This window comes from Eretmochelys imbricata, chromosome 2 (assembly GCF_965152235.1).
Source record: "Eretmochelys imbricata isolate rEreImb1 chromosome 2, rEreImb1.hap1, whole genome shotgun sequence".
Lineage (NCBI taxonomy): Eukaryota > Metazoa > Chordata > Testudines > Cheloniidae > Eretmochelys > Eretmochelys imbricata.
Genome location: NC_135573.1, coordinates 196,703,657 through 196,992,014, shown reverse-complemented (window position 1 = coordinate 196,992,014; position 288,358 = coordinate 196,703,657). Strand labels below are relative to the sequence as shown.

At 41.4% G+C, this 288,358-nt stretch overlaps 2 protein-coding genes, 1 long non-coding RNA gene and 1 pseudogene across 6 annotated transcripts; 3 read left to right on the top strand and 1 right to left on the bottom strand.

The window, feature by feature from the left end:
• The first annotated feature begins 102,979 nt into the window (after positions 1 to 102,979).
• Positions 102,980 to 126,943, top strand: LOC144260182 (small ribosomal subunit protein eS19 pseudogene; annotated as a pseudogene).
• Positions 126,944 to 149,702: 22,759 nt separating this feature from the next.
• Positions 149,703 to 212,251, top strand: CMC1 (C-X9-C motif containing 1). Of its 2 annotated transcripts, XM_077811248.1 has the most exons (4): positions 149,703 to 149,916; positions 165,038 to 165,130; positions 209,679 to 209,769; positions 211,924 to 212,251. In XM_077811248.1, the coding sequence occupies exons 1-4, from the start codon at positions 149,892 to 149,894 to the stop codon at positions 212,042 to 212,044; spliced, it is 330 nt and encodes a 109-aa protein (XP_077667374.1). In that variant the 5' UTR covers positions 149,703 to 149,891; the 3' UTR covers positions 212,045 to 212,251. The 2 variants fall into 2 exon arrangements, with proteins under 2 accessions (XP_077667374.1, XP_077667373.1); XM_077811247.1 differs by lacking the exons at positions 149,703 to 149,916; positions 165,038 to 165,130 and adding an exon at positions 203,976 to 204,111.
• Positions 212,252 to 218,364: 6,113 nt separating this feature from the next.
• On the bottom strand, positions 218,365 to 263,913 carry AZI2 (5-azacytidine induced 2). Of its 3 annotated transcripts, XM_077811246.1 has the most exons (9): positions 263,307 to 263,527; positions 253,395 to 253,624; positions 246,945 to 247,070; positions 246,481 to 246,580; positions 240,860 to 240,996; positions 232,716 to 232,777; positions 231,784 to 231,924; positions 225,692 to 225,810; positions 218,365 to 220,761 (listed from the first exon to the last, which is right to left on the bottom strand). In XM_077811246.1, exons 1-9 carry the CDS (start codon positions 263,416 to 263,418, stop codon positions 220,355 to 220,357), a joined length of 1,434 nt encoding a protein of 477 aa, XP_077667372.1. In that variant the 5' UTR covers positions 263,419 to 263,527; the 3' UTR covers positions 218,365 to 220,354. The 3 variants fall into 3 exon arrangements, with proteins under 3 accessions (XP_077667372.1, XP_077667371.1, XP_077667370.1); XM_077811245.1 differs by lacking the exons at positions 231,784 to 231,924; positions 263,307 to 263,527 and adding an exon at positions 263,673 to 263,913; XM_077811244.1 differs by lacking the exon at positions 231,784 to 231,924 and having other exon boundaries at positions 263,307 to 263,515.
• Positions 227,987 to 255,096, top strand: LOC144261553 (uncharacterized). The gene is made up of 3 exons (XR_013345324.1): positions 227,987 to 229,115; positions 229,242 to 230,182; positions 254,542 to 255,096. It is a non-coding gene; the product is annotated as an uncharacterized LOC144261553 (long non-coding RNA).
• Positions 263,914 to 288,358: the final 24,445 nt, after the last annotated feature.

The window sequence follows — 288,358 nt, the reverse complement described above, 5'->3', positions numbered from 1 at the left end:
CTCACTTTTTTTTCCCTATGGGTGCTTCAGCACTGGAGCACCCACTGAGTCAGTACCTATGCTTTTTTTACCTTAATAAAACAGGCTTGCACGTTGCACTGAAAGAACTGTGTGGTACTTATAACTGTTGACAATCACTCTGCTACCAGACTCTGATGAGAATGCAAGTAAACATACTTGGACAACATGTCTTTGCAAGGAATAACACAGTGAAGGCAAGGAGTTGGGCAGCCTGGAAATATCCCGGTCAGAAGGGAGTGAGACATGGGTCTCCACATGAGAAAGGCATCTGCTAGAGAGATGGAGGCCTTAGAGTGGTGCCCTTGCTGGACCACTGAGGGACAATACAGGTGCAGTTGCCCTGGACTGTGACAGAGAGTCCTTTGGTGGATTTTGCTGATCAGAACACCCAGGAAAGTAAAAACCCCAGGAGAGGAACTCTGCCAATCTGGTATTTGAGATATTTATTCAGATAAAATTTGAGCAAGATGAACTTTTTAATTATCATTTGCTCACTATCTGACAAACTGACCTGAGATTTTACCAGAAGAGGCATATGTCTTAATCAATTTTAATCAATCAGTTTTAATCAATACATCAGAATAACCTGTTCTACAAGCAACTTGCCACTGAGGCTATGGGCAAGCAAATAACACTGTCTGTTCAGCTTTATCTAAGCTACATTGCCTTTCCGGTCTAGAAAAGCTCATGTGAGATGCTATCACTTGAGTATTATGTTCTGCTGTCATACATAGATGCTTTATTGCTCAGCTTCTACTCACTCACCCAATTAGCCATTGAACACAGTTTCCATAATCTCACAGGTAGACACAGTGCAGCTACACGCACCGCAGTGCTGTCAGCTCAATAATACTCATTAACTAAGCAACAGGAGGCATGTCGTTAGGAGGAAAGGGGCATTTGATCCTTTTTTTTTTTTCTTCTTTCAAAGAGCTTAGTAAGCCTCAAAGCCAAGTGAAACCTTTACTAGAAAGAATCTGCAGGAAAATAAATCAACACTTCATTCTATACTTCCCAAATGTAGCCTTTTCAACATCTTTATTCATCTCCTTTTTGGTAGCTCCCTAATTTTCAGCACTACTTCTGTTACACTAGACTTAACTATTATTTCCATTTTAGCAAATCAGGACTACTAGGTCTCATGTAGCTCCCTCACCTCTGAATTTTCAGCAAGTTTCTTCCTAGTGACTATTGGTGCCCTACCTCACCTTCAGCCAGAGATACATATCTGTCCCAGAGCTGGCTTCACCCTATTCATCTCCTGCACTAGAACGGATTGAACAAAAATTCTGTATAAAAGTTGTGGTGGTGGTGGTGGTGGTGGGTAGGGTTCAATTAAAACTTGAAATATTTTTTCAGGAAAATTATTTCTGATTTTCAACTGGCTTCAGCCACAATTTGATTCACTTCCATGTGTTTAAGAGGGAGTCCCACTTACATGCTCAGACACAAGCCCAGAGAGTGGATTCATTGTCATTTGGATTCATTGTCTTTGGAACCTGGGTCGTACCATGTGGGTAAATAGTTCCACTGCTACAGTATTTGTCTAGTCTGTTTTATTCTCCATGGGGCTTTTTTTTTCTTCTTCCAGTTTTGAAGATCATTTGCTTCGAAGAATTGTAAATTGGCTCCAATGCTGACAAAGGCAATGTCATTGTAGGGGTCCAGAGAGCCTCTCCCACACATCAGAGGGAGAGAAAATCCTGTGTTTTATTGAAATTTGCCTCTGCTGTTTATTAAAAAAAATATCTACAGCATCAGCACTGTGATCATTAAAAAACAAACAAACATGGAATAACCTTAATGTAAACCTTTGAAGTTAGAGCAGAGTTACTTCCATAGCTGTCCAGGTACAGCTAAAAGAACATATAGCTCTTTTCAAAATGAGTCGGGGATACCCTTAGTGTCTTGTCCTAAATTCCCTCCTTCAAGAAAAAAAAAACTTCTCATACCCATAGCTGTGTGTGAGCTGAGCACGTGGACTGGGATTTTAGAGGAGACGTAGGTGTCCAGATCTCATTGTCTAACTCCTTTGAAATTCCCTTGCCGAACCAGTCCTGGTAATTATTTGCTTTCAAAGCCCTTTAAGTTACTGAAAAGAAATACAGGAAACTATCTCTTCTCTGATATGAAAAGTACATGATTCACAAAGTACATTTTTTCATTTAAATTTTCCCTGAATAGCACTAACAAAGGAAACTCACAAATGTGGGTAGGAAAAGGTTTTTCTGGTGGTATTCACAGAGTAAATTCCCATAAATCTTTGTCCAGAGTGAAGAGGAGATGATGCTCAGTAGGAGAACCATTCACTAACACATTGTGCTCTTAGACCAATGCTCTTGTGCTCGTCATCTCTGATCTCTCCATAAAGTCACCAAAGAGTTTTCGCTGGTAAACATTGAAAAGAACAGCTGAAAACAAAATGAAGCAAAGAGAATTAGTGAAGCACCAGGCCTTCACTTCTGATATGCTAGTCACTGACTCTGAAGTACAATCTATGTTGACCACACACACACAGGAGAAGGTCATTGCAAAATTATTTTCCTTGTCACTTTTTGAAGAAGCCATAAAATGATCCATATTGATTGCAGTGCACCAAAAAGGGATAATAAAGTTGGGATTTTAGCTGACAATCCCAGGCTTCTGTCCCTCTTCTGAGAACTGCTGCTGAGTATGTGATTTGACGGTTCTAATAGCCCATGGCCAGGTTCCACTCCAGAAGCCCGTGGTCTCCAGCAGACACTGTTGCATCAGTTTGATGCAAAACATGACAACGCCTCAACCCCTCATCTCTCCATTTCACTTGAGCAAATGTGTTAATAGATCTAACGCCATCTTATTTTCTCACTTTGGTTCGATAAAAGGTGACCAGGCACAAGTGTGAGGCTGCTTTGGAATGAGGAAGATATTGCTGAGGTGAGGGTGACTGAAGAGGCAAGGTGCAGAAGTTCAGGAACTTGCCTGCTGGGAAAACTGAAGTTCACGTTCTGATTTGTATATTTTGATAAGTTTCTGCTAGTGAGTTATGCCTCCACTTTTCAAAGCTATCATCTCTCCCCAGGTCCATGTACAATAGTGGAGTTTTCTTATATTGGATGACCAAAGTTTGCAGTGATATCCTTAGTTATGTTGAGTGGTGGCAGAAATGTATGACAGAGGTGCCAAATGTCACCAGTGATGTCTTTACTTTTAATACATAGGGCCAACTGAGTGCTCATTGCAGCTGAGGAGGCAGGATGCTCAAATGCCCTTTACACTGTCACAATCCTGGTGTTGCTCTATGCTGGGCTGATCGCCTGTCTCGGGCTCAAGCAGCTAGAAATGGCTCTAACCTGCACCAGCTGCTGACAGCCCCAAGAAGCCAATGCAGCCGCTAGATATGAGTCATGCTCCCTAAGCCAGGAGCAGTTTGGAGTGCACTGAAGACACTATAGCAGTTCTGTGCCAGCTGCGATCCTCCAGGGGCTAGATCTGTTTGTTCCAGGATAGCCTTTCAGCAGTGAAGAAGTTCAAAATGGCCATAGTACAGCCCAGGCTTGAGGCCATGCATTCACAAACTATCATTTTGCATCATCCCAAATGCTATATTTGCATAAGACTGTTTTTTCATCTTATTCCTTGCAGTTTTGCTTAATACACCTTGTTTGCCATTATTTTGGGACCCAGAGGTCCTGCATGGAGGAGTGTGTGCACTGATGTGGTGGGATGGCCTCAGTTCTCCTCCACCCACCTCCTCCGGGAAAGAGCTCTACAACTCTATTTCGCACCTTAGCTGAGATGACAAACCAAACTCTCAACTGGAATTAAACTTTGTGGCTATGCAAATATACACCAGCTGAGGATTTGCCCCTCTTATCTTATTTAAGTCTAAACATTCTTGCAGGCAAGGAGGGAGTCATGAGGGCAGTGCCCAGCCTCCATGAATTAACACCTTGCTATCCCATATGCAGGGGCAGCAAGATAATACCTGCCTTTTTGTGAAAATGGGAGTGCCACAGAGGCAGAATGTCAGATCTTCTGTTGGTGTAAACTGGCATAATTTCACTGAAGTCAATAGAGCCCTGCTGATTTACATTATCAGAAGATCTCTCCCAGAGCGCTTAGTCCTTCTAGTGTGGAAGAGGTGAAATGGGTATGTTAGGTTGCTCCCAGTGATCTTTGCTGGATGCAAGAAGCATGTACTGACAAGCTGTATGAGACATGGTTATCAGCCTCCACTGAAAGAAAGCTTGCTATTATGGGAACATAGACAGTTAGGAACAGGATGTAGAAAATTGATTAGACCCCTATTTGGAAGGGAGGATTATAAAAATTTCCATGATTGTGCGTTTCAAAGTACTCCATTGGATACAAATTCTCTGGGAGCACAACTACTGACTTCAGTAAAGTTATGCAGCAGAAAACTTTGCCCTAAAATTTCAGTTTCTGTTGCTAGTAGTAGCCTAAGAGCAGTCCATCTGTTATAAAACTAGTGTCACAGGGAACAGAGGAGTACCTGAGAATCACCAGAAAAGATTACTGTTCAGAGAAACATATCAATGGACTGACTTTTCTCTCACACCAGCGTAAACCAGGAAGTCAACATACACATGGGTAAGAAGAGAATAGGCCTAAAGCATTCATTTTTACATTAGTTAGATGCTACTAATACAAAGATAGAACTACATGTTTCTACAGATAATCATACAAGAGTGGTAGATGGTACATCCGTCAGACAGAATATATCATCTTCTTGTCTAGGATGACCAAATCAGCCTCTGTAGTGGAGCGATAAAGGATGGGAAATGTGGTACCTACGTGTAATAAAGGTGATAGGAGTGATCCAGGCAATTACAGACAAGTATCTGGGAAATTGCTGAAATGAGAGTTTAAAATGGAATTATAAAGCACCTAGAAGATCATACTATGATGGAGCCCAGTCACCACAGCTTCTGCAAAGGACAATTGTACCTTGCTAATCTGTTAGAATTCTCTGAATGTGTCAATAAAATAGTAGATAGGAGAACCAGTTGACATAATTTATCCTGACTTTCAAAACGACTTTGTCAAAGTACCTCACAAGCAGCTACTAAAGACACTAGTCATGAGGTAAGAAGTAAAGTATTCACATAGATCAGAAACTGACTAGGAGATAACACAAAGAGCAGGGGAAAATAGTAAATTTTCATCATGGCAAGAGGTTAACAGTTGTGTGCCTGTGACAGGGCACCATCCTGCTCTGATCTTCTGCTCTGCCCACACAGACTCAGAGACCTTGTTAAACACGCCAGTGCAATTTATTTACACTTGCTTTTCCCCACATCTTACTGACCCATACACTATAATTATTTACAGCTTCAGGTTCTCCTCAGTTCTCTGCCAAGGAAAGGAGAGGGAAAAGCTCTCTCTACCCAGAGAGCCTTCCTGATTCCAGGTCTGCTAGCTTGCCTTTTTGTCCTCTGCACTTCCTTCCTGTGCCTTCTCATACTAAAGGGCCAATTTGCTAATTAGTCCTCCCCCAGCCCATTCTAATCCACCAAGTAGGCCCCATCATATCCATGCTGGGGGGAATTAATTGGTGTTTAAGTAACCAGAGTGCTGGCTCAGGTGTTGGTCCCCAGCACTCTGTCACATACCTCTCCCCCCTTGCCTACTGGTCCTATTTTTGATTTCCTTTGGCTCTTCCTCCCTTGCTGGAGGGGTTACTCTGTCTGTGTCTCTCCTTACCCCCAGGACAGTTAACTAAGGTCCACCATTCTCCACCCACAGAAATCATATTTGGTGGGCAGAGGTCGCTCTCACAATTCTGTTTCTGCCCACAGGCTACCTAGGGTTCTAGTTTCCCTACCCTAGACCCCTTTGTTGTGGGGTCTGGAGCCTCCTCTCTGCCGCCTGGTCCTCCTAACCCTCCAGACTGTGTCTGGGCTCTTTCCCATTGGTGTTCAGGGGCGAGGGGGGGCCTGATGACCCCTCAACCCCAGCTACTAGGCTCAGGGAATTTACATCTTATTTTCCTTTTCCTCCCCCACCCCCACCCTTGATGGCTTGTTGTCCTTGGTCCAGTGTATACCAACTATTTCCTCCCCATGGGTTTTGTTTCCTCCTGCATGGGTTTCATGTCCCACTGCTTGGCCACCTCGGCACTATACTGCTTCCCAAATGGGAATGGGCTTCAATCTGTGCTAATACAATGGAGTGGGGCAGCCTGTCTATTACCCAAGCTGTTTCCACCCAAACCTCCTTTGGACCGCCAAGTGTTGGTCACTTCTTAGCCCCATGTATACTCTCCAGTTTTACCTCCCTCCTGGAATCATCCAGTGGGATTTCAGCAGCTCCTGTCAGACAAGTTAGCAGGCCAAGGCTATGTCCACAAGGCCTCTCGACCTCCTCCCCTTCACTGTTACAGGCACGGTTGACAGGTTTTTTTCCTTTCTCTGACCAAGAGGCCTAGAACTCGACCCAGTCACATTCCATGTATGGGCATTCTTATTATATGCCCCTGATGCCCACACTAGTAGCACGAACTGGCCCGAGCCCATACCGTCATTCTCCTGGGCTCTTCCTTTTATCTCCACCAGGCCTTTTCCGATAGCAAGTTCCCCTGATCTGACTCCCTAAATTGTCAGTCCTCTTTCCTGGGGAGGTCTGGCCCTATGCATTCTTCCTTTTAATAGCTATGTGTGGTGTGGCAGGCCTATGTTGCCTGACCCATACTCAGGTGTTCTCATAGAGGCTCTGTAGACAATGTTCAAGGATCACAAAGTGCACAATCTCCTGCAAACTCTGAGTGTCTGACTTTAGCCAGTAGTTGGTTCAGTCCACCAATGTCTGAGCAAAAGCCAGGGGCCAGACTCCTACAGTCCATCTTGCAGTTCAAAATTTCTGTTTATATTCTTTCGTGGATAGCCCCACTGATCTAGGGTTGCCATCTTTACCAACTCAATCTCTTGCTTGCTCGTTTGTTAAAGCCTGTACCAAAGTTGCTTGGAGGGACAAGCAGCCTAGTAGTTGGTGTGCCTGACCTCCAGCCTCTTGCTTCCCTGATCGAGGTGACTCAGTCTTTTAGGTGATGGGGTCCTGGGCTCTCCATCTCTACCAGGTTCCAGCCCAAGGCTCTGTCTGAGTCAACCCCTGGACAGCAGGGAGTCTAAATCCCCTGCCCTGGGATATTTCCTACCACTGTCCCTTCAGTTTGGGGCATGGTCCCTATAGTACAGTTTGCTTGGATGGCTTGCCTCCTGTAGAGCAGCCTGCCACAATCCCAGGCTTCTTTGTGCAGGGCATAAGTTTGGTGAGGTTGAACCCCACAATGTCTCTGGGCTTCAGTCACCCAGTTACCGGAGGTTCCTAGGTCTCCTCTGCAACATCCCTTTGCCAAAAAGACAGAGCTTACTCCCAGGTGGTTGCCTTGGTTGGCAGGCTAGTGACTTCCCCTCTGGTAGTGAGGCAGCTAGCTCCAGCCTCCTCACCAGTCAGCCTCAAACTGAGCCAGGTGCTCTCCTTTTCTCCCCCCTCCAGGCCTGGTATTGGCTGCAGGTATAACTTTGGGCTAGCTGGGCCCAATTGCTCTCTTTAACCCCTGATGTGGTGGTGGGCAGTTTCTCTGCTTCATCACAGAGCCGCATAGGCCACCTGCACATCTCCAGTCAAATAAAGTGCTAGATGCAGGGCCCAAGTCTCATTGTCCCAGCCCACAACTACAGCTATGCTTTCACAGGAGCCTAGAACATGTCTGGGTCATCCACAGGGCCCATCTTACACAGACCCATTTCCTGTGCCTGGTTACCATTCCCTGTCATGGGAATTGCCATACTTTGGAGTAGCTACTGCTGCATGCACAATTGCTCCTTTATAAAGTACTATAGTCTCTTTTGTTGCTTGGCCTGCCAGGTGAGCAAAGACTGTCTTTCCAGGAGGTGGGCCTGCTGAAAGGCTTGTATAGGGTGACCATACATCCTGTTTTGGCCAGGACAGTCCCTTTTTTTAAAGCCCTGTCCCAGCAATCCCAACATTTTTGACAAAAGTGGGCATTTGTCCTGTTGTCTCTTGCCAATTTGATCAGTCGACAAGAGCAAATGGGACAAATGCCCACTTTTGTCAAAAAGGTGGGATATGGTGCAGTCGGAGGCAAGTGCGGGTTGTGTGTGTGAGTGTGAGCGTGGGCAGAGATGCTAGCCCCCTGTGAGGGGAGAGGCAGGCAGGGCTCGAGCAAGCAGCAATGCCAGCCTCAGCCTTTGGGAAATATGGTCACCCTATCTAGTATGTGCATCGCTGCTTGCCCGAGCCCTGCCTGCTCCTTTTGTGGGGAGAAGGGCTCAGTCGAGTGGCCTAGGCCAGCCCTGTGGAAGTGCAGGGGCTCAGGCCAGCCTGGTGTGGTGTCCCATTTTCTCTTTGGGAATCATGGTCACCACAGGCTTGTAGGGCCTTTTGCATTGCTTTCTGTTGCTCAACCAGCTGTTGAAGGGTCTCCTCTATGGTCCAAGCCACCTAACCTTCACAGACTCCTTCGTGAGATCTTCTGTCTGCACAGATAAAGGCAGCTCCTGGACAACACCCACATGTGATAGGGCAGTATCCCACTCTGGTTTTCTGCTCTGTCTACACAGCCTTGGAGACCTTCAGTTGTTAAACACCCCAGGGCAGTTTATTTACATTTGATCTCCCTCCCTCCACCACCACCACCTTACTGACACATGCACCATAATTATTTACATCTTCAGTTTCTCCTCAGTTGTCTGCCTAGAAAAGGAAAGGGAAGAGATGTCTCTACCCAGAGATATTTCCTGATTCTAGCTCTAGAGCCTGCTTCTTTCTCCCCATCTGTGTTAATGGGCCAGTTTGCTCGTTAGTCTTCCCTCAGTCAATTCTAATCCACTAATTAAGCCCGTCAGTTCACCCTGGGGGGAATTAACTGATGTTTAAGTGACCAGAGTGTTGGCTCAGCTGTTGGTCCCCAGCACTCTGTCACAGTACCACAAGGGTATATGTTGTTTAATAACTTTCTTAATGATCTGGAGAAGAGGGAAGGTAGATCTGCAGATGACACTGAATTATCTGAGCTAGTCAACATCAGACAAGACTGTGAAGAACTTCAGAGAGACTTAAGCAAGCTACGTGAATGGACAACATGATGGCTGATTAAACTAATTGTTGACAATTGGAAAGTAATATACATTGCAGAGAATAAAGTGAACTATTCAGACACTTCACTGGGTTTTAATGTAACTGTCAATTCAAGAAAGCTGAACTTCACCATGGCCAGCTCAGTTCAGACCTCTAACTCAATGTGCAGCATTAATTATAAAAAAACTAACAAAATGTGAGGATGCCTATGTGACAGTCTATACCTTGGGAGAACGTCCTGTAACCCCCACATTCCTCATTTTTATATGATCTTGATCTTACATATAAAATATGCGTTGTAAGGTAGCCGGGGAAAGGTTATGATATACTGAAAGTAATTTCTCTATGTATGTATATGAAATTATGAGAGTTGTGTTGTATGGTTGTCACTAAAACATGCAGTAAGTTGGGGAATCAGCCAGATATTAGCTCCCGAGAGGCAACAGCAAGGAAAGTAACCAATCAACCAATCAATGGGTGTCAATCAACCCATCAACAACCACCATCATCCAGCCAGGGAGCTACAGTGCAATGACTCACCTGCATGAGGCCACACCAGAGGACTTGCTCAACCTTGCCTGGAGACTCAGCAATGCCCACCCAGACATGCCTGAACTTGTGTTTTCCAAGTACATGGACTAAGGGTATAAAACTGAACACGGGGGCCCATGCTGGGCCTTTCTCCTTCACCCGCCTACACTGCAAGCAACAAGGACACTCTGAAGACTCCAACTGAGGGGACTGGCCCAGATTTCAAGGGTGAAATCTGTGTACTATGAACTGCAATATCCAGTAGGGTGAGAACAACTGCTTAATCTAGATATCGCTCAGTCTAATAGGGTTGAAAGCTTAGACTACTTGCTTATATATTTTATTTTATTTTGGTAACTAACTCTGACTTTTTGTCTATCACTTAAAATATCTTTTGTAGTCAATAAATTTGCTTTACTGTTTATCTTTAACAATCAGTCTGTGTGAAGTATGTGTGACAAATCTGCTCAGGTTTTGCAAAGGCTGGCATTCCACGTTCCATTGATGAAGTGGTGAACCAAATAATAAATTTGCAGTGCCCATCTTGAGCAGTGCAAGATGGTATATTCCTGACGTGCATGGCTTGGAGCTGTGGAGATTGGGCTGGTGCCTTTCTCTGGGTGATTCATGAGTGGCTCTAGGAGCATTCATGCAATATAGCTGGGTGTGGGGCTCCATACGCTGTTGTGCTGAATGATAACAGCACCTGGAGGGGTTTGCTGCTGCTCACTAGCAAGGCATTGAGAGAGAGAGAGCGCCCAGGCTAGAGAGTGTTCAGGGAGGCAAAACAGTCCCAGGCTGCACCTTGGGGATCCTGCCACAGCCTAAGAAATGGGATGGAGAATAGTTACAGAAAATATTGTAATTCATTATGCAAATCAACGGCATGCCCTAACTTGGAATACTACTCATCCCATGTCAAAATTGAATAGAAGAATTAGAGACGACTTGGAGACAGGTGACAAAAATGATTGGCGCATTGAAAGACTCATATGACAAGAAATAGGGACTGTTACCTTAGAGGGGAGTTGAACAAGAGGGAATATGATAAAAGTATGCAAAATAATGAATGTCATATTTATCCTCTCTCATAGTACAAGAGCAAGGAGACATTCAATGACACTGAAGATTTAGTGGTAAATTCAGAAGTGATAAGAGGAAATACTTTCCTCAAAAAGCAAAATTTGCCCATGGAACTCACTGTCACAAGAAGGATTAAAAAAGGATTAGACATGTATATGGATAATAAGATTATGTAGCATTATAATAGCAAATATTAAAAATAGATGAGTGGTTTAGAAGCCTAAAGCAACCTATAACTATTGGGTTTAGAAGTATACCTTCCCCCTGGGGCAGGTCATTCCATAGTTGCCTAATGCACTGTTTCTTGAACTTTTCTCTGAGCTATGTATTCTGGCCCCTGTTGGAGGCCAGATATTGAACTAGACGGACCACCATTCTGATTCAGTTTGACAACCCCCTATGGCCAATCAATGGAAATAATACAAATGTATTTACATAGTGGCAATATATATATTGAACTTTCTCCATCATCAGCCACTTATTGAAACACTACTTTAATACTTAGGACAGCTTGTTTATAGCCATCTACTAAAAACAGAAAACATGGAAATTGGTGGCATAAAACTCCCTCCTCCACTCTCACGTTCCTCCTCCACTGCAGGACAAGTATATTAAAAATTATTTCAAGTGTTCCCACAACTAGCTTTTATGCTGCTGTTGCTGCTCTGTAGAAGAGCAGTAATCTCTCTCATTAGGCTACTGACTGCAGAACTTGCAGGGATGGCTCCACTCACTGAGTGACTGGTGCTGTCCAAGGGCTATATCCTTAGCCTGTAATTCTGCATTGGTTTGATTCTCCAGTATGATTTGTTTTATTTCAGTAATTGAGGAGGATTTCTGAGCAGGAACATTTCTCATTAAAATCTTAATTATATCACTTCCAAACGGCTAGTTAAAGACATAGGGCCCAATTCCGCTATGGCATAAAGCAGATAACCCCACTGACTTCACTGAAGGTGGGTTTGCCTCTGGCAGGGCTGAATTTGACTCAGTGTCTCTAGGCAGCACCATTTTTTTCACTGTACATCAGAAAATGAGCCCAGAATGTATGCCGAGTTATACTGCAGGCAATGTCATTGCTTAGCTCTGGCAGTTCATTCAGCACACTTATGTGAGTCACCATTAGCTCAGTATGGACCTGATTCAACCCCCATTGAAATCAATTTGCAATGATTTAACAGAAGTTGAATTAGGCCCTATGGTCTAAATTCTCTGCTGTGCCTCTTCAGAGATGTAACACAGAAAACAGACCAAGGAGATGGGGAAAATGCGGCTTTATGCCATCTTTGTGCTCTTCAGATTCTGAGCTACTGCAGGGGGTGAAAGGGACCCTGGCATGAATTGCAGTAGCCCTGGAGGCAGTTCCAATTTATAGCTGTCGCTCTGGGGCTGCCCATGGGCTGTGCAGCAGCAGCCTATAATGCCTGTAGATATTAGAACTGAAGTCATACCCCCTTTAGCCCCTTCCCACTGCCAGCCCTAACCCTGGCATGCCCCTATACTAAGGCTTGTGAGTAGGGGCAGCATAAGCCACTTCTGTTGGCTGTGCTCTGTAGCTGCATGGGGGGTAATTCTCCCCAGCCTCTTGTTGCCCCCATATGGTCCATATACACTGATGAAGTGCTATAAGGGCCTGTAATTGTTGGGATTTCTATGGGCCATTGTATACTAAACAATTTTAAGTCAATTTTCATTCCATGTGGCTACAATGTCATTTAAAGACTATCTGTCACATTATATAGTAGATTTTTTTATTGCAGTATTTGTGGAATTCAGGAACAACTCATTAATTGAGAATCTTCCACTCTTGTTAAATTTCCTAATACTCTAATTCCTTCCAACCATTTGGAGTACAGGATTGCCATACTACAGCACATCAGACCAAGCCCAAGATCCTGCTCCCAGTAATGTCAAGTTCCAAAATATTTTGTTACCATGCAGAAGCCGTGGGATTTTTGAGGGTCAAATCCCACAGTGCTTTTGCATTCAAAACTCCCATTGACTTTAATGAGAGTGTTTTCTCTGAATGAAGACTTCAGGATATGAACCCAGATGTGAAGACAGCAGCCAAAACGGCCTCCAAACCAGCAGAGACACTGGATTTGCATCTCAAAAGCATAAGGCCTGCTGAGGGAAAGGGAACTACTACAGGGTGCTGTACTGTATTGTGTGAAAAGGTTTGGGTTTGACCTGATCTAGCTGAAGATTTAGGCTAAACTTCAGGCCATTTCTTATTCTTCCCATATCACTGCACTCATTTTTAGCATCTGGCTATGGCTGAAGCTGCAAAAGAAAAGGATCAGAGGGGTAGCCGTGTTAGTCTGGATCTCTAAAAGCGGAAATTTCCAGAGGCAGGTATAAATATGCAAGCAAGAATCAGGCTAGGGATAATGAGGTTAGTTCAATCAGGGAGGATGAGGCCCCCTTCTAGCAGTTGAGGTGTGAACACCAAGGGAGGAGAAACTGCTTTTATAGTTGGCTAGCCATTCACAGAAAAGGAGTCACCCTTCCTCACAAAATATAAAAACTTAATCTGCATATTGATAGCTGAAAAGAACTGAAACTGCAGAAAATGGCTCTTAGAATAAGGCGTGTCTGTTTCAAGTGACCTGGCTAAATTATTTATGCAAAGTTTTGTTAATGTTGTATCTTTCAAATTTGTGATACTGGCAATCCTACCAAAATAGACTGTTGTCCAGTATGTACTCTCGTATCCAAGGGGGTCACCTCACATATACATTTAGAGATCACACTGCACTTCTTTGGAAGAACAGTGTAAACTGATAGCAGTCAAGCCACGCTTGGACATGGAACACACCAACTGTCCAATATTTGGTCATCTCCTTGCTCCATAAATATAGTTGTGCATTACAAAAACAGAAGTCATACTGAAATAAATAAAAATCACTAGCCTTGGTCAAAAATTAAGTTGCCATTTTATTATCTTTTGTCTGTTCCCAGGCTCTCCACACTGCAATTCACCAATTGACGAAGGGCCCAATCTTCAGCGTCCTTCACCTTGTGAAGTCACCTACACCTGTGCAAAGTAACTGCAAATCAGCCTTCTCCATTCACCTACACTCCTGGTAGAATTTTACATCCAGTTTACTCCGGTGTAAATGACTACACAAGACACGAAGCAGTGGAGAATCAGGCCCAAGGTCTCTCTCTCAGCCCACAGGTAGCCACAGAAGTTCACCCTACCTACTTGACTGTACAAAGCATGTGTCTAGTTCAATGTTATAACATGCATATGTACTCCAGTGAAGACAAATGTAATGTTACAGCTTTAAACCCACTAATAGTTCCCCCTTTTGTGAACAAGCTACAAGAGTGAAGAAAAAGAACCAAAACAAATATTCAAAAGCCAGGACTGTCCTGCAATATACTTTAGATTTATTTGAGGAGAAAATCCCAGAAACATGCAAGGACTCAATGAAGCAATTGTCTGGGTCCATCAGGCAACAGGAGACCTAGTGGTCCCCTTTAGGAAATCTACAGATAGTGGGGAAGAATTAGGGGCCTGCAAGTTTGCAGGTGAAGAAGAGAGTGATGGAATCTACTGAAGTTGCAGACAGGGAAGGACTAGAAATCAGCTAAGGCTGCATGGGAGAGAGAATGCAGGTGTTCTTCTGTGGTCATGTAGAGGGGAAGACTGAAGGACCTGTTGAGGCTGCAGGGACAAGAGAGAGGAAAGGATGCACATCTAAATATCTTTGGCATTGGGGTTCCAGAACAGAGATCTGAAGATTCTGACCTTTGTTCTAATTTGGTATTTATTATCTGGAATCAGAATGTGCCGCTCTAGGGATTTAGAACTCATGGGCAGGAGGAATGTGTGAGTTAGACAGAAACAGAGGCATTCTCAGGATTCCAGTAAAGAGGTTGAAGGTGAAGTGGTGACCAAAAAAGATACACAATATTAGTAGAAGAAATTTGTACCTATAAGGTTTCCTGTGCCATGTGAAAATCTGAAGATGTACATATATCAGGCTAGCTAATGGAATCTTTCCTAAAGCACTTGAAAACTGAGAGGAAGAAAAAACTCTCTCTTCACACACACACACACACAGTGGTAGACTTTCACTCCAACTGTGATGCAGTTAATGTCTCCAAATAATCTTTTGATGTAATATTTGAGATGAAACCTATAAAGTCAGAGGCTAAATTGTACAGCACCCATGCAACACAAATACTTGCAAATGATTTTTTCATTTTCTTCCTACCCTCCCCCGGGTTGCAAACACTGTGGCCCTGCTGTTCTTTTAATTCCTAGTGAATAACTCGAAGAAATCAAACCCGAAGGGCACATTTTGTCTTTACCAATGGCTGCTTTAACCAGTGGGTGCCACTGTGTTCCAGAGATAAGTACTAAAAAGCAAATAAAAAGAACAAACTGAGAAGAGAGAACAGTAGGAAAAAAAATCTAACCTAGCTAGATAAAATGTATATTTTTATTCTGTTAAATAAATGTTTCAAACTTTTTTTAAAAAAAAGTTAAATCTTTTCTCAGCATCTGACAAACAGTGGTCAGCAATCTGTGGGCACTAAATTGTTAGACATTTCAAATGAACACTCCCCACCCATTTCCATTTAAGTATTTTCTTTCATTGGACACCTAGAAAATCAAAACACAGATATACTCATGTGTTTGCTCTGCAGATTTTAATAAGCTCCAGTGCAGATCATGTCAAATATGGACATAATTCAAAGAGTGAAAAAATATCACATTTGATCAGGACTACCAGGAAAGTAGTGTGGGGGTGGGAGGTATGCTGCTCAAAAGTTGTTGGAACAAAATTACATGTACATGCACGTGGCTTTAAAAGGCCAGATTATGATCTCAGTTGAACTGGTATAAATCCAGAGCAATTCCATGGACTTTAATCTAGAGAAACTGAAATCAAAATCTGCCCAAGTTCTTTTTTGTAATTTGTAGGGGATCATTGGTTGCAGTTAGTTACTTAGGGTATGTCTACACTGCAATTATACAGTTGTGACAAAGGGGCTGTTTAACGGCAGTATAGATTCAGGCTCTAGGACCCTGCGAGGTGGGAGAGTCCCAGAACTCGGACTACAGCCCAAGTCCAAATGTCTACACCACAATTAAACAGCCCTGAGAGCCTGAGCCCCATGAGACCAAGTAGCTGGCATGAGCCAGCCCTGAGTTTTTAATTGCAGTGTAGACAGACCCTGAGGACCAGATTCTGGTGTCAGATACCTGCGAAAAAATCAGGGAATACATCCATTTGCTTCAGTGGAATTATTATTTAGACCCATGTAAATGAGATCAGAATGCTGTTCTTAGAATTACAAACATATCTGCCAAAACTCTTTGGCTGGCAGTGAAATGGAGTCTGATTCATCAAGGTCAGATTCTGACCTCAGTTGCAATAGGATAAATCTGGAATAACTCCACTCAAATCCGTAGAATTAGTCCAAATTTACAATAGTGTAATTGAGATCAGATGCAGGCTTTCAGCATTTCCCAGAGCACATTAGCATCAAAAAGATATACTTACACTTTAACTTTAAAGGGCAATCCTACAATGGTCTAAGCTCAGAACAGTGCATCCTATGCCATCCACATCCCAGGCACGGGTGCAGTGGGTGTGGTCAGGGCATCAGTCTATTCAGATAGTTCCCAGCTATCCAAATGACCCCTTAGCATAAAAAAAAAAAGAACATTCAGGCTATGGCCTCCAGCTGCCTCTGGGATCAGGAAAGCATAAAGGTGTCTTGGAGTCACTTCTGTTCCCCACACACCTCTCCCCCTACCCCACCGATGCTACACTGAGCACAGACCCTCAAATCGCAGAATCTGACTCTTTATCTTTATATGTTTAAATCAAGGCAATATCTGCTGACTTAAAGAGTTTATTTTCCATCTACAACAACCTATTCAAAAATTGCTGTCCACAACTTTAACAAGGTGACTGGAATACATATGAATAAATCTGCACATGTAACTATGTAAACCCACTGAAAATACCATTATTGGTACAGTATACAGTATAGTTGTAACTGTCAGTCCCAGGATATTGGAGACACATGGTGGGTGAGGTAATATCTTTCAGTGGCCCAGCTTCTGACTGTTGGGGAGAGAGACAAGCTTTTGAGCCACACAGAGCTTGTCTCTTGCACCAACAGTCAGAAATTGGTCCACTGAAAGATATTACTTCATTCACCTTGTCTCTCTAATCATCAGTACGGCAAAGGTAAAGTAATTCATTCTTCCACCCCTAATTTCATTACAATAAGGGAACACTACGTCAAAGCAGTCATCAACTTCTAACATTAAATTTCTGTTTTTCCTATTTTCATTCATGCCATAGATGTAATGACTAACAAGTGTCTAAACTTGCGCTCCTAGTGGTATTTAATTTTCTTGGCTTACTGGTCAGCTGCATCAAAACTGCAGTAAAACCATCTTTCACTAGTTACTACTTTCAGTGGGATTCCATCTATCATATCATTAAAAATTGAATAGGATCTAATCAAATCAAACTAATCCAGAGCTAGAACTTGTTTCTCTCGGATGACTCCAAACTCATGTTTTAAGCAACAACAAAACTGATACATCCACTGACACTTCCTTAAAATCCCTGAATATACTTCATTACCTAGAAAAGTAAAGTTATATCCTACTGTTTAACGGAGAACTCTTCTGAACTGTCCTGTCTTTGACACCTTTTTCTTTTATACAAATAAGCAGCTTTTCCCTATTTTTATTTTAAAAAGTAGCTGTGATTATGACTACTGATATCTTTCCCACACTGCACATTGAGATTTAGAGCACTTCATCACACTTCTAAAGTCTCTAGGGCATATCCTTATCAATAAGTAATCTCATCCATTTGGTCCTGGAGCAGACAGAGACCTTGCTCTGCTTACCACATTGGAACCCCAGTCCACGTGGATTCTTCTACAATAAAATCACATGGACATCTATTTTCTATACCTGGGTTGTGAGTTTGATTTTCTCTGCTTTTTATAGTCTCTCAAGGGTACTTCTGTTCCTGTATCACTTTTTTCTTCCCCTTAAATATTTCACCATAGTTTTCCTGTAGCGAGGAAAGTGTGGCTCAGGGCCTCTCTTTTCTGTATCATCTTCATACGTACAAACATCTTCTTAGAGATCTTAATCTCTCTGCTATATCTACAAAATGAACTCAGATTTGTTCATCAGCCATCTTTATTCCATTGCTTCTGATCCAGCCTCACCCACAGGTGGCTGTATAGCATTGCATCTCCTCACTTCAGCATTTAAACACTATGTTACAATATCATGTGGAACATTTGTTCACCCATCTATACTTGAATTGAATTGTTTTTCATTTATATTAGCTGGAATGCCCTAACAGTAACATTTAAACTAGTTTGTAAATCCAATCACACATTAAAAGTGCTTTCTTTGCTTTTTATTATTGTTCTGGTCTTTTATTGTCACAAAGAGAGAAGTACCACAAAAAATTTTTAACACATAAAGATGTAGGGGTTTTTTTTGTTGTTGATTTGTTTTCACATTACGAGCGAATGTAATTTATTCCCAGGTAGGTGTTTAAAGCCAGACTGCAAATAATAAATACAGTCTCAGGGGCTGATTCTCCTTTGACTTTCACCTTGTTAAATCCTTTACCGTAGTGCAAAATGGAGGCAGTTAGAATTCCCCAAGCTATCAACCACTCAGGACACCTCCACCATGCAAGACTTTGGAGGAACTCTGATAAGGATAAAGAAATCCTTCTTTATCTCCAACACAACAATGGCACATGATCTTAAAAAATTGAATGCCACAATTGGTCGGACTCAGCATGAGATTCCTGTCCATTGTTGGCTTTCTGAAGTCCTTGTTTATACTTGTGCTATCATTGATATAACTTTTGGTCATGGTTTCCTAGATAAATTCTTGCAGAAGAAAGGATTTTAATCTGTATTAAACATATCCGGTGTACATAGGACTATGAATGATAACTGTCATCCTGATAGTAAAATGAAACCTAATGAAACCAATTTCTCTATAAAGTCAGTATTACGTCTCTGATTGCTCACCCTTTGACACTCTGCACCTTCTCCCCAGCACTGCTGTTCCTTTCATTTGTCTGAGTCATAAGTTGTGGGCGACGCTTTGCATACAAAAGTACCTTCAGTATCACAGCATCTACAACATGAAACCACAAATATGCCCCCCAAACTTCCCCCTGGTTAATTTTTACTTGGTGCATATTGGTCTATGTGACAAAATCTGAGGGAACATAAAGCCTGGTAATTTTACAGTGCTTTAGCACATTTATAAAATAATACTGTCTTTCAGCTGCAATGAGTCTTTTAAAATTCCTTTTATTTTCTATCAGGTTTTGTACTTGTCAATGATGTTAAAGAACATCCATATAGTTCTCCACTTACCAAGCACCAATGGCATGCAATAGGTAGTAGTTAAATAAGGAACCAAGCAAAGAAAAAAGTTCTTGGCATATCCAACTGAAAAGCATTTCCTTTGAGCCGCTTCTAATTTCGAAGAAGGCCAAGCACAAATTATGAAGGACTAACTGAATCTGAATATCAACAACATGTATTACAGCTAAGGAGGAGTTTAATGTCTTGCTAATGCAAGATGCTATCACATTTGTGACCAGGAGGTAACAGAGGCTGACTCCCTACTTGGGTCACATCCACCACACCACATGGCAAATGCACATTTTCAAACCAGGTGGGTTTACCATGTGCCAGCCTTTCTAGTAAGAAAGTCATAAATATCCAGCTCACATCATATAGTCAAAAGCTTCTCTCATGCCTTCCCAAATGACGGGGATGACAGGAGGAAAGCTCAATGCCTAAAACAGATGCAGGGTCTCACTGCTGCATAATTCAGTGAGGCAAGGTAGAGGGATACACACTTCTACATCAGGAGCCATCTTCTTTTTGGGCACCATGTCATACTTCCGTATCTCTCAGGAAGATTTCTGAGCTCTTCCACTTCTAGGAAATTAAGCATGATCATTAATAATCTCAGAGGATGCAGCACTGAACCACCAAACAGATCATCCCTGGAAAAGTCCACACTGTGGAGACACTGGGATTGGTATGAAATATCCTTAAGTTTGTGTGGCACAGTAGCAGGGAGGGTCTTGACAACCCACAACCCTATGAGCCAGCAGCTGAGGCAGTATAGTACAGCTTGCCCCGATTTCCCCAGAATGCATGAATACCAAACAGGGCTGTCTGGCACAGGCAGCGTGGACAGCCATACACAGCTGACGCAAGGCTGTGATAGGTGTAACACCCTAAAGCATATTTGCTACAAGTCGGCCAAATGAGTGTGTCAGAACGCAGGCTTTCACCTGTATTGTAGAGACTACTAAAGAAAAGTAGTTCAAAAACATTTTCTACACATACATGGCTGGATGTGGCTATGAAGTCCCACTTTTATTAATGGACGGATCAGTGGTGAAATCCTGCAACCAATGAAATCAATTTGCTGTGGACTTCAAAGGAGCCAACATTTCACCTGAGAATATTTTCTTTCTTGAAAGTTTTGTTGAAATCCAAGTACAGCAGAGGTTTTTAGGCCCAAGCTCGTTCTCTCAAAACTTTGTTTCCGTTCTGCAATAAGTTAGACCTGGTCTTGTGAAGGATTGCAGCCGAGGCACGCTGTTGGCAGCCGCACACTGCAATTTCTCACTCTGTTCCACTGATAATCTAAAGAGACCAATTCAATAAAACATTGTTCAACAATTACATAGGTTTCTAAGGAATTTACTTGGAAAAGGTGTGAATTGCACAAACAACAAGTCAAGACCATGGTTGTGCTATTCACAAACGTCTTTCCCATGTGCTGGCTCTGCTTCATTCTGTATTGCATTAGCAAAAGAGAAATTAATCTTCACTGCACTGTTTTCTAAATATAAACTTGCCCTATATCCTTTCATTTTAATTTATGTCTGTGGAACTTGCACTACAGCAAGGCAGCGAGGCAATGCAGTCGGAGAAATATGAGGCTCTTTTTCCATTTGCAAGGTGAATCCAAATATGCAGTTTTCTGATATTAATTTTATCTTAATAGGACACTCAATGATTTTACAACTTTATTTATATAGAATACTTTATGTTAGCAGGATCACTTTTTCAGGAAATGATGTCAGCATCTTTTTGGTGTCCTTGTGTCAAGAACATGGAATATATATATATTTTTAAATCCTGTGATCTTTTGTGTGAGCACACTGCTGTTTTTATGTAATGTGAATCCACATAATAAATAATAATAATAAAGAATTACATTGCACTCAGCAATTATACAATGCTTTATATTTTGAAAGTGCTATGCAAACATTAATTTGGGCTGCATGATCATTAGATTTTTCACAAGTTAAGCAGGGTCATGGCCGGTGAGTACTTGGAAGGAAAGGAAAACCCAGAGGAAAACCTAGATTGCAGCAGTAAGTTATTTTGCTGATTCAAAAGATGGCACTGGTTTAAAAAAAAAAAAAAGGGGGGGGAGGGGAAATGATCTCTCAAAAACTTCAAAATTTCAAAGATATTTGCATTAGGGCTTGGAATGGTTCCTATTTTCCCCATTTTTCACAATATTTTTATCATATTTTTGAAGTCTTTACTGAAATATTTAGTTTACAAAATAAAACATGTTTTCTTACTGAAAACTGGGGTTTCAGTACATGAAACAGTTCAATAATTTTGAAAATGATTGATAAAAAGTTAATAAAATATTGATCAAAATGGGGAAAATGGAAAAGTCAATAATGTCAAAAAATCGTTGTGAAAAATTACTTTCCACAAAAACGGCAATTTGAATGAAAAAACTTTTAATGTAAAATACTTTGACAAGCTCTAGGTCGGACTCAGTAATGAACTGGAGCTGTGCTGCTGGAGGCTCCATCTGTGTATCATCTTTCATATGAGATACAAAACCAACATCCTAACCACTTGGGGATCCCAGAGCAATTATTGATACTAATAGTAACACTGATTCAGGTACCTTGTGCCTACCTAAATTCCTCTGCAGCTTCAAATAGATACACAAAACCCAGGTTAAACTGGGGGACAGAAAAAATAGTGATACTTTTGCAATGTCTGCCCACAAAACAAGGTTTGCTTTAATGACACCAAAACAAGGTATCACCCACAGTAAGTTTCACAGATTTTTATACTATGGTCATCCTTCAGCTTCTTGCAGTAACTGCAGTATAGTGACATGTTGATTAATACCCACTTAATCATATGTGCTTTGATCAACAATGAAACAGTTAATAATGTTGACATTTAAGTTATTGTCATAATGACTTCAGAGTTAATACTACACTGAGATTAATAGAGACAACTCACCTCTCAGAGCTGTTGTTTCAGGCTCTCAACAGACTCAGGGTAACATCAGTGCAGTGCTGATATTTGGTTTATATTTTGGTTCACAGATGCTAGTTGTGTAGTCAATACACAGATGCTAGTCAATACACTTCTGGAAGGTTCTCAGAAACTATGTTGATGAGGGTCACACAAGAACCTGAACAACAACATAAACTAACAGCCATTTGGGTCAGACCAATTGTCCATTTAACCCAGTATCCTGCTTCCAACAGTGGCCAGTGCCAGATATTTCAGAGGGAATGAACAGAACAGGGCAATTTATTGAGTGATCCACCCCCTGTCATCCAGTCCCAGCATCTGGCAGTCAGAGGTTTAAGGGCATCCAGAGCATGGGATTGTATTCCTGACCATGTTGGCTAACAACCACTGATGAACCTATCCTCCATGAACTTATAAAATTCTTTTTTTAACCCAATTATGCTTTCGGCCTTCACAATATCCCCTGGCAATGAGTTCCACAGGTTGACTGTATGTTGTGTGAAAAGTACTTCCTTATGTTTATTTTAAACCTGTTGCCTATTAATTTCATTGGGTGATCCCTGATTCATGTGTTATGTGAATGCACAAATAACACTTCCTTTCTACACACCATTCATGATTTTAATAGACCTCAGTCATATCCCCCAGTCATGGGTCACACCACTCCACATTAGACTGGTGCCGTCTCTCGGGATTTAGCTTGAGGCCAATGCCCCCATGCTCACCGTTTGCACACCATCATTCTGTCTCTGCTGTATACCTGCAGGCCCTCTCGCAGCCTCAGGATCCGCAGCATCCTCTGCGTGGCTTGGTCCTCCAGCCATGTCACTGTCTGTTTTCCCCTCTTCCAGCAGATGTTTAACTCCTCAATAGTCCTAGGTAGCCTTCCCACTCACTGTCCCTGTGCCACTCACCCAGTGGCTGGTAGGGGAACCCGGATCCACCCTCTTCTCCAAGTTCCAGCCCGGGGACCCTCAGCTCAGCAGTCTGGGCCTTCTCTCTCTGGTGTCACTGCTCTATCCCTAGGCTTCTTCCTACCACTAGTTCCCCTTTTCTTCCTGGACCTACCAGTTCCTAAAGCCTCCTCCCTCTTTCCAGGAAGCGGCTGCAGTCTCCACTCACGCCTCCCTGTCTCATGGGAATGTCTACCTATTCCCAGCCACCCCTTCTCCTTGCAGCTCCTGTGCTTTATAGTCCCCACCTATTCCTGCCTAGCTGAGCCTCCTTAATCAGCTGCCTAATGGCTTAATTGACCCATCTGGCTTGCATTAAACCCTGCAGTGTGAATGGGGGTAGTCACCCCATCACACACCCCTTAGTCATCCCTTTTCTAAAATGAACAGTCCCAGTCTTTTTAATCTCTCCTTTTGTGGAAGATGTTCCATACTCCTAATAATTTCTGTTGCCCTTTTCTGTACTTTTTCCAGTTCTAATATAATCTTATTTGAGATGGAGAGACTAGAACTACATGCAGTATTCAAGGTATGGGTGTACCATGGATGTATATAGTGGCATTATGGTATTTTCTGTGTTATTATCTCTCTCTTTCCTAATGATTCCTAACATTGTTGGCTTTTCTGACTGCTGCTACATGCTGAGCAGATGTTTCCAGAGAACTATCCACACTGACTCCAAGATTTCTTTCTTGGATGGTAACAGCTAATTCAGACCCCATCATTTTGTATGTATAGTTAGGATTATGTTTTCCAATGTGCATTACTTTGCATTTATCAACACTGAACTTCATCTGCCATTTTCTTGCTCAGTCACCCAGTTTTGTGAGATCCCTTTGTAACTCTTCACAGTCTGCTTTGGTCTTAACTATCTTGAGTAGTTTTGTATCATCTCCAGACTTTCCCATCTCACTGCTTACCCCTTTTTCCAGATTATTTATGAGTATGTTGAACAGCACTGGTCCCAGTACATATCCTTGGGGGTTGGCTATTTACCTCTCTTTACTCTGAAAACTGACCATTTATTCCTACCCATTGTTTCTTATCTTTTAACCAGTTACTGATCCATGAGAAGACCTTCCCTCTTATCCCATGACTGCTTACTTTGCTTAAGAGCCTTTGGTGAAGGACCTTGTCAAAGGCTTTCTGGAAGTTCAAGTACACTATAACCACTAGATCATCCTTGTCCACATGTTTGTTGATCCCCTCAAACAATTCTAACAGATTGGTGAGGCAAGAGTTTCCTTTACAAAAGCTGTGTTGTCTCTTCCCCAGCAAATCGTGTTCATTTATGTGTCTGAGAATTCCTTTCTTTACTATACTTTTAACCAATTTACCTAGTACTGAAGTTAGGTTTACCAGCCTGTAATTTCCAGGATCGCTTCTGGAATGTTTTTTAAAATCAGCATTATGTTAGTTATCTGTCTGTCACCTGATATGGGGCTGATTTAAGTGATAGGTTACACACCACGGTTAGTAGCTCTGCAATTTCATATCTAAGTTCCTTCAGAACACTTGGGTGAGTACCATCTGGTCCTGGTGATTTATTACTGTTCAATTTAGAAAAGAATTTCAAAGGTTCCTTTTATAACTATAAAAGCTATAAATGTAAGGCCTCTTTATTTCATTCTATAAGTGTAAAGGGACCTTATTGCAAATGAGAATTAGGCCTTGAGGATTGGCTTTTATTTCAAAGAAAGCTTAAATTCTGGAGCACAGATGGCAACTTAAAAAAAGTACCAGTTTGCCAATCAACTTCCAGCCCGCCCATTTCAATTCTTGGAAACAGTCATTTTAAACGGTTTTCTAGTGTTGCTGTGTACTGTTAACAGCTGCTACGTTCCACATGAGAGGTGGCTGAATTTCGTTTTGTGCACTGTGTATAATTTTCAAAATGCCCTGAGATTCTTCAGGACGAAAGGTGCTATATAAATATAAACTATTATGCCTGGAGTGTCCTAGATGTTGCAGGTTTTATTTGGTTAAGTATGTGGCTGCTGCAAGGACCAAAAGAACATCCTGACTAACCTACAACATGAAGAACGCTCCCTAGTAAATAGCTTAGGGATGTAAAATCCTTGAGAGCGTCCCTTTAATTTCATTTATATAATTTTATACTGTCACACTATTAAAAACAAAATGGCACTAAAGGAATATACAAATTATTCACCTCCTTCGAAAATCTGAAATAAGAAATGCCAAATTCTACAATCCTTATTCTATTGCTACCCATTCAATACTCTCAAAGCTCAGTTTTTGCCTTGCTTCAAAAAGCCTGACTTGTCTGAATCACTTGCAGTCATTAAGTTTTCTAACATGGATCTCTGGGAAACTAAAGTGCTTTTAGCAGCTGTGTCCCAAGCTAAGAACATAGGTCTCTGCATACCCTCTCAGCCCTGAGGAGGGAACCAGGGGCCTCAACATTTTGGCTAGATTTTATATTGTTTGTCTTTTACTGTCACAGAGGCGGCTGCTGCTGTTGCTAAGGATGACATCTGATGTTGACATCAGACATAGGGGAGATAGATATTGAAAGTCTCTTCTGTGTTCTGTCAGTGGGAGAAAAAGCAATGATAAGAACCCTCACAAATGGCAATAAACTACACCTCAAACAATGGAAAAATCTTTAGAAGAGGGCATGCAATTCAGTACCTGAAGGAGGTTATAATGAATGATCCCTCCCAACCTACCTTTAATTCCTCCGTACTCTACTTTACATGAGATTCTTGACAAACAAACCAGGTTATGTAAGAAAATAAATTCTGCAAGAAATATCTATTGTAGTCCTTGTAAGGACCTCTGTTGAAACTTGCCTCTGCCAGCCACATAGCAATTTCTCATTCTGTCCCACTGACAAGCCATCCCACAAGAATACAATGTCCCTTAAAACCTTGTCAGTTTTAACTAAGTTAAGTAGATGGCTACCTCTATATTTCCTTGTACTCCCCTACACTTCTTATAGGAAACGCCTATAGTATGTCTCCAACAAATTCTGGAGTTACTTAGCTTCACATACTTACCAAGAGCCTCACTCTTCAATCCTTACTTATGCTGAATAGTACCTACTCAGATGAGTAGCCCAAATGAGGGCTAGAGGCTACTTGCATGACTGCTGTTCAACATAAAGGTGGCTGATTTAATTGATCTGTTATCCCTTAATAAGTCAAGGCAATCAGAAGGTTTTTCTAAAGAGCAATCATTGTAAAATGCCTGCTTTAATTTACTAAATATTATTTATGTAATTAGATTTAAAATGACAAAAAGATGCATCTCTTTAGGCGCCCTGCACTTTCCTTGAGTATACAACATAATGCAATCCCAGCAGCATTGCAATAATCATCCTAACAGGAACTAAGCCAGTTGGATACCCACAGAAACTCATTTCTACTCCTTTATCATTATGGGAAGCATACCCGCAGCAATCTCCAAAGACCCTTAATATGGGCTACTTGGCAAAGATAAGCCGCTGCTGGCTGAGCTTTCATTTGGATTTCAAAGTTATGTCAGTGGCACCCATAAACTGGGATAGGTAATATTTTTATGGACATAAATTGAAACAAAGTAGTATATCAATATTTTAAATTACCAAACTTTCCCCATCTTTATAAAGGGTTAGATGAGTTTCAGCAATGGGCGAATGTTCAAGTCTGGTCAGATTTTGTCCAAACTAATCCATCTCTCAGTCAGCAATGGCACATATATTGTTGTTCAAGTCTGGTACACAAGAGCCTGATGATGTTGAGTTTTCTAGGCAGACAAGGTCAATTTTTTCTGAGGCATCTCCATATATTGTTGTTCAAGTCTGGTACACAAGAGCCTGATGATGTTGAGTTTTCTAGGCAGACAAGGTCAATTTTTTCTGAGGCATCTCCACTGTTTTTCAGAAAGTGAAGGAATGAAAGGGGAGTCCGCTAATCTCCCTTCACAATTAGTTCAGCGCTTGAGTTACTATAGCACTTTCACTTTCCCACTCCTACCCCAATCACTCAAATCTGAGTCATAACAACATACCTAACCTTCTGTGCATCTGAGTGGGAGGTTGTTTTGGTTGGAGGCAAAGCACTGCTACTGTGTGACACATAGTGCCTTTGTGGTGACATCTACATGTCTTTTAAAGCTGTATTTATACCATTTGTTAATATTATGTAATAACAGAAGACGACAAGATTGTGAACCTTGTGTTATTCAATATTCATAGTATCAGACCAATTAGAGAGAGAAAAGTCTATCAAATTTCTAACCTAATCTTCTGCCAATGTTGACTTGTTCCTTACGGTTTCTTTTTCCAGAGCTCCATCCATAAATTAAAATATTATTATAACAGAGTGGCCAATCCTTGAAGTAAGGTCATCTGTTAAGACGCTTGAATCCTGCATGAGGACACTGTAGAGTTATAGCTGAATCATGCTAGCAAGTGGATTCAGTTAGCGCCAAATTGGATATAAAAAGGGTCAGAGACATTCTCAGGAATGAAGGGAACTAGAATCCAGGCCAGAGAGTTTCTGTAGGGATAAATCTAGGAATTCCAAGTTTGTGAAGAAAGTTTAGTCTGAAGTTTATGTTTGCTTGTAATTTAACTTACCAGTAAATCCAAAACCCAGGAGAGGGAAATTCTGGATGATCTGTGATATGTTCTGCTCAGAGTAGGGGGGGGAATGACACCTGTGGATTTCAGCCTAGGGAAAAAAAGGGACATTTAATACTTTCACAATCCAAGCTTCTTATGGACTTATTACGCATATGCAGTCACATCATTTATTTTCCACACAGGTAGAGAGCTCATCAAGCAATTTTGAACCTTTAGAAAGCTCCTGTTCAAGAATGGGCTAAGATGCTGTAAGGAGAAGAAATCTTGTTTTCCAAAACTGGAATACCCATCCTGTTGAGTAAGATGCTAAGCATGGTAAAATTAGGAAATAAACAGGAGGCATTATTCCACCTTATTTTGTTCTATCTTCTCATTTATGGAAAATTGGTCATTAACTAATTGGAAGATCTTCTAACACAGCTGCTATTTTAAAATTTCTTTGGAATCTGTACCAACAATCCTCTTGAAAATAGTTCACACCTGGTTTGTTAGCTAATGTACCAAGCTGAGACCAATTATTGCTTATGTAGTTATCTATTAAATACACTAGTTTATATTAAAACATAATTCTAAAATCATGCTTTCTAAACCCATATATTTATTGTTTCCTTTTACTAGCATCGTCTCAAAGCAAGTGCAACATTTGTAACTTGAGTAATTAGAACCAGGGCAGTTCTTTCTAAATTGTAAGTGAATATCTCTGTGCCGTCCTTTTGCTTTGCATCCAATTAATGCTAATGCATACTGTCCTACAAGAATCTGCAAGCTGTACTGAGAAAAAATGCAGTGTTAGTTTTGTAATTTAGTGCACAGAGTACATTTGTGTAAAAGCTTTGTAAACTGGGCCCGTGGTCAAAAGGAGCAATTAGCACTTTGTTAGTATGCAATGATGTACTAATCTGCACAGTCCCCAAAAGCAATTGTCTATTCCATTTTGCCCTCATGTGCAAATTTTCTACAGCATGTACAGCGCTGCTTCCAAAATAACCCGTCATAGTGTTATAAATTGGGTTCCCTATGATTAGTACCTACATATCAATTAGAAATTATTTGTTGGAAAAACTCACACTGTACTGTTAACCCTTCTCAGTGGGTCAGGATGTGGGAAGAAGAGACCTTATTCATAGTTTACTGAAAATGGTAAGCAACTCTAACTCTTCTGTCAGGTGTTTCAGTGAGTAATGAAGGTTAAGTTCAGGTGACATAATATTCCCCTCTGATCAACCTTTAAAGATACCTCCTCGCTACATTTTAAAATAGACCCTTGCAAGCAGTGACAAGGTGGGTGAGGTAATATCTTCTACTGGACAGACTCCTGTTGGTGAGAGAGACAAGCTTTGGAGCTTAGATAGAGCTCTTCTTCAGGTCCTTGCAAGTAGTGTCCTCCAAGAAAATAAGAAAGCCTAGGTCACTGTATGGGTACTTCCCAATTCTATAAGTCATGGACCTCATGTTAAATGCGGTCTTGTAATAAAAATCAGAGGGTTTACCAATAAGAGTGACAATTATAAGAAATAGTGCACATACAACATACTGTTCCATGCTGGGAGTGGATGGGTCACTGCAAAAACTAATTTCCCCCTGCTTATACTCACACCTTCTTGTCAACTGTTTGAAATGGGCCACCTTGATTACATTGGCCCCATTAGCACTACAAAAGTGATTTTTCCTCCCTTGGGATTCACCCCTTCTTGTCAACTGTTGAGAATAGCCCACTTCCACCTTAACTGAATTGGCTCATTAGCACTGACCCCCCACTTGGTAAGGCAACTCCCATCTTTTCATGAGCTGTGTATTTTTACCTGCCTACTGTATTTTCCACTTCATGCATCTGATGAAGTGGGTTTTTGCCCAAGAAAGCTTATGCCCAAATAAATTTGTTAGTATCTAAGGTGCCACAAGGACTCCTCATTGTTTTTGCTGATACAAACTAACACGGCTACCACTCTAAAACCTGTTCCATGCATATTACACATCCCCCTCTAGTGGCCGTTCCACGGAGGATGTGAGTCTAATACAACTACTAAACAGTAGAGTTACTCCTTTAACTTAAGTGGTAGAGATTCATGCTTTTAGTGCTGGAGGTCTTGGGTTCAGTCCATAGTGATGATCAAAGGTGGGGATTGTTACACATGGAAACGATTAAAAGAGGGATACAGTCAGACATATAACCAGTATTTTCAAAAGTGACTAGTGTGTGTGGCTCTCAAACTTGAGTCACCTTGCTGAAAAACTGGCCCCTTAAAAGGTGTCTCAAGTTGAGCACCCAAAAACTGAGGTACTCACAATCACTAGCAAATTTTGAAAATCTTGGCAGTGGAGCCAGGTTGTGGTTGGCTCTTTGCATGTTCATAAAGTTAGGGAAGGTACAAGCAGCTCTCTCCCCTATGCCTTCTGTCAAAGGGTCAACCATAGTTGCAGACTTGTGCTCCCCTAGAACAAGGGTTGTTTAGCATTATACCCCCTGTCAAGGATTGGCATTTCCAAAAGGGGTATGAAGGATAATGGAGTGGCACAGTGGCTGCCCCACCTCAGAGTTTACGGAGACATTCTTCCTCACTGATGCCTTCTGGAACTCCCACTGGGGAAAAGCAGCTCTGCAATATTGCCTTTATGGCAAAACCTGGATAATATTCACCAGCAACTCCAAAGCTGTAATCCAGTTGGATACTATAAAAATCCAATCCCTGGAAAAAAGAAAGTCCCTTCAGTTGACAGTACAGTTGGTGAATGTGATGAAACTATCTTTCATGGGGTCCTTTGAATAGAAAGACTGTTGTTTATAGTTGCTGCCCTCGTAACTGTCTCTAACAGTGAGCAAGATAAATTCACCCCATCCAGACAGGATCTGGATGTTGGCAGTAGCAACTGGGAAACAATGAAAGAAGGTGGGTGCAGCGGTAAGAATCTGACAGCACAAGATGCTCCTCTCCTCTCCAGTTTACATCTGCGACTGGCACAGTAGATGGCTAATTTTTTAGTGTAGTGGGAGGATGCAGTTGTTGGAAGAGGTGGAGGCAGTGCACCAAACAGGACTCTTTCCTTTTTTGCAGAGCCAACTGGAAAGTGGAAAATCCTTTTCATTAAAATCTTCAAAGTAATTTTTATTCCAAACGTTTCAAAAATGAACAATTGCTTTTAATAAAAAATGTCGACAAAAGTTTGATCAGAACTTTTCATTTCCCCTCCTCCCCATTTAGCCAGCTCACAGTGTAAGGAATTTCCATCTGGCCTCTTTGTGGAATAGAAGAGCAATAGGCCTTAAAATAGTTCTTGTCGCTTCCAATTTAAGGGGAGCTACCAAACACATGGCCCCAAGATGGACTTTTAGTTTTTTGTTGCTCCTCCCACTGTAATTTTTGAAACCTTTGTGTTTCTCAGTATCTGCCATTTTAGTGACAGTGACTGAACACTGACTACTGTTATTCAACAGCAAAGCTACTCTGACAAGCTGTTAAAAACACTGTTTAACTACTTTCAACTGTTTAACTGCTTTTCTCTAATTTTCTCTTCTTTTCATAACGTGGTAAATTATAAACAGAGCAATAAACAGAGCTGGTGTGATGACTGCTTGGCTGGCTGAAAGCGAGGAATGGAAGATGGTAGTTGGAGAGGAGCTGAGCTCCTTATAACTGTGCATGTAAATATTTGGATCTATGGTTTCTGTGTATGTATTCCCTAATAGTTTTATTACTAATAATGGCTCTTGTGGCATAGCAATATGAATCTGCAGAGGCAATTCCACCTACTTGCTCTCCTCATCCACTTCCTTACACAAGCAGGAATACTTAATTCAGTTGCTTGCCTCCATCTGTCTTTCCATTTTCCTTATTCATCTATCCAGGGCATCACATTTTGCAAAGAACACTTTAAATGAGTTCTGAAAGGAACACAGAGTTGCTTGGATGCTACCCAACATGGTAAGGCACATACAGCGTTTGAGAGTTGTAGTTAGCTTATAGTAACGTGGATGTAGCTGTCTGAAGTATTTGTAAAGATACTTGGTTACCTCTCAGATAGTTCATTTAGATTTAACTGTCAATGAATTCTGTACACAGAGCTGTGGTAGGTGATCAGTGGCTAATATGCTAACCGGAAGGCTGTTTCTGTCCCTACTTAGTCTTAGCACCTGCCACTTGGGAATCCCTCCAAGATTTGCTTTCTGTTATTGAGACTATGAAAAGTGACCAAGAAATTTTATGATAACTGTAGATTTGCCTATCTATGCTTACATTTTCAGACTTTGCAAATGAATAAACCACAAAATAAGTGCATACAAACTGTAAAATGTTGTGAGATATCCAAACTAGACGGATATAGTCTCCCAAAGATACAGGATTTCTGCAGAATACTCAATATTTGTCTATTGTATAAGATTAACAGCAGAAAGATTTTTTTTCCAAAAAAGAGCTTAAATATTACTTAGCTGAAAATTATAAACTACTGATATGTTATTTTAACCTAAAAGGATCCATTTATGCATATTTTAAAATATACGTTGCTGTCATGTTGCTATAAACATTGGCAATGATTAGCACTGAAAAAATATTCCAAATGTAAACTGTTTCACCATCTGTGCTGTTTGTTTATTTTTCATATTTCACTCAAGTTGGACAGTGAAACTAGATTAGTCTGTTTAGCTCTCATGCGCTAGCCCAAGGATGCAGCGTTTCTGTGGCAAGCATCTCTGGGGAACATTTACATCCAACCCTCCCATTCCTAGTCACTGTGTTTTCACTGAAACATTATTTAAAATTACTTATTTTTTAAAAAAATAAAACCTAAATAACTTGACCTTGTAAAATTATTGGATAATTATTCCATGCTCACAATTTCAGATGTTAATTATTCCCTTGGCCATAACACTGTCTTACCCTGGACTTTACTCTGCTGAGGATGAACCCTGTTAAGTTTGACAAATGTGCACCTTGCAGTAAAAAGATATTGATCACCAGCTAGCATAAAAGGTGCCTGAAATACCTTGATAAGGAGCACTCAACTCTGGGTAATGCAGTTGATGCTACTTTTATGCTGTAGGCTAGGGACAAGTGTGTATATTTTTTATAGGTCATCCTCACATAGAAATTCTTGTCCACTTGACTCTCTAAATTTACAAGCATCAAAGTTCAAAGTAATTGAAGATGACATTGAGGTTGGATTGTATGATTTAGTTTCACCTTTGAAGATGTTAGATCCATCTGCATGATCTCATTAGAATTCTGCGAATCCTTGATGCTTCTTTCTTCTGTATTAAAAAGGAAGAAAGATCTGAAGCAACTGAGTTCTAAGGTATGGAAATAGTCTTCTAACTCGAGATATTTGGGACTGCTTTCTAACAGAGAGTTCTGGAGCTGGGTATATCTCAAGGTGATTTGGTCTCTCAGTATTTGACAGTAGGGGCATCCTCACTATTGGGACACTCAGATTAGCGCTTCAACACCAAGAATAAAAGTTTGGTTTGCACCACCAGAGCCCTTGGAACGGAACCTCATTTGTTCCATTGAGGGGATATTTGTAGGTACTAGAGGAAGAACTGACATAGGGCTCAGTGTAATCTGCAGGTCTGAGTAAATCCTAGGTAATTCTCTAATTAGAGGGCTTTGGAGAGAGCTAATATAAGCAACCTATTTATTGGCTCCAAGTCAGATCTACAAATCTGATAGTCTTCAGATATGAATGACAAAGATGCCTTAGCTCCAGTCCTGAGATCCATATTTCTTCTCCCAGCAAACATCCATCAAATAAGGAACAACTTCAGCCAAGGCTGCTAAATTTCCTTACCTCTTGGTGGCGACTGCTCCTAGCAGTGGATTCCCACATTCTAGGCCACCACTCCCACTAGTGCTCACTTTCTGTGTTTCTTCTGATATTCCAGGGCACACAAAATGTGCACTATTTGGTGAAAGGGTAGTTCAAAAAAAGAAGAGCGTTAAAACAATTATCTCCACATCACCTCTCCTTTTCTAAATTCTTAGCAATTTGCCCTCTGCTAACCAGAGTGCGGCACATGAACAAGATGCATCAGGAAGTCAAAGAATAAGAGAAAATGGATGAGAGAAGACAAGGATGAAGACAGTTAGCAAGCAGCTGTGGTGCTGGGTAACATTCTTTGTGAGAAGTTTTGTTTTGAAATAACACTGGTGAATGGCAAGAAGGGAAAATTGCAGAAATAGGTTATTATAGAAGTATTTTGATAATGCCACTAGGAGAGCTGAGCAGAGAAAGAAAGAGCTCAGAAAGAAAATAGCTCAGGAACAAAGAAAAAAATCAGCAAATCAGAATGAAAGTGTTAAAGGTCTTGCAGAAAAATAGAGAATTGGCGAGGTTTGGAGGGAAAGGAGATAAAAGTCATAAAACCTGAGACATTTTTTCATATGAAAAAATGGAGAATATATATAAGCAAATGGGGTTTGTCCACCATAGAAGCCTGACCAGATAGATTTGTTGTTTTTATTTTCCTTTTTATTTGTCCTCTAATTTTGTCAAGCATTCCCTTACATGCAAACTGCCTGTCACTTGACGTGGCTGTGATACAATATACATGACAGTCATCTACAACAGTAGTTCTCCATTCTTATTTTTCAAGTATAAAAATGTCACACTTGCTGGAGACATAATTTTCTTATTCATTTTCTCACATAGGATTAAAATATTAAGTCCTTTATTCTGTAACTTTGAATCCGGAATGGATTGTGAATGTGGTATCACAAATTGCAGAAAGATCACATTTTGTCTGAATTTTTACATCAGTCACTCTCAAAGACAGACTAATCAAGCCTGTCAATCTTATGAAGACTGACATGGCCAACAAGTGTGCCACTGCACTGTAACCGGTCAGACTTTATAGAATCATAGAAGATTAGGATTGGAAGAGACCTCAGGAGGCCATCTAGTCCAACCCCCTCCTCAAAGCAGGACCAACACCAACTAAATCATCCCAGCCAGGGCTTTGTCAAGCCGGGCCTTAAAAACCTCTAAGGATGGAGATTTCACCATCTCCCTAGGTAACCCAGCCCAGTGCTTCACCACACTCCTAGTGAAATAGTGTTTCCTAATATCCAAACTAGACCTCCCCTACTGCAACTTGCTCCTTGTTCTGTCATCTGCTACTACTGAGAACAGCCAAGCTCCATCCTCTTTGGAACCCCCCTTCAGGTAGTTCAATGCTGCTATCAAATCCCCCCTCACTCTTCTCTTCTGCAGACTAAACAAGCCCAGTTCCCCCAGCCTCTCCTCATAAGCCATGTGCCCCAGCCCCCTGATCATTTTTGTTGCCCTCCGCTGGACTCTCCAATTTGTCCACATCCTTTCTGTAGTGGGGGCCCCAAAACTGGACGCAATACTCCAGATGTGGCCTCACCAGTGCTGAATAGAGGGGAATAATCACTTCCCTCGATCTGCTGGCAATGCTCCTACTAAGGCAGCCATATATGCCATTAGTCTTCTTGGCAATAAGGGCACACTGCTGACACACATCCAGCTTCTCATCCACTGTAATCCCCAGGTCCTTTTCTGCAGAACTGCTGCTTAGCCAGTCGGTCCCCAGCCTGTAGCGGTGAATGGAATTTTTCCGTCCTAAGTGCAGGACTCTGCACTTGTTGAACCTCACCAGATTTCTTTTGCCCCAATCCACCAATTTGTCTAAGTCACTCTGGACCCTATCCCTACCCTTCAGCATATCTACCTCTCCCCCCAGCTTGGTTTCATCCGCAAACTTGCTGAGGGTGAAATCTATCCCATCGTCCAGATCAGTAATAAAGATGTTGAACAAAACTGGCCCTAGGACCAACCCCTGGGGCACTCCGCTTGATATCGCCTGCCAACTAGACATCGAGACTTAGCAACTCCTACCATAAAAGCATTTGGAAATTTGGATTTTGTATTGATCCCAATTTGGCTTTGCTACACAATGACTTCTGTAGCTGCACTGCATCAATACTTCACGGAGAAAGGTTACCCTGCATGAGTCGATCATGTAAAATTTACAGATATGTTGACATGACAATATGTGAATTATTTGAAACTTTATTGCTATCAATGGTAAGTGATGCATTTGCTGATGTCAAGGCAGCTCTGAAAGTGCTGAGGTAAAGGTAAAGGTAGAAGCCATTTATCTATCTTTCTACAACAGCTTTTGAATAACATTTTCATTCCCAGGGGGCAGTCCCTTATGCTTAAAAGGTCACATTTCTGCCTAACTCCTCCATTTTTGGTGACTGATATTTACAAAAACAATTATTTAATATTCTGAAAATTAATACGACAAAAGGAGTGATGTTTTTCCCTTCATCTGCACAGGGACTCCTTATAACCTTATGCAACCCTGACAAAGTGGCCAACATCTCTCAGCCCTAATGATCCAAGACAATAAGCTGTTAGAAATGGCTTTCACCCAGTGTCTTTCATTCTGGCCCACCTGTTTTGTTCCTTTTGGATCCCCTATTCTCCCTCCTCTCTGTGAATGTTGCACTCCAACTATGGAACTTCTGCCCACAATACAGCTAGTCATCTGTATGGCAAACATCTTTCTGATCCCTTCACTCTGGGACTAATGGGGAGATTTTTAAAGGAGCCTAAGGGAGTTAGTCACCCAAGTCTCACTGGAATTCAATAGGACTTGGGCACCTAAGTCCCTTATCTCCTCTGAAAATCACAGCCTCCAGGCCAAATCCTAAAATCCTTACTCTGAAAATACTCCTGTTAATCTCATTGGGAGTTTTGCCTCAGTAAGGACTGCAGGACTGGGCCTTTAATGTTTCAGCCTTACTTAAATCCAAGGTGTATCAGACTTGTTCAAAGGTCTTTTTTATTACATGCTACTTTCCAATTATAGCTAAAGCGTGATAAATGCTGCTGTGAAAGGTAAACATCTTTAATGGCACAGAGGCTCATGAAGTGTCTTTGCATATGAAGGCTATAACAACATTTAAAAGCTGAAGGTTTGACTCAGTCTGGTCAAGTGCCTCAAAAACAAAAACAAAAAGATCCCTCTTTTTTTCCTCAGCTGTGGTGCAGCACCTGCCATTAGCTGTGGTGGTTCCTATTTTCATATTGTCTGACAGTAGCAGTTGGACTGAGCCAGAGCCAGTGAGGCTGAGCGGCAGACTCCCTGCTTCCACAAAGCTGAATTTAATAAGATGAGAACAGTATGCCAAGATGGTGAGCTCCCTCCCTAGCACTTATCATGACACTAGTCACTCAGCAGGGCCCTTATTGCAGCAGTAATCTGGGTGAGCCTGGCAGAGCGTCCTGCTTACAAGTTCAATATAATAGAACAGCAGGGCACTGGGGGTCTGGCAGAAAAGCTTAGCAAAGTTAAAGCCTATTACTCTATGCTTGAAAAAAAAATGGCTCTCAAAATATTATATGCCGAGTACAAAACCAAGCCATGTCAAGTGCAGTGATATGCTCAGCCTTATCCATAATGGTGCATTCTTTAGTCTATAGACACAGGAAACATGGGTTTAAATATCCATAATTCTGATGGAAATGTATATGCAAATTTGTAATGTTCTTTTGCTCCTTTTACCTATTAAATACAATGCTACCACATAATATATAGATAGCTAAAAGAAAATAACTTTAATCTGCTTTTAGGTGTATGAATTGGTGAGAGGTTGGAAAAATCTATCACTTTCATTTTATTCCTTTCCTCTCCTGCATCCTTGTATTTTTCCAAGTGACAAGAATCAGTTGGAGCAATAGCACAGCTTACTGTCTTTTCCCTGTAGGTGAACATACCTATCTAGGCCTAGCCTTTGACAAGGATGGTAGCACGAAAGTTGGTAAGGTTTAGCTTGTAAAAATTAACAGTCAAGGAAAGGGAAGCTTTAATTCTGGTCTACCTACAATAATCTAAGATATCTTTAAAAAAAGTTGGATTTTTTTCATATGGATAATTAGTTATCTGAGTTGAACATCTTAAAAATACACTTTCCTCCCCTCTACACATCAAGCTTCAGCAGGCGTCTCTTATTGTGTGGACTTGAGTTCAAAACAGTAGTGTGCTGATTTATCCATAAAACAGCATCAGTTACTGCTATGACCAGCAATTTTGAAGGCACATTTTACCTGTTGGCCACTGTCAGCAAAGACTTTCCTATCCATTTGGGAGGCCACAATGTTAGATTTCTTGGAAGGCAATCCTAAAATCATAGATCAGGTAACAGGACATATGGAAGAAAAAAAGAGAAGCAGCAATCTTCCCTATTTCACTGAATATGCTACACTTATTATGTGTCTAGATGTCACCTGGATGGATGCCAGAGTCAGCTTTTGACTGTGTGCTTTAGGACAGTGGTTCTCAACCAGGGGTACACATATCCCTGGGGGTATGCACGCAGAGGTCTTCCAGGGGGTACAGCAACTCATCTAGATCAGTGTTTCTCAACATGGGGGTTGTGGGATGGGTTTAGGAGGGATCACTAGTGGAGGGCTGGCATTAGGGTGTGGCAAGCAGGACAATTGTCAGGGGCCCTATGTCACAGGGGCCCAGCAAAGCTAAGTTACATGCTTCAGACCCAGATGGTGGGGCTCGGGCTTCAGACAAGGCTCACAAGTGAAATTTAAGTACAATATTTATATTCCAATTGATTAATGTTATAATTATATGGTAAAAAGAAGAACGTAAACAATTTTTCAGTAATAGTGTGCTGTGACACTTCTGTATTTTTATGTCTGATTTTGTAAGCAAGTAGTTTTTAAGTGAGGTGAAACGGGGAGTACACAAGACAAATCAGACTCCTGAAAGGGATACAGTAGTCTGGAAAGGTTGAGAACCACTGCTTTTTTGTTTTTGTTTTTTTGTTTGGGGTGTGTGTGTGATGTGTTTCTGATCTCCTCCTACTGGTCCGTAGCATTTCAGTGACAATCCCAACTAGATAGATGGAAACTCAAACACTGAATTCTCCATTCTCTTGTCTCTGTGGACAGGCCTGGATACTTTTGACACCTGTTTTGTTCTGGGAAGAAAAGTCTTTCTGTGTAAATAAAAGCTCATCCAACTTTCTGTTCAAAGCTCATCCAACAAAACCAAGCTGAAAAAAGTCATAGTTGTGACACAAACCCATTAAAACAAAGGGAATGCATTTAAGTATAACCAGCACCTAGCGTGTAGCAGAAAGCTGTGAATGTTAAAGTGACACCCCACTTCAAATGGATATAGAGGGTTTAGTCCAATTGTGTTGACTTTTGAATTTGTCTTATAATTATAAGGTTCTTTAAATGTACAGGGTCAAATTCTGCTCTGATTTACCTCCAGTTCAACTCCATTGATTTCACTGGGATTGCACTGGTTATAAAATGACGCACAGTCTGGCCCAAATTTTTTCATTAATTTCATTATTTTGTTATCTATAGAAAACTCATCACAGTTCATTCAAGAATGTCCTTAAGGAAATATCTGTGCTTCTATATAAAGCTAGTATTATTAATTTTGAAGTGCCATGGCTTTGCATGGCACTTTACAAACAAAAGGCCTGATTCTTCTAGGTACTATGCATCTTCAGGAGTTGAGGGTGCTGCTCAGGTCTTCCTGGATCAGTAGCAAACAAAGACAGCTACCTGTCCTGAGGACCTTACACTCAGAGGATCCAACCGATTATATGCTGAGCCCTCATTGTGAAACAGTGAGAGCACTTGAACAAAGTTGAGGGTTATGAGCCACTGTCAGTGATGAATAAATGTGGGAACCTTTTAGAGACCTAAACTGGTTTAGTTTCAGTACTTCTCCAGAGCTTACATGAATTTTTCAAGCTCTTTGGTATGGAAATTGTGCTAAGAAATCTTATGGGAAAAGGCTTTTCTTTGAGATTTCTCGTACTTCCTGGGTCCATTCTGGCCACCAATCCCATGAGCATGGCTCTTATGCAATTGCAGTACTGATACTTCACAGGAAGGACAGAAAAAAATAAAAGTGAAAATGAATGCTGAATTTACAGAAACATTTATTTTGTGTTAGGGGAAGGATAGACCTGTGGTTACAACACAGGCCTGGGACTTAAGAGATCTTCCCTTTCTCTACCTGAGCTGTGCCATAGACCTTAGGCTAGCAACTCAATCTCTTTGACTCAATTTCCACATCTGTAAAATGGCAACAATACATAGATACCTAACAGGGATGATGTGAGGCTTAATTTGGAAGTACAAAGTATTATATTATTATTTACTGAGCAACAGCAGTGCTTTTCAAAACTAAAGCTGGTCCTTCTCCCAAGGAAATTACAATTAGTCTGAATTTCAAGCTTTGGGACTGATTCTTATTTTATCCAGTTCAATTCATCCATCTCTTGCCATAAGCCTGATGTTTTCAAGTTGCACCAAAGACAAATTGGAGAAACTATTAGCAGATTTCACACTTACCACTTCAGACAGGTGAAAAGTCAATGACTTATAATAACTGTACTTAGACAGCTCCTTATTGGCCACACAATGCTGGGTCACATGCACAACTTATTGTGGGGCAGACTGGCTGTAATTTATACTAACTATATTGGCTTCAAAACAAATCCATTGTGTCTTCCCCAATCAGTAGAATATGAATGTATTAATTTTGCTAAATCTTACTACTTTTAATCTATTCACTGGCCTCTTTGGAGATCTGCCATCACAAATGTGGGACTGTTTTGCAGGAAAGAAGAATACCACTCAATCAACAGATAAATGTGGAGCACCCCTTCAAATTCCAGAGGCCAGCAATTGAGAATTGAAGGCAGAATTAAACTGCTCAATCAAAAAAGAGAGCCAAAAATCAAAAGTGGCCTGAATAACCTGGGCATGATAAAGTGCTGAGGATCCCAAGAAGCATACAGCACCACGCTTATTCAGTATCGTCTAAAAATTAAGAAGCAAGCTCTACTGCTAGCCCAGAATAAGAAAAGATACACCATCTTAGCAGGGGTATCATAAAATGTGACAAGGAAAACTTAAAAAGTGTTAACTGAGTGACCCTGAATCCCATTATCAGTGAGGTCCATTGGAGCTGGTGATATGGGACTATTTAAAAACTGGAACGTAATGTCTCTACAGTGCCTAACGTGATGAGGTCCAAAAGAAAAAATAATCAATCTGTCAGTGATGTCAACTAGTTGGGTTGGTGAAATGTGGAAGCTCAAATGGCATGTACTAAGGGTCAGACAGCAGGAAAAAGAAATAAAAAAGCCAGAGGCAAATCAGCTACAGCATCAGCCAAAAGTACAAGACAACTGGAAACTTTTCTGAAGTTAAAAACTTTGGCACCTTAGGAGGCCAACTGGAATCCATTCACTTGAGCATGTCTCATCAGTTCACACCAACATTTTAGCATAAATAAACGTAGACAGAGTTTGCTCCTCACAAAGGGAAAATTTGTCACTGATTTGTCACATATATAATGATCACAAAGGACTTTCCTCCAGTGGAAGAGTTTTTGCAACCAAAAACAAAATTCTGACAAATTAAAAGTTTATTCCTTCCCTCACAGTGTGTGCAGTAACTGCAAGCCAAACTCAACAAATAAATTGGTAGCTAGCACTTTAGATGATGTGAAGGTTGGCCATATGGTTCCCACAAAAGAGAAGAGTAGTGAGTTAGTGGTAGTCCCTCCCCCTCTGGGTCAGTGGGAGGCCACTCCGCCTCACTACGTCACTGGGTGTCACCCACAGTTTGGGTATTAGCTGAGCAACACACAGCCTGTGGCTTTGGCCAACAGTTCAGGCAGAGCAGTAGTTAGCTAGGGGCTCTAGCCTGCATTCAGGGCAGTGGAGCAGACAGTTATGGGTCCAGGCCCGCAGTCAGGGTGGGGCAGTAAAGAGTCTGTGGCCCAGGCCTGTACTCAGGGCAGAGCATCAAACAAACAGTTATTAAGCCAAGCCCTTGGTCAGGGTGGGGCAGTCGAGGGGCTATGGCTCAGGCCTATATTCAGGGCCAAGTAGCAAGAGGGTCGGGCATCCTAGCTCTGGTGGATGGCTGAAAAACGCTGGCGCCGTGGCCTAGAGAGGGAGGACTGCCACCCCAGGGGTGGGATGGCAGTGGTAGGGGGATGTGGACCCTCCCAACTTCACCATGTCCCAGCCCAGGGCCCTAACAGCGGTGAAGTATTGCACAACTGGGTCAGTGGAGAATCCAGCCACAACACGCTGACCGGGTCTCCACCAATCTAATGAGGAGAGGACTTCTTGCAGGTCCTTCATCTTCTTGTCTTGCCTGGTGGATATACTGATTTCAACACCCTTGCATGAAGCACAGGTGAAGTCTGACATGCTGAGTGACATAGGTGCAGTAGGCCATGTGATCCAAGAATCTGAGACATGTGACATCTCTGGATGAGCTTGCAGATGACTGATGAGACTCATTATGGTCTGGAACCTCTTCTGTGGAAGATAAGACCTTATTGACCTTGAATCTAACACAGCTGCTATGAATCCTGTACTCAGAAATGCAAAAGTGTGGATTTTTTTCTCTGTTGATCTTGAATCCCAGTGGTGTAAAGAGCTGTAGATCACTTGAATCAAGCTGGTCATCTGTTGAGGAGATTTCACCTGGAGCAGGCAGTTGGATATACCTCAAGGACAATGCTGTGTCCTCTTAAGTGGGCTCCTAAAGCAGTCTGTAGCGATATTCAGGCTACTAACTGTCCTTCAGATACTATAGGTTTTAGCTAAGTTCCTGTGAGAGCTTTTCTATACATTATGACACCTTATCCCAGTTGCGATAGTCATATTTCAGCAGAAGCACCTGATAATTTGAAATGCGCATCTGGAGACTCTCAGAGGAATAAATATTTCTGCCAAACAAGTCAAGCTTTTTAGGGTTCTTCTCCATTGGCACCATCTTTGGAGGCCCTTGTTATTTGGATCTTTCATGCCCTTCTGCCACCACTGGTAATTCTTGGAGTGATTGGGTGTAGAAATATTCAAATCCCTTTAAGGGAATTTGAATATTGTCTTTTCGCTTTCTTAGATGTGGATGCCACAGACGCTGGAGTCTGCCACAGAATTTTAACCAGTTCGAACAACTTCTCATTGATAGTTCAAGAAATATTCTTGTAGGTTCACCACACTTATCTCCATTGGAATTTCCAAGGTATCTGTCATGCAACATAAAAGGTCTTGGAAAATCCTACCATCATCCTGCTGGCTAGAAGCAGAAGGGATGATTCCTTGTTGCGTGAGGAGGAAGAGACTGCTGCTGGAATAAATCAATCTTCCCTTTCCTGCAGATGGACATTCTTGCCATTGTGCTCTTGCAGGTGCAGGCTCAGAGACTCTAGACACTGACCCTTTTGAACATGCACATGATATCTATGATGTCTTCTAGGAGAGCAGATATAATTCAAGGGCGAGGGGGCGGTAGAGAAAGTTTTCTTGGTGGTTGCATACCCCAGGTCACCCAATAAGCCACGATTTTATCTTGTTAAGGTAACGGGCTTAAGCCACGAGGGCACTATCAGACCACTATTACTCACAAGGGTAAGAGTGAGGGGAATGGATGGGGAATGCTGCTATGTTCAGCACAGAAGGAAAAAAAATAATAAACTTCATCCAACATGGGAACCACCCTGTCTATTGAGCCAGGGAAGCCGTTCTCAGGCTTCATTACACTGCGATCCCCTTCTGACAACAAAAATTACTACACAACCCCAGGAGAGGGGACCAAAGCCAAAGCCTGAGCCTCACTGCCCTGGGGGAGGGAGGGGTCAAAGCCAAAGCCCGAGGGCTTCGGCCCAGGTGGGGGGCCTGTAACTTGAGCCTCGCTGCCCAAGGCTGAAGCCCTGGGGCTTCGGCTTTGGCCCCGGGCGGTGGGGCTCAGGCTTCGGCTTTGGCCCTGGGCCCCAGCAAGTTTAACGCCAGCCCTGGCCACCCCATTAAAACGGGGTCGCAGCCCCCTTTGGGGTCCTGACCCACAGTTTGAGAACCGCTGAGCTAGGGCACTGTCAAATCCCATATACACTTGAGCAAAGAGCTCACTGGTACTGAGGCAGAAGCACCTCTAGCAACAGACGAGGAGAGCTAAGGTGACACTGGTTGTGCGGTCACTGTGAGATCACTCAGAGAATTTCTTGAGTAACAAGAACCTTGGTGCCACAAATGTCTGCACCATGGATGTCACTATTGGAGTCATGGGCACCAAGGTTATCTGCACCAAGTGCACCAGAGATGACACAGCACCAAGAAGTCAGTACCAGGGGAAGTACAGACTGCAGTTTAAGGCAATACCACTGGCCAGTGACCAGCCAGTCTGGGGCACCACAGGGACCAAATCTGGGCCATAGCCTACCTTTCAGCTGAGGCACATAAGCTGATACAGAGGCATGACGAAACTTTTGTCTCATTTTACTAAACACTGGAGAGGGTGGCTTATGCATAAGCTCATCCTGGGAACAATGCTTCTTCCTACCCTCTTCTGATGACTGGGTGGAAGAGGTCTTGAGTGCTCTGCCTGACTCAGAAGTCAAAGGGTTCAATCTCTTCAATGAAGAATGAGTTTGGAATAGGACCACTGCTTACTGGAGCACTAGCCAAAAGTGATAGTTCAGGCTTGACAGGATCTTTTGTCTTGGGCTCTGAAGAAGCCCTTATTGAGCACTCCAGAAGAGCTTTCTATGTCCTCTTGGAGACAGAGCAACAGATCAAGCATCTGTCGGGGATGTGCCCCTCATCAAAGCAAAAAGGCACCTGGAGTGATCATCACTGAGCTGCTACCAGCCTCACAAAAGGAGCAAGTTTTAAATCCTGGGGACATAGATTCAGCCAAAGGAGCTTGGGTGCTGGTAGTGGGGACATCCCCAACCTATTAAAAAGTTGGTTAGTTTGTTTGCCAGTGGACTACCTATACTAACCTCACTAATTATATTCACTACTACTACTAACTATCCTAAGAAGAGCTTGCACTGTGCACACACAGTAAGCAGACACTGCAGAGGTTCTGTCTCGCAGACATAGGCGAGAAGAAGGAATTGAAGGATGGTTGGGTGGGCCTGCTCTGCCTGTTATGCCACCAAAGGGTGGGGAGGGAGGAAGGGATGCAAGGACATCTATGGCACAGACACAGCCCAAATGGACATTGCTGACCAAAAAGAATCTGATCTCGTGCACAAGGGCCACATGTGTACCAAAAGTTGAATCCACGTGAGAAATCACTCCAAGAATAACTCTGAATTTCCTAGGTTTAATATTCTTAGTTTTGGGATACTTGTAACATCCCTATAATATTTTGTACCAGTAAGTCACCGATACATGTTCTCAACTATGACTAGATTTCAATGCATTTTCTTTGTCTTAGAATATATATGTATTATATTTGGCTTTTTTCTAGTATGGAACAAGGCAGATAGTTGATAGACCTCATGCCTGTGGAGTAGAAGATTATTGGTTCAAGACCTACCCTAACATCTGGGCTAATACACAGTGTTGACAGTTTTTGGGGTAGGGAGTATATTATACTTTTAAAGGTAATGTCTTTCAAGTGAGACTGTAAGCCAAGATACCTTCTTTCCACTGCCAACTGATGCCAAGGAATAAGGTGGCAATACGATGGCCCCTTGCAAAAAGAACAGACTAACAAACTCCATATGCTGGCAACAGTCCCCTCTTTGTGAAATACAAGGAGTTGCACCCGCATAAAAGTGGAGTAATGAGCAGGCCTCTGGACTTAACATTTTCAGTGTGGATAGAAATTGTTCCCCATTCCATTCTCCTTCTAGACACACTACACTCATATCCCTCCAAGATATATCACCTACACACATCTTCTATGGCCCTGTGAAAGTCTGCACAACGCAAGCCCTGCACTGGTGGGCTTCTGAAGACTGAATGGAACATGGCTCCCTGCTATGCATCTTATATATCTTACAGAGCTGGGAGAAACACAGAACTACCCAAACAAAAAAGTATTGAAGAGCTGAAAGTTCGTTTCAACAGAGACCAGCAGACACCTCAAAAAATTACTGTCTTTAAAAGCATCCTGCTCCATTACAAATCCAAACATTAAAAGTCTGGGAATGAACAGAAAAGGATCCAGCCAGTTGCCTATTGTTATAATAGTCTTTATCACCTACTATCACACGATACAACCAAACTCAATTTAGGCCCCAATCCTGCACACATGTACGCATGTACTTAACTTCACTATCTTGAATGTCCTATTGCAGGGTCAGGGCCCGAGTCACTTGAAAATGTCAAAAATATATGCCAAAGTAAAACAAATTGATTAGGAGATTAGAAAATTCAATTTCTAATGCAGTGGGTCCATTTCCAAACTATGGGCAATATTGACTGATACACTCTGCCTGTTTATGAGAACAATACTAGTGAAAAATAGGCAACTTTACAAACATTAAAAAAATCCAACTTTTAAAAAAATTATTATTTTGCCTACGAACTTTGGATTTGGAAATTGAAATTTGGCAGGGGGCTAAACCCTAAAGTCAGAACCAAATTCACCCAGATTTGGAATAGTTATAAGCCTTTGAGAATCAGCAGCAATACATGCACATCATGTTAGAGGCTTGCAGATAAAATCTCTGAACATTCGATCTGCACAGTGTATACTCCAGTCTTACACAATACGTACATTTGAGTTTATAACTGAGTTTATATCTCTGTGTGTTAGTCTTTCATTTTAAAGATAACAGTAATAAATGCATATCTCTGGTAGTACTATACTGCCTCTAAAAATCCCACTGTACCTTCAGAGATAAATACATCAAATAGAAATTTAGGTCCAAATTCTGTTCTTACAATCTGACTGATGTTCATAGGAGATGTGCAGCTACATTAGGGCAGAATTTGACTCATAAATAAGAGTACAAATTGTAACATGTAATTGTATTTTTATTATATTTCTATGTATCTGTGTTTGACTCTGATATAAATCTGATTAATCTCTGACCTTTATTTCACAGACTTGAGAGGAATGTCTGTCAACATAGATCATAAAATGTAAAACCAGGTAAACAGCTAATGGCCCTTGGTAGAATGACTACTGGTTCCTGGGTACATGGGGCTATAGCAGCTGCCTGAGCCAATTTACCCATTTGCTCATCTTTTTCACATAGCAGGTTTACGCTGGAAAAGCTCTTGAGTAAAAGTTTAATATATAAAGAAACCAGTACCCAGAAAAATTCCATCAATCTGCTTGCCCTCTCATATATAAGAAAGACTGATGAGTATGAAAAGCTTGGTGTTGACAGCCTGGAAAAAACAAGTTCAAATTAGGCTGAGGTCAAATTGAAGACCTGAGCATGAAAATTTATTACAATTGTAACATTATGCTTTTAGAATGAAAAATATTGAATATTTAATACTGCAAATTAGTAGTGATGTAGAATTATGCCTGAGGGCTCTCTTGCTATGTTGGGCAGAATTTAATTTAGAAGGGCTGATGAAATTGTATAGAGTATATACTTCTTCCAGATTTTCAACCAGTTGTTGTTACTGTCGTTGTAATGAGGCAAAATGGATAATGGATCTAAGAGAATCTGAGCACAATAGTTTTATAAAATGCATATAAAATGCATACACACAAATATATAATAATACAGACAAGGCAGACTTAATCTCCTCAGTTTAGATAAGGACCCTTGACCATATATTTGTTATGCCTACCCAAAACAGAAATTGTTTCTCAATATACCTGTGAAAGAAAAAGAAAACAACAAAAATAATCTTTGATTTAATCTTTTTCACTAATTTTGTGTGCTTTTATTACACTTGACAACTAAAACCACAGTACAGAATTTTGGGATTCCACAGAAGTCCCAACCAATGTAGAAGCTTTCAGGAAGCCAGCTGTTTCAGCCAACCTTTGCTATTTTTAGTTGTTACTGTACTTGAACTTGGTACCACTGAGAGGGCACAAATCCTTTTAGCATCCATCTATGCAACAATAATGCACTAAAGCTAAATGTTTGGGCTGCAGGACATAAGGAACAAATTTTCAAGTATTCCTTCACAAAAAGATGTTGTGTCATGTTTGCACCCCATGGATTATTTTGCTTATATAATCATACACTCTACATATGTATTAAAATTAGTACAGCGTGAGACTTGTGCCAAACCCAATTGTTGGGTTTTTTAAAAACTCTTCTCAAAAGATTTGTACTACTTTAAATCTTACCACATATGTTTAAAGGAAACCTTATGCAGAACTGGACTGCCAACATAAATTGGTTTTGCTGTGGGTCTCCCACTCCATGTAATTAATATGGGGTTAAATAACTTCTGGGTGTTCAAATGACCACTCACTTAACTTCACTTAAAATCCCTTTGCCTCAATTACTCAAACAGCAAAATGGGGAGAATTAATTTTTCTGAGGCCACAGGGATATTGTAAGGGATAATTAGTTTGTACAGCACTTTTGAAATGCAAAGCTAAATGCTAAGTATCTGTATTAATTCAGACAAAAATAAGGAACCTAACACAATATGCAATTTATTATGTGCTTAATCAACACTGGTCCATTGGTGTCAATCTATATAAATAGACTTTCTGTCTACACTTGCATGATATCTGTTTAGGCATCAGAGACAGACAGAAAGGAATAGTGATATACTTTAAGCTACCCACCTATTGTATATCTAGAAATTTCAGCAATATAGGGCATATTTAAAAATGGTATTTCTCTTAAGTAAATTTTAAATGTCACACTTTATTTCACTTTTATGTAGCTGATTTTTATAAGTCCTTAAATGTCTCTTATTGGTGACATATTAATGCAATGTTTCACTGTATGCAATTAGATACTTAACACCATTATGCCAGATACCTGAGGCCTGATGAAATGCTGTGTATTCTCTATTGTGTGGCATAGACCCTTGGGCATTTTCCTCTAGATTTATAGTGAAACTTTGTTATGGAGGTGAATTGCATATATGATTTGAATGGGCTTGAGGCAGATGCTCAAATTTATCCTGAAAACATAAAGGCTTCAGGAAAACATCATCCCCTGGTGATCATAAAAGCACTATTAGCATGTTTCCACATGGAATAGCCTTAGAACCTTGTTCAAAAAGCTCAGAGAGAACTGAGAAGCAAAGCTGAGTGGTTCTAGTGCCCAAAGGATTTCTGAGATAATACTCATAATCATGAGGGCCATGTTCTCTGCATACAAAGAACTGTGTTATAAATAAAGGGGGACATCTAACTACTCTTCAAGGCTAGACAATGCTCAGATCTAGGGTTTCAGTGTGGCCCATAATAAGTATTAAGGACAGCCATAAAATTCACATGTGACTCTGTGTTTGAATTGTAAAGCCTCAAAGAGTTGGGTGTCTTCAAATCAAGGACTTTGATTCAGGCTCATCTCTATTTAAGAGTTATATGTGCTTTTGAGGAAAACAAATGCATTTAGCTATGAAAACAAAAGGCTATATTTATTTTAAAAATAGTAATAGGTGGTGTAATGCATAGTTTTGCTTGTAAATTTGGAACACAGAGTTTGTTGTTGTTTTGTGGGGGAAATGTAGTGTTCAACAAAATTATTTATCATCAATCATCATCATCTAACATCTATTAGTAAGAGGATATCATCATACCTATCATGACCATAACAGAATGTATTAAACATAGGGAAATACAAGCAGATTTATTTTTTTAAAATTTTTAGTTGTGCTCAGAATGAGTTTCTAACACTTACTAGCTTTTGTACATAGACCAAGTTGCGATACAGCCAGACTTAAAAACCCTGTTCTTGTCTTGATCTTTAGCCAATGAATCCAGGACCCACAAGTTCCCTTATTCAACATACTTCCATTGATGAAGTCCAATGTCCTGGTTTGTGGTTAGCTGGATGTTTCCTGTGCACTTAGATTACATTAAGTTTTTAATTATCTATTAAGATTTCTGTCTTTTAACACTTCATAGCTCAGCAATGGATGGATTCTGTCTGGCCTTCAAATTTGTCGGTCCTGAGATGGTCTCAATTTTAGATCCATTGTTTTGACAATATTTTGATTTTCTTTCTTCTTCCCTTTTCCTCCCTGAAGATGTATGTCTGTTTCTAACAATCTTCATTTGTAATCACAGAGGCAAAGAATTCATGACAGTTTTATTAAAGTTCATCTGTCATTAAATGTATCCTCCTTATCTCTTGGAGGGTCAGCTTCACTGAGCTTCCCCCTTCCTACACCCCACATTGCTAAGCACTTTGAAGCTATCTAAATACACTCAAATATTTGTATTCATCATGAGAAGTCCATGAGTTCTCCTCTGTGTATGTTATTATATAATGTGCATTCCCTTTTCCTATTTTCTTTGTCATACTTCTTAACTGGCACTTTAAAAACATTCCCTGCATGTGACCTTCCAATTGTTTGTGGCTCTAGCCTTATCTCATGAGTTCTTTTCCTTTACATTTTTCTTTTTCTGTAGGTGTGATGCATGTTTCAGTACTTAATATTATTTTCCCGTCTACCCATCTGCTTATTTTAGCTGATTCTTCCTCTCTGATAGATAAAGTTCCCATCCCCCCATCCACTCCTTTAAACTCTCCCCCATAGCTCTGTCTATCCTCTCAGTCAATGCATTTGTGACCCTTCTGTTCAGATGGAACCTATCCCACCTATATAGGCTCCATCTGTTCTAAAACATCCCACAAACCTAAAAGGGGACAGAGGAAATTCTCTCTATAGAATTGACGTCACTAGGTGGAATTCTCCTGGGGTTTTTGCCCTGGAGAATAAGTAGCATGTAAGAAAAATAAGAGACATCTCACTGAAAGCAATTCCTGTTAATGTTGTTACCAGAACATTTACCTGTTTGCTCCGTTGCACAACGTAGTCACTTGGGGCCTGATCGAAAGTCCATATAAGTCAGTGGGAATCTTTCCATTGACTCAATGGACTTTGCATCAGGCCCTCATTATGTCTGTACAGGAGAGAAGTTTTCAGAGGACAGATTTAAAAATTGAGAACCTTCTCCCAAGATGGAGACGTTTAATAACTCTAGAACATTTTTGTTTACTCAAGAGCATGGCACATCTAGGAAATAAACATGCTTCACAGACACTTCAGTGTAAAATCACTTTGAACAAATATATCTATACTTGTGATCAGTGGGATGAAATTCTCTAATATCTCATGCAGCCTGCTGCTAAAGAAAGGACTTTTTTTTCCATTCTCAAAATGTACATCAAAATCTGAAGAATTTAAAGTAGTAAAATATGTTTGTGATTTGCTTCAAGGGACAAGAAGCAAATAAAAGCAAAACACTCCCTAAAATAAGACCTACTTTCAGCCTTGAGAAAAACTTCGCCTTAGATTTTTTTTTCTTTATAGCCTAAGGAGAAAAGTTCTATTAGTTTAGACTGTGAGGCAAATACTTTGTGTAAAAAAAAATGGCTGCTAAATATAATTTACATGTGTATATTTAATTTCACTGAACAAATAATACAATTGGGAAGAAAAAGGTTGAAATCAATTCTTGACAATTATTTCTCTTTTAGATATCTAAAACAATGATTTAAAGTATTTCAAAATGCTAACAGGCAAGTCATAGAACAGCTGAATACTTTATCTGTAAATAAGACTCCTTCGTATGATGGTCTCTCCCAGCTTTTTGCAAGGTACAGTAGCTGCAGCTTTGTTTATCTGGCCCCTACACAATATTGTCAGGATGAATTTCCATTTTCCAAGTGACTGCTGCCACTGTGCCACAATCTGTGCTCATTTCTCGAGCAGCTAAACCCTTTGACACTGTGGTTTTTAATTAAAATTACATTAAAGTTAATCAGCCAGAAAGAGGCTGCTGTAGAAGGCAGGTTTGATTGCAACCTGCAAAGGGCACTGGCGCTGCCAACTTGCTAAAGATGTGCCGGCAGATGCTAAGCTGCTTGTGTGAGCCCCATGGTTACAGAAATGCTAGAAGAGGTCAGTTCTGTCTTCACTTTTTCTAGCACTTTCTCAAAACTATAATATACAATGATGGTTGATAAAGCTCAAAGAAGAGCAACACAATTTTAATGCACTCAATGCAATTTTTGAAAATCAGGGTTATTGCAGAAGTATGTTTCAGAAACAGTTTTATGCTTGATTCTGAAAATATTAAACTAGATGGGATTACCTGCATGTCTGTGATTGAGGCATAAACGATGGTTTGCAATTTTGGGTCTTGTGACTTTAAACAGCCCATGATATCCTCAAGGATTCCCTTGCAGCTACTCAGTCCAACACCACCACCCCAACAACAACAAAAACGCGAGGAATAAATGAGTGTTAGATTGCCAGAACTTCTTTGAAGAACTAAATTAGATGATGACTTCATTGTCTACAGGAGTGAAGCCAGTTTCCACAAATGGAAGTAAAGTTTGAGGTACATGACTTGCAACACCAAATTTAGCCTTTATTATATAATTTAATGGGAAAGTCATGAGGACACAAAGAAACTATGGAGCTTTTTAAACTTGGCAGGGTATTAAGATTGCTAAAATACTCCCAACCCAGCTACACCTGTCAGTGAGAGGAAACTGTACATAAAATAGTGTTGGGTTTGCACCAAGATACAAACAGATGTAAAAACCAAAAATGTCCCAAACAATATAAAGTCCAAGAGAAGCTCTCACTGTATTACATTTGCTCCAAACTGGATTGAGTTAAGGTCTCTATGTGTAACAAGTATCACCTGAACTCCGCATTTCACTGTTTTCCAACAGCTGAGTTTGGGATTTGAAACTCACATTCAGAAAGAGCATGGTGATGCCAAGACAACACTGTTTGCCTGCAACTTTACCTCCACCTTAATAAAGTTTTTCATGTTGGAATTCTGTTGCATCTAATTTACCTGTGTGGATTAAAAAAAACAAAACAGGAAATTTGAAAATTCTGAATTTCAACTTAAGAACTGCTCATTGATTATCCTAGAAGGGATTTAGTGGAATTCCCTCGGGGGAACAAAGCAGATCTATCACCTCAAAAAGCTATGTTAAAGACAGGGGAAGTGCTCTCCATTACATAGGAAACTTCCACACACCCTGAGCTGCACAGATGAGGGGACAGAGAAAGAAGATTCCATTGACCTCCTTCCGTTTTAGCACTGCTCCCTTATAAACTGTGTTGTCATGGGATCCCCACAGTCACCTCCAAATCCCACAAGAACAGATGGTCATGCAACAGGTTTGCACACAAGAGAATACTATGAAGAATGACCATTCGCTGCCTTCAGCCCCCTCTGCTTCAACTACACCCCATGAAACCCACAGACAAGGCGTTTAAGGGCGTTAGCAGAAGGATGTCCTAAAATCATTCCATGTTTCCGTTATTCCATGTTTCCTTGCCAGAGCTGAAGCTTGTGCAGCTCTGGCTCTTCTACGTGCAGAGGGTGATCCAGTTGTTTTTTTATTTTTTGTTGTGAGGATTTGCTTTTCTTTATATATTAGGGTAGCTGTATTTATGATGCTTAATCTACTGAAAGGAGACAGAATTAGTTTAATAATTGTAAATGATGATGAGAATACATATACAAATACCAGCTGATGAGGACCACCACTGTTTGTCTGGAATTATATTTAATGCAACCTGGAAAAACAAAAACAATTTGTGCTCAGTGATGGAGGAAAGATAATTTTAAGAGCTAAGGAGTAGGAATGAAATCTACAAAAGCCTAGTACTGTATATGATTAGCAAGGCAGAGACAACTTAAAAAAAAAAGAAGAAGAATGTTAAACATTAGAAAATGTGTTTTCCAGAGTGAGAGGGGGAGAAGCACACAGAATATGTGAAGAATTCAGAAAAGTCAGGTTTTCACTTCATATGAAAAATCACTCATTTTAAATTGTTCATTTACCATTTTGAATCAATATTTTGATATTTACCCTTGCGGATACTTATATTCTTGAATGTTGACCTCCTTATTCCTACGTTTACAGCCTGCTCAAACATATCTATGTCAATTAGCCTTCCATGTTACCACCTCTGTGTTTTTTTTCATATGCAGAGTTTTTTTGTTATTGAATGTATTTGTTTTTTTAACTTTAGTAATACTTTTGTTTAATCTCTTCCCTGTTTTTGCTGGTCATCTCCTTGAAGGATCCTGGGAGCTGGAGTTACCAACCTTGGAGTACAGTATGTTTTCCAGGAGAAAAAAAAAGGTCTAAAAGCAAGCGGGGGAGACAAATTTCTTCCCTTTTCAAGTCACAGTTAAAGACCTTGCTCTAGATCACACAAGATGGCTGTGGCAGAAGTAGGACTAGAACTCCTGATCAATTTTACATATATCTTCTTTTGCAATAGTGAAGCACAGCAGTATTTAAAAATAAAAAGACATATCAGAAACAACTCTGATTTATTAATTTGCCTATTTGCCATACTCTTAAAGTTATCTGAGTGTAAGTTTTGTGAGTTTATGTGAATAAATATCAGATAGTGATTGAACAGGTTTATAACTAGGGTGATGTATAGTACATAGCAAGCAAACTATACTGAGTATAGTATGTTACTGACCTCCCTTCCCCCTAGGAGAAATGAGGGACGGAAAGTGATGTGCAATATATGATGGGATAAAGATGGCACACATGGATAAGGGGAATTTGATACAGGGAATTTCTACCTCCTGTATAATTAAGAAACCTTGGAGGTGTGACTGAATGAAGACAGAGGTGATGGATATAACAAATGATGGCTTCTTAAACTAATGTGTAGGGAACTCTGCCAGGAATGGTTCATGTCTAGATCTTGTTAACCAATAACCAGGCAGTAGAAGCAAATTAGAGTTGAGTCCCTGGGGGGGTCAAGTGACCATAATCTGATTAAATTTATTATAATGTAGAAACCAAAACCAATTAAACCAAATATAAGAAGTATGATTTCCGACTGACCAGTTCTGGAGCCCTGGTGAAAGAAAAGGACCCAAGTTAAATGTATACAGGCACTGCAGAAGGCCCGTCAGCTCAGGAGAACTGATATAAACCTATACTATTAGGAATGTGTAAGACAAAGTTATATTTTGCCCTGTTTAAACATAATAGCAGTATTTCAAAAGAGGGATAATTAATACTCTTTTCGAGAAATAACAGTCTCGACAATTTTATATTTATTACATGCAAAGTTACAAATAAAGGCAAAGGCAGAAGCTTATATGCACATTAACTGCCTTCATTTTAAAGATGTGGAAGATATCCAAACCTAACAAGTTTCAGATGAGGTGGATAATAATATAATTTATTTGGATTAATAATATATGAATACAAGCAATCCAAAGCAAATAACAATATGATAGGGAAACATATTATAAATGGCATTAGACTATATCTGTAGAGTATGGTCCCGTCCCTCCCTTGGGGGGCAGGCAATGCCCAAAATGCAATAGAAGCACAGTGCTTCCTCTGCATGGGACACACACAATAACCCTCTATGTGACAGAATGGCTCTATGAAGGACTACGGCGAGTGTTGTGGGTGTGCTGCAGCAGAATCCATGCATAGCCAAGCCTGTGGGACAAGGATAAAGAGGGCCATAGTGGTCACTCTTGCCCACAGGCTATTAGTACCTACATCCAAGTGTATGATGTCTCAGGCCCTACATTTAGGTTGGTAAGAGAATTCTTTTACTCATGACCACCTTTTCTCTTTAGCTTTGCACAGGTGACCAGGATTTGGCCCTATAAAACCATTCAAATAGAGAAGTATCACGGTGTTGGATGAACATATGGGTAACAGACATCTAAAGTTCAGCAATGTAATGTAATGCTGGCTTTTAAGGTTACCAGACTTGGTGCTTCAATAGAAAGACGTCTAAAATTTAAGTTGTAGTTTTAAAATGACAGTTTCTCCTTAAAATTTGTGATCTATTTCAGTTGCAATAATTTTCAATAGGGGCAATCCCCTTTTACACTATAGCACTGTAATAAATGTCATTTTCTGAGATTTTCATTGGGAGTAGGAGAAAAACAACCAATTTTTCACTTTTTATCCATAAATACTATGGTAATGGGTGCCCTAGGGCTATTCAGCTGGCTTCACAATAGCCTAATATATGTTGTTCCTAAGACTTTGCTTCTAAACACCAGAATTAGTTATCTCACTATTAAAACGCACCCCCTCCTTCCCAGTACCTTTGGGTCAGTGAAGACAAAGCCTTTGTAACTTGATCACAACTTTCATAAGACTACATTCTGCCTTTCTTTCTATATGTGCTTAGTACCTTACTAGATGAGTAATCCCATTGATTTCAGTGGAATTTGACGACAGAATAATGCACTGGTCAGTGTAAGTAAGGTAGCAGCGTCTGGCCTTGATACACTTGAGTAGTAACACTCCAGTGGCTGACTGGTCTTTTGACAACCCTTTCCAAGACAACAGGAAGCAAAGAACACATGATGATCATATGTTCTTCTCTGTACAAATTAGTGCAGATTTCTTATTTCTTAGATTTAGAAAGTTAGCGATATAGGCGTAGGCATAAGTAACTTGTCATAAGTGACTTGCCTCATGTTTTAGTGGGCATGTTTGGGAAGGTACATGAATCAATAGGCTAGAGACAGAATGTCTGTACTATCTGAGATAAGGGGAAACACTCTGACAATAGGGACAATGAACAAGATAAACCTGAAATATGAACAGCACATGGACAGAGCATGCTGTACAGGGATTGGTTCCTGAAAAATAACCAAGCCAAAAATGAAGCGTGTGATATAATGCATAGTTAGGAATGCACATATTCTTAGTGTTGGTAAAAATGTATGCAAGGAAAAGTTTTGCCATGTAACTTTGGATGTGGGGTACACCCTATAGCCACTGCTGATGTTTGACTTTGATCAACTCAGAACTTTGCTGTATGCCAAATAAAGGAACCTAAAAGATGAGATTGGAGTTGAACTGAGTTCTTAGGGAATCAAGTGGAAGAGGTTTTCGGGGAACCCCAACAAAAGATAGAATCCCAATAGCAGAAATATCCTGCCCGGAAGTTAAAATGTAAGATACCAGGTATCACAAAACAAACTGAACTAATGGATACTGCAGAAAAAAGTACAGAAAATGCTTAAAGTCTGATGATAGCTTGTATTTCTTCACCTTTCCTATCTTATTATTTAAATATGTATCCCTACTTGGTCTCATGGTTTTGAGATCTTTCTTTTAAACCTGGTAAGTGCCATGATCTGAGAGTAGGTATGGGATTACGTACGATGTAGGAGTTGTCTCAGAATATATATTTTGAGGTTTTGTGACAGTGTAGAAATAGTGAAAAGAACTAGATAGAACATGAGAAATATTTACTGTTATCTTCTGGAATTTTATTCCTCTATTTGTGGGAAGTTAAAGCTTCTGACAAGAAGAAAAATTAAGCTTCTGAAATGTGGTGCTGTCAAATACCTTTGTTGTGCATCTCCAGGATGGAAAAAAAGATATGCTTATATTGGAAGTATTATTGGAGAGAAACAGACCCTGATGTCCGAAATCAAAAGATGCTAATTTACATACTTTGGATCCATAAGTGTAGAGATGGACATAACCTTGAGAATGTTATTATGGAGGGAATGGTAGAAAGTAATTGTAATACCGGACAACCACAAAAGAGATGGATGGATAGTATGCAGCAGACCACTGGAATGTCACTGCTGAGTGCTCAAAGTTAGCAATTTATGGTGAAGACTTCCAAAAATTCTGCTATGATGTCACTAATATTAAAACATGTACTTATTTCAGTTTAAATTGTTCTAATCTCTTCCTTGACTGCTCTTTTGCTTTTGTATTATAAAAGGTCTTATTTTTCAAGTGTTTTAAGTGGCTATAGTTATGCACTTAAAATGTTGTGTTTAACCTTTAAATACCCAGAGACATCTTTTGCATCCAACAAAGGAACACTTGTCTGCACCTATGACTGTACTCTATATATCACCACCGATTAGGGAGCATGAGGGTCTATATTACCAGACATGTCCCTGGCAGCACTGGGTCATTGGACTCAAAGGGTTAACTGATGGCATTTATTGTACTTAGCTGGGTAAAGAGTTTCAAGGCTGGAAAATACTTCCCCTCGTATTACCACTTGGTCAATTAGCAACCTTTAGGCCACAAATTTATGTGCATATTCTGTTGTTATCCTGTCAGCATTCCTTACTCATTCACCAGTAATAGAGTCCTGTGACTAAAACCTTTTTTGGCCAGGGTAGCTGAAAGACCAGTGTCTGATTCCTCACAGAAACTCTCCTATAGGCAATAAAACAGCAGTTATATCGCAACTGCTCAAATGGCAAATGTGAAGTGACTGCTCTAGTATAAGATGCTGTCTGAAAAAAAAGATGGGGGTAGCTCATTTGACAGAGCTGTTCACACTTTCTCTGCACAGCTGGGAGACATTAGCTTGATTTCCCAAGATTGGTGTGTTTTCCAGCACAGTGAGTTAAAAAAAACCAAACAGCCTCCAAGATAAACTGGGGTTCTACCATATATGTTTCGAAGCTCAGTCACCAAGAGCCACTTTTAAACTCATGGAAAGCTGGATGTTTTTGTGAGGTCAATAGTTCAATTAAAGTAAACCAAGAAAAAAGAAGAAATACAAAACCCTCCCCAACCTTTTGTAGCCCACCTTTCCCATAAAGCTGCCCTCACCAGCTCAAAATTATAGGCATGATTTTAAAGAGACTGGGCCAAATTAATCCCTGTTGTCATTCCAGTGAAATCAACGAAGATACACACAGAATGAAAATATTTGATGATGAGTGGATGCAACTGCAGTGAAAAAGTATTTCCAGAAATATTTTGACTTGTTAGCTGTTTATCTGACCATGATGCTCACTTATAATTCTAACTAGACAAGCTGTCCCCTGATTTATGCTACGCTATGATTTACTACTGTCTGGCCTTTTTTTCTCTAAAGGCATCTTTACCACTTGGCTGCTATAAAAGTATGGTTATGCATGAGGCCTGAGGTTCTTTTCAAATGATGTGCTGGATTCTATTCAGATTTTATTTATTTAAGACTTTGGCACAGCAAGAGAATCTCACGAGATATAACACCTCACCTCACCTCACTTCCTTGATGAGCCTAGGCGAGGGCAGGCAATTCATACACAGTAAATATCATTTACACTATTTTAACAGATTCGTATGATTCTTCACTCTCAAAAAAACTTACTGATATCTTCTCTAACAATTTCAAAATAGATTAAAATCATCAAAATGTTCTGATGATTTGATAAACCTGGAAGAACTGAATTTAATGCCTATTTACATATGTAGGCAAGATCTTCATTTTTAAACAATTGTTCTCAGACTATTATAAAAAAAGGATAGACTTAAGTATATTATATATAAATGGGTCTTTTAAATTACTGATTACCCTAGTCCTTCCAGGAGCAGTTTGTAGGCATTAACATCAGTGGGGCTGTGCATGCATGCAGGAGTCCACTGTACAGAGCTCCTTGGATGATTGAGGCCTAGTACAGTGCCATCATAGATGTCCAGATTTGCGCATAGTATACTCTGGCTCTCAGGCTGGTAGAAGCTTAAGTTGAAGAATGGAGTAACAAGGGCAGGGGCTGTAACATGTGGAAAACATCACTGCTGGCCAGTCTTCTTATGACACTTTCTAAGTCTGGTCCAAAGTAAGGTTCTGATTCAGTTGAGTACTTAGATACGTGCCTAATCTGAAGCACACGAATAGTCCCATTGAAACCAAGCATCGCTGAAGTCTCTCTATAGACCCATTGAAACCAGGGGAACCACTCATGTTTTTAAAGTTAATTATGAAAAGCAACAAGTAAATATATGTGTAAGCCTCTCTCTCTCTTAATGGAGATATCCCACTGCAAACATTTGCAATCAACAATATTACACGGATTTGGATCACACGATGGAGGATTTTAACTTCCATGTGAAATGTTGGCAGCTTGTGGCAGACAGGTATTATTACATTAGATTAATTGATATTAGAGCCTGTGTAATAATTCTGCTCCCAGATATTTAATGCAGTTTAAAGAGGAAATATTTTCCTTGGATCCACATGCTGAAAATTCAAAAGATAAGTCACTCTCAGCCTGAACAAACAACAACAAAAAAACCAACCACCATAATAATAGAATATCACAGATTTTTTAAGAGTTTCCCATCCTAAGGTAAAATCCTGATGTCACTGCAGTGCGTCAATGGGGCTAAGATTTCACCCCTTGTGGATAGACTCATAGACTTTAAGGTCAGATGGGATCATTATGATCGTCTAGTCTGACATCCTGCACAAAGCAGGCCACAGAATCTCACCCACCCACTCCTGTAATAAACCCCTAACCTATGTCTGAGCTATTGAAGTCCTCAAATCATGGTTTAAAGACTTCAAGGTGCAGAGAATCCTCCAGCAAGTGACCTGTGCCCCACGCTGCAGAGGAAGGCGAAAAACCCCCAGGGCCTCTGCCAATCTGCCCTGGAGGAAAATTGCTTCCTGACCCCAGATATGGTGATCAGCTAACCCCTGAACATGTGGGCAAGACTCACCAGCTAGACATCCAGGAAAGAATTCTCTGTAGTAACTCAGATCCCACCCCATCTAACATCCCATCATAGGCCATTGGGAGTATTCACTGCTAATAGTCAAAGATCAATTTATTGCCAGAATTAGGCTATCCCATCATACCATCCCCTCCATAAACTTATAAAGCTTAGTCTTGAAGCCAGATAGATCTTTTGTCCCCACTTCTCCCCTTGGAAGGCTGTTTCAGAACTTCACTCCTCTGATGGTTAGAAACCTTCATCTAATTTCAAGTCTAAACTTCCCAATGACCAGTTTATATCCATTTGTTCTTGTGTCCACATTGGTACTGAGTTTAAATAACTCCTCTCCCTCCCTGGTATTTATCCCTCTGATATATTCATAAAGAGCTATCATATATCCCCTCAGCCTTCTTTTGGTTAGGCTAAACATGCCAAGCTCTTTGAGTCTCCTTTCATAACACAGGTTTTCCATTCCTCAGATCATCCTAGTAGCCCTTCTCTGTACCTGTTCCAGTTTGAATTCATCCTTCTTAAACATGGGAGACCAGAACTGCACACAGTATTCCAGGTGAGGTCTCACCAGTGCCTTGTATAATGGTACTAACACCTCCTTATCTCTACTGGAAATACCTCGCCTGATGCATCCCAAGACCACATTAGCTTTTTTCATGGCCATATCTCATTGGCGGCTCATAGTCATCCTGTGATCAACCAATACTCCAAGGTCCTTCTCCTCCTCTGTTACTTTCAACTGATGAGTCCCCAGTTTATAACAAAAATTCTTGTTATTAATCCCTAAATGCATGACCTTGCACTTTTCACTATTAAATTTCATCCTATTACTATTACTCCAGTTTACAAGGTCATCCAGATCTTCCTGAATGATATCCCGGTCCTTCTCTGTATTGGCAATACCTCCCAGCTTTGTGTCATCCGCAAACTTTATTAACACACCCACTTTTTGTGCCAAGGTCCGTAATAAAAAGATTAAATAAGATTGGTCCCAAAACCGATCCCTGAGGAACTCCACTAGTAATCTCCCTCCAGCCTGACAGTTCACCTTTCAGTATGACTCGTTATAGTTTCCCCTTTAACCAGTTCCTTATCCACCTTTCAATCTTCATATTGATCCCCATCTTTTCCAATTTAACTAATAATTCCCCATGTGGAACCGTATCAGATGCCTTACTGAAATTGAGGTAAATTAGATCCACTGCATTTTCTTTGTCTAAAAAAATCTGTTTCCTTCTCAAAGAAGGAGATCAGGTTGGTTTGGCATGATCTACCTTCTGTAAAACCATGTTGTATTTTGTCCCAATTACCACTGACCTCGATGTTCTTAACTACTTTCTCCTTCAAAATTTTTTCCAAGACCTTGCATACTACAGATGTCAAACTAACAGGCTTCTAGTTACCCTGGTCAATTTTTTTCCCTTTCTTAAAAATTGGAACTGTGTTAGCAATTCTCCAGTCATACGGTACAACCCCTGAGTTTACAGATTCATTAAAAATTCTTGCTAATGGGCTTGCAATTTCATGTGCCAGTTCCTTTAATATTCTTGGATGAAGTTATTCTGGGCCCCCCAGTTTAGTCCCATTAAGCTGTTCGAGTTTGGCTTCTACCTCGGATGTGGTAATATCTACCTCCATATCCTCATTCCCATTTGTCATCCTGCCATTACCCCTAATGCCATTATCCTGCCATTATCCTCATTAACCTCATTAAAGACTGAGGCAAAGTATTTGTTTAGATATTGGGCCATGCCTAGATTATCCTTAACCTCCACTCCATCCTCAGTGTTTAGCGGTCCCACTTCTTCTTTCTTTGTTTTCTTCTTATTTATATGGCTATAGAACCTTTTACTATTGGTTTTAATTCCCTTTGCAAGGTCCAACTCTACATGGCTTTTGGCCTTTCTCACTTTATCCCTACATGTTCTGACCTCAATAAGGTAGCTTTCCTTGCTGATCCCTCCCATCTTCCACTCCTTGTAGGCTTTCTGCTTTTTTCTGAATCACCTCTCTGAGATGCTTGCTCATCCAGCTTGGTCTATAATTCCTGCCTATGAATTTTTTCACAACAATTGAGGATATTGACACCCTATTAAGGGAAATATTAGCTGAAATAAATGGTCAAAAGATGAAAGAGCCTTCGACTGATATCAAAGCATCTCAGAAAATAATATCTGCTATCATGAGATTATAGATGGGGCACACTGCAGGAATTAAAATCATCAGAGAGAAGTCTAAGATGTATCCACTCTGCAAGATGTGTCAGGAGCAGGCTTTAACACTTGCCCATGCTTTTGAATGTAATAACATAAGGAAAGGGATGCTTTTCAGATTGGACACCTTGTATCACGCTCTTGCAGAGGCCCCAGTACGAACTGCCGAATTCATTCTTGAACTCCATGGCCTAATATGATAACCGTGAGACAAGACAACAACAACATAAATCTGGCATAAATCTGCTTCACTGGAGCTATTTAGGATTTGTACTGTTGTAATAGTAGCAAATGGGATCCTATTTGCTGATTTTAACACTTAAAAATTAATATAGTTATATAAGTCTGGGATAAATGCTCCTTTCACTTACATTTGTGCAATTTTTTTTACTGTGGTCATCAACAAACAATAAAACTGAGATCACATATGAGAAAAAGAAAATATCAAGGTAATGTGTGTGTGTGTGTGTGAGAGAGAGAGAGAGAGAGAGAGAGAGAGAGAGAGGTGGCTCACAAACAAACAGTATAATATAAAACATCATCATATAAAACAAATGGGAATTCATAGGATCTTAACAGAGTGCTGACTTTTTAATCCCATTACACGTTCAAATATCCATCATATGACTTATTCTTATGGCTAGTCTCTTTTTCCAAGTCAATACGGTTGAGGCAGTGCAACAGAGATGAATGTGACCCACTCTTTGTACAGGGCCACATTTTGCCACCCTAACATTGGTTTCAATTGGATTATTTGGGTAACAAGGAGGAAGAAACATGACCAAGTGAGTTGTTTGCATATTGCACAATATAAATTACAGCAATTTAAAAAAAAAAAAGTGTGTGGGGGGGAAGGAATCAAAAATTGTTTCAACAGAAAACAGGGAGAAAAAAGACATACATTTCTGGAGAAAAGTAATTTAATTTTTTTCAACCAGTATAAATAGATATAAATACACCTACACTCACACACACTGCCCTCAGTAAATCTGTATAGCCTCACAGCCTTCACTGGTTGTCAGCAAGGGCACAATTTGGCCAACAATGTCATATTTCAAATAAAATATATTTAATCGATTCCCATTTACATCCATTTGGGTGTAGAGTAATTGATACTCAAATTTCCTATTTTATTTTTCCAGCTTTCAAGTAATTTTATATAGTGCATACAAAGTTATTGTCTGTGTTTATATTTAACAAATTATGTTGTTTGTCTTTGAAGCCTATCGCCTGGGGAAAAGGATTGGTCAACAACAGGAAATTACAACGAAGTACTGCAATTACTTTAGGAGAAAATAGAAGCTGACTAGATTCATCTACTGAATACTTTACTCATGTTCATTAAAAACAGATATGCACATATGTACAGAAAAAAAAATTCCATAAAGAGTCAATAGGAGATGCAGGCTTTTAAACATTTCAAGTGCTTATTTAAAGCCAGCCTTTGTTTTACTGAGAAACTCTGCAGTGATCAGTGATACCAAGTTAGTGACAATGGTGATCACAGCAGGAAGTAAGTTTAAAAAGGAAATAACAATGAAAAGCCCTCTCTCCCAATCAATATGGCTGATAATGCAGGCCTATATTTTTTTCGTATTGACTGAAAGCTCTGAGCATGCTGACCTGGGTCTGAACCCAATGCCCTGCAAACTAAATGTATCATTTACTCTGAGCGCTAATTGGTTCATGGACTTACGCATGGAGAGGTGAAACATCTTGCAATGCTCAGTCACAGCAGGATAAGACCACAAGAAGACATTTACAGTAACAGAGGAGGAAGACTACACGAGAACAAGAGTGAAATAGTGTCTCTCTCTTGGGGGCACAAAGGATGAGAAAGACTGAGTAAGTAAGAACCACTTTCCCAGCTCTGCTATGGAGAAGCATAGTCTTTGTATCCCACACGCCAATAACAAAAACATGCTCCATTTTCGAATTTGTTATATGGAATACAGACCACGTTAATTCTCTATCCTGGTGCTTCACATCACATTGACAAGCACAGTAAAAATTCAGAGAGAGAGAGAGAGAGAGAGAGATCATCTCCTCTTGCCAAATGCCTTGATGCTTGTCATACTTCCCCAATTTTTCTTTCATCTCACACTGATTTAAAGATACATCGGTATTTTAAAACAATTATATAGCACATACAGTATTTGCAACTGTTTGAATTTTTAACAGCAAAATTTTACCGAACTCCTAAATTCTTGCAGTTTCAGCAAGATGCCCAAAAGTTGTTCTTACCTCACCTAGCTCCTGTGCTAGATTTCATGATTAAGGACCAGATTCTGCCGCTCTTGCTCCTGTTGAGTAGTACCTTCCTCATTGAACACAGTTCCTCCTGTTAAAATAGATACATTTGATTAATCCAGTGGAATTTATACATTCAATTCATTTTTTCCTGAGAATATATTACTCAAAAGCAGAGTTCCACAATAATGGGAATTGCAATTTGCACAATTAAACCATTCAGGAATTTCATTCTATTTTTTGAAGTGTTTGCAGTCATGGTGCAGGCTGCTTTGGTTGAAGGTACAAATCCACAATTGGGCAATTCAGTTCTTAGCTAGGCATGCTTCTGGATTCCTCATGACAGTAAGCTCTCAGACAGCAGTATCCATGAGTAATGCTTTCTATCATCTCATGCTAGCTAGGAGACTCCATCCCATTCTCATGAACAATGACCTGGCTTCAGTTATTCATGTCTTTATTACCTCTTGGCTGGTTTATAGCAATGCAATATTCCTAGGCACAAAGTCTTCAACATTTAGGTAATTCCAGCTAGCACATAATACGGCAGCATGTCTCTTCAGTAATGCTGGGTACTGTGAGCCATACTGGGTTTACTATGGTGCCAATGGCCCCAGCGCCAGGACTGTAGCCCCGCCCCCCACTCTGCCTGCACTCCGCCCCAAGGCCCCGCCCCCACTTGGCCTCTTTTCCCCAAGGCCTTACCTTCTTCTCCACCCTCTTCCTCCTGTGTGAGTGGCAGGTAGGGCCTTGGGGGGAAGAGGCTGAGTGGGGGGTGGGAGGGGGCGAGGGCGGCGTTGGGGCAGGGTGCAGGTGGGGCCACAGTCTGAGCACCAGGGCCCACAAAAGATTAATCCGGCACTGACTGTGATCACATCACATCTGTCCTCCACTCCCTACATTGACTTTGAATCAAGTTCAGAATCTTGGTTCTTATCTTCAAGGCACTCAAACAGCCTGGATTCAAGATCTCTGAAAATTTAATAAAGCTCCAGGTCAACTACTTTGCTATTCTGGCACAATGGGACTTTCTACAATAAGGCTAAAGTTTGTCTGCGCAGGAGATGGATCTTTCTCGGGGGTCAGCCTAAAACTGTGGAATGAAGTCAAGTATCTAAGGAACAAAGGACCACCACAAACCTCACCATCTAAGTGCAAGGTGCATTTCTTTGACCTTGCCTTCTCTAACAAATATATACACAGACATGTTAATTATATATATAAAACATTCCACTGCACACATTTCTTCCCCTGGGGAGAGGATGACAGAACAAACATGTGACAGATGTTAGTCACATTGCTTAATGCAGTACTGGAAGGTGCTCAGATACTGTGGTGATGAACACAGTACAAAAACCTCAACAGAACAGAGTAGAACAGAATATAGTACTTCAGTATAGATTTTCACTATGAATGAGCTGGAAGTGGGTTAATACTGTGCAAGGTGAAGACAGAGGAAAAGATAAATTCAAACCCTCAGTGTTGTGCACAGTAGAGAACAGAAAGAAAAGGAGTACTTGTGGCACCTTAGAGACTAACCAATTTATTTGAGCATAAGCTTTCGTGAGCTACAGCTCACTTCATCGGATGCATTCAGTGGAAAATACAGTGAGGAGATTTATATACACACAGAATATGAAAACAGAGAACAGATTAATGTAAAGCACAGTCAGTCACTGAAATAGAAAGTGGTGATAGTTCCTGTAATACTTGTGAACTTTTCACATAACCATTAAAAGCAATACAATGCAATACACACTGCATTTGAAAAAGAGGTGAAGCACTTTAGAAACGTAAAAAAAAAAAAAAAAATTAAAATCAGCAGTAATGATGAATTTTCCCGTTTTACATTTAAAAATGAAAGAGAAATGTCAACCTGGAGAAGACTGTGCAAAGGTGGAGCCTAATTAGAAAAAGCTACAAAACTGAGGCAATAAGGAGGAAGTTATTAGTGTCACCCCATGGATTCCAAGGACTCTTACTAAAAGAACAGAGAATAAAGAAAAGGAGGACTTATGGCACCTTAGAGACTAACCAATTTATTTGAGCATAAGCTTTCGTGAGCTACAGCTCACTTCATCGGAAGCTCATGAAAGCTTATGCTCAAATAAATTTGTTAGGTGCCACAAGTCCTCCTTCTCTTTTTTGCGGATGCAGACTCACATGGCTGCTACTCTGAGAACAGAATATGTAAACTTTAAGCTGGCCTCCTGAAAGCAACACTGAATGTGAAAAGACACAGTTTAGGTTACTCCACACAGAAGTACCAATGAAAGCACATACTGTAAAACATGCAGAATATTTATGCACAGACATGAGTTCAGGTTGGTAATCACACTTCATGTGTATTCTAAGAACTATGATGCCTACCATAATCCTTCGCTTTGTTTATCTAACTGGATTGTTTCTTGTGTATTGTGTGGATTCGGATGTTGACTACATTAAAAATAAAACAGTCCTCAGAGAATTTCATTTTGAGATGATCTGTTGGATTGCATAACCCCTAAAATAGGAGCACCACTCAGGCAGGGGAGTATTTCAGAGGAGGTCTGCACAGCCCCTGATGAGAGGGATCATCTTGCATTACTTTGCCATGATCGCTTGGCTGAGCTAAGCAGAGGCACTGATGGGTTCTGATGTGAATTCCATACAGCCCTTAATAGACAAAGATCACAGCAATGTGAACCCTTAAAGAGGGTGTGGGAGAAATATTAAGTCCTCTGAGTATGAGTGGTGATAGAAGGAATTGGGCTATTGGTAAGGTGGGTATCTTAATATTCAGAAACTTCACACCTCAGGAGGAGTGAGGCTAGCACCCAAACTAACAGAGTAGGAATGTTAAAGATTTCCCACTGGCTTAACCACTTCCAGCACTGTGGTGTTAAAAATATCTCACAACTCTGCTGGCAGACATTTCAGATGGTCTTTGGCTGTGAGAAAGGCAACTTTTCTAATAGGGTATCAGGTAAAAAAAGAACCACCAACACATCACAACAACAAACAGTTGGTAAAACCATAACATAAAATTAACCAATTTATTTTGATAAAGGGGTTGGGGGTCATGAGAAAAGAGTTTTTCCAAATTCTGCAGTTAGCTGTCTGGATTGAAGAGAAGCTCGTCCAAAAGAAGGAAAAGGGAGTGAAAAATGAAAATACATTAACAGCAGCTTAAAACCACAATGGGTTCATTTTGTTATTGAATGAGAAGGAAAGTTCTAAGATTTCTTGCTTTTTGAGATTCACTACAGTGTAATCAGTAGCGTAGCATTTCATCGCACTGTGTTAGCTCTGTGCAGAGGATAGCTTAGGACAAGGAAATTTGTTTTATGTATTTCACTACTTTTTGTAGCAATTCTACAAGACCAGATTTTCTCCTTATCCCAGCTCTTTCTTCATTGTCATTTTTAAATGTGGTGTTGCTGTCTAAAGTCAGTGGGCAAGTATTTAAGTTCATTACACCAAACCTACCTTTCTGAACTAGCATATACACCGAAGCTAAAATAACTACCAATAGCTGTGTAATCTGATATGCTGACACATTTTTGTTTTGTATCTCAGCTATGTCTCATCTTACCAACTCATTGCCATAGGCTACAAACAAATCTCATTCCCGGATATGTCATACCTAATTAAAACATGGAAAATTATGGAAAAGAAAGCTCCCCATAGCCATTGGACAGGCCATTCCACTTTGCTCCCTATCCCACTCTGTTTTGTAATGTTGATGTGAATTGTGTCATCCCAAAAGTAGCTGCATTTCAGTGATACCTGAAATGTTTCTTGTACACAGAAAGTGAGATTTTCAAACTACTGGATGCACAAATATGAAGGTGAAATGCAGTTGAATTTGCTTCTCTAAATTGCAAATATATTCAGTCAGGTGGATGTGCAATTGACAATTACCAACCTACACCATCAATTGAACAAGTAGTTGCAGTAAATGCATACTCATTTAAAGCATTCAAATGCATGCACATTTTTGCAAACTTGTTCATGGAACAGTCTGAAAATCTATCTCATTTTTGTAAATCACTACAGTATCCATAGGCAGGGATGGCACAATATGCACCTAAGATACATTATTATTAATTATTATTATTATTAATTTAATGCTCCTATTTTCATAGGAGCTATGTCAGATGGAGTCATCAACCAAACCTAAGTTGGAGAAAACAGCCCATCAGAATAACACCTTCTGTCCAGCAGCATTGTGTTTAATATATGGGGCTACTCTTGTAAGTGAGATTAACGCACATACTTGACTATTTTCAGAGTTGGGCCCATAGTCTGCTTGAACACCATTCGAGCTCCACCTTGCATTGGGGTGTGATGTTGCAGGAATCAGTGTCTCTAGCACCAACTGCAAGTAGTCTGTGTCTGTGTGCAATTCAGCCCTCCAGCTGAGACGTGTTTCAGGCCACATCTATACTACGGGGACTAGAATGTCATAGCTACAGTGCCATAGACATACCACTGTAAACCTGTAGTGTCAACACAGACTACAGCAATGGAAAGGGTTTTTATTACTGTTGGAACTCCATCTTTCCAAGCAACGGTAGCTAGGATGATGGAAGCATTATTATGTTGATCTAGCTGCATCTACAACAGGGATTAGGTCAGCATAGTTATGGCACTCAGGGGTGTGGATTTTTCATTCCCCTTGGTGCCATAGCTAATGTCAATTTAAGATTTAAGTGTAGGCCAGGCCTAGAGTCTAACGTCTTTCAGGGCAACAAAAGCTCAAAACTAGTAATCAGAGTCTCTCAACAAATCTACCCTTCTCTGGGCTCTGTCTTTAACCTCCTTCGTCAGCTACTCTGGAGTCTTCTCCCCTGCTGGGCATTGAGCACTAGCCCCTCAGCATGAGTGTCTGAGCTGTTCACTCTCCTGCACACACAGGAGTCCCTCTGCTCCCTACGGTTCTCCCTTTCAGACTGAACTCTCCTGTCCTTTCACGAGACCAAGGTGTCCATTAAGTTATCCCCTTATGCCTTGCCGTCCTTCCCTTCCAGCTGAGAAGCACCTGATTAGGTACCTCGTTTGCACCAGTACTGTAATTAGGTAATTAACCTTTTCCAACCTGTGATAGGTTTTCATTCCACCACAGACCCTCTGCCTCTTCCTCCTCCACTTAACTAATGGTTAAAAGATCAGGACCCAGAGATACTGTAGAACTACTAACAACGGCTGGTACTACTTGTGCCTATCTAATACCAATGCAAAAATAATTTTCTACCCAGAAGTGGAGAAGAGAATCTGTTTCAAAATCATGGGGAGAGGGGTGAAAATTATGATTCAAGCTCAAGCACTGAGTCTGCTATGCAGGTTGATTGTAATTAATGCTAAAGACACGGAAAAGTCTCCCTCTCTCTTTGTGAAATACCCTGTGGATAACCACCTCCCTCTGCGACAAGGATAAATCTGTCTCCTCGATGGTTAGTTAGAAAATAAAGCTCAGTTGCTTCCCAGTTGCTCCTTCTCAGGTGTGTTGGGAGATAAATCCAGAACCGAGCTCTCAGAATCATTTTTATCTGCTCCCTTCTCTTTTGTTTTTGTTTCTTCATTTTTGTTGCCTTACTGACACTTTTCCGCTGGTTCTGAATACTGATGAAACAAAGCTTACTGCAATCCCTTGGCACCATTAGAAGAGTCTAAATACAGGAAATGAAAACCCAGTTCATACTTTGAGCACCAGCTAGGTAAAGTTATCTAACTCGCTGAAGATATCTTACAGGTGACAGTGTGTGCTAGACAGTTTAGATTATTTTTAATAAGTGAAACTGGATTTACCAATGCAGTAGACTCATCATTGAACAAACCTAGGGAGAGTGAAGCCTCACAAAACACTGAGACAGAAGTTCAGCATTTCCAAGAGACACTCCCAGCTATTGTGGAAGCTAATAGTGCTTCTCTGGATTCTGTATTAGCCAGCAGAAGACCATCCGACAGACCAAAAGGAGCCTACTCTCCAACAAGAGACCTTAAAGGAAACTGATTCCAGTTAGAAGGAAAAGGAGCAGCACTATCTAAGGTGTTCACACACAGTCCGTCTCTGCTGTTCACACACAGTGAGAAATCACATTCTATCTCTGCAGAATGACTTGTGTTTTGTCTTCTTTGGGTGAAATTCCAAATGAATACACAAGGGACAGGGCATGGTAGCTGAATTTTAATAGTACTGTACAGAATATTAATGGCATTGTTTCACTGTAAAAAAGTAGGCAATTTCTAACTGTTTTGGGAATTCTCGTCTACAGTCGACAAGGGAAGGGTTTTACTGGAAGCTCAGCAGGGCTGTGGCCACACTATACAGTGGCAACCTATTCTTTTTTTTGCAAAATATTACTGTCTCAGATAAATTGCTAAATTGGGAAAAGAATTAAAGTAATCAACTGATTACACACTCTCAATGTAATTTTTAATTAAAAATTAATGAAAAAAATCAAAAAAAGAAAGAAAGCCCATGCTTCAAAATCAGAGCAAAGTTAGTAATTCTTGACTTGTGTTTATTCCAGTCCAAGTTCAGTTAAAATCCAAGCAGAAACAATTGGATGTTTCTATAACTATCACTCATTTTCATTTATTTTACAGAAACAAATGATCATACGTAGTCCAGGATGAAAATAATCATTGGACTGATTGTTCTTTTTTAGCTTACAATAGAAACAGCAAAAAAGTTAAACAGTCTTGAGAACCAAATTTATCAGTTTCCTCCATTAATACAGTTCCACTTTCCACATCAGAATGGATTCTCATCTCTTTATTGACAGCAGGTATTTAAGCTGAAATCATAGAATCATAGAATATTAGGCTTTGAAGAGACCTCAGGAGGTCATCTAGTCCAACCGCCTGCTCAAAGCCGGACCAACAACTAAATCATCCCAACCAGGGCTTGTCAAGCTGGGCCTTAAAAACCTCTAAAGATGGAGTGAATCATTATTCCTTTGATGTGTGAGGTACCATGCTGCATTACACCACTGACAAGGTTCGTTGGCTGGGATGATTTAGTTGGGGATTGGTCCTGCTTTGAGCAGGGGGTTGGACTAGATGACCTCCTGAGGTCCCTTCCAACTCTGATATTCTATGATTCTATGATTCCTTCCCCACTCTGAACTCTAGGGCACAGATGTGGGGACCTGCATGAAAGACCCCCTAAACTTATTCTTACCAGCTTAAGTTAAAAATTTCCTCAAGGTACAAACTTAGCCTTGTCCTTGAACACTATGCTGCCACCACCAAGCGTTTTAAACAAAGATCAGGGAAAGAGACCACTTGGAGACGTCTTCCCCCAAAATGTCCCCCCCAAGCCCTACACCCGCTTTCCTGGGGAAGGCTTAATAATAATCCTCACCAATTGGTACAGGTGAACACAGACCCAAACCCTTGGATCTTAAGAACAATGAAAAATCAATCAGATTCTTAAAAGAAGAATTTTAATTAAAGAAAAGGTAAAAGAATCACCTCTGTAAAATCAGGATGGTAAATACTTTACAGGGTAATCAGATTCAAAACATAGAGAATCCCTCTAGTCAAAACCTTAAGTTACAAAAAGACATAAAAACAGGAATATACATTGTCTCCAGCACAGCTTATTTTACCAGCCGTTAAACCAAAGAAAATCTAATGCATTTTCTAACTAGATTACTTGCTAACTTAACAGGAGTTGTAAGGCTGCATTCCTGATCTGTTCCTGGCAAAAGCACCACACAGACAAACCCTTTTCTCCCCTCCTCCCCGCTCTAGATTAGAAAGTATCTTGTTCCCTCATTGGTCATTTTGGGTCAGGTGCCAGCGAGGTTACTTTAGCTTCTTAACCCTTTACAGGTGAAAGGGTTTTGCCTGTGGCCAGGAGGGATTTTATAGCACTGTATACGGAAAGGTGGTTACCCTTCCCTTTATATTTATGACAGCCACCATGTCAGCTAAGATGAAGGAAGGGAACAAGATATGATGTGACAGAAAACATACTACAATGTAGCATAAAACATAAAACACAGCTTGCAATGGGGTATATCACAATTAAATACCCAACTTAACAAAGATGTAGCTGCTGAAAAAGCAAGTTTCAAACTGACTGAGGATTGTATCAGTAACAGACTACATTTGTATTTTAGAATTTCTTCACTGCATGACTCAGAAGACAGCTTCTACCTGTACCTAACAGTTGCATTCCATACTATTGATACACTAAAATATATCTCTGATTAAGAGACTACGCACTGGCAAAAGTAGAAAAGGGAACAGAATGATGTAAAATGAATTATTGTTCCCTCTGTGGGGAGAAAAGGGATTGAAAAATGATTCCAGCACAGCCTCCTATAATATGTGCCAATCTTTACTCCAAGAAATCTAACTAGGACAAAGAGCATAGCATTTAAACAAAAGAAAAGTTGTAGTATAGTTTGTACAATTTTTTTTGCTAGCTTTGATTTAAGGCTGTCTCGCCAACACAAAACATAAAAAGCAAAGGAATAAGCTTTCAATATATTTAACGTGCCATGTATACTCTTCTCATCAATTTTGCTACTCAACCACCTCCTTTGCAACACCTACAGCACAGATATCTTCTCCCTCATCCTAAATAACCAACACGCAGGTAAATATAATACCCCAGTACACATACATATGCAGCTGATGAGTGGGGAACAGAGCTGGTCACTCCCTGGGAAGAGGGAGGAGTGTTTAAGGGCTACTGCCAGGAAAGGCTGCAAGGAGGTAGGTTGCAGTCATTTCCTGAGCGGAGGGAGTTGGAGGCTGGCAAACCCAGAAAGGTTGGGAGCCAGTGATACAGGAAGAAGCCCATGGAAACAGCAGCAAGGTATAGGTCTGCACAGGGACTATGGCCGCTTGTTGTAGGGTCTCTAAGCTGGAGTGTAAGGACTGGCCTGGGTTCCCCTACGAGCCACTGAAGAACGACAAAAGGTGTTGGAGACACCAGACATATAGCAGTCCCTGGAATGGGACAACTTTAGTCACCTGGCTGGAGAGCCAAGCCATGATGAGGAGACTGCAGATCTGGGAGTGAGCAGGGCTGCAAAATGAGAAAGGTTCGGGAAAGACATCACCAGAGGATGTCTAGGTAAAAAGCTGTGTAAAAAGCTGTCTAGGTGTAAAAGCTGGCAGTATTAATCCCCAGGATGACTGGCAGAAGGTGCTGCAAGCGGTGAGTACACCCTGTCACATAGAGAACAAACAACTGAATTACTTGGAGGAGCTACATTAAGCTATTCAGTGTTGTGGTACCATATTGGGTCATCTTAGCAACAATAAATGTAGAAAATCTTGTAGTCAGTGAGATAAAAGGGCCAAGGAAACTAGAGTAGTGGCTGCAGACCAAGCATGGAGACAGTTATGAAAAATTAGTGCCAAGAGAATACTCTCCTGTCTGTGGGACACCTGTGGACGAATCTTCCAACACAATGAAAGCTGCTGGCTAGTTGGCAGTCAAGTTAAAACATCTGAGCACTAGATATGTGTATTTTGCTGGTCCATCTGCAGTATGCATCATATGCCAGCTTCTTTACTTAAGATGAAGAGAAAAGAAACTAAGCGTACACTACATTTAAGAAACGTTTTCAAAGAGATGTATCGAGCGTTTTGTTACCTGTCTTATTCCAGCCAAAATGAACTGGTCTTAGATAGAGTCAAATTATGGCACGGAGATTTAAAAATCTATGGAAGATCATACAGTTTCATGTAAGGGAAGAAGAGGTCTTCAAATTACCATACATATGAATTAGCAGTTAGTAGTAAATTACATGTCCATTACAGCCTGCTGGATTATCTGCCAGTTTGATAGTCTTACCTTGCCTAGCTCTAAAATCAGGACTAACAATACAGTACTCTGTGGAAAAGGATCTCCATCTGATGTGGAAACCGTTACAGTGGAGAGTGGCTTAGAGCCATTTCTCTGAGTCCTCTGTTTTATTTTAATGAGACAATGATGCCAATATATATACATAGAGAGAAAAATCACCATTATTATACACAGCACTGATGATACACTGATTAAATTCATTTATACGTGACATAACTCAAGAGAGCAGGGATACTGAAAATTCACTGAATATAGCTAATTCTGGACAGACACAGTAGCACTACAAAGACTCTTCATTAGTGAAATGATGTAGCTCATGCATGTCATGACCAGGTTGTGGGCAGCCAGACCTAGTAGTCAGAGCCCCACTCAGGAGTCAGCATACTAGCAAGACAGAAGCAGGAGACAAACTATGGCTAATAACCACGAGTCAGGCCAGGTCAGGATACCAGGGGGTCAGAGTCAGGAGACCACCAATTAGACTGGAGGGACAGAGCCTCAAACCGAGGCTGGGCTTCATGGGTACTAGGTGAGTCAGCACCAGCAGGCTGCCAAATAGAGGGCTGGAGTATGGCTGCTCCTAGAAACCCTAAAGCTCCATGTTTGAGACCTGTAGGTCGTGACAATGTAGTTGTTAATACCATTCACTAACTTCTTTTGTCCAGCTCCAGAGAGCAGGTTAGACAAATGCATAAAGCATTATATATTTCTCACAGGTCTTTGATGTTATTTTATTGTTGGTTGCCTGCAATCAATTGCAGCTACAACAGCAAAAGAAGTAGTAATAGCATCAAAGTTCCCCAAAGCTAGTGGCTCATCTGGGTGACACAGTTAAGGACATCAGTTTCATAGCCAATAGTATACAAGGGAGTGCTGTTCCCAGCATCAAGTCTGACCACCTTTGACTGCCCTAACCCAATGGATCAGGTACCCATTGTGCAGCGGGGTAAACTAGAGGTGATTTTTAGTGTGAGATCACACAACACTCAAACCCACAACCTTGGTTATTATAATCAAACACCTTAACCACTCAGCCACCACACCTCAAGCAAGAGCATTACAATCAGCAAAAATATTGTTAGGCAAGTGGCACCAAGTCCTGAAGTTACACACAGCATTTCAAGTTCTTAGCATGTGAACATATTTTTAGACTTGGAAGACATACTGTTGATATTAGTTTTTATGTAGGAGAAGCTGTGTGAGGAGCAGGAGAGTTTGTTCTCTGCCTTGGTCTCTGATTAGTTCCTGAGGCAGAGTTCTTCTGTGGGAGTCCGACACTGGTGTTGAGCTGAGATTCCTGAAAGAATGGACTGCCTTCCATGCTGTTTGAACACCTTGTTCCAGCACTGGTGTACGTGTGTAAATAAAGCAAGTTACATTTAGAATATACCCATATGCCACAATTTTGATTTCTCCTCCACTGGGATTACAGGGTTGCCAACTTTCTAATGGCACAAAACCGAACACCCTTGCCCTGCCTCTTTCCCGAGGCTTCACTCCCCCACTCATTGCATCCCCCTTCCCTCTGTGCTCACTCTCCCCAACCCTCACTCACTTGCTCATTTTCATCAGGCTGGGGTAGGGGGTTGAGGTGCAGGAAGGGGAGAGGGCTCTGGCTGGGGGTGTGGGCTTCAGGGTGGGTCCACAAATGAGGGGTTCAAGGTGTGTGAGGGGGCACCAGGATGGACGGGGGGATTGAGGCGCGGGGGGACAAGGTGAAGGCTCTGGTTGCAGGTGTGGGCTCTGGGCCAGGGATGAGGAGTTCAGAGTGTAGAAGGGGGCTCAGGGCTGGGGCAGGGTGTTGGGGTTCTGGAGGGTGTTTGGGGTGTAGGCTCCAGGAGGGAGTTTGGGTGTGGGAGGGGGCTCAGGATTGGGGCAGGGGGTTGGGGTGCGGGAGGGGATTTGGGTTGCAGGCTCCGGATGGCACCTACCTCGGGCAGCTCCCTGGAAGCGGCAACATGTCCCTCGGCTCCTAGGCACAGGGGCAGCCAGGCACCTCTGCGCACTGCCTCCACCCAAAGGTGGTGCCCCCACAGCTCCCACTGGCCACAGTTCCCGGCCAATGGGAGCTGTGGAGCTGGTGCTCGGGGCGGGGACAGTGCGTGGTCGCACCTATGCCTAGGAGCCGAGGGACATGTCACCGCTTCCTGGGAGCCGTGCGGAGCCATGTACGGAGCCTGCCAGGCCTGCGCCAACTAGACTTTTAATGGCCTGATCAGTGGTGCTGACCGGAGCCACCCGGATCCCTTTTCAACTGAGTGTTCCAGTCAAAAACTGGACACATGGCAACCCTGACTGGGAAGCTGACTTGAAAAGCCCAAGACATCTGTCAAACTACTCACAGAAGGGCAACATCAGAATCAGAACAAGACACTGGTGTTGAATGAAAGCATAACAATATGCTGGTGCAATTATGTAGGCTGAAATGTTGATTCATATGCAAGGAGGACACCACAAACTTTCAGTCTGAATGATTTCTTTTAGACTCAGAGGAAACAAACCGAAAACAAACAAAGGTAATGAGAGAACACTCTATAACAGTGTATCCAAACAGAACACAAAATGGCAGATGCCTCTAGCAGACTTCTAGAAATTTAAAAGCACTGTATACAAAAAATCTTCATAGCCATAACATAGCTACATATATTGCATTTTGTCATCTCTCCAGAGCACGATGGCATTATATCAGCAATGTCAGTCTGTATTCACATTAGTCGAAGAATATTCCAACTTGGAAGGTCTACAGGTATAAGAAAAGACCTTGTAATGTATTTAGGATTGACAAGTGGGCTGCATCTAACACAGGGGAGTGCAGGGGTATGTGTGTGTGGGTGTCTGTGTGTGAAATGTCTACACCAGTCATACTGAACCCAGGCTTTTAACGTTTCATCCCAAAGCATCCACCTACAGTAAACTTTATGACAGTTTCAGAGTAGCAGCCGTGTTAGTCTGTATCCGCAAAAAAGAAAAGGAGTACTTGTGGCACCTTAGAGACTAACAAATTTATTTGAGCATAAGCTTTCGTGAGCTACAGCTCACTTCATCAGATGCATTCAGTGGAAAATATAGTGGGGAGATTTATATACACAGAGAACATGAAACAATGGGTGTTACCATACACACTGTAACCAGAGTGATCACTTAAGGTGAGCTATTACAGCAGGAGAGCAGGGAGGAAAAAAACTTTTGTAGTGATAATCAAGGTGGGCCATTTCCAGCAGTTGACAAGAACATCTGAGGAACAATGGGGTGGGGGGAGAATAAACATGGGGAAATAGTTTTACTTTGTGTAATGACCCATCCACTCCCAGTCTCCATTCAAGCCTAAGTTAATTGTATCCAGTTTGCAAATTAATTCCAATTCAGCAGTCGCTCCTTGGAGTCTGTTTTTGAAGTTTTTTTGTTGAAGAATTGCCACTTTTAGGTCTGTAATCGAGTGACCAAAGAGATTGAAGTGTTCTCCGACTGGTTTTTGAATGTTATAATTCTTGACGTCTGATTTGTGTCCATTTATTCTTTTACGTAGAGACTGTCCAGTTTGGCCAATGTACATGGCAGAGGGGCATTGTTGGCACATGATGGCATATATCACATTGGTAGATGTGCAGGTGAACGAACCTCTGATAGTGTGGCTGATGTGATTAGGCTCTATGATGGTGTCCCCTGAATAGATATGTGGACAGAGTTGGCAATGGGCTTTGTTGCAAGGACAGGTTCCTGGGTTAGTGGTTCTGTTGTGTGGTGTGTGGTTGCTGGTGAGTATTTGCTTCAGGTGGGAGGCTGTCTGTAAGCAAGGACTGGCCTGTCTCCCAAGATCTGTGAGAGTGATGGGTCGTCCTTCAGGATAGGTTGTAGATCCTTGATGATGCGTTGGAGAGGTTTTAGTTGGGGGCTGAAGGTGATGGCTAGTGGCGTTCTGTTATTTTCTTTGTTGGGCCTGCCCTAATGCCCCTACTCTACTTGCGCTACATTGATGACATCTTCCTCATCTGGACCCATGGAAAAGAAGCCCTTGAGGAATTCCACCATGATTTCAACAATTTCCATCCCACCATCAACCTCAGCCTGGACCAATCCACACAAGAGATCCACTTCCTGGACACTACGGTGCTAATAAGCGATGGTCACATAAACACCACCCTATACTGGAAACCTACTGACCACTATACTTACCTACATGCCTCCAGCTTTCATCGAGACCACACCACACCACACAATCCATTGTTTATAGCCAAGCTCTACGATACAACCGCATTTGCTCCAACCCCTCTGACAGAGACAAACACCTACAAGATCTCTATCAAGTGTTCTTACAACTACAATACCCACCAGCTGAAGTGAAGAAACAGATTGACAGAGCCAGAAGAGTACCCAGAAGTTACCTACTACTGGACAGGCCCAACAAAGAAAATAACAGAATGCCACAAGCCATCACCTTCAGCCCCCAACTAAAACCTCTCCAAAGCATCATCAAGGATCTACAGCCTATCCTGATGGACGACCCATCACAAGTTGCCAAAAGTACTCCTTTCCTATCAGAGGCTCGTTCACCTGCACATCTATCAATGTGATATATGCCATCATGTTCCAGCAATGCCCCTCTGCCATGTACATTGGCCAAACTGGACAGTCTCTACGTAGAAGAATAAATGGACACAAATCAGACATCAAGAATTATAACAGTCAAAAACCAGTCGGAGAACACTTCAATCTCTTTGGTCACTCGATTACAGACCTAAAAGTGGCAATTCTTCAACAAAAAAACTTCAAAAACAGACTTCAAGGAGAGACTGCTGAATTGGAATTAATCTTTGCAAACTGGATACAATTAACTTAGGCTTGAATAAAGACTGGGAGTGGATGGGTCATTACACAAAGTAAAACTATTTCTCCATGTTTATTCCCCCCCACCCCACTGTTCCTCAGACGTTCTTGTCAACTGCTGGAAATGGCCCATCTTGATTATCACTACAAAAGTTTCCCCGCCCGACCCGCCCCCGCTCTCCTGCTGGTAATAGCTCTCCTTACCTGATCACTCTCGTTACAGTGTGTATGATAACACCCATTGTTTCATGTTCTCTGTGTATATAAATCTCCCCACTGTATTTTCCACTGAATGCATCTGATGAAGTGAGCTGTAGCTCACGAAAGCTTATGCTCAGATAAATTTATTAGTCTCTAAGGTGCCACAAGTCCTCCTTTTCTTTTTGAGTAAACTTTATGAAACTCAATTTCTCTGTTACAGAAGAAGTTGAACTAGAGTCTAGGCATCACATATTAGACATGTGAACTAAGGTATCTGTACATAAGTCCCATAGCAGAGTCATCTGTACTACATACCAATTTCTTGACAAATAGTGGGTGAGGTAGGGGATCCAAAATATGGTAGGAGAGAAAATTCACATGGTTAAGAACTAGAAACTTGATTCAAATCTTATCAAAGTTTGACAGAACAAGAAGCAATGATTTCAAGTTGCAGTGGGGGAGGTCTAGGTTGGCTATTAGGAAAAACTATTTCACTAGGAAGGTGGTGAAGCACTAGAATGGGTTACCTAGGGAGGTGGTGGACTTTCCATCCTTACAGGTTTTTAAGGTCTGGCTTGACAAAGCCCTGGCTGGGATGATTTAGTTGGGGTTGGTCCTGCTTTGAGCAGGGGATTGGACTAGATGACCTCCCGAGGTCTCTTCCAACCCTAATCATCTATGATTCTATGAAAGTTAACAAGACTATTTTCATTGATTTCTATAGGCTTTGGATCAGGCCCTATGTTTTTCTTCTGTCTATCCTTTTATCTTCTCTCCCTTTCAGGTTTTTTTTTTTTTTCCCTCCTTTATTTCTTACAAGAGCAGTAGTGACTGCTGAATCAGACAATGCTTGGCTGACAGTTGTTCTCAGATAATTAGACGGAGTCTCAAACACCTGCCCTGCACATCTCTGGATACCAACCAGACCAAAGTACCAATTACTCTGGAGTATTCAGGGGAAGGGTGGGAGGAGGAGCAAATGATTTGACTCTTGAACTCCTATCTGGCTGATGCTGTACATGCTGCTTCTTTCCCCCAGCTTTTAAGACCCAATGAGAGATCAAAGGACAAATCCTGTCTGAGCTAGCACACAATTTCTTCATACTGCTTGAGATCGTTGACCTTTAGAAAGTCTGCAGCATTCATAATTATATCTAAAGCAGGTCTGATGGTGTCCCCTTCTATAAAGGATTCAGAGACATGAATAAAACTCCTTAATTTTCAAGTATTACTTTTTTCTTTCAGATATTAATTTTAAAAAAGAATCTTGCTAAGAAAAAAACTTTTTTTTAGGGTTTTAGCGCTTGAATAGGAGGATATAGTTTGGTGGCTCTCTTGTTAAAAATGTTCTAGTACCCATCTGATGCCCACTTATTTATGGATTTTAGACTAAAAGCTCTTTTTTGCCAGTTTTCTTCACAAGCACTTATCTCAACATCCTCATTAGATGGTTTTTCTCTTTTCTTTTTTTCAAGGCCTATCCATGCCCTTGGTACTTTCCTTTGTTCCATTCTGCAAAAGGAATGGTTTTAAAGGATCTCTCTCCAGCAGTTCCAACTTTTTTTTTCTTTTGTAATTAGCCTTATTTGAGGACTAGGAAAGTAGAAGACTTGGGAGGAGGGGAAGGGAAATCATCTGTTGAACAAAGGAGATGTTCTTCACTTCAGCCATATGCTGTACAGCCTGGGTCAGATAACTTGCGTATCTGCTTTTAAAATTGTTTTTGAAAGAATCTGAGTCTCACAGTAGCCACATAGATGTAAATGGGGATGGAGGAAATTCTACAGCTAAGGGAGAGAAATATTTTATATAATTGTTAAATAATTCCAAAATAGTAATAGCTAACCATTTTAATTAAATAATATTTTGAATTATTTCTGATAGTGGTATTTTTCTTGACATGAAAGACTTTATGAACAGCTGCTATGAAAGAAAATATTAACAGTATTAACTGATGTGTGTATAAATATGGATATTTACAAGACAGACTGGAAAACTGGCAGAGATGGCACCAAGCTATGTATTATTTCAACAACACAGTTTCACTTCCTCATATCATTACTCCCTCTAATGTTAATTTTTGGCAAAAAATAGTTGGTAAAATGTTTAACTTTTATATTTTCTTTGTTATTTAATTTTAAATGAAGATAAACATCCAGAAAATACTGGAGGTCCTGAAGGATCCTAAAACCTGTAAGTTTTTACAGCACACCTGCAGCTTCTATGGAGAGAGCATGTATCTGAAGCGGAGATGGCTCAGGGATTTGCTTTAATGGTGAATTACAAAGGAAGAAAAATACTTTTGTGCCCTCCTTTGCTGATGTTTTATTCATTATGGAAGTTTGTTTAGTTGTTTTTACATTTTTCTGGCTTTTTTATTTACCTTACTCAATCTTGCCTTCCTCTTTTTGCTGAAGGTCTGCTTGGAGGACGAGAGCACGGGCAGAGGGAGAATTCTCTACCATCAACTGAAGGGTGTTTGGTACTTTGGCAGCACTTTTCTACCAAATGTTTGTCAAATACTTGAACTAAATAGGTTTAAATAATTTTACACAGATCCTGTCTTCTTACTAATCGCGGTCTAGATTTCAGAAATTCTTAACTTTTTCTGTCAAATGTTTAAAGGATATTTGACTACTAGTGTCACTATAATTAAATGCATTAAAAATATTTTGACTGCAACCAACAAGTATATGCAACTTCCACATATTGAAAGATGAGATTGAAGATTGTGGACCAAATTCATGCCTTCAGTAAAGTCACTGATTTGAGTGTTTAAATTGAACTGAGTGGAATTAAATCAGAGGTGAATTTCCCCCATATTTTATAATCTTCTCAAATATATACTGTAGGGAGAATCTTGCACAGATATGGAATGGACCAGATTATTTATTTTGTGTTTACATTTCTAATTTTTATGATGCTATCCAAAACTAGGAAATAATAGTGACAGATGCTTCTCAGAAAATTCTGCTGTTCAGTTCAGTTAAACACTCTGGAGCTAAGGCATTTCTGTAAACTTCATTCAACCTGCATAAACCTCTTGGATCTATAAAACTGGATTGAAATCTGTATGGGAACGGGCATTCTAACAAGACTGCAAGTAGTTCCTGCTTCTGTTCAAGTCAGACATATTACAAGAACAGCTTTGCTTCCACTTCCAATCCTGACCAGATCTAAGAAAAGTTATATGAAATTAAAAGTTTAATTTTAAAAGATTGGCATATATTTTTTGAACCTCAAAATTTTTTGGTTCAGGTTTACTTTTCATTTTGGGCAAGGATTTCAGACAGGTTAACTACATAGGTTCATCTTTCCCTGCTCTTCATACCATAAACCCAATCAACCCACTGATTTTATGCATCCTCAGGATGAGCAGTTCCATACTTCTAAAATGTGGGCTGATTTATCAGTGTGTGTGCTGTTTCACACGCAAAGTCTGAGGTGGCTAAACCTCACATAGATTTATCTCTGTAACACAGTCAGATATCTTCCTGTGGTCTCTGCTCATTTACAAAACTGTTTGCTTCAGTTTATACATTATGTAATCCATTTGCATAGAAAAACTCTCAGATTTAGAAGTTTGTGGCTTCTATTGTTGAAGAAAACATGTACATTACAATGTATTAGTTACATCAAATATATATTTATTAAATGCTTTTCAGAAAAAAACAAAAATCAAGGAAGTTTTAAAGCTGTCAACCACAAAAACAAAAAGAATGCACCATAAATTAACAAAAACCTCAGTCATAAGAAAGGAAAAGCATTCTAGAGAACAGAGCTGTTCAGATCTCAAAGTTTAATGTGAACAGGTCAAGTTTGGATAAAATTAAATTAAAATGAATTCCTGAAGGAGAGGTTTCCTTGGAAAGAAAGGGAAAAAAGGAATTAAGGCTATATGATATTTATTCAAATTAGGCAATTTTGTCTCATTTGTTTATTGGGAAAGGACATTATTTAAATGGAGACAGATGTTCAAAACCGATACACTGGGTGCAAAGATTTTTATATGGCAGATGAATCACGGAAAAGACATTTGCATTTGGAAGACAACTTAAGAACAAAAAGAAAAGGAGTACTTGTGGCACCTTAGAGACTAACCAATTTATTTGAGCATGAGCTTTCGTGAGCTACAGCGTGAGCTGTAGCTCACGAAAGCTCATGCTCAAATAAATTGGTTAGTCTCTAAGGTGCCACAAGTACTCCTTTTCTTTTTGCGAATACAGACTAACACGGCTGTTACTCTGAAACTTAAGAACATAAAATCATAGAATTGGCTATGTCAGAACAAGTCAACAAATAGTGTATTTCTGACATTAGCTAATAATGAATGCTTAAGACACCTGATTGCACAATACTAGAGCAAGTAAAACACTTCCTTCCTTGCCCTACATGGAGAATGAGGGAGTTAATAATAAAAAATATTATAGCTATTGTATGTGCCTCAGTTTACCTGCTCAATTTTGTACAGCTATCTATCCACACTTAAAGGGTTAAATCAGACCCGAACTGGGTCTGGCCATATGCAGGAAGTGCAGACAATGAGCTTAGATAAGACCAATCATTATATTGTAAATACAATACACATGAATTCTTTTGAAGTTCACCTCCAGCTGAAGTCTGGCAGACAACCCCAGGGGCTATGGAAAATCCCTCTAAGGCAGAGGAATAAACCAGTTCTGCCCAGACCAAAAGCAAACCACAGGACTTGAAGGGTGGAGTCTTGGAAATAAGGAACAAATGTTTGAAATGGATAAAAGGTGGGTCCCTGGCATATGGGAAAAAGAGAGACTCAGAGGGACACAGAGAGTATGCTGCAGGAGAGCAGTCTGCATTGCCCGCTCAGAGATGGAGGTAACCGGTCTGAGTGGGAGTCAATAAAGCTGGCAAAGAAACATTAAGGTTCAAAGGAAGAGGAAATATGTGTACAGACCTTTATTGTTTTTACCTGTTTCTCTGTGTGCTATGTACCTTTGTGTGAATAAGTAACTAAGTAACACTTTGTTTTGAAGAAGCTGTGTTTAAGCCACTTCAATCATCTCACTGGTCACAGATACCAGCAGGAAAAGGGTTTTCAGGTGCCAAATCCAGTTGGGTCTGTCGCATTAGCATGGTTGGTAAACTGGGGGGCTGCAGCCCAGAGATGCAGTCAAACAGTAGGAGGACCACATGGTTCTACCCAGAGAAGGTTAAAGGTAGTGAAACCTTTCCCCAAAATGTGCACTCAGGAGACACAGTAACCATAACCATAGCACTGTATTATCTTATATTTTGAAGTATGAGGTTTAGCTACCTTAGAGACTAACCAATTTATTTGAGCATAAGCTTTCGTGAGCTACAGCTCACTTCATCGGATGTATACTGTGGAAAGTGTGCATCCGATGAAGTATGCATCCGATGAAGTGAGCTGTAGCTCACGAAAGCTTATGCTCAAATAAATTGGTTAGTCTCTAAGGTGCCACAAGTACTCCTTTTCTTTTTGCGAATACAGACTAACACGGCTGTTACTCTGAAACCTGAGGTTTAGCTAGAGCATTGTAAATTTATCCTAGAAACATCACAGGATAGGACTTATTCCCATGACTGTGTAATTTAAGTCACTTCAGTTATATGTCACAAATAAACATCCAGTGGTAATAAATTTGTTCCCCTACTTAATATGTTGCATAAAAAGTATTTTTATTCATTTTATTAATTGACTTGCTTCCAATTTCTTTCAATGGTGCCTTTTGTATAATGGAAGAGGGGAAACACCAGATCAACCTTTTTAACAACATATTTATATCACTATCGCATTGTTCTTACTCGCCTCCTTTCCAAACTCTAGTTCTAGTTTTCCTTCAGATGTATAATTAGGACATTGGAGAGAGCAAGTAAAAAGCAGTATCAAAAATCAATTGCTTGGTAAACTACGATACTTCAAAGTACTCAATAAAAATCAGTTACATGGGAAAGGTTTAGGTGAAAGCATTTTATAATCAGAATCTGAAGACATTTGCTCAGTAACATACAACTTCAATTTGTGCACATATTCATATGCTATATAAAAGCATTCAGAGGTTATATTATACACCATCTAAGAAACAGAATAGATTTCATAAATAACCTAAATTGCCCTGAGTGTACAACGAATCAACACCACTATTATACACTCTCTGGAGCTGAGCATATTTAAAGAAGTTTGGATTAAGAAATCATGCAGCTATTGCAGCTATTTGACAAAAACAAGATCAACACATTCCCTGTTTGAAATTTAGTAGGATTTAATAATAATTCCATGCTAAAAACTAGTGTCAGTGCACAGAGATCCCACTCAAGCTGCCAAGGGTTGGACACTGGGGATAGGATTTGCTTCTTGATGAAGCAAGAAACCAACATTATCTTTTTGTTTCTTTTTTTCAATGTAGAATAGAAAGCACTCATTCTGCACACCCTATCAACTATTTAAAATATCAAAGAAAAAATGTGATCATCCCTTCTAGCCAGCACCAGCACATAATCAAATACTTATCAAGCTAGACCAACATTCCTAGTTGTTAATATTATTTATAAATACGTAGTATTTAATGTGTAAAAATGTAGATGTGGACCGTAAAGCAGCAGGGAAGATAGAATTCTGCTCCTCAGTTTTGTTGTGGGGCTGACTGAGAAGAGGTGGAGGGCTATTCATTGCCCAGTATAGTCAGTGCCTGTCAGTTTCAACTTCAGCCCTGGGTGTTAGGTACCATTGGTTCTGAGTACTATATATATTACTGAGAAATCCTTAATGCCAGCTACGTTGTCATTATCAAGAAACTGGAGTTGAGTAAACCATGTGCAAGAAGGTTGAGATGAAGATGGCCATTACCAATTGGAGCTCACCCCAACTTTACAAACCTGGTAGGCATTTAAAAGGTTTACTTCGAATCTTCCTCCCAGTAAATAAAATATTTGTTAAAAGGGTTTTGGGGATCCTCAGGGCATTCCAGTATTGCTAGTAAGATGCTTTATCCTACCTAGTAGAGAAATACATAACAATGTTCTTTAAAAATTAAAAATTTAACAGAATCTGAATATATGCACCCTGTCGATCCTCTAGGATGGCATCATGTTAGTCTCGGGTGCACCATCAGAGTGAATTCATTTTGAAATGTCTACATAGCCTGTGGAAAAGCTATTTGTGTGTATAAGGTACAGCACATAATGAAGATTACACTTGCTTTTCATTTGTCCTGGGGAAGACACCCTTTTAGAATTAGTGTATCTGTCAGTGTTACTAGTCAGAGTATGCAGCCAAGTAACTAATGACTTCATCTCCTATTCTAAGGCTAGAACAAAGATTTGAATTAAAAAGGGATGCTGTCAAAGTTGATGGGCCCAAATTTTAGTCATCCATCCCCATACAAATTATTTGTTAAATCTGTTCTTCAGATAAAGGAATTAACAGGTTAACCACTGTTTTTATTCCAGTTGCAGACCAGGACAAACCATAAACTCAGGTTTTTATTCTATTTTGAGTACATGCATATGTCATGTCCTATTCTCCCTTGCTGCTCTGACCTTAGGAGCCAATGGGGATCAAGCTGAGAGGGATCCAGTTTTCTGAAGCACTCAAAGAGCCAAACTGAGCCTTCAGTTACATGTCTGCAACATGGAATTTCTAACTGAGGGTTGAATTTAGCTGAAAGAGAGCAAGAGTCTTGTCTATTTCAATACCTCATGGTTCTTAAGAATAGAAGAAGCAAAGAAAATGGAAGCATGGCACAATTTACACGTATATTGTAATGCAATTTTCATAAGCATGTGTGAACTACAATTTTCAGAAACTTATTATGTGACCAACGTTGGGTGAATATTTTTACAGGCACAACACATCCCTGGTGACAGGGTGATCCCCCTGCCAAATTTCAAGTCCCTGCTCCAAAATATGGAGGCACTGGAACTTAGTGAAAGAGCAGTAAAGATTTTTTTTAACATGGACAAAACATTTTTTTCTCTCTAACCTCATTCTAGAACAGCTAGACTGGTTTTGCTAACATTTTAAAAATAAATAAATAAAAATCAGCCTGAGGCAGGCACCCGGCACAGAAAATTTCAGCAGGAATGGTTTAAGTTTGGCAAATTTATAAACAACTGAAAACAAAGTCTTATAATACAAACTGTCAGGCAACCTTAACTATAGACATCACTATCAGTGTAAACAGTGTACAGCACGTAGCATAATAGAGCCACAATGGAACCTCTTGGCACCATTGTATTATAAATAACAATGACAAGAACTTCAAAGACCAGATAGAGAATACTACAATTCAGATTCAATATGGAAAAATACCAAGTTATTTTTGGGGACAAGAGTGTAGCCATTTAAAATGTGAATGCATTCTATCAGATACATTGTCCCGTTCTTCAGTATGGTCAGCCTCCCAATGTAGATGTGTCATGAATTTGTTCCCAGTGGGGAGATAACTTCCATTATTAGCATAGATTCAAATAGATTTTAAGGTCAGAAGGCACTATTTTGATAATCTAGTCTGACCTCCTCCATGATATGTGCCCCAAGTATGCTCTAGTTCAAACAGGAATTATTTTGGGTAAGTTCTATGGCCTGTGTTATACAGCAGGTCAGATTAGATGACCACAGTGGTCCCTTCTGGCCTTAGAATCTATAACACAGGCCATAACACAGGTTGAGCTGGAGAATATTGCCTAGAAAGACTTACAGTTTTGATTTAAATACCAAGGCTATGTTTATACCACAAGCACTACGGTGCCGGAGCTGTAGCGTAGATGCTTCCTACATCCACAGAAGGGGGTTTTCTGTAGATGCAGATTGGGGAGGGCAAACTATGGCCCGTAGCCGGATCTGGCCTGTCAGGGCTTTGAATCGGGCCCATGGGATTGCCAGCCCCGTGGCGCAGCAGGGCTAAGGCAGGTTCCCTGCCTGCCCTGGCCCTGTGCCGCTCCCGGAAGTGGCCGGCACCACGTCCCTGCAAACCCGGGGCGGGGGGGGAGAGGGCTCCATGCACTGCCCTCATCTGCAGGCATCATCCCCTGTAGCTCCCATTGGCCAGTAACGGGGAACCGCAGACAATGGGAGCTTCGGGGGTGGTACTACAGGCAAGGGCAGCATGCAGCGGAGCTGCCTGTCCCACCCCATCCCCAGGAGCCACTGCCGGACATGTTGGCCACTTCTGGGAGTGGCGCAGGGCCAGGGCAGGCAGGGAGCCTGCCTTAGCCCCGCTGCATGCCACAGCCACCCTAGAGCCACTCGAGGTAAGTGGCGCCAAGCCAGAGCCCGCACCCTGAATTCCTCCTGCACCCCACACCCCAACCCCCTGCCCTGAGCCCCCTAATCCCCTGCCTTGAGCCCCCTGCCACACCCCTCCTGCACCCCAACCCCCTGCCAAGCCCCCCCACACTCTGCACCCCAACCCTCTGCCCTGAGCCCCCTGTCGCACCCCACATCCTTCCTGCACACCGCACCCCCTCCCACACCCTGCACTCCCTCCTGCACCCCAACCCTACATTCATGGCCCTGCATACAGTTCCCCACCCAGATGTGACCCTCGGGCCAAAAAGTTTTCCCACCACAATGTAAATAGTCCATCTCTCCGAGAAGCAATAGCTAGGTTAATGGAAGAAAGCGGCCTTCTACCCCAGGGATCGTTCAGCCTAACCATGGCACAACATTTTTCACAGTCCTGAGCAACATTGCTAATTAATCTAATTTTTAAATGTAGACAAGCCCTAAGTGATGGGAAAAAAGACCACTTTCCTTGGTAAATTGTTCCAGTAATTAGTTACCCTTACTATTAAAATGTGAGCCTTATTTCCAGTTTAAATTTGTCCAGTTACAACTTACAGTCACTGGATCTTGTTCTGCATGTATCTGCTAAGGTAACAAGCTCTTTCGCATCAGATACTTTCTCCCCATATAGGCATGTACAAGCCATGATTAAACCACCTGTTACCTCTTCTTTTGATAAACTAAACTGATTGAGCTTCTTAAGACTCTCATTGTAAAGCAAGTTTTCCTCACCTCAATTCATTCCTGTGACTCTATCCAATTTTTCAACAATCTTTTAAAAGCAGTGACACCAGAACTGGACACAGTATTCTCGTAATGCTCTCAACAATACCAAGAACACCACTTCCCTACTCCTACTAAATATTCCCTGTTTAAACATCATTGAAGGATTGTGTTAGACAACCCATGTGAACTCATATTCAGTTGCTTATCCACCATGATCCCTAAATCCATTTCAGATTCAGGAGTAAGGACTGTAGGATTTGCCTCAATGTTATTTTCTAACTGGATTGCTATGGTAGCAGAGATATTGGGCCAGATTCTGATTCCTGCTCCATCCTCTGTTTGCCACCCTGGTTTTAAAATTAAGGCAGGGAAATATAACCCATGAAATTCCTTCCACTCTTTACTTCTACGAATATATTATCTTGATCTATTTATTTCAAGCTTTTACTTTTTGCTCCCCCCTGTTTTGTGACTGCTTCTTAGCAGACAGTGAGCAGGAGGAGGTGGTTTCCCAGAACTCAGGATAAAACTGACGAGAGATCAAAATTTCCCCATATATCTTCATGCAGCAATCTGGCTATATAATGTATGCTTTATTCAGAAACACAACTTTTCAGGTGATATTTTCCTTCTTAACATGCTTGGACATAAAAATCAGAAGCAACACAAGAGTCAGTATAAGAGTTACAGAGCGTTTTAAAAATGGGTTATAAACATTCCAAAAAGTGTAAGAGGTTTTGAATAAAGAATGTTATCTTTAAATAATCCCCAGCTCATAACTTTATCATCTTGATGTTGCTGTTTGCAGTGTTAATACTAGTTCCATAAAAAGGATAATTCCAAACTGAGGGGCAGGAAGTAGGGAGGGAGAGGAAATTACTTTTCATGAGCCTCTCTGATTTTGTGGGAAGAGCGAATGAAATCTCAGAGAGACCTGTGCTGGGGAACTGCAAAAGAAGATTGTTCCACTAGTTTTGGAGTCAAACTCCCATCTTGTAATTCCTCTGCAAGGGACGAAATTGAAGTAATTATCAAGGGTATGTCTACACTATGAAATTAGGTTGATTTTATAGAAGTCAATTTTTAGAAATTGATTTCATACAGTCGATTGTGTATGTCCCCACTAAGCGCATTCAGTCGGCGGAGTGCGTCCTCACTACCGTGGTTAGCATCGACTCATAGATCGGTGCACTGTGGGAAGCTATCCCACAGTTCCTGCAGTCTCTGCTGCACATTGGAATTCTGGGTTAAGCTCCCAATGCCTGATGGGGCAAAAACATTGTTGCAGGTGGTTTTGGGTACATATTGTCAGTCTCCCTTCCCTCCATGAAAGCAACTCCAGACAATCATTTTGAGCCTTTTTTCCTGGGTTACCTGTGCAGATGCCATAGCAGGGCAAGCACGGAGCCCGCTCAGCTCTCCGCTGCTGTTGCGAGCATTGTAAACACCTCGCACATTATACTGCGGTATGTTCAGAACCTAAGAGACAGCAGCATGAGGATGACTGTGAGGAGGACATGAACACAGACATTCCTGAAAGCACAGGATGTGGCAATTGGGACATCATGGTGGCAGTAGGGCTGGCTGATACAGTGGAACGCTGATTTTGGGCCCGGCAAACAAGCACAGACTGGTGGGACCGCATAGTTTTGCTCGTATGGGATGATTCCCAGTGGCTGCAAAACTTTTGCATGTGTAAGGCTGCTTTCCCGGAACTCTGTGAGTTGTTTTCCCCTGCCCTGAAGGGCGGGAATACCAAGATGAGAGCTGCCCTGACAGTTGAGAAGCAAGTGGCAATAGCCCTGTGGAAGCTTGCAATGCCTGACTGCTACCGGTCAGTCAGGAACCAATTTGGAGTGGGCAAATCTACTGTGGGGACTGCTGTGATTCAAGTAGCCAATGCAATCACTGACCTTCTGCTATCAAGGGTAGTGACTCTGGGAAATGTGCAGGTCATAGTGGATGGCTTTGCTGCAATGGGTTTCCCTAACTGTGGTGGGATGATAGACGGAACCCATATCCTTATCTTGGCACCAGACCACCTTGCCAACCAGTACATAAACCGCAAGGGGTACTTCTCAATGGTGCTGGTGGATCACAGGGGATGTTTCACCGACATCAACGTGGGATGGCCGGGAAAGGTGCATGACACTTGCATCTTTAGGAACTCCAGGCTGTTTGAGCAGCTGCAAGAAGGGACTTACTTCCCAGACCAGAAAATTACTGTTGGGGATGTTGGAATGCCAATAGTTATCCTTGGAGACCCAGCCTAGCCCTTGCTCCCATGGCTCATAAATCCATACACAGGCAGCCTGGACAGTAGTAAGGAGCAGCTCAATTATAGGCTGAGCAAGTGCAGAATGCTGGTAGAATGTGCCTTTCGACATTGAAAAGCTTGCTGGTGCTGTTTGCAGACTAGATTAGACATCAGCGTGAACAATACTCCATTATTGCTTGCTGTGTGCTCCGGAATATCTGTGAGAGTAAGGGAGAGAGGTTTATGGCTGGGTGGGAGGTTGAGGCAAATCGCCTGGCTGCCAATTTTGAACATGCAGACACCAGGGTGACTAGAAGAGCACAGGTAGTGCACTGTGCATCAGAGAGGCTTTGAAAACCAGTTTCATGACTAGCCAGGCTATGGTGTGACAGTTGTGTGTGTTTCTCCTTGATCCAAACCCAGATCCTTTGTTGATTTTAATTCCCTGTAAGCCAACCACATTCCGCCCCTTCAATCACAGCTCGCAAAGGAAAAAAAGTCACTGTTTTGAAACCATGCGTTCTTTCTTTATTAATTAAAGAAAAGGGAGATAACTGATGAGGTAGCCTGGGTGGGGTGGGGAAGGATGGAAGGACAAGTCCACATTGCTTATTGTAGCCACACTAGAAATGAGAACTGTTCGAATGCCAGCCTTCTGTTGCTTGGGCCATCCTCTGGGTGGAGTGGCTGGGTGCCCGGAGCCTCCCCACCACGTTTTTGGACATCTGGGTGAGGAGGGCAGGTGGTTGTACAGTGGCTGCAGCAGCGGTCTGTGCTCTTGTTGGCTTTACTGCAGCTCCACCAGATGCCTGAGCATGCCCGTTTGCTCCCCCATTTGCCTCAGCATTGCATCCTACCTCTTCTCATTGCACTCACTTAATGCTTTCCTGGACTCTGCCACTGAATGCCTCCATGAATTCAGCTGTGCTCTATCAGGGCAGGAGGACTGCATGAGCTCGGAAAACATATCACGAGTGCGTTTTTTTTTTTTGCCTTCTAATCTGCAATAACCTCAGGGACAGAGATGATAGGGGGAGCATAGAAGCATTTGCACCTGCAGGGGGATAAAAAAGGGAGAGTAAAATTTAAGATGATACATTTCTGAGAACAAAGGGAGACTCTTTCACAGTGAATCAAGCAATTCACAGCAGACAGCACATGTGCTTTAGGTACAAGGTTGCATTTTGCTTTTTATATTGAGCGCCTGCCGGTATGGTGACACATCACACACGGCTGGGCAACAGAATTCGGTTTCCATGCAGCCATGGTAAGCCAAAGGGTACGCGGGTTTGGCTTCTAACGCCTTCATAACATGTGGGAATGTTTTCAAACTGCAGCGTCCTCCTTTGCCATAGCAAGCAATACTGGTTGGGTTTGCCATTTAAAAGGAGAGGCTGTGGTTTTCGGGTGGATGTGTAGCACACACCTTCCTCCACCGCTCTGCATGGCTATTTGGGATGATCCCTTCACCCCTCCCCCTGCCACATGGCTATGGGATGATCCCTTTTAGCCAAGAGCAAACAGCCCAGCGTGAACGGGGTCCTTTTACTGCTCCCTTACAAAAATTCCCTTATTTCAACCAGGTGACCATGAATGATATCACTCTCCTGAGGCTAACACAGAAAGATAAAGACCAAATGTTGCTTGAATGAGATCAAAACCCAGGACCATTCACTGCCATGCTTTGTGCTGCAATGATTCCAGACTACTTGCTACTGGCTTGGTGTGGTAAAGTGTCCTACCGTGGAGGACAAAATAAGGCAGCCCTCCCGAGAAACCTTCTGCAAGGGCTTTCAGAGTACCTCCAGGAGAGCTTCATAGAGATGTCCCTGGAGGATTCCCGCTCCATCCCCAGACACATTAACAGACTTTTCCAGTAGCTGTACTGGCCATGAATGCATTCCAAGTCTTCGGGGCAAATCAAACATTAAACACTATTGCTTTTAAACCCTGTACTGTAGTTACAAATGTATACTCAGAGGTGCCTTCTCCGCCTTCAGGGTCAGGGGTCCCGCCTTGGGAGGGTATCGGCTCCAGGGTGATGGAGCTGCTGGGGAGAACGGATTCACTGCTTGCCTGCTGTGCATTCTTCTCCTCATCCAAAAAATCCTCCTCCGTGTTGCATGAGACTCCCCCTTGCAGGTATCCATGGACAGTGGTGGGGTAGTGGTAGGGTCCCCCCCAAGAATGCCATGCAGCTGATCATAGATGAAGCATATATGGGGCTCTGACCCAGAGCAACCGTTTGCCTCCTTTGTCTTTTGGTAGGCTTGCCTGAGCTCCTTGACTTTCACATGGCACTGCTGTGTGTCCCTGTTGTAGCCTCTGTCCATCATGCCTTGTGTGATTTTGGCATATATATATTAGCATTTCTTCTTTGATCGGAGTTCTATCTGCAGATTCTTCTCCCCGTACAGCAATCAGATCCAGTGTCTCCCGTTCGCTCAATGCTGGAGCTCGTTTGCTATTTTGGGGGGACTGTCTGGTCACCTGTGCTGCCGAGTTTGCCACGCTGACCAAACAGGAAATGAAATTCAAAAGTTTCCAGGGCTTTTCCTGTGTACCTGGCTAGTGCATCGGAGTTGAAAGAGCTGTCCAGAGCAGTCACATTGGAGCACTCCGGGATAGCTCCCGGAGGCCAATAACATCAATTTGCTTTCGCAATACCCCAAATTCGATCCAGCAAGGTCAATTTTAGCGCTACTCCCCTCGCCAGGGAGGAGTACAGAAGTCAATTTGAAGATCCCTTTAGGTCGACGGAACAGGGTTGCTTGTGTAGACGCATTCAATTACAAAAGCGACCTAACGCGGCTAAATTCGACCTAACCCTGTAGTTTAGACCAGGGCTCAGTCATCATCAGGTCTAAGTCTATGAGCCTGATTCTGAGCTCACTTACACCAGCGTAACTCCAATGACTTCAGTGGAATAACTCCTGATTCACACTTGAGAGAGAAGAATCAGGCCAAAAGTGATTAAATGTTAGCATATGCACACTCACCCACGCACATTTTATAAATCTGGAATTCCTCCTAGAGTACTTTATGAGTAAAAGTTAGTGTTTTTTGGGTTATTCCCATGCAAGGGAGAGCTGAGACCCGAGAAAAGACCTCAAGATTTAGAACCAATTCAAGAGAGTACTTATGCCTGTGCTTGATTTGGACAAGGCTGCTGAGACTGCTGCCTGTCACGCTAACCAATACTGTCTTGTTTTGTTGCACACTCTATCTGTCTGACTCTATCCATTTCTTGTGTCCTGTCTTATACTTAGAGGGTAAGCTCTTTAGGGCAGGGACTATCTTTTTGTTCTGTGATTGTATAGCACCTAGGACAATTGGGTCCTAGGCACTATGGTAACACAAATAGTAAATGATAATAAATAATAATAGTACTTAAGTACATGCTTAAGCAGTGTCCTGAACAGGGATTCTTTCTTGAATCAGGGCATCTGTTCCCAGACAGTAAGGCCAGCAGTTGAAAAAGTTGATAGACTTACAGCAGATTTAAACAAAATTTCAGAATGTTTTTTAAAAAACAAAATTCAAGTTTAATTATCCACTTTGGGGGGAATAGTCTGAAAAACCAGTGTAGTTCAATATATTTGGAACTTCATGCAGGCAGAAGAGAACTTGAGACAATACCTCTTCCTGAGCTTATAAAAGTGAAGGGTTAACATCTGATTTTGAACTATAGCTATATACTTTAGCAGATCTGAGGACATGGCTTGATAAACTGGAATATTTATCCAGACTAAAATAGTCACTCATCTGTGCTTTAGTGCCATTTTCTGTCGCACCAGCATGACAGCACTAAGTGTTTAGTTCAAATAAGTGGTTCCATGTCCTCTGATAATACAACATAGTTCCAGCATTCTGTTCACTACAATTTCAGCTCCATTGGGGTGGCATAAGGCAGCTCAGTATTCCCAGAGATTTTCAAACCATAGTGCATGTGTTCTATTATGCACTCAACCCGTCTGGTCCATTTGGACTGGATTCAACAGGGAATACAATTAGCTGGTCATTTTATTTACACACTGTAGCCTGCCAATTGGTTTTGAGTCTCAATTATTTTGATTCCCCCCCACCCTTCCTGTGATTTAAAATTATTTCTAATTTGGTATTTAGCTATAGTCTGGATTTTTTGCACTTCACACTTGTGTATAATATAGCCAACGGTCTCAATATGAGTCTTCAACAATTAGATTCTTAAAATAATTACAAGTTATTTACTGAACAAGAAAAAGCCCATTTTCATTACAAACGAGCCATCAGTCATGGCCTTCATATTATCCTCTGAAAATACAAATAAAGAATGTGGAATGAAATAATAAAGTGGGGTTCTGCTGCTGTAACGGAGAGCAGAATGTGACCCAGCGTGTTTGTCATTTTGGGACATAAGGCTAATGATTCAAAGAACCGTTTAGAAAGCAACTTGTCCCAGAACAGTTCAACATTTATAATAAGGCTCAGCATGCATCATAGAACCTCCTTTGATCTTGACCACACTTAAAGTATGTGGGCACAGTAATATTTCACATCAAGAACTGTCGATGAATACAGCCACGTGACATACACAAAGGTCATCCTTGTTAAATGCCATATATTTCAAACAATTGTAAACCTAAAACAACATTTTGTGCCTATCAAGATTGAAACAAATATTATCAGTCTTAGCATGCTGGATGTCATCTGTTTCCAATGCCTTCATTATTTGTGGTATACCCTCACAAGCTTTTTGTCCTTCCTCATTTATTTTTCCTTGAGAAAAGTTTACCGGTTGAGAGTCTATGAAAAGATGTTTTCTGTCTGAATTTCACCCTTAGTTGGCTAGTACAATAAGGTACTGTAAACAAATTCACTCACCCCTATGCAGCACCCTCCTCACACGCGCACCTCTTGGTGGTCAGGTATGGTATAGCCCAGGAGTGGGCAAACAACAGCCCATGGGCCAAATCTGGCCCACCAGACATTTTAAGCTGGCCCTCAAGCTCCTAGTGGGGAGTGGGATCTGGGGCTTGCCCCACTCCGACACTCCAGCTGGGGCTCAGGGGCCACTCCATGCAGTTCCCAAAAGCCGTGGGCATGGCCCCCCACCAGTGCTCCAGCCAGGGAGGAGGGTTGGGGGCTGCTCCACGCAGCTCCTGGAAGCAGCAGCATGGCCCCCCTCCAATGGCCCCCTCTGGTGCTTCCATGGGAGCTGTAGGGGCGATGCCTGCGGATGGAGCAGCATGCAGCGCCATCTGGCCACACCTCCGCATGGGAGTCGGAGAAGGGACACTTCTGGGAGCTGCTAGAGGTAAGCTCTGCCCGGAGCCTGCACCCCTGAGCCTCTCCACACGCCTCAACCCCCTGCCCTGATCCCCCTCCTGCCCTCCAAGCCCCTCAATCCCAGCCTGGAGCATCCTACTGCATCCCAAACCACTCATCTCCAGCCCCACCCCGGAGCCTGCACCCCAACGTGCTGCCCCAGCCCTGATCCCCCTCCCACCCTTTGAACCCCTCAGTCCCAGTCCAGAGCACCCTCCTACACCCCTAACTCCTCATCCCCAGCCCCACCCCAGAGCCCGCACCCCCCCACACACATACCTCTGCCCCAGCCCGGAGCCCCCTCCCACACCCTGAACTCCTCATTTCTGTCCCCACCCCAGAGCTCGCATCTGCAGCCAGAGCCCTCACCCCCTCCCACAACCTCAATTCTGTGAGCATTCAGGGCCCGCCATACAATTTCTATTCCCAGATGTGGCCCTTGGGCCACAAAGTTTTCCCATGCCTTGTGTAGCAGTTCTTCTGGTGGCTAGTGCCCCCTGTTGACAGTCACTCCGGAGGTTCCTCTTCCAGTGACTCAGCCCTCCAGCTGAGTCACCATTTTAAATCCACCACTTCCAGGGTCACCATTATCTAAACTCAAAGTCCCCAAAATATCTTTAACACAAATACAAATCTTCCCCCTGTTCTGGGGCTATTCCTCAACTTGTCTTAGGTTCAGCCTCTACCTCCCTTACTGGGCTTGATAACCCTTGAGGTGGGTTTGTATGCCCCCTTCCTTGGGATTGGAAAGGAAACCCAGTCCCACCCACTCCTACTCTGGGTGCTGGCCCAGGGCCCATACTGAACAGCTACGCTGCAGTTTTCCTGGGCAGCCCTATTCAGCCTTATAAGTTCCCCTCTGGGTCTCTCCATCTCTTCCCAGTATTAGACAGGGTCTCTCCCAGGCCTCTGTGCCTGCAGAGGTTTTCAATCCCCTCTCCACTTAGACAGGGACTCTCTCTCAGGCCCCACTACCTGGAGATCTTTCCTTCCAGGTTCTCTCTCCAGCTCTTTCCCCAGCTGGGTTTTCTCACCACTTAAACCAGGCTCTCCACCTTCACTGCAGCCACCTTCTGCTCTTTATGGGAAATTACCTGATGCCTCTCAGCTGGGATTTATTCTGTAATCAGGTTGGCTTAGCATCAGGCTCTTCAGCTGTCAGGGTAACACGCCCTGTTACAGGTATTGTCAATGTTCCCCACTTGGAAGGTATATTTCACAAGGATAAAGGCCCAGAGGCAATGGGTGAGGGAGTATGCGGGGTCATGTCATTCCCTCCTGATTTGCTTCTTGGCTTGTACTGAGCATGCTCACAAGGACTGAGCATGGTCAGTAACATCTGCTGAGTTTGCTGTTCTCACTCTGCCTGCTCCCACCCCAAGCTATCTGCAGGTACAGGTCATCTCTGGCCCATCTCTTCATAAGAGTAATGAGACACACATCAGGAAAAAGTGTGTGTTCCCATAAGAGAGGTTTTTTTCTCCTGTGTTGTTTTCAACATAAGGAGTCTGGTTTACTAATAATCTTCTTAATTAACCTGATTGTATTATCCAAAATAGCCTACCTCTGCGCAAGTCCATAAAATACATTTTAAACAACCCTCCTGCCAAAAGTCCCTCCAACAAGCTTTGCTAGTTAATTAATTCTGTGCTATTTAATTAGATTTTGATAAGGTGCTCGGATGCCTTTGGCCATATGAGACTGAGCAATACAACTTATTAAAATTATATTAATTATTATGTAGTACATTGCAAAAAAGAGGGACTGATCATATGCACTACGTCCTTCATAACTCTGAATACCTCAGGGAAGAGCCATCTTACTCTCCTCTTTTGCAGGTTAAATCATCCAAATTTCTGAATCTTTCATAATAGCTAAACCCAGCCATATCTCTGACAAATTTTATTGCCTTTTTCTGGATCTTTTTATTCTCAGATACAGGCCCAGCTTAAAGAATTTTGGGGCCCAGTGTACTATGGAAATTACAGCCTCTCCTCACTGTCCTTAAATCACCCCCACTGCACAGAGACCCCCAAATGCCCTTTCCATCCCGCATATATCCCAACAACCCTCCACCAGCCCCACCACTCACCCTGACAGCCTCCACATACATCCCAGCAGCCCTTACGTATATCCCACTCACTGCATCCCCCCAACATCCCCATTCCCTCTGAGCCCCTCCAACTCACTCCACCCCATCTCCCACTTACCCCCATATCCTCCCCTTGTAGCCCAATGTTCCCTGCTCACCCCATAATCCACCAACAATGCACCCTGAGCCCCTCACCCATTACTCCCAGGATCCTCCTGGCTACTCACTGATGCCCCCATGGCCCAATGCTCCACTCCCATCCTGAGCTAGGTCAGTTCCTCCCTATCCCAGCCACCCATCTCCAGTCTCTCCTAGTACCCACCCTGTACGTATACAGCCCCGCATCACTCAGGTTTGGCTCAGCCACCCCGCTATCACGAGAGAGGGGCAGGCACACCGAAGTTTAGTGACATTGTGACCTGCTGCACAGGGTTACAGCACCACCACCCAGTTTTGTTTTGTTTTTTTTTTCTGGTGGTTGGGGGCCTCCCTTGAGATGGGGGCCCCTCTGTACGTGTGCAGAGTGCTCAGATATTTTTTGTTAAGGCAAGAAAATCAATTTTACATGATAGCCTAAACTAAGGTATACCTTCACTCCATATAGGATCCTAGGAATTGCCATACTGGATCAGAGCAGTGGACCATCTAGCCCAGTATCCTGATGTAGCAATACCAGTTGCTTCAAAGGAGCATGCAACAAACCCTGTAGCAGACAGTTATGTTATAACCTGCCCACAGAAAATGTTTCTTCCTAACCCCCATTAGTGAGAGTCTCTTGTTTTTTGCCCTGAATCATGGGGGTTTATAGAACTTCCAAATCTCATTTTAATATCTTTATTATAACTCTGGATACTCATTAGCCATAGAAGTGTCCAATCCTTTACATCTTCTAAACTCATGGACCCAGCCCCCTCCCTCTCTGCACCTATATGGCCCCCAACCTCCTCCTCCTGTGCTGCCTACCTCTGGTCCTTGTAGGCCCCTCTCCCCCTGCTACTGTTCTCCCCATGTCCTGCAAATGTTATTCCTCACCCTTGCATATTCAAAATCACGCTGCTTTGCCACCTCCTCCTACTCACCCATGAGGCCTGGGTGCCTACAGTGGGGTCACTGAAACAGCAGGGGAAAAAGTCAACCTGCTCTCAGTTTGTATGCCTGTCAGCACAGCAGCCATTGGCAACTTGGAAGAGCAATTACTGGGAAACGTCTATTCAGTCCCTGCAGCTCCAGGAAAGAGTATGCATGCTCATTGCAGATGGACTCTGGAGAATTTAGCTGCCAAATTCTAACAAGTCTCTATTAAGCATGTGTGAACTGAGATTTTTCAGCTGCTCAAAACTTGGCCAAGTTTGAGAAAATTTTCACAGGGATGGTAAACCACAGTTGCCTTACACTTAGGTGAAGGTCTATTATTGGTAAAGTCTCTGTTCCAGAGAATGGAGGTGCTAGAGCCTCATTTTCTTAAAAAAATGGTTTTAATATTTTTTTTACATGGGCAAAATGTATTTCCCCCTAATCTTATTCTCAGAAGCGGCTAAACCACTTCCACTGAAACTTTCCCAAAACAATTAGGTAGACAACCGGCATGAGGTAGACAACCGGCATGGGAAATTTTAGCTCAGTTAAAGTTTTGCAAAGATATAAAGATATCTTTATAGGTTTTATAATGGAAAGCGTTGAGCAACCTTAACATAGCAATACTACCATCTCCGCCTATGACACAGGCTAAGATTTTTAAAACAGGCTGAAGAAGTTAGTCACCAAAGCCCATTACAAGTTCCTTGAAAATTCTAGCTATATACAATAATGTCATCCCAGTACTTTTCATATAATTTTCTTTCCATTTTTAAATGCATCCAGTCTTTAGCTGCTGCTGTACACGGATAAATCTCTTCAGTGAGCTAACCACTATAGGTATGTCTACATTGCAATTGGAGGTGTGATTGCAGCATGTGTAGACATACCTAAGTGCTTTAATCTAGCTAGGTTTCAGAGTAACAGCCGTGTTAGTCTGTATTCGCAAAAAGAAAAGGAGTACTTGTGGCACCTTAGAGACTAACCAATTTATTTGAGCATGAGCTTTCGTGAGCTACACGGTATGCATCCGATGAAGTGAGCTGTAGCTCACGAAAGCTCATGCTCAAATAAATTGGTTAGTCTCTAAGGTGCCACAAGTACTCCTTTTCTTTAATCTAGCTAGCACAAGCAGCAACAGCAGCAAAGCTGCAACAGGTTTCAGTGCAGGCTCTATAAGCCCACCAGCATTCTGGGTACTTACTCAAGCAGCTAGCCTGCTCTAAAGTCAGCGCTGCTGCAGCTTCACTGCTATTGGTACTAACACTAGCTGAGGTATGTCTATGCACGCTGCAAGAGCACCTCAGATTGCACTCTAGACATAGCCTGTAACTCTTAAGGATGAAATCCTGGCTTCATTGAAGTCAGTGGCAAAACTTCTAGTGACTTCAATGAGGCGAGGAGATTTCATCCTTAGTCTTTTTTTCTTTTTTTTTTTTAATACAAGAATCCTGCAGATTCAGAGCCCACCAATGTATAGGAGATAATTAACCTATTTTTACAATGTGAAGTAATTACTTGCAACTTAGTCAAGTTGAACTGCCACCAAGTGGTCTTAACGCAATTTTAAATCCATCTGGAGAGTCTTACAAGTTTCCATAAAATTTTTTCTAACCAAAATATTGTATAAGATTTACAATTCAATAAGAGACAGCACCATTTTCTAGTAATATTAAGATATCAAAAATTTTAGTATGTAAAAATCAAGATCCTCCTTTGAAAATACATGTTTTCCAAAATTGGGCTCATCCTGTGAAATCAAGGCTGGGCAGGAATAAGAGGCAGTTCTTTGAAGATTTTCATATTACTGGATGATTACTCAAAAATATCTTATTACTGAGTATTCTTGTTTCAGATTTATGCAGTTTTGTGCATATCCAAAGGACACTTGTTATCTTTTCTGTGTGATTGGGTTTCCTACAAGAATATTTTGCTGCCTCTCTTTACTTCTATTTTTATGTCTGACATTGGGGACCTCGATTTTAAAATTCCAGGAGTCCAACTGATCAGTTTCTTACTGAAATAGTACAGGAAATACCTTCTTTACAGGGCTTCTCTTAGAAATACTAAGCAAAAAAACAAAACAAAAACAAAAAAGCCTCCAAACCCTTGAATTAACTTTAAGATATTCTTCTATCACCTATTGGAAAATTAAAGCAATAGGGCATTTCCAATCTCTCCGATACTTGATACTTAGGGTGACCAGATGTCCCAATTTTATAGCGACAGTCCCTATTTTGGGGTCTTTTTCTTATATAGGCTCCTATTACCCCCCACCCCCAGTCCCGATTTTTCACACTAAATGTCTAGTCACCCTTCTGATACTCAAACAAGCATAGGTAAAATTACCTAAGTTTGTCCCTACACAACAAGAGTACTCTTTAACTTCAATTCATTATCAATATCAACATAAGAAAAGACCAAAAACTGGGCAGTCAAACAGAGAATCTGTGATAGGCCCACAGACATTAGAGCAGTGACCTGTGTTAGAGGGGGGAAAAAGGACTGAAAGACAAAGGAGGAGTAAGTGTGTTAAGATAAGAGACCGCTCTGCTTTGTCTCCCTAGGTTCGACCTCCCTATCCAGCGTCTGTCATCTGGTAGGATCCCTTCCCTTGCAAAGAAGGCCCCTCCCACCCTGAATAAAGGTAAAATCAAATAAAGTGTATTGAAGGGTTTATAATAAAGAGTGGAGCAAATAAGAAGGGGAATAAACAAATGATGCAATACAGTGATTACCCCCAAACTCAACCCTATAAAACATTTTTATATATATATAAAAACCTTCTTCCCACATCAAAACAATGGCAGATGCTTGGGACCTCAGTCCTCTGGCTAATGGTAAGCCTTTGGAGAGGATCTCCAAGGAATCCCTTGATGTTTCCTCGAGACCATGGGCGAAGCAGATGTTGCGCCCAAGAGAATGGCGGCGGATGGTACTACTTCTCGCAGGTGAGGAAGCTGTTGGAGGAAAATCCCTATCCCTTCTATCACTAAAATGGATAAATGCCTGCAGGTCAGACCCATGGCCCGTGACCGTCCCTAGCTGCCACTCAGATGGACAGCAGCTGAGCAGTACTCGGGGCAGACTTATATAATCTGGCCCGAGAAACCCCGTAGAAGGAGCAGAAAACCCCTTCTAGGAAACCCTGTGGAAAAGGCGGTAAAAACCAGTTCTATCCAGAAGTTGTTTACCACTTCTGAGAAATAAAAAAGAGCAGGAAAATAAATCTATAGCTCACATGGGCATAAAACTCCATTTTGGAACCAACATGGCTTCCTGTGATCACAGGACGTATGAAAGCAAATCCAACCTAACATCTGCTTTCACATGAAATGCATGAAGAATCTCTCCCAGAGGCCCAAAAGTCTTATGTGGCCTCTTGACTAATCATCACAACATGAGAAGAATGCTACAGAATGGAAAGAACTAAAGAAACTTATTTTAAAGAAGTACTGCGCATGTTTACATATAGCACAAGACTATCACATGATCAGATATCAAATCAAATTTGTTGAAATCGTTGATGGAAAAGCTGAGAACAATAAGAAAAGCTAGGTGGGAGGAGGGCTTATGCCAAGGCAACATTGGCAGAGCAATGCAGTACTCTAGTTACCATAATTCTGGAGTTCTAATCAGAAGAGACTAGAGTTTGGAGGGGAGAGGGAGGGTTTCTCATGCAGATAAAAGCCAGTCAGAACTAGAGACCACCAATCTCATTTTCTCTTGTCACCCTGTGGGGGACACTGGGCATGGCCACTAGGTAACTCGAGGGGATGGAAGACCACGAGTGTCGATGAAGCCCCCTTGCACTAGGCCCAACTGACCTTGGCCCCCCTGCCTGGAGGCACTCGCAGCAGTTATGCTGAGGCTCTGCAACAATATGTTGCGAAGTCAGGCTGCCTGAAACTAAACAAGGCCAAACAGGGCAGATATGGCAGAACAATGCTGAACAAAGCAGCTTTATATCTATAGTTTAATAGATAGTACAGAGAACAAGGGAACTAGCTGGTATCTGGATTAGCTGGCTATATGGATACTTAGGGCAGCTTGCTATTGGATAAGTATGCTAAAGAAAGGATGTATACAAGCCTGTGTAACTTCCTGCTCTGTGTGCAGGATTTGAGATTCTATTCTCCCTGTACCTTCTTTGACGCTTCAAATAAACTTTTCCGCTTCTCCACCCCGTTGTGTTCATTGGGTGATGCACACCAGGCAATGAACCCCTGCTGTTGCTTGCCTCTGGCACTGCGTGCTGGCAACAACCCTAATGAGAACAGAAATTCAGGTCTGCAGAAATAAAACCAGTGTACCATCTCACTCTTCCCCTGATGAGGGTCTTACAGTCACATTTCCTAGTTCAAGTTATTTTACCACAGCATAACCTTTACCCCTGTTATAAGCTGTGACAAACATGTAGTTGTAAAATAAAATATAACTTTCTTATTTTTTCCCCATTAGCAGACTAACTCCTGCCCAGAATCAGAAGGAATGTGTGACAGGTTGGACCCCCCTTCCAGAGGGCCATCTGATGTGCTGGGGTCCCACTGAGCCCGCCTGTGCCACCAGCCTGGGTTCCCCTTACTCTGTGCTGCTGTGACAGGCTCTCAAGGCCCCTTCCAGCACACACAGAGCTGTAGAATCCCACAGAGTCTGCAATCAGCTCTGTATGAGAGGACTCAGCTCGGTGATTGCCCAGCACTCTGATGCACACACCCTCTGGAGGGTAAACCCAAAATTATATTGTCTTGTGTTGTATAGAAATCTATACAGTGCAAGCTCATGAAATTCACCCCCTCCCTCAGTGTGGAGGGAGATATGCACAGCTTTTTGCTAGCCCCAGTATGAAACAAAAAACAAGTTTATTAATTACAAAAGGTAAATTTTAAGTGATTATACAGGATAGCAAACAGAACAAAGCAGATTACTGAGCAAACAAAACATGTGAATTAGGCTGAATACCTTAAAGAAATTGGCTACAAATAGTAATTTCTCACCCTAAATGTTCTTTTATTCAGGTTGCAGAGTTTTTTGAAGGTAAACTTCACTGCTTGCAGCATAAATCTCCAGGTATACCCTTCATAGGCTGACCTTTCTTGCCTGGGCTCAGCCCCTGCCTCCCTCAGCTTAGTTCCTTTTTTCTTCAGGTGTTTTCAGCAGCCCTCCTTCTTGGGTGGGGAGGCAGTGGAGAAGAGCCTGTGTTAACTCACTCCCCAGGGCCTTAAATAGGATTTGCATATGGCAGGAATCCTTTGTTTCCCAGTTTGACCCCCACCCTCTTCCCATGGAAAAGTACCAGAGTTTCAAGATAGTATCCTGTACCAGGTGACATGATCACATAACCCTACTGTGTCAAAGCAGCATCCCAGGAAACTTCTCAGGAAGGAGAGAGATCAGTATCTTCAAAGTCCTATTGTCCTTCCTAATGGCCCATCCAGGCTGATTGCATACTGTCTGGTGGTGTGACAAAGTTCCTGCTCTACCTTGGTGGGTCTTGTGCTTATTGGCACATTTGCTCATCTTGGAGTTTCACAGCAGCACTCAGGGTGGCTGTTTTTCTAAATTCAGAGTCCAGGTCGACTTCTCCTGTGTCTGACCAGGAGTTGGGAGGATTTGCGGGGGAACCCAGGCCTACCCTCTACTCCAGGTTCCAGCCCAGGGCCCTGTGGAATGTAGCTATCTAGAGTGCCTCCTGGAACAGCTGTGTGACAGCTACAACTCCCTGGGCTACTTCCCCATAGCCTCCTCCCTTCTTTATCCTCACCATAGGATCTTACTCCTGGTGCCTGATAATGCTTGTACACCTCAGTCCTCACTCTCAGCTCCCAGTGCCTCTTGCTTCCAGCTCCTCAGACACACACCACAAACTGAAGTGAGCTCCTTTTTAAAACCCAGGTGCCCTGATTAGCCTGCCTTAATTGATTCTAGCAGCTTCTTGATTGGCTGCAGGTGTTCTAATCAGCCTGTCTTAATTGTCTCCAGAAGGTTCCTGATTGTTCTCGAACCTTCCCTGTTACCTTACCCAGGGAAGAGGGACCTACTTAGCCTGCTCTCCTGCTGTTGCCCTCTGGCCTGGGCTTTCCTTGCTTGGTTCCCCCCAGAGTAGGCCAGATGCTCTCCCCTCTTTCTTTTCTTTTTGTTGTTTTTTGTTTCTTTCTCTGCTGTTGCTAGAGTGCTGGCCGGCTGCCGGCTGGCTGTTAGCCCCCCCGGCCTGCCCTCGGATGCTGCTGCTGCTCCAGCTGAAACCCCCCCCGGATGGGGGCCTGCCAGCCCGCCCCCTGGAGGGGGGGAGTGGAGGGACCCAGCCCCCAGACCTAGCCGCTTGCTGTTTGTCTGTGGACCTGTCTCCGGCTGAGAGGAATCTTATCACTTGCTCCAGCATTTCTGGAATGCAAAAAAGAAAGCCCGGAACAGACAGAGAAAAAGCCGTCTACCGGAAGAACACCGCCCGGGGAACCTACAAATCGCTGTGGAGGGGGCCCAAGACTAAGTAACTTTCGAACTGTGCTCTCGTGTGAGGGGAGGCCTTGACTGTGTTGTGACTGTGTTTGTAGGGACACAAAGGGTGTGGCACGGAGCTGCCCCCCAAGCCATCTGTGTCCTCCCAACCCCCACACTACTATCCTCATCACTGCCCCCTCCATTGTCATTGCTGGCTGTTTAACATCTGCCTCTGGACTTAACTGCTTGCCCTGATTCCACTGTGTGGGCCAGAAGCACCAGCCAACCAAACAGGACTCTCTGGACAAGCGTATGGTGGTTCATGTGCCCCCCCCCCCCCCCGCCCCGAACTGCCCATCCCACAGCCTGTCCCTTTTTACCTGACCCCAACTCTTGTTAACCACCTGCCACCGCCCCTGCTGGGGCATCGGCAAGGGAGGGCACCAGGGTGACCTCCGCTGCTGCCATTCCCACAGCCTCCCCAGACTCTAGGGGAGCCCCCCCAGCCAGCGGGAAAGGCCAGGGCAAGAAGAAGGGGAAGGGCCCCTCTAAAACCACCAGGCCCTCCGTGGCAGGGGCCACCCCCACTGCTGCGGCCCCGCCACCGACCACGGCATCCCTCCCCGCTGCCCCCTCCACCAGCTCTGCGGGTGTCCCTCCCTCACCGCCAGGACGTATGCCTGGGCAGCGGCAGCCCCCCCGCCTGCCGCCTCATCATCTCTCCCGCCCACTGCCTCCGCCACCATCAACAGCGGCCAGGGCCCCTTCCCCACCATGACAAGGAATAAAGTGTCTGATGCCTCGTGGTGCCCGCCTCGCCCCACAGGGAGACCTACGTGCGGGCGTTGGCGAGGGTGGTGGGGCCATTGTGGTGGCCTCCAAAACGTATGGGAAGGTCGTCTTCTTCTTAGTATTGGAGGCTGCTGCCCAGGAGGCGGTGGAGAGGGATCTGGCGGTGGGGGGGGTGTTTGTCCCCCTAGAGCTGCTGGAGGACCTCGGCGTCCGCCTGGTCCTGACCTCTGTCCCTCCTTTTCTCCCCAATGCGGCCCTGTTACCCGCCCTTTCCACCCTGGGGAAACCTGTTTCTGGCATCAGCCCTCTCTTGTTGGGCTGCAAGGACCCCTGCCCCCTAGACCAATCGACCCCCTCACCCCTTTACAGCGAGCCGGCTGCATGAACTGCAACCAGTATGCTTCTAAACCGTGCCAAGGAAACATCTATACATGCTCGTGCTCCACACCCTCACCCTAGTGTCCCGCCCCGACACAAAGACCTTCTGTCACCTTTGGAGGGTGAGCAGCCCCGGTGGGCCAGCCTATACTCCACCTTGGTTCCGAGGCCCGTCAGGGACATCAGTTGGTGGCTCCTTCATGGAGCTGTGAGCACAGGCACGTACTTGGCGTGGTTCAACCCCATCCCAGATACTTGTCCCTTTTGCGGTGTGAGGGAAACCCTGGCGCACGTATATTTGGAGTGCACCAGGCTGCAGCCCCTGTTCCGGCTCCTCACAAATCTTTTATTACGTTTTTGGTTGCATTTTTCCCCTCACCTTTTTATTTATGCACTCCCCATCCGTGGCCTTACAAAGTCGCGGGATCTCCTAGTTAACCTCCTCCTGGCCCTGGCTAAAACGGCCATCTATAAAACCAGAGAGAGGAGGTTGGCCGATGGAGTTTCCTGTGACTGTGGGGCCATTTTCTGATCCTTGGTCTGTTCACGTATCCAGGCGGAGTTCCTCTGGGCGGCGTCCACCGACTCCTTTGATGCTTTTGAGGAGCGGTGGGCACTGTCCAAGGCTCTCTGCTCGGTGTCCCCGTCCGGCTCCCTTTGTTTTGACCCTTTAACTGGGGGAGAGAGTAAGGGGCCCCAGCCATTGCTGCTGTGGACACCATCATCTTAGAGGGGTCCTTTCACATGTGGGTGCACGTGCCCTCCCCCCCCGGGTTGTCCACCCCATAGCCTGCCCCTTTTGTTGGGTGCTTTCAGAGGAGGGAATTGTTGGTGACACTCGGGCTTGGCACCAGGTAACTCAAGGGGGTGGCAGACCTTTAGAGTTGATGAAGCCCCCTCGCTCTGGACCACCAGGTAATCAGAAGGGTGGAAGACCATGAGAGTCGAGGAAGCCCCCCGCTGTGGGCCCAGGCAAGCTTGAACACTTCCCTCCCCTGAAGCTAATGAGAAAACAATTGTGATTAGTTGCTGTGTTACACATTGCATATGCTGTTGTTTTGTTTTGAAAGTGTATTATGCAAATAAAAAACACCTTTTTTGCTTCAAAAAAAAAAATTACTCTCCTGTAGCCATCTTGCCTGACCCTGTCACAGTGGGTATTCACCAAGTACACACACAGTTGTAACTGTTACATAATCAATATTCCTAACTTCAGATATAGAAATGATACATGCATATAAATTGGATAATCACATTCAGTAAATCATAACCGTTCCAATGATACCTCACATGAACCACCTTGCATAAAACATATCTTAGTTATGCCATATTCATATCATAATAATATTTATATGAAGAATATGGGGTGTAATGTCACAGAATGTATCCCTTTAAAATGAAAACCACTGTCTCATTTATTAAAGTTGGTTGGGAGTTATTTGATAAAGCATTTTTTTGACAGAAAATGCCAATTCGTCAAAACCAAAAATTTTCATGTGACTGTATCAGTCTTGACAAAACTTCCTCAAGTGCAGGATAGATTTTCAGGTGGCAGGAAGAGGAAGAGAGACAGAGAAAGAATAGCCAATAGTCCACTGATGAGGACACTCACCTGGGATGTGGGAAAAAGTCTTTCCATGGTTCAGAACAAGGACCTGAACCTGGGTCTCCTATGTCCCAGGTGAGCATCCTAAACACCACCAAGCTATTCTGGCGTGGGTTTCTTTCTCAAAAGTGCTGGTTTCATCCTGACGCAGAACAAGAGAAGATTTTGAAATCTGAAAAATTTTTGCAGGACAGGAAAACCACTTCCTACCCAGCTCTATTCATTATACCCTTCCTTTCCAAAGCTATCTCTACACTGGTGTGTTTACTAAGTTACTGGACTATAAACATGATTGTATGTGCTCCCCAGACCCGCACCAAGTGTCCCCATATGCTGTGCTGGGCAAAACACTATCTATATGCACATACTCAGAGCCACAGTCACAAAAGTGAAAGCCTGCAAGTTGCATGGAACCTTCTTAAAAATACCATAGTAGAGGCTCACATTAAATGTATACCCCAAATTAAAAAACACAGTAAGAGGACCAAAAAAGTGCCAACATGGCTAAACAGCAAAGCAAAAGAAGCAGTTACAGGGAAAAAAGCATCCTTTAGAAATTGGAAGTTAAATTCAACTGAGAAAAATATAAAGGAACATAAACTCTGGCAAGGCAAGTCTCGGAGTATAATTAGGCAGGCCAAAAAAGAATTTGAAGAGCAACTAGCAAAGACTCAAAAACTAACAGCAAAAAGTTTTGTGAGTACATCAGAAGCAGGAAGCCTGCCAAACAATCTGTGTGGCCACTTGACGATCGAGGTGCTAAAGGAGCAGTCAAGGAACATAAGGTCATTGGAGAGAAGCTAAATAAATTCTTTGCATCAGTCTTCACTGCAGAGGAAGTGAGGGAGATTCCCACACTTGAATCATTCCTTTCAGGTGACAAATCTGTGGAACTAACCCCAGGTTGAGGTGTCAATAGAGGAGGTTTTGGAACAAATTGATAAATTAAACAGTAATATGTAATAAGGACTATATGGTATTCACCCAAGAGTTCTGAAGGAACTCAAATATGAAATTGCACAGCTACTAACTGTGGTATGTAACCTATCACCTAAATCAGCCTCTGTACCAGATAATTGGAGGATAGCTAATGTGACACCAATTTTTAAAAAAAGTGCCAGAGGTAATCCTGGCAATTACAGGCCAGTAAGCCTATTTTCAGTACCAGGCAAATTGGGTTGAAACTATAGTAAAGAACAATGATCAGACACATAGATTAACACTGTTGGGGAAGAGACAACACGGCTTTTGTAAAGGGAAATCTTTGATTGGGTTAACAAATGTGGACAAGAGTCATCCTGTGGATATAGTATATTTGGACTTGCAGAAGGCCTTTGACAAGATCCCTCACCAAAGGCGCTTAAACAAAGTAAGTAGTCATGGGATAAGAGGGAAGGTACTCTCATGAATCAGTAACTGGCTAAAAGATGGGAAACAAAGGGTGGGAATAAAGGGTCAGTTTTCAGAATGGAGAGAGGTATACAGTGGTGTCCCCCAGAAATCTGTACTGGGACCAGTGCTGTTCAACATATTAAAAAATGATGTGGGAAAAGGGGTAAACAGTAAGGTGGCAAAAATTGCAGACAATACAAAATTATTCAAGATAGTTAAGTCCAAAGCAGACTCCAAAGAGTTACAAAGGGATCTCACAAAATTGGGTGACTGGGCAACAAAACGGCAGATGAAATTCAATGTTGATATATGCAAAATAATGCACATTGGAAAACTTATTTCAAACTATGCATACAAAATGATAGGATCTAAATTAGGTGTTACCTCTCAAAGAAAGAAATTTTGGAGTCATTGTGGATAGTTCTTTGAAAACACCATTGAAAACAATGTGCAGCAGCAGTCAAGAAAGCTAACAGAATGTTAGTAACCATCAGGAAAGGGACAGATAAGAGGACAGAACATATAATAATTCCCCTATATAAATCCATGGTTCACCCCCATCTTGAATACTGTGTGATATTCTGTGTGCCATCTCAAAACAGATACATTAGAAATGGAAAAGGTACAGAGATGGGCAACACAAATGATTAAAGGTACAGAACAGCTTCCATATAAGGAGAGAAAGAAAAAAAAGACTGGGATTTTCATCTTAGAAAAAAGATGCCTAAAGGGGGATATGATCGAGGTCTATAAAACCATGACGGGTGGGGAGAAAGTAAATAAGGAAGCGTTATTTACCCCTTCACATAATGCAAGAACCAGGGGGCACCCAATGAAACTAATAGGCAATTAAAACAAACAAAAGTAAGTCTTTCTTCACACAATGCACAGTCAACTTGTAGAACTGATTGCCAGGAGATATTGTGAAGGCCAAAATTATAACGGGGTTCAAAAAAGGATTAGATGAGTTCATGGAGGATAGGTCCATCATTTGCTATTAGTCAAGATGGGCAGGGATGAAACTCCATGCTCGAATGTCCCTAGCCTCTGACTGCCAGAACCTGGGAGTGGGCAACAGAGGATGGATAACTCAATAATTGCCTGTTCTCTTCATTCCCTTTGAAGCACCTGGCATTGGCCACTGTCAGAAGACAGAATAGTGGGCTAAATGGACCACTGGTCTGACCCCATATGGCCATTCTTACGTTCACACTGTTGCTGTTATTTAACATTAGTGCTATCATTTTAGGGGTGGTATCCCACAGTTTTGTGAGGTAAGGGAGACACTCTAGGAACCGCTTTGCCCTGTGTCATTGGCACTGTCCCCCACCTTCATCCATTTGTGGATGGCAGTTCCTGATCACATCTCCCCTCACTGTTACTCCCTACCAAACTGGGTGGAAGGCATAGAGCAATGGTAGGATGATGTGGTTCTGCTCCAGCTCTTTATTGTGGGACAAATGGTTATGCTGTGGAGTAGGTGATCAGCAAGAAGCTGGATGGAATTTGGGCAGAACTTTCTGACACATCACATACGGCTGACCTTGAAGGTCAACGACAATTCATTCAGCTCACATGGTACAGATATGGTGAATGTCAGTTTTGCCATGATATAACCTTCAGTGGACTGTCATTTTCATGCAGGAGAGCAAGTATGCTGTTGTGGGATCACATCATTTTGGAAACCTGGGATGACCCATAGTGGCTTGAGAATGTCCGAATGAGGAAACAGACCTTCATGGAGTTGTGTGAGGATCCTGCACCAAAATTCCAGTCCTAGAACATTCAATTCAGGGAAGCCATACCGGTGTAGAAGCAGGTGGTTATTGCCCTGGGGAAGCTGGAAAGCTCCAGACATTTGCAGGTCCACTGCAAACTGCTTTGGGACTGGAATTGTCCATAGGTGGGATCACAGTTGTACAGGTTTGTGAGGCAATTAACACTGTGATCTACCCACAGCTGGTGTCATAAGAAAAGTCGCAAAAGTAACAGCTGGATCTGAGAGGATGGGGTTTCCAAACTGTGCAGGGACCACTGATGGCTTCCATATCTTAATACTTTGCCCCCTGCAATGGCCAAGTGAGTATGTGAAACAAAAAGGTCACTTACTGTTCACTCATTCTGAAAGGCTTAGTGAGCTACAGAGGGAGATTCATTAGTATAGATGTGGGAAACACTGGAAAGGTTCACGATGCCAGGTTGTTGAAATCAGGATTGTACTTGAAGAGGGAAGAAGAGACTTTATACCCAGAAAGAATACCGGTCTGTTTGTTGCGTCTGTGCCCACTGTTATTTTGGGGGACCTCATATACCTGCTCCTAACTTGGCTCATGAAACTGTATCCCAACATCAATGACCCTGGAAAAAAGAGAATTCAATAGCTGCAGAACTGTCATGTAATGAGCATTTGATAGACAAAAATCTTCTTGGTGCTGCCTATTCACTCGTCTGGATGCCAATGTGGCAAATGCCATTCATATAATCATCTCCTGCTGCGCACTCCATAACATTTATGAGGGTCAAGTGGGAGTGCTTCCATCCTGAGTGGGCACTCTGTACAGACAGCCATATATCATTGTGATGCTGCTGCCTCTGGCAGGACACAACTGAGAGTATCAATTGCTTAGAGCAGGGCAGTCACAGCCCAAGGCTGGGGTTTCTGCACTTCTAAGGCACACCAAACCAGCCAAACAGAGAGGACTTTGGTCTCACCCCACTGGCTAACCATAAATCATACAAGCAATTCCCTTAGACACTCCAGTTTCCCAGTATCATCACCAGTGCCACTCATTATGGGGATAAATGGTTATAAAAACCAATACCCCAGTAAAAGAAAAAAGGTTCTCTCAATCCCAAAGGACCAAGCCCCAGTCCCAGATCAATATACCAGTTAGATTTTACCCACAAATCATGCTGTTGCCAATCCTTTAGAATCTAAAATCTAAAGGTTTATTCAAAAAAAGAAAGATATATAGATGAGAGCTAGAATTGGTTAAATGGAATCAATTACATCCAGTAATGGCAATGTTCTTGGTTCAGGCTTGTAGCAGTGATGGAATAAACTGCAGGTTCAAATCAAGTCTCTCGAGTACCTGCACAGCTGGGATGGGTCATTCGGTCCTTTGTTCAGAGCTTCAGTTTGCGGCAAGGTTCCTGCAGAAGTAAGAAGCAGGATTGAAGACAAAATGGAGGGGTTTCCAGGGCCTTTTATATTTTCTGCCCTGTGGAAGGACACCCCTTTGTTCTTATTGCAGAAAATCATAGCAGGAAGATGGAGTTTGGAGTCACATGGGCAAGTCACATGTCCATGCATGACTCAGTTCTTTACAGGCGGCAGTCATTGTTCACATGTTACCTTGAACATTCCCAGGAAGACTGCTAATGTGGACTGGAGTCTCCCAAGGTCCATTGTCAGTTAAATGTTTCTTGATTGGGCACTTAATTTGCAAATTCCTTTCTCAAGAAGCTGACCAAATGCTTCACTCATGCTATTTAGAATCAAACACATTGAGATACAAATACATAGCCAACATTCATAACTTCAACTACAAAAACGGTACACACATACAGATAGCATAATTATAACCAGCAAATCATAACCTTTTTATAGACACCTCACACAACAACCTTTGTACAATATTTGCTGCAAATACCTAACAGTGGTTGCAACAATGATCTATACAGTCACAGTTTATGCCAATAATGTCACAATTCCGCATGTGCACACTGGTCCTGGTTCCTAGCAGGCAAGGGAAATCAGGGATGCCATATTGTGATACTCAGAGTCCAGACACCCCGGAGGGAAACAAGTGGGGGCTGAACCTCAAAGAACAAGCAATTGAATCAACTGATTGAAAACAATATTACTGTACTATAGAAGTTTATTGAATAACGTATTTTATGAAAGCAGGTGACACACTGGTGATTAATATAATTGTGAAATATATGTATTAAAATTATATGAGAAATTATAGATACTAATTGATATTATGCTTTAAAGTTTGTGACCAAACAAAAGGAAAAACAGATTTTCTCCCAGATAAGAGACAGACAGATAGCTGCCTTCCCTCTTATGTAAATTAAGCAGTGTGGAATCAAAACAATGGAAGCCCAATTTACATACCAATCAGCAGGGGCATGATAAGTCCACAGGAAGGGAAGAACAGCAGGAAGCCTTCCTGGCTCTTGAAACAGACACAATAAACTTTGGGGTGACATAAGGGAGGTAAAAAGACATTTGAGCTGTCTGTGACTTGGGGGATTCAAGGGGCCAGAGATCATTGCATATTGGATCCTTTAACCAAGGGGGTTGAAGTCTCTGAGAACTGAGTGTAGGTGAGAAACCTACTTAGACAAAAATTGTAGCTTGCTGAAATTAATTTTTTAGTCTTAGAAGCTTATTTTTACTTTTATTTCCTTGTAACCATTTCTATCTTTATTCCTTATACTTGGTATCACTTAATCCTATGTCTTTTGTTAAATAAACTTGTTTTACTTTTACTATAAACCAATTAAATGCTGTAATTGAAATAAGAATGTTTGTCATACCCCAGTTACATTAGAAGTTGAAGTGTTTTGTTTCTTTAAAGGAGCAACAAACTTAGTAACTTCTGTGACTGTTCCAGGAGAGGGCTGGATGCTACAGGGAGATGTATCTGGGGAACTCAGAAGTTGGAGTTTACTGTTTATTACCCGCCAGACAAGGTTTAGACTGGTAAAGCCCTGATGACTTTGCTGGCAAGGCAGACAAGCTGGTGTACAAGGGAATTGTCTCACAGTTTAGCAGCAGCAAAACTCTTACCAGTTGAGGCTGAGAGGGGTAACATAGTAACTCACAATTCTGGGAATCCCAAAAGATGGTTTTGGGAAATTTGGCAGTCAGAGGGTGTTGGGGTCACCTTGTAAAGAGTAAGTAGGCAGTGGAACCCAAGAAGTGACCTGCATGCTTCTAGTCTGGCTGTTGGTGTCAGGGCTGTGAGCCACAGCAACATAGCATTTAAGACACTCAGGGCTGGTAGAGATCCCTTATTAACACCTTACCAGTCTGGGTTAAACCCCAAAGCCTCACATACATGCACACATCCTGGCACAGTAAGGAGGCAGACGACGACATCCGACAACATCTGCCCATGCTGAGTCACCTTCACACTGTGCAGATGTTGGAAAAGCACAGGAGGGAACACTGGTACCCACTTGTGCATCTACATAGCTTTGTCAGGGTTTTGTTCCTATGTAGCCAAGGCTCATTACAGCCATTTGTTTCTGTGATACGTGACACATTACAGACAATTATAACAGGGCACTTCCACTGGGTTATCATTTTAGGGTTGGTTTGTGTGGTAGAAGGTGGCGGCCAAGTTGTGATTTGGTCATTATGGAATGTTTTAATCTTCACTGTTCACACTTGTGTACAAACCAACGTTATCAGGAGCATTCAATCTCTCTTAGCCACCTTATCAACATTTGATTGGGTGAGGGGGATGCAGTCATTTTAAAAACTTGTTTATTGTCAGCAGTGCTAGCTGCACTTAGTGACTGTTACACAGCACTAATACCTACTACTGTTGAAAGTGATCAAGGTTTTTTTGGGGGGAAGGACGGGCTGTTTAATCCCAGGGTAATGGTAGATGCCGGTGTTGCTACTTAAATTGTGTTTTGATTTTATGCATGAGAATTAAGCTATAAAGATGTTTATCTGCCCATTTTCTGTGTTGTGAGTTCTGCTGCATTTAAAACTAGCAGTGTTTTCTGTTTACACATATCACTAACTGCATTTTCCCCATCCATCCCACGTATTGTGAGGAATTTCAATATTTCTGAACCTTGGCAGGGGAGGAGGTTATGGGTGTGGGACAAACAGGACAAAAAAGTGTTTGCAATAAGATGGCACCAGACACTTGCACCATTCCAATTCATGTGCTCTGAATTGTGGGGCCCAATCCCGAACCTGAAAAGCATCTTATGTTCATTGCACTTAAGAAGGAGGGTCCACACACAAGTCAAGGAAACTATAATATTTATTAAAAGTACTACATGGATCTCAGAAGTAAAATATTTTTTAAAGAAATGTAAAGCAACAATATTTAAAACATAATGGGTCTGAATCCATCAACCAGGGCAAATGTTAATGACTCTGCACCCATCTCCTTGCCCACCTCCTGACTAAGGAGGAATAACATGGTAAAATTGTTCTTGGGGACAAAGAAAGATGTCTCCTAGATGGGGCTTGGAGGGCGGGCACTTGGCCAGGTTTCACAGACTTCCGCAGGCTCACTGTTTCCCGCCTGGGAGCTTAGGGAGGCCCCCCTGTGAAGGGTTTCAGGCATCAGAGGAAGATCTGGCCTGGGGAGTACTGCAGGCTCCATGTTCCCCTCCCAGTCAATTGGGAGTGTTTGGCAGTGCCCTTGGCAGTAGATGGAGGAGGAGGAGGAGATGGCGGTAGTAACGGCAGTTCATTGACAGGTGGAGTTGTCATGGCAGCAGGCAGACTCCCAACTTGTTTGGCCACCAGTTCTATGAACCTCTCCATTGGGGAAGGCTCCCATTCCCTAAAACATGTCTCTTGGTTCAGGAGATATTTCATCAGTCTCTCTTCCTGAATCTTCCCTTTCCCTGAGGAACTCAAACTGATCCTGGTTCCTCCTGTCCATGCAATGAGCAGATCTTCCAGGATTCTCCTCTGTCTGCCTCTGCTGTCTCTGGGGTGCTGCTCCCGCCCTCCCAATGGAAAGGTTTCCCTCTCAGGAGCTTAAGGTCCTACCAATTCAAAGACAAGGGTAGATTTTTTTTTTTTCCTTTTGGAAGAAGCCAAGAAAGCCCCTCAGATAACAACTTTGCTGTAAAAGTTTTGAAACTTTTCAGCTTTTCAACAGCGTGACTACTAGACTAGCCTTGGTTTTTGGACAACTTTAGCAGCCCATGGGGAAGGACCAGAGGCTATTAATAATAAGATAAATTTACTCATGTTTTTAAAAATTTTAAATGTTCATTGTATTACAAAGGGGGTGGCAGTTCTTTCCAGGGTCTATATACCACTTTGCAATATCTTCTTTAAAGGCTGGCCAACATTTGGAGAATATATGTTTTCAGGATACCAGAATGGAAAAGAGTGGAGGATATCCAGAAAGAGAATATGCCAGAAAGATGTTTCTGCTAATCGTCACCCCTCTAAATATTGCTGGAGGCATTTGGTCAGCTATGAAGGTGGACCAAAGCAATCAATAGGAGGACAAAAAGAATGCCACCATGTCCAAACAGCAGAGCAATGGGGGCCATTACAGGCAAAAAGACATCCTTTAAAATCAGGGAGTCAAATCCTAATGAGGAAAATAGGAAGGAGCACAAACTCTGGAAAGTAACATGTAAAAATAAGGTAGGCCAAGAAAAAAAAAATTACTCGTAATTTCTAAGTACATGAAAAGCTGGAAGTCTGCAACAAAGCAGCAGGGCTACCAGATAATAAAGGAGCACTCAAGGAAGACAAGGCCATTGCAGAGAAGCCAAATGATTTTTTTGCACCAGGGCTATCCCTAGCAATTCTGGGGCCCTACACAGCCCCCATAGGGGTGTGTTTGTGGAGCCCTAGGCCTCTGCGGGTGAGGGAGTGGGGGGCTGGGCCCCAGGCCTTCGTGGGGGGGGGTGTGGCCCTGGCTTGGGGGGCAGGCGGGAACCACTGGTGGCACAGCTGAGGCTGGATCGCTGCACTCCCGCTACCGGTGAGTGCAGGCCCAGCCCGGCTGCAGAGCTCAGGGGAGTAGGGGGGGGGCTGGGGCAGAGCTGAGCCTCCACCATGGGGAAGAGCCGGAGCAGGGGCTGGAGCAGCAAGCAGCTGCGCAGGCACCAGGAAATTTGGTGCCCCAAATTTCCTGGTGCCCTACACAGCTGCATGCTTTGCATAGGCTAAGGACCGCCCTGGCACCAGTCTTCACTGCAGAGGATGTGGGAGAGATTCCCACTTCAGAGCTATTGTTTTTGGGTGACAAATCTGAAGTACCATCCCAGATTGATCTGTTAGTAAAACAGGTTTTAGAATAAACTGATAACTTATTATTTAGTTTCTCAGGACCAGATAGTATATACCATCTTCACTGAGTCCGGCCCATGTGGGAATGTCTATACTGCTATTTTTAGCCCTATACCAAAACAGCTGACCTAGACTCTGATACTTGCTGCCATGCTGTGAATGTGTACACTATGTGGCCATGGGATAAGAGGGAAGGTCCTCTCATGGATCAGCAGCTGGTTGAAAGATAGTAAACAAAGGGTAGGAATAAAAGTCAGTTGTCACAATGGAGAGATGTGAACAGAAGGGTCCCCCAAGGATCTGTACTGGGACCTTTGCTGTTCCAACATGTTCATTCATGCTCTGGAAAAGGGGGTAAACAATGAGGTGGCACAGTTTGCAGATGATATAAATTTATTCAAGATAGTTAAGTCCAAAGCAGGCTACAAGGAGTTGCAAAGGGATCTCACAAAACTGTGTAATGGGGCAACAAGCAGATGAAATTCAATGTTGATAAGTGCAAAGTTATGTTCATTGGAAAAAATAATCTCAACTATACGTGTGTGTATATATATATATATATATATATAAAATGATGGGTTCTACATTAGCTGTTACCACCCAAGAAAGAGATCTTGGGGTATGTCTACACTACGGAATAAGGTCGAATTTATAGAAGTCGATTTTTTAGAAATCGGTTTTATACATTCGAGTGTGTGTGTCCCCACAGAAAATGCTCTAAGTGCATTAAGTGCATTAACTCGGCGGAGTGCTTCCACAGTACCGAGGCTAGAGTCGACTTCCGGAGCATTGCACTGTGGATAGCTATCCCACAGTTCCCGCAGTCTCCGCTGCCCATTGGAATTCTGGGTTGAGATCCCAATGCCTGATGGGGCTAAAACATTGTCACGGGTGGTTCTGGGTACATATCGTCAGGCCCCCGTTCCCTCCCTCCCTCCGTGAAAGCAAGGGCAGACAATCGTTTTGCGCCTTTTTTCCTGAGTTACCTGTGCAGACGCAAGCATGGAGCCCGCTCAGGTAACCGTCACCCTATGTCTCCTAGGTGCTGGCAGACGCGGTACGGCTTTGCTACACAGTAGCAGCAACCCATTGCCTTCTGGCAGCAGTCGGTGCAGTATGACTGATAGCCGTCCTCGTCGTGTCCGAGGTGCTCCTGGCCACGTCGGCTGGGAGCGCCTGGGCAGACATGGGCGCAGGGACTAAATTTGGAGTGACTTGACCAGGTCATTGTCTTTAGTCCTGCAGTCAGTCCTATTGAACTGTCTTATGGTGAGCAGGCAGGCGATACGGATTGCTAGCAGTCGTACTGTACCATCTTCTGCCGGGCAGGCAAGAGATGAGGATGGCTAGCAGTCGTACTGTACCATCTTCTGCCGAGCAGCCATGAGATGTGGATGGCATGCAGTCTTTCTGCACTGTCTGCTGCCAGCCAAAGATGTAAAAGATAGATGGAGTGGATCAAAACAAGAAATAGACCAGATTTGTTCTGTATTCATTTGCTTTCCCCCCTCCCCCGTCTAGGGGACTCATTCTTCTAGGTCACACTGCAGTCACTCACAGAGAAGGTGCAGCGAGGTAAATCTAGCCATGTATCAATCAGAGGCCAGGCTAACCTCCTTGTTCCAATAAGAACAATAACTTAGGTGCACCATTTCTTATTGGAACCCTCCGTGAAGTCCTGCCTGAAATACTCCTTGATGTAAAGACACCCCCTTTGTTGATTTTAGCTCCCTGAAGCCAACCCTGTAAGCCATGTCCTCAGTTGCCCCTCCCTCCGTCAGAGCAACGGCAAACAATCGTGCATCTGAGAGTGCTGTCCAGAGCAGTCACAATGGAGCACTCTGATGGGGCTAAAACATTGTCGCGGGTGGTTCTGGGTACATGTCGTCAGGCCCCCGTTCCCTCCCTCCCTCCATGAAAGCAAGGGCAGACAATCATTTTGCGCCTTTTTTCCTGAGTTACCTGTGCAGACGCCATACCACGGCAAGCATGGAGCCCGCTCAGGTAACCGTCACCCTATGTCTCCTGGGTGCTGGCAGACGCGGTACGGCTTTGCTACACAGTAGCAGCAACCCATTGCCTTCTGGCAGCAGTCGGTGCAGTATGACTGGTAGCCTTCCTCGTTGTGTCCGAGGTGCTCCTGGCCACGTCGGCTGGGAGCGCCTGGGCAGACATGGGCGCAGGTACTAAATTTGGAGTGACTTGACCAGGTCATTCTCTTTAGTCCTGCAGTCAGTCCTATTGAACCGTCTTATGGTGAGCAGGCAGGCGATACGGATTGCTAGCAGTCGTACTGTACCATCTTCTGCCGGGCAGGCAAGAGATGAGGATGGCTAGCAGTCGTACTGTACCATCTTCTGCCGAGCAGCCATGAGATGTGGATGGCATGCAGTCCTTCTGCACCGTCTGCTGCCAGCCAAAGATGTAAAAGATAGATGGAGTGGATCTAAACAAGAAATAAACCAGATTTGTTTTGTACTCATTTGCCTCCTCCCCTGTCTAGGGGACTCATTCCCCTAGGTCACACTGCAGTCACTCACAGAGAAGGTGCAGCGAGGTAAATCAAGCCATGTATCAATCAGATGCCAGGCTAACCTCCTTGTTCCAATAAGAACAATAACTTAGGTGCACCATTTCTTATTGGAACCCGCCGTGAAGTCCTGCCTGAAATACTCCTTGATGTAAAGACACCCCCTTTGTTGATTTTAGCTCCCTGAAGCCAACCCTGTAAGCCGTGTCGTCAGTCGCCCCTCCCTCCGTCAGAGCAACGGCAGACAATCATTCCGCACCTTTTTTCTGTGCGGACGCCATACCAAGGCAAGCATGGAGGCCGCTCAGCTCACTGGCAATTAGGAGCACATTAAACACCACACGCATTATCCAGAAGTATATGCAGCACCAGAACCTGGCAAAGTGATACCGGGCGAGGAGGCGACATCAGCGCGGTCACGTGAGTGATCAGGACATGGACACAGATTTCTCTGAAAGCATGGGCCCTGCCAATGCATGCATCATGGTGCTAATGGGGCAGGTTCATGCTGTGGAACGCCGATTCTGGGCTCGGGAAACAAGCACAGACTGGTGGGACCGCATAGTGTTGCGGGTTTGGGACGATTCCCAGTGGCTGTGAAACTTCCGCATGCGTAAGGGCACTTTCATGAAACATTGTGACTTGCTTTCCCCTGCCCTGAGGCGCACGAATACCAAGATGAGAGCAGCCCTCACAGTTGAGAAGTGAGTGGCGATAGCTCTGTGGAAGCTTGCAACGCCAGACAGCTACCAGTCAGTTGGGAATCAATTTGGAGTGGGCAAATCTACTGTTGGGGCTGCTGTGATGCAAGTAGCCCACGCAATCAAAGATCTGCTGATATCAAGGGTAGTGACCCTGGGAAATGTGCAGGTCATAGTGGATGGCTTTGCTGCAATGGGATTCCCTAACTGTGGTGGGGCCATAGACGGAACCCATATCCCTATCTTGGCGCCGGAGCACCAAGCCGCCGAGTACATAAACCGCAAGGGGTACTTTTCGATAGTGCTGCAAGCTCTGGTGGATCACAAGGGACGTTTCACCAACATCAACGTGGGATGGCCGGGAAAGGTACATGACACTCGCATCTTCAGGAACTCTGGTCTGTTTCAAAAGCTGCAGGAAGGGACTTTATTCCCAGACCAGAAAATAACTGTTGGGGATGTTGAAATGCCTATATGTATCCTTGGGGACCCAGCCTACCCCTTAATGCCATGGCTCATGAAGCCGTACACAGGCAGCCTGGACAGTAGTCAGGAGCTGTTCAACTACAGGCTGAGCAAGTGCAGAATGGTGGTAGAATGTGCATTTGGATGTTTAAAGGCGCGCTGGCGCAGTTTACTGACTCGCTTAGACCTCAGCGAAACCAATATTCCCACTGTTATTACTGCTTGCTGTGTGCTCCACAATATCTGTGAGAGTAAGGGGGAGACGTTTATGACGAGGTGGGAGGTTGAGGCAAATCGCCTGGCTGCTGGTTACGCGCAGCCAGACACCAGGGCGGTTAGAAGAGCACAGGAGGGCACAGTACGCATCAGAGAAGCTTTGAAAACCAGTTTCATGACTGGCCAGGCTACGGTGTGAAAGTTCTGCTTGTTTCTCCTTGATGAAACCCCCCGCCCCTTGGTTCACTCTACTTCCCTGTAAGCTAACCACCCGCCCCTCCTCCCTTCAATCACCGCTTGCAGAGGCAATAAAGTCATTGTTGCTTCACATTCATGCATTCTTTATTCATTCATCACACAAATAGGGGGATGACTACCAAGGTAGCCCAGGAGGGGTGGTGGAGGAGGGAAGGAAAATGCCGCACAGCACTTTAAAAGTTTACAACTTTAAAATTTATTGAATGCCAGCCTTCTTTTTTTTGGGCAATCCTCTGTGGTGGAGTGGCTGGTTGGCCGGAGGCCCCCCCACCGCGTTCTTGGGCGTCTGGATGTGGAGGCTATGGAACTTGGGGAGGAGGGCGGTTGGTTACAGAGGGGCTGCAGTGGCAGTCTGTGCTCCAGCTGCCTTTGCTGCAGCTCAACCATACACTGGAGCATACTGGTTTGGTCCTCCAGCAGCCTCAGCATTGAATCCTGCCTCCTCTCATCACGCCGCCGCTACATTTGAGCTTCAGCCCTCTCTTCAGCCCGCCACTTACTCTCTTCAGCCCGCCACCTCTCCTCCCGGTCATTTTGTGCTTTCCTGCACTCTGACATTATTTGCCTCCACACATTCGTCTGTGCTCTGTCAGTGTGGGAGGACAGCATGAGCTCGGAGAACATTTCATCGCGAGTGCGTTTTTTTTTTTCTTTCTAAGCTTCACTAGCCTCTGGGAAGGAGAAGATCCTGTGATCATTGAAACACAAGCAGCTGGTGGAGAAAAAAAAAAAAGGGACAGCGGTATTTAAAAAGACAGATTTTATAAAAAACAGTGGCTACACTCTTTCAGGGTAAACCTTGCTGTTAACATTACATACATAGCACATGTGCTTTCGTTACAAGGTCGCATTTTGCCTCCCCCCACCGCGTGGCTACCCCCTCAACCCTCGCCCCTCCCCGTGGCTAACAGCAGGGAACATTTCTGTTTAGCCACAGGCAAACAGCCCAGCAGGAATGGGCTCCTCTGAGTGTCCCCTGAAGAAAAGCACTCTATTCAACCAGGTGACCATGAATTATATCTCACTCTCCTGAGGATAACACAGAGAGATAAAAAACGGATGTTGTTTGAATGCCAGCAAACATACACTGCAATGCTTTGTTCTACAATGATTCCCGAGTACGTGTTACTGGCCTGGAGTGGTAAAGTGTCCTACCATGAAGGATGCAATAAGGCTGCCCTCCCCAGAAACCTTTTGCAAAGGCTTTGGGAGTACATCCAGGAGAACCGCGAATGCCAGGGCAAAGTAATCCTTTCACATGCTTGCTTTTAAACCATGTATAGTATTTTAAAAGGTACACTCACCAGAGGTCCCTTCTCCGCCTGCTGGGTCCAGGAGGCAGCCTGGGGTGGGTTCGGGGGGTACTGGCTCCAGGTCCAGGGTGAGAAACAGTTCCTGGCTGTCGGGAAAACCGGTTTCTCCGCTTGCTTGCTGTGAGCTATCTTCTTCGTCCTCAAAACCTACTTCCGTATTGCCTCCATCTCCATTGAAGGAGTCAAACAACACGGCTGGGGTAGTGGTGGCTGAATCCCCTAAAATGGCATGCAGCTCGTCATAGAAGCGGCATGTTTGGGGCTCTGACCCGGAGCGGCCGTTCGCCTCTCTGGTTTTCTGGTAGGCTTGCCTCAGCTCCTTCAGTTTCACGTGGCACTGCTTCGGGTCCCTGTTATGGCCTCTGTCCTTCATGCCCTGGGAGATTTTGACAAAGGTTTTGGCATTTTGAAAACTGGAACGGAGTTCTGATAGCACGGATTCCTCTCCCCAAACAGTGATCAGATCCCGTACCTCCCGTTCGGTCCATGCTGGAGCTCTTTTGCGATTCTGGGACTCCATCATGGTCACCTCTGCTGATGAGCTCTGCATGGTCACCTGCAGCTTGCCACGCTGGCCAAACAGGAAATGAGATTCAAAAGTTTGCGGTTCTTTTCCTGTCTACCTGGCCAGTGCATCTGAGTTGAGAGTGCTGTCCAGAGCGGTCACAATGGAGCACTCTGGGATAGCTCCCAGAGGCCAATACCGTCGAATTGTGTCCACAGTACCCCAAATTCAAGCCGGCAAGGCCGATTTAAGCGCTAATCCACTTGTCAGGGGTGGAGTAAGGAAATCGATTTTAAGAGCCCTTTAAGTCAAAATAAAGGGTTTCATCGTGTGGATGGGTGCAGGTTTACATCGATTTAATGCTGCTAAATTTGACCTAAAGTCCTAGTGTAGACCAGGGCTTGGAGTCATCATGGATAATTCTTTGAAAACTTCTGCTCAATGTGCAGCAGTGGTCAAAAGGCTAACAGTGCATTAGAAACTAATAGGAAAGGGATAGAATATAAGAGAAAATATCATAATCCCGCTTTATAAATCCATGGTGCACTTACACTTAAATACTGTATCCAGTTCTCGTTGCCCCATCTCAAAAAGGATATAGTGCTGTGGTCCCCAAACTTTTTACCTTGTCCCCCCCGCCGCCCTCTGTCCAGAGTTGGGCTGTGGTTCCTGGAAGGGGAACGTGGATGGGGTAAGGCTGGGGGCCGAGTCTGGGGCAGGGTGGGGGGAGCAAAGCGAAGATTAGGGCCTGGAGCCAGGAGCAGAGCTTGGTGGTGCTCCCTCCCCACCCTCTGTGGGGGCTGGCCTGGGCCCCAGCTGTGGCTCCTGAATGTTCTTCTGTGCTCCCCGGGGATGGGGTGAGCCCCACAGTTTGGGTACCTCTGATATAGTGGAATTGGAAAATGTTGAAAGAAAGGGAATGAAAATGATTAGAGGTATAAAAAAAAATTCCATACAAGGAGAGACTAAACATCAGGGCTGGTCATCTTAGAAAACAGATGACTAAGGGGGAATGATAGAGGACTATAAAATCATGAATAGTTTGGAAAAACTCAATAGAGAAGTGTTATTTACCCTTTCACACAATACATGAGTGATCACTCAGCAGGTTTAATATAAACAAGAAAAAGCACTTTTTCACATGATGCACAACTAACCTGTGGAACTCATTGTCATGGGATGTTACGATGCCCAACAGCATTACTGGGTTCAAAAAAGAACTAGAAAAGTTCATGGAGGATAGGTTCATCAATGGCTATTAGCCAAGATGATCTAGGATGCAATCCCTTGGTTCAGGGTGACCCTAAACCTCTATTAGAAGCCATGAGTGGAAGACAGAGGTGGATCACTCCATAATTGCCCCGTTCTGTATGCTCCCACTGAAGCTCTGATAGAGGCCACTGTCAGAGACAGGATACCAGGCAAGATGGACCATGGTTTGACCCAGTATGGCAGCTGTTATGTTCTTATGACCAAACAAATTTGCACTGCCACTGAACCTCAAGACCCAGCTGGAGTTTCTGTAACACCAAAAATTTGCTGAAATATGCTTTCAGGACTGGGAGGCAATTTGACTGGAAATTTATTACATTCTCAACTCGCATAGAGAGTTTCCATATAAAGGGAGATGCGAACCACAAAAATCACCCACCCATTCCCAGCATCATGAGGAAGTCCTGCCTCTGTGCCTGCCTGAGCGCGGAGCCAGCAGTGAGATACCTGGTGTCATGGTGAAAGACGTTAACCAACAAGGGCCCTGGCTGCCTTCCTCAAGAAGTCAGGAAAGCTGAAGGTGCCTGAGTGGGTGGATACGGTCAAGCTGGGCAAACACAAGGAGTTGGCCCCGTACTATGAGAACTGGTTCTATACCAGAGCAGCTTCCACAACCCAGCATCTGTACCTCAGCGACAGATGACCAAGATCTACGGGAGCCGCCAGCACAATGGCGTCATGCCCAGCCACTTCAGTTGCGGCTCCAAGAGTGTGGCCAGGAGGGTGCTGCAGGCCACAAAGGGGTTGAAAATGGTGGAGAAGGATCAGGATGGAGGCCGCAAACTCACCCCCCAGGGACTGAGAGATCTGACAGAATCGCTAGCCAGGTGGCAGCTGCAAACAAGAAATATTAAAATGAGCATCAGATAATAAAACCCTGTTCCTGTTTAAAAAAACAAAACAGTGCAATGACAGGGAAAGAAAGAGACATTACGACCTTATTTCATTCCCTGAAGTTTTAGATCAGCATTACAAAACCCTCAACTCTCCACTGAAAAGGGAACTGGCACTGTGTTTATTCATCCACCAGATTGTATCTTTCTCCCACCCCTTCTGCTACCCAGCTTGTGCAGCATGGCTCAGTGCTGGGACAGGCTGGACACCATGGACAGAGACAGTAACAATTTTGTAATCTTCCAAGGGAGAAAGGACTGCTGTGACTAGTTTTTCCTCAGACAACCAAAGTGCTCTCTTCTCCTTCCCAGACCTAAGCTCCTCCATTCAGTGTGGCTCCTGTTTTAAAGGGATGATAAGATCAGAGGTGTGTGGTAGAAGCACTGAAACTGTTTAATCTTCCAAGGGACAAAAGACAGCTGTTACTAACATTAAACAAACTAAGGTTTTTTTTTGTTTTTTTTTTAAAAACAACTGTGCCATCCCCAGCCAGGACCTTTTTAAACCAGGACCCTCCCATCCCCTGGTCCGTGCAGTCCTGGAACCATTGTTGCCTGTCTGATGGCTAAGAAATGCACAAACAAAGGGACACAATGGTTTTTCATCAATAATCTGTTTTTAAGCTACAGCTTCTGCCAAATGATTAATAGTGCTTCATTAGAAAGCAACAAAATCAGTGATTTGTAGCTGTGTCATGCTCAGGGACCATTTTGGGGAGGAGCAAAGTAGGGGCGGGAGGGGAAGGAACACTGGAGGAGTTTGGTAAGGGGGTGGTGCATGACAATGATGTGGATTCAGCACTGCAGTTCAAACTCAGGGAGACATAGCAATACATGGCATATTATCCATGGAAGAAAAATCAGTGCACAGTATTTTAAATGCCCTCGGGATCTTAAAATCAGGAATGTAGTACCAAAGCAAGAGTGGACGATTGGGGTCCTCTTATACTTACCAGCCTGGGGTTTTGGTTCTTACTGCAGCTTAGTGTCCTCCTCAGGATCATTGCAGAGCTTCATCAACCAGTTCCCCAAGGCAGAGATGCAAAACCACATGTTTTGCATCTTCTGCAGTCCTTGCTGCCTCCTTGCCCTGGCCCTCATTGGCATCCTGACAGACAATGAGCCAGCGCTGTTGAGAAGGGGGTCATGACTCATGAGCCATTTCACTGAATGTCTTGACATGACCTCTTCCAGCTCATTGTTGAAGATGCATGTATGATGAGCCCTCCCACAGCAACTGTTAGATTTTCTGCTCTCCGGTACAGTAGCCTCAAGTGCTGGAGTCGGTTCAATCCCCATGAAACTTCCCAGAAGAGGTATATGTTCCTGCTGCTCTGGGAGAAGTCGTGGAGGACAATGTACTACAACCACACATCCATCTGCGCCAGGTCGTGGTCAGCAGGCCAGGTGGTTCCTCTTGGAGCACAATTATGTTCACCTGTACTGATCAAAAGAGTGGAGTTTTTTCCCTTTGTTCCCTTCCACTTTCTGCAGCAGCTGCTTTCCATCTCCAGGACAATTATATCTTGGATGATGTCTGCTGGGGAACCCCCAAGCTCAACATACAAAACAATGCTTAACACCTCTTTGTTTTCAGCATCCTGACACTCCTCATAAATCAGCATTGCTGCAGACTGAACTGCTTTATTGAGCACTAGTGGCTTATCAAAACAAATGTGAAGGTTTCACCTTAATAGCACCGTATTTATCTAATGCTTATTGATAAGCAGGTCAACAGCCAGTGATAGTTCTTTTAATGACTGTATCCTTTTGTTCTCTTTGCAGGACCCACAAGGACTTGAATGACAGGAAGTTCATTTTTCCCCTCACTGAACATCTGACCAGAGTAGCCCATATATTTATCCCCCTTTTAGTAGCCATGCTGCCAGCAACCAAAGCCATTGTGGTGGTAACTGTCATTATATATCCAAATAGCCGCTCTGTTACACATTCCCTAAGCTGCCAATGACCCTGCCACTGAGAATCTGCCCCTTTTATCAAAGCTCCCACTTTCTTCCTCCCAGGCTCTCTGCTGCCATAGTACCACACCTCCCAGCTTGGCAAGCAGCATTCTCTGCAGCTGCTTTCTAGGGCTGGTTCACAGAGTAGCCAGAGGTATCTTTAATGTACCATTTGTGGCCCCCTCTCCAGGGACTGAGACCATCACCTCTGCGATGGAACCAGATTTCACTGGCTGGAAACCTGCAGTGGCCTAATCTGATTTGTGCTCAGGACTTCCAGATGGCTGTGCAACCAGAACTACGGCTACATAAGTCTAATTTAATGTAAATAATGTTTAATGTCAAAAGTATTTTCCTCTGAGTGGATATGCATGCTTGATAAAAAAACACAACAGGTTATTTTAAATTCAGCTAAGTATTGTTTATTCTAGTTTTAAGTGACATGTGAGGAACAAGAAGTTGGGATTTTTGGTTTTAGGACATCTTTAATAAGTCTACTCTTGTTGAAAACATTTTGGGAATAAATTTTGGGCCTGAATTAGAGTGGTGCTGTAGCAGCTAGTTGCACCTTTATTAAAGTAGCATGCAACAAACCTCTCCCTCTTCATTTAAATTGGTCCAAGTTATGGACTAATTCCCTTACTCCTACTGAGTAGCACTATACTCCATAAATAGTCTAACTGAATTTAGTGGGCCACTTTGTGAAGCCAGGTGCTGTTCAGTGTGCCTCAGGGTGTAACAATTAGCCCTAAATGGGGAATTTTTTAAACTAGTGGATATTTCTCTTTTATGTAAATGAAGAAAAATCCTCAAAAAGTTACATGGAAATATTTCCCATTTTTTGTCAAAATATCTTATATTTTCCAATCAGCTCAAGGAACAAAAGAATAGCAGTATGTGGGCTTTAATTTGCAGTAGAACTAAGGACAAATTTTGCCATCACTGTCATGAGTGTCCAGATTCTGTGATATTCATAGAATCATAGAGTTAAAAGGGACCACAACAGTCATCCAGTCTAATCCCCTACCAAGATGCAGGATTTGTTGTGTCTAAACCATCTGAGACAGATGGCTATTCGGCCTCCTTTTGAAAACCTCCAGTGAAGAAGCTTTCATAACCTCCTAAAGCAGTCTGTTCCATTATCCTACTGTTCTTACAGTTAGGAAGTTTTTCCTGAGATTTAATCTAAATGGGCTATGCTGCAGTTTGAACCCATTGCCTCTTGTCATGCCCTCTGTGACAAAAGAGAACAACTTTTCTCCATCTTTTTTATGGCAGCCTTTCAAATTTCAAAAGACTGCTATCATTTCCTTCTTAATCTCCTCTTTTCCAAATTAAAGGTACCCGGTTCTTTCAGCCTTTGCTCACATGGCTTGCATTCCATCCCTTTGATCATCTTTGTCACTTGCCTCTGGATCCTTTCCAGTTTCTCTACATCCTTTCTATACATTGGTGACCAAAACTGGACACAGTATTCCAGCTGCAGCCTTACTAGCACCGAGTAGAGTGGTACTATCACCACTCGTGACTTGCATGCTACACCTCTTGTTAATGCAACCTAAAATTGCATTTGCTTTTTTTGCAACAGTATCACATTGCTGACTCATCTTGGAGTTGTTATCCACCAGAACTCCCAGATCCTTCTTAGCAGTGCTGCTGCCAAGACAGTTTTCCCTCATTCTGTATTTGTGCATTTGGTTTTTCTTTCCTAAGTATAGCACTTTACATTTGTCTTTGTTGAATTTCATTTGGTTGTCTATAGCCCAGGTCTCCAATTTATCTAGATCCCTCTGAATTTTAGCTCTATCCTCCAAAGTATTGGCAACCGCCCTAGCTTTGTGTCATCTGCAAACTCTATACCGACATCCAGGTCATTAATGAAGATGTTAAACAAGACCGGACCCAGAACAGATCCCTGTGGAACTCCACTTGAGACCTCCCTCCAACCCAATATAATTCCATTAATAGTTACTCTTTCTTTGCAGTTGTTTAACCAATTATGTATCCACTTAATGGTAGTTCTGTTGAGCCTGCATTTTCCCCACTTACTTATCAGAATATCATAGGGCACTGTGTCAAAAGCCTTGCTGAAGTCCAGATATATTATGTCCACCGCATGCCCCGTATCCACCAAATCAGTTACCCTGTGAAAGAAGGAAATCAAGCTGGTCTGGCATGATTTGTTCTCGGTAAATCCATGCTGGCTGCTAGTGAATACCCCTTCATTCTCCAGGTATTTTCAAATTGAATATTTTATACATTGCTTTAGTAGCTTCCCAGGTATTGAAGTCAGGTTGACTGGTCTGTAGTTCCACGGTGTCATAAATATAGAGAGAAGGGTAGCATAAAATCCCTCCTTGACAGCTGTACTGAATTGCCTTAAATGTTAGGGGTTAAGTAGTTCAAATAACCTAGTTGGCACCTGACCAGAAGGACTAGTGAGAAAAGAAGATACTTTCAAATCTGGGGGCGGGGGGGAGGTTTTGTTTGTGCTCTCTTTGTTGTTCCCTCTCCAGATGGAGGGAGAGACCAAGCAGGTACAACATCTCCCAAAAATATACCTGGAATAATAGATCTAAAACCACAGAAATTGTAAGTAGGGCAAGGAAATGCATTAGGTTATCTTTAGTTTTGGCTTGTGAATTTTTCTATGCTATATAGTTTTATTCCTGTTTTCGTACTGTAAAGCTGAGCCCAGGGGGGAATCCTCTGTGTTTTAAATCTTTTTATTACCCTGTAAAGTTACCTTCCATCCTGATTTTGCAGGTGTGATTCTTTTACTTTTTCTTTATAAATAAAGTTCTTCTTTTAAGAACCTGATTAATTTCAGTGTCCTGAAGACAAAGGGTCTGGTCTGTGCTTACATTGCTAAGACAATTGGTTGGTATATTATTCTCAAGCCTCTCCAGGAAAGGGGGTGAAGGGACTTAGGGGAGATATTTTGGGGGGATAGGGATTCCAAGTGACCCTGAATTTTTTGTGTAAATCACTTGGTGGTGGCAACAATACCGTCCAAGGGCAAGGAAAGGAATTTGTGCCTTGGGGAAGTTTTAACCTAAACTGGTACAATGTAAGCTTAGGGGGTCTTTCATGCAGGTCCCCACAACTGTACCCCACAGTTCAGAGTTGGGGGGGAACCTTGACCCACGGCTTCTCCTTTTTAAGATGGGCACTATTTAGTCCTGCTCCAGTCCTCCAGGACCTCTCCTGTCATCCACTGAGTTTGTAAATATTATTGCCAGTGGCTCTGAGATTTTTTCAGATAATTCTTCCAGTACCCTCGGGCAAAGAGCATCCAAGCTTGCTGATCTGAATTCATTCAAATTGGTCAGATCTCTGCCCTTTACTGTCTATGGTAACTTTGTATTAACGTGTATAATTATTACATGTTAATGACTTTTTGACATATTAGGATTTTGTGTGCGTGTGTCCTGTATTAAGCAAGTTGTGAGTAAATGGGTGTGGTAGGTTTCACTTACCTCTTGAATACACCCTTGCTATCCAGTTGTAGTATCATTCTCTTTGGCTACCAACACCTCCTGCAGGCTGTCAGCTGGCCTCTGTGGGTATTTTGTGACTCAGCCTTCCGCTAGGTCACACAATCCAAAACCCTTTCTGGAGTATAACAAAACCAAACCAGAAATTGTTCCTTGCCCTTCAGGGTCAATTATAAACAAAATAATCTCTTACCCTTTCTGGGTTAAATTTTCTCTCTGGGATAGAAACAGCAGGGGTTCCCCTTCTTAGTATCTACCACTAAAGGTTGCCAGTGATAGGTGCTGGCTCAGCCTAGTTCCTCTGGCTCCAGCATAGGGAGCTCACTCCTCTGGCTCCAGCTAAGAACTGACTCATTGGCAGCATGCAGCTCCTTTTATTTCAGTATGCTGGGGCTTGATTGGCTGTTGCTGGTCCCCAGCCCTTCTGGCTGCTGGACAACCATATCTTGCAAGTTTTCAAAATGGCTGCTCTTTTCTTCTCAGATAACTGTTTCCGGGCTGGGGTGCAGCAGAACAGTGGGGTCTCAAGCAAGGGGCCATGAAGACCTGATGTACCCCATTATAATGGGTGAGTGAGAATGCAGGTGAATGTGAAGAGTTGGACACATAATGCATGGGTTGTTGGGGGGCACTTTAGTCCCGCAAAAATGTAGAGATTGCATTAAGAAAGAAAAAATACACTGACCTTGGAATAGAAGCTCATTTATCTCATCTTATGGAATGTGGACAAATTTATTCATTGCTAAAGGGATATTGAACAGCTATTATTTTTAACTCTATTCCTCCCCACCCCCAAAAAAGTTGTCTATGCCCCTACACTGGACCAGATTTTCAAAAGCAAGTGAGAAAAAGTACACATGCAGAAACTCCAATGCATTGATACAACCTTATTTGCATGCATACATCCTTATATACCCATGCAGATCAGGGGTTGTGCATGTGCACTTTTTCTGTTCCTTTGTTTAAAATCTTATGACATCTACAAGCCTATAAAGCAGGAGTGGCCAAACTGTGGCTCGTGAGCCACATGTGGCTCTTTTACAGTTAAAGTGTGGCTCCTGGAGTCCCCCATACACTCCCCCAGCCCCCCCGATTCTCCACCTACAAAACTGGGCAGGGGGCACTTGGGGCTTCTGCCATGCGGTGGATGGGACTAGGGGCTTCTGTCCTGCAAGGGGGGGTGGTGGAGTCTAAGGACTTTATCCCTGGGGGTGGGCATCGGGGCAGAAGCCTCACACCCTGGTAGGTTGTGCAGGTCTTGTGGCTCTCTAACTTCTGAAGATTATTGTATGCGGCTCGGAGGGTCAGTAAATTTGGCCACTCCTGCTATAAAGGATGGCAGAGGAGGCCAACAAATAGGGCAAATTCAAAGATGTAAACTATGGTGTAAGTTGTACATTGGTAAATCACTGTGGGTGTAAATTAGTGTAATCAGCATGACAAGGGTGGAAAGGTGGGATGATAGCAGGAAAAATAATTGCCAAGAGACTGTAATAAATCATAAGATAAAACACTGAGCCTAAACACCACTGACTTACTGATGTGTAGGTTTACACTTCCTTTGAATTTGACACAATGTAAAAAGCAAGGACAAAAAGGGTCAGACTATGAGGCTTGTAATAGAGGGTAAAGCAGTGACAAATATAAGACTGCAGAAGTTTTGGTGAAAGAAAATATATAGTGGCAAGGTACTCCACAAAATTGTCATATAATATGTGTGGAATGAAAAATTAGAAACCTGGGCACAAAAAAAGGGCTGTGTAAGAGGGGGACACGGCACTTGGGTACCCAAAAGAACCCCCAAACCATCTTCTAAATACATTTTTGAAGTGTGATTCTGCAAAGGCAGTTTGATTTCTCCAAAAGGTCTGAGTTTTTTCCATTATTTAGCCATGGTTTTTACGACTTGGGACACCAATGTTCCAAAACTACTTTCCAATCCCTAACCCTCTAGTTTATTGCCATGTACACAGAGAAAGTATTCTCAGAACAGGGCCCCTACTCCTAAAGTTTCAAACCAGTGATGAGTTAGCTGACTCCCCTTAAAGTGAAAGGGAGTTATTTGGTTGCAAAGCCAAACGTCACTTTTAAAAAAAGAGAGGGGTTAAAATCTAGACGTTACCCATAATCCGATGTTACATATCAGACACTGATGAAATTCAGGCATCAGCTTCCCCATTCTGCAGCTTAGGTCTCATCAAGGGAATTGATTCATCACACTGCAATCAGTCCTTTTGGTACTTATCTGAATACAAATTAAGATACTGAAAGAGATTTACATGTTTGTGTTGTAGAAGACAGTGCTCAGGAAAAACTGATTTATCATGTGCAGTGGATTTAGTACAATACAGACTTCCCTTAAAGTTGAATTGAGAAGTAGTTTATAAAAATTGAGCTCATGCTCTTCTTTACTTCTTTATGCTGCATACAAAGGATGAAGACTAAAAAGGGGATTGATTGTTTGGTTTGTTGTAATTTTTTTATGTTTCCCTCCCCTGCTTGTTTTTTACCTTCGCAGTATCAGGAATATCAAGTTCGGGGGTCTTCCCTACTTTTACTGAAGAACCTGTGATAGGTCTTGGAGATGTTATTATCAGCTCTAACGTCTTCACTGAAGGGGTGAAAGTGTTGACCTTTCCTTTCTCTGTAATATTAATTAGTTATTGTAATTGGTTAAAAAAAACAAGAAACAAAAATTTTTAAATAGTCCAATGCTTTTAGTTAGACCAAAGCCTCAGTTATACATCAAGAGCAAAAAAGGGCAAATGCTCAATTGTTTTTTTCCGGTACACGTCACTTTTAAATGACAGAACTTTGGGTCCTGTGCTCCTTTCCATTCTGTGGTGTGGAGGGGAAAAGAGGAGGGCTATTTACGCCTTCAAATATACACAAACGTATATATGATATAACAATAGCTCGGCAGTGGGTGTATTGTGACTGCTCCTTATTATACCAAATATGATCATTTTAGTGTTACCTTGCCCTCCCTCCCTCCCATTTGTTTAACTCTATTGTGTCTTGTTACATGATTAAACTGTAAGATTTTTGGAAAAGAGATGTTATTTTGTGCATAGCAAAAGGGGCCTTGATGCCTTGCTGCAGTCACTACCACAATACAAATAAATAAATACATTAACATATAACATAGTGATTGAATTGAGGAAAGGTGAAGTGCATTAGTGTCTATGTCAAATCTTCAGCCTTCACAATGCTGCTAGTTGGCTAAAAAGGAGAACATTTTGAGCATACCATCACTTTTCTACTCCTATTTAAGCACTGTTTATTTACTGAGAGACACCAAGTCACAGTATCTTTACTTATCCCCTAATTTCAGTTTGTCACAGATTAAGTTTTTGCCACCATGACTCAAGATGCAAAACTGTTTGGGCAGTTCCAAAACCTCATAATATTCTTTCAATAATTTCTACAAGGATTTCCAAACAGTATTGATTTTAGTCAGCTTCATTCAACTACGCTTCCTGATACACGGTTCAGTTCTGGGTAGAATTAAAAGTGAAATTTACCGTTTACACATTTAAAGGAAAACACTTGATGAATTAAAGAATGTAATTGTGATTTAAGCGTTACAGTAGCTAGGATCTTAGGACCTTATTTAAAGCCCACTGAAATCAATGGGAATTTTTCCATTGAGTTCTTTTGGACTTTGGATTAAGCTCTTAATAATGCAATATGCACTTAATGGGCTAAGGTAAGAAGGCAAAACAGCTTAATTTGTCTGAGCTTTCTTTAATAAATAAATAAAGTAATAAATAATAATAATAATAATAATAATAATAAAAGAAATCTAAAGGCTTATAACCTAGAGGTCCTAGGGCCCGAAAGAAGTTTTGAATTTTTAGATACAGTTAAATGTAATCTGAACAGTATCTTGGTATCTGTTTTTCCAAACAGTACCATAGTTTACAACACTAGTAACAACAACAACAACAACAAAGACAGTAATAATAATAATAATAATTTGGCTTACATAGCACCTATATTAATTTTCAGAACATCCTTATGAAGGAAGTAATTAAAAATGGGCCCAATACTCTGAGGAAATACACATTCAAATCTGAGTTTAACAGCTGAAGCCCATCTGTATTGTGGATCACTTTACCTACTACTCAAATGCAGCAGCTGCTAGAGTGGAACACAGCAGCTGTTTTAACAGCACACAGCAACATTAAACAAAATGTTGGGATGAGAAAAAAATACAAATCATATTCAGCTGAAGATACAGAGGGAATTTAGTCCCCAGATCAGCAAGATACTTAAACACTTGGCTAGCTTTAGGCTCATGTGGAATCTCATTGACTTCAATAACATTACTCATGTGCTTAAGCTAGAGTGCTTCAGTCCCTTACTAAAAATGGGGCCTTAGGTATACAGAATATAAAACATCATAGTCAGTGAAACCGCAATAGGTTCATTTCAAAAGCAATGGTTGAAATGTTCTGCCCAACACAGAAGTACACAGAGGCAGAAATTATTTTGCCTAGCTGTGACTGAAATGATGTGGTTTTATGATTATCAATACTGTCTCTTGATGAGGTTCATGTTCTAGTAAGCAAACATGCAGAAATTATTGCTGGTCAGCAGAGGGTCATTGGTAGAAAGATGCTGAATTTAAGTCAGACTGAATTTTCCAGACTGGTGAATGTGAAGAAAATAGGTTATTGTTATTGTTGCATCACTTTTATACACCCAAAGAAAATAGAGGCGGGAGGGAAGGCTTTATAAAAACAACATGTTTTGATCAGACACGGTAGGAAAAGAGTCTTCCCCTGTTCACATCCTGTTTGTTACTTTTCTATCGAGGTGTCAGGTTTAAATTTGGAACACATAAGATGCAGTGAGTATCTCTAATCAAATGAATAAATAAATAAATGAACAAGGAAAACCAAACCATAGATTGTCCTTTTGACAAGAATGAAGGAAACAGCAATATTTTTTTCAAATATTAAATCTACTGAGATGTGCATAGGGTGAATTACATGATGCCACAATCACTAACCTACTGTAAGATCAGATGTGGAGAACAGTGGAGATTTGCTAGATAAAAGGCTCCCTGAAGTTCTACACACTAGGAAAAGATATGGTGTAAATTTGTATTCATTCATCCATCCAAAAATTCACTTGATGTAACAGAAGTCACAAGGTAATGGAAGGAAAGAGACTTCTGAGGAATATATCAGAGAAATATCCAATTAGTGAAATCACCAAGTCACTGGACTTACTTGTGATAGCTTCCTCAAAATTCTCTTGCAATCAACCAGTGAGTTGCTTCTGTTTTATCATGTTTATTTTCTTTTACTGATAGCTGATACTTTCACCACCATTTATCTCTTCCAGGGACAGTAAACCACTCTTTAGAACCATATCCAATGGCCAAGATCACACTAAATTAGGCTTTTTCTCTCTTAAACATAGAAAGGTGGTGTTGCCTAGTTGCTATTGCAGCAGCCTATAAATCAGAACACCTAGATTTGATTTCTGCCTCTGTGTGATTGAGATGCTGTGTGACCAAGGACAAGTCACTCACTATAAACTCTTTGTTCCTTAGTTTACCCATCTGTAAAATGAGGAAAACATTGTTTACTTCCTTTGTAAAGCACTTTGAGATCTACAGATGAAAAGATTAATAATAATTATTATTAATATTATTAAAATCAAGGGACAGCAACTATTTCAGACAATGGGGGCGCCACGTTAATTATAGATCTAAATAAACAGCAAATAATCCTCAGAAAACTGTTTAGCAATAAAACAGGATTTAAAGCTCTAAAAAGGGATTTACTGGTTTTAAAAAAAGTCTGTGTTTGTTTTGTTGCTGATGAACTCTATTGTCTTTTTTTTTTTTCCATTCAAGGAGGAGTCATTATATCCTGTGTTAGTCATTCAAGACGGTACCCTGCACCAACCTCTATGATTACAGAGATTCCTGACCCAGAGAAATTAGAGCAGTTCCACTGCAGAATGGGTGGGGTAAGAGACCATGATGTGTACCTCAGACCTATGCTCCATTGGGGAGTGGTTTGGCAAGGCAAATAGTATGGATGGTGCCACTGGATTCTCATTTAGGTGGCTCCATCAGCCATTCTCCCACACTGAGGGGTGTGAATCAGCCAGACAGATAGGAATAAATATTTGTAGGAAAGAGCCTACAAATATTTATCAGAAACTGGCCCCTTTCAAGGTTGTGTTATCACCTGGGAAAGAACAAAATAAGGGAATGGCTAGGGGTTCTACTACATGAGAGCATGTTGTAAGATGGGAGAAGATTGGGGACTGCATACGGGGCTGGAAGTAGGGAAATTCTAAAAGTTTGGAGCTCCAAAAATGGTTCAGATACATTTCCAAAATGAACCTCCAAACAAAGTGAGGTTCACCCATCATTTCTCTAATTACTTGTAAAACAAGGAATAGTCCTAACCAGGATGTGAAGAACAATTTATTTTGTAAGCGGAGGAAATCAAATTATTGTTGGTGGTTAGGTTTGTTTCCTTTGAGGGGGGGAGGGAGTATGGTTAGTAGTGGCCTGACCTCCTCTCATTTGCATTAATGAACTACCACAATTTAAAAATTTTAATTTTACCCCTTTTTCCTGGATGCCCTATGCTGACTTCTAGTACTGAGGTAAATACGTGTAACCCCCTTGGGGTTCAGAGAACATGGCCCTTTAAATCTTTTTTATTGGGGGCGGGGGGGGAAGAGTGCTGATTGTTCCAGAAGGAGGAAGTGCTGTTGGGGGGAAGGGGAGCAGACATGCCAAACCTGCGGAAAAAATGCAGAAATTGGGTTTGTTTTAGACTTAACTGGCTTGTGAGTTGCTTGTTGGCTAGTTTTTGGCTTGTAGCTTGTTTAACTTGTAGGAGCTTGTTGCTTCTTTTTTTCTGATCGGCTCCTGCAAGCAGGGACAAGGGGGGGCAAGCAGTGGAAGGGGGGGAGAGAGTCAGGGGTGCACAGCAGGCCCACCACAGTCCCAGACTGCACACCGGGGAGATCTAGTCACATAGAGGGTTGGGGTTCTTAGGGATTGGCTTGTTTTGGCCTTGTTTTGAAATGGGATTAGGTTGATTTCTGGTTTATTGTGAAAGTCGGGGTGCTTATTTACCACGTGAAAGTTGGCAACGGTGAGGGGGACAAGAGAAAGAGGGGAGAGCAAGAGGGTGTCTGTTGGGAGCTCCAGACAGAAGGGCTGTAGCAAGCAGGTCCTCACATAGTGAAGCAGCCAAGAACGTGCCTGAAGCCTGGGAGGGACAGAGCGGCCGATCGTGGACACCCCACGACAGGAGTCAGAAGGAGCACTGTGCCAGGGAGGAATCACCCGAGAAGGACAGACCTAGTATCGCTGCTGCCCAGAGCTGCATGGGGCTGTGAGTACTAGGCCTTGTGACTTTGCATTGGGAATAAGGAGGGAGGCTGTTAGCTAATTAAGTGGGGATATTGTCACTCTGTGTCGCTTTGCAGAGAGCGGCAGAAGAGGCCACCAAAGGGGTTTGTTGGGGAAAGTTTACTGGCACCAAAGACGATCAGGAGCACCCAAATCTCATCTCTGGACTGGAACTTTGCCCAGGATTCTTGATCTCTGTGTGCAGACACATTGCTCAATGCCTGCCCTTTCAGATGGTGGTACCACTGGGCCTGTGGAGCCTTGTTTTGAATGCAACCTTGTTTTACTGCTCCCCCTATATTTACCCCTGTTGTTTTCCCCCTCATCCCTCTGTGAATAAATATTTCCCTTTCCTGTATTCATTGTACTCTTCCGGAGTGCGTGTGTACACTCTGGGGGGGTTGGAACAGGTGCCCCTGGGGTGGAAGAGATTTTTCCCTGCTGCATTCCTTTGCGTGCCTTCTCTTGGCCAGAGCTGCCTGCAGAGCAGATTCCATCTTGGCCACAAGGGCGCTAAAGTTACATATGAAAATACTGAAATGAAGAGGGAAATGTCAAGGAATCAAAAGCCAGTGACAGACTGTTCCCTAGGTGTAGGCTGGGGGGAGTGAGGGGGTCAGGAGGGAGATGGGGATTAAGCCCCCATGAGTTCCATATTGTCTCTGAGACATTGTCTGTGCTGGTGGACCACAGACTATGGTTTAAGAACTATTACACTAGATGTTTCACTTAAATTGGTTACGCTCCAATACACAATATTCAGGTAAGCTTCTAAAAACATATTCAAAATGGACCCCCTACATAACTCTGTGGGGCCACTCCACTCCATGCTTGTTTGTCCCCCACTCAAGATGTTCTAATTCACAATATCCTAACTTATTCTCTCCTTTACCCCATATGAGGTACCTGGTAGCTCTGCATTCCTTACTTCTTCTTAAGCCTCTGACTCCCTTGTAAACCTCAATGTCCCAGGTGATGCAAACCTTCTATTTCCCCTGGGTATTTTTTTTTACTGATCTCCCGCCTCCCATTTATCATATCTGCTGGTGGTTGACACAAATGATTGTTATTTGGGGCTACCTCCCGCAAATGAGCAGGAGGCTGCTTCCCCATGTGCTGCCCACAAGGTTGGCTATTACAGGGGCTGTGTTTAGAACTCGGGGCAGCAGGCATTCACAGAGGTCAGTGGCTTCAGGGAACCACAAGGCATTTTTACTCACTTCTCAGCACATACAGCAGCTTCTTGCAGTGAGGATGGATATCTGGCAGCTCCCTGCAGGTCATCTACTCTCCCATCTGGTGACCTCTGTTTCTCCTAACTACAGGTTAATCAGATGACGGAGACACAGCTCTTCAAGCCTGACTACTTCTTCCACCACGAACAACAATTTCTCCTGTAAAGACTCTGAACCTGTGGCCCTCCAAGAACCAGAGGCAGTTGGATTAGGATTTATGCTCATATGGGTGGGTAAATGTTTAGTGACATGGACAGCTAAGAGACTAGCTACTAACTCTTTTTTCTTCTTTTGAAAAGGGCATCTCCAGTCTGTGAAATCTCAGAGGGAAAGTGCAATAGCCCCATGAGCAATTTTAAAGCGGCTTCACAGCGGTTTTTCCTCCCTTAAAAGAGAGAAGCCATTATTATTCTTTGATTCCACTAAACGTCAATTCTCATTTTGCTCACCCACACGTCACCTATGAGTGGATATACTTCACACAAGTAGGCTTAGTCAAGAATCACAGCCTTTAACTGGAAATCAAATATTTTATGAAACAAGATCAAAGGTGTCAAACATAGTTTACATTTTGAAGAGATGCCATTTGAAAATATTCCTTTGAACTCATTTGACCAGAGTTATTTGGGGTTTTTTAAAAATCACACCTGTGTACAGACATATACTCTCTCTTCCTTTATCTGGTAAGAACAAGGTGTGGAGACTTGTGCAATAGATAATTAATCTCTATTGCTATCTATAGTTTCATAGTTAACACTGTCTTGGTAGAAGTGTGAAAACACATTCACACCTTAGAAAATGGGTGATTAACTAATCAAATGACAATATGAATCTCAGACAGAAACACAGAAATGACTGCAAGCTAGAGCTATTTATGACTATATTTTTCTTTGTAACGTTTAGGAAAAAACCCTAAAACCTGCACTTTTCAGTCATCTCAAGCAGTTTCTCAAACTTTTTGAACAGCATTGTTCCTCAAACATATGGGGAAAATTAGCAGGTTTTTCCCACTGTAATCCACACAGTGCTGAAAATCAGGGCAGCAGCCAGCTGTCTGTCTATACTAGTGATCCTAACATTGTTCCACCAGAGGAGCTAAACTGGTGTTATCAAACATTTTCTATCATAGATTGAGTTCCACGAGACAGATGACCTCAGCACCATCAGACCACCAGCAGGAGGATGCTATTAAGCAGCAGTCATTGCCCCATAGAGACTCTGTTAAAACAGTTGTGGCTATTAAGTATCATTGATCTTAAATTGGTTCCCTGGGAGATTTCCCAGTTAAGTGGCTTTCCTGGAAAAGTATGTCCCAGTTAAGTGGAGCATACTGTAAAACCTTTATATACGAGTTCTATGCAACTAGAACCCTACAGCTTTTAACACGGCTCCACATGGGTGCAGAGCTCGTTGGCAGATTCACGCTCAAATAATTATTTACTACATTTAAAATATATACTTCAAATATGATTTTCAAAACAATTTCTTACCTAGTAATGTTCCAGTAGCTCCATACAAATGAATAGTGATGATCTCTCTTAGCAAAAGTTGCCAATTTTACTGATAATTTCCAGCAGGAAGTTTGGTCTGATGAGATAGTTTGAAACACAGGAAATGCAGGTCACCATTTGGACGCATGCTAAAAGCAAGAAAATTACAAAAAGCAAGAAAATTACAAAACTGTTTAAAGATAAGTTCTGCAAGTATTAAGAAACAATTTTTGGTTAACAGTTGTTAAGCTACGTAATCAGACTGTCAAGATAACAGTTTGCTATTTGATAATTATTTCTTTTTATACATAATTATTTCTTTTACATACACTTACATTTCTGAAAGTGATAGTGTGTGAATTTTTGATTTTGTGAAAACAAGGGATCATAATGCTTTGCAACTTTACATCTGACTGCAACCAAGCACCTGGTATAATTGAAACCCTATGATCACACTATTATAAACATTATGCTGATGGTGGGGAGAAGTTACAGTTGCTATGGAAAGCAAAAAAATCTCTCCCATTAATGTAGATTTTTTTGTATTTATAGTATTTAAGGAGACATTGTCAACTTGATTTTTTTAAACTAAGTTTTTTAAAATTCCATTTTCTAATAGATCATCCTTTAAATATGATGCATTGAGATTTTTAATCCTTACAATAAAAACTGTAAATTTTTTTCAGTCCCACTGTTATGTTTTGTAAAGCTCATGAACAGAGGGAGAAACTGATTCACTTTATAGGAGAAATAGTAAAAAGTAATACACATGGGGTGCTATCAAACAAAGTACAAAACCTGTAGAAAAATATTTTTTCCTGTTAAATTCTTTATGGTAATTTTAGGTGTTACTTATAACTCTAGTATGTACAACAGCATAAGTTTTCAAAATGATGAGTGAATTTGGGTGCTCAACCAAAGGCTTCCAAAAGGGGCTTGAGTATACACATTCTGAAAATCAATCTCTGCTAAGGTGTCTCAAGTTGGGCACATAAGAACGATGGAATCCAAAATAACCAGACACTGAAAATGTTAGGCCAACATTTTCAGACCAAAATCTGATTTTTCAAATTAACAATGTCCCTTTAACCTATCATACTGGAAATTCCAGTAGAATCCCTTAGCCCCTTCAACTGGACTCTTTTGATTTCTTTTAGTCCAGAGATTCTCAAACTTCATTGTACCACGACCCACTTCTGACAACAAAAATTACTACACGACCCCAGGAAAGGGGACTGAAGCCTGAGCCCGCCAGAGCCCCACTGCCCCGGGCAAGTGGGGAGGGACGTGGACAAAGTCCAAGCCAGGGCTGAAGCCAAAGCCTGAGCCCCCCACTCCCCAGAGTGGAAGTCTTTGGGTTTTGGCCCCGAGGGGTGTGGCTCGGGCTTTGGACCCAGGCGGCAGGGCTTGGGCTTTGGCCCTGGGCCCCAGCAAGTCTAAACATGAGCCCTGGTGACCTCATTAAAACGGGGTCCCGACCCACTTTGGGGTCCTGTCCTACAGTTTGAGAACCATAGTTTTAGTCTCTGCTGGTCTCTCCAAGGTCTCTTAGTCTTCCCACTGAAATGAGCAATCAGTGGACCAATAGATGCATTACTTATCCAAAATGTAAGTGCCAGCTGGAGACAATAGGAACCACTTGGAAATTTTCAGCTAGCGTTACCAATAGTGTACAGGTGACAATTATCACAATTAACAAGAGAGTTCCAATGTGAGCCACCTTGCCATATGATTCAAAAAGACCTATTGGGTATTGGTAGGGAATTTAGATGTGATAATTCTGAAATGGAGTATTACAATATTATCTGATAACTTTCATATACCTGAGGTGATTATTTAAATTCAAAATGCAATTATTAAAACATAGCCCATTGTCATTTCCAAAAATATTTAGTTGAATGTATCAGCAAGTAGTCTTTAAGCTTTGCTTATATTGTGTTTTATTAGAGAAAGACCTTCACTAAAGCAATCATGTTTCCATCAATCACACACATTTCTTGTAATTAATTTGTCCACCAGGAAATATTGTGAATGCTGAAAAAATAATCACAGTTCAGTTAACTTTCATGTTTTACTGAAGTGTCTCAATGGATTCAATTAAAAGCTTCCCCCAATCCTGATTATGTGAATCATCATCAGTGCTCATATAGGTTTCTCTGCAAGTCAGATTTTATCAAACCTGGGTAGTGCTGAAACTTTTTACCATCTTCTTTATCTGGTTCATCAGAAGTTGGCAACCATTATTTGACCTACTTAGCTCAGAGGATAATACACTTGTCATGCTCTAGTTTTTGTATTGCTATTTGAGCCAAAACTGGTAAGTGACATGTTGCTAAAGTCTTGGCTAAACTATAACTTAATCAGTACATAGCCTGTTAGTGACATGTCATTATCCCTAAGCATGGTTTGTGATCACACACAGTATAGTTAATACTCAATTAATTACAGCACCTAATAGTGTTTCATCCTTGCTAGTGACACTGGCTGGCATGTGGTTGATTCTGGCTGTCAGTTAAGCACACTCACTTTTTGCAGGTAGATGTGACCATTGAATCATGCCTGTGTACATAATGCGTTTCCTCTCTGTTTAGGCAGCTAAAATGCTTGCCTAGGCCCTCATCCTCTTGTGTCATGATTATAGCAACCTCTTCCTCTCTGACCTTGAGAAATGCCATATTGTCCTACCTATATGCAATTCTCATGTTCCTGGCTTATTGTTTCAACCATTGCACTCCACTGGCTGCCCCATCTACATCTAAAACAAACTACTTGTCTTCATTTTTAAGGCCCTTTCTGGCCAATCCCCAACCTATTGTCTCGGATGTCAACCCCATGACTCTGCTCCACAAGTGATGTCAATCTCAACTGCTCATTTGTCCAATTTTCTGTTGAGCACCTTTTTGCACTTTCTCCCACATTGTCCCTTATGCATGGAAGGAGCACATGATAAATATCTGCAAAGCTGCTTACTCTTGAGGGCATTCTACACTAAAAAAATTAAAATTCTGTGCCAAAAAATTTAAAATTCTGCAAATTTTATCTGTCAAATAAATGTGGAGGCTCCAGCATGGTATTGGGGAGCACAGGCCACCAGGTGGGAGATGACTGCAGCTCTTCCCCTCTCCGCCCCCAGGACATGGATTCAGCGGTAAGGCTGCACCCAACTCTGACACAGTGCAAGGACCCAGCCTGCCCTAGAAACACCCCAGAGCCCTGCCACTCTGTGTGGGCAGGTAGGCTCAGCAAGGCACGATCCAACTGTGGAGGGGCTCAATGTGGGGGGATCCAGGTGTGGGCTGAGAGGGTTCATTGTGGGGCAATCAGGGTGCAGGCAGCTCAGTGGGGGAATCCAGGTGTGGGGGGATCTGGATGCACTCGGGCTTGTTGGGGGTTCTGGGTGCAACGATAATGGGGCTCTGCAGGGGGATCCAGGTGAAGGTGGGTGGGACTTAGTGGTGGTGGGGGGTCTGGGTGTGGTGGGATAGAGCTTGGCAGGGGGGTCTGGGTGTGTGTGGCTCAATGGGGGGGGTTTCAGGTTCTGGAGGAGTGCTGCTCAATGGCGTGGGGATCCAGGTGTAGCTGACTGGGGCTTGGTGAGGTGGGGATCCGGGTGGCTCATCAGTGTGGTACAGGTGCAGAGCGAGTGAGGCTCATTGTGGGGGGGGTTCTGAGTGCAAGATGGTGACGGTACCATTCTTGGCAGGAAATTCGTATTTTACAGACACATGAAACAAAATCTGTTCTACTCAATTTAAGGGACTAAGCTCAAATTTGTGGATGTAGAAAGTGTCAGGGCACATAATAGTCTTAAAAGAAATGCTCTAGACCATCAAGGACATGAGCGATCAGCTGGAATATTCTGTCTACCTCACACTCTGCTAATTACTGTGAATGCATAAGCATGAAGAATTTGATCCTCAATGTGGCCATAAAAGTTGAAACAATCTACTTCCAAATAAAGGACTTGGTTTCTCATAAGAGGAGAATGAAGTGGGTCTGGAAAAAAAAAAAAAGCTGTTCCAAGCCTCAGATCTTTTTTTCCTTAATTAACATTAATGTTCAGAATAGATAACCCTAACCATGTGTTCTATTTTTTTCCATATGATTCCCCTGTCCTTTGCTCCCAGATCCCTTCCAGAAGTGCACAGGGTCTTTAATTAAGGTGTTTAAAGAAACAGAAATGGTTAGATTCTCTGAACTGTGACAAGGATAGAGAGGATCCTCCGCAGCAAAGATAAAACAAAACAAAAACCCTGAAAACACAGGTTATCACAAAAATGATCCTTCATCTGCATCTATTTTGGAAAATTTTTGTTGGGAGGACTCTTGGATTTCCTGCTTGCTTGAAAATGTAAAGCATTCAGAAATATAATTCTTCAGTTTGGAATCTCTACATGGAGCGATATATAAGCATGCAAAATAATGGAAGAGGTGCTAAGTGAAAATCCACTTTTGCAGCACTGCCCAACTATAATGTTTTTTTCCCTGCCAATTGGTCAATTTGCTGTGGGGGGAGAGGGGCCTGTTTTTTAAAAGTGGCCAGGATTTTATAAGTTGCAACAGTTTCTGAAGTTTCAACTCTTGCCCTGTATCCCTAATATCTAATTTTTCTGAATTTTGTGGGTGTTATATGGATGCCATGCATAGAGAAGTTGAATAAAAACATAAAATACTCTTGCTGGAAGGTTGCAAAACTTATTTTGCAGAATTCAGACTAACGTACAAGAACCCAGAACAGAGACATACAAAGAAGGTTTTTCCCTAAGGCTGAGGGGCACAGCTCACCCTGCCATATTTTAGGCTGGCATTTTCTAGACTGCTGAGACTCTGACCACATGCTTCTCTACAGAACTACGTAGCCTGTAAGCAGGACTAGGGAACTCCCTACTTTTAAAATGATAACTTGCAATTCCAGCACACTCTACGGTCCAGGACCATGCTTGCCCTTAACTGTTATGTTTTAAAACAGCTTATTGTTCCACATTTCATTCTCTAAAGGTTGGCAATCCTAACTCATGCTTACAGTAATTAAAGAAAGAACAGTTTTTGTCACTAGTGAGGTCCCTTTCAGTCCTACAATTCTATTATTCTGATTCTTAGCATCACTTTTGTTTGTGAGCTACCCACTGTGTCAACATCATTTATCTCTCAAAAAACTATGGACTATCCCAAAGACACTTTTAAAAGGCACACTGGTCCAAACTCAGCCCACCCAAGTACATAGAGAGTTTGAAGAACTGCTTATGCTTTTTAATAACCTATTTTTGAGCTCTTGTAAGGGATATTAATGAATTTTTCCAGCAAGCATTTTAGTCCTATTTTTATATGTCTTCTCAGAAACATGGAAGAAATTCCCTTCAAATACGCACATGGTCCACCTTCAAATCTCTCCTTAAAAATCACCTGTGCTATAATGCATACAAAACACTTGACAATGGTTATGACCATTGCTTGAGACATACAGTAACTCCTCACTTAACGCTGTAGTTATGTTTCTGAAAGATGCGACTTTAAGTGAAACGATATTAAATTAATCCAATTTCCCCATAAGAATGAATGTAAATGGGTGGGTTAGGTTCCAGGGAAATTTTTTTTTGCCATACAGTACATTACAGTACTATAGTTGGGAGGTGCCCCCGCCTTACCCCACACAGGCACAGCCCACTGGCACTGGAGACAATCAGGCAGGCAAGGAGGCTGAAGGTGCTGTAGGCTAGGAGAAGCAAGTTGTGCAACAGCAACTTCCCCTACTCTGCAAGCACCAGGGGGAGGAGGGGGCGCTCAACCCTCCTACTCCACTCCTTCCCCCAAGCCTCCACCCTTAACCTGCCTCTTCTCACCTTAACTCTGCATCCTCCCCCCTCCCTCCTGCCTGCAGCAATCAGCTTGCTTGCGTGGGAGGCAGGAGAAGCCTGCATGCCAAATCCTTGCTTCTCCCCCTTCCCTCCTGAACGCCACAAGCCAGCTGATTGCCACAGCCAGGAGGCGGGCAAAGGCACTGATCCGCAGGGTCTGCCAGCAGGCGGAAGGCGCTGTGCAGGGGGCGTAGGGGAGCTGATAGGGTGGCTGCCAGCTGTGGACAAAGCAGGCAGCCAAAGGACGTTATAGTGAAGCACTGCACAACTTTAAATGGAGCATGTTCTGTAATGGAGCAGGGACGTGAGATCGAAACAACATTAAGCGAGAAGAAGTTAAGTGGGGAGTTACTGTATATTGATTCTGTTTCTTTGTTATCATCTGTGCATCCAAGGCTCAGCGTATCCTTACATTGTAAACTCACTGATCCTTTCTCTTTTCATTGTGAGACCAATGCGTAGTACAATGGGACCCCAGCCCAAACAGTACAGGCACTAAATGGTAACAGGGAGAGTGCTCTCAGGCCTTTGTGCTCAGAGGCATGCATTTGAGGGTATCATTTAAACACAGGTTAGTCATAAGTGGTAATAGTTAAACACACTTCACTAAAAGAAAAGGAGCACTTGTGGCACCTTAGAGACTAACCAATTTATTTGAGCATAAAGTTTTCGTGAGCTACAGTTCACTTCATCGGAAGTGAGCTGTAGCTCACGAAAGCTTTACGCTCAAATAAATTGGTTAGTCTCTAAGGTGCCACATTTATTTGAGCATAAAGCTTTCGTGAGCTACAGCTCACTTCCGATGAAGTGGGCTGTAGCTCACGAAAACTTTATGCTCAAATAAATTGGTTAGTCTCTAAGGTGCCACAAGACCTCCTTTTCTTTTTGCGAATACAGACTAACACGGCTGCTACTCTGAAACACTTCACTAACTCCCTCTAGCTGGCATCTCCCTATCGCCACCCTCACGGTAGCTGTGTTATTGTGCCCGCGGTACAGATGGGGTGCTGAGTCACAGAGAGGCTAAATAAGTGACTTGCCCAGGGTCAGACAGTGAATTGGTGTCATCAGTAGGATCAGCTCCTTAACGCCCGGACGTTACTCAGAGACACCCCGCCCCCAGGCAACAGCGAGGCCACAAGTCCCTTGTACTTTACTGATTCGGACTGGGCGGGCTTCCGAAGGGGCTGAGCCGGGCACAGCAACCGCCTGGCTGTGGGCGCCGCCCGCCTCCTCCCAGCACCCTCCTTCCTGCGTCTCGGTTGCCTGCCGGCGCTTGCCCTCTTCTCACCGGCCAGGTGCCGGCACACGCACACTCTGCCCCCCCCCGCCAGGGCGCGCGCGTCTCCCCGCAGCCTTTCTCTCGCGGGCTGCTCGGCGCTATCCCCGCCGCCGCCGCCGCCGCCGAGGGCCGGGTGTCTTCCACCCTCCGACTCGCTCCACGGGCCCGCGCGCCTCTGCCCCGCCTCGGCGGCCTACCGACGTCCTCTCGTAGCCTGCCTGCGCCTGCGCAGAGAGCGTGGCCTCTCGGGAGGGGTTATGTGGTGGCGGCGGAGGCGGCAGCGGCCGTAGTGAGGCGCCCCACATGGAGCCTGCCCCGGGCGCAGCAGGTAGGGGCGGCCGCATTCCCCACCCCACCCCCCTTTCCTGGTGCGGGGCGCAAGTAGCAGCAGCAGCAAGCGCCAGCCCCTGCCGCTCCGCTCCCACCGCCCCAAGCTGTGCTGGGGGCACCGGGAAAGCCCCGCGCCTGCCCTGCGCGCCTCGGGGGTGTGGGAGGGAAACGTGCAGGTAGGCTGCCCGCTGACTTTAAAGGTCGCACTGAAGGTCGCCCTAGGGAGTGACAGTAACCCCGCTGTTTGCCCCGCCCTGGGGCCGTGTGGCCCAAGCTGGGTGCTGGTAGGAGCTTGCTCCCCCGCCCTCTCCCTGCCTGGGATTTTGATGCTGTCGTTGACCCTGGTTATGCTAGACCTGTGATTCTCAACCTGTCCTGCAGCAGGAGCCCCCTCCCCAACCTAGACATGTGGGGAAGGTAGCTCTGGCATGACCTCCTGATACCAGCCTGCGACTCCCCCACTGCTATCTTCCCCCCCCCCCCCCCATAGACGGTCACTTGCTACTGCCAACAATCACAACTGGGATTAGTGTGACCAGATGTCCCAATTTTATAGGGACAGTCCTGATATTTGGGGACTATTTTGCCTATTTCTCCCCCATCCTGATTTTTCACACTTGCTGTCTGGTCACCCTAACTGTGGTCAAGTTTTAGTGTAGACAAGGTGCTGGCAGCTGTCTGCCTCTTAACCACTGTACTGTGTAAACCAGCTTTGGGCAGGGTTTGTTGGCTAGGTGGCTGAAATGTCATAATCCGGTCTACATTATCATTCCCATTGCTCCCACCAGAAGCAGGGATACTGGGGAATGTGAGGGTAGACACGGCTTATGACTAAGTGCTTTTCTACACAGGAAAATTATGTTGATGCAAGTTAAGGTGTGAATTTAAATCTGTCTTATATTTAAACCAATATAGTTATACCATAATAAGCCCCCATGTGGATGCTCTTATTCTGGCCTTTTTCTAGTTGAGTTTATATTGCTTGGGAAGGGTTTTAAGCTAAACAAATAAAAAGTCATTTCTTATCCTGTAATAACTTTCACACAAGGTTTTATTTTGGCATAACTATATTGGTTTAACTGTATCCATATAAAGCCATGCCTACAGTAGAAGTGCTTTACCATCATATTGTGGGTGTGGTATATATCGGCTTATTATACTGGCAAAGCACTCCTAGAGTAGACACACCTAAACCAGCAGATCTACACTTTGTACTGGTATAGTAAGGCCACCCCCCACAAGTAAAATAAGCTATACTGATAAAAGTGTATCATTGCTGGTATAGCTGTGTTTTCAGTAGGAATGTCTATCAGCACAGCTGTGTTGGTCAGGAATCACACCTCTTCACACCCTGCCCTGACTGATGTAATTGTGCTGGGAGAAGTCTGTAATGTAGACCTAGCTTAATTGGCAAAATTTCCTTTGTAGAAAAGCCCTAAGGTCTTGTCCATGCAACAGAGTTCATAATTCTTGCTAGAAGTCTGACTTCCCATGCCCTACTTTTGGTAAACACACAGCTATAAATCAAGATTAAACTCAGCAGAAAGCACTGTGTAAATGGGTTTTAAGAACATGTTATGCAAATTGCCTTGCTCTTCTAGGTGGTGGTAGTGTTTGTTGGTAGTGTAATGCTCAGAAAAAAACCTTTGTCACACATTGATCAAAGAAAATGTTTTAGAAACTTGGTAGCAATGCCCGTGTTTAATAATTGTTGGTGGCTTAGTTTCAACTATGATATGGTCGACGTATGTGAAAAAAGGACAGCTCCATGAGTTAGCATTCAGCAGCATTCCACTGCTATTTATATACATAGCCACATCATTTTTAAAATGAAGAATCAATGAAAATGGTGATATACAACTGTATCTTCATTGTTAGATTAATAAAATTGTTTGTTTTTTGCATTCATCAGTAATAAAAACCTGCATTTGATCTGTCCTTATTCTACTGTTACACAGATTGGATGGCAATGAAACACGTTTTAGAACTCCTCAGGATGCAGTTGGGGAACTGCTATGCTGTATGAGGCCAGGCCTTGGATTCAGCTGTTATGCAGTGTCACCGCATATTGCTATCTCTCAGTATATTGCTATTTTGTTTTCCAGTATCTCTGCTTTCATTTTTTTTAAAATAAAACTCAGGCTATGTCTACTCTACTCTGCAGTTTGGACTATAGGGGTGTGAACAGCAATGTGGACTGTGCTGTGGTGGAACTCCCCTGTGTGGACGCTCTGGGTGTGAATTAAAAGGTTTCTACTTTGTATTAATGCGATCCTGTTTGAAGAGGACTGTGTTAATGTGAACTAGAAAGTCTAGTTCTCATCCACATGGGGAAGTTATGGCGCAGCACTTTGGTCCGCACTGCTGTTCATGCCCCGTAGTCCAAACCGCAGGAAGAATGGGCAAGCCTTCAGTCACTGTTTGTTAGGTTGCAAAGAGAACCTCAAAATGTGAACCAGATATAACCAGAGCAGAGATATCTCTGTGAGTTTGCAAAGAGACTGGAGCAATAGCTGTGAGAGGTGTGAACTGCCCCATTTATTTCTGTGTTAACTTAGATCCCAGTGTGGTACTTTAAATGTCAACATAGTTAATTATTTAATTTTTCATGTAAAAAAGGAGAGGAATGTTTTCATGAGCAATGTTCATTTTAGTGCCACAAGTAATGGTTGTGGTCTGCCTATATCACTGCATATTGTTTTCCCGAATTAAGAAGAAACTAAGTCTAACTTGCCCAGCAGAGTCCACAGATGTATTGGAGCCCTTCTGACGGAGAGAAAAGCTCAAGGAGCCCATTAGAGCTACAATTGCAGCACAATCATATTTTGAACTGCATAATCTGTTGTGAGCAACATCTCAGTTTGGTCACTTGTATGGGTGCAGTTTGTTTTGTATGCAGAGCTTGAAAGAATATCATTGCCATTTTTTCCCCAATTCAACCACTGTGTGAAGTGATCTGCTTACACAGAATTTTTTCAAGGGAGCCTCTTGGCTTTGTTGATGGTGGTTCTGCACTTCAATATTAGGTTCTGTTAGCAAGTCTCTTTTTAGGGACTCAGTTTCTCATTATACACTTACAAAATCTGATTTGTAGCAGGCTGGTTGCAACACTCTAGTACAGAGGTGGCCAAACTATGGCTTGCAGGCCACATATGGCTCTTTTACCATTAAAGTGTGGCTCACAAGCCCCTGCCATGCTGCCACCCCCTTCTCCACTTACCAGACTGGGAGGGAGGAGCTCAGGACCACTGCCTTGCAGTGGGCTGGTGGGGTTGGGAACCTGCTGGAAGGGATGGTTTTGATTAGCTGGGGTGGTGTTTCATGGACTGTTTTGTGAACTGCCCTGGGAAATAAGATAAGAAATAAATGATATAAGTATCAGGGACAGAGACTGAAGTAGTTTGGAATGCTGAACAGTTTAAAAAGATTCTTTACAGCTGAAAATAATGTAACCCAGAATTCTCAACTTTTTCCATCTTGGGATCACCTCCCATATAGCAATATGTGAAGAGCGGGATGGTCACAACCAAGTGTGTTTAAATGCTCAAAACTATATTACATGTGTAAGTATATATTTACTGTGGGCAGCTTTGATTTTTAATTTGGGGGATGGGGGGCGGCCTGTAACTGGCTATTCAAGGTGGTTGTGCTGTAGTGCAAGTGGAAGGCTGTGTAGGTGCAAGCAAAGTAAAGTGTGAGCTAGTTAGGCACATAGCTAAGAATTTCCCCTCTTAGGCCTTTCTCTTGTTTCAGGGCAGAAATAACAGGGTTGGGTTCCTCTGTACTCGCTTCCTTGCTCTTAATTTTCAAAATGCATGCACAGCACTCATCTATGCTGTGAAAGAATATGCTGTAGGGGGGCTCTCTCATTAAGCAGCATTTTACTGGGTCTTGAAAGAAATAGATTCGTGACAAAACTGTTTGAAAAAAGAAAGCATCCTTGAGGTTTTGGACTTAAATTGAGGGGTCTAGCACTCAAATAGTTCTTCAGACAGGATTTCTTTGTACAAAAAGGTATTTGGAAAATGGATTAAAAAGTCATCAATAAAAGCCACCAATAAAATAAATGGCATAAATCATAAATAATTATATATGTTAGGAATGAGGTTCATACAAAATTACCCTTAGTCACTGATTGGATTTATTGTGTCGTGAGACCTAATCCAACAATACCCCATTTTATTTATATTTCTTATTTAGTGCTGATGCCATTAAATAATTTGGTTTCTGTTTCCTGCAAGTTAGTTTTTCTGTTTATCCAGATGCTGTTTGTTTTTGCTTTTCACAGTGATGTTAATTTTATGCTACATTCTCATTTTGTTCCTGTTTTTTATGTTTTTCATAAACATATAGCATTTCTCTTGAAGAGTTAGTCACTGATTTAAAAGGCTGTATTCCAGGTTGTCTGTTGAAGCTGTTCTGCTCCTAGCAGGCATGGAAACTGTGTTTTATGTACACCAATTAGTTCATGTGACTTGCATACCTCCTTTTTTTCCAATTATGCGGTCATACTTAGGATGTAGAGCATCTCATTCATATTTTCAGCTGCACTATCAAACCATTGTCTTGTGTTTGGGGAGTTCTAAATGCCATGTTCTGCCAAGAATTTCTCATCTGGGGGTAGTGGTGAGCTAATATATGCAATAATAACTGTGGCAAGTGTATCGAGGGTATATGGGAAAGAGGGATGTTACTCTTGGGACTACTGTTTTGGCAAGAGAAGCTGAAATGTTCAGGTTTGACTTCTGGAATGTTAAATAGTGTTGCACCTGGGACCTGATCTGCACTGATGCTGTCATTTTATTCTTGCTGTTGTATTTATGTATATCTTTTGACTGTAATATCACCTACCTAGAGAGTGTGTCTGTGTCATACGTATAGCACAAAATATGTTAAAGGAATTTTAAGTTACAAAGACAAAAGTTAGAAAATGTCAGAATTAAGTTGCCCGTGCTACCTTAATGCTATCCCCTTGTGAATATGCATTATGATAGTATATGATCATGTAATTAAAGATTGTTTTTTCCACAGGGTACCTGCCTCATTTGATAGATTTGTTAGCATTTGAGGTTTACTTCTGGTCCCAGTGTACTCCATGGTCCTGCTGTCCAGCCTGTCTCACTGCTCCCTATCTCTGCTCCTCATGGAAGCAAGAAGAGTAGAGGGGCCAAGAAGGCAGTGTGAGAATGGAATTACATGATGGAGACTTGTTTTAACACCATACTCCCTATAGGTTCCCTGCCATACGTGCGGCTGTTAGGCTGGAGGGGCAGTCTTTTTCCAGACTGTTTGTGCAAATTTCAGCCAGCCACTTGACCCTCCTCATCACCTCTCCTTAGCCTTCAGGAGGGAGCCCTGACCTGACAGATCTGAGCAGCTCCATCAGCCTAGGACAGCTGTTGATTAACCTGATCAGATGGGACTACTCACAGTAGTAACCATTATGCTGTGTAGTAAGTGTTTGCAGGATGAGGCCTTTAATTATTTCCTCACAATTAATAAGAAGTAAATAGAGAATGGCTTCAGCTCTGGCAGTTCTCTACTCTCTGGATCATAAAGTTGTCTTCTTAGGATCTTCTTTGAAGTATGCTTGGCTGTGTTTGTTATTAAGCAGATACCTGGGTATTTGAAACCCCCATAATTAACAAAAATATGGCACTTTGCCTTGTCTGCCTTTCTATTTCTTTCCAAGTGTTATAGTGTTGCTGAAACTGATTTCTGACTTACTGCAGTGTAGCCATTGTGGATTACTAGCAAACATGCTTGTCAGTATTCTTATAATCCAGTACTGCCATATTGCAAGAACACATGAGCCCCAAAGCAAAATGTAAGATAACAAATTCAGCCAGTGAAAAAGGTGAAAATTGACTTCGAGGTGATGATAGAATGGTGAGAAGTTAGAGCTTCAGAAATTTTCCCTGGTGTTGTCATCCTTGTACTCTATCTTAATTTGAATTGATGTGAATATAGGATAGAGAAATCTCAAAATCTGTAACTTTTTAAATACAAAGATATATACTACCATCGGTTTTAAGAAAAACCTAAATATACAGCTGTAAAGAGCAACTGCAGACTGTTTAAAATGGTTGTTTAATTAGGATTTCAGGGTTTTCATGTCAAATTTACTGTTCGTTTTGATGATTTTATTACCTAAAAAATATAAAAACAAAATTTCATGAGTAAAGAGCAAGCTACTTAGGAGCCAAATCCTGCAAACATTTATACACAAGTGAGCCCTATGAACTCCATAGGATTACTCATGTGCCTAAAGTTGCTCACTTAGTAAATGTCTGCAGAATCAGATCCTAAGATCCCAGTTCTGCAATGAGCTCTTCACAGGTAGACCTCGGGACTCAATGGAGCCCCACCACTTTCAGTGGGACTGTGGGTAGAGTTCACTGCAGAATTGGAGTCAAAGGCCCCAGCCTTGCAACCGATAGCACATGGGAGGACCTTTGCACCCATGTGGATCCCTTCTGACTTCAGTGTGCCTCTCTGTAGGTACAGGCTGTAGGATTGTGGCCTCGGTGTGTCAACTGTATATTCAACTAATGTTCAAACTTAAATGATTTTTAATGATTATCTGTTGTAGGGGTGAAAAAATCCTAACATTAGAAATGTCATCTTCATATTCCGTATCTTTAAGAATCTGTGTAATCTGTTCAACATTATTCATTTAAAAAATCTACTGTACCCCATTTTTCACAATACTAATTACTATCAGTAGCAGAGATTTTTTTAATGCAACAATTTACATGTTTTAAAACCATAACTAATATTCGTGTGTGTGTATATATATATACACACACATAATCATATGAAAATTATACATTCATAACACCATCGTGCAGTTCCCCTCTCCGCAGAGTTTTAAAACAATTAAACATGGTAAATTTTCCAGCAGAAAATCTGACACACACATTGGTAATTTTAAGACTATAGGCATAAAATAGTAAACAGGAGATTAGAATTTTGGAGGAACGCATTATTTCCCTGGAGGGATAGCAAGGACATACTCATCCTTGTACATTCAAAAACATTGTAATGAGAATATTAAAAGAAATCTGAGTTCTTTGATAGCTTTAAAATCCCCTCCCCCCAAATTTAAATATGTTGTTAATGCAGATTGTGTTCTAATAAAAATAGAATAGGAAGGAAGTACCCACTAGTATGTCTGTATTTAACATTGTACTATCACTTTTATCTATAAACCATGTATTAAAAGATTTATAACTAGAACATCGTAACAGTGGTTAAAAAAACAACAAACAAAGCTCAAACTTAATATTGAGTCTTATGATTCAGGAATTATTTTGATTGAGTCAGTTTTCAAATTATGCAAAAGCAAAAATTTATCTAAAAAGCTTGTGTAACTCAGCTAAAAATGGAACAATTTTAACTTAAAGTAATTACTGTATTTCATAATAATTTTAAATGCTGTATATACTATGTATTCTTATATATAAAATATCTCTCTCGCGTGCACACACACTTGTGTCAATTAAGGGAAATGGAGTGGGAGGAAGAGGAAGGCAAGCCCTTCCTCCCAGCTTTATAATCTAGAGTTTAAAATGTGATGCATCTTTTTGTGGGGAATTTGTCCATTTTTGTTTATAATCTACAAGTAATCAGGAAAATGAATCTTATTTCTTTTAATGCAGGTGTTTTTAAAGTCTGTCACTTTTTAATTAACCTGTTTAGCTTGCTTTGATCCTTGGATGGCTGCAAGAATTGGATGAAATGCAGCTTGTCCTCCGGAAAACTAACTACTGGCAGATATACATCTTGGATTCCAGCTGATAGGAAGCAGGGAATGGAAAGGTGTGGAAACAGTGTCACTTACCTTTGTGTTACAGTATTGCCAAGCCCAGGCATTCAGCAATCCTGACCCAGGTCCCAAAAAATAATGAAATTGACATAACAGATTTTTAAAACAAATAATGGTGGGTTTCTTTATTATCCTTATTGCTTTTTGAACATTTTAGGGTTCATGTTATTAAGCTTTTCTCTGCAACCCCAAATATTAGAAACTTATTTATTTTTAAAAAATGAGAGAGCTGAAATTTGCACGTCATCAAATGGGTCCAGGAACTGGGGCTTCAAGAAAAGCCTCAAATATTATGACTCATGATAAAATTATGACAGTTGACAACACTGGCCTTCTCTTTCCTCATTCCTCTTACCATGATACAAAGTCATCTAAAATATTCAAAACACCTCTCTGGTCCTCTTGTTTCCTCCTAGAGATTAATTGACTTTGTTTTCTCCATTCTGTTTGTCTTTGTCAGCCATTTTTGGCTGATGCTGTGAACTCCAAGTTTTACTGTGAGTGAGAGAGAGAAATCAGTATTGTTAAAATTTCCCCCTCTCTTCCTTCTTCCCCCCCACCCACACTTTTACTCTTTGATACTCTAATAATTAAGACCGTATAAATACTTGCATAAACGGATCAATATTTTCCTCTCATTTGTCCTTTATAGGAGCAAAGGAAAGAAAGATGTGAGGTTACTTAAACAGCAGCTTATGAAGCCAGTTTTAACTAAGCAGGAAGAAGACAACAATTAATAGGGTGTATTTTCAATAACACACCTTATCTTCCACCCCCAAAACCCTGCCAGCTGGAGGTTGCTAAGAAAGGCAGCAGTAGGTTCGGAAGCCACCAGCAAGGTCCACGAACCACACCGTGGTGAGTTGCTCCGATGCAACCCCCAGCAGCCATGAAATGGAGGAGGGTACTGTTGTTTATCAGGATGCTGTTCTTGTAGGGTCTTCACTGTCATAACAGCCTTTGGCTAGTAGTAGTTGTCTAATAAATGTGACAGTCCCCTCTATATTAGCTGCTAGAAGCAAAAAGAAACTTTTTTTTGGTCTCTTCTTCCCCTCTCAAGAGCCTCCTGACTATTGCAAAGGTCCCCTCTACAGTATTCTTTCCTACATAGCTTCCTGGCTTCTGTGAGGAGGAAGGACGGGGGATGTTACCAGTACTCCGTGTTTTGTGAATTCCTTGTGGTTTCTATTCTTTTCTAGAATTTAGTCCTCATACTCTGGTTTTTGTTGCTGTATCTATTTCCTGGATTTTCCCCCCTCCCCCCCCCCCCATAAAAATAATGAAAACCGTTAAACCAAATGGCTATGGCTCTTTGCCATCCAAGGCAATAAATAGTTTTTGCAGCTGAAGCTTTTAATCAACCACAGAAGATTATTACAAATGTTGTCTTGTGCATATGACAAGAGAACTGTTTCAAGCAATGAGATTTGACAAAACCGACAGCTTTTCTTTTGTGAAGAAAGTTATATGCCTGCTTAGGTGTTTTGCTGAATAAAGGTTTCAGAGTAGCAGCCGTGTTAGTCTATATTCGCAAAAAGAAAAGGAGTACTAGTGGCACCTTAGAGACTAACCAATTTATTTGAGCATAAGCTTTCGATGAAGTGAGCTGTAGCTCATGAAAGTTTATGGTCAATAAATTGGTTAGTCTCTAAGGTGCTACTAGTAATCCTTTTCTTTTTGCTGAATAAAGTTAGTCCCTGATTCAGCAATACATCTGCTTTCTCCCCCTTGGATCCCTTCCTTTAATTCCTTATATTGTATTCTCTTCCAGGCTAGGCGACAGTTTTTATGTCTCCTTTCTCCTCTCTACACATTCACTTTTTTTTTATCTCCATTCTTTTGTTTACCTCTCTACTTTTATGCCCTTGCTCTCTCCTCTCTCTTTCTCTTACCATCTCTCTAGGTGAAGTAGTAGTACTTGCAAAAAGAAAAGGAGTACTTGTGGCACCTTAGAGACTAACCAACTAACTGTAGCTCACGAAAGCTTATGCTCAAATAAATTCGTTAGTCTCTAAGGTGCCACAAGTACTCCTTTTCTTTTTGCAAATACAGACTAACACGGCTGTTACTCTGAAACCTAGTAGTACTTGGTTACTCTGTTGAAAGAAGCCAATAGCTCCTGCCACAGTTTTCCTCAGGTGAAGGAGCCAGCTGTGCCACTCACCCTGTTTTTGAAGCTCTGGTATTAGTTTTCTTAATTTGTGAGTACATATGACAGGTTTCAGAGTAATAGCCGTGTTAGTCTGTATTCGCAAAAAGAAAAGGAGTACTTGTGGCACCTTAGAGACTAACCAGTTTATTTGAGCATGAGCTTTCGTGAGCTACGAAGTGAGCTGTAGCTCACGAAAGCTCATGCTCAAATAAACTGGTTAGTCTCTAAGGTGCCACAAGTACTCCTTTTCTTTTTGTGAGTACATATGGTTAGCTTGCTGCAGTTTGTTTCATCTACGCTATTGTGGGATTTCCCATGTCCCTTTGCAAAGGAAACCTGTAACGTAAAACAATAATATGTTGTCATAACATAGTTACGAACGGACTGTTCTGTAATGAACTTCTTAGAATAAAATGTGATGTCTGACTCGCTGAACAGTGAACTTGCAGATTAGTGAGTTTTCTTTGGGAAGGTGTAATACTGTTGGCAAATGGCAAAAAAAATGGGGACTTGACAGCATGGGTTGTGACTCTACCTTCAGGTATCCCCTTATGAAGTCCTGCATTTCATACATGGCAGCAGTTGTTACTGACTTTCATTGGCTGGATGTTAATTGTCTTCTGAGTAAACAAGGCTTAGAGAGTAGCTACAGTGTGGGGGAAGAGGTGAAAGGAGTGGAAATGAAGTGATCTCAGAGAACATAACCTTTTTGATGGTAAAGCTCACTGTAGTTACTGCGGGCTATTCTGTGTGGTAGATTGTGATCTTGGTCTTTCTTTTTATTGTATTTGTCAGACTTGAAGTGGAAAAGCTATTTACATTATATATCAAGTGAATATTTTTTCTAAGCATTGTTCAACTGATTTTTATTGTTCTTAACTGCTATCTTACTTGATACTGAAGTGGTAAGTATTGTCTTTTGGTCACTAACCTCTCTAGAAGTGCATACTGCATCACACATTGGGGCAGATCCTCAACTGGTGTAAATTATCATAGTTGATTTAGGACACCTTATACCAGCTCAGGATCTGCCCCAGTAGGTTTACTGTGTTGGAGGGTGTACTATATAATGGGGTAGAACTGGAGACAGAGGTCTGTGTTGTATGTCTAGCTCTGCCACTGACTCGCTGTATGACATTCGTAAAGTTATTGAATGCCTGGTTTGAAGACCCTGCTGGGGCTTAGGAATGAGAGAGGCAGCGGTGTGCATGCCCACTGTCGGAAACACAGGCAGCTAGGGGACTTTTAACAGTGGAAATTTTGACACCTCAGGACTTTAGGCACCTCCATGGTTAGGTGGCAGATGAGTGGAGTTTTGAGGATCTCAGTGTTGGATTTAGGTGCCTAATTACCACTTTAGGCATATAGGTCCTTTTGCAGATATAGCCCTGTCCATTTATCGCAGTTGGGTAACCTTAAAATTCCAATACAGAGTGACAAGGGATACAGCTGGGGAGATGTGCAAAATTTTGACTCTGTCAATTTGTTGATCACTGTTGTCACAACTTTCATTGCCGTTCAAAGAAAACTATTTCATTTTCTAATAGAACAAAGAGCCAACTATTACGGCATAATGTGAATAAGATTGGAGTAACGTGAATGAATTATGATTTTGAGTAAAAACAGTTTTTCAAGTGTAATTGTTATGACAATCTTTTCTCTTAAACCCTGTTACAAAATATTAATTAGGTGTGTTGTCTCAGATACTTTAAACTGCCACCTTTTCTACCTTTATACTCTAACTTAGGCCATCCTTGGTATACACTCAATTTGAGCACCAAAACTAAATTGGTTTAGGTAAATGAGTGCAACCTCTTGGTGCAGACACTCTCTAATTTTGGATTAAGATCCTCCAGATCTAGGGCTATGTCTATACTACCGCGATAAGTTGACCTATGCTACGCAACTCCAGCTACGTGAATAACGTAGCTGGAGTTGATGTACCTTAGGTCGAGTTACTACAGGGCGTTGACAGGAGAAACTCTCCCATCGACTTACCTTACTCTTCTCGGGGGTAGAGTACAGGGGTTGACTGGAGAGCTATCTGCTGTCGATTTGGCGGATCTTCACTCGACCCGCTAAATCGAACGCCTGTGGATTGATCTTAGAACATCGATCCCGGCTGTAGTGTAGATGTAGTGTGGGGGCCTGCCTGGTCTACAGATTTACTTAAATGGGTGCTCAAATTGTGTGTAGATTAGGCTTTTGTTGGAGAGAGCACAGACAAGTGATTTAACTTTCTTTGTGCAATATGTCCATGGAACTTAAAAATATGGAAACTGCAGTTTAACATCAGGTTGACTTTGAAATTGATGACACCAAGAGAATAAGTTATGTAATCGAGACGAGCCAAACCCTAACAGAATGAAGGACTGTTATGTAGGGATCATGTCCTAAAAAGGAGGGCGAATAACACTAACATATCCATCATTAGTTGGTACATTTCATAGTCATTTAATATAAAGCAGCTATGTTTATTGGTTTGTCCTATGTCTTTGGCTTAATAACTCAAGCCTGTGTGTGTGTGTTTTACTGTAGTGCTATTTAAAGGTTGAATCTATAGATTTTTATTGATTCTTTGAACTCATGTGGTAACGATTTTAGGATTTTCCTTTTCCTCTTTTCATTCATTTGCAGCATACACTACATAACTGTGGTCACTGTATTAAAGTTATAGAGTTTGAATGTAGTATGTAACAAGAAAATTTAACAATTAATTTGATTGCTGGCAGTTCAAAATATTACATGAAGCAAAGCCAGGTAACATAAGTGGCCCTTAGTGGTCATTATCTCCTCCATGTTTGCTGCTGTGTTGAATTTCATTTGTGGAATCCTAATTAGACCATTTAGCTTTCCTATGGCCTATAGAAAAAAAGGAGTTTGGGTTTTTTTTAAAGGGCGGGACAGGGAGAGAGAGAAAAGACTTAGAAAGCCGGTAGGGAATACTTGTTCTCCTAGCGTGAAATCTTGGAGCTATTGAAGTCTATAGAAGGTTTCCCATAATGCTTCAAGTTACATATTTTACTCAGATTTGAGACACTGGGCCTTGATTCACCATTGCTTTGCATTTATATAGCTATTTACAAGTTGTTATCAAATCAGAGTTAGTACCATTCTCAGCACTAACTGACTTGGTCATATTTTTTGCAAAAGATGCTGAAAAGAGCTATGCTGATTCATGTACATTTTATCCAGCAGCCAAATGTTACATTGATAGATTTTGATTGGTTGAGCCTTGTCTACACATGAAAGTTAATTGGAATAATATGACATGAATTAATAATGAATAGTTAATTTACAATTAATTCCATGAGTGGATGCTCCTATTACAGAATAAGAGTGCCTTACATTGAATTAGCTTAGTCCACTTCCAAAGATCAGCAATAGCTATTCCAGAATAACTTCTCATGTAGACAAGACCAGTATGATTTCTCATGGTATGTGAATATCACTTTTGTACTGAGTAACATTATAAATGGGCTCTATAAAGAATAATAATGCTGGTATACGAAACAAAGTTAAAATTGAGAATATTGATTTAACTAAAATATTAGCTGTAATGGTGATCTTTGTCATGAAAACTAGAACATAGACTCGAATCTAAATGATAAGGGTTTTTCACTCCTCTTTTCACCTTTGTAGAAGGTTGTTTTGGGGTTTGTTTTAATGCCTGCCCTAGAACTCCAAGGTAAGAGTGCTTTGTGAGCAAAAGGATAACTGTCTTTATCTTTTGATTCTGTATATTGCTATATTATAATCCTCTGTTTTATTGCCAGATTCCCACAGTAATATCACAGATTCAGTACTCTGTAACCTCATGGAGTTGCTCCAGCAACGTGCTCTGGTGGGCTGTGGCTGGGCGGTGCAGCCGCAGCCTGCCAGCCCCGGACGTGCAGCTACTTCGGAGACTCGGGAGAGAGCAGCGTGGCCAGAAGCAGAGAGACTCTGGCCCCACCTCTTCCCTTCTGGCTCTGCTGGCAGTGCTGCCTCTCCTTGCCCTCTCTGTTGGGCAGAGGGTCTGTGTCCTGCCTCTCCCACTCTATACCCTTTCATAAGCCGACCCCCTTCTCTGATGTGTTCCTTTTTTACTAAAAAATTTGGCTTATGAACGAGTATATATGGTGTATATATTCTAAATCAGATACTCACTTGGCGTATGAGCAGATCTGGGAAGTATAACAGTGTAATGTGAGTTTTACGGTTCTGGTGTTCTGAAAAATAAGCTATGCAGATTGAGAAGTGTGCATTGAAGGAAACAGACTAGGATGGTCTGTAGAACCATGGTGGACAGTAGGCTTTTCTTGACAAATCTCTTTCAGTTAAAGTCACTCAAAGATTGAAGAATGTATCTCTGCTTGTTAGATGAATCCTAATGTCTTTTTTTCAATTTGGGGATGAAAAGGAGTATAGTATTACTAAATGATGTGTGTTGAATTAATAATGGTCCGAAATGCTATTTTTACTGGGAGATCTGAATTCCATCATCAAAGAGATCAAAATAAGAACTGGGACGGTATTTTAAACATTGAGTTCTGGTCATTCATATTTATTCCTATTGATTTAAATTAATCCAGAAAAGGAGATTTTAGGTTAAGCAGTCTGTTTAGAAAACTAACATCATTAGAAGAGTAAACATAGTAAACTAAAACACAGTTTAAAGTTGTACTTGAGTGTGTGTTACATTTCTCCACTCTCAATGAACCTGAGTGAAAAATACAGAATATGCATAATGATGAAATGTGGAAGTAGAAGTAGAAAATAATGTTCTGTTTCAATTTACTATTTTTTTTTTTCAACTACTGTGCAGTTTATATCCAGACCATATTGACAAGCTAGCTAATAAGAAACAGACGCCAGCCTTACCAGCAGTTGTTTCTGGTTCCTTATGCACAGTGAATAATACCAAAACAAAAAGTCAGATAATATTTATATTTGTATCTGATATAACTGTGCATCTTTTGTGATAATCACATGTGCTTGCCTCTTGATTTTAATATCTTCATGTTCTTCTCCTACCTCACTATTCTTTTGATTGTTTGTGCCAGATTTAGTGTGTCATCTATAAAGAGTGTTACGTTGTTTCCGCAAGTTGAAATATGGCTTTCCTTGAAACATAGCAATGTTTTTGCTCTCTTGCAGAGGAACCTGAGCTGAGACATGTAGAAAAAGATGTGTTAATTCCAAAAATGATGAGAGAGAAGGCCAGAGAACTATGTTCAGATAAAGTGCAAGGTAAGACCGAAATATTTATCGGAAGACCTGAATTTAATCCTTCACCTCAGTCAAATAGTCAGTGAATTATTATGTATGATTTGCTTCTCATCCATTTGCTTAGAGGCCAGTATTGTAGCTTACAAAATGTCAGACTGGCTTTAGTTGATTTACAATGTAAACTCTTTACCAATGTAATGTTGTAACAAGGCACTTGGATAGAAGCTAAGTTAGGCTGAGGGAAATCTTTCAAAGTCTTTGTCTGGAGGGTGTGATGGAAGAGGAAAACAGCAGCAATAACTTCCCCAAAACAATCTCTTCAGTGTTCCTTTAGTGAAAGTGGAATTCCCACGTGTAATCAGTTTACAAGGGGGCTTCCTGACTGTAATATTACATACCTCTGTTTAAAAGAATGTTTCTTGCAGATGTTCTCTACTTTCCATGTGCCTTGGAAAAATTAAGTTTTGGCAGACATGAGAGAGATTTTCTCATGCTAACAGTTGGATTTATTTTTCTATGACAAATGTTTTTGGGTGGTAACATTGGCTAATAGTTATAAAGCAAATTTTTCTAATTACTTCTTTTGCTAAATATTTTGGAGTTGATTAATTTTCTCTTCAAGGAATTGTAAGGCTATAGAGTGGGACACAGTCAACAAGTCTGTCCAAATTTAATCGGGATATATCCCAATGGTAGACGAGGAGTATAAGTAGTAGTAAAGAATCAGGAAGCCTGAGCTTGGAATGCTTTTGTGAAGTGTCTGAATGATAGCCTAGTTTACCTCCAGCTAAGTAGAGAAAGTCACAAGAGCAAGCAGATCTTCAGTGAGAAAAGACTTACTTTATGGGCTGGGTGGATTTGATTTAAATCACTAGTTAGGAAGACTCAATTTAATCATGGATTTCTACATAAAAGTGCATTCTTATTGGTTGTTATAACCTTCAGTACATACTCTTCACAACTCAGAGATAGATGTAGGTTTCATTTTTAGAAGGTATACACTACACATTTTTAAAGTGATTTATTTTGAAAACTTTTCAGATTAGTTTTACAGCTATATCAGAAAATGAATGGTTATTTCATTTACCAATGATAAATTACGAAGTCATTGGGAGGGGAACTATCTCCAGTTCAACAGGTTAATCGTTAATATTTGGAGGATTTTCTTGCCATGCTGTATTAGGAGGATAACATCACCAGACAGACATTTAAATTGTTGTTTCAGAGTACCAGCCGTGTTAGTTTGTATTCGCAAAAAGAAAAGGAGTACTTGTGGCACCTTAGAGACTAACCAATTTATTTGAGCATAAGCTTTCATAAGCTACAGCTCACTTCATCGAATGCATTCAGTGGAAAATACAGTGGGGAGATTTATATACACAGAGAACATGAAACAATGGGTGTTACCAGACACACTGTAAGGAGAGTGATCGCTTAAGATGAACTAATACCAGCAGGAGAGCGGGGAGGGAACCTTTTGTAGTGATGATCAAGGTGGGCCATTTCCAGCACTTGACAAGAATGTCTGAGGAACAGTGGGGGGGAATAAACGTGGGGAAATAGTTTAACTTTGTGTAATGACCCATCCATTCCCAGTCTCCATTCAAGCCTAAGTTAATTGTATCCAGTTTGCAAATTAATTCCAATTCAGCAGTTTCTCGTTGGAGTCTGTTTTTGTAGTTTTTTTGTTTGAAGAATTGCAACTTTTAGGTCTGTAATCGAGTGACCAGAGAGTTTGAAGTGTTCTCCGACTGGTTTATGAATGTTATAATTCTTAACATCTGATTTGTGTCCATTTATTCTTTTACGTAGAGACTGTCCAGTTTGACCAATGTACATGGCAGAGGGGCATTGCTGGCACATGATGGCATATATCACATTGGTGGATGTGCAGGTGAACGAGCTTCTGATGGTGTGGCTGATGTGATTAGGTCCTATGATGGTGTCCCATGAATAGATATGTGGACACAGTTGGCAACAGGCTTTGTTGCAAGGATAGCTTCCTGGGTTAGAGGTTCTGTTGTGTGGTGTGTGGTTGCTGGTGAGTATTTGTTTCAGGTTGGGGGGCTGTCTGTAAGCAAGGACTGTCCTGTCTCCCAAGATCTGTGAGAGTGATGGGTCATCCTTCAGGATAGGTTGTAGATCCTTGATGATGCGTTGGAGAGGATTTAGTTGGGGGGCTGAAGATGATGGCTAGTGGCGTTCTGTTGTTTTCTTTGTTGGTCCTGTCCTGTAGTTGGTGAGTTCTGGGTACTCTTCTGGCTCTGTCAATCTGTTCTTCACTTCAGCAGGTGGGTATTGTAGTTGTAAGAATGCTTGATAGAGATCTTGTAGGTGTTTGTCTCCGTCTGAGGAGTTGGAGCAAATGCGGTTATATTATAGAGCTTGGCTGTAGACAATGGATTGTGTGGTGTGATCTGGGTGAAAGGTGGAGGCATGTAGGTAAGTATAGCGGTTAGTAGGTTTCCGGTATAGGGTGCTGTTTATGTGACCATCGCTTATTAGTACCATAGTGTCCAGGAAGTGGATCTCTTGTGTGGACTGGTCCAGGCTGAGGTTGATGGTGGGATGGAAATTGTTGGAAATCATGGTGGAATTCCTCAAGGGCTTCTTTTCCATGAGTCCAGATGATGAAGATGTCATCAATGTAGCGCAAGTAGAGTATGGGCATTAGGGGACGAGAGCTGAGGAAGCGTTGTTCTAAGTCAGCCATAAAAATGTTGGCATACTGTGGGGCCATGCGGGTACCATAGCAGTGCCGCTGATTTGAAGGTATACATTGTCCCCAAATTTGAAATAGTTATGGGCGAGGACAAAGTCCAGCCACCAGGTTTGCCGTGACATTATCGGGGATACTGTTTCTGATGGCTTGTAGTCTATCTTTGTGTGGAATGTTGGTGAAGACGGCTTCTACATCCATAGTGGCCAGGATGGTGTTTTCAGGAAGATCACCGATGCATTGTAGTTTCCTCAGGAAGTAAGTGGTGTCTCGAAGATAGCTGGGAGCGGCCTGAGGAGGGAGTCTACGTAGCCAGACAATCCTGCTGTCAGGGTGCCAATGCCTGAAATGATGGGGCGTCCAGGATTTCCAGGTTTATGGATCTTGGGTAGCAGATAGAATACACCAGGTCGGGGTTCCAGGGGTGTGTCTGTGCGGATTTGTTCTTGTGCTTTTTCAGGGAGTTTCTTGAGCAAATGCTGTAGTTTCTTTTGGTGACTCTCAGTGAGATCAGAGGGTAATGGCTTGTAGAAAGTGGTGTTGGAGAGCTGCCTAGCAGCCTCTTGTTCGTATTCCGACCTATTCATGATGACAACAGCACCTCCTCTGTCAGCTTTTTTGATTAGGATATCAGAGTTGTTTCTGAGGCTGTGGATGGCATTGTGTTCTGCACGGCTGAGGTTATGGGGCAAGTGATGCTGCTTTTCCACAATTTCAGCCCGTGCACGTCGGCGGAAGCACTCTATGTAGAAGTCCAGTCTGTTGTGTCGACCTTCAGGAGGAGTCCACCTGGAATCCTTCTTTTTGTAGTGTTGGTAGGAAGGTCTCTGTGGATTGGTATGTTGTTCAGAGGTGTGTTGGAAATATTCCTTGAGTTGGAGACGTCGAAAATAGGATTCTAGGTCACCACAATGTTATGTATTCTGGATTTTTTTCTTCAACAGCAAACATATAATATTTTAACAAAACAAGCATATGAATTTTTGAATGTAGTTAAACATTCAAGTTTTTTAAAATAGGTTTGTTTCTGTTAAAATTGTAGCTAAAATAGTTAAATTAAATTTTTTTTTTTAAATTAAATCGACTGTGTCAGCCAGGTCAACATGAGAAATTTAGAATATTGGGTTCTGTAGCTAACTCAGTCGTCTTCACCTTCATTTTCCTGTTTGTTCATAATCTGGAAAAGAAAAACAAGCTTTCCTGCTTTTTCAGGTCCCAAACGATTTCTCAGTTCGGAATGAATTCGTCTAAAGGAAGAAAATATTCTTTCTATACCAGCAGAAGAAGCTACTGCTGCTAAAAGTCTCTGAATCCAAGTGCTTAAGTGACTTCCACCAGTTCACTGGTATGGCTTTCTTTAAAACATCATCAACAGACATATATTTCTGGAATGGTTCTTATTCCCAAACTGGGTCTCTTTTACAGCCTGCTGCCATTATAGGTTTTCCCTTCTACTGAGAGAATGGTATGGTAAATCTCAAAATCAATGAAGGCTACACTCAGAAAGACCTCAAGGCTTCTGGAATATGCTGCTCAAACAATTTCACTTTTGTTTCTACTGCCTGTCCCTCCCTTCTCAATTTATGTCCAGACTTCTCCTTGTCCAGATATATTCCACCCCCAACCATCTTCTATTCATTGAACTTTTGAAACTTTGTTCTTTTAGAGAGAGGTAAGGGATTGACTCTGTACACAAATTTGCAGAGGGACAATAGGGTTGAGGTCTGTTATTTCTCACCTCTCTATATTTATTTATTTATTTAAAAACATTTTTGCTGTTAACAAGCATGTTATCTCTGGAGACACAAATCCACAGTTTGAGAACTGCAAAACTAAGCATCTGATGGTGATCTGATCTCTTCTAGACTGAGCACTGAGTCCCATTGCATAGATAGAAAGATGAACCTAAATAATCTATACAGAAGCCCCTGGAGCAGGTCCTCAAAGAATCAATCTTGAAGTACTTGCATGAGAGGAAAGTGATCAGGAACAGCCAGCATGGATTCACCAAGGGAAGGTCATGCCTGACTAATCTAATCGCCTTTTATCATGAGATTACTGGTTCTGTGGATGAAGGGAAAGCAGTGGATGTATTGTTTCTTGACTTTAGCAAAGCTTTTGACACGGTCTCCCACAGTATTCTTGTCAGCAAGTTAAGGAAGTATGGGCTGGATGAATGCACTATAGGGTGGGTAGAAAGCTGGCTAGATTGTCGGGCTCAACGGGTAGTGATCAATGGCTCCATGTCTAGTTGGCAGCTGGTGTCAAGTGGAGTGCCCCAGGGGTCGGTCCTGGGGCCGGTTTTGTTCAATATCTTCATAAATGATCTGGAGGATGGTGTGGATTGCACTCTCAGCAAATTTGCGGACGATACTAAACTGGGAGGAGTGGTAGATACGCTGGAGGGGAGGCATAGGATACAGAAGGACCTAGACAAATTGGAGGATTGGGCCAAAAGAAATCTGATGAGGTTCAATAAGGATAAGTGCAGGGTCCTGCACTTAGGACGGAAGAATCCAATGCACCGCTACAGACTAGGGACCGAATGGCTAGGCAGCAGTTCTGCGGAAAAGGACCTAGGGGTGACAGTGGACGAGAAGCTGGATATGAGTCAGCAGTGTGCCCTTGTTGCCAAGAAGGCCAATGGCATTTTGGGATGTATACGTAGGGGCATAGCGAGCAGATCGAGGGACGTGATCGTCCCCCTCTATTCGACATTGGTGAGGCCTCATCTGGAGTACTGTGTCCAGTTTTGGGCCCCACACTACAAGAAGGATGTGGATAAATTGGAGAGAGTCCAGCGAAGGGCAACAAAAATGATTAGGGGTCTAGAACACATGACTTATGAGGAGAGGCTGAGGGAGCTGGGATTGTTTAGCCTGCAGAAGAGAAGAATGAGGGGGGATTTGATAGCTGCTTTCAACTACCTGAAAGGGGGTTCCAAAGAGGATGGCTCTAAACTGTTCTCAATGGTAGCAGATGACAGAACGAGGAGTAATGGCCTCAAGTTGCAGTGGGGGAGGTTTAGATTGGATATTAGGAAAAACTTTTTCACTAAGAGGGTGGTGAAACACTGGAATGCGTTGCCTAGGGAGGTGGTGGAATCTCCTTCCTTGGAAGTTTTTAAGGTCAGGCTTGACAAAGCCCTGGCTGGGATGATTTAACTGGGAATTGGTCCTGCTTCGAGCAGGGGGTTGGACTAGATGACCTTCAGGGGTCCCTTCCAACCCTGATATTCTATGATTCTATGATTCTATGAACCCCATAAGATTGGGTCCCTAATCCATGAACTATTGGAACTCATTTACAAATCTTTTCTTAAACATGACATGAATATATTGTCTCATACTATAGAATTAGAATTTATAATCCCTATTCCATGATGAGATATCTTTGAGCTATAACGTATCTTAAATAAAACTAAATAGCTTTTTTGTCAAAAAGCAGTTTATCAAAAAATCTGATTTTAAATAAAAAAAAAAATCATTGATTTTTATCCACCCTGTTTATGGGAACCTGTGAAGGGACACGTCCTCACCCTGGTATGAAGGAGGCTATCAAGCTCCTCTGGGCCTGCTCCATGCTAATGAGGCACACCTGCAAAGCTTGCTCAGCCTGGAGGGGAAGGAGCTTAAAACAGTGAAACTTACCACCAGAAGGGGCAGTGAACAGGAAGAAGGTTGCTCCGTCAGGAGTGCTGGCAACAGAGGGAGCCCAGTTGAGGAGGGGACAACCGTGAGACGCACTACTGCCGAAGTTGCCCTGACCGATGGCAATATGTGGCCCCAAGAAGAGGGGTAGAAGGTAAACCCCATGGAGGGGCAATCGACTATGCGAGGCTGAGCCCTTAAAACTGATTCTCTAGGGGCTGCCTGAGAGGCTGGTCCTTGTTCCAGCCAGATCTTCTCCCCTTGCAAAGGGAAGAGAAGAACAGGAGCCAAACCCTGGCTTGTGGGCGGTAGCCCGCAGAGAGATTCCGCAAAGGCTGCAAACTCAGGGGGAAAAGAGGGGATAAATGACAGACAGTGAGACCCGGGAGGGAGGGGGTCCAGGGACCCCCCCCCCCACAGAGCCTGAGCATAGCTCTGATACATAGTACATCTGGCATGAGTGAGAGAGAGAGAGAAAATGGATCTGAATAGAGAGCTCACTGTCTGTCATCAAGTTCTATAACAAGAAGGAATTGACTAGGAGGAGATCCAAAGAAGAATGCATTCTGCAAGGAGCCCTGGGGACCCATGAGTTAGAGAAAGGTTACACACAACTTATCCAACTATGCTGGTGGATAGCTTGATCTGATTAAGGGGAGAGAAGTAAACATTAGAATATAAGAAATGACTAGGGTAATGGAGATCTTAAAAAACCCAAAGCATGCACGGCCACTCTTTCTTGCATATCCTATATACTGAGAATGAACTCTGGGAACCTGCACTAGTGCTATAAATATATGGACATACCAGCAGAAATACAGTATTGCTTTAGGACATGGAGGATCATGGCAGAGGATATGTGGCCACTCTTGGAATAATAGCTTCTCTGGAGTCCAGTTGATCAAAATAACAGGACAATACTTTCTGAAGTGATGTCCCTTTCAAAGTAAAGAGATTCCTTTAATGGAGCATGGCAGTTGTGAACAAAACAGTTGAGGGAAGGAACTGGCACAGGTCTCTCACCTCTGTCAGTTTGGCCAAACCCCTAACTTGAGGAGCTACTCTGTATGTGTTTTGGAATTACAGGGAAAGTGGGAGGGATGCGCTAAGAAGTGCAAGAAGAACCCAAGTTCTGCGAACAAGAGAGGAACTGAGAGTATGTGCCAAAGGGAAATGGGATCATGTAATGGGTAGGTTCCGAATCTGCCAGGATTTATTCAGAGCCCCTGTAGTACATACAGCAGCTCCTTCTTTACTTTCTTGCCTTCATAAGTCATAAAACAAAAAGTTAGAAGAGGTGTATTTTCATACTCATCATTAAGCAAAACAAATTATCTATTTGAAATTAATATTTTATATGGGGGGCTAAGTTTAGTTGTTTTTAATACCATTGTGAAATTAATTCTTGGACAGAAGCATGTCTTGTTAGTGTATAAGGAGAGGTGCTAATCAGAGTAAACAGTACTCCTTGTAATAAAAAAGAAAGCATAAGCACAATTTCTGTCCAAATAGAATCATTAAGCACGCAAAAGTCCTCATGTATGTTTTAGAGAGACAAGGTGGGTGAGGTTGTATCTTTTATTGGACCAGCTTCTGTTGATGAGAGAGAGAAGCTTTCAAGCTTACACAGAGCTGTTCTTCATGTCTGGGAAACTTACTCAGAGTGTCACAGCTAATATATCTTGATCTGAATCACAGTTAAACAACCCCATGAAGGGGCATCAGTCAGGCATAATCTTGTTGGAGTTGCCATCTTTTGAGTGAGAGGAAAAAACAAGGTCCTGATTGCATCTGCTAGTTTAACAGCTTATTGTAAGAATAGTGGCATCTCACCTGGCCATGTTTCAATTTGGTTAACTACATTTGCCTATCTAAATGTCTCTCTCACCAACAGAAGTTGGTCCAATAAAAGATACTGCCTCACCTACCTTGTCTCTCTAATATCTTGGGACTGACAGCGCTACAACTACACTGCATATCTAAATTACTGGCATTTCAATTAGATGAGACTCTTCTAGCTTTCTCTTGAAGAGCTTGGCATTGCTGACACTATTTTGACTGCTCCGTCTCTCTCCAGAGCTGGATACATTTCAATGGTGGGTTAAAGTGATCCCTATATATAACTGAAAAGAATGTTTCTAGTGAAAGGTGCTGTATGAATTAATAAGTAATACTGTTGGAAGAACTATTTTGCAGCTAAGATGTTCTGACTGTCTGAAATATACATAGGTCCATACTTGAAACCTGTCACTAATGGTACACTCCAGTCACCAACATCCATCAGATAAAGTAGTTAAATCTATGGGTTTGTCATCACACTGAATAGAAATATATTGATAATGGAACATTATCTCACAAGTATTGTATCTTATTTTGAAAACAAATCCCTCTTCATACAAGTACCACTAGGGAAACTATTTTTATGTGATATTTTATTTCACTGACATTGCAAGCAATAGCATGTGACATGGTGTGAAATTATATAAGACCTGCCCACCTCTGCCTCAGTGCATTCTGGGTATCATACAGAAATCAGTGATTTCAGAAGACTCTTTATCTAATATGACTGCAGCTATTGCTTTTATAAAAAAATGGTTTTCTTAAGCAAAACACATTTTTCTTAAAAACTTAAAATGAAATTCAAAACAAACTTTAAAAGCTAATTCTACAACTTAAAATGTTTAAAATGTTTTTCAAAGTTTAATCACTACAGATTTCAGGAACCCATTAGCACCCAAAGTCTGTAAGTGATATTGGAAATGTTATATTTGCTTGTAGCAACTGAAATTGACAGGAGTTCTGACAACTTCAGCTGCCAATCCCAATAGTTCCTGGGACTTTGAAGCCTGCTTTTTGTCAGAACAGGGAACACCCATCAGTAATGGTGTTAAACTTTATAAATTTTAGTGGCTGCAGTCTGTGAAGTGCTATATACCATTTTCTCAAGATCACTTATGGCACAGTTAGGACTAGATTCTGCACTGTTATATTTACACCAGTGCAACAGAGAGCAGAATTAAGTCCTTAGGATCTTGGAGTTTGAAATTCTTTAACTTGGTGGCAGGGATGGACATAGAGAGTTCTAAAGACCAAAGTATTTGAATAGTTATAGGTGCAGGGTATGTATTATATATGCCTACATTTTGTGATTTTGGTGTCCATCTCGAGAAAACTTAAAGGGGCCTGATTTTCAGAAGGTGGATGCCCAACACTTAAAATCAGGCCTTTGTTGCCGGAAATTGGGAACCCCAAAACTGTCAGCATCCAAAGTCATTAGTCCCTTTTGAAAATATAGGCCATAATTCATATCCTTTGTATGTTGTATAAAACAAAATATGGACTTTTTTCTCACCCCCAGTCGCAACAGTCAAACTTTTATTCAGTGTTACTGTCGTGTACTATGCCACAGATAAGAAATAGAACCATTTTTTTGTTGCAATCCACTTTAAACCTGAGTTCAACAAGCTATTAGAGATTGCGTATAGGTGACTGTGTAATTATGATACATAGGTAATAATCACAGTGTTCAGTTAGGAAACTGAGCTAGAAATAAACTTTTTGGAGGCAGATCCAGCTAGCAACAGACTCATCCATCCAAACCTGATTTCATCTCTGACAAGGCGTTTCTTCCATTAGGAAGGTCCACTCATGAATATATGCACACAGTTTGGATGATGTTGGGTCCTACTTGTATTGGCAAATTTTGAAGATTGGACATGCAATTAGTTTCCACTTCAGAATGCTGCTGGGAAACCCTACTGCATGTCTGACTTGGACTACTGCAATTAGAATTTTCTCTCCCTGCCATGTAGGCTTGGCTTTGTGAACTGGACTTTACATTCATTTTTGTGAGAGGTTAGAGTTTATTTTTCTGGAGAAGGGGAGAAAAGGAGTAGTAACACAGGAAGATGTGAGGATATGTTTCCACCCATTGTGATCTTAAGACTTTCTTGAGACAAACTGTTATGTGAAAAATCTAAAAATGATTTCTGTGGTCAGTAAAAAGTGTATAATTAGAGCAATTGTAGATGGCTGAATAAACTCTTAAAAACACTTGGCAGCGCTATCAAAGAAGAGTTAGGAAAGTGTTGCTGGCAAAAGGCATTTCCTAATTCCCCTCCCCCAATTTCCCCATTAGCCCTCTTCTGCCCAGGGCCCATATTGATACTTAGTGAAGATGATGGGATGCAACGCTACTGCAGGCTTCCCGACAGTAGAGCATGGCCAGTGTCAACCATAGTTTTAGTTATATACACTTACTCAACAGTCCTGTCACTGGGATAATTTCTGTCCCTTTAGGGGCCACCTGCTCCAGACCATGACCCTTGCACCTGACATATCCAAGACCCACAAAAGGAGAGCACTAAGCTTGGACAACACTGTGGTGCTGCCTATTTAAATGCCCAAGGACACCTTAAGTAGCACTTCCTACCATATAAATAATGGGCTTATTCTGTTCTCTTACAAGAAATGTAGATAAGAAAATGTATGAAATACTTAGTAGATCTCAGCTTGATGCTATTCACTGGCATTGCTCATTCTCTTTTGTAATAAAGAGGACCAAGTTCCATTAATCAATGCAAACACTCTCCAGGTGTTGGGACAAATTAACCTGTTGGTTCCTGCTGTCAGAGTACTGAAGCACAGCTGACATTGGTTGGTTGGTCCATGACTGACAGCACCAAGAGTTTTATGATCAAGATTTGCCCAGTAGCTAGCATGTTTACAATTTTATTGATCCTGTTTCTCTTGGGAAAATTAAAGCTATATAATGACTTTTTTAAAGTTAAGGAATACACCATCCATTATCATAAATGGAATTTGCTCACCTGCCTTGTGTAGTGGTGAAAATGCATTACTAAAATTGAAGTGTTGTATAATCATTAAAATAGAAATACTGGAACTACTCAGGATTTAGATTATTCAGTAAACTGAGTAATTTGCATAGCAACATCAGACATTGAGGCTTATTAAAAAAATAAAAATATCTAGATAATTATTTAATGAAAACTGAGCCAGCTGACATTGCCACTTTTTGATTATGCAGATAGAACTCCCTTGCGCACGTGGGCTCTCTCGCGTTTTTGGTTTTGTTTTAAATCAGAAGTTGCTCATTTGTGTTTTGACTGGTTGGAAGATATATAATTGAGATTTGGATGCCAAGTCTGGTTGGATAAATTCAACAAATCATGATTATATGATTGGTATAGCCTTCCATGTGAAGGTAAAAAAAAGTATGCTGCCTTATTATTTGCAGTCTGATTTTTATAAGAAAGGAAAATCAATATAATATGAGAACTTCATTTCAATCCAGCAGCAAAGCTGCAGGTAGAGAGAGGGAGAAATCTTTATCCTCTGCTACTCTGTTTATTATCCAGAATATTAAAATGCCTGTATTATAATAATGTTTAATGTGGCCATTCTGTTTATATATGTAGCTACTCTGAATGGTATTGTACATATGGTGTTGGAGTTTTATGTGTATAACATTTAGATACATTTAGATTATGTTGGTAATGTATAGTCTTATTTTGAGCCGTTATAAATTAGCTTTTTTCTCTGAACATCGTTGTTGAGAATAGGAAGATGAATCTTTATACTATCACTTTATGCAGAATAGTTTCTATTTTAGAAATACTGATTCAGCCCCATATACTTCCAATGAGCATTTACTCTCATCCTATTTAACTTTGTGAATTAACACAACCTCTAGAGGGATTATCGTTATTGAGTTTTGTTCCAACAAGCTAGGCAAACAGAACAGCTATATGTAAATTACAATTTGAAGAAATTGGACCTAGATCTGTTGATTTCCTTCTGATGCTTTTAGGCCTAGCTCTGTTAAACTAATTAAGAAATTTTCAAGGAAATATGAAAGCATATTGTTCATTAATGAAACTGTTGATATTCTAACTAAATGATAGGACTTCCATGAAGACTTGAATAAAACATAATTTAGGGAGGGAACTTTTCCTATGATTTCTCATGTCATTTCAGCCCAGCTCGTTACAGGAAATGGGTCAGACTGCTAGCTTCACCACTGCAACTTAGGTTGTTTTTTGGAGGGGAGAGAAAGGTGGGGGAATGGAACAGCTTTTACCAGGACAAAGAGAAATGAAATCACTTTCAATGAAAGAAAGAGGCCTCATTATAGCCACCAACAGCAGTTATTGACAGCTACACTTCCTATTAACAAGGAGCATTTAAGAGTTTGGCTGTTGGATCTTTGGACTTGATCTAATTTGCTAGCATTAATTAGTTTCTTTTGAGCACAGACACTTGGTGTTCACAGCTATAGATTTGGAGGACTAATTAGGACAGAAAATTGAACAGAATGGGGTAAGGCATTAACCTTCAGCCATTACCAGCTGGGGCTCTGATAAAGACCACAGAGTCCAAATGCTCCCTATTCATGCAAAGAGTACCCTAATGAATATCAATTTCAGCCAGGTTGCCATATTCCTACCAGGACTGTCTTCATTTTGATTCTTTTACCTTCTATCGTATTTTAATTCTCTATACCTAATTATCTGTATTGATAGTTTAATGCCCATAGATGGCACATTTGATGTCAGATTATTTACATTCAGTTTATTAAATCTTTCATTTTGGCTTTCTTAAGAAGCTGATCTTGGTTTATACTTACGAATCAGAATCTTACATAATTTTCTCCCTACACAACATACATATTGTAATTTTGGCACTGTAAATAGTTAACAAATACCCTTTAACTAGAAGGTTTCAGAGTGACAGCCGTGTTAGTCTGTATTTGCAAAAAGAAAAGGAGTACTTGTGGCACCTTAGAGACTAACCAATTTATTTGAGCATAAGCTTTCGTGAGCTACAGCTCACTTCATCGCCTGAGACATTGCTCTAATGTATTTGCATTAATGGCCTGGGCAGGAACTCTGACCCAGCTGACTTAGGGTTAAACAGTAAATTGTTTACTAATGCATTTTCTTCTCAGCTTTTGTGATATACAAGCAATGTGTTGAGGTGTTAACTTGGAGATCCAGTTTCAGGAGGGAAGTTGTTCTTCCAGGTCTGAGACTGATTAAAAGTGCCTGGACACTTGCAGAACTGATGCATTTTTATCCTGTAAAAAAGAGAGGAAGAGAATAGTTGTTTGGTTTTCATACCTTTCTCCAATGGTTGAGTTGGTAGAAGGCATAAATATCAGAGATGGAGTTAACAATTTCTAAACAGTGAAGGGAGAATGAGAACTGGGGAAATATTCCTTTCACTTTACACATTATTCCTGGGCAGTCATTTTAACTCAACTACTCTCACAGCCCCAGCAACTACTTCTGTACTGATGATTCAGAGGTCTTGCTTCTCCATCTTGATCTTCCTACTTCTGTCCAGTTTCTCAATTCCGACTGTCTTTCTGTCATCACTTGGATAGATCACCACTATTTTATACGGTCCTTAGCTTTCACTGTGTTGAGTTTGTTTCCCCCAAATCACTTCCCTTCCCTTCCCTTATTTGTCCATTGTTGTTGACAATGTTACCATCCTCTGTCACTTAGGGTATGTCTAAACAGCAACTAGACATGTGCCAGCCGGCTCGAACTGCGGGGCTATTTCATTGCTGTGTAGACTTTCAGGCGTGGATTGGAGCCTGGGCTCTGGGATCCTCCCATCTCACAGTGGGGTCTGCACCTCCATGTGAAATTTTATAGGGGTCTGCAAATGAAAAAAGGTTGAAAACCACTGGTTTATGCAAAGGAATGGTCTTGTGGCCAATTAAGTCAATTTTAGGACAGCTTTGCGCAGTGGTGGAGTGATGCACAGCTGCTGGAGGATCTGTTCCATAGTGTGCTTTTTTTCCTTATTATTTTTTATTTGTATTACCGTAGCGCCTAGGAGCCCTAGTCATGGACCAGAATCCCATTGCTATAGGTACTATACACCTATACAACAAAGAATTTATAATCTAAATGTAAGACAAGATCTCAGCTATCTATAGATAGACAAGGGACTACAAAGTAGCAATGAAACACTGTTGGTCAGCATAATAGGAAGTGCTCTCATTTCAGCACTCCAGTGGCCTAACCTCTGTCAGGTTTATTTAGGCATCACAGCAAAGGAAAGTTTTAAGGAGAGATTTAAAGAAGCATAATGAGGTAGCTTATATACAGTGTTGGCTAATTCCTCATAGTTTCCCTTCCCAGAAATTTAGTACTTGATTCAGCTCTTGTTTATATTGCGGGTAGTCACTTGTCTGTCACTCTTACCACTTATTTGTGAGTACATGCTTGGGTTTCTTTCAGGGTAATTAATATTACACCTTACATTGGTGGAAATAGAAATCTACAGATACTCTGACATATGAAGCATATGTCACATATAGCTACTCTGAAAATAACATTGGAATAATGTGTTACTATGGAATAGCTGCACATGGTAATGCATATTGTTAACGAGTGCTTGCTACAGTACTGTGGAAATGCAACATATGACTTCCACAGCTATCTTAACTGCATCTGCTTAACCATTTAAAACTGTTCCTTGGCAACTTAAACAGTAATTCCCCCCCCTTTCACTCTACATTCAGGAATAATGCAGTTGGTACTAATGCAGTTCGTGTAAGTAAACCTAAAATTTCAAGAGGTCATGCTATATTCCTTATGTATCTGCATAAATATTTACATACTGTATACATTATTAATATTACCCTGGGGTTACTTTCACACTGGAAATAGGTTATTTTTCTACTGTTGAAGTCAATGTGTCTGCTGTGGAAATGATTAAGTTCAACAGTGGAAAATTGACTATGCTTTTGATTAAAAGAGCCATTGGTTAAGTGATTCTCATTGTGTAGTCAAAACTGCAAACCAATAGCAGAAAAGCTTTCAACTAGTTGATCTCATAAAGCAGATATAATGCACCCAAAGTCAGACTAGAAATAAAAAGGATGCTTCCATCCACAGATTTTACCTGAAAATCCTGGAATTCTTGGGTACCCAGAAGCATCAACTTGATTGTGCAATTTCCCTTACAAAAGGTGGGCTAAATCCTCAATAACTGTGGGAAGCCGCTTCACCATTACCACACTTTTCAGATGTTTCTTCCTCCCAACCAGCATCAGCTACCACAGCAATGGAGCCAAACAGAGCCTAGATAGATAAATAGATCTCACTTTCATGTAGACTGAGCCGTGGCTGTAACTTGCTCTTATTCAAGTCCCAGTCTCCACTACACACACACACATGCACCGCAAAGAGACTCCACCATTCAGGTCAGGTGAAAAAGAATTAAGCTGTGTGTCATTCACTTACTGATAGTATATTAGTTTGAACTGTCCCCACTCTTTCCCCTTCAGCCCACCTCATTTAACAGGATGACGACCCAACAGAACTCTGCGGAATGCCATATTACACAGCCTTTGGGGCATTTAAGTAATTGCCCAGCATTACCTCTGGGATTGACTAGGTGAAAGAAAAGATTGGGACTAGAATTGGTTGGGAATTTTCTTCAGGAATGATTTTCCACAGGAAAATCCAGTTATCTCAAACTTGAAATTTTGATTTTTGTAGAAAATTTTCAAACCTCCACCACCAGGAAAATGAAATATTTCATTTCAGGTCTGGTCAACCGAAATTGGAATATTTCCTGTCCTGAACTGCCGTGAAATGCTTGGTTTTGAATCAGTTCAAAAAACCATAAAACTGCATTCCTTTGTGTTGTGCGTCATTACACGGCCCTGGGTACATTATGGGAAATGTAATCCAGCCAGGGAGCCTGGCCCATAGAGAGAGAATGAGGGTCAGAATTACAACTCCCATCAGGCAACAGGGAAATGCAGTTCAGTTCAGCAAACTGAAGTGAAACATTTTTATTCCAGGAATGTCAGATTGTTTTGTTTCTGTTGAAAATGTTGAAATGTTTCAGTGTTTCTAAATTGACAATTTTCAGAATTTCTGTCCCATCAAAATTTTGACATTTCAACTTTTTGTTTCATTTAAGAGTGTAAATACAAAATACTGGAATTTCCTGCGGGACAGAAATACTGAATTTTGTGCCATCTAATTGAGACCATTGAAGGGTAAGGCCATCTGCCCTTTCCAAGGTCCCAAAGTGCTTGTCCTTCTTGACATAGTACTTAATGGAGCCCTTGGTAACAAGATAGCTACAAAACTTAATGGCTTATTAAAAAAAGTGTTCTATATTATTGACTAAAAGCCCATTATACTCCCATTTGTAAAACCCCTGAATACATTTATAATCATCATTATTGTAGTTGTTCATATGGTACAGTAGATGTATATGGCACTTTTAAGAAAAATAAAAAGACAGGTCTCTGGCCCAAAGAGTGTACAGTCTTACTCACAGGTATGATGGTTAATCAAGGAGGGGGAGTATAGAGAGGACAAAGGTTACAGGAGTACAAGATCCATGGGAGCTTTATGATGCAGATGCATAAACATCTGATTAGTTAATTTTTTATAAAGAATATTAAAATTTTTTAAAATTAAGATCAGAAGACTCGCCAAAAGTAGAAGGATCTGGAGGAGTGCAAGGTTAGGTGGTGCACAGGATCAGGATGGATACCACCAGCTGGGGAAGGTGTGGAGTCGTTCTGGGTGAAAAGTGGCCAGGGACTGCCAAGTTGGCAAGATGGCATCAATGAGTGGGGGAAGTTGGTCAGGCAGAAGTTGTGCTGTGAGGGTGAGCTATTACAATATTGGAATGGGGAGCATGGAAGATAATATTTATGTAGTAGTTAGATTTGAAGGGAATGATGCAAAAATCAGGTTAGCCATAAGAGGAGGCGGTTGCAGGGGTTGAGATGAGAGATGACTAAGGCCTGGTCTACACTGGGGTGGGAGGGATCGATCTAAGTTACACAACTTCAGCTATGTGAATAACGTAACTGAAGTCAGCATACTTAGATCTACTTAATGTGGTGTCTTCACTGCAGTAAGTTGACTGCTGACGCTCCCTCGTCAACTCCGCCTGTGCCTCTCGCTCCAGTGGAGTACCGGAGTCGACGGGAGAGCGCTTGGCGGTCAATTTATCGCATCTAGACTAGACCCAATAAATTGACCTCTGCTGGATCAATCACTGCCCGTCGATCCAGCGGGTAATGTAGACAAGCCCTAAGGCAAGAACCTGAGGTTTGGTAGTAGGAATGGGGAGGAAGAGAGAGATTTTGGGGAGATAAAGGAAGAGCCCAGCAACATCTAACCTGGATAACAATCAGAGAGTATATAGAGAGAAGAGTCATTTTCTCACTCAAATGAAGCCATTTTAACAGGAAGCAGTTTTGTTTGTCTCTGATTCAGCAAGATGCTTAAGCATGTCCCGAACTTTAAGCATGCGAGCGGACCCATTGTGATATTAAATCAGTTACTCACATCCTTAAATTCAGTTATGTGCTTAAATACTTTGCTAAATTGGGATCTTAGTTTATTTGGGGAGGATTACTAGCCTCTACTCCTTGTTGATATTGACACACTTCTTTAGCTTGTACTTACATTACTCGTGGACTTCTTTATGCTGATCTGTGTTGATGCCTAATTTTTGTCGTCATCTACTGCAAGAAGAAAATAATTCTGTGCAAACAATACAACTTTGGAGTTTTTTGCATATAGACTTTTATTACATGTAATTCATAGTCTACATACTATGTTAGTAGTGTATTAATCTTACAGTTAAAATTGGTGGATTAATATTTCACAGTGACGAACAGTTAAAGACAACAGGTAGGACTTTCAGAAGTGCTCAGGATTGTCCTAATTGTGCACTGTGCCGTTGATTTCTGTGGGAGCAGAGTTTGTATATGTATAATATCTGGATTGCAGTGTTAAATAGACTTAAGTGCTCTGCAGCATGTTTTAACAGGCAACAATTTCCTGTATTGAGAGTAATGTCCTTACGAGTTAGAACAACTCCACCAAATTTGCAAATATTGGCAAATCCCTGTTATACTCTACTGCTGCAACTGAAGGGGCTCTTCTTTGAAAAATACTTTTTTTATCAAAAGAATGAACAGATGTTTTATTTTCAATAAAAAAGTCAATATTTCTTGAGGGGTGTGGGGGGAGGGGGGGGAGAGGAATACGAAGCAGCTATGGTGTGAAAATAAGTCCATAGAATACTTTTTAAACACTCCTGTGCACTTGGAGGGTTCCCAATAATGGTCTGAAGTAAAAGCAAAAATTTAAAGGAAAAGTTTGGGACAGTCTGTAAAAACGTAAGAAATTGTTCATTTATTTTTATAGGATGGCTGCTGGTGGTGTTAGTGCTCATTCCCCACTATTAGTTATGAGAGGCATATGACCATGACTTTAAAATACAAAAGTTTTAACAGGATATTTGGATTCTCAGCCTGCAACTCAAATATTAGACTTCAGTCAGTTACTTTTTTCAGGCTTTGGGGTAGTAGTTTTATGCAGTGAATCTGAACTCTAGTCAAAATAATTGGTAAGGGCAGCAATGAAAACTACTTTTCCTCTCCCCCGTCCCCCCGTCCTCCAGTTAATCTTTGCTATCCCTTGGCAGTTCTGGTTTCCTCCTTCATTTCTTCCTTCTCTTTGCTAAAATTTTTACAACAATCCTTGCTAACATACATAAACTTTTGTGATAGTCTCCTTTCCATTCATCTTGGTGTGGGGGGATGATGACAATGACCAGGTATTTCATTTAGATCCCCAGAATTCCCCCAGGAGTAAAATTGCGTGACTGCATGCCTGCAGAAAACACCCCACCCCCAACCCCCGCAGAATTCTTGTGCTTCCCTGCAGAAAACGGCAGGGAAGTTGTGTGGGGCTGGGGGGTGACTATGGATGCAGTTTGGGGGGGGAATGGCCCCCCAAACAGAGGCAAGGCATGGGGGGGCACAGGGGGTTGTGTGCCACTGCCCCCCATCATTTCTGCAAACGTAGAGCTGTCTAGCTGAAGGAGGCTGCATTTCAGCTCCACCGACTCTGCAACTAAACGCCACCTCCTGGGTGCCAGTCGTGTTCCCCTTCTGTGCGCTAGGAGCCTTCCTGTTTTCTGTGCAACCGAGTGTCCATGGTGGGGCTGGGTAATAGGGCTGCCCATTCTGGTTGGAAGTATTCGTGCAGATTTAATCACCTGACATCATCTTTCATCCCTGGAGACTCGAGGCCAATTTTGGAGGGTTGGCAACCCTACCGGGTAAGGGGTGTGTGGGGGAAATGAGGGAAGGAGAGTGAGGGGGTTGGGGAAGGAAGATGGGTGGAATAGGGAAGGAGGAGGGGGGTGTGGGGAGGTGGAAGAAAAGGGGATAGGAGAATCACGGGGGAAGTGGGAGCCCAGCATGCAGTGTCCCCTTGGCAGCAGCTGGGGCTTCCCCATTAAGCAGGCCCATTGAACCCTCACCCTACCTCTACACCTGGATCCTGCCAATGAGCCCCCCCACATCCAGAACCCCACCCCATTGAGTCCTAGCGAGCTGCACCTGGACCTCCTTCCCATCAAGCCCACTCCCCGAGCACCCGGACCCCCCACTGAACCTTCCACACTCAGACCTTCCACCCATCGAGTCCCATCCCCCCCACCTTCACCTGGATCCCCTGCAGAGTCCCATTGCCCCGCACCCAGATCCCCCCGCAATGAGTCCCTGTGCATCCAAATCTCCCACTGAGCCTCCCGCACCCAGATTGCCCCACACAGAAACCGGTCATCCCACGCCTGGATCCCCCCTCATTAAGCCCCTCCACACTTGGATCCTGCTGGGCTGAGCCTGCCCATCCACACGTGGCGCAGAGGGACAGGGCCCCAGGGTGTTTTTGGGGTAGGCCCAGCCCTTGCACTGTGTCAAGGTTAGGTACAGCCTCACTGCCAAGTCCTTGTACTGTGGAAGATGGGGGGGCTTCAGGGTGATCTTTCACCTCAACGCAGCCAGTGGCCTGTGCTCCCCACTCCAAATCATTGTGAAGATGCTTCAACGCCATTAAATCGTTTTATCAGTGACCTTTAAAATATGGTGTCCTTAATGGAGGCATTGACTGAAGGAGTCCTTAGCGTAAGTGTCCTTATCTGCACCTCTCAGCTTTGTAAACCACTGTTGGTTAAACATGTCGGGGAGGCGGGGGAATATAAAATTCCAGCAGACATGCAGAAAAATGCTAATTTTAAACACTGAAGACGACTTGAACAGATTTTTCTCAAATCTTGAATTGTTTTTCCTTCCTCAGTGGGGACTTTAATACAAACCGATTTTGATGTTTATTTCTTCAGCTATGCTGGAGTTAAGGGAATGCAAGAGTTTTGGAACATATGGATAAAGTGTGATGTTTCTCTCCCCCAAATATTCACGAAACTCAAAATGGCTGAACTGTTTTTGCTTACACTTTCCAGAAACATTCACTACGGTGCTGAGATCAAGCATGGACACTACAACTCAGAAGGAATTCTTATGGCATCACTAGAAGATGTTACTTAGTGGGGATAGTTTAATTGTTTGTCCCTCTCTCTCAGCAGATTAATAATAACCCTAACCTTCCCTGCAGTTTTGCCCTTCTTCATTTAGGCCCCAATTCAGGAAAGTTCTTAGGGATGTACTTAAGCACATATTTATTTGAGATAGTACTTAAGCACGTTCTGAACTTTAAGCACATGAGTAGTTCCATTCACTTCATTGCAGCTACTCACGTACTTAAATTAATCAAGGCTCTAATTGCACTATTCCACTAGTGTCCCTGGTGACAAAAAGTGGAAGATTTTTATTGTCCTGAGTAGGGAAACATGGAAATGCAAAGATTGGTGGTGTTTTTTTTTCTGGTTTTTTTTTCACTGATGAAAGTTGCCAGATTGTCAGCACTAGAAAATGAAGTCTTCTGTTTATTGACAAGAAGATAACCTTTGGAAACTGAAATGCAAATGTTCCTAGGTTGTCCCACCAATGTACCTCAATTCTGACCTCAAGGGATCACCTCTAGGGGTTAGAAAGAGTTCAGTCTGTATTTTCACCAATTCTTTATCCTCTACATTTATTCTTTTAATTGTATATAGTGATTTTGGTGATGTGGGCAGCTCTCCATTAGAAATTGGACTTTTCATCAGTTTTTCACATAAGCCATTAAATGGGCATTTGATTTTAATTATTTCTGTAGGGTGATTTATACAGCACAAATGGTCTGCATGGCAGAAACAATACTCTAAACTGTCTAGTCCTCTTGCTCTCAAGGTCTTTAAAACCTGCACTGATAGTGCAGAATGTAATGAGTATTTTTTTAATTAATTACTGATTTGGCAATAATAGATGGTCATGAAGTTTTGTAAAGCTCATAGCACCTTCTTCTCTCTCCTCCAATTTCAGTGTGATAACCTTGTTAAGGGTATGATCCAGAGCTCCCTTTTTTGGCTTTTCTTAGACTGTTCTAAGGAAGTATGGTCTAGTGGTTATGGCACTAGTGTGGGACTCAGGAGACCCATGTTCAGTTCTCTGCTCTGGCATAGACTTCCTGTGTGACTGCTGGCAAGTAACTTAGTCTCTCTGTGCCTTGGTTCCCCATCTGTAAAATGGGAATAATAGTACTTCCCTACATCACACAGTGTTTTGAGGATAACTACATTAAAAAGATGGTGAAGTGCTGTGATATTATGGTAATGGGAGCCAGATAGGGTGGAGGAGGTTTTGCCCTCCCGTCTCTTCCGCATCAAAGATTCTAGGATTGCTAGTAGCTCTACAAAATCCACAGAGGGGCCCTTGAGCTCTGGGGACATCTGCTGTAGACTCCTCAGTGAGCTGCCTTTTTCTTCCCACTTCAAGGATCTTCCACTGTGTGAAAGGTGGCTCCAGTGAAATGTTATCATCTCCCAGCTACATTAACATGTCAGTAGATTCCTTGCAAGATGGATTGGGAAGACATGTCCCCTTCTGGCGTGCTTCTCCCTTGTGCAGCAAGGTCTGGTGAAAAGTGGGGACAGTGCTTCAGAGACTGTTCATGAAGACGGTAGGAGGATTCATTGGAGTTCGCATGTGCACAGAAAGAATTCACCATTCACCAACCTCAGGAGAATGCTCCGCTCCCTAGTCAGTAACAGAAACTGAACTCTACAAAGTGAGTGTATCGGAATCTGACTCTTCATGATCCCAGATCTTTAGAATTATTTCCCCCAAGTGTTTCAGTTCACCTTTAATGATGGGACTAGATTGAGTTCACTGTGTGGCTAGCCCTCAGTACATCACCTGAATACCTTCACCAGACCTGAAGAAGAGCTCTGTCTCTATCACCAACAGAAGTTGGTCCAATAAAATATATTACGTCACCCACCTTACGTGGCTCATCCTGGGACCAACATTGCTACAATTACATTTTATATGTGATCTAAGACAGTCTAAAGAAGAGATTAATCTATTTTTTCTAGATTTTTATTTTAATTCCTGCTGCCCTCTCTTCCCTTTCAGGGCTCATAAAATACTTGCTATGTAAAACTTAAACCATGGGTAGTGTGCAAGTAGGGCCAGACAAATATCCCAGCATGTCCTCCATCTGTTCTGCTCAACTGTATCTCATTCCAAGGCAAACCCATCATTATAGACCCAAATTCACGCTTGTCACAGTCTCAGGCAAATATATTTTCACCCCGCTATTGCCTTTAAAATAACCCACAACAGAAGCACAGAATATTCTGAGCTGAATAATAGTCTCATATTGTGGAAACCTTTATATTAAAGAAATGATGCCAATATGACTTCAGTCTTCTTTTGCCCACGTGCTCAGGGTTTAGCTGATTGCCATATTTGGGGAAGGAATTTTCCTCCAGGGCAGATTGGCAGAGGTCATGGGGGTTTTTTGCCTTCCTCTGCAGCGTGGGGCACGGGTCACTTGCTGGAGGATTCTCTGCACCTTGAAGTCTTTAAACCACGATTTGAGGACTTCAAAAGCTCAGACATAAGTTAGGGGTTTGTTACAGGAGTTGGTGGGTGAGATTCTGTGGCCTGCGTTGTGCAGGAGGTCAGACTAGACTATCATAATGGCCCCTTCTGACCTTAAAATCTATGAATCTATGATTCTTGTGAGTTTTTGTTCAAATGAGGTCCTTGATATTGTGGCTCACTGTTGCAGTTGAAAGGAGTTTGTTCCGCATTTGAGCTTTGTTAAATTGAGAACTTTAATCACTACTGCCCATCCAGAGACAATCTATATTAAATGGGCAGCTGTAATGTGATTTGAGCATGAAAAGGGCTCACTTCTTTTAAATGAAAAAATAGGAGATTGAAGGAAATAGTTTACATAATCTGTAAACTAGTTAAGCAGCTGAATATTTAAGATGGTTGAAATTGAAGCTTAGTTGCCCTCTAGGGGTTTTATGTTAATACAACACATGTTAGGTTTTGATTTTTGAAAGGAAAGGTATGAGAGATCCTTGAAATACCTACCTAGTGAAGAGGGTGTTCTGTTTTTGTTTTTTTAATAAATAATAGTTCACCTGGTTCAGAGCCTGGAAGCAGTTAAGTAAAGACTTTGTGCTAGATTCTGAATTCATTTCCGGGGGGAGCACATCCACGGTAATTATACTTAAATCAGTGGAGTTACTCCATATTATCCAACTGTAAACGAGTTCAGAATAATGCTCCGTTTTCAACCTCTAATGGGGCCTAGCTATTATTTATTTGTGAATCTATGAAAATGCTTCAACTGTGTTTGGAGCTCACATTGCAAGAGGGTTTATCTAAATAGACAAGATGGGCAAAGGGTGGGAGGGGAAACAGAGTCACAGTTGAAGTGACTTGATCATGGCCAATTGATGGGTCAGTGGCAGAGGAGAATTCTGGTCTCTTGTGTCTCCTGTCCTGTCCGTTAGATATCGCTCGCTCTCTCTTATCCTGCAAAGATCTGAGTACCCTCAGCTCCCACTGACTCTGAGAATTAAAGACTCTCTGCTTTCCACAAGTTCATGATCTTGTTGCTCAACAACCCCTTTCACCCATGTCTTTTATTTCTGTTTTGGGTCATTCTCCCTTCCCTCCATATTTGCTTCTCGTCTTCATCTTTCTGACACCCAGATATCAACTACCAGCTACAGTCTACCAAAAATTAAGTCTCAGATAAATCTGTAGTGAACTAACAATATCTTGTGGTTTCAGAGTGAGGTCATTTATGTGGAGAACTTTCTGTGAATCTTGCCTCATAGAAGCCAGCGAACAGTGTTAAAACTGTGATGGAACTTACATTCATTTTTGAAGTTTTATTGCAGTATGGACATCATTATGGAAATGGCCCACCTTGATTATCACTTCAAAAGGTTTTCTCTCCTCCCACCCCACTCTCCTGCTGGTAATAGCTCCTCTTAAGTGATCATTCTCCTTACAATGTATATTTTTTCATGGTCTGTGTGTATATATAAAATCTCCTCACTGTACTTTCCACTTTATGCATCCGATGAAGTGATCTGTAGCTCATGAAAGCTTATGCTCAAATAAATTGGTTAGTCTCTAAGGTGCCACAAGTACTCCTTTTCTTTTTGCGAATACAGACTAACACGGCTGCTACTCTGAAACCTATCATTATGACTGACTTTTCATTAGCAAACTGCTGGGAGAGCAATTCGTCGGAGTTGAGCAGTCCTATCTCATTTTTGTCTGGTGTAGAATGTTTGTGTTGTGGAAAGAGACATGACCAGAATGCTCTTCTAAAACAAAGCTATATCATCTTTGTCTAAATTATAAACATGCAGGTTTTGCTCGTAGTTTTCTAATGGGATGCACAGATAATATTTCAGTTACATTTTTTAAAGTACAGTTGGGTGTTTAAATATTTAAAATGTATTTTTTTTATGCAAACAGCTTTAGCTCTTCCTGTCTCATTACTCTTATGAAAAGATAGGTATTCCTTTTGCGGTATATTACTTTTAAAAACTATTTCTGTCATTCAAATTAAAAGCTTTGGGGAAAAAAAACCACCCTTCAAATAAAGCTTTCAAAAACCTACTGGAATCCAACCTTTAAAACAGGTGCTACAGGTGCACTCGCAATAGATATGCAAGCACTTGTCTCCTTCCAAACTCTGAACGTGTGTGTATGCAGATGATGTAACTGTATGTTAATGTGGGGTTTTAAGGGTGTTGCAGCTGTAGGTCCTGATTCTGCTATTGCCTCTATTGGTATAAATCAGGAGTATTTCTATTAGTCAGTGGCACTTCACAGGTTTTATATTGATGTGAGGTCAGACCCAAGTCCACTGTGCCATGATTTGACAAACAGATTTCCAGTCTTTCTGTAATCTGGTTCTTTCACAGTTACGAAGTTGGTTGGTTTTTTTTTTTTTTTTGGCCAAAGGCTTGTTTTCAACTCCTCCGCTTGTCTAAGTGTTTCAGTTTACATAACTTTTTTATTTGCGCATCTAATAACTGGATTTATTTTGGAGAAGTGGTAGCTCCTGTGTAGTGAAGTTAAAACCAGGTTTTATTAATAAAGCCCTATACAGATAATCTTTTGGTCTAGTACTAACTGTTTGGTTACTATGTGCACTAATGCCACAGAAGCCACCATTGATCGAATGCGTGGTGGTATTCCATATAAGCCTTGGCACTGTATCGCAGCCTCAGTTGTCTGTGTCTGTCCACCAGTCACAGCAAACAACTTCCCTCAGCAACTCTGCTCTGAGTAGGGGCTGTTAGGCTGCAGACCCTTGATTTGTGGTGGCAGTCTTGCCTCTTCCTGCTTCTGTCTCTCCCCTGTCCACCCCCACCTGGCAGTTCATACCCAGACTGTGGCCCTGGGACTAGTGATGCAGGAAACTCCTATACCCTGTCAGCTAGGTCCCCAAGGGGATTTGCCCCTTCATCAGAGGTCTTGCTGACCAGGGCAGGTCCTCATCGAGTCACTGAGTAGATGAGCTCAGGCTTGCTCACTATTTTTACACAAGTGTCTACTTATTAAACTTGTTATAGAGCAGTGGTAACTCCTCCGTAGTGAAGTTGGTTACAAACTTCCATTAATAACCCCCCTGTTGATTTGGCTTAGAAAATTGCTTTGGCTGAAAATAACCAGATTTATGCTGAAGGAGAATGTTTCTGAAAAGTCTGAAATAAAATGTAAGGTGTTTTAGTGACCAGTAACTCAAACATTACACTGGTTTGAAATTTTGGCTTTTGTCTAATGTGTCGTCGTCACACTCTAGATCAAAAATAACTTATCCCTTTGAACATTGCATTTGGTTACATCTCCTTGAAAACTCATTAGCAACCATATTTGAAAAAAACAGGTGGTAACTGAGCCAAGTGCACTGATTACAAGCAGGACTGAGCAGTATTTTGGAAAGGTGAGCACTTTGATTCAGGCATCGATTCAGGAATGTACTTGAGCAAATTGATGTCAGCGGGACAAACGCATGCTTAAAGTTAAACATGTGCTCTAAAGTCATTTCCTGAATCAGAGTCTGAAAGACTTGTGATGTACTGCTTGTATATAGTACATTCTCACTATTTTCCATAACCCTTACAAAATACTAATCACTCTTGCTCATAGTGCATTTTTGCCGAAAAAAATATTTTCACAACAATTTCAAAGTTACTGGGGCAATTTGGATGTTGGCTTTCAACCATTATTAAGTCGACCAATATTATTCACTCTTTTTCAATAAGCTGGCTGCTCCTCCAAGCCATGTATCTGAAATTTTAAAAATTTTACCTTCGTTTTGTGTACGTAAATGAACGAAGGAAGTATAATTTAAAAAAAAAAAAAAACCCACCACTTAAGAAATCCCCAACCCACAAGTACTTTGTTCAAAAGCAGTTCAGTTGCTAAGCTGTGATAGTGTACTCAACTATCACCAAATGTATAATGCCCAACTATTTAAAAAGATGGAAATAAATAGTTAAGGAAATCATAATCTTATACTGCCCTACATAATCAAACATATACATTATTCTTTTCCTGTACAGATAAATGCATATTTTATCTCAACAGGGCAGCTGTAACAAGGACCCAAAATACTCTTTTTTTTATGAGAAATTTCACTATGTAAGCACAGCATAAAATGCTTCTGAAAAAGAAACATTAAAATATATGATCCAGAGTCTGTCATTCTTACTCGATTGAGTAGTACCTTACTTCACAAGCAGTCCAGCCCACAGCCAGGTACATTTGTAAAATGGGAGGCTGGTCTTAAATATTTGGCTCTATATGTTTAAAGTAAGGTGTTAAGAATAACGTTACACATCCTGTACTGGGGATGGAGCCATAACAATTCAGGGGGAGGTCCATGGGCTACTCTGACACAATCGCTTCCCTATAGATAGGAGGAGTTTGCGCCTCTAGGATGGTTCCGCATCCTCCATAAAGAGCCTGGTCAACTGTCTGGGGGGCACGCCTTCACTGGCAATGTTAAAGTGCTGCCGCGGCAGCGCTTTAACGTGGCTTGTGTAGTCACGGCATAGCGCTGGGAGAGAGCTCTCTGAGCACTCTTAAAAAAACCCACCTCCACGAGGGGCACAGCTACCAGCGTTGGTGCACTGTCTACACTGGCGCTTTACGTCGCTGAAATTTGCTCTGCTCAGGGGGGTGTTTTTTCACACCCCTGAGCAAGAAAGTTGCAGCACTGTAAAGTGCCAGTGTAGAGAAACCCTGGCTGCAATTATGGTCCTACTTCTTTCATGCAGCACTTTGGGATGGCTTGTGACCTTGTGAGCAAAAGGAGGATTGTGAGTGCCCTGTTCCTGCATGGGGGTACGTGGTGGCTGGAAGCCAGGTTGCAGCCAGCCACAACTCCCCACTCCAGGCCATCCCCTGCACCTGTGCAGGGACACAGGGCATGATCTGGCTCCAAATGTGGAAGGTTTGTTCTTCATTCAGACAAGAAAGAAACACAATATTATATTCTCTGAGTGTTCCATTTAATTTTGAATGGAAAAGGTCCTTCCACAGAAAGTACAGTAACTTGATTAAGCAAAGATGAAATAGTCGGTGCTAAGCCACAGCTGCTGTAGCTGTACAAATTTTGGTATGTGACTGCCTCTCCAGGAGAAGAACAAATTGTCTGCTTTATCTCCATCTTGTGGTGGAAAGAGGTTTTCTCTTTAGACTGCACTCCTGGCTTGTTGCCAGCGTAGCTACTTACCGTGGATCTCTGCTTTTACAGACTGACTTTCTTTGGGCAGGGAGTTCAGCTAAGGAGTCAGTCACTATGAAGTAGTTGTATTTTATCAACTATATTACACTTGCTTTCAGATGCCTCTGTGCGTGGGACAGCTTCTCCCAAAGGAGATGGGAAAATCAGCACTGAGGCTACGTTGCGCTGCTCAAGTCTGATGTAGGTTGCTTATATAGAACCAGGCATTGACGGGCAGTAGCCACGGGGGAACTTGCATTTGTTCCAGTTCTGCCTCTTCCAGCGCCTGATATTGTAACATTTGATGTCAAGGATTATTAGCATAGGGTGGGGAGAAAAATTAAATTAAATCTACACTCTTAAAGGTAGCACTTGTTTGAAGCAATTTGGACTAATAGGCTTGAAGATGACTACATTTGTTGCATACTGTATATTTGCAACCTGACAAAGCCTCCTCACTTTTTACAGCTATTTTGACCTGAGAAACCTATTTGTATAGCAGGCATTCTAGAGAGGACAAAAACCCAATCAACTAAGTGTAAAGTAAATTAAAGGAGAGTATGTTCACTTCAAAGAACATCGAGATATTTTTCATGATATTTTTTAAAAGCCTTTCTTCCTCGTATTAATGAGCATTAAAGGTTTAACAAGTCTTTTTTTTTTCATTGTGAGGAGGGGGTGTGTGTTTGCTTTTTACACTGTTCTTTTGGTTTATTTTCACATCTAGGTGGGGGTGCTGGAACCAACTTTTTTTTTTTTTAATTTAAAACAGTATATGATAACGTTTTTATTTTGTGCAAAACCCACATATGGAATAAAGGGAAATCAGGTCAGGTCAAATGTTGAGCTTGGTAACTCTTGACATGCACTTTACTATTTGCTTCTTGCCCTCTTTATCATTTCTCCTGCCCCAACTCTCTTTCTTTTGCAACTGTTTAAATTGAAATTCTATTGAAATTGTAGTGCTATTGAAATATACCAGTTATGTACCTATCACTGCTGCTAAAAGGTCTCTGCCAAATGTCCCTTGAACTATCAGCTGTAGTCAAAAAGTAAACTTTGGTTATATTTTTAAGATACAACGTTTTAAAAAATCATTTTATTCTAGTTATGTTGTTGTTTAGTAAATCACCTGCCTCCACTCATGTTCAATTTTACATTTTGATTTTGAATCAGATTGCTTTTCATGACATCATGTCTTTTAAATATTTTGGTTTTTTAAACACAGGTGAAACTGGGCTATTCCTTTTCTTTCTTGAGAATTTATTTAAAAAGTTAAGATCTTTCATGTTTTTCAGCACCTGTGTACTGTGATGGTATGAAACACAGAATAAACAGAGTTTGCAAGTAATGTATGAAAAATAAACTTGAATTATTATTTATTAATATTACAGCAGTAATTAATCAGTTGCGATTGTGCAAGGTGCTGCACCAACACAGTTAAAAGTGGCCATTATAATTGCCCTACTGGATCACACCTTTAATCTATCTAGGTTACTGTCCAATCTCTGACAGCAGCAGCCAACACTACCTGAATCAGGGGAAGATGGAAGTAATCCTGCATAAGACAGTTATGGAATAACCTCCCCCTGCCAAAAGGTTCTTTCTAAACCCCATTAATCCGAGGCTGTACTGTGCCGTGAAGCACTTCCAGAATTTGTGTTAAAATCCTTACTCTTTTAACTGTAGTTTTTTATCTATATAAATGTCCAATATTGAGTGTGCTTAATTATTGGCCTCAGTGATACTTTGTGGCAGTCAGTTCCACAGGCTATGTGCATTGTGTGAAAAAGTTTCCTTTCACTGTTTTAAATTTGCTGCCTTTTGCTTTTGTTGACTATCCCCCTGTTTTTGTCTTATGAGACAGGGAGAACAGAAATTCCCAGTCTACCTTCTCTGTGCCATTAATTATTTTGTACACACTCTCAGATAAAGTCCTGATCTTTTAAACCTTTCTTTTTATGGAAGTTTTTCCATGCCTCTAATCATATGAGGCCCTATCCTGAAAAGTTTAACATTTGCTCAAACTTTTTGTAAAAAGAGAAGTAGAAGAGTAGTTGAGTGGTAAAGTCTCTATTTCAAATACGTTGGTTTTTTTGTTACCCAGACTTTATATAAAAAAAAAAAAAAAAAAAGCTTTATGGAGGTTGTACTTAGTGCTTAATTTGTAACAAAAGAGGTGCTGGGGCTCAGGCAATTTTTTACTTTCATAACTGACTCAGCAAGCCAGAGGGGCTGGGGCTACGAACTGCCAACCCTAGAGGTGCTGAGGCTCAGCCCTGTCACAATTAAGCACTGATCGTAGTTTTCGTTCATTGTATAGAATGCACATTATATTGTAACGTCTATCTAAAAGCAACTAGTTTTAAAATCATAGTTAAATTTAAAGAACTCCCAATAGTCAGGCTAAGAGGATTCTCCAAACTGTTTTAAAAAAATTAATCTCTTTAAAAACCTAGTGCTTTTTTATTGGGGGGGGAAACAAACACAGGGCTGGTCTACCCTGAAAACTTACATCAGCATAGCTGTGTCTTTCCGGGATCTGAAAAATCCACACTTCTAAGAAATTTAGGTTTGCTAACCTAAACCCTGGTGCAGACAGCGCTAGGTTGATGGAAGAATTCTTCCCTCGACCTAGTTCCAGCCTCTTGGGAGAACCCCCCCATCATTGTAGTGAGTGATTATGCTGAAGCGCTACAGTGATGCAACCACAGCTGTAGCATTTTAAGTGTAGACATGACTTAAGAACTGTGATCTTTGCATGTTTAGAAACTAAAGTAGGGTTTCATTGTACGCAGCAGCTATAAAGCCAGTAAGCAGAGGAGGCAAAAATTGACCGATCCTATTCCCAGAGCTATGCTGACATTCTAGATGATGCTGTAAGCAAATAGGGAAGTAAAGAAGAGATGCCATGTTGTCTTATGTCTCTTGTAAAGTACAAGACAAAGAAACAAAAGTCTCTTAGCATGCTTGGAGAGGGCAGATGGCATCAATGGCATGTCAAAAGAGCTTTAAGTTCTTACTTGGAAATGACCAAGCCATTTCAGGAGATTGCTTCCCTCTTGAACTTTTCTTCAAAGGCCAATAACAATCTGTCCCAGCCTAGAGGTTATCCAATAATCCAAATATGATTCTGTCCAACCCTGCTATGAGCTTCTAGTGTAACGCTACTAGAGGGACATTAGAGCCCTGACCGTAGCTGGTCTCTGAGATTCATAAGGGCACCGTTAGAGTTCAGTTTATTCCTTTGCTCAACACGGTTATTTCCAATGTAGAGCCAAATTGGATTCTCATTCCAAGAGGGCAGTCCTTTAGTCTTCAGTTTGTTAACTTCTCAGCCGTCGTCCTGGTAGTTACTATTGCTGCTAATCCCCTATGGTGGGGCTTCACAGATGCAATTACATGAGAAAGTTGATCAGTCACCTGAAATATTGTGACTGTATTGCCTCTGCAGATCCATATGGGCTGTCTTTTCCTGGCTTCTTTGCCATTGTATAGCTACTTCAAAAATCAGGCAGGGAGGAAGTGAATATGATTATACAGGCAAGGATAGTCTAGAACTTTGACTACATCTTTTAGGTCAAGAGCCTAGCAGGGTTCAAAAAAGGATTTGACGTTGATATGGATAAGAATTTAAAAGATCACCGCCAAATCGCCAAGGGCCGAATACTCAACTGATGTAAATCGACATTCTATTAATGTTAGTGGAGATATGCCAATTTACAGCACCTAAGGTTGTTTTCCCAAGTGTTTTGGAAGAGAGAAAGCTTCATGCATCAGGGCATAAGCCAAGCTTCTACCAGGTAAGTATTAAGAAGAAATGTCCCCTGAGGAGTGGTTATTCCATAGGTGCCTACTGCAGGATTTCTTGCATCTTCCTCTGAGGCAGCTGTTAATAGCTGCTGAGGGAAACAAGTTAATGGAATAAATGGGTCATTGGTCTGATCCAATATGGCAGCATTATGTCCCTGGCAGTTCAACTGCTACAGATTGGTTCCTGAATTTTGATGCATGAAGTTGCTACACTGTGGATGTGAAGAGGCAGTCTAATTCAGAGGATTCCAGCATATTTCCTCTTCACGCTGCAGTTTAATCCTGGTTTTCCCTCTATCAGTTTTCTATGTGTGTATTCCCCTTTCAACTGTGAGACACTTTTCAACATTTCATACTGGAGAATAAAAGACCTTCTCCAACTTATTGTTGGATCCACTGATCGTGTTGCCACTTCAAGAGGTGGCTGCCATTCCATGCTGAGAGAGCACTGTTGGGATAGGAGAAATGGCTTTTGGTATTGTGAATAACCCCCCTTAAAAGGATTCTTGGTTTTCCCCTCTCCCTCTCCTAGGGAGTGTGTTATGATCTAATTGTCTGCCTGTCTGCCACCCCCAGTTTGGTGGTGGTTGTCTGGTGAAGCTGGTATATAGCTTGAGATACTTTGGGAGGAAAAGCATTCTATAAATAATTATAAGTGTGTTATAACAGATGAACATTTGGAAGGCAAATAAAATATTTGATCTGGTAACAGAGAGATTCATTTTAAAGAATCGGGGTTTATTTTATGTAATTTTTGTTTGCCCTGTATAAGATGTATTTAATTACTTCATTCCATCTTTCTGTATTCAAATTAATCTTATTCTTATATATATTGGTGCCCAAATTAGAATAATTCTTTAATCAGCTGTGTTGTGCCTGCCATAGTAGACTAGAATAGGAAAGCCACTCTTGGCATACTGAGATGCATATATTTTATTTTTTGTTGTAATTTGAAAGTAAAATCAGAAATATTGATTTCTACTTGACTGGAGAGATGATTTAGTTTGAATATCAGTCTGATTTTAATCAGGTGAGAATTAATTGAGTTGGAGGTATTAGATATTCAGTGATGTTAACTGAACCATGATCAATCTACAGAGAAGCTTTCTTTTGTACTGTGTTAGAAATATCAAATAGCTCATGTACTACAATATAAAAACAATCTTTTCATGTTCATTCTACTACCCTCTTGGCTCATTAAATGCACCAGTAAATCCGTTCTGTGCACACTGAGTAATTTTCAAAGTAACTAGCTAATAAATCACAATTTAATACAAAATTAAAAGCATAACTGTCATAAAATAACTGATATACAAAGTTTTGTATCACTTTAATATCTTGTACGTATTTTAGAAACAAAGGATTTAAAGCGTTGGCTGTATACTCTTCTAAATATCAGCTAAATTCTGCTGTTTTCATAAACACCATTGCTGCTTTGATGTTTTTCCTGTGTTGATAGCGCTAAGAGAGTGATTCAAATGTTAGAAATATGTCATTTCTTATTTTATTTTCCAAAAAAGAGAGAGAGAACATTAAACCTGGTCTGGATCATGATACAGGCTTTTTTTTATTTTAAGAGTGTGATAGCAGTATCATAAGTGTTGAGAAAATATAAATGGTGAGAACACCTCAATAGGACTTGCTCATAAGTAGTAAAATTGTAAAGACTTTAAATAAACTACAGCCAGAGCTGAGGATCGATTGACCTTGGTAATGGGTAATACTACATATATTGAATGGATATTAAAAGTGGGTGTACAGTAATTGCTGATTGCAATAAATCAATTAGCTTGCACAGCACTTTGACAATACAAAGTACTAGGTAAGTGCAAAGTAGTAGTATTGTAACACTTTATTAGCAAGGTATTTTAATACGTTGATTGTCATGAATCTTCAACATAATGAGTTTTCCACACACACCCATAATGTAAATGTTGATAACGCCCGTACACTAAGAATAATGCTGTTCTTTGCATATTTATAGATAGGCATAGTATTTCCATGCTTCTTGTTGTCCAGACGTGATAAATTGTAGTTATAAAATAGGTAATCAGCTTAGTATTCACCATCTTTGTACATGGGGAGCTCTTCAGTCCATAATATTATTCAAACATGAACACTTTAAAAATGAAGAAAGCAACACTGTTCCCCTCAAATTCACTTTTAGCTTTCTGAGTGGCCTCTATTTAAAGCCAGAGAATGCTAGTCTTCCGTGATTAATTTTAAAATTACTTTTGGGTGGAAAGGATCGTTTACCAACTTTTTTCCTATTAAAAATCCTTTCATTTTATATCTTTAACTGAAACTTTCATAACCTAATACAAAGTGAACATTTTAAAAATAAATTCATACCAAAATTAGAACATCATTTTATATATAAAGTCGTGGGGAAATCCATCACTCCTGAATTTTTAGGGCAGATAAACAATGAAAAGAAAATACAAACACTTTGTCTTATTTTCCCTACTGCGCAGTTGGCATTCTCTGCCGTGTTGTTTATTCAGTAAGAAGAGAAATACCTGTGACAGCAAGATAATCTCACATAAATTCAACCTTTGCCCGGTTTAAAGATTTTTGGGCAGATCCTCATCTAGTGTAATGGAACTAAGATAATTTACACCAGATATGGATCTGCCCCATTAAATCAAAGTCCAGGCAGTTCTTCCTCTTAGTAGAGAGCACTTGGACAAGTTCAGAGGATTTTTTTTCTATGTGATCAAACTAAAAAACTTATACATATTAAAACTTTATAAAATATTTTAATATTTTGTTTATTTGTCCCACTGAATGTGACCATAAATGGAATAAATGTTTGTAATTCAAGTCTGTGTTATATAACAGACACACCCATCCACCTCCCGCCTGAGTGTTTTAGTATGAATTTTTCTGCATCTAGCAAGAAACAAAGGCCCTGTACTTACTGGGGCTCAAAGTTTAGGAAATATGTTCAAATTTTGTTTAAATGTGGTTCCATTCAAACCACTTTCTGATATGAATCCTGAGCTAGGCTATAGCACTGGGTTTTTTTTTAACATAGAGCATAATTTGATCCTACATCAGTTGTCTAACAGCATTGGTAATCAGTTTAGTTGGAACTCTTTTTAAACAGCATTAAATTATATTTAAAGGCTTGTGGAGATGGGACCAAAAGGTCTCACGATCGTATTAATTTTCCATGATCTATTATATGTAAAAATGTTCAGCATCATGATCTTTTTTCACGTGTTTAAGATCGTTTTCTCACATTACCTTGACAGATCAATCATCTTTAGAAAAATAATTCAATGGGTAGGTGATTCTGTTACATGCCACTTGTCAACTGTTCACAGAGAGCTTTTTTTTCTCCATTGGTAGTAATTTAAGCTTATAATTCAAAGAGGACTATTAAGACTCACTTGTATTCACTTGTTATTGTATTTACGGTGTGTCAGAACTGTTTAGTGTATCCACACATACTGCAACGATATGTAACGCCAGCCTTTCATTTTGATGTAGCACTGAAGAAACTGATGTAATTCAAAATGTAAAATTATAGTTGCACGTACTTTATCTCCTCCTACCTTTTAGTGTAACACCAGTCCAAACCCTTTCATACACCAAACTGTCTATCACAGAAATGCAATACAGTGTGTTGAGAAACCTCATAAATAATAGCTCAGTTTCTTTTATAATTTGTTACTAAAAATAATGATACTCTATAAAGCTAAATAGAATGTGTATCTAAAACACACACACACACACACACACACACACACACACACACACACACACACACACACACACACACACACACACACACACATATCTAGTTTGGCTAGAAATTCGGATTTTGTATGCATTTCTTTCTGGCTCAACTTGGATCCTGGTTCAGCCTTGTGGTTCAGTCCCTACCCTTCTGAAATAAATGTACTTGAACTATAGACTATGACTATCCGTATTGTAATATATTTTCATTCTCTCTAAAATCACTACACTGAGGACATCTAGAATGGTGTACTAGGTTATCTATTTTTAAAATTGTACGGGAAACAAAATGTTTTAATAATCAGTTAAAATGCTGATTTGTTTCAGTGAAGTAACTGTTGTGTAATAGATGTAATAATGAAATAAGGGAATAAGGAAGGATATTAAATTGGACAGTACATTTATCCTAGCATTCAAGATTATATTCCTCAGTGTGATAAGGGCACAGATGTGAGAGAGAATCAGAATGAGGTATACATGAGAAATGTGTCTAAAGCTTTAGTTAATTTGGGTTTAATTTCTTTACAACAATAAAAATGAGGTAAATCAGCTTTGTCTGAAATGGAGAGAGGTGATAACTTGGTGTTGAAAATGAGAGATGGCCCTTGTGCCTGTGACAGAGAACTTCTGAGAGTCATATTTAAGAAGAAATACCTTTTATTATTCTTGTATGGCTTCACTACTTGTGAATCAGGGATGTTATCTTTGGATACATATCAGTAAAACTGGAGCTGGTTACAGTTTTAGTAACTCAATTAGCATGACCAAGCAAACAAATGCTACCAAAGTCAATATGTCTCAAAGTGTCTTTGCCGAGGATAGGGTATCACACTGGAAATGGAGTTTTATATCACATTTAACGATGGTCTGTTTCTGATTTGGTGTTGTCACATGTTGTGAGGCTAATTTTCCCATAGTTTTGAGGCATATCCATCCTCGCTTTTTGGCAGGAAGTCACATATTTCCGATTACTTAGAAGAAGCATCTTTTCTTATATTCTTGTGTATTTTGTGCAGCCCAGGTCCAACAAAGCAGTGACTCTGCAATATTGCCACCCAGCTACTTGCCAGAGGGCACGGACCGGGGTGAAATTAGATGAATTCACCTTGCTTCAGTGTTCCTCCAGATCTGGAAGGATAGTGGAGGGGAAGAGGAAGTAGGGGATTCCTTCCAGGACTTCCCCCATTTGCTCACTCTTTGCTTGTCCCTCAAAATAGAGTCTTAATTCTGGAGCCGTTGCCTGCGTCAACAGAGCCTTCATCATCTCCCTAGTTTCCTCTTTGAAGGGACAGGATCTGTTCTCTTCCACTTTCCTCCCTGAGAAACTCTCTAAGTGGGCCCCTTCTCCACAAGTTCTCTCAGGGTGGATTTGATTTAAATCACTAGTCAGGAAGACTCAATTTAATAATGGATTTCTACATAAAAGTACATTCTTTTTGGTTGTTATAAACCTTAATACATTTCTTCACAACTCAGAGGTAGATGTAGGTTTCATTTTTAGAAGGTACACACAATACATTTTTAAAGTGATTTATTCTGAAAACTTTTCAGATTAGTTTTACAGCTATATCAGAAAATGAATGATTGCTTGGTTATTTCATTTACCAATGATAATTGAAGCAGATTTTTATGAAGTCATTGGGAGGTGAACTATCTCCAATTCAACAGGTTAATCATTAATATTTGGAGGATTTTTTTGCCATGCTGTTTTAGGAGGAGAACATCACCAGACAGACATTTAAATTGTTGTATTTAACTAAAGCAACATTATTATATATTCTGAATGTTTTTCTTCAACAGCAAACATATAATATTTTAACAAAACAAGCATATACATTTTTGAATTTAATTAAACATTCACTCCAAACTGTGATTGACCAGTTGGTGACAACTGGTGTAGGCTAACCAGGTTTGTTTGACAGCTTGGAAGTCATTAACTGGGGATTCTGAAAATGGAGCGTGAAATCCTGCTCCGCTGATGTTAGTGGAAGCTTTACAATAGACTTCAGTGGGGCCAGGATTGCACCCAGAGTGTCTGAAATGGGAGAAGCTTGGTTTGCCGTCACTTAGTCCTGCCTGGTCTTTTGATGTATGGCTGACACCCACAGGAGAGGGAGTACTCATTAACTACACGCACAAACCAGTGGACAAGTTTTAAAAAATATTTTATTGTACCAACAAAAAAGTCAAATTTCTGTCTTTATTTCCATATTCCGGTGCCTCCCATCACCAGAGCTGAGATCATTATTGAAAGAGCAACTGTTCCTCACTCAGCATGTAATATCAGGAAACAGGCTGCATTCTGTTGAATGTGAAAGGTCAGACTCCTGGAGTTACAATCTACATTGGTAGCTGTTAAAAATGAAAATATTAAACTGTTATGAGTTTAATCAGACCTTAGATATTTATTTTTTGTCGTAGCCAATTATGTACCTTGAAGTTACTGGTCTGCGGTATGAAAATAGCTAGAACCAGAATATTGTGGTGACAGCTAAACCTAATATCTGTTTCTGTAGATTTTGATTTGAGATTACATCTGAAAATACTGCTCCCAATTTGTGCAGTTATTCCCCAAAGCAGATTTTTAATACTGGAATTTTTGATGTTCTGCATTTAGAGATCATAAGATATTTAATGGAAAAAAATATAAAATTGGAGATAATTAAAATTAGAACAATGCTCTCCTGGCTGCTGGAGAGCTTCTGGCAAATATTTCTAACTAAAATGGCCTTGCACCGTAGTCCCTTACACCATTATCACATGGATTTTAAAGTGCTTAGAAATACAAGGAGAGAGGAGTAATTAAGTAGTGTGTGTTCATGCGGCGATGTCTAATATGCTCTAACGTGCTCCTTTTTTTCCTTCTGTGTTAAGTGTCGGGAACATTAAAGCTATATAGCTTGAAGCAGTTTTATCACTTTGTAATGATGCTTTCTGTTTGCGTGGCCATATACCACAAGCAGGGCCTTCTGAAGCTAGGGAATGCTCGCTATGCATTTCCAGATTTGTTCACTGGGACATCACGCCTTCAACCAATCAAGACTGGTGAGCTAACAAGTGAGAGGGACCTCCTGTTGTCTTCAGCCTTTTTTTTTTACTTTGCAGCTTCCAGAAGGACTGATTATTACAAAAAAGCAGCACAGCACTTTGGCATGAGCCTGTGGGGGCTAGAAATCAGAATGGTCACTAGACAAGTCTTAAGCTTTAGAAGGCTTTTAATGAGAGAGCCACATTTTATTTTTTTATACTGATTATAGCGGTCACGTTGCTATGAAATGGTGAGAGAGGGCCACACTGTAGAAATCTCCAAGAAACAACAAAAAAGCTATACATTTTAATTCAGTAATAGCATTCTCTTAAAAAGAAACTAAATAAATACCCAGGTGCTATTACAGCACATTTTGCATATCTTGTATTGCTCTTATTTTTCCTAGTAACACCATTTTATAATACATGTAGGTCCAGCTGTTCAAAAGCAGCCTTAAAAACTTCATTTTTGTGGACTTTTAAGTTTTTGCAACTTGCTAAAATGGAAACTAGTGTACATATATATCAAGTAGTCTGGCATTTTAAGACCGTATTCAGTTTCCGCATGAAAATGTTCCCTTGGGCACGTGGCACCTTCTTTTCACTCAAATCTCACTAAAATACACTTATTTTGGAAAGGTTTTCAGTGTTCATTCACCTTTAAAAAGTGCATTATATCAGTATATAGCCTGCACTGCCTTTAGGTTTGACCATCCTCTGGTGATATTGGTACATTATACATCTGAACTATATTGTTCATGTAACTTCCTTAGACATGAATACTTTCCCAACTCACAGGGAGATTTTGAAGGTAGCATGGTGATGGGTACTGTAAAGGTAGATAAAATAGTGATTTGCATACGCACTTCTGAGTTTTGCCCCAGCAGAAATTTGCCCCAGGAAAACTACAAAACAGCATGTAACATTTTAGAAACCAGTCTGAGGCCCTTTAGAAAATTTCCCCCAAAATGGTCAGAATAGGCAGTGCATCATTCCTGTATTTTTCATTCACAGGTCTTTTGTAAACAAAAAGAAAATGTAAAGCTTGACCTTACCTTTTCTCAAAATGAGCCTGTAAAAAGGCTCCCGTCAATATTTTGGGGGAACTTTAGATAGATTCTCTGCTTTCCTGTGAATTGGAGAAGTCCTTCTGATTTCAGTACACAAGCAGGCCTGCTCAGGTGGCTTGAAACCGTTTAACTGGAAGCCCACTCCCTCTTTAGTCAGTATATAATATGATAGGGCTTCAACAGAATCAGGATCAAACCCACAGCCAGCCCACTCCTCAGCAAAACAGCAAGATTCTCCCTGCTACTTTTGTGGAGACAAATTTCTCTATGTGTAGAGCCCTGCAAATCTTCAGATACCTGCTTTATATCCACGAATATCTGAATCTACAGATGCTTGTTTGCGGATCAGATGTAGATACAAATTTTGTATCCACACAGGGCTCTATCTATATTTACTCCTTATGTGCCAGCATCATGCAGAGCTGAGCCTGTGGAGGGTACGTTAACAGAATAACATTGCACTAGCAACTGCTCAGTAAGTTAACGTGAGCCATTGGAAATAGTGTCCCAGCAAATATACAGGGCCAGATTTTTTAAGGAGTTATGTTGGGGGTCTGCATACAAATATACACCTATATTAAAGAATGTGATTACTGTTGTTATGCATGCAGATGAAGAGGTACTCAGCTACATTTGCACTTACAGTCAATGACTTGAGCCTGGCCCTAGTAGCCTTGAGCTCCCTTTTCTACTAACTTGTTTCCCAGCATCAGCTTACCCAAAAAGTATCTATATGTACACTAAACTTGTAAAATGTATTTGATCCAGTGACTTGCTACTGTGTAAGTACTTCACATTGATCACCGTTTGCAAAAAACCATGAGAGTAAAAACATTAGTGTACAAATGTGGAGGAGAAACATGGAAAATCAGAGCAACAACATAAGACTGCCCGTACTGGGTCAGACCAGTGGTCCATCTAGGCTAGTAATCCAGTCTTCTAAGGGTGGCCAGTGCTAAAAGCTCAAAGGGAATCAGCAGAATAGGGCAACTATCAAGTGATCCATTCCCTGCTGTCCAGTCCCAACATCTGGCAGTCAGAGGGTTAGGGACCCCCTAGAGCATGGGGTTTCATCCCTGGCAATCTTGGCTAATAGCAGTTGATAGATCTGTCCTCCATGAATTTACCTAATTATTTTTTGAACCCAGTTTTGGCCTCAGAACATTCCCTGGCAACGAGTTCCACAGGTTGACTATGTATTGTGTAGCCGTGTTAGTTTATATCAGCAAAAAGAACGAGGAGTCCTTGTTTGTGGCACCTTAGAGACCAACAAATTTATTTGAGCATATTTATTTATTTGTTGGTCTCTAAGGTGCCACAAACAAGGACTCCTCATTCTTTTTGCTGATACAGACTAACACGGCTACCACTCTGAAACCTAATAATTTTTGTTGCCCTTCTTTGTACCTTTTCCATTTCTAATGCATCTTTTTTGAGATGGAACAACCAGAACTACGCTCAGTATTCAAGATGTGTGTACACCATGGATTTATGTGGTGGCATTATGATATTTATTGTCTGTTATCTTATTAGCCTTAAGGGTTCCTAACATTGTTAGCTTTTTTGACTGCTGGGTCACATTGAACGGATGTTTTCAGAGAACTACACACAATGACTCCAAGATCTTTCTTGAGTGGCGACAGCTAATTTAGACCCCATCATTTTGTCTATATAGTTAGGATTATTCATTACTTTACATTTACATTACAATATTTTACATTACAATATTCATTACTTTACATTTTTCAACAAAAGAGTATATTTCCAATTTTCAGCTGACATAATTTGATTTATTCTTACTTGTTTAGCTTTGGTAGATTTTGCTGTTAATGAATCAGCAGTATATTTATTATACTGTTAAACAGTGTCCTAAATTCATCTGGCATAAAGTAACTGTTCTGAAAAGTCAGTTTACCGATTATATCCACTAAAATATCTGCACACATTTAGCTAGGATCTAAAAGTGCATCTAATTGTTGAGCAGAAAAATATAGCTTAACAATGGCTTTAATTTTTGCAATCATAGTAGCTTTCTATTTCAGCATTTTAAAAAAGCCCATCACCTCTTGTAAGCAACTAGTCATAAGTACCTGTAAGCAAATGCCAATTAATTTTAACAAAACCTATTCTATTAAATTCTTTAGATATTTTTTGTAAAGTTATTGAATGGAAAGAAAATTAATTGCACACTACACAGGGTAACTAATGAGTAGGAAATCAGTTATAGGCTATGCATTTTTAAATGTTGGTATTTAAAGAACCTCATACATTCCATTTTTAGTTTTTGTGTTATACAAAATAAGATACTTTTCTGAAGGCTGGGTGGTTCCTTTCACTGCTGCAAGTAGATGGAACTGGGATCCATCATCTCGCTCTCTCTCAGGGAGATGTGTCTACTCTGTGTTCTCCCCTCTATGAGACACCCCTGAGAGTGATTGGGGGGATTTGGGGATAGGGAGCAGAGCAGATGATCAGCTATTCTCCTTGGCATTTCCTCCTGCTGACTCTTTGGATTTTAAAGAGGAAATGCATTCTGGACTCAATGCTACTAAAGGCTACTGCACAGTGCACAGGAGATACAGCTAGTAGTAGCAAGGCTCCTTTGAGCTGTGCTGCTATAGAGAAGAATCAGCAGGGCAGCATATTTTCTCCATGGAACTAGTGGTTTCCTTCTTTGTGCAGCCCCAGGAGCTGTAGGAGTGGGAGACTATGCCCGTTGTATGCTCCCAGGTCCCCAAGGACCCGTCACCAAGGCGAGGATTGCTTGGAAACTCCACGGCGTAAACCTCACCTCAGTGTTTCCCAGCTCCTCTCCAAAGGGCTCTTTCACAAGAGGAAATTATCCAGCTAGTGGTATTTAATTGGTTTAGTAATTACTGTCATTACTACACTAGATTGTAGTCATTATTATGCTTAGCAAATTTTGGAAGCCTAGTCATAGAAGAAACACGTTAACAGTCCTAACTTTTATTGAACGACACTAATGAAGTCATTGATTTAGTGTTTTTAACATACACAAGCTATTTAACCACAATAACATTGACTTATCAGTATGAAAAGTAGAGACGAGTTTTAAATGGGATTTGTCACAGAATACACAGCTTCAGAAATTGGTTGGCGGTATTAGCAACATCACTGTATATGAGAGTGTTAATGTGTTATATAGTATGAAGGAAAGATCCTAATTAAAATCTTGTTGCTAAACAAGTGACAAAGACCTTACAAACAGCTTGAGGCTCCAGGCTAGCCGTTGTTAGGCTTGAAGATCAGACTCGGTCAGTGAATGAGAAAATGTTTATAACGTGATTTGTTTTGTTCATAACACACACAAAAATACAACCAAGCAGCATTAGTGGTTTATTCAGCTTAATATACATACTGCAATTTCTGGATATATTTCATAGTGGCTGCAGGAGTGAGCCATATCATTTAGACATGAGATAATATCAGAACAGGTATGTCTGCATGGCGTTTGACCCAATTAAATTATTAGTTGGATACTAAAGGTGTCTCACTATCATTCAGGCTGAGTGTTTGTGAGGTCTGCGTTTGGCAGAGGACACCGTGGTATTCAAGAGCTCGGAACCAGCTTTTGCTCAAATTGCACCTTGGCCAAGCAGCACATAGTGCTCCCAAAATGTGTAGTTTGGAATACATAGTCCTCTCACTTCTAGCAGCAACAGTCAGGTGTAGCCATTGAAATAAATAGCCTTAAACTGGTGTACAACTGGTTTGAGAGGCAAATTAGGCCTTGATTATTTATCATCCACATCAAAGGTAAAGATTTAAAGATAGGTATGTCTACACTGCACACTAAGCACAGGCTCTCACTCAGGTTTGAGCTCAAGCCCCCCTTCTATCCATCCATACACACACATCAGATTGACTCAAGTCAGCAAGCACTCAGGACTGAGATCCTAGGATGCTGCTCAGGGGATGGACCAGAGCCTGAGTCTCACTCTGACTTGGGCCCAAGCCCTGTCATTTTGTAGTGTGGATGCAGTTCACGTCGCAGAGCTGAGTCAGAAGGTCTGCAAATTTAGTGTGGACATGTTAGCATGGCTGAGAGACCTGGGTCCCGCAATTATAAACCTGGTATGGACACTCAAGTGCACGCTTGGAAACACAGAGACCACAAGCCCCACAGACTCCGGTTTACAGTGCAGCATAGACATACCCATAGTCACACAGTGTATGTGCTTTCTTTTGCAACAGCTAAAAGAGTAGTAATCTCCTGACAGTTTAGCATCAGATTTTAAGATGCTCAGCTAAAATCAATGAGAAGTTTTGACTTCTGCCAGACTGCAGTTGTGTCTTTAAAAAAAATACATGAAGCTCATCACTGACCTAAGTGTAATGCTTGGCTATACTGAAGTTACAAAGGTTCCAAACTTGCCATAATGCCAGAAACAGGTCAATTTGGGAGTCAGATACTCTTTTAAAATAGTGTATTGTACCTGTGTTAATGTGGATCCATAGTAAAAGAATCTAAACTCTCTATTTTTTATATTTCAGCTTTTACCAAATGCTGCCAAGAGTCTGGCTTTCTTATGGTGGTGAAATGTCAACAGGAAAATGCAGCCTTGAAAGAATGTCTAACTACCTAGTAAGTCACCCTGAAAAAAAAAAAATGTATATTGCTACAGTCATGATGCCATTGAGAAACTGGGGCAGGGGACAACCACCAAGACCTTTAGACAATGCCTGAGTTCATTATGTAGCTTCAGGGTGCTCTCAAAAAGGTTCCACATATCTTCAGATGATTCCAGAAGTGAATGGAGATGCTAAGCCTCTTCAAGCAAGTTTGCAAGGTGTCATGACTTGGGCCTTCCACTACTGAATCTAGGTTGGGGTATTTTCTGAAGGAAAGCAATTATATCTTCAGCTTCATGGATCAGGGAAAGCAAGGCATCTTTTACACTAGCATTTTTTCTGAAAAATTTCCCATGGTTGTGAACACTGCTGCAGCTCTGCTGGTGGTAGCAAAGTGCTGGTAGATACTAATATTCTACCATGGTGTCAGAGACCTGTACTGAGCTCTCTTTTGAAGCTCTTGTTTGTCCAATGAATGTGAGCAATGAGTCTGGAAATTTCTTTAGTCTCTCTTGTACTCTATTAGGTGTCAGTATCTGCAGCCAGGCTGTTTTGAGGATTAATTATGTCACTCTAGGGCCGAAAGTCTGAAACTGAAGGGGGAAAAAAATACATTAACATCGTTACCAGGAACTGTAGCAATTACTCTTGTTGGTGTTCAGAACAGTCAGCACCGTGTTATAACAACTTTAAATCAAAGGTATGTGTTGCCAGGCTCAAGTTAACAGCTCTGTTTATGTAGTGGAAGCGTGCATTGCTGTAAATATTAATCTGTATATTAATTGTGGACTTCCTTGTGGAAGTTGTATAAAATAAATCTTGATAACTTCCTTCAGTGGTGTGTGTGTGTAAGCGCTTCATTTCCTGGGGCCTTTGCAGCAGACTGTGGAGAACTCAGATCTGAGTATTGGGCGTACAGCAGATGTGCTACAGCAGGAGCCAGTATAGAACAAATGTGAAATTCAGATTATTGCTAAATCATAAGTAGTGTTTCTAAAAATTAAGGTGAATTGAAAAAATTAGTTAAATCTTCTGTTTATGGGCCCTGTCTTGTTTGTACCCGACTAAACACACTGTGCCCTTCACCATAACTTAGGGCAGATTTGGTTACTTAGGGTTTGTCTACATAATGGGGTAATGTGCTCTTCAGGGATGTGATTTCTGAAGCACACTGAAGTGTTGCACATTAGTTGGTCAGTGTAGATCCTGCTGATGCACACTAAAGGTTCCCTTTTGGGCTTTAATATGATACTGCTTGAAATAGCACTATGTTAAAGCACACCAGCAGGATCTACATTGACCAATTACTGTGAGCTTTAGAAATCACACTCCCCAGTAGACAAGCCCTTAGTTGAAAAAAAGGCACAAATTGTGTATTCCTGCAGATATGAAGAGTGTGTTGACATGGGGAAATAGTCCCCACTAGCGGTTCTGGGGACACACTTATTTTGCACTAAGAGTACCTTTGTGCAGTTTAGCTTAAATCCACTTCCAAAGCTAAACCACACAAAGTATCCTTGTGTGCAGTAAATATCCCCTAGTGCAGAAAATCTATTGCATTTTGAATGCAGACCCTAGCTTATTTTGCACTAACTCCTCTTTTCGAGAAGCCCTCACCTATCCCCTGATGAGATGATCTGCAGTTGTAGTTTTTTAATTAAAACCATTTTAAATATGTAGTGATTAGGTTATTAGCAATAGGTTCTATACATGAATCACAAATCTTGCTTATGAGTAAAAAGATATGTTCAGCTCCTATTACAAGTAAGTATATTATTCCATGGAACACAAGTTATCAGAGTAGTTTTATAGTTGTACAATTGCTTATCTTAAAATTAATGTTGAGAAAATAGCAGCTGGTATCCAGGAAAAATGCAGTGGTTAGTGGGATTGTGATATCGGAAGTAGTTCTTCCGCCATAGTGGCATACTTTAGGTCTGAAAACAACATACTCTCCAGCAGAAGGCAGTGTTAGGGAGGAGACAGATGCAAATTTAAGCTAAGTGCTATTGGAAAGAGGCAAATTCAAAATCAACTTGTGTGTGATCATTAAACTCAAAATATAAAGAGTTATTAATGCTGTAGGTAGCATCTCAGTTCCACAAATGTTATTAACTTCTTTGATTAAGGTAGAAGCCACAATATTGTTTGTTTTTCTTTCTTGTAGTTATAATGATCCAGCATTTTATGAAGAATGCAAAATTGAATACTTGAAGCAAAGGGAAGAATTCAGAGCTACTGGAATTCCTGCTAAACAAAGACAACAGAAGCTTCCTACAAGCATGTAGCTAAATCCTAAAATGAAGTTTGGAAATTTACTTCAGTTATCGACATATACATTGATTTGGTGGAATAGGTACGTTAATTGAATAAGCAGACTCAGTTTTGTTTAAAAAAATCAATTTGTCTGAGGCAGGATTTGATTGAAATAAATGTATCTCATGTTGTATTTTGTGTATTAGGAATAAACTCTTTTATGAATGAATCCAAAATAACTAGGATATATTTTTGACCCGCTCCAAGGGTTTGCGGAACTCTGTCGTGTAGAGTATTTTGAGAAAAAAGTTTTTAGACCAATCCATTCTTACTGAACGTTCTCGTGTTTTACCCTCCCTCCACTAATATTCCTCTCTGTAGAATTTAAGACTTTTTTAATCAAAGGAAGACATTTTGCTTCTGTTTACCCAAGGTAATAAATTCCAGCCACTCTCTCTGTAAAAGAACAATTTAAGGTGTACCTTTAATTTATCATTTAATATTGTTACAGCTGCTGTACAACAAAACACTGTGTATGCATGAATCAGTTAAGTATAGAATATTTTTTCAAGCCTATCTTGGGAAAAGTGCCCTATCAGGAACTGTTCAAACACAATATTTTTAAAATTCTACTTGTGACTATTTTAACTCTGATCAAATTATTTTAATGTCTGTTTTTTATTACTTAGCTAAAGTGTGATGATATAGCTCACTGCTGTAGAGATTATCATTAAAAGGAGTATGTAATATAATAACTAAAGGTGTAGTCAGGCCTGCACAGAGCACTGCTTCTGAGAGCATGCCATCTCAATCTTCATTACAGTCCCTTCTGCCCACTTCTATATCTAGGGCTACTGCCCCATTACTCATGAGCCCTTTAGAGTACTTTCCTCTGCTCAGGAAGCTCACATCTTAAGGAAACCTCTTTCAGAGACAGAATGCAACTGAGACACTGGCAGGAGCATAGTTTAAGGAAAAGGTATTCTCAAAGGTATTCTCAATATCAAGGTTTCTTTTTAGAGAAAGCTGGATTGTGAGAAAAGACTTATGGGAAGAGAGGAAAAGAAACAAGAACATACTAGGCTAAAGAAGTCTCCAGAAGGGAGACAAGGCATGAAGTGTAATGGGAATTTTAACCATCACTTAAAAAAAGAGCAGACCATGCCCCAAACAAGATAATGCTAGGAGGTAGGAAAGGGTGGTAGAGAAGAGCAAACAAGAGGCATTAGGATTTATTTTGAAGTTTGCATGATGGAATGAATGGTCCAACCTCGGGAGGGGGAGAGATGACTGGTAATCTCTCTCTTTCTGCCAGGCAGTGTTACTCCATTTCATTTATTTTTAAACTCAGCATCTACAGCTGGAATAGAAGGTGTTAGCAGATCAAGATATTGGTTTATAGAATAAGAAAATGGCTGCCACAGTCTGAAATTGGTCTCAGAAAAATGTAGACCAAGAGCACTTCTGTCTTTCAAAGGGGAGAGGTTGCTTACTGAAATGTCAAAACAGTTAGTTTTGTATCATTCCTTCCCTACCTTCCTGTTTCAAAAGAAGTGATAATGCTTATATCATTAAAAACCCAGTTTACACAATGGAACTGAGTTGCTGCACTTGTGAAATTATTGTGGATGGTGGTAAGTAAGCAACCAAATAATACGTGTATTAGAAACAAAGCTATGGGTAAGGCAAGGATCTAGTAATAAATCAAGGAAATGAAAGTGGTAGACAAAGCCAGACTTGTTTCTAGATACGTTATATAGCACTTTCTGTCTTTGCTTACTGTTTGAAAGAAACTCTCTTTAAAATGCGGTCTTGCACTTGGATTACTGCATCTGAAAAATCCAAGTGGGGGGGCAGGGGGAACAGGTGTGTTAGGTAAAAAGATAAAACTTGAAACTGTAGTGTTCTGTCTAAACAAAGGTCAGCTTGGGGGTGGCTATGTTTTGGGGAGTTTGTCTCTCTAGTAAAGAATCTGCTTGTAACTTTATTTTGAAGAGAATAAATTTTACAGCAGGAGACTTACATGCACTGTTAAGACCATAAATTTCAGAGAAGCAGCCGTATTAGTCTGTATCCGCCAAAAGAAAAGGAGGACTTGTGGCACCTTAGAGATTAAATTTATTTGAGCATAAACTTTCGTGAGCTACAGCTCACATCGTCAGATGTATGCAGTGGATTATTTGAGCATCACAAAAGCTTATGCTCAAATTCGTTAATCTCTAAGGTGCCACAAGTCCTCCTTTTCTTAAAACCATAAGTGTGTTTCAAATGAAGAAATTACTTGAGTATGCAAGGCTCTGGGAAGCTTCTACTGCTTTTCTCCCACTGAAGAGGTTTGTCCAGTGATTTTTGTATTTAATTGTTGGCTGTTAGTACCTTTTATCACCACAGAGTAGGGGTTGGGTTGCTCCTGAATTATTGAAACGGAAAGTCTGCTTGGTCATGTGTGTCCTTGAAATTTGGAAATGTGAATATCTTAAATTATAGGTAGAAATTACAGTCCTAGCCTCCTGAAGCCTATGCCTATTACTTGAATAATCAAGAACACTACCCTTTTGTTTCAGTGGCATTTAGACTACTGAAATCAATGGGGTGTAGGTGTACCCTAATGAACTGGGAAGCCTGAGAACATCTGCAGATCGATCTAGCAGTGACACCTATTAAGGGTTGCCTATCACTTTTTCTATTTTAACACTCTAGTTTCAGTTGCCAAGTTAAGTATATGCTAAGGTTTTCTACATTTGCTGTCTGGTGCAGGCAGATCTTTTTGGGAAGTTTCAGCTAAAGAAGATAAGCCATTTCTGAGGATAGGAAGAAGAGGTTTTTTTTTCAATATTAATTCCAACCATTTCTTTGGAGAAGGAACTTAAAGTTTAGCAGTAGGATGGCCTTTGGAACAGATGCTTTTTACTGTCCCTCTGAAAATCCATCAAGATTTGTCCAAATTATAAATTGCTCAAAAATCACCATTTGCACATGTTCAAAGAGCTCTTTAGGGGCTTGCTGCTAAAGTCTCCAGCAATTGACTCTTGATCATTCTTTTAAGGCCTGTGGGACTTAGCCTCAGCATTCACCAAATGCACAGGCCTTCTACTAACCAGGTGCCCTGGGCATGCTCCCAGGCCCCACTCAGCCTCTTGCATAGTAGGAGCTGGAGCTTCAGGGGGGACAGATGCACCAGTAGATAGGAATTTCTCCTGCTGCCTAGCAGAAGATATCCCAAGCTGAAAGCCAAAAGATGACCTTCCATTCACTAGTTTTAATTTTGTTTGCTTCACAGTTCTGATGCAACAAGCCTTTCCACTCGTAAGTTAACCATTTTCCTTCTGTTTTACGGATATGGTACCTGTGCAGTTGTCCAAGCTCACTGCTGGCTGAGCAGGCATTTGCACTGTCTCTATGCCGGCAGGCCCAAATCTCATTGACTGAGCTATGCTGACTGTTCCAAACCTTGACTTGACTACTGTCAAGCAGTAGCTCCTTGCTTTGTTCAGTGTCCAGGATGGGATGCCAGCTGGGTTCTGTTCCAGGGCAGTGCACATGCAACTTTAACTGATCAGCTGGAAGGGTGGTGAGCGAGGGCCCTGGCAGCAGAACAAGTGAAGTGCCTTCTTACCGTACTTCCAACCAGGGCGGGAGGTGAACTCTGCAGATGCACCTCCAGACTGCACTGACCAAGGATGACAACTGTGAGTGGGGTGCAGAAATGGGACAGGCATGTTAAAGGGACTTTTGGCTGATAGACTGAAAAAGACACTGCCAAACTTATTTGGGGGTGGGTCTTTTGCTGATGGTTTATGTTTATGAACCCTGTTTGTGATGGTGTTTTCCCAAATTAAAGCCAGGTTATGTCCCTCCTTTTATTAAAGTTTCTTTTTTACACTCACACTCAATGCTTCCCCTCTCAGAAACTGCCTCATGGGTGGGCTGTAATTGTCCTAGGTTACAGGGGGGGGGGAGAAGAGAGATGACTCAAGCTGGTTTTGTTGGAGAAACCCTTAGATATTGAACCTGACCCTTGTTGCTGTCAATTCCAACAGCTTTAAGGCACTATAGTGGAATTCATGCAGGTAAATCCTTAATGTTTTGAAAACCTGGCAGTTAAGTTGAGAGACACAATGGAGTCTGAATATAAAGCATTAAAGTGAAGGAGACTAATACATTGATCTATGTGAGATCAGCAAGTCTGGAGTATGTCAACTCAAGGGTCTTAAACCAGTGTAAGATCAGAGTCAAGCCTACTATCTCCCAAAACTTGGTTTAATGAGAAGTTATAGAACCCTTCAATTTTTATTTTAATATTGTAGGTGCTGCAAACAGTTGGTATTGACTGAATATGGATACATCATTGTCATTCTGTAGTTACTTTTTTTTTTCAACGTGAGCCAGAGCCAAATACCAGCAGAGTAACAGCAGTATAATCAATGGAATTAGGCTAACTATCTGGTTCTATAGTTTGCTTTCTTGTGCCTTCATCTCTGCAGTATGCCACAGAGTGGCTCCTGTACAGGACTGAAATGACAATGCAGCCCTATCCCTCTTTTTTACCCTGCACTGAGTTCAGGATAAAAGGGTGGGAGAGATTCAGATTTCCCCCTTCACCATGGAAGATTTAGTTGTACACTTTTCCAACATGTTAATTCCTCTTAGCACTGTGACATCTTAAGTACAGTTTTCTATCTTAAAATAAGAGGGAACCATCACATAAAGAGAGCCGTTCTGAGCACTTACAGCAGACAGCTGCAAGCCCCCAATGCAGTGAGGGCTTCGGTTGAAATCCTTTTAGGACTGCTTGTGTGGTACCTACTTACTCATCAGAAAGGGTGGTACAGTTAATTTTTGCCTATGAGAGTTTCCCCCCAAGTTTTGATTTTAGTTTGTACTATTCATTGGAAAAAAGAGACAATCAACTTAAAGGGACTTAAAAAAAAAATCTAGCCTTGCAACCACTACACCAAGTTTATTGTAACTGGAAGAGATGAAACAAAAAAAACCCATCTGTTCACTTTATACATTTGGCAGCCTGTTAGGGGAAGCTAGTTTTGGTGCTTCACTTCTCTTCCCTCCTTGGCCTGGATATTTCACACAGCAGCAAGGGAGGAGAAAAAAAACCCACAAAGTCAGTAGACTCAGGACAAAAGTTTCTGAAACTATTACTACCTTTTGAATTGAAAGGGGACAGTGCCTCTAAATTTCTACTATGCCAGTGTTAACTATTAATAAAAAAAACCCTAGGAAATAAGTGACTTTCCAGATACTTAGTATGCAAGCAACTTGCTTTATCTTCACTTGATACAAAAAGCAACAAATACTAACCATGTTTTTCCAACAAAATTTCAATATTCTGTGACACTTTCATACTACCACCATCAAGGATGAGTAGGGCTGTGAGCCACAGCTGTGACCAGTTCCTATGGGTCATGAAATTTAACACAATTTGACTTTTCCAAAAGTCTTATTTTTAAAATCATACAATTTACCCATTTTCAGAGGAATTTTTGCTTTCTGCTTCCATTTACATATTGATCAACTGGACTGAATTTTGATTTTTCTTATACAAAAAACCCCACTGCAGCCATTCTTTACCTCTTATGGCATTAGCATGCCATTTGTGAGCATGTTCAATAAGAACCTTTGACTTCTGAAAATGGAAAAATCCTTCTAACCCACAAAAAACATGATTTAAATTGCTCTTCTTAGTCAAGATTTGATTGCAGACTTCAGACTAACAAATGCATGGCCAGTTCCCCAATGACTCCAAACCCAGAGCTTCCCTTTTCAAGGGTTATGGTAGAGCTGCTTGGTGCTCTTAGTGGACTGCAACTCCAGCCTACAGCAAGCCCCCCCTTGTCTCACCTGTCAGAATCTAGCAGTCCCCTTCAGTGAGTACTGCTTTTCCTTCCTCTCTTTTCCCTCCGCACATACCTGTAGCAGAGGCCTAAGCATAGGGGCTTCTTTGCACAGAGAACAGAGCAGCTTCATGCTGAAGTGCAGCCTGGCTGTTTATAAAAGGTGAAGAGGACAAGATTGGAAAGGGGCACTTTTGGAAGAGGGGAGGAAGAATAAGGGAATATAAAGGAATGTTCTATTGCCTAAGACAGCCAACCCCAACTACCTTCATGTACCCAGGAGGAGAATACTCCTCCACCTGTCAGGGCAATCTGTGGAGGTGTACACTCCTCCTAAGGGCTAAGCAGGTACCTTGAATTTAATTTTTTATATTTTCACTGATCTGTGGTCAGATTCAAATTCTTCCCTGTTTTGCACACAATCTAAAAATAAGGAATTGACAGAGCAACAACAAAGGAAACAGCTATGCTTGCCAAAGCAAAAAGGACATTTATAAGTGAAGTCCATTTCAAACAAAAATAAATTTATTTAAAATTTTACACAACAGGATTCCTTCCTTGCATAATTCCAACTGTTAATCAGGTTGATGGCTGTTGAATACATTAAACTTACCAAAAATCTTTGTAAACCAGGGAGTAAACCCAGTAAATTACATTAAAACTAGATATATTATGCAGCCACATGAGAAATAGTTTCTGGTGCTTTGTTATTACACAGGTAGTTGGTTCTATCAGCTAAAGCCTAGCGACTTGGATTTGTTTTATGCATATTGGGGTTTGTTCTATTACTTTGCAAGAGCTTGTACTCCCTTGAGTCAGTCATGTTCACTGGTCAGAATAAATTCCAGCATCTGACACTATTTCCATTAATCACAGACAAACCAGGATACGTGAGCAAGATAACAGAAAGATAAAAACATATCTGGTGAAAGGTAGGCATATTATTTATGTATGCTGTTCACTAATAAAATAGATGGTATCAAAGACATTCTTTTGACTTAAGATAGACAAAACTCCAATACATAAAAAGGAGATGGATATCATATGAAGTACTGAATGCATGGGGGAGGGGGAGCAGTGGACCTACATAAGTCATAGTGCCCACATTTCATCATACTTTTAATAGTACATCACTGATGTGACTAATGCAGCCATAACTTTCCTACAGAAGTTACTCGCTTTTTTTATATTTTACTGCTCAACTGTTGTGAAATCCATTTTTTCTTTACATTGACCTTAAGGTGAATTGGACGCTTGTTCCCTGTATACAGGGAACAATTACCAGTACTGATCATTTTACTACCAATTAAACTTTACATTCACTCAGAATATGAAACACCCAATGTAGAATTTTCCTCAAAAGTATTGTACATTTCAACCATTTCACTTTAAACCTGGTGTAAGAAGCAAACTGCTCTACCAAAGAGCAAGACTTAACTGCCTAGAAGTTTCCTTGGTTTAAAGAGACATTTATCTTTATACCAGCTAACCACATACATCAGAATATGGACAAAACTGTGTAAAAGTTGGCAAATTTATAATTTGAAACACTAGTTTTCTACACAACAGATGAAAAACCCTACTGATGTGGCACAGTTGTGTATTTTGAACACTGACACTTAACATCTGAGCTGCTCAAATTAAGGCTTCTGTTTCTGTGACAAAAAAAAGTTGGTGGCCTTAGAAATCACAGTTAAAGTGAAGATTTTGGTGATATACAACTGGAGGCACACAAAGACCATTGCATTTTGGTTAGGGTGATTCTATAACAGGCACCAATTTCCTCTCTCAGTGGAAAAAAATAAAAACTATGTCCATGAATTACAGCTTTCAGCAGCATCCATGTATGATCTTTAAATACTTACAGTAATGCCAAAGAAAAGGTGCCATCGAAACAGTGTATCCTAGCAGTTTTGGTTTATACATGTTACATAAACATGATTTTGGAAAAAATCCTATAAATCTCACCTTTTCCTCCTGGCATCTCTCACACATTATAAATCCAGTGACTGTTCCTAAACCAGAGGGGGTAAAAATAACATTCCAATTCCATTACTTTACCTGAGAGTTCCATATCTGAAAGACATTTCTGTCAGAGGTAAGCTCACAGCTTTCAGAGGTTTTTAACACAGGATACCAAATGTCTTTATGAGCAGTGTTACATACATACAGCGAACTGAAATGCGGAGCTGGATTATTTTGATTTATTCCAAGAGTTCAATATTCAGTCTGTGTAATATTTGCAAGTGTGTGTCCTGTTCAATATAAGAGGACCAAGCATTTAGGGCCGGATTCTGATTTGCTTATACCTCTATTACCAGTGTAGCTCCTTTGATTTAGTCCTGATCTACAGCAATGAGTGATCAGGCCACCCATCTTGGAACAAGACAAAAGACGTTACCTCCACATTTCAGCTAACTACTTTTCTCTTTAAAAAAATTCTAGCACTCAGGTGCCTATTCAGAACCAGCCCCAGTCTCTCTCAGAAACTACTTAGCTCTTGTGCAGGCAGTTTTGATTACACTGATCCAGGTAATCTATTGGATAGTTTGACAAAGAGGATTTATTTTTCATTTCCCAAAACATTGTCTCACTAGGTTTTGGAGGGCTTGGGAATACCCAGGAATTATCTTCCAGAGAGCTCTTTCCATAGGAGTTTTGTTCATGACAGGTGGTGCTGCCAATCGCCATGGGTCTCTCATCTGTCCACGACTGGAGATTTGCCTGTTCAGACAGGATTTTTACATCTCTTGCGAGAGGGGGAGCTATGGCATTGCAGAGAAGTTTGTCATTTTGTGAAAGAGAGGTTTTTTTGTAGACTGCCCCAGAAGAAGTCAAATATAACTTTGTGAGGTTCTTCTCCACGTCTTCAACACATTGTACTGGTGCACAAGTAGACGCTGGAGAGAGAAGACAACTAAATGTAATTCTTAATTTATGGATCTAGAAGATATAGTGTACATACATTCAGAAATGTACCTAGGGTAACAGGACAACTTTTCACCTAATGGATCCCATATCCTGCTTTTGAGTGCCAATTAAATCAGAGTTAATTTTTATTCAAATTTATTTTGCAAGTTTCACCATAACTCATTAAAATAGCACTCTCTCAAAAACCCAATCAACTCGTTCTCACATGGATGTGAGAGAGACTTGTGAATCTTTGGAAGTTTGGTGACACAAGTATAGAGTGCTGCACCAGGATGATCTGTGTGGACTCAAATGTCTGATTCACAATGGTCCCTTTTGGCCTTGGAATCTTTGAATGTTGCTTGCCTGCAAAGAATCTTGCACCTTATTTCATTGTCTCTCAATGAGCTGCCTCCTGCGGCTGCCAGGTCCTGAACTCATCCTCAGTCCATGAAGCAACAGTGGGGAGATGGCATGGAGCTTACTGCTTCTCTGCTCAAGGGCCAGGTTTCAAACAGACTAAGAAGGAGAGGACCTTTTGAAAAAACAGGCAGCAACTATCCAGAAATAGAAATGGGACTGGCCACATGTTGGGTGAGTATGTGACAAGGAGTGGGTGGGACTAAATTGCCCATATCACCTCTACTTCTCTTTAGCATTTCACTACAAATTTAATGAAGATTGTCAGATCCTACAAATTAAGCACTCCATAGAGAAGGTGAAGTTTCCTACAACAGCTAAGAATCTAGAATACAAACTCTGGTTTATAAACACAACACTCAGAAGGAACAAACAGAAGAGTCAGTGCAGGATGTAGCGTCATCCTGCCAGGGAACGTGAAAAAAAATGGTGACCAATTAGCAAATTTCAGTAAAAAACACTTTCGAAGGGCTGGTTTGTTGCATCTGGAAGATACAGTTAGGAAATTTGTGACTCACCCCATCTGTGCTGATAGGTGTAAGAAGCAGTGCTTGAGCTGTAAGCTATTCATAGGTACAAGGACAAATGGCAACCACGTACTATACTGCAAAAGCTGTGAATACTGGGGCTGGTGAAGCTTTAGGGCAGATGAAGTGTTATTCAGTCAGAAGCGTAGAAAGGGAATTGTATTATTACTCTTTGGATATTTCTAGTTAAACTGAACCTTCTATCGACAGCCAAGCTAGTGGTAGCATAGCTATTCATCTCAAAAAAAGTGCGGGATGATGCAACCGGTCTATTGTCTGTGACTAACAGTCTGGGTTATAACTAGTTAATAAAAATTTCAAGGTCAATATTTCTGATAATCAACCTGAAAGTACTTTAATCTCTCAATAAAATTACCCAAATTTCTATACTCTAAGACTAAGATTATTTGACAAGAGAAGCATGCAGAGCCACTTAGGCAGCCTTGTCCTACTATTGAGTAGTTATATACACAACATATACTATGTTTGTTTTGTAGCAGTGGATAGGCCCCATCAGGACTGGTGCCCTCTTGTATTAAGTGCTCCATGAGGAGTTGCTGTAGTTTGCTTACGAGCATGTGTGAGCGGAATACTCACATTCAAGGAAATGGCCTACTGAGAACTAGATGAAAATTGTAAGGATGAGAAAATACACCCAAAAAATCAGTACACTCCAGTGGTCTGGAGCTAGTTCAGGCCAGAAACTAGTGGTTGAAATACTGAGATAAATTCTGAGGAAAATGTTTGTTTCCACAGACAGAGGGCATTCTAAGTGAGAGCAACAAAAGAGAAACGTTCCATTTCATCCTTCCTATGAGGCATTGAGAGAATTAAATAGTAAACAGTATAAGTTGGCTGTAGTCAAGATTTGACCAAACTGTATCAGCCCAGCAAGACAAAACAAGACTGGACTGTCAATTTTTTTCCTGAGATAGCAAAAAATATTCCTAAATAAGGAAGTTGCTTCTAAACACATTCAGCAAAAGTGTGTCAATTCAGACAGAGTCCTACGGTGGATCTCTCTCAATATTTAAGAGTTATATAATGCCCAATTCATGCAAGGAGCTACAGCATTATATAGCCTTCAATCTTAAAATTTGCTCATGTTCTACTTACTATATGTTAAGGTACTGAAAAGCATCAGAAAACACCCCACTTTCTCATTGTTTTTCATCCACCATTACATTAAAGATTTTCAAAATGCTTCAAGAAGCCATGAGCTGCTTTTCGTGAACAGTGTCTCATATGTGGATAAATGGAATCCACATACGTGTTGCAATGGACATTCTGTTGGCAAGATTAACATGTCGCATCAATTACTTTGAACTCTATAAATTTCTTGCTTACCCTCTCCATTCTCTAAGGAGTATGAAACAGTGTTGAAAAGTAAAAGGCGCTCTGAAAAAAAGCCTCACTTCTGCTATAGAACAAACTTCAAAAGTACTCAGAAATGGAACTTACAATAGTGAATAAAACAGTGTGGGAAGGAGAGGAAATTCATTCTACTCCTGCCCATAACTTTTTGAACAAGATTCAATGGACATTGACTCAATACTTTCTCCAAAGACATTCCAGATTCTACCAGCCTTTTCCTTAAGAAAGATACTGCTTGGGAACACACTATTCTACATGTGTAAAACATTCTGAAAATATAGTGGTCCTTGTAAAAGAAAGAGAAAGCAATTCAATTCTTTGCTGTTGTCATAGGGTTTCCCTTATATTAATTCACAGTCTAGTCACTTTTACCTCACTGTTTTACTTGCCCAATTTTTGACTCAACTCAACCCTAAAATATGCAAGGATATCATTTTAGGTGGTCATGGAATATTTGGAAACATTTGTTAAAGGGAGGATCATGTTTGTCTATTAGCTCTCTTAATTCAAGAAGTTTCTTTCCTCATCATCATCTCCTCTAAAAGCCAATTCGTGTGCAGAAGGAGATAAGGAGTGCATGAACACAGTTATTAGGCAAACTGATTTTCTCCCATAAATAGTCCAAGACATGGTTCAAATCAAGGTTATACTCTGCATGTTAACAATGCAGGTGCATCGTGACTGCACGGCATTAATACGAGACATTGATGAATCAGTAAGCCAAGTCCAGCTTTAAGATTGGAAGCTTACAAGAAGGAATACAGCTAGATCAGGGGTAGGTGACCTGCGGCACGCAAGCTATTTTCAGTGGCACTCACACTGCCTGGGTCCTGGCCATCCTGCATTTTGATTTAATTTAAAATGTTTAAGAAGCTTCATTTAAAAAACCTTATTTACTTTACATACAACAATAGTTTAGTTATATATTATAGACTTATAGAAAGAGACCTTCTAAAAATGTTAAAATGTATTACTGGCACAGGAAACCTTAAATGTGAGTGAAGAAATGAAGACTCAGCACACCACTTCTGAAAGGTTGCCGACCCCTGAACTAGATGCTTGTATGTGCCAATAAATGATTGTGGGCAAAGAAACCTACGAAATAAGCCTGGCAAAAATCCACACACCCCAGCAGACCAATTTATGTCGTCGTCTTCTATATCCCTTGAAGCACAACTCCACTACTGACTGCAGAAAATGCTGCTGCAATGAGTTTTCTGGTGGGGAAATGAATTGTTAGCACTTGTGCAGATGAGAGAGAGACAACAGCCACAGAACCACTACAGCAAAGCAAATGCATGCTTCTTTACGCTACCATCACACAACCCTGGCCAGAACAGACTTCTTAGGACTAGAGAATTATTCAGAGTCCACACAATCCTTGATTTCTCTTCTGAAATTGGATGTTAAATCTGTCAGTAGCGTACCTTTTCAATGTAGACAGACACTCATCCAGTGGGAACTGGACTGAAGCTACCAACTCATTTCGTAGACTACCTCAGATAGTGATCATCAGTCACAGAACAGGACCAAAGTCAAACTGATGCCCTAGAGGTGAATCCCATTATCAATTCCTTGAGCCATCCAATTCTGTATTAGCAAAGTGTTCCTCTAATATTTAGCCTTTTGGATCGGTCATCTGAGCTCTCTGACCTGTTTATATCCTTTATCAAAGAAGTGCATCATCAAATGTCGTCACCAATCAAACATCCTATAAACAAGTGACTGTTGCTTATCCTATTTATTACCTACATTTGGAATTTCCTACTCAGTGAAAAATAGAGATGCTGCTACTCACTAACCGAATGATCTCTTCTTTAGCTTTCTATCATTAGATCACAGGTGACAGTGCCAAATATCGGTCTTTTGTAAAACCCCTGCATTGGAAGGAAATATTACACACAAGAGTTGAAACAGAAATAATTTCAGTCAGCAACATATAAAATCTGCAGTAAACCCAGAGCAATGGAAATGACCAATTTTGTCAATTGTTTTTAAGAGGGTGGTGGAGGTAAACCAGTTTTCCAGCATCAATATTTTGATTACAGGGAATGTCATCATCTGGAGTTCTATTTCACTGGGAGACAAGTTTTCAGAATGTTTTCATCAGTAGTAATAAAAATTATAGCTACATGGAAAGAGTTCAAAATCTGTTCCTGAATTTTAAAATGCTACCAAAATGTTTTCTATAGCTGATACTATTAAAGAGAATTCATTTGAAAAGTGAAATCTTTGTTTTGTTTTTTTAAAATATGAAGTAGTTGTGGTAAAAAGGTCAAATATGAGTAAACTTAACACCTCAGCCTTGTACACATCAGCGACACTTGACTGAGAAAAAAGCCACAAGGGGAACAGAATACAGTACTGAAGAAAAAAAAAAAAAACAACACATCAGCAACACCTTTATGTGTGAAGCTGACCAGTATGAGACAGAAGCCAAAGCAGTAAAGGGTTAGGCTGGAACTATAATACACTCTGGCTTATCAACTTCAATTGATGAGATTTAGATAAGATATGATAGCTAGTTTCTCTTTAAAATGGTGTAGCTTGGATCAGTGGTTTGTATTTGTAAGGCTTATTCCTGCAAACACTGACTTGCCTTTCTTGGTTGCAGTTGGGGTTTTCAATTTTCGTAGAACCTCAGTTTGCACTTCAGTCACCAGATGCAAGTTAGACATTTCCCTCTTCAGTTCCCAGTATGCTTGCTGCACATTTTCACTGAAAGACATTTTAAAAAGTTAAATTTCTGCTCTCCTTGCAACTGGTCTCCCTGACTCTACTGCAGTTCTTAAGAGTTACAAAGAAAATATTAACACTGAACAATGCCTTTTTTGCTTAATGAGTATATTCTCTTTTCAGTTTTACTAAAGAATTGTTTCAATCTGACATTGCCAGTGGACAATATAGCCAGTAAGGCAGAGGCCATCAGATTATGTGCTTGCTAGTGCTTAAAAACACTGAACTAAAGAAATAATTCCAAAACTCTCCAAATGGCAAATTAAGATTAAGAATACTCTGCTAGTTTCACATCTGAAATTAAGTTTAATCCTGATGTAAAGCCAATACCCTCAAAAATATCCTAAGTACATATTTCAAATACACACACTGGATACTATGAAACAGATCTGGTAAAGAAATTAAATATGAATTGCTTTGTTTGTAATTTAGCAAATTGCCACACACAAACTAACATCATATTCCAGATCATGTTAATGGATCTACAGTATTAGTCTAAAACTAAGCATCTGATATTTCAAACTTGCTATTTTAGTCTTCACACCACTCAGTTTGCCACAGTGATTTCAGATTAATTAGGTACTTGATACCCAAATTGCTGAACACATGCCCAGGCCAAAATTAAAATAATGCTTTATGTCTGACTGGGCTGCCTCATGCTGTTGAGTGTAAATCAACGTGATCAGACAGTGTAAGTTATCAAGAACCAGTTCTCATTTTTGGTGGTGGACAGGGAAAGGAGTGGGGACGGGGGAGGGGTGGGAAATGTGGTGGGCAGAGCTGTTTTGTCCTCTAAATATTCTTGTTATTTAAGGCAGTTATTATCCATGACTTAAACAGGTAATCAGCAAGTCAAATTTTGCCAAGAATGAATCAGAGAATGTCTAAGCAAAAATATATGATAAAGAGCTCTTTATTAATCTAAATTTAGCAGATTATTCAGTCTTCAGAGTATTTTTCTGATATTTAATAGATGCTTAAGAAGGTACACTTAGTGCCCCACTGTGAGCTGTAGCTCACGAAAGCTTATGCTAATACAGACTAACACTGCTGCTACTCTGAAACCTGTCATTATTTCAGAACATAATTTTATGAACCAGATTTTCAGAAATGCTTAGTACCCACAACTGTTTCTGTTTATGCAAGTACATGAAGACTATTTTCAGAGTGCTCAGTACCTTGCAGCTCCTACTGAAAACAATAAGAGCAGCTGAGAGCCAACCTGGTTTGAAAACCTATCCCTGTACTTTCAAATGCAATAATTAGATAGCATCATTCATGCTTCTACACATATTGAACAGCAACTGTATATCAACTACTGTTTTGAAAGACCTCCTGGAATATTTTAAAATATGCATGCACTGTTACCTTTGATATAGAGGCATTGGGCTACTACTGCTTTGACAGTCAACTGCTGGCCACAGAAAAGCCACAGCTTTTTTTAAATTAAGAATCCTGCTCTAACAAAATCCTGGGATCACCACAAGTTGCTCAGAAAGGAAGCTACAGCATTAGTGTTTAAAACTTTCTTTCAGAACAGACTATGACCAGAAATACCACTTAACAGTAAATATACACCCAAGGCAAACTTTTTTCCCCAGAATTAATTGTATTATCATAGCATCTTGGAGTCCTTAGTCATGGACTGGGACCCCATTGTGCTATACAAGAATCCCCATTACACAGAATTTCTGAATCCACATTCAAAATTGCTTTATAGATGTGACAGCACAATAGTTTTCACTTCATTCCAGCTCTAAGATTGTTGGGTATCAGTGGGTATGAAATGTTATCAACACATTTGCACTGAGAGCAAAAAAGTGTATCCTAAATCTGTGGATATCTGCTGCGGAATCTGTGTGACACCTGAAAACTCAAACTAACTAACCCAAGTAGTTTTTTTGTTTGGTTTGGTTTTTTTAAACAGAGGACAAATAATCGTATTTATGCTTCACTTATTCAGATGCTCTCAACTTTGAAAATGACTGGATCAATGCTCATTCTACCAAACAAGAACTATCCAGTATCCAAGTTACATAAAACTTAAAACCAGCTCCAGATCTGCCACAGACTAAGAGTAAAATGTTCAGAAGTGCCTAAACCGCATTTTCAAAAGTGATTTAAAAGCTTAAATCTCACTGAAAGTCAATGGGACTTATGAAGTGTCTATCACTTTTGAATATTTCACCTCATATGTACAATTTTCCTCCATGTATGACATGGATCCTTGCATGTATTAGTTAACTATTTAAATTACTACAAACCTTTTCTTCATGGTTATTAAATATTCTATATACCCAGATTGTAAATTGTAATTACAAAGTAACAGTGGCAGCTGTATCGATATATGTAAACACACCTTTATTTTAATCTTCTCAGATCTGTTAATTATTTAGCACAGAGGTTCTCAAACTGGGGGTCGTGACCATTCAGCAGTTCACAAGGTTATTACATGGGGAGTTGCAAGTGGTCAGCCTCCACCCCAAACACTGCTTGACCACCAGCATTTATAATACTGTTATATATATATATAAAAAAAGTTTAACTTATAAGGAGGGGGGATTGAACTCAGAGGCTTGCGGAACAAGTGCTTGCTGTGAAAGTACAAACGTTTGAGAACCACTGAGTTAGCATAAAAACATCTGAGCCACTCACTACACATACATCCCTCTACCGCAACATTTTAAAAAATATGTTTACTGCAAACATTTGTGAAATACTACAGCTTATTTTACTAAAATATTCCTCTCACCAATAAAATCATCCACCACTATACAATCCTTTTACAGATACTACTTGGAAAGCTCTTAGCACCAACATAACTGTTTAAGTCTTCAGGAAACTGGATTTGCAAAACAGATATATTACAATCAGAGATTTTACAAGCAGTTGACAAGTGTGAAATAATTACTTCACAAAAAATGAGTTAAGGGCATATGCCCTCCCCCAGTAAACAATAAGGTTGTTTGCTATAGTAAATGTTTCACACAGGAACCTATCTAAGGGTGTGAAAAGACTGCTCTGTACAGTTCTGTACATTAATATGCATTACAAATAGTTAATTACAATATAAAACCACACTGTACATGTGCCAATTCCTGCGGAGGGCTGCTACCTGGAAGCTGCTTTTTAAAAACAAATTTACTCTACTAGATTGAAGAACAGATAACTACTTTATCTTGAGAACACTTGTGCCGTCAGACATGCAAGACTGACTATCCTGCTGCAATTGGAACTACAAGACAAAAAACAAACAACAACAAAAACCTGTCTGCTGTGTGACAAAGGTGAGTAGCAGTAGTTCGGATATAGCCTGCCCTATATTATAGTCATAATAAAAATACTATTAAGTGAAAAGAACGCTGGTAACACTACTCATTCTTTAAAACGTGTGTCCTTCTCCTTCTCAACAGGCAAACCAAGACAACTCAATATGATCTATGACAATGTCTTATTAGTAAGTACTATTCTCCCCTCTTGTGGAAAACTACGCAAGTACACAATTTGCCTATGTCAGGATGAGAGGTACGAATAAGCTCACAAATTTATCGGTATAACCACTACATTCCTTTAAACCCAAATATTTTTTTTAAAGGGCATTTTCAGAAGTATTTTTGAACTCTCCCCCATACTGCACTCCCTGTAGTCAAGCAGGATAACAATGTATCAGATTACAATACACACATGATTACAGAGCAAAGATGTTTTGGGGCTATTCCAACAGGAAAAGCAGTTATCTGATTTGCCAACACTTTTCAAGAGGACTACGTGTTTTAGTCAAGTGAATAGAAGGAATAATTTGTAACATCTTATTTCCTGTTTGTTGAAGCTAGGCAGCACAGACCAGTGGAAGCAAGGTTAGGCTGGGTCACTGCATTCTCCACTTCTGCTTCCATCTTCTATGATGTCAGCTTGAAGATTTGTCAGTGTTATACATTATTTGAGAAAAGGGTAAATTGCAGCTGGGAGCACATTCACAAACAGCTGTTTCTGCAGTACTGACAGAAAACCTCTGAGGTCTTCAAAAGCTCCAATACTACTAGCAGGACTCAACTCCTTCCTGTTAGCAGCTGAAAATTCCTTTTACCCTTCAAGCCTCTTCTAGTGTCTGTGAATGTCTCTGGGAAGTTGGAGAAGAGTTAATAGGAAAGCCAGGAACTATTTTAGTTGATGTCTTATGCCCTTGTTATCTACAGGTTGCAATGCACTATGGAGGGGCAAGCCACAAAGGTCAGTTAAGCTTCAGCCAATGCAAACTCCAGTGGGCCACATACTTAAGTGGAACAGGTCACCATCACTACATCGTGATCCATGAATTTTTGCTGGCTTCATCTCCTTCCTGGAATGATACAAGGTGTTCATCTTTTAAACCCTATATTACGTTGGAGTCTAGCTACCCAAGAATCTTCTACATACTTTTCTTGACTAGTGTTAAAAGATTTGAGAACTTCCAGATGTAAAACTCTGGCCTTAAGGATGCTGCATGAGACTTATTTATTTTGCTCAAAAGTGTTTTACCTTTTGATAAAACTATGGAGATTAAGATCAAGTTGCAGGTTATGGTGGTTGATGGGGGTAGCTATTGTTGCTCCACAATATGCTCAGTTCTGGCTGATGTTTTCATTTACATAACTTGCTTAGACAACAGTATTTTGCACATAATTGATATCACCACTAGAAGCATTTAGTTTACTCTTATCTCTGATCACAGATTCCTTTTCTCACCCTGATATCATTGTGGTTTTTCAGGTGTTGTTCACTATCCTTTTCAATGGCACTGAACAAGCAGCTAAGTTCTCTAGCATGCTCATCTCCTGTTTTGAATGCTCCTTTTCCAACCACTCCTTTTAAGGTTTCTGGTGGAGACTTTGCACCTTCCATAATAAAGCACCCCACAGCTGATTTCTTGATACTTTATTGTCTACCTTCACCACCACTTATATGTGGCTTCATGTAGTTATGGGTGTTGACTCATATTCCAATGTCATCTCACATCTGCTTGTCTTGAACGTCTTCTAACTACAACTGAATAAACCAAAAACTTAAGTACTTCTAGACAAAGCCCTAATCCCATTTTGTGACTCCACTATTATTCTCCTTAATTAAAAGGAAACATTGCTCCCAAGCCCAGAAATCTTGGCATCATCCCTGACACAAGACCTTTCCCCTCATCTCCAAGTCACTATTGCTATCTCCAGAATTCGTCTTTACTGCCATCTTGCCTCTATGGAATTCCTTTTTCTTGACTTGATCACATCTGTAACACTGTTGGCTTCCCTTGTCCTAGCATCTATGTCTATACATGGGGGAATTCTGCACCAAAAAATTAATTCTGCAACAAAAATATTTTAAAATGAAATTTGCAGAATTTGTCAAAACAACACAATATAATCACACCAGTTTCAATTATTTTTTCATCATTTATTTAAAAATACCTGTCAGCAAGTATGTCTAACAATACAGACAACAAAAGATTCAGGAAATGTTTTTTGAGAAATAGATTCCTTACTAGGCGTATTAATACAGAACTCTGAGTAATAATTCATTTAAAGTACAATACAGAACCGTATTGCCCACACTCCTCAGAAGCAGCGCAAAGGCTTGCGGGAGTCAGGGGTAACAGAGGAGCTGAGGGAGAGGGAAGTAATTGCTGAGAAGGAGCCTGGGTATGAACTTGGAGGGTTGTTGGGTATGGGTGTGAAAAGTATGGAACAGGGTTTTTTGTGGGGTGGGCAGTGGGGAAGGATTGTTAGAAAGCTTTCTGCATGCAGACCCTAGCTGACCCCTAGCCTCTCCCATTCAGTCAGGCGCATCTGCCCCTGTCCTTATGTGTCCCTGCATTCCCATGTGTCCTTGCGCCATCTGTCCCTCCACCCCGACTCAGGCACATTCCCCACTCCTCTTCTGGATAAGCCCTTCACAAGCCTTTTATCTGATCACAGTCAAGGGCCTCACCCAGAACTTTTCCCAATCCTGCTGTCTCTCAGTCTAAGAAGACAGTCTTTTCTAGCAAGCTCTTCTTCTAGCCTATGCATCCAACCCTTCCTGGTCACATGCTTCCTTGAATCAGATGCTTCACCCGAGCACATCTCAGTCCTATGATTCAGAAGAAACCAGACAAAGGCAGAGCTGGGCCCACTGGATTTAAAAGGGCCAACTCACTCCATGAGCGTGTTCCATGTTGGCTACTCAACAGTGTACAAAAAGGAATCGAAACTCCTGGTCACTAAACTTAAAAGGAATCCAGATATACTGTTAAGATGTAGAAAGCAGAACCATACATCCCATCCTCCACAACATTTACCCTTGAAGCCACTACCAAAGCAAACTCAAAACACAATACACGTTTGCACAAAACTCCATAGACTTGCTACACTATCCCTCTCACATTATATTCTTATCCAATCCCCTACTTCCTCAAATCAACTTTTCATCTTGAATGTCTGTTTACTCAGTTTACTTTTGGGTGTTGGATCTCTAATTTGTACTAACCCACCTCTTTGAGACACATCCATTTCTGTTCCTGATTCTAGAGTGCTTTCATCCTTGACTGTAGTAAACTTTATTTATTTATTTAAACTGCCTATTAAACTTGTGTGATCTGGAAACAATCCAGAAGATTTAGACAGTGTCTTCTCTGTATTAGAGTTCACATAAGTAGATTTAACTTTCATCCTAGTTTATCAACATGAATAAAAATAATAAATTGTATTAAATATTAAGTGCATGTGAGTTGATAACTATTTATATAGCAAGCTACCTTGGTTGAGTTAGCATATTATTCAAATAAGTTCATGCACAGAACCATCTGCCACACCAGCTCAATGCATCATTTCTAACTCAAACACTAACAAAATGAAACATAGGAGAACCACAAATCTTCATACCTCTGAATATTTTCTTTTTGGAGGAGGTCTCCATTTAACAGATTTAATTCCTGACCCTGGTCCTGAAAAAGAAAAGAAAAAAAAGCAAGCAAACAGTTACTTCTATTTAGTGTCCAAGACCTTTGTAACAAAAATCTAATCTTCTGAGCATGTGGGTCTTCAGTTTCATTAGTTGATGTACATTGGGAAGGGAAGAAGAGATTGATGTGCCATTTTACAATAGAAAAATTTGTAAAAATTCACAAGTTTCCTACATAAATTGTGGCTACCTGAATTAATGTGTGAACGAGAAGATCAACTGTGTTGAGAAAATGAGTGAAATGCAACAATACTATCCCTGCACTTTCTGAAACATTCAGTTATGGAGTCTAGAGATTTTCTAGTAAGAAGGCTCACACAAAATGCTCATCTATACAGAAAAAGGCAAATCCGGGCCTCATTAACGTTATTTCTGTGAGAACAAACCAACCACAAAATTGCTAACTAAATAGTCTGGGCTATACTTGCAGACACCACTTTTAAATATATCCAGCTTCCACAAGGCATGTAAACTCAAGCGTTTCAACCAGGCGATACTCCATCAGTTTTTGTACATTAAAGTCAATGGGATTTGTACTCCCGTGTTACCTATGCACTTTGGAAAAATCCCACCTTTAGGTACCTAAGTATTGGTTTATCTTTGGACATCTAGATTTGAAAATTCTGGCTTCTGTATAAAAAGTTCACAATAACTAATTTAAAAAAGTCTAAAGGACTTTTTTCTATTAACACTGAAGCAATTTTGTTTGTGTGACAAATTTTTTAAAAATAAAATACATTTAAAATAAAATGTTGCAGAAGATAATGTACTTGCTGTAGTGTTTACAGTATCAGGGCCTTAATTTTTTAAGGAACTGTTTTTTGCTTATAGCAGTTTTGTAAAAGTAGGATACCCTACTCACAGTGGCATTAAAATCAGCATTTAAATTTTAGTTAATTATTAAATCTAATCTAGAATTAGAAGAGCAAAAAAATTTATATTAGATTCTGGTAAACATGCTATCAATTATCACTGTGGCTTTAACTGGACCCACTCTATTATTAGCAGAAAGAAAAGGAGTACTTTTGGCACCTTAGAGACTAACCATGCTCAAATAAATTGGTTAGTCTCTAAGGTGCCACAAGTACGCCTTTTCTTTTTGCGAATACAGACTAACACGGCTGTTGCTCTGAAACCTGTCTATTATTAGCATAGCTTTTAGTTGATGCAGGATAAATATCCCATACACCTACCATGCAAAACTGAAACAAGAAAATCTAAATACTAAATATACTGAATACTAAAAATATAGAAAAGACAACCAGAATGTCACGATAGCAGCCATTTCTCTTTAATTCTAGGTTTTAAACTATGTTTGCTAAATTGGTCTTTGCCAGTTGAAATATTGAGAACGCTGTGGGATTTCTTAATACAATGTCATTTTCCTCTTCCTCCAAAGCTTTACTGCTCATGTGCAAGATATTCAGTTTCTGTGCTATAAAAACAGCTACTGTAAATTAGTAGTGTACACTAGTTTAAAATCTTGTTCATATGTGCTTCCCATCTTGATCTGTTAGTGGATTTGAGGGGAAGAAGTAGTTTCTTGTATTTCTTCTTCAAGACAAGTTACTGTAACAATTATTGATTCAGAGTTTTGTGTAGATGGTGCACCGAACTTACCCCCTAAGTCTGTTAGATCTCCCAGCATGCATCACACAAGCAATAAATCCCCGTATGTGAACAGACATTATTCAAACTAAATATCTCCAAAATTTTTTGAGAACAAAACACTTGATTTTGTTTGCAATTTTTTTAATTCTTTAAAATTTATGAAGTTAGTCAGAAAAGGCACTTACAATAACTAGGTATAAACAAAAAACAAGAAGCACCTGCTAAGGAGAGGAAAGTTAATGGTGAATAAACACTCAATTCAAGATAATCGATTCCCTTTAGCACCATCTAGTGGACAAAATATATATCAGCATGTAGATACTGAAGAAAAAACACACTTTCAGTAAGAAGAGCTCAAACGCTCTTAAAACATTAAACCATGTCATATTTGCACAAAGGTGACTGATGACAGCAATCAGTTGATCAGGCTGCCCAACAAAGTCCCCAAAGACTGATAGCCAGTATTTATGGTGTGTATCTTAACAAAAAAATGAATGCTTAATCTTTAACAGCTACGGCGAACTTAATAGTGTTAATAAATACTAGAAAAACAAAGAATTCACTCTACTCACAAAGATAGCATATCCTCTGTTTTAAGGAAAAAAGTCAAATAATTTCATCTGCCTCTTTGTTTTCCTTCTTTTTTAAAATTGTAGATGCATTTTAATTTAATATCTGCAGCATATAGCTGCATTTAGCAGATCAGTAGCTTAAATTTGAGAGCTCACTCATGACTGCAGTGTGCTACAAAATAGTGTCTTTATGAACAGGTATAAAAAACTGTGTGCAGAAGCAACCACATCCCTTCCACATGAGCTAAGTTTTAAAGACCAAGACAAAGAGTACCTTAATACACCTACAGCAAATGTTAAAAGTAATAATTAATAATTGTGCTCTCACAACACCAAAAGAAATCAGATTCTGGGCTCTGGTCTTAATTCTGGAGAAAAACCTCAAAGTGGTCTTTCAGCCCTCCTAAGAGGAAGGTATTAAGAGTATGAAAAATTGTTACAAGAAATTGAATGCTTCATGATACTCTCCTGATGAGATCAACTAAAGCTTCAGCGCCCTTTGGCTGTTTCTGGGATGGCCAGGCATAAAAACAAGGTCTAAATATTACCATTAGTTCCACAGATATTTCTAATACAGTCCTGTATAAAAAAAGATACTGGAAAGTCGTAGCTTTCAACCCAAGACCTAAAATGAGGCACAATACAGATGGAAGTTAAGGTGACGTAAACTTCTTTCCTTTAAGATGCACAAGCTGCTTTCTCATTTCATTAACAGGACTGCATTTCTGGAGTCATCTTCAAGGAAAAAGAACATTAAGATAACAGCAAGCCTGTACTGAAGGTAATAGTTAAGAAATTATGCTTGCTGTCCCCCCTTTTGCTGGATGTGCACATGTCTGATATAAGTAGTTCAGGACAAGAAATTGGTCTTGCTCCAAGAGAGTGTAAATATACAGAACTGTATAAAACAAACTTTTTAATAAATATACTGCATTATGCACAAAAAACTACATTAAAAGAACATTCAAGGTTGCAAAAATGGAGCTCTCAAAAGTTAGGAAACAGCAGAATTAAGACTGCCTATGCAATCTTAATTCAGCCTCCTTATGCTTATGTGTCATGATACTGTCTTTAATTACATAATCACTTAGTATCTTTTCCACAGAGCCCCTGCCTGTGGATGACTATGGGTTGTATGGTGGAGGAGGCTGTTGTCTATGGGAACCCTGCCTCACAGAACTGGAAGCAGTACAGTGAATGAGGCAGGGGATTGCAGGAAGAGAAAAAACTGTCTCTTGGTTAAGGCAGTTGAATGCTGTCCTGGAGAAGTGGATTCTATCCTTGCTTTTGCCACAGAGTTCCTATGTAATGCTAGGAAAGTCACTTAAACCATGCTTTCCACAGGTGGCCACTAACTGTGTTCCTCATTTTTAGGGAGCCAAACTTGAGACTCCAGGGTCTGATTTGCTAAAGTGTGATGAACATGCACAACTGCAACTGAAGTTGATAGGAACAGTGCTTTGAATATATAAAATGCTAAATAACGTTAAGTACTTTGGAAAAAAAAATCAGGCCCTTGGCATCTCAAATTAGAACCCAAAATTAGTGGAAAATTTTGACCTTACTTTGTCTCAACTTCCCACATGTGAACTAGGGATACCACCATCCCCTCACTATACAGGGATGTTGCGAAGATAAATTCATATTTGTGAAAAACTCAGATACAATAGTGATAAATACCATAGACCAGTGGTTTTCAAACTTTTTTTTTCTGGTGACCCAGTTGAAGAAAATCGATGCCCTCAACCCAATGGAGCTGGGTTGAGGGTTGGAGTGTAGGAACGGGCTCTAGGGTTTGGGGCAGGCTCAGGGCTGGGGATTGGGGTGCAGGTGTAGGCTTACCTCGGGCAGCTCCCGGTCAGCAGCGCAGCAGGGGTGCAGAGGCAGGCTTCTTGCCTGACCTGGCACCGCAGACAGTGCTGTGCCCCAGAAGCAGCCAGCAGCAGGTACAGCTCCTAGGCAGAGGTGTGCAAGTGGCTCCATGTGGCCCTTGCCCTTAGGCACCCCCTCCCCCGCCCCGCAGTTCCCATTGGCTGGGAGACTGTGCTCGGGGTGGGGGCAGCATGCAGAGCCCTGTGGCTCCCCCCCACCTAGGAGCCAGACCTACTGCTGTCCGCTTCTGGGGCACAGCATGGTGTCAGAACAGGTAGGGACTAGCCTGCCTTAGCCGGGCAACACCGCCTACGGGACTTTTAACGGCCCGGTCGGCTGTGCTGACCAGAGTCGCTGCAAACCAGCGCCTTACATTCCGCAATGTATTACTGGATCGCGACCTGCAGTTTTAAAACCACCGCCATAGACATGCCCTTAAGGAAATTAATAATTCTGTCTTCAGAGCAGCGTTTGAATGGTGTGCAGTAAAACTGGGTATAGGGTCATGCAATGAAGTATTTTACTTCCTTAACCATGAGGCTGTCCTTTCTCTTCCTGCAATCCCTGCCTCATACACTATATACTTTGCAAATTCTGTGAAGCAGGGGTCCTACAGACAACAGCTTCTTTTACTGCACAGCTTTGATTCATCCACAGAGCAGCTACATTCTGTGTACTAAATGAAGCAGCGGTCCTGTGGGGGGGCAGGAGGGAAGGTAAAGCATCTTGTAATTAAGGACTATTGTAATTCATACATAGAAGGGGCCAAATTAAGGCTGCACAAGCAATCTTAATTCTGGCATTTCCTAACTTTTTGAGCGCTTAACTTTGCAACCTTAATAAAGTTCTTAAAGTAGTTTGAGTTTGTCACTTGGGTTGTTAAAATAGCAAATGAAAAGACATTCTATTTTGTGGCATCATATTAACATCTACATGATTCATCAGCAGGGTTGGAACCTTTAGATTCACTGCACAGCCTCTGCCTCGAACTATCACAGTAACTGATAGCAGTAATAAGTCGACAACCTCTCTGGACCAGCACTAGATGGGGATGAAACACGCATTTTGCCAGTGGATTTCACAGATGATATTTGCCAACAGAAGAGCAGAGAAATGATAAAAATCCTGGGTTTCTTTCCAGGCTCTGGAGAGGAGCAGGCTCTAGTAGGCAGACTTCTGCCAGGTCCCCCAACCATAAAATCTTCTGACCCATCTTCTCCCTCTCTCTTTCCCATTTCTGGCTCTTTGTCCCAGTCCCATTTTCCTTGAATACCGTGTCCCAGTCTCCACTATTCTACCTTCTAATCTCAATCCCAATCTCCTTGCACTGCCAGTCCCAGTTCCCCCCCATCCCAGCTCCTCATTCAATCTGTCTCCCTCCACTGGTTCCCAGTCTCAGTCTCCTCATCCATTCTCAGTCTCCCACAATAGCCTCCCTATCTCCATGTCCTAGTCTCTCCCCTTCCCTGGCTTCTTGTTCCAGTCTCTTTGCCCAGAGAGTCCCAATCTCCCCCCTCATTACCAGTGCCTCATTCAATTCCAGTGTTCCTCCTCATGCCAACTGTATCCCACTTCACACACCTCATTTCCCTCATCAGCCTCTAGTCTCAGTTTCACCAGACTCCTTTTCCCAATTTGCCCCTTTCCTGCCCCCTTGGTCCAGTGTTTGTCCCCTCTGCATAAGAATCAGGTGGTTTCCTACTTCAGTCTGCATACATGCCAAAAAGGGTAATTGAGAACACAGGAGAAACAGGCTCCTGGTCTCAGAGTTCAAGTCCGGGACCCACCAGGCCGAGAGCATGTGGGTGCAGCTACCTTAAGGAAAGTCTAGCTTTACCCCTTTAGCTCTGGGTTGATGCATGCTCAGTAGTTCTGAGGGAACGGTGCACACACAGTCTGGTCAGCACCAGGAGCTGAGAGACACTCAGGCATGCCCAGTGCAATCAGAATCTTTGGGAATTTTGCTGCTAATAAATCTTCAGAAGTTTCCGACAGGTTCAGTCACAGAGACCACCTTGGGACAGTCACCTGACGTGCTGAAGTTACCTCTGGCAGGGAAAACTGGCTCAGCTTGGGACTCCAGAACCCTGCCTTGTTGGGCCAGACATGCTAGCCTGCTGCAACACAGACTCAGGTCTGGTCCACACCCCTAAAGCTGCAGACTTTAATCAAAAACCACTCAGCAGGTCACCTATCTCCAGCACCCAGACACCCAGTTACCAATGGGATCCAAACCCCAAATAAATCATTTTATTTTGTATAAAGCCTATACAGGGTAAACTCATAAATTGTCCACCCTCTATAACACTGATAGAGAGATATGCACAGCTGTTTGCTTTCCCAGGTATTAATCACTTACTCTGGGTTTACTAATAATAAAATCACTTTTGTTTAAGTATAAAAAGTAGGATTTAAGTGGTTCCAAGTAATAACAGACAGAGCAAAGTAAGTCATAAAGCAAAAATATGCAAGTCTAAGCCTAATATGTTAAGAAACTGTTTTCAAGTAAAATCTCACCCTCAGATGTTCCAATAAGCTGCTTTCACAGACTAGACTCCCTCCTAGTCTGGGCCCAATCCTTTCCCCTGGTACAGTCCTTGATAGTTCCAGCAGACATTTTAGGTGGAAAGCAGGGGTGCTCTCATGACTGGCCACCCCCTTTGTTCTGTTCCACCCCCTTTTATAGTTTTAGCACAAGGTGGGAATCTAGGTCCCCACCCCTCCTTCTAAATGGAAGAGGACCAGATTTAAGATGGATTCCAGTATCATGTGACATGGTCACATGTGCTGTGAGACCTCATTCTTCATTGCCCACAGGAAGGCTTGCAGGTAAATAAACCCATTCACAACCAATTGTCCTAGTCAATGGGAGCCATCAAGATTCTAAGCCACCATTAATGGCCCACACTTTGCATAATTACAAAAGGACCTCAGAGTTATACTTCATATTTCTAGCTTCAGATACAAGAAAGATACATGCATACAAATAGGATGAACACACTTAGAAGATTATAAGCTTTGTAATACCTTAAAAGAGGCCTTTTGCCTAAAGCAGAGTTTCTCAAACTGAGAGTTGGGACTCCTCAGGGGTTATTACATTGGGGTGGGAGGGTGTCATGAACTGTCAGCCTCCACCCTAAACCCTGCTTTGCGCCCAACATTTCTAATGGTGTTAAATATATTTTTAAAAGTGTTTTTAATTTATAGGGGGGGGGTCTGCACTCAGAAACTTGCTAGGTGAAAGGGGTCACCAGTACAAAAGTTTGAGAACTACTGGCCTAAAGCATATTCTAGTTACATTATAGTCACATTTATACGCATATTTTCATAAAGCATATGGAGTGCAACATCACAGTCTCTACGAGCAAGTGCAAACTGCAGTATTTCAAAGGCTCTGAAGCTTATTTGGGTGGATTTTTATAGGAACAGCACAACACATCCCCAATACAACGCCACTGCTCTGCCAAGTTTCAAGTCCTTACATTAAGCATGTGGATGATAGAAATGTTCAAATAAAAGTCATCAGCTTTTGTGTTTTGTTTTAAAGATGGGGAAAAAAACATTCTTCTCTAGCTTTGTTGTCTGAAACAACTGACCTGTACTGGATGAAGTTTAAAAAAAAAAAAAAAAGCCCGCAACCTGAGGCGGATACTGGGCGTGGAAAATTTCAGCTCATATGATTGAAGTTTGTCAAAATTATAAGCAACTAAAACAGGGTCTTATAATCAGGTTTTGGGCAACCTTAACAACTGGCAGTCCTACCAGCCCTGCACGTAATTGAGTATTATTTACAAGAGATAAATAATTTCATGGGAAGAGAATTAGTTTTACTATGAAGAGAAAGGTTTTCATTTTTCAGTTATATATATTGTAAATATGCAACTCTTTCATATATAATTTTTTTTCTTCATGTGAACAAAAGAATTGGGGTAAATGTCAAAGTTCAATATTATATATTCATTTTAATTTCACGAGTCTATTAATGTTTCAATTCCATAATTCAACAGTACCTTCTGCAGTTCTTTTCTGAGACCGTTGCATTCTTTTTTCAGCTTTTCTAGTTCCTGTTCCAGACTGTGCACTTTCAGGTCACTATTCAGCTTCTCTATTTCCCAGCTAGATGGAGTAGAGTTTAGATTCCTCATCACTACAAAAAGATAAGCAACAGACTGATTTCCACTCCCATTATAAGGTTTCAGAGTTAGACATCATGTCATGGCTCATGATGAGTATCTGTACCAGACAAAATAAAAAGGACTCAGATTCAGTTTGTTTTAATCAATAAAGTTAATTTAAAAATATTTAGTATCACTATTTTTAATAAAGCAAGACATTGTCAAATATATGTAATATGGAGTTACTTACCATCCAATATTTCAGATCTCCTTTCCTAAGCACTTTTTTTTTTTTTTTAAAACTAGTCTTCCTTGTACAAAGATCACATTCAGGAAGTGAAAGCAATAGGTTTCCCAATGGTTATTTATCAAGAGAGCTAACAGAAACTTGTTGACAGAGGAAAACTCAAAAAATAGATTGTCCCTTTAATGAACATAGCCCCGTTTTTCTTTTACATAAGTTCTCCAAAGCATATCGTAAAATGCCTCAATACAAAAACAGGATTGAAGGGGAAAAAAAACCACCACACCACAAACACCTGAAAACAGATTTAATACTGGGAAGTGATCAGATCCAGATGTAGAGCTACTCAAGCTGATGCATGCCCAACTTGCATGCATAGTAAAATATTGCTCCTTTTTCTCAAGCTAGGTTTACTAGAAGTTTTTCCTAATTATGCCTAACAGGAAGTTTCAAATAGAAGTGCACAATAAACTACCATGCAATAAGGTTAGCTAAAGAACCCTGAGTCATAGTTGCCTCTTATTTAGAAAAAAAAGCAAACAAATATCCAGAGGTGGCCTAGACATACAAATAAGACTAATATGTAAGGCTTTTTTATCCCAAGTAGAGATCATCCTAATATCAATGCAGGAGGTGGGGAAAAAAAAAGTTTTCCATAGCATACAGGCTCTCACTGCAAGATTAGCTATCTGAATAAGTTAACACTGATCCAAACTCAAGATAAATTGAATGATTTAGTTTTTAAATGAATTATCATACAGCGTATGTGATAGGATGTTCACTGCACACCAGTCCAAAAGGGGTTAAGGCAGGCTAGATGGGCCAATTAGCTACAGAAGGTTGCTCCTGAGGGGGAGACAGGGATCAACGATGCTTAATTAAGGATGAAGTTCACCCAGGCAGGAACAGACAGGGCTTCAGAAGCAGAAACCAGGAGAAGGCTGCAGTGGGAAGCAGTCTGCGGTCACTCCCTGATAAGAGAGAGGTGTGTTGGAGATGATAGGGTCTGGCTAGAGGAGGCCTGGGAATGGAGGAAGCTCAGACAGGTGGTAAACCCAGAGGATAGTAGGTCAGAGTCCAGGGAAGTAGGAAACAGATCTGGGGGTACGCAGACCATAGTTGTGGACCCTTATCAAGTCCCTGGGATGGAATCCAGAGTAGATGGTGGACCCAGGTTCCCCTTCCAGCCACTGTGCAAGTGGCACTGTGTATGGACGGAGAATGGAGTACTGCCCACAATGGCAGAGGGACAGCTAGTCCTGAGAGACTTTGACATATCCTGGAAGGGAAGGACTATAGTGACTTGTCTGCAGGGCCAAGTCACAAAAGTACCTAACAACTACGTAGAGTCCTGAAGGGTCAATGGGCTGAGCCACTGCAAGAGGGAGCATCCGTCCGGTCAGTGGCGAGCTACTCCCCAGATAAGCCACAAGGAGTGAACCCTGTTACAGTGCAATATAAAAATAATCCACATTGAGACCCATTCTACACTTGAAACACTGACTGACATAGCTATGGCACTCAGGGGTGTGAAAAATCCACACCCCTGTGTGCAATAGCTATGGCTACCTAACCCCCAGTGTAGCTGCAGCTAGGTCAATAGAAGAATACCTCCCTCAACCTTGCTACCATTAGTCAGGGAGGTGGTGTTTCTGTAGCAATAGAAAAACCCCTCCTGTTGTTGTAGGTGGTGTCTTTATTCTGGGGTTATGCCAGCATAGCTATGGCACAGTAGTTATGCTGCTATAGTCCCCATAAATATAGATATGGCTTTCGTAAACATCTTTCTTAGGGAATTATAGTTGAAGTCCCATCCTAAGCACCACTTAAAAAAAATACTCCAAAATGTTTTTGATTCCCCATAGAAGGGAGCATGATTCAAATATGGAAGAATGGAGCATTCCCTCATTTCATATATATATATATGCCATTTGTACTTTGATATACAGTAGAACCTCAAAGATACAAACACCAAAGTTACAGATTGACCAGTCAACCAGACACCATATGAAACTAAAAGTAACCAATCAGGTAGCAGCAGAGGACCCCCCCCCCCCCAAAAAAAAAAAAACAACAACCAGTACTGTGACTTTATTGCATCTTAGAGGTAGGCACATCTGGGCTGCCTGTACCCACCCTACCCCCACACGCAGGGTAGCCACTTACAGTTAGCTAGGAGGTGAAGACACTGGGACTGCCAGCCCAAGGCAGCCAGAATCAGCAGAATAGGAGCAGGGTTGGGGATCTGCGCAGCTTTCACCCCTCCCATCCCCGGCCGGGAGGGGGAGGCGCTGTTTTCACACACACACACACACACACACACACACAAAACACCCCACCCCTGCCGGGAGGTGGACAAGCTTGCATACTCATGCCAGGGGCTGAGTAGGGAGCTCAGCTGTTTACGAAGCCTGGCCTGGAGTGTCAGCTGCTGGACCTGGAGCCCGAACTGCGCTTTGTTGAGAGTTACGGACAGCCTCCATTCTTGAGGTGTTCTTAATTCTGAAGTTCTACCATAAGCCTTTCAAATGTTTGAACAGGATACATCTTTCTATATCGCCAACTTCTCATCCACTCAGCCCTTTTCTTCCTTTCTTCCATGGACATGGTTGTTTCTCTCCAAGCATTGCTCTCCTCCACCTTTATGTCTTTTGCCCCTCTTTCACATCAAAGTCCAGCCTGGCAAGGCTTACCCCCAACATCCACCTCCTCCACTCCTGCTGCAAACCATCTCTGGAATAAATCCCATCACCAGGTTGACTTCCTCCTGAACAAATTCAATCTCTCCTTTTAGTTCTCCCATATTCCTAACGAAACAACTCTACCTCTCCAACTTAACTGAATCCCATGCCCACATTCTCAGATAGCTTTGACTCGCTCCTCAAATCCTTCCTTCCACCAGCCTCCACTTCTTCCTCTGCACAGGATCTCACAAATTTCTTTCAAGAGAAAACTGACAAAATATAATGTAGCCTTTCCCCTCCCCTTCGCCTCCTACAGCTCTCTACTTCAGCAGTCAAATGCAGAAGATTCTCATCTTCTCTCCTCTAACCCAACCACTTCCCCCAGTGACCCTCTCCCTTCTGCTCTTATCCCCTCCTATACTCTTCTCAACTTCTTCTGGCTCTTTCCCCTCATAATACAAGCACACATTTGTCCCTCCAACCTTAAAAATCCCACCTTTGACTCCACTTGCCTCTCCAACTACCACTATGTTTTACCACTGCTGTCTGGAATTCCTCTCCTCCAATTCCATCCTAGACTTTCTCCAATCCAGCTTTCAACCCTTTACACTTCTACCCCACTCCTCTGAAACCAACATCTCTAATATCCTCTTCCTTGCCAAGTCTCAGAAGCAGCACTCCATCCTCATTCTCTTTGACCTGTGAGTGCCTTTGATACCATTGACCACGCTCTTCTTGAAATCTTGCCCTCCTTTAGCTTCTGTGAGGTTGTCCTCTCCTGGTCTCTTCCTACCTCTCTAATTGTTCCTTCAGTGGATCCTCCTCATCCATCCACCAACACTTTGTGGGGGTTCCACAAGGCTCTGTCCTTGGTCTCCCTTCTCCACCTTATCTTCAGGGTAATCTCATCCACCAACACAAATTCAACTACCATCTCTATGCAGACGATTCACAGATTTACCTCTCTATTCCAGACCTGCCTCCTTGTTATCAAAATAAAAATCTTGGCCTGAAATCTTGTTGTGGAGGTCTAACCATCAGCTCAATCTCAGCAAGACTAAAACATAGGTTAGTCTCTCCAATCCCCACATAAAAAAGCAGACTCCCTGCTACCTCCTTTCTTGATCATTCAGGACAACACTATCACCATTCAGGCCTGAACTTGGAAGTCATCTTTGACTCTGACCCATCTCCAGATCTTCATATCCAGGCTATGTGTAAGTCTTGCTAATTCTTTCTGCATAACATCTCTAAGTTATGGCCTTTCATACTGACCCACTCAGCTGAAACTCATCTTGTCTTGATTATTGCAACATTCTTTTCTCTGGCCTTGACAAATGCAATCTTGTCTCAATCCGTATAGAATGCTGCTACATAGATCATTTTCCAAGACCATCACTCTGACCAGGTCTCCGCTCTCTTTGATTCCTCCACTGGTTTCCCTTCTGTACTGCACCAAACCTAAGACACTTGTCTTCACTGTCAAGATCCTTCACAATCTATCCCCACCCAACCTTTCCTCTGTCATTCAGTACCAAGAGGTCGAGTCCACCCTTCGATCGGCCCAGGAGGTTCGCCTCCAATCACGTACTTGCTGCAAAATTTAACAATCTACTTGTTAAATTTTGCAGCAAGTACCTTCCTGCTTTCTCCCATGCTGCGGAGAAACTCCCCACAAACATGCACAAGGTTACCTCATTATCCTCTTTCATATCTCTTCTTAAATCTCTCCTTTGCCATTATGTCTATTAAAAACTAAACAGTTATGCAGTATTTATCTGCCACTGATTTGTTAAACCTGATGGTTTTTTATTCTTTGTAAATAAGTTAGAACAATGGATGAGGTGAAAAAAAAAGTTTGTCAGCCTCAACTCTTTCACACAAATGACTTACAGTACAACAATCCAATATGAAAATAAACTGATGACCATGTACAGAGACACAATATGCTAACCCAAAGTTCCTCCACTATTATAGTGCACTGCAATCTAACACATCAAGCCACCACTATGGAGTGTTTAAGCTCTGAAGAGTCTGCATTGCATATGCTGAGGCACTTAGTTACAGTTTTCAGAGTAGCAGCCGTGTTAGTCTGTATCCGCAAAAAGAAAAGGAGTATTTGTGGCACCTTACAGACTAACAAATTTATTTGAGCACAAGCTTTCGTGAGCTACAGCATCCAATGAAGTGAGCTGTAGCTCACGAAAGCTTATGCTCAAATAAATTTGTTAGTCTCTAAGGTGCCACAAATACTCCTTTTCTTTTTAGTTCCAGTTGTATGCTAAGACATTGGGCTTGTCTACACAGTGTGTCAGCCTGCACTACAGCACTAAATTCTAGTGCTCATTAGTGTGCTGCACACTAACTGGCCCAACGTGGATCCTGATGGTGTGCATTAAAAGTTCCCTAGTGCATGTTAATGTAGTTTCAAATGGGACGACATTAATACGCACTAGGAAACATTTACCGCATGCCAGCAGGATCCACACCAGACAGTGAGGAACAATCCTGTGCACACTAGAATTTATACCTCTCTGCTGCTGGCTAAAATACCGTGTAGGCAAGCAAATAGTGACAAAACTGAATACCTTGTTGAGTTTCCACTTCAGTTCTCAGTTGTAGGAGTTCCACTTCTTTAGACTGCAACTGCTCACTCAAGATTTTCAAGGACTCTGTATTCTCTTTTATCTAGTTTAAGAAAAAAATTTGTCAGGGAACTTTCTGCAGTTTGCTAGTTATAATGCTAACTCTTATTTACAACACTATATTTAAAGTTCCTGCATTCTTTTGGTGATTAGCCGCAATATTAAACTAGATCATCAATAACGATGGCCCTCAGCTAGAGGCATTGTTTAAGAACTTTATCTTATTCCTATCCAAAACACCATCAAAATGTATTTAATACATATGTTCACTTGTTTAGATTTTTAAAGCAATACAGGTCTTCAGTGAGTAAAATAAATTCAAGAACTCCCTCTTTATTATAAATTTACTCTATAATATACTTGCATGATGTGCACCTGTTTTTGCATAATGAATTAAATGGACATACCGTTTTATCCAGTTTGCCTTTCAGATTATCTCTGTCGATGCAGGCCTCTCGATAGGCTTGATAGGCCTTGTTTACTTGCTCACGTCCAACTGAGCTGGTTTCTTCTTCCGAACGGGAGCCAAGGAGCTGTGTTTAGTAGGCGAAAGAAATAATCCTCACCTTTTATATTCGAAATAGCTTTTAAACAGTCAGTGTTGTCTGCTTATCAAATTATTGATATTTTACAGCCAGCAACTGTAAACTTAGTTTTCCAGAATATGAAACTGCCATTAATTCATGTCAACACATGTACATTTATATGCACTGAAATTTTAAGAGAGCAATAATAAAAATTAACTTTGACTTCTGCAGTCTATTCCTAGTCAACACTACCGATGGAAGGAAGAAAAAGAAAAAATGAACATGCGCAAGTCTGAATCCCCACTCTGGAGCATGGTCTTGAATTCAGCTCTCCCCACTTCTCCTGGATGAGCATCCTAACCACCAGGCAATTGGCTATTATAGGATGGGTTGCTCTCAGTCTCTCCTGTTGTGAATCCACATCTCCTTGCACCTCGATGAGCGAATTAATCACCAAGAGAGAGTCATTCACCCTCTTGCTTCAGCCCAAAGAATATTTAAGTATTTATAAACAATGGAACAGCTTCAACAGGAAAGACAGAGTAACCTACCCCACATTAGCCCACTGCCTGGGGGTTAGGAGGTTTACCTGGCTGGGGGGTGGCAGAGTTGAGTTCAGTTCAAGTATCTGCTCTAGAGTGGGATTCAAGCATGGGTCTCCCACATCTCAGGCAACTGCCCTAATCACTGGGCTAAAGGTTATAAAAGAGGATGGCTGGACAGACTCAGACACACACTGCTGGCCCCAAACGAATTTTTCCAATTTGCTGACAAATTACAAATCTTTTCAGAAACAAAAAGTGAGTATTTTTTCTGATTTTTTTTGTTTTCAAACTAAAAAAAGAAAAATCATTTGCCCAGTTCTAGTTATATGAGCCATAACGTCTTTACAGTATAAATTAGACAAAATGAAGTTCAGTAAACACCAATTGGATGCCTTACACAAGGACTTCATTGCTTTATCTTTTACTCACATGTACAACCCAATGCTTAATCCCTTCATATCTTACATTTTTAATGACTTGTAAGCCACCTCTTCTGGTCAAATAGTACTTCAAAAATGGTTAATGCAAATGCCTAAAACTAGGTTGTGAGCATGCATTTAGTTTCACAATCCTACCTTAAGCATATCCAGCTGATTTTCGTGTGTGTGCGTGCACGCATGTGCACGTACACAAGAAGCCCAAGCAGAGTTAATCTATTCTATAACATACAGAAGAGGCTGCTGTGGAGGCAAGAGACAAAGCACTTCAGGGGGCAGTAGCCTCTTCTGCAAATGCAGAGAGAATATTTTCTCCATTTCAGTTTATTCAACTAGTTTGGCTCAAATGACAAGTTCATTCTATGTTTAAAAAAATGGGAGTCGAAACCAAGATTTCCTACTTTCTCTTCTATCAATTTATTAATAAAAAACTAGCTAAAAGGATGAAATCAACTAATTCTAAAATCTTCAAGGACATTGTGACCAGAAATAATCAGTTCAAGTCAGTAACTACAGATAATATTGCCTTTGTTTAATAAATCACTTAGTTTTAAATGCAGAACATGTATCTAGTGCATTAAAGTAATTTCATTTAATTAAAATAAATTTAGAATGCTGTTTCTATGCAATTTAATTGAATTTCCATTTAAGTAGAGCCTAACACAAATCATAAGTAAAAAATGAAGGATGATCTAGTAAATGAACACATCATTCACCATTATCTAATAAAAATGTAAAAATTAAGAATTTGTAGCACTTAACTCACATTTATTCAATTACACTATATCTATACACCTTTATTTAGGTATCCTCCTGCTTAGCAAGAAGCACCAAGTTTAGTGTAAATGTGATATTTGGTGGATAACCATTAAAATACGTTGATTTGCGACTAGTGAATATCAAATCATAATTAAAATCAGTGATTTAAATCAATCTACCTTGCCTCCCTATAATGAATCAGCACCACTATGGCTATCTTGTCAGTTTGACAGTGGACTCAGGTGGTACACACAATATTTAACATGACAGAGCTATTGGTACCTTCTAATACACGTGGACAAGACTGCATGCCCACAATGGCTGGCACCCAGGTACTATAATTAAAAAAAAACAAAACCCAAAATCAGTGAATTAGGTATGCATGTGCACTCAAGATTAAACTGTGACTATGGATAGTTTTGATCGTGCAGGTTGCTAGGTAGATGCAGAACTTGCTCGAAGTGGAATTGTGCACGCATGCACACATACTAAAGAAATGCCCAGCACCTCACAGAAAACAGTTATACATACACTGTTATATCATGTTTTCAGAGTTGCACATGGGCTTAGTGCCTTTAAAACCTTTTTATGAACAATCAAGTCTGTTTTTGAAAATGTAGCGTTTTATGGATTACTACAATAGTTTGTTTCATGAAAAGTGATGGCACACAAGATAAAAGAAAAGGAGGACTTGTGGCACCTTAGAGACTAACAAATTTGAGCATAAGCTTTCGTGAGCTACAGCTTTATTGAATGCATTCAGTAGCTCATGAAAGCTTATGCTCAAATAAATGTGTTAGTCTCTAAGGTGCCACAAGTCCTCCTTTTCTTTTTGCAGATACAGACTGACACGGCTGCTACTCTGACACAAAAGATAGCGATGCATAGTTCTGAATGTTTCTAACCTTAAATGTTTTCTAAGTTTCACTAGCATCCCCACAGTGCTGTACAATAGGAAATGGTGACAACATATAGAATACAGATGGCACTGTTGTAGCCAGCGTTGCAAGATATTTATGTGCCAGATATGCTAAACATTCATGTGCCCCTTCATGCTTCGGACCCCATTCCAGAGGACATGCTTCCATGCTGATTGAGGATGCTCATTTAAAATAAAATAAAATAAAATAAAATAAATAAATGTATTAAATTTGTGACTAAACTCCTTGGGGGAGAACTGTATGTCTCCTACTCTGTTTTACTCACATTCTGCCATATATTTCATATTATAGCAGTCTCGGATGATGACCCAGCCCATGTTGTTCTTTTTAAGAACACTTCCGCTGCAGATTCGACAAAACACAAAGAAGGTACTAACATGAGATTTCTAAAGATAGCTACATCACTCAACCCAATGTTTAAGCATCTGAAGTGCCTTCCAAAATCTGAGAGGGATGAGGTGTAGAGCATGCTTTCAGAAGTCTTAAAAGAGCAACACTGATGCGGAAACTATAGAACCCAAACAACAAAACAAAAACAAAAAAAATCAACTGTCTGCTGGTGACATCTGACTGACTCAGATAATGAAAATGAACATGCATCGGTCTGCACTGCTTTGGATGGTTATCGAGCAGAACCCATTATTAGCATGGACTCATGTCCTCAAATGATGGTTGAAGCATGAAAGGACATACAATTCTCTAGTGCATCTGGCACATAAATATCTTGTGATGCCAGCTACAACAGTGCCATGCAAAGGCCTGTTCTCACTTTCAGGTGATATTGTAAACAATAAGTGGGCAACATTATCTCCTGCAAATGTAAAACTTGTTTGTCTGAGCAACTGGCTGAACAAGCAGTAGGACTGAGTGGACTTGTAGGCTCTAAAGTTTTACAGTGTTTTATTTTTAAATGCAGCGTTTTTTGGGTACACAATTCTACATTTGTAAGTTCAACTTTCATGATAAAGAGATTGCTCTACAGTACTTGTATTAGGTGAATTGAAAAATATTGTCTGTTTTTTACAGTGCAAATCAAAAATAATCAAAAATATAAAGTGAGCACTGTACACTTTGTATTCTGTTGCAAGTGAAATCAATATATTTGAAAATGTAGAAAACATCCAAAACTATTTAAATAAATGGTATTCTATTATTGTTTAATCACACAATTAATCACATGATTAATTTTTTTAATCATTTGACAGTCCTATTTTTTAATATAAAACTTTTCTTATACAGTCAGCACATTTAAAGGTAGTTTTATTTGACCAAAAAAAAAAAAAAAAATTTAAATATCCTGTTTTGTGCATTTAATTGAATTTAAATCCAAATAGAGCTTGATTAATTTTGGACTTTAGATTTGTCATCTAGTAAATAAGAAATGCACCATTCACCATTTTCTAACATAATAAAAAAAAATCTAAACATTAATAATCTGAATACAGTGTAAATTAGGCTATAAAATTGCTTAAACATGGATAGATATAATGTACCCTCCTGGTTAGCCAAAAAATAAAAAAGCACCAATTTTAGTGTAAAAGCTATATTTAGCTGCAAATCAATATATTTTAATGGTTACCAACAAATAAGAATTAACCTCTCTTTAGAAAAATTACTAAAGTACAAATCCACAACAGGATTAAAATCAATTTAAATCATGGTTTCCTTCCTGCTTATTTAAATCAGTGATTTAAATTGCTTTGATTTAAATCAATCCACCATGAAATCTGTATAAATAAATTAAATATTTTACAATTGCTTAAGAAGTTTACACAAATTCAGGGCCAAATCACACTGACCTTACTCAGGCAAAAAACTCACTAAAGTAAAAGTTTTGCCAGTATAACTATTTCAAGAATTACCCCTCAAGAAAAATTATTCTTTCAATAGCTTGAGGTATTTTCTTTTGTTTTTACGAAGCCCTAAGCACGATTCAGTTCTTTCTTCCAACACAAATCACAGTGACTTGAGCCTTCAAAAGGTTCTAGGCATCAGCAGTCCAGACTTTATCCATCTTTTTATAAGGCACTGTAGACCTAAAGGTAAATGAGTGTCTTTGAATACATCATCAGATTACACCTAACTCGGTTACAAACTGCCTGTCATTAACTAATGTGAAGACAATCTTATTAGTCTATTCAAATCTAGAACCCATCTGGCCAGTGAAACAAAATATTCACTAACGTTTACATTCTTGTGACAATGACTTTCCTCACTTGCAACTTCAGAGCTTTATAGGGAGGTAGAGAAATGACTAGATCATATACGTGCTAAAGTTGTAGGGAATTCATAGCCTGGGTAGTTTAAAAAAGACGACCAAAAAAAAAAACCCTCACCCACACACCTGGTAAAGTTTTACATTCTTAAACAAAGTTTTAGAAGACCAGAATAAGAACTATTGTTTCCCTCTCAATATCAATTGTGACCCTTTTTCTGAGGCTCTGAACTTGGAAGTCAAATATTTTTATTTTACATTTCTGGTTATGTTTTTTGATTTTGCTATTTACCAACTATCATAAACATAAAGGGAAGGATAACCACTTTTCTGTGTACAGTGCTATAAAATCCCTCCTGGCCAGAGGCAGAATCCCTTTACCTATAAAAGGTTAAGAAGCTCAGATAACCTGGCTGGCACCTGACCCAAAATGACCAACGAGGGGACAAGATACTTTCAAATCTGGGCGGGGGGAGAGAAGGCTTTTGTCTGTCTGTGTGATACCTTTGCCAGGAAAAGATCAAGGATGCAAGCCCTCCAACTCCTGTAAAGTTAGTAAGTAATCTAGCTAGAAAATGCGTTAGGTTTTCTTTGTTTTGGCTTGTGAAGTTTGCTGTGCTAGAGGAAACGTGTATTCCTGTTTTTGTGTAACGTAAGGTTTTGCCCAGAGGGATTCTTTATGTTTTGAATCTGACTGCCTGTAAGGTTATCTTCCATTCTGATCTTACAGAGTTGTTCTCTTATCTTTTTTTGTTCTTCTAATAAAGTTCTCAGAGTAGCAGCTGTGTTAGTCTGTATTCGCAAAAAGAAAAGGAGTACTTGTGGCACCTTAGAGTTTTTGTTAGTCTCTAAGGTGCCACAAGTAATAAAGCTCTGTTTTTTAAGCATTTGATTGGGTTTTTTGGGTGTTAAAAATCCATGGCTGGTCTGTGCTTATCTTGTTTATTCTCAAGTCTCCCCAGGAAAGGGGGGGTAAGGGCTTGGGGGGATATTTTGGGGAAATAGGAACTCCCAAGTGGTCCTTTCCTGTTCTTTGTCTAAATCACTTGGTAGTGGCAGCATACTGTTCAAAGACAAGGAGAAGTTTGTGCCTTGGGAAAGTTTTTAACCTAAGCTGGTAAAAATAAGCTTAGGAGGTCTTTCATGCGGGTCCCCACATCTGTACCCTAGAGTTCAGAGTGGGGAAGGAACCCTGACACCAACTTTGTTCACAGAAAAGTGGAGTTATAGAACTCAAGAGCCAAAGGCTATTTAACAGTAAACTAGGCTGTCAAACAAAAACAAATTGTGTTTTAAGAGAGAGAGAGCATATAAAAAGAAACTTATTACACATAGTATTTCCTCTTTAAAGATATAAGGATTAGTGATATCATGAACTGACATCCATCTAGCCAGACTTTAAGGGAAAAAAAGTATCAAAAATTTGCACTTACCTTTTCTTCTAAGAGTCTTACTCTTTTCTTTAAGAAGGAGTTCTCCTTCTCTGTCTCCTTTAGTCGTTTCTTGATATCTTCATAAGCAGTGACAAGTGCAAAATGTGAAGCAATGGACTCATCCCCTGCATATGCTGGAACAGGAATCTCTTTCTCTCTTCTGTGAGTACCATCTGCTTTTTCATGATTCAAAATATAGATGTCATCTTCTCCCAGCTCATCCATGACAGCTGTTTGAAAAGACATAATAGTATTAAAAAAATTCTCACCAAGATACATGCCAAAAGCACTACAGTTTAAAAAGCCTTCATGCATAATGCCATACATACTTTTAAAAAAAAATTCCTTCTTATTTATCTTTGCCATGTCATCGCAAGTTTACAGAGAATCCATGACACCCATTTTTCATCAATGATCAAGTTATACAGTCAGATGTTTCTATAATCTTACACTTCTCATTCCCTATTTACACTCTTCTGTACTTATAAACTTCACCAACTTTCACGGTTTGCAATATTTTCCATTGACCAAAATCCATAATCTCTTATGTGTTTAAATATCACTTACGGAATATAAATTATCAATGCTGTTTTAGAGCTTGGCTTGTTCCAAGTTATATTTGGACCATAAGGAGAAACAGTCTTTGCAGCTTTGGCAAGTCAATGACAGAAACAGGGCTGATATCTCTGAACTACATCAAATAATGATCATTTGCAAAAAAGGTATACAGTTAAGTCCTCTTTCTCTCTCTGCATACTCAAGTAGCTCCTAACCTTCAGCTCTGCATCTTCCCTATTCCTTTATTAGCACCAATTCTGATAATCTTTTACTAACTTCAGATATGGTCTCCTGTTTTTCATTATTGTCATTGTGACGTTGGCTGACCAGGTCATACTAGAGTGTATTCAGGTCAATTCACTTGTGTATTAGATCAAAGCAATTTTAAATGTGTAAGTGTTTGGGTGTTTAAACTTCATAAAACTAATGGAAGGTTACTTGAATTTTTTTTCTTATCTGTTCCTGTCATAAACGTAATAGCAAACATTTACATGGTGAGTACCCTTGCAACTAAGTTACCCATCAAAGAAACCTTGCGAAATGATTATGAAGTACTTAAAGACTTTAGCATTTTCTGTTAATTTCACAGCAAATGGCCATTGTGTACATGGTCAGAGGTCAAAAGTCCAAGTGCCTTCCTCACTCCCTGTCATCAAAGGAAAAACCCATGTGGGCAGAGAGACTGCCAGCTTGTCTTCTGTGAGACGATATAAATATGGATTTAAAGAAAGATCCTTTATCTCTGGACCGTTGGGATTCTAACAAGGCAGTATAACTGAATGAGAAGATGGAGAGCCCCAAAATTATTCTGGGTAACCGTGGAAAAGACTTTTGGGAAACTAACAATTACATCACTACCACCATTTGGAGTTATAAACAGTGGTTTACCGATTATATTTTACCTGCTTTAACCTCTCAAACACACTCTTTTTTCTTAGCTAATAAACTTTTAATTAGTTTATTAAAGAACTGGCTGCCAGCATTGTCTTCGCTGTAAGATCTGCAATATCAATTGATTTGGGGCAAGTGGCTGGTCTTTTGGGACTGGGATAAACCTGATGTGGTGCGATTTTAGGTTTAAATTACCTAGGTGCACAAGTACTCCTTTTCTTTTATCACAAAGTTCTGTTTCTCTGGGTGGCAAGACAGCCTGGAGAAGCTAAGGGAGACTGTCTGTGACTCCACAGTAAGACTGGTAAAGTGACCCAGGAGTTCAGATATGTTACTGGCTTGGTGAAATCTAATTATAGAACATACCACCAGTTTGGGTTGTTTGCTATTGTTTTCTGACAGTCTGGCCCCTGCTCTCCTGTTGGTAATAGCTCATCTTACCTGATCACTCTCCTTACAGTGTGTATGGTAACACCCATTGTTTCATGTTGTCTGTGTATATAAATCTCCCCATTGTATTTTCCACTGAATGCATCCGATGAAGTGAGCTGTAGCTCACGAAAGCTTATGCTCATATCCGCCAATTTGTTAGTCTCTAAGGTGCCACAAGTACTCCTTTTCTTTTTGCCCTGAGATAGTCACTCACAGAGGAGAGCCACTCCGGACAGCATGACAGTCATGTCCTATATGTATTCTCAAGCTATTCTCTTAGCAAAAGAAATCTTATGGTTATCTTTGGGCTCTCTTTCAAAAAGTTTATGACGTGACTTTCCAGCCTAATAAGAGACATAACATGTACAAATGCTGCTTTATAAATTCAGGAACTGTACATTTCTTCCGCGCACATAGAGAGTCTTTTTACTGCACTAAAAATTTATGTTTCAAAAGATCTTTAATTTAAAAAAAATATATTCTCAAAATCCTACACTAGATTCTTCTGGCAACATGGTACCTCATACAGCTAGTCTGGTGCTTTGTCTTTAACCATTATATGGAAGCACAGCTGTCCTTCTCTTGTTAGTCAAGTGGAATTTTACACTTAATGAAATGATTGAATCCCTGCCTAATGTAGGAATACAATACATCCTTCCTAAAATTACAGAATCATTAAACTCTGGAAGAAATGATCTTTAGAAGTCCAAGCCACAAACACCAGAGAGTTACAGGACAGCCAGCTTAGACTCCAGTTTTTTGGGGAAAGGTTACATGTAATATATTTTTTAAATTAACATCAGCTTGGTTGCACATGCAACCACCACTACAGTCAGATCTGATAATGACCACATGGGTGAGGTATTATCTTTTATTGGACCAACTTCTGTTAGTAAGGGGAGGGGGTGGGGGAAGACCTGAAGAAGAGCTCTGTATAGGCTTGAAAGCTTCTGTGTCTCTCTCTCACCAACAGAAGCTGGTCCACTAAGAGATATTACTTCACCCACTGTGACAGGGGAGTGATATTCCCCCCCCCCCATACACTAGCCCTTTATTGGGGCACAACAGGCTGCAGGCACTGGCCCGGGCAGCTCTGCCATGTGCCCCAGCAGGGAGGGCAGAGCAGGGGCCTGGATGGAAGGGGGCCAGGGCACCCTGCTAGCCCTCTGCCCAGGAAGGGGGGCAGCCCCGGCCCAAGCTGCAGAGGGGGAGGGGAGCCCCCCGGAGAGGACACTAATAAATACAGAGCTGGCCCGGTGGCAGGACCCTACTCGTCGAGGCGACAGAATGATAGAAGGCAGATATATTAGCTCCAGGTTAAGTAGGTCCCTTTTCCCTGAGTAAAGTAACAGGGAAGGTTCCAGAACAATCAGGAACTTTCCAGAATCAATTAAGACAGGCAGGCTAATCAGGGCACCCGGGTTTTAAAAAAGAACTCACTTCAGTTTGTGGTGTGCATGCAAGGTGCTGGGAGCAAGAAGCTGAGAGTGAGAAGGTGTACTACTGGAAGATTGAGAAGTACAAGCATTACCAGACATCTGGAGGAAGGTCCTGTGGTGAGCATAAAAAAGGTGTTGGGAGGAGGCCGTGGGGAAGTAGCCCAGGGAGTTGTAGCTGTCACGCAGCTGTTACAGGAGCCACTGTAGACAGCTACAATCTACAGGGCCCTGGGCTGGAACCCGGAGTAGAGGGCGGGCCCAGGTTCTCCCCCATCCCCCCAACTCCCTACTTGATACTGGAGGAGTTGACCTGGACTGTGGGTTCCACCTTAGGGGAAGGTCTCTGGCCTGTTCCCCGATTCACTAGGTGGATCAGCAGAGACTGCGGGGGTTGTTCTTCTTCCTTTTCCCCATGCTGGCCAGTGATGAGGCTAACTGAGTGAATGGCAGATTTGAGCCACAAAAGTGGCCAAACTGAGGGCTGCTGTGAACCTGTGAGGCGAGCAAATCCGCCAATAAGCGCAGGACCCACCAAGGCAGAGGAGGAACTTTGTCACACCACCTTGCCCTCTAATATCCTGGGACCATCACAGCTACAAAAACAGATCTGGTATGGACTGTTTTAGCTGGTTCTACATGGCAGATGAAGACAATCCATTCATGAGAAAGATCCTGCTTATACTAAGTTAGAGGAACTCAAACAGGCACTTCTCCCTCATTTCTCAAGGTGTTAGGATGGCCAACTCTAACTCCCTCAGCTTCATCCCCTTAAGGGATGGGGGTGGGGAGTTTATCAGAAGATCATTATGGGGAGGAAAACTGGTGAGAGGGTGATGAGTAGAGGAGGAAGTTCAGGAGGACAGATGTGATTTTTAGATAGTTTGTTTCTAAGAGAAATTCACAAGGGCACACTGGCGGAAAGAAGTATAACAGTGCCCTGTTTGACTGGAGATTAAGAGCCTGTAGGTACTAAGGGATAGAAAGTTAGAGTTAGGAGACTGCTTCAACATATACATTGCATGAAATTAAAGCAAAAAACATTAAAAACCTAATTTATAATATCTCAATTAACACAAGGTATATTTAACTACATCTCTGCATCATAAAAGACACTGATCCTTTACATTGTGAAAGGAAGCAGCACAAGTGAGGTTCCAAACTTACACATTAATGTGACAACATCACAGTGCTCAGTCACATGAACTGGAAACAGAACCAAGATAGCAGATTGACTCCATTTTCAAAATTAGCAAATGGGTAGTAAGCTACATAAATAGAAAACTAAATTTGGTCTAACGAAATCTGTTTAAGAATTCTAAAAAATCCACATAATACATCTAGATAGATGAAATCAAGTGATTTAAAGTTGGACTTTGATTCGTAATCTACTGTTGCACTATTGAAATATTTGCATACACTGCACATGAGAGCTCTGCAGGCACCTTTTTTTTTTTTCTTTAAACAAGACAGGTAAGGAAACAAAGCGAGTGTCACAGTTTCAAGGTAACTGCACCTGTATTTTCCCATCTGTGGCCTCTCAGGGCACTCAAAGGTTTCCAGCTCCTAGCTTTCAACTCTCCTAGATAGAAACTCATGTCTCACTACCTCCTGACCAGGGGTTTTAAGACTGCACAGCCCCCTGGATTACACTGTGAGATCCCAAGCAAGCCAGTCTGCCTAAAAAGGCTGGTGCCTGTGCTTTGACTTTTCTCTGAGAGTGACTAACAGAGAAATTACTAGCAGTTACAACAGAGCTCTTCTTAAGCAAGCACATTTATTCTTCAGGTAAAGCATTACAGCTTTTTATGTTGTCTCTGTAAAACATCCCTGTACACAGGCTAACAGCTTACCAGTGTGTCATCCATCAGTCTTATGGGGCCCCAGTAAGCCAAAATCTTTCTAACCCTTCCACAAAGGTTGGGGACCCTGTTGGACAGAAGGCCTTTTCTATTTGCTGGATCAGGAAGAAAGCCTTTAGTCAGTTTAACATTGGGCTATTTATTCAAAAGTCCTTTGTCTGTTGGTCTCTGCAGAATCCACTTTGAAGTAGAATAGGGGAGCCTCCCCAGGAGGCAGTACCTCTCTCAAGGTATTCTAACTTGAGTCATTTGCCTTAATCATCCCCTACTGTTTTCACTTCTTAGAGGAGCTGTGGAAATCCTCCCGCGATGAAGCGCATACAAACGTGACCCACAATGATTCATAAACCATACATACACCTAATAAAATATCATCTCCCAAAGATTCTGTAACAGAGCAACTTCCTGCAGTGAGTTTTCTGATTTTGAAAATTAGCAGGATACCCACAAAAACTAAATTCCTCTTTATCCACTGAACAGATACACTACTGACAGTGGTAGCGTAAGCCTCCCTGAAATCTCAAAGGAGCCACCTTCTTAAGATATACTTATTGCTTCAATTTTCTAAGCATTGTTAAAAAACCACACACACACACAGGAAGATGTGGTCACTGCCCCAAGCAGCTTACAATCTAACTTAAGAAAAGATGCAAAAAGCAAGTAACAAATTGTAGGCAAAGAGGCAAAGAAAAAAAAAATGTGTTTAGATATAGACTGGCAATGGCCATAATGTGATTCTTTTAATTGCAAATGTAGGTCAGTTTCTGTGCTCACTGAGAATCTCTCTTTACTCAAACTGTCAACAAAGGTGCCTACTGTGAAGTTGTGTGTGATATGCATTCCTGCCCAATAAAAATAATACTGAAATCAATTATTCATTTTATATTAAACAGCTGTCAGCTGGCCAAGAAGTGCACTGTACCCAGTTTATGTTCCTAGCTGTAGTATATGGTAGTGTGAGATGGGGAAGGAATCATAATTAAGGAATATACTAACACTATGAAAGATATCAGAATATTCACAGTTAACAAGATCAACTGTTTATTAATTTAGGTCTACACTATGTGAAAACTTCTAAAATAACTGACAGAAGGAAAAAATTTGAGACTGAGTTCTACTTTCAGCTAATACGTTAAACTCTTACTAAAGAAGATGGGAACTATAAACATATACAAGGCCAAAATCTGTCCTTTACACAGTACACAATTAGCTATGTTATAAAGGCTATTGCTGAAACAGCACAATGAAGGGGCAGAGGAGTTGTGTCTCTCAAAATGAAACTGAATCTGTGCTCTGAGGCTGCTTCATTTTCATGAAAACAGTTGGGCTGGAGATAAAGTAGTGAGAGAAAAATTAGAAACCTGCCCTAAATGGCACAGAAAGGAAGGAAAGGAAATTTTTAAAGAGTAATGAGCAAAGACGACAGAGATTAGGTATACATATAAAAAGTCTTTCCACTACAAGTATAATGATCTAATTGAACAGTAGTATTAGTGAAATGAATCACAAATCACCCACATCTTGAGTACTGCCACTTTGAGTACTGCATACAGTTCTGGTTGCTCTATCTCAAAAAAGAAAAAGATACATTAGAAATGGACAAGGTACAAAAAAGGGCAACAAAAATTATTAAGGATATGAAACAGCTTCCATATGAGGAAAGATTAAAAAACTGGGACTTTCAGCTTGGAAAAGAGACAACTAAGGGGAGATATGATAGAGGTCTAAAAAAAAAAAAAAAAAATCATGAAAGGTGTAAAGAAAATGAATGTGTGTTATTTGCTCCTTCATATAACAAGAATCATTTAAAATAATAGGCAGCAGGTTTAAAACCAACAAAAGAAAGCAATTCTTCACACAACACAGTCAACCTGTGGAACTCAACGCCAGGGGATGGTGTGAAGGCCAAAAGTATACCTAGATTCAAAAAAGAATTAGATAGGCAGGAGGATGGAGGATAGGTCCATCAATGGCTGTTAGTCAAGTTGGCCAGGGATGCAATACCATGCTCTGGGTATCCCTAGCCTCTGACTGCCAGAAACTGGATGTGGACAACAGGGCTGGATCACTTGATGACTGCCTGTTCTGTTCATTCCCTCTGAAGCACCGGACAGCGGCTACTGTCCGAAGACAGGACATTAGGCTAGATGGACTATTGGTCTGACCCAGCATGGCTGTTCTTATGTTAGTCCAGTTTCTCAAATACTATTTTTGAGGCAATTAGATAGATTTATGATCTATGAATAGGCGATAGTCACAAAAATGTTTCCTGAAATTTAATATACGTATTATTTCACAAGTCAGGAGTTCTCAAACTACAGTCCATGGACTATTGAGCGCTTGCTCTTGCTATGCAGAGCTAATTGGTCAGATGGTGTTGATTCTCCTTTTGTTCATCTGCTATATCTCATTAAAATAAGATACAATGCATTACTTTTATTTGGCCATGGCACAGATTTATGCAGTTTATATCAGTTTTCAGAATGGTGTTATTTCATGAAAAAAGTGATTAAATGTTAATACTTGATTTTTTTACTCTTACTTCCAGATATAAGACAAAGCAAACAAAATAGAAGTGTTACTGTATATCTAGGGCCCTACGAAATTCACGGCCATAAAAAACGCAAAACAGACCGTGAAATCTGGTCCCCACCCCGTGATATCTAGTCTTTTGTGTACCTTTACCCTATTCTGTATAGATTTCACGGGGGGGGGGGGGGGGGAAGGAGAGGGGGAGACCAGCATTTCTCAAACAGGGGGTTCTGACCCAAAAGGGAGTTGCGGGGGGGGGGGGGGGGTCCACAAGGTTATTTTACGGGGGGTGATATTGCCACCCTTACTTCTGTACTGCCTTCAGAGCTTGGGGGACAGGAGAGTGAGGGCTGTTGGCCGGGCACCCAACTGTGCCCCACTAGCAGGCAGCACCCCACTAGCAGCAGTGCAAAAGTAAGGGTGGCAATACCAAGCCATGCCATCCTTACTTCTGCACTGCTGCTGGTGGTGGCTCTGCCTTCAGAGCTGGGATCCTGGTCAGCAGTTGCTGCTCTCCAGCTGCTCAGCTCTGAAGACAGCACTGCCACCAGCAGCTGCAAAGTACTACAATCCCCCCTACAATAACTTTGCGACCCACCCTCCCCGCAACTCCTTTTTGGGTCAGGGCCCCTACAATTATAACAGTGAAATTTCAGATTTAAATTTTTAAAATCCTATGACCACGAAATTGACCTCAGTTTGGTAGGGCCTTATGTATATCCCAAATAAGTCTGTGTCTAAAAACATAATCCTATTTTACTGTTCTCCCCTCTTACAAGTAATTAAACCAAATATTTCTAAGAGTACATGACACTAAAATGTTGCCTGTATACACCAATAGATCATGTGCCTCCCTAGATTTACTGTTGGCTTATAGAAAGCATTTGTTGTTGTTCTATAATTCATATTAAAGAGTAATAAACGGCTTTTGAGATTTAACATGTTACTTGTTTTAGGACATAATCATTTCCCCTTTGTTTAATAATAAAACCTGGCACTTACTCTTTTCTTGTTCAAAGGTCTTTATAAACATTGCACAATCATCAACACCATGTGAAGTAGTTAAGTGTAATACACATTTTATAGATGGGGAAATTGAAACAGAGATTAAGCAAAGATTGAAAGATTGAAACAAAGATTGCTCAAGGGCACAGAGGATTCACATGGCAGTCAGAATTAATTTTTTTTTTTTTTTAAATTCCTGGTTCCTAATCCTGTGCTTAGACTAGACTTCCCTTTTAACAAAGGGTTCCACTTCCCCACCATCAGATCTGAACATTGAACAAAAAACTATCCTTTCTCTCTTTTCTGCACATTACATCACATAGATGTGATATTAGTGAAAAAACAGAAGATTCCCTCACCAATTTCCATTAAAAGTTTTGATCTCACACTATATTGCAAATGATCTCCATGTGGGAGCTGGGCTTCTAGTCTCCCAAGTCTCCATTATTCCTCCTCAGAGAATAACTCCAGTGCCTGCCTTGGCTGCTACTGCTTATACCTTTCCCCAGATGTTAGCAGTGACATGGACATGATTCTTTTCAGTTTCATCCCAGCTCACAGGATTCTGAAGGGCAGCAAAGATATCAGACATCCTTGTTAATTTAATTTTGCTGCTGCTGGGAAAGAGTTAGGAGAATCAGTGGAGAAGCTGGAGAGGTCTATCTGCAGACTCAGAACCACACATAGCAGAAGCTCACATTTAGGTGGTTATCTTGGCAGCTAGAAGGACCAAACACGTAGTTTATCAGAACATTTAAATTCTGCACAATCAGACAAATTACACCCCTCTCCCCCCAATCCTTCACACATGCTCATTCCCCACTTGCAAGTGAATTTTACAAGCCCATTACAATACACATTTCTCTACACTTATGAGTATTAACCCGCGTTTATAATGCGCCCAGAACAGTTGTATTTGGGTGTGCGTTGTAGGACTTCATGGTATTTGATAACATTTTTCTCCCCCTGAACAGTTTCTCCCTTTCACTGCCTATGTTATGGAATTGTGAGCGTCATGCATCCTCATCTGAAAAGGCTTCATCTGCAGGTTCCTGGTGCCATTCCGGTGCAGCTACTTTCCCTGCATAATCCCCAGACTCCTACCCAGCTCCGGGGCACCACAGCAGCCTGTTCGCTGCCCCTTTCCCGTCACCCTGCCAGCTTCCTCTCTGCAGGAGAGAACGTAAAATACTCACTGGGTGGATTTAAAGGTAACTTCCCTGTGGAGGCCCGGGGCCACCTGGCCGGCACAGACGCCTCTGCCCGTGACTGTGCGGTCCGCGCGGACCAGGGCACAGCGCCCCGCATCGCCTCCGCTGAGCCGCTGGAGGAGAGACAGGAACCGTCCCAATGCGGACAAGCCCCGGAGCAGGCAGCGGGGCGGGGAGGAAGAGCGTGGGCGCAGAGGCGCGCCCGCACCAGGCCGCTGTGAGCGTCGAGCTGTCGGGGGTTGCGGCTCCACGTCAGCCCGAGCCACCGGCTGAGAGCGCTTGTCACCGCTCTCCCCTCCCCCCACCCCGGCCCATCTGCCCCATGCCCTCTAGGGAAAGGCCGGAGCTGACCTGCCGGGGGGTTTCCGCTCGGCTCCGGTCACTGGCGGGCGGCGGCGAAGAGGAAGCAGCAGCGGCCGCCGCAGTCTCTACTCGGGCTCCTCCGGGCTCCCATCACCTCCGCCCGGGGCCCGGCCTGACGACGCCGTTACCAGGACCTCCCGCCCCCTCGAGGAAGTCAACAAACCCCTCACGTGACCCCAATGTCGCTCTCCCGAAGGGCACCGGCGGGTCCCGGAAGACGACAGGGCAGGACTACACCTCCCGGCATGCAGTGCGCGAGCGGGACGTGAGGTGAGTGTCAGCCCGCCCCCTTTTACGGCCACAGAACGACCGTACTCGGCTCTGTGACTAGGGCCGCCCCTTCTGAAGGGACCTCGTTCTCATGCAGGCGCCAGCGCCCTCGCCTGCCCAAGTGCTGCAATAGCTACCCCCTTGCACAGCACACGTGGCCCTCGGAAAGTATTGCTGCTCCCTGGAGCGTCGGGACAGTTCTGTGTTCCCCTGCAAGAAGCAGTGGAGGCCGCCCAAAGTCGTGCATGTCCCCTCTGTATGTCTTTCCATATGCTCCCAGCCCACTCTTTTACATGCTTCTGCCCCTTAAATATTACTCTTCACCCCTCTATCACAGGTGATATTACACACATGCATAGGCAGGGGTAAATATTAAAGGGAGATAGGTGAGGATATTCATAGAACTAGATAGGCTCAAAGAAACTACCTATAAATTCAGAAGTATAACAAAATTATTAATTGGTTACCCAAACACAGCCATTTCATACCTGTATTCAAGGGTTCTGGAACTAGGGGTAAAAACAATGAGGAGTCCTTGTGGCACCTTAGAGACAAACAAATTTATTTGGGTATAAGCTTTCCTGGGCTAAAACCCACTTCATCAGATGCATGGAGTGGAGCATACAGTAGGGAGGTAAAAATACACAGCATATGAAAAGATAGGAGTTGCCTTAGCAAGTGGGGGGTCATTGCTAATGAACTAATTCAATTTAAGTTAGAAGTAGGCAACAGTTGAGGAAAAGGAGTGGAAGTCACTTTTGTAGTGTTAATGAGGCCAATGTAAACAAGGGGTTTGGCAGCACACCCATGGCTTGAGGAGGTCTTGTTCAATGGTTTTCAGCATCCTCACTATAAAATTTGTTCCAGTTCCACTGCCTGTATTCAATGATTACAAAGATTTCTCTCTGATCAATATCCTTAAGTCTTTTTAAGAAACTGTTACATCCACTTAGTCTCATAGAATTTAAATTATTTCAAAGTACTGCTCCAGGGCACTGATCCTGCAGACATTTTATACAGGTGCTTAACTCTGAGTATGTGAATAGACCTAATGAAGTCAGGTACACAAGTGTTTGCAGGATCAGGATCTGGTTTTTAGAACATCTAACATTCTAAAATTGATTGTATAAAAGGCCCATTTTTTTGTTTTTGTAGGGAAGCTGCTGCTTGTTCAATGAGCATTTTGTAAATAGCATTTTTTGGCTGACTGCTAAAGCACAACAGCTTGTACATTTTTAAAAATTCGTATGCAGTATCTTAATCACAATCATTCAATGTGACCATCAGTTTTACTGCTTATGCACAATGTTATAACAATAGAGGAAATGGAAATGAAGTATACAGTACAACAATTACTTCTTTTGTCAAGCTACCATTGAAATATTCCAAACTAAGTTCTGCCCGTTGGTTTGGACAATCAGGTACATTTCCTCATGAAGTGAACAGAAAGTTCAGGTCATTGTTATTAGAGATACACAAGTGTTATTCTTTGTTAAAAGAAAAAATTCCCTTCCTGAGATTTAGATTTTTTTCTTTAGTGACTCAAAATAAAATCATCATGGCTAAGAGTCAGAAAGCCATATTCCCCTTTATACAATTAACAATTATTTAACCGAAGAAAAACAAACCACTTAGGTAACAATACATCTAATCAACATCCGCTACTTTCTAATCCAGCTGCTCAAACTATGTAGACCAGGCCTGAGTAAAAACAAGGGGCGTATTCTCCACCACTTTTCACCTTTTGTAATCATTTACATCTATGCAACTGGGTATAAAAAGCTGCAAAAATCATAGGATTGGCTTTTACACTCACTTTGCCACAATGTAAATGACTACACAAGTAGAGGTAAAAAAATAATGAGAATCAGGTTCCAGGGGTGGGATCCACAAGGGTACTTAGATAGCTAAACCCCAGATTTAAGCACCTAAATCTGAGGTTTAGGTGCCTAAATCCCAGTTTAAGAGTTTTGTGATCCACAAAACTCCTGCCAAACCCTATAAGCACCTAAATTTACTTGGCACCTAAGTTTTTGCAGTAAAGAGTTTCTTAGGTGCCTACATTTCTGTCTCTGAGCATGCTGACTGTTGTCTCACTCCAGGCATCTGGACGCGTAAGCTCCAGAGCAATCAACAAACTGGGGGAAGCCAGGTGTTTGCTTGCCTATCTTCCATGTGGGGCCTGAATACCATGAAAAACTAACCTCAGGGCAGACTCTTAAGAAATAGAGCACAAACCCCAAACTGGTTGTGTGTTTTATACTTAGGTTTCATCAACAAAGTATCCAGCGTGAACTCCTCAAGCCCTATAACAGCCTTAACATGAAGTCACAGACATATTGGAGTACCCAAGAGGACTACCTTGCCACCCAGGCAAGCTTGCCTTTGTGATAGATGGTCCCTCACACCAAAAATCACAATAATATTCAGGTTATTCCCAGTCCCAAAGGATGAGTCACTTAGCCCAAGTCAACTGCACCTTAGATCCTATACCAAAGACAATGCTTGAAACCAATCCTATAAGAAAAGCTATCTAAAGATTTATTAACTAAGAACAATAAGTGAGAGTTACTTCCAGAGTTAAAGCAGGTAAACATACATAGACAAATGAGCTACAGTGTTAAGTCTCAAAAGGTAATAGAAGCTGCTGTAATATGCAAATGCTATAAGTCCTCTAGGGCTAACCCCAGCCAAGCACCGGGGAACTCTTGCTCATGCTTAGAAATTTTCACCCCTAAGAGTTCAAGCAGCATAGGGCGATCCAGTTTCTTCTGGTCAGGGATTTTTATTCCCTTCCCCCAGAATTCAAACTGATGGGACAAGTCGTCGTGCACATCTTCATGGCAGACATGCCAAACCCATGGAAAAAAACGCATAAATTTGGCTTGTTTTTCGCTTAATTGGCTTGTGAGTTGCTTGTTGGCTAGTTTTTGGCTTGTTGCTTTTTTTTTTTATCAGCTCCCAGCAAGGAGGGGAGAGAGTCAGGGGTGCACAGTGCGCCAACCACAGTCCCACACTGCACGCTGGGGGGAATCTAGTAACGTAAAGTATTGGGGTTCTTAGGAATTGGCTTGTTTAGCATTGTTTTGAAATGGGATCAACTTGATTTTTGGCTTATTGTGAAAGTCGGGGGTGCTTATTTAGCCCGTGAAAGTTGACAACTCTGCTTCAAGGGCATGCGTGTGCGGGTCAATCAACAAAGTTTTTGTCCTTTGATGTTTCACAATGGTTCACTTGGTTTCAATGGGCCATGTGTGCAGAACCTAGCACCTTCTATAGGAAACCAGGATCTTACATTTAATGGTTCTTTCCTGTTTAATGAGTTATACAAGTTACAGAGGTTTACAGTGCAAACACTTAACATCTGTACCCCATCTCATAAAGTTATATTAAGTGAGATTAATTCATGCAGCACCCTACAAGCATTTTATAAAGTCTAAACACATTTTTATAAATTTAATACCTATTTTAATAATACTAACACACAGGTGAGCCAGACTGGTTTAGAGCTATACATTCATCAGTGTTCCACTGGGGCACCTGGTCTGTCAGCATCACAGGTGTGCTCAGAGACTGCCTACTGGGTCAGGTCCTAATCAAAGTCTAGCCACCAGAGGAGGTAGAACAGCCCCCCACTTTTAGTCTACTGATTAGAACATTCTCCTGAGTGACTTAGATCCAGTTCCTTCTTCCCCGTCAGGATCGGGAGAAAGGATTTGAACAGGGCTCTCCCACATTTCAGGAAAATGCTCAAACCACTGAGGTACTGGATAATCTGATACAATCTATCCTGTTGAAGCTGTTCCACTGCAGCTAAATAGTGAAAGAGTGATTGGAATTGGGGAACTGGACCCTGGCTCTTCCATGTCCCAGGTGGGTGGTCTAACCATTGGACAATAGAAGCTCTCTCTCTCTCTTCTCTGAATAACTGTTCCACTGAGCATAAATATTTAAATAATCAGGAAAAGGCACCTGCACACAGCCTGGCTTTAGGTGCCTATCTCCATGAGAAGGATAGGACTGTCACCCGGCATCTCCCATTGCCTAGCTTAGGCAGCTCCCCGCCTAGCGCCATAGCTTTGTGAATCCCCTTCTAAGGCACTTGTCTCTCCCCATTGATTGTATAGGGACCTTAGGCGCTCATGCAGACTTTGTGGCTTGCAGTGTTGTTCCTGTGATTTTTTTAGGCACCTAAAAGTTAAATGCCACAACACCAAGCATTGCAATATCTATGTCCCTTTGTGGATCTGGCCCCAGGTGTTTATATTTGGTGCTGAGTTAGTTGTAATATAGTTCACCTGTTCAGACTAACGATGTCAAGCAGAAACATGACTACTTTTCCTCAGTCCAATTCAAGATGAGAAGAAAATAATTCCCACCTACTCACTATATAGGAGTTTCCTTCCAGGTACCAGAAAGCCCTTACTCACCAAACCCAATCCACATAGATTCCCTGGGGAGGGCAGCTGGTTGCCTAGATCACCACTGTTGTCCTATACTATTTAAAAGATAGATGGGAGGTTTTTTTCTGTGTCAAAATCAAGGCAGAGTGCTTTTGTCCCTTTTGAGTTCTCCAACTGAGGCCCAAAGGGACTGTACACCATGTCACAAAGTGAACTGAAGAAATGAATGTGCATCTGAGTACAGAAATTGCACCATATTATATGTATAACTGTACATACCTAACTTTCCACCACATAAGATCTCACTACAGTGTGAATAAAGATAGGGAAAATAGCTGGAAATAGTGTCTCAGAGAGTAGTAGTGCGGTTAGAGAGTTTATTCTGTGTACATCTGTTGGAAAAAAGTCTCATTTAGAGAAAAGTATCTGAGTATTCTAAATGAGAAAAATCTTCTTTGGAAAAAAGAGAAAAAGATTTCAATCTTTATTGTTCATATATCTCTAAGAAATATCTTAATGTTGTACAAGAACAGTTAGAAATATTTTGTTATATTTAAGTTAGAAATACTACCAAAAATTTAGGTCAGAACAATGCCTGGCTTTTATATAAGCTCAGAGAAGAACAGACCTCTATTTTCAGCTATATCTACAATCCATTTTTCTATGCTATTAAACCACCACCAAATCCTGAGGTCAGTTCTTAAGCTCCTATCCTTCAATTTACACTGTACATGCAGCTGTACTAACTTCAGTAGGGCCCTGTGCAGGTGCAGCAGTCCATCTGTATGTTCTAAATTGAGGATCGGGGCACCATCAGGCAAACTACTGTTGACTTGGATAGGAATTAGCCAGAATTAAATCTGAGTAAAGACGTAAGGATTTAACCTGTCCATTTTAATATGCAGCTATTTTTTTAAAAAATAAGATTTTCAACATATAAGACAGTTAACTTTACAGTATTTCCCCTCACCCTACCCTATTTTTTCTGTGTATCAACTTAGCATAATTTTATATCTATTGTTACTTTCACATATTTTTTTAAATTTGCAGTTTTGCTTTAAAAAATTAATCAGCAAAACATATGTTGATAGAGTGGGGACTAAGTGCCAGATTTTTAAAGATATTTAGGTGTCTAAAAATGCAGGGTTTTTTTTTTATCGGCAGTTAGTGGGATTTTCAAAAGCACCTAGGTGTGAGGGAGTTAGGGACGTAGACCTGGATCCACAAAGGGTCTTAGGTACCTACCTCCCACTTAGATGCCTAAATCCAAAATTTAGGTGCCACTAAGATCCTCAAAACTCCTGCTCACCTGCCACCTAACTCTATAGGCACTTAGAATTCCTCGGCACCCAATTTTTGCCATGAGAGATCCCTGGATGTCTAAGGCTATGCCTACACTGTAGTTAAAAACCCAGAGGCTTGGGCTAACAGGCTGTTTAATTGCGATGTAGAGGCTCGGGCTAGAGCCCAGGCTCTAGGACTTCGTGAGGTTGGTGGGTCCCAGATCTTGGGCTGCAGCCTGAGTCTGAACATCTCCACCACAATTTAACAGCCCCTAGCCTGAGCCCTGCGAGCCTGAGTTAGCCAGCGCAGGCCAGTTGTGGGTGTTTTTAACTGCAGTGTAGACATACCAGAAGTTTCTGCCTCAGGGCATGCGCATCATGTTTCACTCCAACGTTTCACTGCATGCCTAAGCCTCAGAGGGACTCTCAAATCAGGTGAAAATAGGTGTTTCCCTTCCTAGCTCACTTGCAGGGCCTGATCTGATAGGCATACTCAAAACATTCCTATCGAACTGGACCCTCCACAAAATCCAGTTGGAGGAGGGGGGTCTCTTATAACTTTTAGCCAGGTGGTTAGAGTACTCACCAAGGATATTGGAGACCCAGGTTTAATTACCCCTTTGTGTAAGGAGGAGAAGGGAGATCCCTGTTCAGATCCTTTCTCCCCTTCAAGCAGAAGGGGGAATTGAACCTGGATCACCAACATCCTGGGTGAGTGCTCTAATGACTGGACTAAAAGTTATAAGGGAGGTGCCTCCTCTACTTTTTTTAAAAAAAGGAGTACTTGTGGCACCTTAAAGACTAACCAATTTATCTGAGCATAAGCTTTCGTGAGCTACAGCTCACTTCATCGGATGCATCCACAGTATGCATCCGATGAAGTGAGCTGTAGCTCACGAAAGCTTATGCTCAAATAAATTGGTTAGTCTCTAAGGTGCCACAAGTACTCCTTTTCTTTTTGCGAATACAGACTAACACGGCTGTTACTCTGAAACCTATCCTCTACTTTTTGCAAGCAACCCCCTTTCCCCAAACAAAATAGCTTTGGCCCCTAACTTCAGGAGGAGATGCCTACCTCCCATGCCATTTACATGCCTAACTCCATGAAAGGGGCTGTGCTTATGACACACCCCTTTTATTAGCATCTGTTAATGGCTAGCTTAGGCAGCTCCCTGTCTTACATGTAGGCTTTTGTGGATCCAATTCTTAGGCAATTATCTCTCCCCAGACATTGTATCGGGAGCCTGGGGGCCTAACTCAGGCTTTGTGGATTCCAGTGATTTTCTAGATGCCTAACTCTTTTTGTGGATCTAGGCCCTAAATACTTTTGAAAGTCCCACGAGGCTCCTGACTACATCTTTAAGCACAAAAATATCTTTAAAAATCTGGCCATAGCTGACTCAAGGATGTGGTCATGGGAATCTTTCACTTCTAGGTCACTGGCTCAGAATCAGCTCTGATCAGATAGGGTCAGACTGTCAAAAGCTATGTGGGCACCTAAGAATACATGTTAAGAATTAGGTTAACCTGCTTAAGTGCTTTTAACAATCCCACTAGGTATCTGTTTCTGTACCTTTAGGTGCCTAACTACCTTGAAAATCTGGCCCTACCTGATGAAAAGTTATTAAAAACTGATGTCTGTTCAATAGCCTATATAGTTTAAGTTTGGTTACAAATGGACATGAAGGACTGTTCGTTTCTTTTATAATCAGCCCCTCTCGCTGTATGAGGCAGGCATACTGATAAGGCAATGTGATGAAGCTTGCACTGCTGCTGCCAATGTTGTCCTTATATTTAGACGTGTTACTTCAGTTATTATGCATGATCACTAAGTTCACTGTAAAGAAAACCCATGTTAGACTCCTATTTTCACTCAATTATATTTTCTAAAAGACCTCATCATAGTCATAATGAATACTGCTTGCTGAATGCCATGCTGAACACAGATGTTGCAGTTGGGCAAAATAATCCACCATCTGTGCAATCTCTCCTCTGCAACCAATGAAACGGTTGCATGCAATTTAGCTATAGCGTGATTGGTTGAGTTAATTCTGATATCACACTGGTCCATACTACTGGCATAGATATGTGCTTTATTGTAGCTGTACACCACACAAGTGTAATTTGTAAAGTCAAAAGTACTGAGAATTTAAAATATTCACAATAACAGACCATCAATCCCAGCAATAATTGAACCTGGTGATATTCTAAAGAAAAGGAGCTCTCAACCATGTTTATAGCCGTTTCTATTGCTTCACACTGACTCAACAGACATTCTAGGCTTCGGAGTGACACACAGACAGAGTGACAAGCCTGGAATCTTATTATATCAATATTTTTATCAACTAGAGTATAAAATCTATGTCCAATCTGGAACCTGAGTTTGGCCAATACTGGCAAAGGTTGTGGTAGAGGAAAGATCTGTATGGGTTTAAAAACATCCTAAAGGTACTGATCTATGTAGGGTGACCAGATCGCAACAATAAAATATAGGGACACATTGGGGTGCCATCGGCCCCACCACCACTCCACCCCAGGCCCTGCTCCTGCTCCACACCAGACCCCACCTCCTCGTCCTTCCTCACCCCCCCGCCTACTGCCGGCTTGCTGAGTCCCTCCTCACTCCCCCCACCATCCGCCCCTCCCTCCCCCGCCCCGTTAGACAATATAAGTGATTAATGATAATAATCCCTTGAATGGGCTTTGGGTCAGGCCAATAGAGAGTCCTGGCTTTCCCCTAATACACCCTTCCCTTCCCCTACCCCTTAGCCATGTCCCCTCTTGGTATTCTTGAGCTCCACATGGATTTAAACAGGCTATATTGTTTCCAAATCACAGTATACCCTGGCAGCCTAATCATGCTAGCAGGTTACTACCTGTGATCCCAAGGGAAGATTGTGTATCAGGATTTGGCCCTAAATATCTTGAATCAAGCAAAACCCACAGAGCAAATCCCTACTGCCAACAGTCACACCCCAGCCTGTGCCCTGAGTTCAGGACAGTGTGTTAGAAATATTTACCTTCACTGGGGAGGACTTTCTAGGAGTCTGTAATGACCTTAACACTTGTAACTTCTGAGCTCATCTTTTCAGTGTGATAATGTGTCTTTCATCACAAATCCCGCGCTCTGCCTAGGCTGGGGAATCAACGAGAGGCTGAGGCATCATCCACCCCTGAAACTTCAGATTCTACCCTCATTTACACCAGTGCAAATTCGGAGTGACTCCACTGAGGCCAGGGTGATAACTGGAGCACAGCTGGAGCCCTTCCTCTGGAATGGAGCATTCAGAAGGAGACAGCAGGAGTTTGTCAGTAGTAAAATAATTCTGGGGAGGAGGCTAATTTCTGAAAACTCTGGTTCCCTTTACAGCAGCTGCATGTGCCCAGAGAGGCAGTGTCTGGATTGCCACTCAAGATGTCAAGGCCATACGATTTGTGTGCCTTTGGGAATGGCTGGGGTCAGGGAGCTAGGCTAACAGCAAGGCTGCCATGTGCGGGGCACTCGCACCGAGTTGAGTCAGGTGCATGCCCCCCAGGTGCAGCCCCTGCTCACCAGTGTTGGTAAGTGATCTGGGTAGCAGCTTAGCAGCACTCAGCCCCGGCTTGCGGAATCAGAAAGTGCAGAGCTTCAGCAGCAGCCTCTGCAGCCCTGGCTCCACCATGAGCTCGGTCGGCCTGTCTGCACATGCTCTGCTGGGGGTAGATGCAGCTATTACCTCTGCAGGGCACCAGCTCCCCTCCCCCTGACCCTCCCCCCCCCCCCCCCCGGTTGCCCATGTAAAAACAGGCTGGGAAAGAAAAGCTTGGAAATGGCAACGCTCCGCTTCTAGCAGCCTCCTCAGTGGAGCCGCATCTCATTTCAGAGCTGGCGGTTCTAGCCCTTCTGCTGCATCCACAGAGCTGGCCCAGAGAGACTCCCTGCCTGGCTCTGGGTGCGAGCTGCCCTACCCAGCCCTTCTTAGGGGCACCCTGAGCGCAGAGGGGTCCCGCTCCAGGGCTGTCACTCAGCCTTGGGTGCCAATAGCCATTGGAACGCTCCAGCCCGGGGCTCAGCTGGGAGTCAGCAGGCCCCCCAGGCTCGTTTGGCTGGGGTGGGTTTTCCTCTCTGTTGTCGCTGCAGAGTGAGTCTCCTGGATGGCAGAGCTTTCTGGGGGGTGCTGCCCCCACCCCTTAAAATAAACGGACAACTTCAGTTCACTTTGGATCGGATCCCAGAGCTCATTCACAAAGAGTGGGTTTGGATCCAGTGCAGTGCTAAGCCCGGTCACAAAGAGCTGCAGATGACAGCTGAATTGAAACGCGACTTTTGTTCCCAGCCTCAAGGAAAGGCTCAGTGATCACCAGGAGTTGGGTCTTGGGGGCTGGGGGGCCATTCTGGCTTGGGGGGAGACCTCCCCCAGCCTCCTCACCCCATGCCTGCCCTCTGCTCGCCTCCTCACTCCCACGCCAGACCCCCTTGCCTGCCACGAGACTCCCCCAGCTTGCTGCTGGCTCGCGGCTCACCTCCTCACCCCCACTGGCTTGCTATGTCCCTCCTTACTCCCCCACCCGCCTTCTCACCTGAATATCGGGATAAATGGCATCCCGATCGTACATCGGCTGGGAAGTGGGACAAAGGGTTAAATATCGGGACAGTCCCAATTTTATCGGGTCATCCAGTCATCCTAGATATATGCTAAATTAAAATCAAATCTTGTTCTGTTTAATATGATAGGTTAGCTCAGTGATACTCAGACCTCAGTGGTTCAGGAGTCAAATTAGCGATCAACGTTACCTAAAAGAGCCACAGTAGTGTGAATTAATTGTTTCATTTAATATATATATATTATTCTGACCAAGTATTATTTCATCAACTACAATAGGTTAGTAACATAGTAAAAGCAGCCTGATTGGTTTATAATTAAATCGCTTAGTGTTTTAATATCATGTGCTGCAAAGAGCCACAGGAGACATATTAAAGAGGCACTTGCGGCTCCCGAGCCTCAATCTGACTATCACTGGGTTAGCTAATTTGGTACTGTATACTTTTCTGAAAAAATACTCTGCCAATATTGACTTATGAACTCATATATTCAAAATTAAAAGAATTGACCAGTTATTGCTCCAGTATGCAAGAGCAGAGATAAATGCAAACTACTGGAGTGGGATATAGATAAAAACCATACAAAGCAATAACTAGATTTAAAATCAGACATAATGTTGCTGAAAGACTACAGTATATTCAATTTAATTACAAACTGAAGCTTCCCGTTTATCCCAATTGTTTTTCAACTTTGATTTCCAATAATGAATGTGCCTCAGAAATTTAGAAAATCAACATAAACCAAAATTCCAGGACTTCTATGTTTTAAGGTGAGAAATTATCAGTAGACATAATTTGTAATTTTCATGTGTATTTACATGCATTCAGAATGTCACTATCCTTGCCATCCTGTAGTTTGTTCATTGACACCTCATTCTTTTTTTAAAATATATTTTGTTCAATATTTATGTATCCAATCTCATAGTCAACAGCACTAGATACAGACAGCAACATGTTATGTTGAAGTAGGGGTCTCACAATGCACTTTGGGCTTGATCCAGCAAGTTGCTTAACACTCTGGTCCTGAGGAACACTACACTTAAGCACATGCTTAATTTAAAGCATGTGAAGTAGCCCCATTAATTTCAATTGGTCTTCTTATTGTTTGAAGTTAAATGCTTTAATAGATTAAAACCAGAGTATTCAGCACTTGCAAGATCAAGGCTTATTATTTTAACTCAGTGGAACTACTCACATATGTAAAGTTACTTAGGTGCTTAACTGTCTGCAGGACCACATCATAATTCTTATCTGAAGATGGCAACTTTATTTTTTTTATCTTTTAAACAAATCCGATAAATCATCAACATATTCAGATTTGAGTATGAAATTAGGGACTTTAAATACAACAATAAGCAGTTAGGGCCCAATCCAAGTAAGACACCTTGGGCCAGGACCTCAACTTGTGTAAATTGTCATAACTCAGTTGAAATCAATGGCACTTTATACCAATTGAGGATCGGGCCCAACGTATATGTATTCGTTCACAATTAAGAGAATACAAATGATGCAAAGTATAAGATTGAAAAAGTAAACAGGAAGAAATTTGCATTCCAGGTTTTGTACAGGAAGGTTAGGAAATATCAGATTTTATGGCTAACAGCTACAATATCTGAGCAAGGCTTTGTATTCACTAATCAACAACTGTTCTAGAGCAAAAACATAAACAATTTTTGAGTGATAAGAGGGTCAGAGATTTTTTTTTTGTGATTATTAGAACTGGCATAGGTATCCAAAAAAGATCTCTCTCATTCTCACTGTATTAAAGATTTCATAAAATAATTAGCAATGAGCATATTAAGGAGCATAATTCATAGAAAATGTATAATCATCATAAAATTGTGCACATATGTTAAAACTCTAAATTAAAGTCTTTATCTTAAATATGTCAATAACCCAAGTAACATAAATTGTAACTGAATCATATGTTAGGACTGCATGCTCACAAATGCTACAAAATTAGTTTGGAGTAAAAACACCATCTTACTATGCTTCCTAATTAATTTTAAATAAAGCAGCTAAAATATTTACCGTGCATTTCCCTAGGCTTTTCCTGGAATACTTAAACAGCTATAGTATTTAATGATACCTCAGTGTACCCTTGCTCTGCCATGTGAAATACAGGGTTTCTGCAATAACACTCTGTGTGATCTTGTGTCAGTGCAAATAAATGGCAAAACTTCCATTAATTTCAATGGTACAGGATCAAGCCCACTATGAGGCTTCTATAGCCATTAGCACAGACCCTGGGAAGTCCATTGACTTTAATGGGAACAAGGGTACATGCTAGCAGTTCTTCATGAAGGATTGGGGACTAGAGGTGGATTCTTCAATTAATTAGCTTTTTTTTTTTTTTGGTACTAACTGCTTTCCAGACAGATGACACACAGTGGAACATGGTATACTAATAGAGACTGACACAACAAATGAACTGAAAAAGAGCTTCCATACTATGCAACAAAACAAGCTGCAAGGGGCCCCTATCGCTCACAGTGGCTGGGAGCTGCGGGGCCCCCGCCACCAGTGGCGGGTGAAAGTTGCGGTGCCCCCCGCCAGCCACCCCGGGGCTGAAGCAGAAAATGTCCTAGAGCTCTCTGGAAGTCATGGATTCCGTGACTTCTGTGACAAAATCTTAGCTTTAAACATAAGCAACATTTAAATAGTAAGTATATTTGATGATACCTGATTGTACATTTACTATTTAGTGTGAAATTAAGTACAAGTTCTGCTGCAAAACAAGGAACACATTTGTTTTCTAAAATATAATACTCAAAATGACAAACTAAATACAAAATGTTAAACTTAAATATCATTTTTCCCCAAATCTTCATTAGCATTCAGTTAGTGTAATGTTAAATTTCTCCCAGCCGTCCTGTAATTTACAGAATATTTACAGTGAAAATGTAGCAAATGAGTTTCATTGTCTTAGAGATAAATGGCATACATGTAAACCTATGCAAAATGAGAGAGAGAGCAATTCTATTAATTCTTCAAAGGCAAAAAGGAGCATTGAGTAAATGTGATATAATGCTTAGAGCAACGTTTTGGGATTACAGTCTAAAGACCCCATTTTCCAATAAGCAATATGTGAGCATACCCCTGTATCCCTGAAGAGCTCATTACAGGATCAGGATCTAAGTGCGTTTGGATTTTTTTTAAAAAAGTCCATAGCCAACCAAGTAAAGTAGTGAGATGCAGAGAGGTGTATGTCTGATGCTCTTTGTTCCATTCTTAGACACACCAATAATTTTGTTAGATATAAAAATAAATTCAAACAAGGTATCCAGAGTTACACTCACAATAAATATAGGTTTTAACATGAATGAGCCCATAAGCCTTGTAAAAAGGTGGACATAAGAGGGTGGCATGGTTCTTATGTTGAATGACCCTATTAGCTGAAGTTAGAACACACCAGACTGATTTCTGCTGACTCACTGAAGCAGATGCATCTTGTTCTAAGTAGATATAAGTGAGATGAGAGCACCCATGTAACTAGAAAAAAAAAAAAAAAGGTTGGTGGGGGTTAAATAGAGTGGTTGAGGGAGGAAAGTCATATGGCTGGTTATGATTAGGAAGATATTTTAGGATGAGTTTATATTTTAGTGACATAATGGCTTTCTGCTGTTTAAGGATAAGAATGGCAGGACTCCGCTCTAGTAGCAACCAGTAAATTTTAATATTAAAATAGAATGATGCAATATTGTTAATACTAAAAAAAGCAAATAGTTATGCTGAAAAAAGGAAAATGACATAAAAGCTGAAGATTTAAGAATTAACACAAGTTTTGAAAGATGATACTTATATTATTCCAAGTTACAGATACTCATGTATTCCCTATTAAAACATAGAAGTGTAGGTGGCTTCATCGAGACTCAATTGGGGTCATGTTGGCTCATTTTTAAATTTTGTATTATATCACTCATTAAACTGTAAATTGTGAAATACAGCATAAGGTTTATGATAGAGCAATTACTATAGCTACCAAATCGCTCATCTGAGTTTCAGAGGAATTAGTCATGAATACGTTTCTAGCTTGTAAAACACTGGTAAATTGTAGAAGTGTACTTTGTCTCTTTTCAAAGTGCCTGTATTTCTTTTCACAAAGGCCCATCTCCTCAAAGGTAGTTAGGCATACCTCCACTCTGTGGTGCAATGCCTAACCCCTAGGAAGTCTGCTGTCTAGTGGAATCTTCAGTCTCAAGTTAGGTGTCCAGGTCCCCATAGAGTATAGGGGAATGTTAAGTGCCCAAGGAAGGTTATTCTCAGAAGCCAGCAACTAGAGTGGAGTGAAATGCTGAGGACAGCAGCTTAGGGGCCACCTCAGAGACAGGCACCTCTCTGTCAGCTTGGGATCCTCAGCTGTGAATTCTGTCCTACAATTAGGTGTCTAAACCAGGTCAGCTACTTAAGATGCCCATGCTTTAGCAAATTAAACCCATCAGGATGAAACTGATACCTTGAGTTTTTTGTGCAAAATGAGAGTCAAAGTGGTTAGAATAGCCTGGTGGTTAGGGTACTCAGGCTGTGAGAGAACTGGATTCAAATCCCTGCTCTACCTGAGTTATAGAAGGAACTTAACCCCACATTGCAGGGAAGTGGATCGTAGGGTCAGTTTTTCTGGCATGATGAGTATTTATTTAATTATTAATACAAAGTTGAACAGCTCCAAAAGCAGAGATGCAGAAAGGTCCACCCCAGCATAGTCTGCTGGTTAGGCTATTTGAACTGAAAACTGGTTCAGGTCACTGCTTCGAATTAGGCAGGGATTGTGAACATGAGTCTCCTGCATCCTAAGTGAGTGATCTACACTGGGAAATGCACGGCACAGCTCATTACCTGTGAAGCAGCATCAGCATTTAGGCAGCTTTGCAAATGCTGATTGGTGGAAACTTAGATGCTTACAGGGTTAGGATGGTCTCTACTCTCCTCGGAGAGTTGTGTTGTGTACATAAGACATGACTATTCTTGGACTGTTTTAGAATTTAGCTGTCAGAACCAGGGATGCTTCCATTTAATCTACTCTCCTGTCATGGATACTAGAATTTAGTCCTTGTGCTATGCATCCTGGCATAATTTCATTCTTCATTACTAAAGAGAAAAAGATCAATTGCAAATATGTATAATTTTAACACTACCAGAATGAAAGACTGTAGCTGAGGTTCACTTTTCGGTAGAAGTAAATTGTGAAGCTTATGGTCAGGGCTTATTTTTTAAAAATAAATATGGGTAAAATCCTGGCACCATTGAAGTCCATGGCAAGCAACTTGCCTCTGTACTCAGATCTCGTCAACCACCTACCAGTTTGCCTGTCTTCTAGACACCCTTTATGGTCACTTATGCCACCACAAGACATTATGGTGGAATCTGGTGTTATGAGTGGTAAGCGACAACCGTCATTAATCACTCTCTTGTCACCAACCCAACTATCTGCCCACCAGGTTTTGACCTACCAAGACACTTGTTGTCATCCCTGAACCGGTGTCAAACAGGACAGAGCAACTGTGTGGGCAATCTTTTCCAATTAGGTTTCTCTAACGACTCGGTGTAGATACGGTCAACTTCAGACTATGTCGCATATCCTTGACAAGTGCTTGACATCAATGGCTGGCTACCGGCTTTTCACCTGGCTGATGACGATGCTATCAAATGGCTAGACACACTGTGCATGTGCTGTGAGAGAGACATGGTTTATAATAGCTATTCCTGTATGTCCTCTAGTCATTATAAAAAAACTATTGCTGGAATACATGCTTCATACAAACACCCACAAAGGAATAAAGTGAAAGATTCTTACCATCCATATTCCTCTGCAAAATGATAAAAGCTATGTTGAATTTTTACCAAATTATTAACAGGAACTACTTATGAGCACTCCAGTAAAATAATGTTAATTTATGTAAATATTCCCATTTAGCCACTGAGTTGTTGCTGTGGTATAGACTGTAGCACATTTCTTAAAGGGCTGGTGGTTAAAATGGCAAATAATGCCCACATCCCACAACCCAGAGGATAGATAGTTCCTAGCATGTCCCTAAGTGGAATCAAACTTTTATACATTATTATGCTAGGAGGTTGGATGAAACTTTATTAAAGCTGGTGGGCTTCATCAAGATAAATGTAAGGAACAACCAAGCTCCTTTATGGAACCGGAAAACTGAAACAATAGGAGCCAAAAAACGGGCACATTGCAAGGCTTGAATAGAAGCTGAAACATGTGCCCCAAAGAATTTCCCTGGAGACTGATATACAAAATTCCAGGGGTAGGGTATTGGTTGGTGGAGGAGTTTGCATTGCACGAGAGAAGCAGACAGAAATGGAGTAAAGAAGCCTATATCTGGTCAAAGAAGCCCTGGTAGCAAGACCCTAAGAAAAAAGCTACAAGAGAAAAAGCACTAGGGTAAAGTGCTGTCTGAAGGAGGCTTGTAACTGCGAGACAGAAAACTATCTCCTGCTGTTTGATTTTTACTGTGTTCAAGGAAACAGGACTTCGTAAATAAAGAAGATTGCATCAAAGAACTACCTGACTAGGAGCTTGCTCAAGGCAATCTGCTATCCTGGACAACAATTCAGTATGCCATTCTCCATGCCACTCAAATTTGGCCAGTTGGCTGCCCTTCTTCTGTCACAGGAGAAAGGCAGCTGGGCCAAATCGGCTGCCTTATTGGGATCCAGGAAGTGGGTGGGCGAAGCCTAAGGGGGGGATCCACAGGACCTGGGAAACCAAATAATTACGGAGGACAACTTATGAACAACAGGAATGGGAGTGTGGTCAAAGGGTCAAACGAAGGGAACCGGACGGAGACACCAAGCAGAGAACCCCAGACAGCGCCCACCGCTCCTCAAAGGTGTCAAGGGAGTCAGTGGACGCCGCCCAGAGGAACTCTGCCCAGAGGCGTGAATGGACAGAGGATCCAAAATAGGCCCCGCGGTCGCAGGAGACTCCATCAGCCAACGTCCTCACCCTGGTTTTATAGATGGCCACTTTAGCCAGGGCCAGGAGGAGGCTGACTAGGAGGTCCCGCGACTTAGTGGGGCCACGGACAGGGAGTGCATAGATAAGGAGGTGAGGAGAAAAGTGCAACCAAAACCTTAACAAAATATTCGTGAGGAGCCGGAATAGGGGCTGCAACCTGGTGCACTCCAGGTAGACGTGCGCCAGGGTTTCCCTCATGCCGCAAAAGGGGCAGATGTCCGGGATTGGGGTGGACCGCGCCAAGTACACACCCGTGCTCACGGCCCCGTGAAGGAGCCGCCAAATCGGCTGCCTTAGGCAGCTGCTTGTAGCTAGAAGACCTCTGACTTGATTTCACCCTGATTGTCTCCTCCTAATGGAAACAACCTGCTAGATCCTGAAAATTAGCTCACCTTTCAGGTCAAAACAGGATTACCATAGTGCTGCAGGCTGGGTAGGCTCCTAGAACACAACCAGGTGCCTGGCAGGGGAGGTGCCCTACGCATGTGAGCGCCCCCGAGAAGAAGCTGCTTGTTTTGTGTGCCCTTAAAGGTCCTGTTCTGATTTGTGCCTTAGGACTGCTGCGCGTTTTCTTTCATCTAGCAGAGGACGAGGCTGGGGAGGGAAGGCAGGTCCCACCCGAAGCTTGTCTTGCTCGAGCTGAAGGCCAGTCAGCCCTAGGTAGGACAGTGGGATCAGCACTAGAGATTGCAGGTTCTTCCAACCTGGCGTGTGTGCGAGCTGCAGGGACGCGGTGGCGGCAAGGTGGGGCCGGGTTTCTCCCGCTATCTCCCAGGAGGAACAATTCCTGAAGCCGCTGGGTGGTTACAGCGGGATGAACGCCGCCAGCGCGGGGGCACACGCACGGGCAGGAGGCGTCGATTCCCGCCAGGGCGGGAGGGGGCGCTCGGCTCGGGTGCTTGTACCGGGCAGGTTGCTGGGCTGAAGGAGCGGGAGCAGGGAGTGACGCGCTCAGCGCGTTGGAGTTGCCTGGCTGCCCACGCCGAGCCTCGCGCCATGCGGCCGCCTGCCGCCGCGTTTTCCCGCGCGCTGTAGGTGCCCGGCTCGGGCTACAGTCAGCGCGCGCTGCCTCGCTGAAGCCCTGGCCAGAAATTCCGTTGGTCGGTTTGCCCTTTGGGCCTGAGTCCGGCGCCCCCTCCCCGGCTCCTTCTTCGACGAGTCACACCCAACATTCCGCCCTGTGCCGGGCTGTATGGGGAGGGTCTGTCCCCTATGGGGGTGAGCGGTGGGACTGTGGGGGGTGGGGCCGTACGGTATGGGGGTGACTGGTGGAGCAGAGGCCGCATGGTAGGAGGGTGGCTATGGAGGCAGGCGGTGTATAGGGCAGCGGCAGGTGTGTGGTCCCCGTGGCAGTCCCTGTGGCGTGAGGGCTGGTTTGGGGGGGGAGGAGGCTCGGGGTGGGCAGAGATAAGGGGCGCACGGGTGGAATGGGCTGGGCAAGAGGAGAATGTGTGAGCAGCATGGTGGAGGTGTCCCATGAAGACGCAGCCAGTCGCCCTTTGCCCCTCCCCCCCCCAGTTTTCATCCAGTCTAGATTTCTGTCCGGGTGTTATGAGTCCGCTAAATTGCACAGACACAAAATTTGAAGCTTACTCCTGAAAACTTCCCACTGCATCTTCATGAGAACAACGTGCCATCTAATGGATCGTATACTGTATGTTTAGTTGTAGCGCAGCTGCTTGGAAGTGGCAGATTGCAGAAAGTGGTTGTTTCATGTCTAAGTCTAAAATAAAGGGAAGAAGATATTCCGTTGATTATAATGGAACAGTGCATCTTTATGGTACTTTCAAAACTTCGTTCCCTAGCACCTCATAACTAAACAATTACATTTCTTACAGGGCTGTCTCTAGGTGTTTTGCTGGCCAGGAAGGAAAACATTTTCAGCGCCACCGTAGGGCCCCCATCCTGGGAGCAACAGAGCAAGGAAAAAATCAAAACAGCCAGACAATCAGCAATGACACAACAAAACAAAACAACCCCCCAAAAGCCCAACAACAAAAGCTGAACAGCACAATGGTGTGGTGCTGTCCTAGAAAAAGATGGTGCTCAGGGCCCACACCCTGCTTGACTGCCCCTAAAACTGATAGTTATTTCTTGGGGGAAATCATTGCCCCATTGAAATTAATAGCAAAACTCCCACTGACTTCATTCCTTGTAGTTAGTCATGAGTCATAATCCAAAGTTTTTGAAAATATTAATTGTTTTGAACATGTCAGCAAAATTGAATGAACGTTGTTGTGAATTAAAATACTTGACTTTTTAAAATAGCAAAGAGACCATGCATAGAAAATTTCAGTCTAAACAGTTGAAGTATGGCAAACTTATAAACTTGAAAACGGGGGTGTATACTTGGAAGCATTAGCCTTAGTATACAGATTGCTGCAGACTCTTACATTATAGTATTTCCTAATTGGGAATATTAAGCAGCCTGTTGGTAGCTTTGTCTTTTGTCGCATTAGATTCAAAATCAGAAAAGAATGGCAGTGTAGTCGCTAACCTTATCTTGCAAGTGGAGAGTTTAACTGCATCCATCTGATGGGATTTAATGGGCAAGGCTGTTGTGTATGTTTGGTAAATGTCATTATTCCTTCAAACAGACATGCCCATTCCTAAAATTGAAGGTAGGTTCATGCTGAAACAAGTGTTAATTATAGAACACTTTTACTTTGTTCTTTGTATTTTGAAATATAAAACATTAAAAATTAGCACCTATGCATCTGTCTGTAGTATAAAAATTATTTATCCGTACTCAAAACATTTTACTAACAATTTTTATTACTTGTAGCACAAACATTTACAATTCACGAATTTTGACCTAGATATCATGCTATAGCAGACTGGAAAAATGTTTTCTACATTGAGATTCTGTGCAATTCTGTCTTTATGCAACACCACAGTAATACAAAGGAGTGAAGAATTCTACTTTCACACAGAGATATCTAATTTATTAATTAGAGAGATACAGAATAGGAATATCATTGAAACCCAGATTGATGTAATAGAATTTTACGGATGTGGCAGTTTTTACAGGCGATGATCTGGAAAGATTCTTGCAAGTTAAATTTTCATATGTTCTTCTGATACCAGCAGATAAATATGTATGTGTGGGCTTTTGCACCAAATTCATCCAGCGGTAAACCTTGTGCTAAAGAAAGTTCAGTCTTTTTGGAGGAAATGGTACTCTGAAAAATAAATCAGAGCTAGACAACAAAACACACAGGGTTCATGAGGCATTACAGTATTTCCACCCTCAATTAGTGTTCATGCTTATTATTATTGTACTTAGGGCAGTGGCTTTTAAATACAAAGATTTTAGCAGAAATTAAGATCTGCTTCTGCACCATTGAAGTCAATGTGAGTTGTCAGTGTGGTCCCTTTGTCTTGCCTCAGTTTTCCTTCTTTCTTTTTATGTCCATCAGTTTTTCTGTGTAGTGCAAAAGTGGGACGAGAAGGGAGATAGGCATTTAAATTTTGGTTCTATACAATAATTAGACAAATAGTTTAGTACTTTTAAGGATTTAATTTTTTAAAAAGAATGTGTGTGTGTGTTACTGCCCTCCTTTGTCTTTAACCAGTTAGATCATAAGCTGTTGCAGGCAGCTTATTTGATGCCTGTAAGCCATCTGTCAGAGTTTTGGGTGTGCGTTCTGTGTAAGCAATATGAATCACAAATTAGATAAACTAATATTACCCCTCATAAGACGGTAGTTAGCTTTGGCTCCATTTTTTAGGCAAATAATATGTCTTTTAAAGGTATTGCCATCTTTTTTCAATTACTAGAATTTCTTTAAGGAAATCTTAAAATAGAGGTGACGCAGAAAAGTCTAACAACCTCCTTTGGCAAATTATTCTATTGTTTGACTGACCTCACTGTCAGAATTTTTTCCTGCTATCTAATTACATTTGTTTTTTTCTTAAAACAGTACCCTTATTTACTTAAGTAATTATTTTCTTTCTTTTATGATGTCTGTCTTGTATTTATAGATAATTATATCAACAGCTGTCATTTTCTCTATAATTTTTTCTCTTAATCTGTCTTTTTTTAGGTCATGCACTCTGAGCCTTTTAGCATTTTTTGTGGCTGCTCTTGCCGTTTCCAGCAGCAAATTACTCTCTAATAACATGCACACACAAATAAGGTGCCCTTCTTTAACATGATAGTTGAATTCCTAGAATTTGATAAATGTAACATCCTGAACCAACAGCATTGTCTCTACTTAGGTCTAATGCTCTAAATCAATCAGTGTCCAAATCTACCTATTCAGCAGGCCAAATGTAGAACAAGAGCTCATCTTTCGCTTATCTGAGTACTTAGACTTTGAAATTCAGCTCACTTTTCAGCCACAGGGCTCAAAATTTACTTGCCCAAATTCAGGCTGTTCCCACTTTGTATCTCATACTGAGTTTTTCCTTTGTCACAAAATGTAGGTGAAGTCTTATGGATGGCTAAATGGAAGAAGAACTTCAGATATTTTGGGGGGCACTGTTCTGCCTCTTTGCATAAGTTTCTTCTTGGTGCCATGATAGCAGTTGACTTGCGCTACTCAGCAAATGACGTCCCTTTTTCTGCCCTGGCAGCTCCAACTGGCCTGTTTCTCCCTTTCTTAATCATCAGTCTCCAGTTAGGTGATACAAGATTTTGATGACTTTAACTCCTCAGAGGGCAATCCTCACTAACCATTCTTGTGTACTTTGCAGTGATCAAATTCTTGAATCAGCTTCTCAGTTGATACAAGGTACTGGTGGGTCCTCAGAAGAGGGGACTTATAAGCTCTTTCTTATATGGAGTAGGCATGTTATGAACTTTGGAAGGCAATGTGTGCTTGCTCCTGCTGCTTAAACACCTCCCCCTTCAGGGAGCAGAGAAGTCCCTTGGTTCCCCAATAATAAATATCAAGAGAGGCACATGGTTTGTGCTAGATCTCACAAGGAGGATAAGGTCCACCACCCCAGGAAGCATAAACAGGAGAGTAAGGAAGCCACCATCTCCTCCACAGCTGGACCTGGAAGGACATTGGTCTCTGGAGGGGCCCCTCATCCTGAGAAAATTGATAAAGACAAAAAAATAATAATCCTGCTTGCTGTTTCTTGAGTTTTAACAGTATATCCTGATTGTCCTGGATTTGGTCTTTTCCTGTTATTTGATAGTATCTCTGCTGCCTCTTGCCATGAGAAAAGAGGTGGAAACTTTGACAACTTCGCTGACCTGACATTATATGCATGAGGATCTTTGCCTATCTGAGAAGAGAGTAATTTAAGCTTGAAATAATATCACAACCGTTCATTCATAACTGGCTTTAACAGTGCTTTTTCCTCCATTTAAATTTTCTTTTTTGGTTTAACAAAATCAAAAACTTTGTAAGTAAGTTAAGAACATTTTCGTTGCAACCATGTTAATTCTTCCATCATTCAAAAAAACAAAATTGCATTTGTAACTTGCAGTTTTCCTACACACTTGAATTAATGAATTAGAAGGTTTGCATCATGGGTTGTTACTCAGTGTTAAACCTTAGCCAGTGAAATGGACGGGAGATCAAATGTGTTGTTATGGAATGCCCAGGGAATCACAACTATAATATTCAAGCTTGTCTCCCAGGCTAATCAGAGTCATAAGGATGTATCAGACTCAAATCATGAACCTTAGCCTTCTCTGAATTAGTTTAGGAATATACAGTCTAAGTAAGACTAGTGAACAACAGCTAAGTTGAAACTAGCAGTCTTGCTCTTTAAAGCTTCAAGTTCTTTGTAGAGATCTTTGAAAGGTGACCAAGAAACTGTCAGCATCATGGTTTTGCCTTCTTATTCTCCAGTTTATAGTTTTTTATGTTCTTTCAAACTAGCAAGAGAAGAGATGTTGTCTGCCTTCTCCAAAAGGAAAAATAATAACCCTGGCTGGTGTTTCTTGAGTTTTAACAGTATATCCTGATTGTCCTGGATTTGGTCTTTTCCTGTTATTTGAAAATGTCTCTGCCGCCTCTTGCCATGAGAAAAGAGGTGGAAACTTTGACAACTTCGCTGACCTCAAATATCTCTACAAAAGAAGTGGAATGAGGTCTGAAGAACTTGCTTTTTTTCAGGCTCATTTCACTTGAAAAGTAGGACAAGTTCTGTCAAAAACCTTCCAACTATCTTCCAGTCAAACCATTCTATTGAAGAATTCCATGGCTGGGCCTGTGGGCTCCTACCTTTGTAGCTCAAGAAGTAGAGTCAACATTAATGTATTTCTCATCAACATGACCCTCTGTTTTTGGTTTCTATTTTGTTTAGAATGTCCTGGGAATTTCAGTGTTTTCTCCAGAAATTACACAGATGAAAATCAGTGTAAAAATTAGCTTCACAGTGTTTGGGGTAAATATTGGGATTAATATTTTGGGACAAGAGGACAGAAAAGAGCAACAAATAGAGGAAAGTAAGAATATTGAAAATAAAAGCAGTTTAATGCTGTGGTTTATTTCTGGAACTGTGTATTAACAATAGGTATACATATGTGCATGCATGTGTCTATATCTTCCCCTCCATTGCCTTACTTTGACAGACAGCCTTTAAATTTACACTTAGACTAATTTATTATTAACATAAGCACATCCATCTAATGCATGTATTGGATTTTCTTAACATAATCAGGATTTTCGTGAACTTGAATGTTATAAAATGCAGGTGACAATCAATAAAAACTGAATAATACCTTTTGTAAAACGTGAGCGTTTTTCAGTTAAAAACCGAAAACAAGGGGCCTTACTCATTGAACATCCGGGTAATTAAAGTGATATTGAGAGGCTTTTGGCTTCAGGATTATTCCAGTTCCAAAGACACATCATGACTCCTCTGATTCTGTTTAGTGCCTAGCTTTGGAGCAGGGTATCTGAAGCCAAGAAAATCAACTTTCTTTTCTACTGACTAGAGCAGAATAAAGATATTCTATTCCTACTACTTCCTGTTAAGAGGATGGGACCTTCCGACCCATAATCAATCTGCAAGTGCTGAACAAATGTATCTGGAGGACCTGATTTTGATTTGAAATTTTCAGTATTTGTCTGTTGTGAACATTGATGTGCTCCAAAGGTCTTCTCATAATACACATTCCAATATGACTGAGAGATTGGTCTTTCTTGTGCTTCACGCTAGGAACCAACCATTTCCAGTTCTACACTCTGCCTCTGCGC

Excerpts from the sequence above, each read along its gene's own strand:
- CMC1 (XM_077811247.1), top strand. The coding sequence starts at position 203,991 with ATGATGCTTTCTGTTTGCGTGGCCATATACCACAAGCAGGGCCTTCTG. Across the intron at positions 204,112-209,678 it reads CCTTCAACCAATCAAGACTG|CTTTTACCAAATGCTGCCAA; the intron begins GTGAGCTAACAA and ends TTTATATTTCAG. Across the intron at positions 209,770-211,923 it reads AAAGAATGTCTAACTACCTA|TTATAATGATCCAGCATTTT; the intron begins GTAAGTCACCCT and ends TCTTTCTTGTAG.
- AZI2 (XM_077811246.1), bottom strand. The coding sequence starts at position 263,418 with ATGCGGGGCGCTGTGCCCTGGTCCGCGCGGACCGCACAGTCACGGGCA. Across the intron at positions 247,071-253,394 it reads TAAGACTCTTAGAAGAAAAG|CTCCTTGGCTCCCGTTCGGA; the intron begins GTAAGTGCAAAT and ends TACTAAACACAG. Across the intron at positions 220,762-225,691 it reads CCCAACTGCAACCAAGAAAG|CGTCTACTTGTGCACCAGTA; the intron begins GCAAGTCAGTGT and ends TTCTCTCTCCAG.